The sequence below is a fragment of the Falco biarmicus genome, chromosome 4 (assembly GCF_023638135.1).
Source record: "Falco biarmicus isolate bFalBia1 chromosome 4, bFalBia1.pri, whole genome shotgun sequence".
Taxonomy (NCBI): domain Eukaryota; kingdom Metazoa; phylum Chordata; class Aves; order Falconiformes; family Falconidae; genus Falco; species Falco biarmicus.
In genome coordinates this window covers 22576943-22865300 of record NC_079291.1, presented here as the reverse complement: position 1 = coordinate 22865300, position 288358 = coordinate 22576943, and the positions used below count along the sequence as shown (strand labels likewise).

Sequence of the window (288358 nt, the reverse complement as noted above, 5' to 3'; positions counted from 1 at the left end):
TACTGGTTGTCACATCTGTAAGCACAGATTGAATGGATCCTGTACCTATGCTAATACAAATATACTGAGGCAAAAGGGTAAAATTCTTTGTCAGACCCACGGAATAGTCACAAGAAAAAATAAAGAGGACTTGTATAAATGAAAAGTGTGATGGTGTATGGCCTGAAAGCAATCTGCAACATGAGATCAGAGCATAGGGCTGCAACGCGGCTTCCTTTCAGTGGATATAGTCCCAATTTCTGGAAGGGAACATTGTTGAAACCAGCTCTGAAACTTTCTGGATCCCTGACCCACTATGACTTACAAGCCACTTACCCTCCATAGAGTAGGACCAACAGATACCCACATTGCTGTCTTCAAACCTGAGACAGTTGCCCCAGTGGTATAGATCAAGTATCTAGGATTTTGTATACTGCATTTCATAAAGGGAAGTATTTAAGTGGAAGGTAACATGATGTATAGCTTGAGACACTGAGGCCAGTAGGATGGAAGTTTAGATGTATTTATTTACATTTAAGATATTGTCTGCAAGACAAGAAAGAAAATAATCCACAAAACTTGGGGGAAAACTGAACATTTCAGTCACAAAGCTGGACACGTTATTCTTTTCAACATTCAGAATCTATATTCATGCATTCTTGTACCCCTGAAACACATCAAGTCTTCCCCCACAAAAAAACCCGATGTCTTTTAGCCTTTTCCTATCAAATGCTATAACAACGAGGTGCATTTCATCCCTATTGGTCAAAATTTCCATTTCCAAAAGTGCTTTTTTATCTTATTTGTTCTGCTTCCCCTGGCTGAGTTGCTCTGAGGGAGGAAAAAAAAAAGTCCTTTTTATGGGTTACATTACTTATGCAGCAGGCATGAAACTGCAAACACCTGGTAGAGTTTCCCTTGTGTGAGCTGCAGCCTACCTCAGAGTACTCTGCAAACATATGAAACTCATTCTGTGGATCTCAAAGGCCCTCTCCATCACTGATTGAATATTTTTATGAGATTCATTATGGAACAGCTGTGATTGATACTGGTGATCACACAATAGAGGCTATTAATGTTTGAGATGTGGTCAGTGTCATCTAGAAGACTAATTATTAAATTAAGGTAAATACAACATCTACCCCTATTCCACATGTATTATGCCTGCTCTTGGCAGGGAATGTATGGATGAGGTGATGCTCACTGTAGGTATGGGGAAGGCTGGAGTGTTGGCTTATAAGGATGTTAATTTTGGCTAGTGAACTGAGAAGTAAAATACCTGAAAAAACTCCTAAATTAATATCAGATTTAAAATAGCTAAATAATAACTGGATATACAACAGAGTATTCTGTGACTGTGCTTCCACTTTTCTGTTCATTTCCTGAAATATTTTCTGTTTGGTACCAGGGAAACTCCAAATTTTTACCATTCTAAGTAGTCTGTACTATCTGTGCTATCACCTTTTACTTGGAAATTCCATGCCACTATCACTGTGGAAAATAATGAGATTTTTTGAATGTAACGTGAGTGTCTTTCATGGATGAAAATCCTGTACAGTCGGACCTGCAATAGGTAGCTGCAGAGTTTTGTTTGTGTGTGTTTGCACACACATATGTGTATGTGATATTGTGTGTAGGGGTGTGCATGTGCATGTATGCTCCAGAACCTATTTTAATTGAATAAGACTGTCACACAAGACTGACACTTAAGGAGCCTATCTTCCTATGGGGGGATTCAGCAAGCAAGCTACTTCATAACTTCAAAATTATCTCTGGGACCTGGAACACAGCCACTAATAGCTGAATGGTGCTAGACATCACAACAGATTCATATGAGGGGTGCTCTTCAGCTGTAGCACCCTTTGAAGGAGCCCATCAAAATGTATATTGAAAAGAAGAGAAAACAATAATTCCATATTTGTCTTGCTGACTTGCACCTCCAGTATATAATATTGATATTTACTCAGTTCCTAGTAAGTACTATGGTTTGCACGGGCTTTACATACTGACCAAGAAAACTTCAGCCTAGTCACATGCTGGTTAAACTACTTAATTGATTGCAAACTGGCTGTATGTTAGGGATCTAAAAATCACCACTGTAGTGAACTTTATTGCTACTGCCTGTATGGTGCTTCACAGTATCGCCCATTTAAAAGAAACTTGTCCGGATTGTTTCATCTCAGTGGAATTATGTTGGTTTATACCTGGTGGATCATATGACTCTAAGTAGGACAGAGGACAGAAATGTCTTTTTAATTTTGACTGTTTTGATCCTTTGTTGATACTTTTCCTCCAATCTTTTTTTCTGTCCGATCAAGTGGGTATCATTAAAAGACTAATATGCAATCCCAGAAATTATTAAAAGGGGAAAGCAGCTACCTTTATTCAGTTTTTTTTATGGGCAGACTCTGCTCTTTTTCTTGTTTCCTACACTTTTTGTCCTTTAAAGTAAATTTCAATAAGATCTGTACTTTGTATATTGCTAAGAAATAATAAATCAAATAGAATCTTTCTAGGTTTATTGTTTCTACAAGTGGCCAAATTCTCCATTCAGTTCTATCTGTGTGACTGTATTGAATTCATGGCTGCTCACTGGTAGAGACAAGAATTTAGCTCATATTTTATAAATGAATGAAGTATTTTACCAGGTTCTCCTTTTCTTCCTGTGTGAGTCAGTTACACAATACATTCAGAGACTTGCTCCAGCTGGGACTTTATACTGTAATCCATAGTACTCATATGCCAATCTCAAGTTTATACTAGAAAGAATCTTTAAACAGTTTTAAGTTCAACAAAAGAGAAAATCAGGATTTGGTGTCAGAGAATTAGTCTTTTTCCAGATGCAACAGAATATGATCATCATAGATGATCTCAGTTTGTGCAGCTGAAAACTGCATTTCTTTAAAGTGCAATTATGCTTACATTATACATTTGGCTAAATTAAGAAACCAGTACTTCATATCTATTTTCTGCAAGTCAAACTACTAGAGGTGACTACAAATCAGCATATGGGGTTTTTCTAATGTAGAGAAAACCCAATTATGGCAAGGCTGAGCGGTTATTTGACATTTATATAAAGTACATGTATCCTAAGGTATGGAAAATTATCATTATTTTCAGATGGTGAATTCCTGACAGACTGTTGAACAGTGCCTTATGAGAACCTTTCTTGCACAATGCTACATTCAACTTTGCTTTTTACATGCCTTGCAAGCACAAGTGTTAGAAGACAAATTCAGAGAGAAAAAGCCTTGGCATGCTACTTCTGTGTGTTTTTTAAAGACAATCAAAATTTCTTTCTGTGCATTCTACAGTGCTTTTAATTTGCAAAATTCTTCTGTATAGCTCATTGCATCCATCAGCTTTTGAATTTTGGTGGGAAGACCCCAGACACCTTAGCAAGTGTGCTCTTGCAAAGTTGTACATATTGTGATCTTCATATCCAAAATATTCCTTCTTAGCTTCGGTATCTCTAAGGCTTTTATAATACCCTAGAATAGCGTAGTCCTAAATGGAAGTTGGATAGGGTATTTTCTGTAGCACTTTTTTGCTGGAACATTGGAGGAGATGAACAGCTGCTGAAAGTAGCCCAGCAGGATGTTGTGTTATACTGCATGTGTATAGAAGCTATCACCAGCTAGCCAAGCACAGCTTCCAGCTTACAAGGCAGTCATCCACCCCAACAGAAGTACTGGTTAGCATCTGTGTTTTGAGGTATAAACTGAAGGAACTTGCTTTTCAAGGTGCTTAGCCTTGAAAAAAACAGTTATCCTTGTACCCTGAAAGTCCTAATGAAGGCAATGGGAGTTGGCTGGCCAAAACCAGAGGTCCACCTCTGCAGGTCTCTGGTTTTGTTTGGTGTTGTCCTTTGAGGTAAGTCCTGTTAATATCACTGATTCTTGGTTGTGGTTGACCTTGGGTAAGTTGTGAGCGAGTTAGAAATACAAGCTGTGTGGACTGAAGGGACACAAGGGAGGCAGCCCAAAGGCTGTCCCTGAAGAACACGTCCTGATGGTTAGCAAGCAGGGCTACAGTGCTGGGGTGCTTACAGCTACTCAGGTCCTATGCTGCCTTTCCAGCACTGCCATGTCTTAGAACACCTCCACATCACTAGATAAGGAATCTGATATCTGCATTTTCCAACCATACTTCACCGGAAATCCAAGCCTGCTTCCAAAATCTCCAGATCTGACTATGTGTGTTTTTCTAACCTAATTACATTTCAAAGACAATTTCTTAACCCACCTGAGATGAGATCATATCCACAGCAAATGGACAGGGAGAACTCGCTTTATATCATAGCAACCAGATGCTTGAAAAGAGTTCTTTTTCAGTCATCCTTTCAGAAATCCTACATGATCTCATAGATTTGTGTCTCTTCAACTTAATTGCATGCTCTTTTAACATGTTTCATTCATTTTTATCTTATACTATATGATTCAAAGGGAAAAGCAGCACAGAGGAGCTGCAGATAACCTAGCGAGGCCTGCTGGTACACACTGCAGTACGCCTCAGAGGGTCATGCTGAGTTTGAAGTAAGATTTGCGGTCCTCACAGCAGAGATGAAATTCAGTTACAGCAAAACCTCTTCATTCCAATGGGCCTAAGATAAGGATGCCCAGAGCTAAGCACGCAAATCAACTTTATCCAAAGCTTGAACTTAAGAGAAGATGACTCAGGGAGAATGGGAGTTCATACCAGCACGTATGAAAATTTTCATCGTATCAGTCTGGATTCTTGCTCTGGCTTTCTGTGTTTTTCTAGTTCTAAGGCAGAGAGAGAGCTGGCTGCTTCCATGTGTCTCTTTACTGTGTCCTGCAGCACAAGAATGTGCTGGGTGCTATAGGTTAACATCCACCTCAGCACAGTAGTACATCCCCATACCACTGCTGAAAACCTGAAACCTAATATTAAGACCAGTTCCAATGACCTCTCTCCACCCCGTATTTATAGGGATGAATGTTGGTGGTATTTTGTTCTTGGTAGAGATCAGCTGCTTTTTTAAAAAATCAGGAGGAGGTGAAGCTATATAAATAGAGCTCTTTTCCTGTATTTACTTGTACACTGGTGTTCAGCCAAGGGCTGTCTTAGATATAATTCCTCTCAAGCTCTTCCTACTTGGTCTGCACTCAAAAAGCCATGACATAGTGTAGAAGAAAACACAGAACATATGTAAATGGATATATACACAAATATATGGTATTACGCACCATATTTAATACATGGTATTAGTGCACTACGTTTAATACAGGAACTGAAAAGGTCAGTTTGCCTGCCTGTTATTCTAGTCTTCTGCTAGTGTCAGTCCTCTGTGATGCCTTACGATTCAGAGAAGCATCCATTATTTATTTTTATTCCTCCAGGTAACATGGGGTCCTGGGCCTTATTTGATACATATCATCAGGCCCTGCAGTGAGTACAGAATTGTTAATTTCATTGTAGGCTCATTTATGAGCTGTTAGGAGAGCAAGAGTTGGGTGAGCATTTTACAAATGTTGAGACTGATACTTGAAATATGAGGTGCAGTGGTATTGTTATGTCCATTTTTCAGATGAGGAAAGGAGGACTGGTATAAAAAAACCCCACCAACCAGTCAATGAAAGGCACCTACTAATTTGGGACAGTGAGCTTCAAGAGGACTTAGCAACTTTATACAAGTTTGATATTTAATGCAGGACTCTAGTTTGTTCTGTTTTCTTCTGTGGAAGTTCAGACCTGCACTAACATGACCCCAGTCCAGACTTGGTCACATCCTACTTAGGTGCTCACCATGACTGCTTGAGCTTGTAGCACTTCTGACATCCTTGTCTGGACTCTCCAGTTAACTTACAGAAAGGCAGGCTCTTCCAAGGAGGGATTAATCAGATCTGTGTAAGGTGTCTACCTTAGGAAGAAATGAAGGTTGTACCACAAAGTATGATTTTTTTTCCATGGACTATGAAGGTAGAAGCAGTTCAGAGCTGAGGGGCCAGGTCAAATGAGGTGACTTTTCAGGGGTCTAATGTCAGCAATGACAAAATGAAGACTCCAGTTCTTTCTGGATAGTTTTTTGGATATCACATTAGATATGGGTAGCAGTGTTGTGTTATATACAGAGTTTGTTGCAATAAATATGTATGGGTTTATCATGTATTTATTAGGTACGTACACACACACACACACAGATTTTGCAGCCATCCACACATTTTTTTATGTAGGGATACTGAAATATAAAGGCATTTCTGAGAAAACAGAGGGCAACTAATGCAGAGCAGAGCTATGCTCCTCTTAAACTGAATTTTAGATGCTCTTCAAAAGGATTTCATAAGGAACAGGTAGAGTTTCATGTTAACCATTTGGGAAAACACTGCAAAGATCTTTATTACTGGCTAGTTGCAGGAACTTACTGTATGTAAACCTAGGAATGTCTGCACAGCAACAGGATGGCTACATTTATGTATTGCTTTGTACAAGTATTTTTAGTGCCTTTGCACTCATTGCTGGTGCTGTTGCTTTTCACTTGTCTGACATGAAATTTAATTCTGCTCCTTCTTCCTTGATTTAATTCACAACAACAAAAGTGTTACTCAAATAATTGCCTACATGAGTTGTAGATAATGAGTTGAGCAACTCAGCAGAAGATTACCTGATTTCTTGATTGACACATACTACTGGCAATTCTCTCCATCTCCAGAGGTCTGAGAAGATGTTGTCTTTTATTTCCAGCAACACGATCAGAGGAAGTGCTAATCAGTTATGTTCTGTCAGTTACTTTCTGCAGTAGGTTGGATCACATTCCTTGACCTTGTGAAATTTAAATCTCCTCAACTGTTAGGCAATAGAATTGCAACTTTTGCTGCTTTACCCATGGCATTACGGCTTGGTTTCTTCCTTCCCCACCCCCTTCCTTTTTTTCTAACAAACACGTTGTTTTGCTGAGTGAGCTGTACATAGTTTGTGTTATACAACTTGCTGATCGAGAGAATTCATTTTACTAGTTGATAAATTTATTGTTCTCATTGCAATTTATACACTCATAAGGAAGAAGGGAACAGACTGGACAATGCAAGGGTGATGCTTCCTGTTATACTGCAAATGAGGTGGCACATCTGAAGCAATGCATCTTAGCAAAGAATTTAAGAGTAAGGGAGTGTTTGCTTCCCCCTCTTGCTGCTCTCTGCTCTCCCACTTAGCTTCTGAACTGGGAGTGGAAATGACAGTACTGGCATGCCTCGAGCAATCTTGGTGACTATAACAGCAGCAGGTATGCTAAATTCTAAGAGAATAAACATGTAGCTGTAAACTCAGCAATTACCTTCCACCATGCCAGTCCAAGCGCTACCTTCAAGTCTATTAGGCTTCAGTTTCAGATTCCTTTTCATTCCCAAATTATCTTGTTCAGGCTTAGACATAAGATTTATTCCAGCTCTGCCCTTAGTTAAAGCTTTTAAAGAAAATTAAGAAGATTGCATATGACTTCCAGCAAGGTATGTCATACCATCTTTTCAGAGGGGTTACTAGTGTTGTGTGTAAAATCTGGTTTGCTTGACTCAGAATAACTTGAGGGAATATGATGAAACCTCTTCATTCAGTGCTGACCTGTCAAAATGTACAAACACAATTTTTTGTTTTAGAGCTAATATACTAGTATACAGATTAATTTAGTGTTTTATGGGACAGCTGAGAAGATGCAGATGATGTTTCTGAGGTTGCCTATAGTATAATCTAAGCATTGGGGGTGTTTACTCAAATCTAAGAATTACCTGTTTATGACCAGATGAATTGTAGATGCATATTTCCAACACTCCTGGTTTTACTTTGAATCTCTTTAATTAGGAATCCAGAAACTCTTTCCATTCATAGTAATGACTAGTTTTAATTTTTTTTCCCAAAAATTGCTCATTGAATTGCCGCCTTACCATTCTGAGTCCACGAGTTCCAGAATCAAATGAGCTTCCTAAGAAGATGTGTTTCGCTGTTGGTTTTCCTCCTGACAGTTCTCCAAATCATTGCATGTTCCCTATTTCACTGAATAGTCTAAAAAGGCTGAATATAAATTCCCAGACTGTCTACTCTCATAGTTTTTATTTAATCTATTTTTATATCATAGCACCTTTTGTTAATCTCTTATTGAGGTAAGGGAATGATCTGTGAAAAATATCTCTTTAAAGCATTTATCTGAAAACATTATAACACTGTAGGATTAAATCACTCTCAGGAAAACACTGAGTGCTTTCAACACCAAGATGAGTCTTTCTACCTGAAGTGTGTAACATCTCTAGTTCGTTGTTATTTGTGGTAAAAAAGAATTAACTCTTAGCAAAGAGTTTTATTAATTTGCATTGTCCAAACAGAGATGACAAAGCCCATATTCTTAAATTATTTATCAACACCTGAGGATTTTTTAAATTATTAATTAATTTAATAATAACTATCTGCTACACTGATTAAGCAAAGTAAAAGCAAAATGCTTCCCTTGGATCCAAATAGGAGCAGAACTACTGAATGTGCTTAGTGCTGCTCCCTCTCACAATGCCTACGCCTTGCATTCAGTGGGACAAACCACATGAGCAAAACATGTAGAACTGAGTGCTCTTACAACTTATTTAATATCAGTTATAGCTAACAATGGGAAAACTACTCATGAAAGGAGAGGAAGACATCAGAACTGAGATCTAGGACAGGAGAACACAATTCTGCTCTCAGGTCTCCAAAACTTTCTACAAAGTTTACACACATTGCATGGGTGGCCAGTGGATCCTTTCCAAAATCCATAGAATTAAAAAAAAACCCAACTTTTAATGATTCCACTGGGTTATAGAGCCAGGCCTGTATTATCGAAGCCCTACCAGTGGTTAAAGCATCGTCCATGCGAAACAGAAAGTGCTCATTTAGAAATCGTTTTCCTTTACAGAATTCTCAGGCTGTAGCCTTAAATGTAAATTTCATTAACATAGATGATAAAATAATACAACAAGATACCTTTTTTCTCCAGAATTCTCAGAGTAATAAAAAGAACAGTGGGCAAAAGTGCTTTAAATATATTAACATTTTTTTAACTCTGCAAGCCTTTGTTCTCAAGAAAGAAAACTGCTGTTTCACTTCCCTGAAGCCATTGGTAATATGATGCAAAAACATCAGAGAAAATCTAATCCAAGATAGGTGCAGTCCCCAAGGGAACATGCTCTTCTTTGTTTTATATTTCCATTGGAAATCTGGGAGATTTTGCATGCAAACATCTTATTTCATGGGGCTGCTTCTCAAATTGAGAGATTAAATCTAGCACAGTATAAAGGGCTTTTCAATAAAGTGGGTTGCACAGTCTTCTGTTTACAGAAAATCGATGCATCATCTGATATGTCTGAAATTGCTAACTTCTGTTTCAGAAAAGCTGAAGGAATTTCAACCAGCCCATTATCTAATCAAGAAAAATATTCCCTTAGCATCTTGTCTTAAGGAAGCTGGCTGGCAAGCAGTGTTTGGACTACTATATATCATGATTCATTACAGCTACAAAATGGACTGATTTTCTTGGGAAAGTCATATTTGCAGAACTATCCATCAACCCCAAAGTGTTCACAAACGCCTCAAAAGCTGCAACACAGCTATTAAATCCTAACTTCATTTTGGTTTTTCTTCCCTCTTATTTCAGACACAATCAAAATTTAAATATTTAAGATAAGCGATCATTCTTGTTGAGTGACTGTTGACCAAACTCGCTGCAGTAGCAACACTCGGTATGAGCCCCAGCCAATTTCTCCATCCTCGGAGCTTTACAGGCCCCCTGTGCCCCCAACACTTCCTGTTATTAACATACGCTCCACCGAGGCAGCAGCCAGCTGAGTTTGCTCAGTCCTCAGAACGCTGGTGTGACGGAGCACATCACTTGCTTTCAAGCAGAATTGCAAGGCGAATGTTCCAGGGAGCAGGTGGGAAACGTGCCAACTGGTGAGACCCTGCCAAGGGTGGATGCAGCAGTGCAGGGCCAGCACTTATCTCCTGTGATCAGACATGCAGAGCTCAGTGGATGTGCCCAGAGCACCCAGAGCAGGAGGTTACCAATAGCTTTGCTTGGCAAATGAGGCAGGATGCAAGCAACTGGAGTGGCCAGTGCCATATAATGCATGGGTATGTTTCACCGGGTCTGCGCACCTGGGGCAGTCTGTTGTCCCCCAGCTGCTCTCAGACAAGTGCTGCTATTTAAAACAAGTGCCACAGGAACTTTTCAACCCAGAATAAGGAAATGAAAGCTGATGTGGCTGAAAAGCAGGGCAGGTAGCAATGAGAACAGGACCAGGGTCATGGCCCAACATCTTTACAGCTATCAGGACAGCAAACAGTGACAGCTGCATTTCATCTCCTGCCAAGTACAAAAGATATGAGAGCTTTAATTAACAATGCCAACCTTTTCTGCAGGACTTTCCATGCACAGATCTCAAAGGGCTTCACTAATGAGTTAAGAAAAAAAGTGTGTATCTCCTGGGTTCCCATGCCACCCGGAACCAGCACTGTTCCTTCCTCACCATTCTTCCTCTCTGTGGTTTTGTGGAGAAGAGCAGGTCTCGTAAGCCCACAGGGCAGGACTGGAAGGAGCTCCAACATCCACTGAGGCAAGTGGAAGAGAAGATATTTTTCTGGATTTATCTATAAGAAATGAAAAGCTGATCCCTGTTCCCAGCAGGTGCAGTGAGAAATCTATCTGAAGCAGTATCTGTTTCCACATATTTCTACTACCATTTTCATCTCAAGGTTACTTCTATTAAAAAAAAATGCATTCCTTGGCAGAGGAGCCAATTAATATATGGATTTCAAATTTAGATGTTGGATAACTGTTTTAATGAGCAAACCAAACAGAATCCCAAATTCCTTTGATTTTGAACAATTGTTATTTTGTGTTACAGCAATACTTCTAGGTACTAAATTTGCACTCAGACCTGAAGGTACTAGGCACAGTGCAAATGTACAAAAGGAGATAAGCTCTTCCCTGATGAGTTTGTGAGCTAAATAGGTATATTGAGGTAAAGGGAGCATAATATTGCACATCATGCGCAAGACAGGGCCAGGTAGCTACGGTCCGCGTACCAGCTCACACTGCTTCACCTCTTGGGAGGATGTTTGCTTTCAACTAACAAGCTGTTACTTCTGCTAACTGTACCATATGAAAGCTATTTAATCCAACAGAAATCAGCCAAGTATCTGTAATAAAAACAATTAGAGTTAACAACAGTCATAAGAGTGGGCTGTCCTAGATGTGGCAGGGTCGGGGCGCTGTCCTGCCCAGTGTCCTGTCCTTTCTGCACAAGTCCCTCGGAGGGGCAGATGTGTGAGTGGCAGCGCAACTTGCCATGCTGGAAACCCCCCTGGTCCAGAACAAAGCTCCCCTGTGAGCCTCACACCAGCATGCACAGGCAGACTGACTGTACCAGCCGTGGGGGAGGCACTGGAGTGCTGGCTGGGATGGCAGGACTATGGCATCCAGGATATCTGATCTTCATGCTGTGATTTAGTGGCACTGGAAATCCACCCCAGACCCTTCCTGGGCTTCCATTCTCTCTCTTCCCTCACCTTTCCCACCCAAAATTTTTATTTATGGCTGCTGAAGAGGGTAGGGAAAAAATCTGAGGGTGCAGGTAGTGTGAGGGGTTTCAGGTATCAATACAGGTAAATGCCAAAACAACTGGGAAAACATCTTCAAACCCTGATCCTGTCTGAATAGTGCTTTGGAAGTCATCCCTGCCAGCTACTCCTCTGAGGCTGACAGTGAAGGACTCCAAGCTATCCTCTCCTCCTGCCAGCACCACTGGTGGCCCCATTCCTATCCCAATGAAGGAGAAGGCCATAGACAGAAACATGTTTTTTTAGTGCAACACCACCAGTACACTTCTGAAAAGTTTTACGTGTGAAAGGATTTTTGGATACAGGAGGCATTTTGGAGATTATCTCTTTGTATTCAGTGGGGGGAGGTGTTAGGAACTGATTAATGGCCAAGATCCTTGTCCCAGGCAGCTCCACGGGGAGCATCATCCAGGCCCTGGCACCAGTGCCATGGGCTACCCAGCAGGGCAAAGCTCACAGTGGGTTATGCAGTCACCGGGGCTCAGTTTTACTCGATTGGAAACCTTTGCTGAGGCAGAACTGAAGCAGAGGCTGAGCCCATCGCCACTGGGCATCACAGCAAACCCCTGTAGAGTCAGAAGAGAAAATTCCAGATGTGTCCCTCACTGGCAGGTCCCTGTTTCAGTGACTGTTAACTCACTGCATTTATTTATTTATTTCCTTTGTTGCTGAAAGTGTCAGTGAAGTAAGAAAGGGTTGTGGCCACCTCCACCTCAGCTGCTGTGGGGTTGGATCCCTGAAGGAGATGGAAGGAATCCATGCAGAGGTGCCTCAGAGGCCATTGCTGCCATGAGGGGGAGGCTCCCTCAATGACTGGGAGGTAGCACTGGGAGAGCTTGCGGGCTGGAAATGGAGGATAAGATCGGAATGGGAGCCTGCAGCTGGGGAGCAGAGGCTAGAGATTACTTTTTTATTATTTTATTTTAAGCATATGTATTAATCATTGCTCAAAGCAGGGATGGCAATGGGAAACTGCAGCTGGAACGGGTAAGGGAGGAGGAGGTGATTTTTATTTCAGACATAAATTATGTATTAATTGTGGCTTGAAGGGAGGGTCAGTGTGGGAATCTGTAGCACAGGGCAGACAAAAAGGAAAGATGATTTCAATTGCAAGTATATTTATTAAAGCGTAACTCAAAACAGGGACTGGGTGGGATCTGCAGCTGGAAATGATAGGGCAAAGGGAAATATTGCTTTGGTGGGGGGGTATTATTTTAAACACATGAGTAAGTCCTAAGCTCAAAGCAGGCATGAGGGTGGGAATCGGCAGTTTGAAGATGTCAAGTAACACTTGTGGGAGAGAGGATCTTTATGCCTTTTCAGGTGCATTCAGAGCTGGTGAAGGTTGCTGAGCTGACTTTCCTAGAGCTGAAACCCCATCTGTTCCCAGAGCTGGGTAATTCAGGATTCCCCAGCAGCCCTCCACTTCCCTGCTGGCTCTCGAGAGCCTGCTCTGCCTGACAGACATGGACATGACTATGTGACTGCTGCAGTAGAGCTCAGGTAAGGCAGTTGGCTCTAAATGTAGTTTGCTGCTCCACTCAGGGTGGCCAGTTTTGCTCAAGGGCAGCTGCAGCCATCATTAAACCATAGCTCAGTGCAGTCTTCCAGCAGGGCAGCAGCACTGTGGCTGTCGTGGCCCATCTGTCCTTTCTCTGGCCTATGGGCAGTGGGTCATTCCTCACCGCCTTGGTAGGTCACCATCCCTCATGCTGGTGATAAGTGATCTCTGGGCAGCAGACTTTTTCCGCAGGTGCTGCTGGTGTGCAGGCAGGCAGATGAAGCCAGCTGGTAGCAGGGCTGTGTGCTGTTTGTGCCTGCTCTTGTCTAGGCAACAGGAACAGTCATTCCCCAGGAATTAGCCTAAAGGAGCTGGCTGGCCTGTTCAGGAAAGCCGTTCTGTTGGAGAAGGCAAATCTTTGATTCAAATGGTGCACGGTGGTAGTTAGAAAGAGAATGCTGATCCCATGGAAATGTCACCAAAGTGCAAGCACCAATTCATATTCACATATCCTAGAGACAACAGGCCTTTTCTGTCTGAAGCTCTGGCCTGAAGTCTTGCATCTGGCTGGTATGTTTTGTATTACAGCCCTGAGCAGGAACATTATGGCTTCCACAGGTGGATGTATACGAGAACCACTAAACACCATGGATTTTTTTCAGCGTGTCATTGAAAAAACGCCTGTGCTGAGTAACTTCTTACTAACCAACTGTGAAGACTGTTAGAGTACTCGGTGAGCTTCATAACATTATTATTATTTTTTCTAGATAGTTAGCTTTAGTCATTGCTTCTTTGCTACAAAGAGTAAAAAGTGGAGAAGTACTTGATCTCAGCCTTTGCTTTGTGAGCTTTTCATGAGGCAAACCAGGCCTGTTTCTCTCCGGGCTCTTCAAAACGTGCCACTGTAGCTATGCTGCTGTTTTCTTTTGAAATTCCCACCAGTGCAAACCCTCTTTATGCATACTGTGTCAGTGTGTGCATATTTGTGTACATATGTATATTACATCATCAAGCTTTTGATCCGTAAACATGCATGGCTTCCCAGTGTCTAACGCACTCAGAGAATCAAAGTGCTTGACCCATCATGATATAAAACTTCCCAGTAGGCTCCAGAGCTTTTTGGTTACCTTGTCTGGCTCGCGCATGGCATGATGCTCAATGGTAAAGGAGAACAGGAGTCCTCGCCATTTTGAGGATGATCAGCGCTGTGCTCACCAGTTGTACCTAACTTTACGTTATACACAACTGACCAACACCGACGGATGAGCTGCAAATCAGAAATTGCTAAGAAGGTTTAGCGTTAGCCTGGTTCTGATGTTGACCCGTTGTTATTCTTGAGGTAAATGTTAAATTTACCTTAGTTCATGCCAGTTGTGGACACTCTGAAGAAAGACCTTAAAAGGTCTATTTTCCTCTGAGTGAGACAGCAGACCTTTACTGCTTTTTTTGGGCTAAGCAAAGTTGATATCCTTTCTGCTCCCTGTCCTCTAGACTTCAGATCTGCTCACATCCCTGTGCTTGCGCTCATTCTTTGCTTGAGTTAGTCTAAGCCCCAAGCAGGATGAACTAGCCACAGTTTGTGGGCAAGGTACTATGCCAGACTCACAGCCCAGACCTTGACCCAGTGTCAGTCACCTTCAAAAGCTCATCCTGCCTTTCTCTGCCTCACCAAGCAGGGGAACCCAACCTCATAAACTCAGGATGTGGCAAGGGCTTTGCTGCATCTCACAGCATCTGAGTCCTTGTTTCAAGCCTCAAAACGTTCCCAAAGTTGTCATGAACTTACAGCAGTTTAAGCCAAAATTTCTGAAGCTATTCTATATCTTGCAAATTAGCAGGAATCTCCAAAAATTATATCCAAACTGCCTTTCTCTTATCGTGTATCACGAATGAGGAAAGCCTTGTTCTTCTTATAAAAATGAGGTAGAGTAGGTTTTTACTTATTTTAGGTTTCAAGTATAAGCTTGGTTTTTTGCCTCTTTGCAAACTGAAACAAATGGGGGGAAATCACTTTTTTTTTTTAGTTTAGTTTAGAATGTGTCAGCTGTGAAAACACAAGGAAACGAAGTGAGTATTTCTTGAATTTCAGACCTTATTAAATATCTACTTTCTATTGCAGATTCTCTGATATTACTGCTTTTACTAATTCTACCATCAGAGAATTTTATTATCTTTATCTTACTCACTTTTTGTTTCATAGACCAATGGCAATCAGATGATAGGCCATAAAATAATTTTAAATTCCCATGTCCTCCAAAATGATATGACTGTTCTCCACTATTCACACATGGAAGTCAGCAGGCAAGCAATGTAGAGAAAATAAATGAAAAAACATTCACACTATAACCTAAGTTTTGCATGGTTGCAAACATAAACTCTCACAGTTGATTGTGGAAGTTTTTTAAAAGATTGAGGAGCCCGTGGATGATTTTAGAAAGCTTAACCATTTTTTTCGATTAAAAATGGTCAAGAAACACTTCCCTATATTATTGCTTAAGGAAAAAGCAAAGTCAAGCACTTCTGACTGAGATGTATTCATGGTTTACTATTTGAGTATTGTTTGGAGATGTCCCAGGGGTGGCTCCTTTTTCATTCATGTCTGCTGTGTAGCTCTGAGTCAGGATGCTTCTGCCTTGAAAGTTTTACAACTGATGATATTTAAGAGAGAAATTTAAAGGGGATGTATTTTCACTTGTGAGTTCATGGTATCGGGTGTTTTGAAGACAGTTCAAACAGCTGGAGTTGGCTCAAATCAGCCAATGTCCATATGGGACAGATAAGTAAGTCCACTGCTGCTGAAATAGATACCAACCACTGTGGGTGGGTTGGAAATAATGTTCTTATCCTCTGAAAATTTCTGAGGTTTTGAAAAAAAGTCTCAAATCAAACTGAGATGAAAAATCTCAAATATTGTATTTGATCACTCAAAGTGTTCAAATCAGCAAAATTTTACACTAAAAAGGTCAGTTTTATTTAAAAGTGTAAAACCACAAAATTTTGGTATCTTCAAACCTTTTTTCCAAATTCTGTCAAAATTAGAAACGTTCAGAACTAATCCTTTTCCATAAAACATTGATTTTTGTGTTAATGAATATGCATTTGCTAACAAGTTTCCTAAATTCCTACTAGCCAGTACTTTCTTAAGTTCACATTTTGAGGCTGCTCAGGATGCTAATGTAAAGAGCTCATCCAGATTTAAGTTTTTTTCTTGGCATGCTCATAGAATTTCTCAGTGAAAGTAAGGGTTTACAGTGAATACTGCATCTTTCTCTTGAATTTTATGTATACCTTCAGTTCTTTTCCCACTTTCAAACAGAACTCTAAGCCAAGACTTCCAAGACTTTTTTTTTTCCTCTTTTGTAAGACAGCAAGCATTGTGCAATATACAATATCAGTTGTGCTAACTCTTACATTTCAACAACAAAACTTTAACTCCCAGAAGCTAAATTAGGGCACAACATAGCTCATATTAGTGCCATCCACACTTTCTCCAATATTCCCTTGGTTCTCTTTATCATCCTTTTTCAGTTCAGCCAAGTTGTGTGTCAAATCTCCCCATTACCTGGGTTCCCAGGCTTTGAAATCTTACTGTCCTCCAGTTCTTGGTTCTTCAGTACTCATCCTCAAACCTATGCTGATGATACTCTCTGTATGGTACTTCCCTGGGGATTCAGACTGCCTATTGATAGTTTCTCTTTCAGATCCTCTCCTCATCTTCTGCTGTATTTTCCTCAAAATTGAATTCATTCATGTCTAAGTTGCTTCAACTCAAAGATTTTGGAGATCTAGGGAACTGGAACCTAATCTTTTTAGTCATGTAAAACATAATACTTAAAGCATAAGGAAAGCAAATCATGGCAAATATTACATTCCCCCCTACCTCCTCCCAAACAGAAGCATTATAGCTTTGCAGCATTGTCTAGCTAAGGAGTATATATGAGAACTAGGCTTCCAAGTAATAGTAAGACAGACCAGCAAATGACATTAGATATGGGAAATAATGGGAAAGATGAAGTATACACTTCTGAAGTGTTAGCAATGCAAACATTTATTTCATGGTGATGCTAACAGACAGATAACCCTGGGGAGAGTGCACTATGAGAATACTGCAAAGCTCAAGTAGGACTAATGCACCAAAATATTAGCCTCTTATCCCCAGAATTGCACAAGGCAAGCACTGTGCTTATTGCTTCTGTATCTCATAGAAGTTTGCCAGATTGCCAGCACAAACAGCAACACAGGAAAAGCTAGGTATACACAAGAAACTCTTGGTGTGCATCCAAACAAAAGAAGGAATCCAGGGCGAAGAAGCATGAATGTTAATAATCTTGCCAGAGATCCTTTCTTCAAGGCTAATAGTTCAGTAACCTCCTTTGATGTATGACTTGAATATATCACAGCATCTGTATGCCTCCAGCACCTCCCCTAATGCACGACTGCAGCCAGAATTAATTAGTAAGCAGGAGTGGGAAGGAGCAAATGACCCCATATGATGCAGATCAGTTTGTTCTTACTAGTGATGCAGCGCTACCAATAATTTTAGCAGAATTTTAATAAAGCACACATAGTGGCTGGTTCCCAGTAGCCAAGAGTCTGCAGTAGACTTTACGCCCTATAGCCTTTAATTATTCATCTCTACGAACAACAAAAACCGGAGATGCCTAAGGTACTGGACAAATCCTTTGACCTGCTCAGACAAGAGATGAATGTCCATTGGATTAATTCTTCTATTTACCAGTCACTTTCATTACTCCAAATCTAATTAATTTTGTTTGCACTGAGGGATAACGCTATCCAGCAAGTGATCACATCAGCAATGCAGGGAATTTGGCTGGGTTTAATCTAAATGATTTCAAGGGAGAAGTTTGATTCCTCTTGCTATGCTAGAATTAGGGAAAGCCAAAGTGTAACAACCTTTGCCCACCCTCAGCTGCAAGCCCTGTAACCATGGGCTGGGATTTGAAATCAAGCCAAATTCTCAGTACCTGTTGTGTTTTCTGTCTGTGAATGGGACATAACTGGCAGTCTGGTTGGCTATGTGAGAGAGAAAAAAAGTCCTCTTTACGGTTTTATAGTATTCCTACTCTGGGGATCACAGAAAAATACCCAACATTGACAGTCAGAAAGCAAAGGCAATCTTTCTGTGCACACAGTCTTGCCATTAAGATCCTTCACACCAGTCTCAGTGGTCTTTTTATGGGGTATATCAAGTATTCCCTTCACCATACTTCCTTTTCCGTTAAACTTTTGTTCTTTTCCCCATGCTACCCCATTGTCCCTGCTGAGAAAAAGTATGAAACTTTTCTTTCTTCACTTCCTCTCTTAAGGCTTAGGCTTGTGCTGATCCTGGCCAAACACAGCCTGCTGCAATAGAAAGACCGGTGGCGAGTCTTCCCCCTTTTTCTCCATTTCTGCACATGTTGCCCTTGATTGTAAAACTGAATTAAAACCAAAGGACGCTTTAACTCTATGAAGCATGTAGCTGGTATAACCCATACCTGTTTGTCACAGTATATTGCAATCTACTGTTTCCCTATATTTGCCTGAGGAGGATTCCCTATTCTAACATTATGGTAAATATAAAGAAGCCCCAGTCCAACTGCAGCCTTTGAATAATATAGTAAATAACAACAACAATTATTCCTAACAATTATGTAAAGAATCACTTTTTTGCCTAAGAAAAAGATCCAAATCTTATATTCTGCCTATTTAATACTTACGTGATCAACAAGATTGCTGTTGACCACATTTATATTTATAGAAGTGGAATCACCACTGTGTAGAGATGAACAAAAGGACAATTAAATACCCTTAAACTCAGTTTTCCCAGTCTAAAGTAGACTAAGGAAAAACCATTTGAGGTCAAAACTATCATTGAAGCAATAAAACTGATTCCCTAGGCTAAACTCAGTGACTTAATTCAGTGGGGTTATACTGGGGTGAGTTTGGCCCATTATTTTTTAATTGTTTCCAAATGTGTTTCTGCCTAGTGAACTATCCTGATAAAAATAAAGGACTCTCATGAACTTGTCAGGCAGCAGCAATATCCAAGGTACTGCTAAAACATGTCTACTGGTGAAACTTCATCTTTCCTGCTCTACGAACACAAAAATGTACAGGCAAAAGGCTGATCCAGAGGGAGTATCTGAAGACAAGACACTGGCCAGAGAGTGGTGTTGCAATCACGTGGCCAATCCCACGACTGCCACAGAGCAGCCACAGTGCACAGCCAGGTTTTAGCTCTCACCAGCTGGACTTTCTCTCCTGCCTTGCGTGGCCCGACACCCTTCAGCACTGCAGTCATAAAGTGGTCTTTTGTTGGATTATAGGTTTAAAAGGCATACTCACCTCTGTTATCTCTAGAGCTCAAATTACTATTATCATACTTCATTTCCTTCCTTCATTTAAGTTTTTGTTATTGTTCAGTTCTGTGGTGTAGTAGCTACTATCATGATGACACAGGAAAACCAGTTGCTTAAGGAAAGCTGGCTACATCTGAAAACTGTCCTTTAATTCTAATGAAGTATTCAATGATCAGTCTCCACATTGTGCCTGCCCCGCTGTTAGCCAGCAGGATGCAAAGCAGAAAAAGGTTTATAAGGGAATCCCAGTAACACCTCCAGTGGGAGGCCCCACAGGGATTAATTCTCTCAGAATTTGTTTGTGGGATAGGGTGAAAAAGGCTTGGAGCCATAAGCAGCAAGGCTAAGGAAAGCTTCAGCCCCAGGCAGAACCCATATACAATCGTGCCAGAGACCTCTGGGTTGTGAGTTGGTTTCTGCTAAGTTGAAGATCTCTTAACCATGCCTGAGCCTAGGCATGGCTGAACTTTCCACTTGGTTACATTTTGCCGTGGAATCCTCTCTAGGCTTGTCTTAACACAAAGCAGGCTCCCTTGTTTGTTTCCTACAAATCACAGGAGAAAAAAAATCAAGGTGCTTTTATTTGCAATTGCTCTGAAAAGGAGGCAGTAGGGTACCACTGTCTTCATCAATCCCAAATGGAGTTTGACAAACTTATTTGAATTTCTGCTGAGCAAAGTAAGATAAAATGCTTTGCTGCATGCATGCCATACATGTTACACACATGGAACAGAAACAGGAATGGTTGGTCTGTTTCAACTAAATGTAATTCCTGGTCCCGCAGGTCTCTGGGAGGTTCTGATGGTGCAAGCTCTCACATTGTTTGAAGTCCTGTGGGCCCAAGCAAGAATGGACATTTTTCTCCCAGTTTGCAGTTTCATACTGGTAAAATGGAGATAGGTAGATATGGTAACAATTTTAGATTTCTAAGAACACCAAAGAGATTTAAATGTGGGGCTTTTTAATGACATTCTTTACAGTCTTTTCTGAAAGAATAATGAATTTCTAAAGCAAACATCCAAAAGCCTGTCTATTGTTTTTTGCATCACAAACTCCAATGACATAGAAACACTTTCTTGATGCCAGTTTTGTTCCCTAAATGCTTGACAGCATCTGAAGACAAAGTTGGCTGAATCTCAACTCAAAAATGAGAAAGTGCCTGTGGGTCCAGGGAAGCTGCGCCAAACATCACTGGAGGGGTTTAAGAGACAGGTCTGTGATATGAATATTACTAGTGCTACTGCCCTGAAAATGTCAGCCTTCTCCCAAATAACCATGGCAATAGACATTCTCACCTTCATCGCCTTTATGGTGATAATTAGGACTTCAAGCTAGGGTGCTACTGCAACAGTGGAACATGGATAGCAATTTTTCTTGGGAATCAGAGCAGTGGATTCAACAATTTATTTCCTCTAGTATCAGTCCAGGTGATCAATAAGTCAAGATAAATTTAATGAAATCTCTAGCAATTTGGCCATGCAGGCCCTTAGTGACTGTGCAGCCCCTGGGGGCAGCTGTCATGGGTGCTGGCTGGTGTCAGCAGCCTCCACTCTCTGCTCAGGTTTCCATTTGAATTCAGCACTGGCCTGAGCCATGGTGCTGTGAAAGGATGCTGAGCCTACCCAGCCAGTCCACTGCATGGACACCAGTCAGCTGGTGTGTACACAGGGTGAATGCTCTGAGGCATGCAGGGCTGCAGGCACACACCAGACCCGCATGGGAAGCAGACAAACCAGTTCTGGTCTTGCCTGCATGACCTTACTGTGCAGCTAACGTGGAGGTACTCATGTGTCTGCACTCTAATGCCACAGGTCATCTCCTCTGAGTCAGCTGGGCTGCAGGACCCTCTCTGTCGGCCAATTGTATCTTGGGGAGTCACTTTTGAAAGCATCTTTTGGAGATACCTGTCTCCAATATTTAAAGTCACACTTATCTTTCTTCTTCTCACATGCTCTTCCACTTCTATTCCCTGTTTCCATTGCGGATGGGAGGATCGAGTCTTTCCATGTTGGCCATTTTGGCCCCATTTAATTTTGCGAGTTTTGTAAGTATATTGTGGTTAGAGCTACAGGAGCCCGTGAATGGTATTACATGATTATAAGACACAGAGTTACCGGTATCTTAACTGAATCCTTTTTAAAGTATTGGGATAAAATTTGGGAGCCAAAAGTGATATATTTATTATCAACTTCTCTTCTTTTTGTCAGTGGTATGGAACAAATGTAAAGTGCACAGGGGAAAGTGTAGTAGCATCAATACTGATTCCAGATGTTTTGCTAAAAGGTGCTATTTATGAGAGGTTATTATTGGGAACAGTTCTGACCTAATACCTAAAGGATTACACTAACTGTACGTTACACACACACTCGCTTACATATATGCATACATATTCCCACCAGCAATGTGAGAATTCTATAAGTCTGGAGGGGAAAAAGTGAAAAACATTGGATCAGTGAAAATGGAATTGTAAAAATCTCTCTCCTCAAGTTTAAAGCAGAAATGTAAAGGCTTAGGTTCCCTAGCTAAGTGTCTCAGATTTCCAAAAGAACACTTGACATTTCTTATTTCTTACCAGAAACAGTGGAGGGAAGATCTGAACCTCAACTTCTGTTCTGTTCAGTCTACAGATTAGAAAAGCTGAGAGTTTATCTGAAAGTTTCTATCCAATCTGCAAAACCATGCTGGATATTGCAGAACTTCTGAGGTTGTTTCTAGGGCTTGAAAGAGAATTATCTTGAGAACAGATGTTGTGCTGGTGCTTGGACACCCCCAATTCCAATCTCGAGTGCAACAAAGACCAAAAATGGAGCAAGGAAAATGGAAGTGAAGATAAACATTTCCAAACCCAGAATGAGATCTGCTCACCTTCTAGATGAGTTCGGGACTGAGCGGAATCTGCAGAATTCAAATGTAATTTAAACTGTGCCATACATTTTTAATAGATAAGGAGCAAATGAAACCTATTTAAAGATTATAGGTGAGAAAGTTAAAGAAAACACTAACGAAGCAATCAGAGGCAGGTGGCCTCTTCACTTTCACATTCCATGCCTCCATCTCCTTATAGATACATGAGAACAAAAGTGTGCCTGATGCTTTACAGCCATGTAGGAAGATGCTGTCACTAACTAAAATCTCTCTTAGACTCCTGAGGGTAATGGGACTCCATGTGTGTCTGGACTGCCTGCACAGCGCTCGTTAAAGATTGCATTTCTTCCTGAACAGCTTGTACCTATTCACGTGTCATAGGATAATCTTCCAATTACCCTGGAATGAAAGAGTGAAACAATGTTGGGAGATGCAGATCACACACAATTTGGAGATTAGATAGAAAAACTGAGAGATATGTGTTTCAGATAAAGCCTCATGTTTTAAAGGGTGTGTTTGTTTTAATGGCAACTTGAATACTGCATCACCTTCTCTAATAGGGAAGCAATTAAACCTTCAGATATGTCAATTAGCTACTGATGGGCTGATTTCCTGTTTGTTAGTGTACCATTAGAGAGTCATATGGCTCTGGAAAGTTTCAAGGCTGCTGTCTGGGGCTTTTTGCACTTCAGGGACATTTCTTGCAGACATTAAAACCCTGCTTGATTCCTGATCATTAAATATCAGCTAAAGTCCAGGAGCAGAGGAGAACTTCAGGCTTGAAACCAGCAAAACTGCAGAAAGTGAGCTGCTACCTCATTATGATCATAGAGTCAATAAAGTCACCTGATGGCAGATTTAGAGGAACTCATTAGGAGATGGAATTTGGTTGTGCAGACAAGCTGCTGTGATTCTGGAACCTGGCCCTTTCATTAAGGTCTTCAAATAGGATACAAGGCAGAGGGAGGGGGAGCCTGCAGGGCATGGCAGCTTAAAAGCACAGCAATAAGGATTCTATATGCATACAGCGCTCTGAGTTGCAAGGCAAAGGAGGTAAGATCTTAGGTAAAATTTAAAAGAAAATAAATGAGAAAGGAATTAATTTAATATATCCTCTTAAAAGTGATATTTTCTAATTCTGACTTGGAGTGTGAGCTATGACATCCAATGAGAATACAGCGCAACAGACCTTTTATTACCTAATCTCTATGTAAATGTACTTATTTCTCCTTCTTGGAACTTAAATTTTTTTTAAGCATAAATGCATTAGCCTAAGTCAAAACAAAACCAAAGCTTTTCATGTGGCCAATCTATTTCTCCTTTGTTTCTCCAGTCTGATTGCTGCCAAAGGCAAGCACATAACACCCAGTTCCTAATCAGTGGACTCCATTCCTGCAGCACATGGCCTTACCTCACAAAGGTAAAAAGATGAAGCTGCTACAAAGCACAGGTCTAAGGTATACAAGTCATAGGCATGTCCTTTAAAGCCAGTCCAGAGCAGGAGAAAAGCTGTCTTGTAAACAGTGTGCACCCTGGTGAGCTGTACATACAGAAGTAGAAGTAGGTGCTCTGATTTTGAGCCAGAGAGAAAACCGCTGCTAACAAGTCTCCTTTTGAGAATCACTGATGTAGCAAAAGTCTGGCTATAATGAAAGAGAATAAAGCTCCTGAATTCTTTCACTGCGGACACTGCAATTTTGGTTACAGCAAACTTAGAAAGAAAGTGAATGGAGGGGAGTGGCTTGATTACAAGAGGGCTCACTGCGGTTACTTTAAAATCTTGGATATGGTGTAGGGTAGTTCTTTTTTTTCTTTTCTGGTTTTTGTTTGGTTTGGGGTTTTTTGTTTTGTTTTGGGTTTTTTTTTTCCTTATTAAGGAAGGCTAGGAGTGTTTTGGACAGTCCCCCAGAAAGCATGCAGTCAATGCAGCGTGTACTTACATTGCTGTTTCTTTTTGCTATCCTGCATCTGCCTTACCAAAAATTTAGCGTAAAACTTAAACGGCATTGCAAGGGAAAGGAACACTGAACAATTTAGCTCTGCTAGTGAGATGAGTGTTTGAAAACAGCAGGCAAATAACATTATTATTGTGCCACTGACTAGTTTGAAATAATTATCAATCCCAGCCCTGTTTGGGAAAGAAAAAAAAAAAGGGAAACCTGGAGAAAGTAAGTATGCATCTTTTTATGTGCTGGAAGCTCAAACCAGCTGAAACTGTCTGATACTCTGTTTGCTGTAACTGACCTGGCTCTGTGAGCATTTCCAAAGCCATGTTTCTAGAAAACACAGTCTGTGTTTAACTTATAGCTATGAATATGTAAATGTCTTTACTGGTGTGTTATTTGTCTGCCATGCTCCTGTTCCTGTGCCTGGCTGTCCAAACCAGAACAGGCAGTCTAGTCTTCCTTTCTGCACCGAGTAAAGCCAGCAGGAAGTTTCTTGCAAATGTTCATACAAAAAGTTAAAAAAACCCCACTCTGCACTGCTTGCTCGTTTGCTTCGCAGAGGTAGCCTCGTGAATGACTCTGCTGCTTTTCTTTATACTGATTTTTCTTATTTGTGTTACCACAGCACCTTGCAGTCCAAATTGTGGTCTAGAACCACTGCGCACAAAGTGCTGCTGCAACACAAAGCTGCCAGCCTCTGTCCCAGAGGGCTTATAATAATATAATCGAAACATAAGACCAGTGACCACAGATGGATAAGAATAAGGGAATAACAAGATCATACTAGGGGGTGCTTTCCATGCGCCTGTAAGCTAACCATTTTCAAGATTTTGGCAAAGGAGAATTTTAATAAGGAATTCAAAGGAGGATAACAGTTGGTTTTATGAATGCACATGCAGGCTCTTCTCAAGCCTGAGGGGCAGCAAGGGAGAAAGCACAAAAGATGCTTGTTGGAAAATTTAACAAATTGATCAATTGAAGCTGGCATCTGGGGCCGACTGATGCTGGGCATTTATATTTTGATAGTGAATAAAAAGTGACAAGTTGGGAGTAAGCCATGAAGGGCTTTGAAAGTTAAGAGAGTCACAATAAGCTTGATGTCCCAGAGGAAAAAGGAATCATTGAAAGGGTTCAAAGATAATGGGTATAGTCAGAACAACAGGCCAGGAAAATGATTTATATGGCTGGGGCCTGAAATGAGCAGGGCAAGAGTGCTTTTGTGAAGGCCGGAGAAAAGGGCATTGCACTAATCAAGATGAGCGGCAGGACAAGAACTTCAGCAGTAAGTAGAGACAATAAAGACTATTGTTTAGAGACAACGTGTGGAAACCTGATGTGGACTGAATCAGGACACAGATGGGAGACTCAGCGAGAAGACAGGATCTCATGTTTCTGCAAGTGAATGTCCATGGCTGGAAGTGGTGTTGCTCACCATGATCAAAAAAGATAAGGGAAAGGATTTATGAACATTCAGGGTTTTTAGTCACCCTAAGTGTGATATCCAGAGACCGGCCAAGACTCCCTCTTGGATAGTCGGAGACAAGTCTGGAATAAATTGATATGGAACAGAGCTCTGGATCTGTATTATGGAAATTGTGATTTGTTTGCATGGATGTATGAGATTATCCACAATGTCTAGAAGAGAAAGAGAAGGGAATCTTTTGGAATGACTACAGAAAGCAGGAGAAGGGAAGATGCTTTGAGGAAAAGGGGGTGGGGGGCAATAATGGGAATTGAGAAAGGAGAGGTAATCGAGTCCGTTTGATAGTGTTAGTGACAGGTCCAGGAAGGTGAAGGTGGAGTAGGAGTGCTGAGATTTAGCTAGGGAACTGCCATGATGGTTTCTGCACAGTGAAAGGGGAAGAAAAGACATGGGGAAAATAAGGTGGAAACAGAAGGGAGGAATTCAGTGAGTTGCTGTAAAAAGCATCTTCAGTCTGCTTACAGGGAAGAGAGATGGGGTGGAAATTATCAATGTAAGTGGGGTGAAAGGTGGGAGATTTTAGATAGGAGAAGAAACAAGGCATTTTTGTAGTGTGAGGAGAGGAAAGAATCAAATGAGAATGAGAGGTGAAGGAAAGAGGAAGGGAGCAGATAAGAGGAAACACTGAGACTGGGAGAAAGGCTAGGATGAGGTCCCTGTGACAAGCAAAAGGTCAGCTAGAAAGAATGTTAAACAAAATATCTGATTTTTAAATATATCTTACAGGCTATTTGTGGGAAATGCATCTGGGAATAGATATCCACAAGAATTTGCCCTGAAGATCTGCTTTGAAGACCTAAGCACATGCAGTCAAGAAAAAGAAACATAGACAAATAAGACATGCTAATTGAAGCAGCTCAGTTTTCAGTGGAGGTTTCCAAAGCAGGACATTTGTAAAGAAAAACACAACATCTTTTGGCACTGGAAGACTGTAGGAAAAAACAAAAAAATTCTTAAGGCATATGGGTTTCTGGGTTGGCATTGACCTATTCCAAAGGTAGAAGACTGTTGGAGAGCACAGAACCAGAAGTAAGTGGGTTGGTTTTTATTGGAAGGCCATCACTGAAGGCCACATTGTGTTCACAATCATACTCTTCACTAATATGTGTCTTCATGGTCTGGATTTTAAAATCTCAAGCTCATCATGGTCTCATCCTTGCTTAAAGTGACACCCCACAGAACTGCCTCTACAACTTGCTTCAGCAGAAAACTCCTCAAAATCCATCAGAAAAAAGCTAATGCTTTTAAAAGAGACTACTTTTCAGGTGCCTACCCATTTAAAAAAAACTTCTGACAAAGCACTAATGACATCCTGATGAAACCTTGCCTGTTTTCCAAACGTCTTGCCTGAGTACCTGCTCAGGGAGCCAGGTCTCCAGGACCTCTTGCTCTGTGAGAGCAATTCTTTGTTGAAAGAGGGAGGCAGGAGATTCAGGATATAACCTTCCAAGTTTCATCTAGGTTTGAAAGTGATGTATTAAAATGCCTTAAAATAGTTTCCTTTTCCTTCTTTATGAGACCTCTGATGTTTATTCAGAAGTGAAATTAATTATTTTTCCTCGGCATTTCCAAACATGCTGTTGAACACAAATATCAGCTTTTGAAGAGCGTAGATGCTAAACACTGAAGTGAAAAATCAACACATGCCTTTCAGTCATTAAGAAACAGTATGAAATGAGACAAGTCTTTCCTGAGCATTGTCAAATGTGTGCATTTTAGGGAAAATTTCAGTAAATTAATGAATGTGTTGAATTCACACTAAAACTTCCATTGAATGGTGCCTGTATTGCGATACTTAACAAATGTTGCCTGTGTTATATGGAGCAGAAGAAAATTAGCTGCAGTTTGGGGTGAGGGGAATGTATAATTTGGTATTGGTGCTGCTTTTCAGAGAATGACAGAGACATCTGACTTCTTGATTTTGCAGTTGGATTTGTGGATGCATCAACTGATCAGGACAAGCGGCCTTATTAAAAATCCAACTTAATATTTTATCTTTGCAGATCACATTTTGTTACATGATGTTTTAAAGAGAATGCTTTCTGTCTAAACTGCATGAGGTAGGGTATAGAAAGATATGGAAAAAAGGCTTATTGACAAGAAACTACACTGAAATAGGTGAATCAAGAAAAGAGATTGAAATCAATCCTGTAAACACAGATAGGTCAGGCAGCTGTGTTGGACCTCTAACAGCAGCTTCATGTGGCAGTCACTGTCAGTAAGTTGATCTGTATTTCCAGGGACAAAAGCATGCTGTAAGAATAAGCTATTAGGACAGCATCCTACTGTTAACTACAGTAAAGGTATCCTATGCTGTACAAAATCATAATATTCTATTATTTTTTATGCGTTAAGTGCGTACAGGATGAAAAGGTGGAGCGACCACAGTAAATTCTAGTTTAGAAACTGGAGAAGAACAAAGAGATTACTATCATTGTACAAATCTATATTAGATTTATTTATTTTAAGGTAAGCTGATCCTAAAGTAAACTACTTTCAAAGTAGCCTGGAAAGACTATTTTAGTTTTCGAAATAAATTCTGAAGAAAGGAGGTCACTGAAAGGGCAACATCATGGAGATGAAAACAGCTTGAGAACCACCGAGAGCATGCAGCATCTCTTCCCAGCACCCCCATTTGCTGCATGGAAATCACAGTGTACTACCTATTATCCATCTGCATCCAACTTTGAATGAGTCAGCACCTAACGTAATAGGACCTTGCCCCAAATATTCACTTCTGCTTCCTTCATGATAGTCTCTGCCATGGCTGAACATCTTTATTAAGTTGCCTCATAAAGTCAGTGTGTGTATCTGTGAAGGGATATATTCCTCAACGTTGAAACGAATTGGAAAGGGAATTGGGAAATGCTTCTAGTTGTTGGATCATTAGAATACTGTGATGTTTAGCATGGCGTGTGTGTATAATTGTGACAACGCTTGGCTTTTATTAAAGTGTGTGGTAATTGTTTTTTATTTAAATAAAATAGCAGAACCGCACAAAAATAGTATTTACTGCAAGTTGACACCACTGCGCAAGAAAGGTCGTTCTCCTTTCTTGCTCCGTGTCAAAACTTCCAAAGTTGCAGAAAAGACAATTTTCTTAATGTACTTTGCTTCCTTTCACAAAAATCACAGCATTTGATTCTTTAGGAAATGTAAAGGTATGATGTTTTCCTCAGATATACACACCAGGATAATGTTTGCTTATCTGTATCTTTTTGGTTTTCTTCTTCATGGATATTCGACATAATTGACTAACTCATTTTATTTCTCCAAATAGGACTGCAGTTTTTAAATGGATCCAGAAGGTCAGACAAGAAGCCAAAAAAAGATGAGGAAATGAAATGAGGAAAAAAAATATCAAGATGGAAATACAGACATGGAGTGGAAAAAAATAAAAAGGAACCTTCTTCTGGAGTCAAAATCCCATCAGCTGATATACTTTTCATGGGAAAAATGGTAAGAATCTTATACCTATACATAACGTTATAGGAAAAGTAAATCATACATAAGTTCAATTAAAACAAAACTTGCTGGGCAAAATTGTGTGCTAGATTGTGCTATCTAACTGTTCCCAGGGATCTCAAATATTGCCTCTTCAGTATGAGCTAAACTTACTTTTATTTCTAAGAAGTTGCTGCTAACCATTAAAACTGGTGGATGTTTGAAATAGTGTATGGACAAAGATAAAATGGCATATTTGCATTTTGTAGTTGTTGCAAGCTGTAATGTAACCTATAGCAAAAGAGCAAGTGCCAGTTGGTTGCAAAGTGAGGTAGGCTCTGTACGGAGATCTTGGTGAAATTCCATGACACCTGCAATAACACCTGAATAGCATAGTCATGACTATTTATTACATTATATGTGCACATTTTTGGCATTACACAGAAGCTTCCATGATGTCAACAGTGTTAAGCTGTTTTCTCTATAAACTAAAATGTGAACTATGTAGTATGGACAGATCTGACTCTATGGAAAGAAAGGTACCTTGATAAGAAAAGATATTTGTCTTTCACAGTTTATGCAGACCTAAAGGTTCCCTAGGGACAGCAGGAAACACAGAACTAAAATCTCCTTTGACATCAGTATAACCATCTCTTCTGTTTGTTAGTCTTCACCTTTTACTTCTAAGACTGACTGTGACAAATGTGGGTTTGTCTTCAACAGAAATAGAATTACTTTACTTTCAATACACAAAAACTTTTAGTGATTTCAGATGTAGCCAGCAGAGTTCAGCAGCAGTCAGTGTGGGACCTTATTTAATATTTTTCTTAACGAATGCCACAATTAGTTATGTATTTAAAAAGTTTTCTAGACCTTCCTAATTGGAAGGCATTGACAATATTTGGGAGGATCAGAATACCCTACAGAAAGAATTGCGTGAATGATTTTGAGAAGTGACTTAGTGGTAATGGGATGATTGTTAACAGTAGAAAATGTTCATTTGGGGTCTAATAACCAGAATTTCTGCCCTAGGCCAGGAGCTCTTGACCTGCCAACAGCTGTGGAAAAAGGCTGCAGGATACATGGCCACATCAGTAACACGCCATCCCAAGGGCACTGGTGAGGCATTTCCAGTAGAGATAGGGAGTTTGTAATAGTGTTGTGTAAGGTGTGAGTAAGAGCCAGCTAGAATTACTGTGTGTATAGTTGTGTCTCACATATTAGGAAACATTAACTGAATCTAGAACAGATACAAAAAAGAACTAGTAGGATGATCTGGGAGTGGCAAGTTTGATGGAGGAGATGAAAGCAGGATGGCTTGGCAAAGCAAAGTCTGGGAGGGGAAGTATGGAATTCTGTGGAGGTAGGGAGGATAAAGAGTGGGTAGGGAAAGCAGTACTTCAGCGTTTTTCAGGTCAGTGTTGATACAAAACCAAGGGAATATATCTGTGTTTCAAACAAGAAGCTTTTGAACTATCAGAGTGGTGAAGACCTAGAGTAGCCGACCTGCAAAAGTTTTTGAAGTAACCCAGCTTCCTTTACAGTAAGTTTGGGGTAAGTTTTGAGCAGATTGGAAAGAGGGCCTAGGGAAAATATTCTGTTGGTTTTGGTTTGAGGCCAATTAAAATGTTCTTAACATACTGCTGGTTGGTCGATCCAGTAAGGATTTAAACTTACATCACCAGGAGATCCCTGGCAGTCTATGTTTCTCTATAAAATTATATAAATTTTACACTGATATAATTTGTCGGCACAACAGTGAGATGTTTGCTCCTCATGGTAAAAGCCATGGTCCTGGAAACATAGTTGGGATAATGGAAGAGAAGATTGCCAGGGAAATGCCATCAACACTGTGATGAGTTAATTTTATGTTTTAAGAATTAGTTTACTGCTCCAGAAAAATTAATAGGACAAAATTTGGCCCTCCAAGCATGCATATATAAATGGGCACTTAATATTATTTTTTTTCCCTCTATTTGATCTTACCTGAAAGATATCCTGAGTATCTCCCAAAGACTGCAGTCACAGAACACTAAACACTAAACTTAGATGGTGACATTATGATCCCTCTCTCTCCTACAGTATTACTGGCTGGCCAGGTCAGCAGGTTATCCGTAAGAGCACGAGGCATCCTTTCCAAGGTGCTTCTCCATATTGTTCCTTGGTGCATCCGTTTTGGACTGCCACAGTCCTCTTCCACTAGTATAATACATAATGAAAGCCAATATAGCAGTGTCTGTAAATTATAGCCTCTGGTGTGGGAATTGTAACAATGTGAGAGAAGTTGTTAAACTCCCTCTTTTTCTCCACCCACCCGCTCTCCCCCTCCAAGTGGTCACTCAAATGTGCTTAAAATTTTTAAAGCTGTTGCTGTTGTGATAATTTTTTATGAAACCTCTTTTCTTTTTCTTTTCTCTAAACCGAAATGTTGGGCCTATTCTAAATTAACAGTGTCCCTTTGACATTCATGGGATTTATGGGCATGCATGGATGGAAAATACATCCCTCTGCTGGATTTGAGTCAGGAGGATCCCAGAGGCATATACTGTACTTCTGAATTTCCTTCCGCTTTTCATGACTGTAATTCTTGTGTCCTCTTTTGCATACATAATTGATTAATCTGTATTTTTAAAGGTTTAATACGTTTCCTCTTTTTAATCTGGAGGCACATGATTTCATTTTCATTATACTCCCAAGGTCTCTGACTTCTGTTTTCGATTTCCCTACCCTGCCATCTGTGGGAACAAATTAGAGAGAAAATAACACACTTGGATTATTGGGATAAGGAGAGAATAATACAAGCAGCAAAGGAAAAAGGAGAATTAAATGAAAATTCAAAGGTATAGGTAAGGATTCCCTGAAACAGGAGCAGGGAAATTTAAATTACACTTTGTTGTGCCAGCATCTGTCTTGAACTGTGAGGGAAGGCGACCCCTATAACTGTCAGTGCCCTATTGCCACTGAGACAGCTGAGTCCAGGATCCTGCAAAATTCCCACTGATGGAAGTCACTTAATAAACAAATTCCTCAGATTCCTTGGCCCTACCTCCCTACCTTTTTAAGGCTTAAGAGAAGATCCATTAAGAGACTTAAGGGCTTTTCAGATGGCTAAGTGTTGCTGGGCCTGTGCTAATCTGCCTCAATGTGGTGTCCTAAGCATCCTCTGCTTTCACCCCTAGGACATGTTCTGCAGGGGAGCATAACAACTTTGCCCTGGATAGTGACCCACAAAGCCTCTCTCAGCAGGCTGCCTGACTTGTGTATTGCATGGCTGAGCACCAAAACCCCAAATCTCTATGGAATATGCCCCAGGCAACTCCCGATACCCTCTGTATGGAGAAAAGCCTATCTTTGTGCCTTGGCGTAGGAGCACTCTCTCCTGATGAATTCTCAGCTGTGGGCTTCTGCTCTTGCAAAATCACTGTGAACCCAGAATGAGTCTAGCCTGTCCGACAGATCTGACCTAGTATTTTTCCAGGTTTCAGCCCCCACTATTCAAGGGAAAATAAATGAAATGAGGTGAGAGGGTGTAGGTATTAGGGAGGTTTGATCTCCCTATGACTGTACCATGAGTCAGAGTGCTAAGAATCAACTCTATCACTAGCCAAGATGCGGTTTTACTTATAACTCAAAGTAAGAATTAAAAATGTAGATTTACAGTAATGTAAAAATACAGAAATTTAAAAGAACAAAAAATGCATTTAGCAGGACTGTGTGTAGTCTTAGTAAATATCTAGCAATAATGTTAAGTCATCACAATATTTCAACTGACTTATATGGCTGGCTATATAGACTACATAACCCATTCGTTGACTAGCTTGCCTTGGACACTCCTTCAGCCTACATCTTTCCTCACCTCTTAAAGATAAGTGCAGTAGCTGCTCCAAACAACTGCCCAGAGAAGCTTGTCTAGCCAAAGGTGTAATGACCTCCTCCTTCCTCTCTTTTCCTGTTTACCTGCCCTCGGTCTCCATGACTGTGCACTGAGCATTTGGAAATTAGCTCATTTCCTTCCCCCACTGCTTAAGGTTGCTTGATTATTATTTCTATTGTGTTTGCACCTTCCTTCTACCTTCTGAAAACATGCTGGTACAGCTTTATGTGGGATATCATGAGGCATATTGAATACATGATCTTCTTACCAGAACTGTAACTATCCTTACTCCATGAATTTCATATAAAAGCTGGATGTGATACAGGTATGGTGATGGTGAAACAGGGAGCCTTGAACATCTGTTCCCAGTGGGGATTTGAGGTGGGGGGCAGAAGGAGGGTGACTGGGTGCTTGTGTAATTTGTTAAGGTGCTATAGAGTAAATTTTTTGCAATACCAAACCATAAACAGCTCTTATGGTTGATAGCCTTAAGTCTGGTTAGCAGTTTGCAGGATTGAGATAACAAAAGGATTTATTGGAGTGGACTTGCCTCAACACAGGAGGGGTGAATCCTGCTTCCTGCCCTAAGGATGAACAAAACATTTTCCATTTAGATCATAGAATAATGTGTCTATAGACAGGGCTGGCAGCAGGAAAAGTCCCCATTTTCCTAACTCTGGGAGGGAAAGCCTTTCATTTTGCTTTGTTCCTCTCCCTGTCCAATTCCTATTTCTTCACCACCATGGCCCAGCCTCAACAGGAGAAAAGAGTGATCCACCTTTCACTGTTTCACAGTCTGAGCAGTATCACTGTGTTTGAGGAGTGGTAATCTTTCCCTCCTGTTCCCAGTATCTTCAGTCAATGTTTTCTAATTGCGTATGTATGGGCAGTCCTTGGCAGATGAGCAGAGAGTAGGACATGGGATACGGAGATGTCACACCAGTGTAAACACCTGTAGTGTGTCTGGTTTTATCTTATCTCCTTATCAAGGTGTGTGAAAGGAATTAGTCAGTAATTTGTATTGCCAACAAGCTGCCTGGCCTGTTAGCCAAACTGCTGAGCTTGAGAAGAGAGATGGGCTTTCTATTATGCATCAAGCTCAACTAATGAAGACATTAGTGTTTTTCTAACATAGATTTATTTTAACTGTTCAGCTGCAAATACACATGCAGGCTCCAAGGCAGTTTAAAACAATTCCAGAAACTTCTTCATCACATTTCTCAAGCAGATTATAAAGTTACAAATATTACATCATCAACAAAAAGCTTCTTTGGCTGGCCACTCTGTAAAACCCTGTCCTTTAGGTTTCGCTACGCAGGCGTTTCTGAGTGTCTTGCACACTCTGCTAGCTCATGTTCTCCGAGACTTTGTAATTCTCTATTGCACAACTTGGGGAGTTGAATTCTGGAAAAGCTCTTTTCAGTAATTTTCCCAAGTCTACCTAAGTGAGCCTCCTTCAGTGCTGGCACCCATCTGACTTCTGTGGTCTGCTGGAGGATGGCTAGTGTTTTTTTTGCTGGATGCCTTCTACTTCCCTTACCTAAATGTAAAAAGAATACGATTCCTGCTTTATGACAAAGACAAATGATTACATAGTCACTTCAGAGGTGAAAGCAGGAGGTCGTTTCCCCATCATCTTGTAGCCAACTTGAATTGTCTTCACCAAAAGCAGATGTCATTCCTGATGGTTAAGAAAATTATTTTTGAAGGAGATGCTATAACTTCCATTCATGAGAACAGACAACAGATCCTGCGTGTTCTACATGTCCCTCCTCAGTGGCATCAGTGGGAGGTTTGGGCATGAATCATGCAACAGGCAGGGCCTGCATTTTAAGCCATTTACAGCTTCAGGTTGAAATATGCCCGTTGGAGAAATGCAGCATGAAAGGGACTACGCACTGGCTTTGTTCTGTGTGTCACACCCACAAGCCAACATCAGTGGGGTCTCATGCGCGCAGCTGAATGGCATACGACCCAAAGCTTTAATGAAGAACAGATTTTTCCTGAGTTTTGGGGATTTTTCCCGGGTTTGGGGGCTCCTGTAAGGGCTGTATAAGCTCGTACTTAAAAACTGACTAGTTTTGAACATGGCAAGTAGAATTACTGTTTCTTGCTGGTTTCAGGATAACATTATCTCGCTCCTAATGAGAAAAAGAGGATGATATTTGGGTCCCATAAAATAGTGCTGCTGCTCTCGTAAACTGTTAAAGTGAGTAGGAGCTTTAAAGCCGGTAGGTGTTAGACCTGGGCTCTTTCAGACCTGAGTCTTCAGCTTGTACTGCCTGAGCTGGCCGGTTCTCCTCATGTTGATCCTTAAGTGAAGTCACTGTCCATTCTTACGCAGATTGAAAAAGAGCAGTCCTTTTCCTGCTGCATCCGGCTGAGCCCTGGCGTGAGGAGGGATGTGAAAGGAGCGTTGTAGGTCACCTCACATGGGTGCTGTCTATCTCAAGTGGTTACTGGGGAGATCAGCAGCGTGTTACTGTCTACCTAAACTGAGGAATGAAACTTCCTAAGAAGGTGGTGCAACAGTATTTTGTGTTCAAGACATAATAGACCCCTAAGCATTTTGTACTCCACTCACATAAATTCCCTACTGCAAGATATCCTCTTGGTTTTGCACCCCTAACAAGTTCATCAGAATTTTTTTACAGAAATGTTTTGTTTGCTGTTTTTGACAAAATGAGGGGGTAGAGTGTGTCTTTATAATACCCCCCCATTTTTTTAAAATTACTGTAGTAACTAAAATATTTTTGCAAGCAACTCAGATCCAGAGCGATTCCAGTAGGCCCCATTCTCCTTTTATTGATGAAACTCAGCTGATTTAAAATGGGCTCCTCTCCTCTCACAAGGAAATCACACAAGATCCTTCAGCTAATTTTGAAAATTTTTTTCTTCTACATCTCCCTATTTCCATTGAAAAGTTATCCTAATTGAATCAGTTTACCTTTTGAAATGTTAATTAAATTAAAAAGATCTGGTGCTGCCAGCAAAACAGAAAAATGCTTTTTTAATGTACAGTGGAAATCAATTATCCAGTATCTGTGGATATAACCAAAAAATATTATTGTAGTTTCATTTTGTTTTCGGCGGGGGGGGCAGGGAAGAAAGACTAATTGTTTTTTAAATGAAATGTTAAGTAGCATAGTTTACCAAGAAGTATAACCACAGACCAGTTTGATGTGTGTTGCACAGCTGGAATTAGAAACACACACAAAAAGAACAAAAAAAATAGAAACCGCAGAGCCATTAAGCTGAGACAGTAAAGAAGCAGCGAAATTGGCCTGGCTTTTCTTTTTCCACTTAAAGGTACTATTCACTTGGATAAACGGGTACAGTCTTTGCAAATAAATAAACTTACATTTTTTAACAACAACAAAACAAAAAAAGAATCAGAAGAAGGAAATAGGAAAAACCTAAACCAAACAAAAGAGTGAGAACATAGGGATCATTAAGCAGTGATTTCAAACAAAAATGCTGTTAATTAAGGGCAACGCCCAGCAGCAGGAATCTGGGAAAGAGGTTGAAACGAGAAACAAATATCATGTCCTTCAAGTTTAATTAATTTTTTTGGACAATCTCCAAATGCGCAGGGGGCAAAAAAGGAACATAAAATAGCCAAAGGAAGAAAAATATTAAAAGGTGAGAGTTCCTGAAATTTGGAATTGTAGCATTTACAGAAATGCAAAAGTCAGTGTTTTCAGCCTGCAAAGCTGTAACTAGAACCTGAGAGGTTAGGAGAGTGAAGTTTAAACTCTTACATCTCTAAACAAACGGCCTCTTTCGAAGTGTTTGAGGCAGCTGGATGCCACGGCAGCCTCATCATGTGGCACAGAGCTCTTTTGCGGCAGAACATTCAGTAAAGTGGTCCCTGCTTGTAGAAAATACGTGCTTCTTCCATGCATTTTAATTGCCTGGGTCATCACTGTCTGCAGTCCTGACCATACCCCCAGCAAAGCTCTTCCTGTTGGTTCAGCAATGCCTCCAAGTCATTCTGTAGCTGGAAATGGTACCAGTGCAACCAGACAGGAGTAAGGGCGAAGTGCCCCTGGCAGAGCAAATCCGTGCCAGGTCTCACTGCAGGGGGGGGGGGGGGAAGGCAAAAGAAGTGAGTCAAAGCAAATGTATTCCTTTCCCACTGTGTTTGCCTTTTTTTTTTTTTTTTTTTTTTAAATATTGAAGTCTTCCTGTATTAGCCAGCTACTTCTTCCCAAATTCATCCCGCTGCTGTAACTAATTCATGAATAGTGTGCCAGTCATGGACTAACATATTTCTAACCTCCCCTTTTTTTTTTTTCTTTTACATTTCCTGAGTTTTCCAGTCAGATAACTGACTCCCTTCCACTCCTATGCCTCCTTCCACCCCTAAGACCTACCATCACTGCCTAAAGAATCCCTCCCATCGCCAGCCACTTCCCTATCTCTGTGCTTGGAGCTGAATTTCCTTGCCTGGCTCCAGCTGCCCTTTTATTCTCCACAAAGTTTTAAGAGCTTTCCCCACTGTAAATGATGGGGCAAAGCCTGCCAAGGCAGTAAGCAGCCAGAGGGTAGAAAATAAATGGATTCAGGAGCTCCAGGTATATCAGTGGTGCTGCAGATTGCAGGAGGAAGGAAAAAGATAGGCAGTGTGAACAGATACAGTGAACTTGTTTATGGTGAGCACTCATGGGACTGACAAAGATCAGTTGCTTAATGGAAGTGGGTTTCCTATAAACACTGAACAGATTCCTAGTGAGTGTGCTGTGTGGATATTTTGGACAGAATTGCATTACGCCTCTTAAAATATTCATAAATAAGAAAAATCTTTCCAAAAGACACCTTTTAAAGATGTAAAAAGAGTGACAGACAATTTACGTCATTGTATTCTGTCTTAATTGTGTACAACCCATCCCTTGGATAGATTAACTGCATAAATGTTGGCTGAATCTGCAAATAGCTAAATGAGTGGCCAGCCTGGACATCAGCCCCCCAAGGTGCTCCCTGTCTCCTGTGGGACTTGAGGATACTCAGCTTTGAGGATCATTTGACCCAAAATATAAAGTCCATGGTAACAAAGAAGCAGGAATGCAAACAGAATTTCCTTGCCTTGAAAAAATAATAGTTTGATAAGTTGCTCTGAAGAATGTTAAGCACATTTTTTTGAAAGTGTTTATTTGTATTTGTTAGTGTGCAGTCTAAGGGGGGAATGAAACATCTGGATAATGATGTGGTTATAGTTTAAAGAACATCCTAATGGTCATATTCCTTCCTCTGTAGGAATGCTCACACGATTCGAAAGAAGATACTTGTTTATCTGTGTTGTGTATTGATCTACTGTCTGGCTGATACGCCACTTGAAAAGATTCTGAGCCCAATGTGCTGCTAATGTAAGCAGAATCAGTGACATGGAAATCAGTTGCAAGTCTGGCCCTCTGAGTTTGCTCATGAAAAACATTACCTTGACAATGACTGGTCAAAAATACCTATTTGTTTTAATTCAAGTCTGTCTCATTGAAACCAGATTTACACAGAGATCATTTAAGTGAGTTCATCAGAATTGCTCTGAACATGCTCTAGTATGATGAAAACCAAGCATTTACTTGTTTTTAAAGAGTCCCTTCCCAATGCCAACACTTTAAGAATTAAGAATGTTCTTTTTTTTATGTCACTCATGTTGGAAGTGTAATGTGAACAGCCTATTTATACTGAGGCTTTCCTGTATGCAGTAACACATTTATAGCAGGGAAAAGTTTTGAGCACCATCGAGGAGACTTTAGGCTTTTTCAGCCAGATGAGAAAGGAAATCTAGAAACTTTTTCACAAAGAGATTAAGGCTGACATTCTCAAAGTCAGTTTGGGTATTTAGATAGTCACCTTGCACTAAAATTAACAAGATTTCTTTGTCTAAATACTCTGTCTTTGAAAATTTCAACTTTTAAGCACTCCCCCTGTCTGCCCCCTCCCCACCCCTCCCTAATGTGGACTCTGGCCTAGCCACAAATAGATCTCGCGTCTCCCTAGTATTAGACTAGAAATACCGCGTATCTGTGTGTGTACAAACATCAGTCTCTATACTGTTGTAGGTTTGAATCTTCAGTAACAGATGTAACATTTCTATATGATATGAAAACTTTAGCAAATGATGTGAGAAGGTGGGTGTCAGCCCAGTGGTTTACAATCCATTTGAAATGTGATGAAAGGTGGACGATGTCCAGCTCGACACTGAAAAGTTTTTCCCTACCCCCATCTTTAAAAGGCATGAGGGAGATGCTGCTTTCAAAGCAATCCTTGTCTCAGAGGTCACTATTGTGGGGAAGGATAATGTTGGTTTAGAGAAATACCTAATTATTTTACTTTTCTTGCCAGCCCATTGGTTGTCATCAGGGTTGCCTTGGTGGGTTTTTTTTTTCTTCTTTTAGTTAAGAGAAACAAATGGTGAAATCTTCAGCTATTTGAAAGGTGAGGCAAAGTAAGATTGGCATCAAAACAGGCTAAATGGTATAAGCCTCAGCTTCGTGAGTCTTGTGTCTAGCAGAGTGGTGCTCTGGTCTCAATTGTACACTAAAGAAATAACTCCAGAAGTAACAAAGATTGAGATTTTGTTGTATGAATCCCATAATTCTACATTCTTTATCAGAGAAACATTGCTGTTTAATATATTTTGTCCAGGAAGGTGAAAATCACTATGAGTCTGTAAGCCAGAACAAGTTCAGGCAATTTTGATGTTTGGGGAAAAAGGGAAAAAAAAAAAAAGAAAAGGAAAAAAATACAGGGAAAAAAGAAGAGGCATGGTCCCCTGTAGAAAGGAGGGGGTTCTCAGCCTGTGAAATGGAGTCTAAGTGGAAGCAGCTTCACAACTGACCTGGGCATAGTACAAGGGAACCTGCTGAAGGCAGAGCAGTCCATGCGTATGCTCTAGAGCTCACCACAAGCTTCTCTGTGGGCAGGACCTTGAGGTCCTTTATCTGTTTGACCCTAAACTCAAGAGGGTTTCTCCTTCTCTTCTGGAGCTGACAGAGCCACTTTAAGGAGCAGGTTGTTTTACAGGTAGATCGGCCAGGTAGTGAGGACGTGTGGGTTGCTGCGTGTCTTTGGTTTTGCAGATAAAATGCAGCTCTGTTTTTGTCTTTACCAATTTGGTTAGAAGGGTTGGTTGTCTCTCCTGGCATGCGAGGCTGGGGCATGGGGGAGCGCCAGCTGGCTGCAGTGCCATCCAGATAAGAGCATGTTGCTATTGTTAACGTGGAGAAAACAATCAGGAGTTATGGTAGGGATAATATCTGCCCCTTTGGGAGGGTGTGTACCTGCCACTTATTACTTATGTTCCCAGTTCTGGTTAGCTTTCCATTTCTCGCCGGATAACTGGAATCCAAGACTAATTGAGAAGGACATTTTTCTTCACATTTATCTCTGGTTACCTTTTCTCCAAAGCAGACTTCATTCCTGTGGTTCATGCCTTTATCACCTGTAGACTCACCACTGCCTCACTCATCCCCACCAAGGCCCCGTCTCAGGCATATTTGGAAGCTGGCTCGAAATGCTTGCAGCCGGGCTGCCTGAGTGCGTGGTGCTGCCATTGGTTTTGATTTGTAAAGCCCCACAAGGTCCTGAGGTTGGCCTACCTGCAAGGATGGCTCTTACCCTCTGCCAAGAGGCTGCTCAGCACCAGGAGCAGCATTCCTGCTGGTGCTCCCTCCCTGCAAGAGAGAGTGAGCCTCTGGCAGAGCCCTGGGGAGGAAGGCACTTCAGTGAATCCCCAAGCTTCTCCCAACCATGAGAGGCTCATGTTTGCTGTTCGCAGGCCACATCACAAAGTTCATGTCTTTACATGCTTGTGAAGAGGCAAGGAGTCCTTGTCCTACTCTGCAGAATAGGCTCCTGTTTTGGTTTTTTGCTATCTGGGACGTGGAAAGAGTTGCTACCGATTTGGCTCTGTGTTTCAGTCTGTACTGTTCAAAACTCAGAGCCTGGAGAAGCTACAGCTCATTTTATTATCATAGGTCTCAACAGATTTTTCAAAAGATAGCAGACCAAATACAGGACCAGTTTTTGGTTTTTATTCAGCTGTTCTTGCTGAAGGCACCTTTCTCACTGATGGCTCCCAGTACCAAAGCTGAGAGGCCACTAGATGAGGACTGCAGAATATGGCCCACTGACCTTAGCCCAGGCAGAAGGGGCAGAGCACTCCAATCAATTACAGTTTGATACCCAGGCTCATAAAAATCTTACTGGAATGGTATGTATAAATGTCTAATGCATCCACGAATCTGAAGCCAACATATTTTCTCCCCAGTCCATGGAAATCATCTGGGTTTAGACCATAAAGATATGCTTCTCTATGTGTGGTATATAAAGGATATCAATACCAAAAGAATTTATGTAAGATCCAAGAACTTTTTAATAAAGTGTGTGTTCTCTGCCCATTGCTTCTGTTCTTTATGAATAGATATAAGAAGTGATACAGTTTCATCTAAGATCATACACTAAAGGTAGATTGCTAGCTGTCTGTAATCTCCTTGGGTAGGCTGGGCTCTGAAGAACGAGTTTTTAATGGTTTGATATAGTGAGTGGTATTAGGCTGCTCATATATTAGGGCTCAGCACATCCTTTCATACAACCCAACATGGCAGGACAAATTAACCATACTTTGTCCTGCTAAATGGGATTTGGGGGGGCATAACTATAAATGAAGCTTTTCTTCTACTCCAGAATGATTTGTCCTCCATATGGCTCATGAGCTGTACCTTTTCCAAGCTGAGTCAACACTGTTAATTGTCTTACTGCACACAGCCTTTGGAGGTCTACCTCGACAGCTGGAGGTTTTCTGTTTGGTTTTAATTGTTTGTGCTTCTCTTCCCTTTATGGAGACGGCAGGTAGAAGCTCGCAGCTTTGCAGTTGGAACAGAAGACACTAAGGATTGTTTCTCAGTGTTGCCTTACCCCACTTTCCTATACAAACAAGACTGTCTCGGGTAGGCTCCAGTGTGTCTGAGGAATGATGTTATTATTGTGGTTATCACCTCGAAGCATTAGGCATGTTTTTTAGTTACAGTAAGATGAGGAATCTCATCTTCTTTGGGATTCTTTGGGAAGCTAGTCTAGAGGGCAAGGACAGACTTGATTTGCTTGCAGTAGTCTATGCTGTTGAGAAGGCTTCATGAGCAGGGTTCTTTTTATGTTACTACAGCAGAAGTACTGTATAGGGCACTTTTATCAGGCAAAGGTGAAGGTGGCAAACGCAGAAGTCAGAGGCAAGGTCACTGGCTGCCAGGAAGGAACCACAGGTGGAAGAAAGCTCTGCTCAGGGAGCTGGACGATCAGCGCAGAGGTGGGACTTGTCTCACCAGGCACTGCAGGGGCAGATGACTGCCTGAGCCTAGCTCCCTCCCGCGACTTCCATGCAGTTGGCACAATTAATTGGCCCTGGATTTCCATTGTCTGATTCATCTACCCTGTCTTAGTCATCTTTTTTAGAAGGGGTGAATTGCAATGCAAGGACCGTCAAGGATGTCCAGATGAGAAGGTCAAATGGGAGGATGAGCTTTTAGCCCATTACAGTGGAGTTGACACGATGTCTGCTCAAAAGTGTAAGTGAAGAATAAGCTCTTGTAAACAGTGGAGTGCACTGATCGAGTGCTTTTATATACATTTAGGTGAAGGAGAGAGTATCATGGCTGCAAGTCTCATAAACCTCTTGCCTGCTTACCAGCATAATTTCTATCTTGTTTCTTTACTTTTCTGTTTTCCATCCATTAGCTGACCTTAGATAAGTCTGGGCCATGGCATGAGTAGTCACGAAGTTGTATATGGTGAAGGATGAGTACAGCTCTCTGTCATCTTTTGATCATATTACTGTCTTCTGCTTATGAATTTCCTCTGTTTTATCTACTTAGGAAAATTAAAAGTACCTTCTCTCGATTCCTGTCAGCCTTGTTAAATTTCCCTGTGCAGTGTCCTCAGATTTCCAATTCTTATCTCAGTTATCCTGCTATAGCATGTGGGTGTTTGTGAGTACTTATTTCTCTCTCTTCAAGCTCTAGATCCCAGAATCATGCCAGCATCAACTACTGTTCTGCTCTAACTGTGTCTTCCCTGCCTTTGCAGCTGCAAAGCAAAACTTGCAAGTCTAGTTTCAATTTTTATAGCATGCTCTTCACTAATTGAATAACCAGAAGGAACTGAGATTTCAGTAGCATTTCAGTTGTATCTTCTTTTTAAAGCAGATCTCATGAAGTATGAAAGCCAAATTCACTGGTTTCAAACGCTTTGATGTCTCTGTTGTGATTATATACTGTGTGGTACCATGTGCATCATTCACACAATATATCCAGAAAGCTACATAAAAATGAAAGTGTTTTAGTTCTTTGTTTGATGCTCCTGCTAACTAATATTTTGAAAGGCAGGAAGAATAATCTAAATCTAGTTTAACAGTTCAACAAACTAAACAACAAAAAAATCAAGTGCAGAATAAAACTGGAGGGTAAAATAATACAGCAAGGAAAAGAGAAAAGAGTTACCCATCTGCACCATGGCTATGCTTATGGAAAGGGCAACACTGAAAGCTTAGAATGAACATAGGATAGATGCACATTTATGGTACTTGGCATTCTTCCTTTGGATTGTGCTTCACCCTAAAAATCTTGCAAAATGAATAACTAGAATGAATCTTTGTGGGTTGGGATTTTTTCTAGTTTGTTTATTTTTAATAGCTTATTTTTTCATTTTGAGATATTCGGCAGGCTTGCTTTTTCTCTATAGCTGTTTGTGGTGGTTATTTGAACTGATGATGACAATTACAAAACCATGGTTGGTCTCGATTTTAAAATGTTCTAGTGCCTTTGATGGAGCATTGGTCTTACTGTGTTGGGTAAATGTACAGATTGTGAAGTGCTATTTCCTGCCTAAAAGCTCCGGTGCTTTTTGTCAAAACTTGCGTTTGGTTTTGTCTAACTGGCTCGAAATGCGGGACTATGCATTATAGCACCTCTCACATTGTTTTCCTTGTCTGGTGTTTTCTTGGTTGGCCAATTGCTGGGCTGCGTCAGTACCAATAACAAGTTAGCACCAGCCTGCAATGTTTATTCAAGTAAAATTTCACAGACTTTTTGTTTGCTTGAGCACTGCAGGACTGAAACCTTTTAGGTTCAAGCAAAATAACATGCAGCTCTTCCAATTTGTTACATATTTTTTACATATTTCTGCCAACTGTTGACAAATTTGAGGCATGTTGACAAAGTATCATCATTTCGTAAGGAAAATGTTCTCCTATTTCTTATTTTTCAAATAGCTTCCTTAGGATTAAATCCTGAAAACCTACAAAACAATCACAATTTACTTTAAGCGTAGGGGTAACTCCAGGAGATTCAACAGAATTTACTGTTGAAATTACGTTCCTTGTGCCCACCAAAGCCCATGGCAAAAATTCCACTGACTTCAGTGAAACCTGGGAGGCGAGATTCATATTTGATGTGAATTATAAAAATGTGACATCTGCTTTTACTTAAGACTTGCAGGACCCTGGGTGCCCCAGCTTGCTGGAGGACACTGAAGAGACAGAAGGTTCAATTCCTCTTAGCTACCACTTGGCGTTGTGTTCGACTTCAGGCTGCTAGCAGTGGGGATTACAGCCAGACCAGTATTGGAGGTGGCTGGTTTTGATCCCCGGGGCTCCTGAACTTCCACTTTGTAAAACTAACTAGGTGTAATTTTGAGAACTGTCTGCTTAGATTTTCAGTTCAGGACCTCAAATCTGGATGCAGGGCTCAACGTTGTTGTATTTTATCTTTCTCAGTTTTGAGACAGAGAATTTTATAAAGTAGTATCAAAGAACTAAATATGAGGATATTTTCCAAAAAGGGGTGCATTTTGTGGGATCAGTTGTGATCCTGGGATCCCATGTTTGGTTGGCTTGTTTTGCTAAAGGTACTTGGGTGAGGGTGTAGCATTAAGCCCTGGTAAAAGGAACAAGGCACACCAGTGTATATATTTTTTGGTTTCTGAGGTATCAGGTCTTTGTCTCCCTTTGAACAACACAGCATAAATTAAGCTGTAGATTTCTTCTTGTCTTCCAATGTGGCATTACCCAAACTTCCAACCTGGGGAATAGAGAGGTGTAAAGGTGTAACTCAGATTACTCCCTTGTGAAACAGTGCAAGTCTCCTGCTAATTAGCTCCTCCCAGGCTCTTGTGAATGTTCTTCATTACAGAAGAGGAAAAGGGAGAACTCAAATAGTCTGATTTAAATGATGTGCAGGGAAAAAATGATTATAAGGAAAATGAAAGGCTATAACAGCATTTTTGTATACGCGTGTGAATGCATATGCATACATGGGACTGTTGTCCTCTGTCATTAACGAGAGCTGTGCATGCTGCTGGGTCACACACCAGCAATAACTCGATCTGCCACGAGTACCTGAGCACCTTTCTGCTAAATTAACCACAGTGAGCTTGTGCTGGTTTTATGTTGGCTGCAGGGAAAGAAAAAATATCTCATCCTGGTATAAATCCTGACTGTTCAAGCTTGTTAGTTGTTTTTTTTTTTTGTCCTTTCTACCAACAGAATGGCTTTACATTGAAGTGGTGTGGTATTTTTGATCCAGTACTCGAAGCTATAAAGCCAGATTTCATGTCTTTCTGAGCTGTAGCTCAATACAGGGCCTGATGCCGGGGTAAGGCCCGGAGCAAAGTCATCAACGGTGCACTCAAAGTATCATCTGGTGCAGTACATGCATTTTCTTTGTTCCATTTGGTGAGTGCACAGCTCAGTGTCCCGTTCACAAGATGAAGCTGGCAACTGGTATAGACAGACAGATATGAGACTGAGAGATCGAGAGAGATAGATACATTACATGAGGTGTTGGTGGATGAGAAATTCATGCTTTAGAATCACTAATCTCAGATGTCTCCTGTCTAGATATCATCAAACATGTTGCACTGTATCTTTCTGTAAGGACAAATGTCCAACAAGGACAGATTAAGGCTGGTAAACTGGCTGGATTCCTGACTAGATTGGAGTTTGCACCCAGGTGGCCGAGAGGACAAACCAGCAGTTCGCAGGGACTCCGTAGAGCCCCTGGAATGCCACCTGATTTACAAACTTTATTGCCATACTTTACCTGGGACAACTTTAACGAGGGATGCTCTGCTAGTAGTGTAGTAGTAGGGCATTAACACTTTATGAAAAAGATAACCGGCAAATTCTCACTGCTATAGATATGCAAGGCCAAGATGAAATTACTTAGATGCTGTTTACCTATATTTCCTGTTGCCATTAAAAAAAGCAGACAAAGCCCTCATATGTACATTGGAACTGTGACAATGGGCATCCATCAGCTACTGAAATAATTATTTAAGAGGCTGATGAAAAGGCTGAAGACTGCAAGATTTTCATGGTATTTGAGAATGTTTTAACTTTTAAGTGTTGGCTAGTAGATTTAAGGCTTAGAGAAAAACCTAGCCATTTCCCAGGGGAGTGTCTAAATGCCATGTTTCACCTCAGAATGTGTACGTCCAATTCACTGCATCAGCAACAGAGAAAAAAAAAGAAATTTTGACGGTTCCTTTAGATATGTAATATTTCCCACCCATGACTGACACAACTATACCAGGCAATGTTAAAGTAGGATTGGATGTGCTATGAAAAACTGGGGGGGTTTTGATAATGATTATTTCATTCAAGGAACTGGTTTAAATTCTTCTAGAGGAATCTATATAAACTCCATCTTCTGGAGTAGGGCTTGTGACTACACCCTGCAAAATACTGCTAAATCTTCTCACATGCAGTTTGATGGCTCAGTTGGGAGAAAAGCAGAGACAATTCCCCAGAGAGAGGCTGAAAGTATCCCAGATCATTTAAAGGGGATGTTAATGATGATCTGTCTAATTATAACAACCTAAATATCAGCACCGTTAGCAATTTAATTTCTTATTATAGCATGGAAAAAAGGAGATAAACAGATTATTTATGCTTCTTCTGTGTGGAATGTTATGATTTTGGTGTCTTTATTGGATGTAGCCTGTTAGAGGGACCGTGCTTTTCCCTGTATGTTCCCTGCCTGGTAATTAACATGTACAGGATGCTTTTAAATAGCAAACAAAGGAAACTCACTCTGCTAGTTAGTTTGGTGGTTGTATACCAAAACACCTCATGTGAAACAGCAGCAGTTTAAATTTCCTGGAAGAAGAAAACGTTCTTCTTATGAAAATGATGTTAATAACAATGAAGTGCCTTAACACAACCATACATCTGAAGTCAAAGAAGGTACAAGTAACTTGAACAAAAGTTTGTATTTAAGAGCTGGAGAGCTCAGACTTCTTATGTAGCCAGTCTGAAAGTGCAGAAATTTCTGCAGAAACTAATGCTCATTTTGTCCATGTGTAAAACCCAGCTCGTTGCCTAAGTTTTCCTTCAGCAATCACAGCAGATTAAAAAAAAAAAATAATCCTTGCATATTTAAGATGAAAGGGGATTAGAAAAAAGAAAAATCACTAGGCCTTGACCCATCTGATTTTATAGTATGACATTCAAAAAAACTAGTGATGAATATGGTGTAAGTAGCTAGGAAGATTAGTTAGCTTAGACACTTGCAGAAAGAGTATGGTGGACAAGAGATGACCTGCTAGAGTAGAGATGATCCTGATAACTAAAGATCAGTCCTCCTTCCACTGAAATCTAGCAAGATCCCCAGTGTTAGCAGAAGTAGAAAGATGCAGGTTTCTTGCTAAGGACCACCAGCAGGAATGATGTATGTCAAAGTCTGTGAAGGGCTACAGCGAGCATCCTTAGAAAATGCAGACTCTTAAATGAGGGATGTTATTTTGAAAAATCTGGCTATTTTCTGACAATTTTCCATTTTTTCCAATGGCACTAATAACAACCAAAAATCCAAATAATGAAAGAATCTAAAGCAAAATAAAAATTCTGCGTGAGGCTGTAAACTGAATTGTGACAGCAAAAGAAATTCTGAAAGGGAAATTGATAGTGAAATTCATAAGACCAGTTTAACCTTATAAGATAAATGAAATGTGAAGAATTATAAGTAAATAACAAACTTAATTGACTAGTAATTCAGGTCTGCAATATTTTTGTAAGTTTAAGTGTGTTCCTCAACATGACAATGTTACATTATATTGCCATTAATCCAGAAGGGTAAAAAATTGCAAGCAGGCTGCAAGAAAAATCATGATACTGGCTCCAATTTTTTTTTTTTTTTATTACAGTTCAGTAGTCCATTTCCCAGCCCTCCTCCAGAAATATAGCAGGTAGTATACTGCCTTTAAAAGAAATTCGGCTTCCACTAAAGACCTACATTAGACTAGTACAGTGGTACATCACTAAGAGATTCCAACTAATTAGTTCTTTCCCTCCTCAGGCCCTATTCCATTTGCCTTCCCTGCATCAGTTCCCTGTCAGTACTGCAGATAAGGTTTTTGCCTTGACCTTGACCTTTATATCCCTCCCAAATGTGGTCACATTCACACCCCAGTTCTGCATCCCTTTGCAGGCCATGCACCTGTCCCTGTACCTCCAGCTGCTCCTCCTGCAGACTGAGGATTTTGACATGGTATCACCTCATACCCCTCTTTTTCTTCCACCAGCTACCTCTTGAGACCTCTCTGCTGCAGTAGGCAGCCAAGCAACAAGGGGTTGCATGGACGGGAGCAAGATGCACTGGCCAAGTACTCAGTGGCCAGAAATTGGTGCTATTTCTCCATATTCTGGTGCTGCACCTGAGGCTGCCCCGGGAAAGCAAAGCAGATGTGCCCATTTCATAGAATTTATTCCAATAAGGTCTTTGCCTATTAGCAAAAAAGTGACTGTCTTGATAGCTCTGTCTGCTAGTGGGTGACACCTGGATAACCAGCAACCAGTTAAAGTCCTTGAATGTGTTCAGTGGAGTATTCACTGGGATTGGAGGGAAAGTGGAGGGTGGTGTAACTTTGAGTGGTAGGAAGACTGGCTCTTGGCATGACTTAATATCAGGTCTTTTGCGTTGCAGCTTATGTCAGCCAGGTACCTGGTTCTTCTGATTGTATGCTCCTGGAACAACGGATGCAGCAAAAAGGGAATATAAGCGCACAGCCTGGAGGCCTGTAATTTTCAAGGCATAGGCTGAGAAGAAGTGGGGACTTAAAGTAGGCTGAAGAAATGCAGAAGTATTGTGTGTGATGTAACTTAAAGCCGAAATGTCCTGTGGTTGTGCTATCTTCTGTCAGAGAAATGGGTTTTGGCACCAGCCAACAGGTCTTCTGCAAGAGCCAATTCCTGTTTGCAGGAAAATGTCATAGACAAGTCTCAGAGGTCAGTTTCTCTTGGAGGGCCAATCCAGATGTGTGGAAAAATCATTATCTTTTATTAATACATAGTTTTTGTCTTGCTATTGCATCTTGCAAGTCCAATTTCACTGAAGCAGACATGAAAGATGTTAAGGAAGGCACTTCCCTAAACAGAGCTGGCCATTTTCATTTTGTTTAGCTGAAGGGTCTTCGATGCTCTATGCTTCTTGTTATGTGCTTCATTGCCAAGGTGCTGAAACATTTACAGTACATTTCAAATGGCAAATGTCACCCACTCTCTATCATTTTTTGTTTTCTGCTTGGCCTGACCATTCAGACAGGCACAGGCAGAAACCTTGGTTGCTGTTTCTGTGTTTCCCTTCTCTCAAGACTTTCACTGCTCAGAAACGCATCAGGCATCTTTTTATTTATTTATTTATTTATTTCTCTTTCATAAGCATTCTGTCTGCTTTTTAGTTTTTAAAATTTCTTGTCTGTCTTAATTTTGATGCAAGTTGAGTGTAGTGAAATGTTTGGGTTTTCTAGATCTTAAATCAGAAAAGTGTGGCTTGAACAGGGCTGGTGTGAATCAGAATTAAAACCACCATCACCACCACCACCAAAGCAAACAAAAAAAAAAAACAAACCAGGAAGATGAAATATAGTTTTGTGATGTGACAAGATGTCCAAACTCTCAGGAAATTGGAATTTCTTTTTTCAAAAGAAACTCCTCTTAGGAGGAATACTGATTTGAAGGGCCACCCTCAGCTTAAAATCATGTCCCTGTTTGAACATCTTTTCCACCTACTGTTAAAAGCAGTATCTTCAGATCACCGATACAGAATTCTAAATGGTTAGACAAACAGGATTTTCCACATTCATTTTTTTCTTTTATAAAGTAACCTTTTGTATGTTGGTTAATTTCCCCTGTTACTTTTAAAGGCTTTCATTATGCAGAGGGGAAAAAAAAGTTGAAGAAAAAAATTGATTGCAAAAATACAAAGGAATAGGCAATAGGCAGAAAAAGAGAGAAGGGAACTATGGGCCAGATGAGTCATATAGCTCTGAAACGTATCTCTAAAAGGGTCAGAGGTTTGCCTAAACATTCTGTATACCTCACCCCCCCACCCCTGGTATATATACATATGTCTAAACCAAAACATTCACAGTACCATATCACTCTTACCATAATATCATGAAACAGCTAACATTTTCCTAGGAAAATGGGACTGGAAAAGGAAGCCATATAAGATGAAAAAAGGTGGAAGAATATCAGCTCTTGCTATCTGTATTTAGATCCTGCTGTTGCACACGCCTCCTCCCCACGCAGCGCTGTGCCTGCCAGCAGTATCGGTTGGGCAACCAAGGGCTGCTCGTTCTGAGTGAGGGCAGATTTAGCCCGTTGCTACACGATGAAATCGTTGGCTATGGAGTCACGGCACCAGGTCACAGGCTGTCATCCTTTCCACCGCGTCCCAGTGCTTGCCTTTAGATACCCGCGGTGTCCAGGAGTCAGGTGCTGGGGATCTGCTGGCCTGGGTGTGCGTGGCAGGTTGGATGCTGTGCACCTTTCACCGTGAAAGCATCTGACTGCTGCGTCTGCCCTGAAAGTCAGGGTGCACCGACCCCCTGCTGCCAAATGCACACAAACGAGCCTCCCTGGGATTGCCAGTGCCATTGGTCTGACCACACCTGGGACATCCATAAATTATAGGCACCTCTTCAAAGCTATCACTTTGCACCTAGAGAAAATTTCTGGGTGAAAGAAGAGCAACCAGTTAGTCTGAGGAAATCTAGGTTGAAATGGCCTTTGGGTTGCATGATTGCCTTCTCTTTGTTTCTAAAAAACTCAGGATGCCCCAAACCGCAAATAACCCACAGCTTTGTTTTGTAATAAAATGAGCATTTTCAACAGTGAGACTAAGGGAAGCTTCAAGAAACGTACAGTATCAGAGGTCAGTCTTTCATTTCCATCAGCAAATGTGCCTTTCTTCAAGAACCATTGATTTTTGTGGGACTTCTCAAATGCTTAGGGGAGAGCCTGAGCTTAGGTACCTTGCTAAATCATCTACATCAGTAACAAACCTTTACTTGGCTCTGCTGTGAGCCAGGTTATGAACAAAGGTGCATATGAAGAATTTGACATTGTGATGGCAACAACTTAAACACAGACACTTTTCCCAAGAGCCAGCCCCACCTTTTGACTTTGATGGAAAACGCTTGTGATAATGTTCATTTATGGTTTCTCAGATTTTTTTTTAATACCAGGGGAGCAAACTGTGGGACAAGAAAAAGGCAAGGTGTCTTGTCAGGATGTATGGTTTCCCGAAGGATGGACATACTGGAACAAACAAGTTTTGGCACCCTAGCTCCTGCTGTTTGTGCACCGCAGCGTGCATGGCTGTGATGTGCTCGCGGGGAGGATGGAGCCCTGTTCTGCAGGCTGCAGGCCGGCGGGGCCTGGCAGGGAGGGTGCTGTGGCAGGAGGAGCGGCGAAGGCACCGCCTTCACCCTTCCCCTCGCCCAAGCGCTTGCATTTTTCCCCGAAAGCGCTGGTTTTCGGTGTCACATGGCTTAGGTGAAACTTTCCTTGAAGTCTGTCAGTCAAGTCACCCCGCGGAGCTAGAGCAAGCGGGACCCTGGGGAGCCGCAGCACACGCACAAGAACCTACCGGAGGGCACGAGTGTCCGTGTCCGTGACCCTCCCCCCCCCGCCCAATTACCTGATTTTCTGGGGGGCTGGGGGAAGGCGCCGGACTCCTCGCGGCGGGAGCAAAGGGGGGGTCCCAGCGCACCGGTGCGCGAGGAGCCGGGGCTGCAGATGCAGGCTGAGCTGGGGGATGGAGCGGGGGAGGAGGAGGAGGAGGAGAGGGAGGAAGCCGACCCGAGGCGGAGGGGGGCCGCTCCGGGGGGGGGGGGGGGGGGGGGGGGCGCCGTCACCCCGCTTTGCCTCCCGGCTGTGGGCGGGGTGTCGCCGCCTTCGGGCCGCCGCCGGGGCGGGCCGGGCCGGGCCGGGGGGGATGGCGGGGGAGGAGGAGGAGGAGGAAGGGGGGGAGCGGGGGTGTCATGCCGAGAGCGCGCGTCGCAGCCCGCCAGGCCGCGGCCCGACCCGTACCCCGGGGCGCAGCCCGCCGCTCTCCGCCGCGCCCCCAGGCAGGCGGCCCCGCTTCCCGCCGGGCCCGGGGCAGCCGCGGCCCCGGCAGCAGCCAGCCGCGGCCCGGGCGGGGGGAGAGCAGGGGGGAAGGAGAGCGGAGCCCTCTCCGCCGCTTAGAGGAAGGGGGAAGGGAGGGGGGAAAGTTTAGCGGAGGGTGTTTGAATTAGGAGTTATCCCTAAAGAGCCTTTCCCCTGCTCTGATCCAGAGGGCAGCCCTGGGAAGAGGGGGCGGCGGCGGCCAGGAGCCCTGCAACATCTGTAAAACTTGCAGGAGGCGACGGAGAGGAGCGTGCGAGAGGGAGGAAAGCGAAGGGACAACTTTTCCGACACGTGAGTATCTCGGCGCGGTGTGTTTATTCTCCTCCTTCGGTGGCTGCGCTGAGCCAAAACAATGCCGGGCGGCAGGGCTGGGGGGGCAGACGGGCGGGACGGGACGGAGGGGTCCCCCCTTCCCTCCGAAAAGTGTCTAATACCAGGCGGTGGATTTAGCATTATTATTTTTTTTTCCGGTTCCCCTCCACTTCTTTTTCTCCTCCCCCCCCCCCCCCCCCCCCCCCGGCTCTTTTTGTTGAGCCAAATCGGAGATGTCAGTCAGTGCGGGTGAGTCAGAAGGGATCAGATTACAAGATCACTGAAACTGATGTGGGATCCGCGCACACCCCCCCACGGCGGCAGCGGCGCGGGCTGCTCCCCGCGGGAGGCGGGTAGGGATAAAACAGCCACCAACAGCGCCCGCCGGCCCTCCTCTGCCGCCCTTGTCCCGTGTGTGCCCCGCGCGTCCCCCCTCCGCCCCGGGAATGCCCGCCGGCCGCGGCGGGGGGCCGGCTCCGCTAGCCGCGGCGGGAGAGCGGCTGGGGGCGAGCCGCGGCGGCCCCGGCCCTCGCCCATGGGCAGCGCGGGGGCTCGGCGGCAGCGGCGGCAGGTACGTACCCACTTGGGCGAGAAGTTCTTTGTTCCCCGGGCTACTTTCTCGTCTCCCCAGCGCTCCTTCCCCGCTCCCGGGCCCCCTTCCCGCTTCCCGAACTTGGAGGCGGGGGGCGGCAGGGGGGCAGCGAGGTGCCTAACCCCCAAAATGGCAGTCACGGAGCGCGGGAGCGGAGGCTGCGGGGGGAGGCGGGGGCAGCCGCCGCTCCGGGCCGGGCCGGCGGGGCTCGGCCGGTCACGTCCCGCGGCGGAGCTGCCGATTTGCGAAGGGCAGCTGCTTCTTTTTATCCCCCCCTCCTCCTTTTTCCTCTTCACCCGCCCTCCCTCCCCGAACAACTCCCGGGCGTTTTCACGCCCGTGAGGCGGGCCGCAAACTTCGCCGGGGGTAAAGGCGCTGTCACATCTGGCGGGGTGGCGGGGCGCCCGGGGCCGGGGGGTGCGGGGGCGGCCGCGGCTCCCCACGGGCGGCCTCCCTGAGGGGAAAGCTGTGGCCCGGCCGGGTGCGGGGGGTGCGAGCGCATTTTCCATGCGGGGGGGCGTGTGCGGCGCGGCGTGGGGCGCCCGTCCTCGCTGCCGCCGCTGCTGTTGGCACTGGGTCAAGCGGGGCGGCCGGCGGCGGGCCGGGCTGAGGGCGGGAGCAGCGGGGCGGCGGGCCGCGCTGAGGCGGGAGGCGCGGGGCGTGGGGGGCCGGTGGCGGGCCGGGCCGGCAACCGCGGCCCGTCCTCGCAGTCGCGGAACTTTGACGGGTCCGAGGAGGAGCGCAGCCCACGGTGGCCGTAGTCAGCCCGTAAAGCCGGGGTGGTGACACAACTCCCGCCCGCCGCCGCTGCCCGCTCCCAAATAAATCTCGCACCACGTGAAAAGGTAAAAGGAAATCCCCGCCGGCCCTACCTCACCCCCCGAATTTTCCTTTTAACCGTCTGATGCGTAGTTTTGATCCGGTCCTGTGGGTACGTTGTCCGTGGCCTTCTGCCAGTTCGTATGTAGATATATTTATGTAAAACATTTTCTCCCAGCTCCTTGCCAGCTGTTCCGCATTTTCCAGCTGCCACTTCAGTTTGAAATGATGGACTGTACGGATCTCAAAGAGCCTTTTAGTCCAAGGTACGGATAGCTGTCCGTTTGATACACTGTGTCACGTTTTAGAGGCTACTTGGCTAGAGGAGCGTTAGGTAGCAACCCACAGCAAAAAACACTCCTCGCTGTCGCACCCCTGCTCCTTCCCGCTTGGTTTTCAAGGCTCAATAAACGTGATTTTTTTAAAGTTTTTTTTTTTTTTTTAAAGCTTCAGTGTGCAGACTTTATTTCTTTTGCGTGTGCTACAGAAAAACTTGGAAGCGAAAATTTTCAGGGGCCTGAGGGTATGTGGCTGATTAAATCAACAAACATTTTTCAGAGGGCACAGCTGCCCCTCTTTATAGGGCATGATGTAGGTACCTGTTTTGAAGCTGTTTAAATCGGTGGAATAGCAAGAAATCACCAAGTTTCTCCGTCTTACAAAATTGTTCTTGATGTGGTTTTCAGCGAGATTACCGATTGAAATCTGCAAGAACCGGCCTTAAGTAGTTTGAATATTTGTGCAATTGCATTGTAATTTGGAAAGGTGCCTCACTGATTGATTCCTATAATTATTTCATTTAGGTCCTTTATTAAAAATTAATAACGATCTGACAGTTTCTTAATTACATATGTCATGATTATTTTGAAGGAAGACGAATGCAGCGTTTTAAAAGTAAAGTAACCTTAAAACGTAAAAATTGCCGTGCCTGCACTACTATTTCGGTTGAGGAAATATATATTAAAAGTAATGGTGAATGAGTTTCACAATGTAAACTGTAGGCAGCCTCCTGAGAGTTTGTTTATATAATGAAGGTTTGGGTTTAACTACTGAGTATGTAAATACTTTCAGCTTAGTGTATAGGCCAATTCTAAAAACATAAATAATAGTAACTATGAGAGAAGGCTATTTTAAGGGGGAGGATTATGTGATTTTGAATGAGTAAGAAGAATGAGTAAGAAAAGGACTCCCTCAGAGTGTGTATATGTATTGTTTTAAGCAGCAGTGGAAGTAAAACTGGCTTGAGGTGCCTAGATGAATGCACTCTTGCATTCTGCTAATTGCACGTGGTTTTCAGTAGGACATGCTGTTTTCCAAAGCTTTTCTGTGGAAGTACTACAGAACAAAGACATCACCTGTGTTTTCCTGCTTAAGTAATGTTTTTGGCTTGAGAAGGCATGCAGTGGCCCAGGCAGCGTTTACTGCTACAAGTAATCTGCAGTTGTGAAGGATACCTTGTGCATTTTCAAAACCAAAACCACTTTGTAATCAAGAAATTATAAGTATCGATGGTAATTTCAAAAGAAAGTAATTTCTGTTGATTTTGGAATTGGTGTTATAGGAGCCAAAACACTCAAGTCTTGAGATAACATTGTAATTTGTTCATTTTGCAGATTACTTGAATTTTTTAACAAGATAAATGTGTGCATTTGATACTGACCCATAAAAGTTCCAGTTACGCTTCCTGCCTTTTTTGGGAAAGCTGTTCCATTACCTGCACTCTGTAGCATGTTTGAATTTCAGCCTGCGAATTCCAGAAAGGAATGGTATATTTTTGTGTTGCCAGGTGTTAGTGAAAGGTTAGTCATCTTTGCCTGATAAATAAGGAATCTGATGGTTATTAAAGCAGGATTTATTTGGAGTTATGGAAGGAAGCAGTTTAATGATCGGTGTTGCGTGCACTCATCTATATGGAGACAGTAATGTACAAAGAAAAAGCAGACTTGAAGGAAAAGTGAATCAACGAGTCATGAAATCCTCAGGAAAACCTTAGTAATGGAATGTTAATGCTTTTAGACTATAGTAGATTACCTTAAAAGTCAGGCTTTTCTTCTTTATGCAATTGTTGTAAATCCCTAGCTAAAGAATACTTTGAAGAAGGGTTTAGTTTTTCTGGCACTCATATTCTGTAGTCATTCTGATTGTTTTGGAAGAGTCAAGAAATTTTCTGCCAACTTGCAGTTAGGCAATTAAAATGCTGAAATGGCTACAGAGGAAGCTTTTTATTCAACAAAAGGTTCAGCTGTAATAACGATTTCAAGTTGTATTTTAACCATAGGTTTTATAGACATCCTCCCTTTAGACTTTGTCATTTTTATATGGGAATTGATTTGTTATACTTAAAAATCAAATAAAATGAGACAGAATAAACAAAAATAGGGCCTGGGTACTGCTGCAAACTTTTCAAGTTCTTGCAGTGCATTTTTCATCTTTACTTTTATTTGATAGGTCTGTGAAATAGAGCTGTAGACTGGCAAAGACTTTAAATGAAATTTCACACTTTGATGATTTTTTTTAAACTTTGATATATTGACAGCAAAAGGAGCTGCAAAGCTTTTATATAACTTGAGCAGTAACGCCAAGCAGCAGTCAAACGTCTCTATGCATTTGTGTTTAACTGCAGAAGAAAAACATGTCCATGGGCAGTAGAGGGTTCTTATCAACTCCCTAATCCCAGATCCCAGCAAACCTTGAGGGCATGCCTCAGATCTTGCTGAAATCATTGTAGACTCTCACAGTTTGCAGATTAAGTATGCTATGTGTTCCTGGCTCCAACAACAGTTTTATGAGCTCACTAAGCTTCCTGTTTTAAGATCCTTTTCTGAAGTTTTTAGGAGCTGCTAAAGGCGATGCTGTCTATGGCAAGTGGTACTTGTTAATTTAGGGACACTTTGGATATTTCATTCTGTCTGTCAAAACAGCTAAAATTGCTATTTTTGCGTTGGAAGTCGAGTTGCACTGGAGGGAAAAAAAAAGAGCTCCATTAAAGAGGGATTCTGTTTTAACGTGTTTGTCAGTACACAAGGTTACAAAGTTTATACGAGGCTTGATTTGTTTTATAGGGGCTTGACTTTGACTGGGCTCTTAAAAAGGAGACTTTTTCAGTTGTAATTCTGAGTACAATGCAGCTTTTAGTACATAATTTCTGAGCCTCTTTTAACCAATTGTATTTGTAGCAGCTCATTAAACATACCTTTGAAGTTCTGGTTCTCCCTTAATTTTCAAAGAAGGGAAAATGTATTCTGCCAAGGGTGTGAATTCAGTGAATCAGGTAGTTAACCCTGGGATTTGTTGACCCTTCTGAAGGGATGGTTTTGCACCTCAAATTCAGTGTCCGATCTTCTTTTCTAGCTGCTAAATAGTTAACTCTTATGTTTTATTCACTGTAATCATGTTTATGTATTTGGTGTAATAGTTTTAATTAAAAAGGAAAATACTTATTGTCCAACAACATGTGTCATGTTATTCCCAAGAGAACTTGAGCCAATTTTGTGCTAAAGGTTATTCAATGAATGAAATTTTGAAAGCCCATTTGTCAAGGTACTGCACGGTTTCTGTTAGTTTTCAACCCCCAAATTCATTGTCTGCATGGCCCAGTCATTAGTCATCAGTGTATTAGTGCTGCCTTCAGGCAATGCTGCCCAGCACTTCTTCACACCATTATAACTCTAAAAGTGTACTCTGCCGACTGGTAGAATTACTGCTCTGATTTCCACTTGGCTGGGTTTGAGGTAAGTCCCCTCCCTACCTTCCAGCTCACTCTAATCCCTGCTTTCTTTTAAGGCAGCTTTCTGCAGAGATTTAGGGGAAAACTTTCTTAAAGGTTGTGCTGGCATCATACTGTGGTTTTGTTGTGGTATATGCTGTACATACAAATTGTACCTGCGATACCTTAAATGTATTAAATTGGCTGCTGATCTGAAGAGTTGGTTTCACTCTCTTTTTAAGAGCAAAACAAGAAATGAGGCAATACGTTGATTTGAAAAATGCCTGCAAAATTATTTCGATTACAACAAGGGATGTACTAATTGGGATAGAATGCGTTTGTCTCTAAATAGTTGCTGGGTGTCAGAACTGATAATATCAGAATCCACTACCAAGAGGTCTGATTGAATAATTTTCTTAGCTGAAGTTTCCACTCTAATGTCAAGTTATTTTTTGCAATCATTGCCAAGGCAATTAATCCTTTTTTTTTTTTTTTTTTTCAATGATGCTCAAAATACCTCTCTGTTCTTTTGGTATCTGATATTTAGGTCAGGGCTAAAGGACCCCAGTAACCTTTTGGTGATGTAGAGCTGAACATCCCCCAGCTATGTTTGCTGCTTCATATGATGCTGTTTTCTTTACATACAAATCTGTTACTGTCAAGAAAATCAACTGTGTGTAAAGAATACTTCATCCCACTGCTGAGTGAAGCCTTCATTAGATAAGATGTATGAATACCTGAAACCAAATAGTCAGAAACACAGATCAAGTTAGTGTCACTTCAGTACCATGTCTGCTGTTCTGAACCATGTATATTAAAATGAAATCTTAGTGCTACCGATTCTTAACTAACAGGAGGTGGTTCGGTGTGGTTTTGCTTGACCCCTCAAAAAAAAAAAAAAAAAAAAAAAAAAGGATGCTTTTTCTTGGGAAGTGAGACAGCTGTATAATTCTGTGCTTACACTATTTGAACAGGGTCAGTGGATTGTGAAGTAATTTATACTGCAGCAGTTCAGAATTGTCCTGTCATTTTTTGTCACAAAAATGTGAAGGAGTCATGATGCAGTTTTACTACTGCTATGAGACAGGTGTAAAACCTAAAGTAAACTGTAAAAGCTGGAGATAAAGTTTTATAAAGTACCTTTCACACTTGAAGTTCTTCCTGGATATATGGAGCTCTTTTACGTGTTAAAACATCTGTGTTGGGTTAGAACGTGAAATTCTGGATAAAGGCATCCTTTAACCTGAGAGTATGCTGAGAAGATAAACAGGCTTCCAGGAATGGGACTGGTGATAAAAACATGGCACTTTCAAAAACAGTCTACTTGACTTCTTTAATCTTGTTTTTAAATGCTAATTGTTAAATATGGGATATAGTCTTGTCTTCTTTCATTTGCATATCATAGGTTGGGAACAGAAGGCACATCTCAATAAATGTATATTAAATATGTTCTTCCTTGAGCTCAGTTCCTGTGTAGATTGACGTTGATATATAGATCTAGTTTTGATTCTAAGGAAACTTTCATCTGTTTGGATTGATGAGATAAAGCAAGAAGTGTGAAGAAAGTGGTCATGCCATTGGAATTCACGTTTAGCTCTGGTGCTCTAAATTAGAATTTTTCTGCATTTTTCTGTGGCAGTTGCAGTGCCTTCTTATTGATGAACTAAATAAATTGTGATGCAAAGCACACCCATTACAGATGTTTGTAATTTGCTTTACCAAGCTGTTTGTCGACAAACTGGCAAGAAGGGAAAGAAGAAAACATCCTGCATCATCACCGTAAGTGGTCCTAGTGCTAATAACAATATCAGCAGAGGAAGTTGTAGGCTATGTTATCAACACAGCAACTCTTGCCAGTCATTCTCTTCTCTGCATATCCCTGTCCTTCCAATCTTGAGCATATGAATGCTCTGATTCAGGTTCTGTGTTTTACAGAAGGAAGTCACTGTGCTGTTATTTAAGTTTGTTTTGGATTTAATGCTGCTGATTTCCTGAAGAACGATAGGGGCAAAAACCGAGTGTAGGCTTGGTAGGGAAGTTGGAAGTGTCACTGCTCATTTTAAACTATTGCTACAAACATTAAAGTCCACAGTAGATTTCCCTCCCCCCCGCCCCCCCCCCCCCCCCCCCCCGTGCTAATTCTTTTACAGCTAATCTTACTTTGACATAATTATTAGAGTTTTTCCTGTTGCAGAGTTTGAAGCACAAGGACACGTAGGACTGCAAACCAAGCAGTAATGCAGCTTACTGTGAATTTTCTAGCAATATGAGGCAGTTTAAATGGCCAGAGTTCTGGTTTCTTAAGGGTAAGTGCGTTATGGGTTTTAAACCCATCGCCCACCATAAATATATTTACAGATTTGGAGACTTGAGAAATATGTGGCACTTCCTATATTTTAAGAAATAACCTTTGTTCTTTCCATTGTCTGTGTTTAGATAGTTTGTAAGAGAGTCAAAATGAGGAGTAAAGGAACCCAAGACCATGTAATTAAAATAACAAATGCTTAGATGTAGAGTTAATGACCTGGTTTGTTTGTTTGGTTTTGGTTGTGGGATCTGGGTTTTTTGGGGGGGGGTTGGGTGGTTTTTGTTTTTTTTTTTTAGTTTTTGTTTATGTTTGGGGTTGTGGTTTTGGTTGTTTTGGTTTTTTTTTTTTTTTCATTTTAAAGTTCATTTACTCTAAAGGCTCTTGGATAATGAATGGTTTATGAATTTTTACCTCAGAGGATACATCATATCTGAAATGTAAAGCCACTAAGATGTGTTGTAAGTTCTGACTCCGAATCCCTCAGCTTTGTGTTGGGTGTCCCCAAACAACTTTTGTGAAGGATGGGCTGGTTGGATATGGACAGTTTGACCTGAATCCTTCAGTGTTTTTATCCATTAAATTCTGTTTACTGGGTAGAAACTATGAATCACTTCTTTCCTGGCAGAAAGCTGTTTTATTTAGATACAGAGGTTAATCTGTTGAAGTAATATTAAAAACATTTAATTGGGGTTATTCTTAACAGCTTTCTAAATCCCGTAACAAAAGTGGAGATAATCTACTTCTAAGAGTATGTGGGTGATGTGTATTAAAAGCAATTGAGGTGCTGCCTGAGTAGAAAGTGCCACTTAGTGATCTTACTCTGTGTTTTAAATATTTTCAGAACTTTTGATAATCCAGTTTATCTGTAACAGAAGGATGTAAGCAAATGTAATTCCTCTGGAGTCAAGCAATTACTACACTTGATCAGTAGTTCAGTGTATGCTGTAGAGTAGTTTCTCACTTAGGATCTTAATCACGAGGATACTAATAGCACTGCTTTGCCTAGCTGATTGCCTTTGTGTTTGTGATCCTGCATTATTGTTGCCACAAGCTATTTAACCTATCAGGAACAGATCAGATCATCATTAACCAAGCTTTAGGTCTAGTTGTTTTTCAGTCTTCATGGGGGGAAGAAATCAAAGGAATGTAACACAGGAAAAGACAGCAGATAGTAATGAATTTGGAAAGATTGTATTAATACATGTGGTGCCCTGTAACTTCGGGTATTTTTTAATTTCAAGCAACAAATCCACCTATCTGATTCTGTCTGGGAGGTTGTTGCTTTTTCTTTTTCTCTTCCTTTCTAATTTTACTTTGCATTTGAGAACAGATTTAGAAGTATGCAGTCAGCAACTAGTGCAAATATAGATTATGTGTGTAATTTGAAGGGAGATAAGTATTGCAAAGTATAAGATACCTTTTTTTCCCAACCTATTAATGGTTTGTTGTGGTTTTATGTATAGTGGATATAAGACTATTATTTGTGCTGTTTGTGTCGGTCTTAATCCTGTTGTGGCCAGTTGTCTCAACAGGGAGGAATCTGAAAAAAATTTGCCCAGGAGCAGTTAGTGGAGGCTGCAGAATTCTGGTTTAGCTTACAAAGAACTGAGAAAAGATAAAACTATTTTAAAAAAACGTGTAATATTTAGAGTAGTTCCTATGGCTATTATAAAAATGGTGAGATCTACCAAGAGGTTAATGTGGCAACTGGAAGATAATTCTTAAAACGTCTGAGCACTTGTGTATTTTTCAGCAAGTGCTGTCAGGGTAACTTAGTGCAGCTTTGCCAGCAGGTTTGATGGAAAGCAATGCTGAAATCTAGGTGGATTTTGGAAGTTAAATGTACCTGAATCAAGCCTTTATAAATCAGTGTGAAACAGCTCCTGTATAATAGCTTAAGATTGTCTCATGTAAATTTTGCATTTGAATGTATCTGAACAAGACACGTTTTTTTTTTATCCTTAAGTGATCCCAAGGAACAGTGTAACCAGTTTTGATAAAATTGATAAAGGGTCCTATATGGTTGAGAGAGACTGTAATTTCCTGATTGTTCTTCATGTCTCCCCTTGTGTTTTTCACTTTCATACAGTTGTGCTGTTCAAGATGTATTGTATCCCCAAAGACTGCTTCCAGTAGTGTGGATCAAAGTAGTACCTATGAACGCCCTAACTACCCAGAGTCTTTTCTGAAAAATTAAACCTGCTATGTTTGCTTGCACGCTGATTGGGGTACTCTGGTTGCTGATGGCAATCAGGATGAACTTCCCTACCGCTGATGTAATGATGATGAATGCTGTGACACTGCTATTTCAGACAGCTCTTCTCAGTGGATGCAAACCACTTGTTAATGAATTGAATACAACTACAAGCAGCATCGAATAAAACAGGAAAAGGATTTATTTATTTACTTATTTATTTTCTATGTCCCCAGCACATTAGAAGATATCTCCCTCAAAAAATATAACAAATAAAGGCAGGAGAAGGTTTAAGTTCACAAGAAACATAAACCAGTGTAACATGCAGATTGAGAATTTTAGATACTAATTGCTGCCCAAGCAGGACTGAAGCACGTAGTCTTGTTGAAGTCAGTGGGCCTATTCCTGTGAATAAAGATTTGTATGAGCTGATCTCTAAAACTAATGTATGCAATATAAATGCAATGATTTAAAAAATAATTCAGAGAGGAGGAGCACAGAGCTGAAGATTTCTTGGAAAATCAAAGTGTATGTTCAGAAGAGGTCATGTTTCCTGCTCTTCCAGGCAGAGGGCTGTTCCACTGGTTTCGGTTGGTTGGCACTGTGAGTAAATGAACAAAAAGATTTTTTTGCTCCCCAGTATATTAATATGATTATTTTTACTACTGTGAGGCACACTTTTATGACCAGCATACATAAGGGCCGGAAATTATATAATTTCAAATTGCTTGAAAGAATTTTTTTGTTTGAAGTACGCTTCCAACGTACTGTCATTTGTTGAAACTCTTTTTAAAAGAGAGAGTTTTCCTCATTTAACTAGTTCATTCCAGTAGCTTGTTCCTAAAATTCCTCCAATTTAATATGCAATTGGTGAAAGTTTACATTTGTGGTATATAGAGACACACCTGCAGGCAGGTTACTGTTTTGAGAGGGATTACGTTTAAAATGGGGATCTGGAATTAATTGTGCAGTGGGTTCAGGCTTTAGGGAAATTACAAAAGGTTCAAGCATGGTTGAATGGGAAAAAGCCATGAATGTTTGCTTTCAGGAAGGAATGTTTATCCCTCTATTTACCTATGAAAGTTCAGGCTTTTGCCCATATACTATTATAGCATTTTCTTGCCATTCATATGCACATGGAGATGCTGTATAGCTGACAGAAGCTAGCTTTCTGTTTTTTTGAAAGCATTGCTCCTTGCTGCAGAATATTGTTTCAGGCCTGGGGGCAGGAACAGGGAAGTCACTGACCCACATGCTGGGGACAGCCGTGTACACCATAATATAAACCACTTTGTATTTTAATGTGAGGACGTCGTCAGGCTGGCTCGTTTTTGGAATGCTTTTTGATAGGGGTTAGCAGACAGTAGAAAGAAATTGTCATACTGTCCCAGATGTTTGTTTGTTGGTTTTTTTTTGTAGGCTGCAATTCTTATGTTTCAGTACAATTTTTGAGAGAAAATAAAAATCACAGCCAAAAATAAGGGGAATTATTCTAGAAGATACGTGTGTCTGGTTTGTGGTTTCAACTTGGGCTTAAATTTGTCTTCAGGAAGAAAAAAATGAAAAGGTTTTTGGGGCACCATATTGATTTCCAGTTGACCGCTTCCCTATTGGGCATGCTTGGCAAACCATACCAAAACATGTACCTCTGATTATTAGTCCTGCTGTCTCTCCTGGCTTTCCTTACTTTCCCAGCTGTGCATCCCACCAGGTAGTTGGTATGGCACTGAGCGTAACTGGAGCTGCTGGAATTCTTGCAGATGCCCTTGCCACATGTGCGGGTTGGGAGCGGAGGATGGAAGGCACGGGAGGAACATCTGCACAGCTGGAGCCGATGGCTCCTTGTGGGGGGTGTAGAGCCAAGTAGGAAAGTCTACTCTTGTGGTGTTCCCTCTTACACACTGACATGAATAAAAGCAGCCTTCTGGATGTAGACTAAGCAGAAATGAACCAGAACAGGTACCAAGAGCAGATGTTTATATTAGCTCATGGCCGATTCTGCAATTTTCTGACCAGAAATTCACTTTAAGCTGCTCCTTTAGTCCTCTGTTCTGTACTGTTGTCCATGCTAGGTAGCGTAAAACAGGAAAGTGATAGAGAGTGGTGGGAAGTATGGAATTATGTCTACTAGTCTTCCATCCATTAGAGAAAACAACCCCAAAGCACCCAAAATCTCATTGGTAGGCTGTTGGGGAAAGAAAAAAAAATAACCGAGAGAATGGATGGCTGCTAGTCTGAGCAGCCCTGTGTTGCGCTTGAATTGCAGGTGATCCAAAGATGCTTCTTAGGAGATTAAAGCTGTGTTAACTCCTTACACTCCTTTCATCTCCTTTCTTTTCTGAGCAGTGGTAGGATCAGATTGTAACAGAGGTCCTATCTTGCCGTGGTGGAGATAAGTGAGGGCTTCTTGCTCCTCTCAGCACAGGCAGCTGTGTAACAGGCAGTGGTGGAACTGCTCTTAATACCTGTCATCATTTTTGTCACCTTTGTCTAAATGTTTCAACTCTGCTGGCCTTGTGAAACAGGTGGTAGAGTATGTGGCTTCTTCCTTTCTTGTCGAGTAGGGAGCATAATTGTTTTCTTTCATGATTTTTAGCCAAAAAAACCAGGCTTGAGAACCAAGGACGGAACAAGATGGGGGAAGTTCTGCAGCTTCCCCTTCCAAGCTCTCAAAGTCAAACTCTAATGTAAATGAAGATGCTGCTTGAATAGCAGAGTTGGCTCTTAGGAGGCAAAACAGAAGAAAGATAACCACAACTGAAAATGTATAGCTTTTAAAATTACTTCAGAGATAGCATTGAAAGTTATTATTTTTAGAGAATATTAAATAACTCAAAGGAGGGTAGTCAGAGCACAGAATGGTACATTGGACTTACTCATGTAGTGGCTGGAGGCTGGGTAGAGGCAGGTTTTGGTGTCCAGTGTGGCCAGGGCTCTACAGTGGAAACAAGCATGTTCTTGTCAGCGTGAACAGCTTCGCAGCTGTGCCAGCCTCCCATAATTGCTGCTAATGCAAGGGATTGAAAAGCCTTATGTATGTATATCATAACTGACCAAAGCTGTGGGTGCTCTTGGATGAGGTGTGCAAGGGGAAAGGGGGAGAAAGTGTGAGAAATTTGGAAAGGTGCTACTTACAAAGCTCATATGAGATCTTTCCTCAAGGAGCTCTGTGCAGTGCTGGCTACAAGTGAGGCTGTTGCAGGTTGAGTATGGTTAGATCTCTCCTGCGTCCTATTTGAACACACCTGACATTCCCCTTTGTGTTCTGGTAGGAAGTCATTTTGCAGATCACAAGAGTATTTATAGCACTTTCAAAGGCAGATCTTGAAAGTACTTTACGGTGGCAGGCAGAGCTTTGTTTTTCCTGGTTTTAGCAAGAAAGAAACTCAAGGGAAGAAAAATGCCTTGCCAAAGGTTAGACCAGTAGGCCAGTGGCAGAGAGTGTCTGATATCTAGTCCAGTTCCCTGGCTGTGCTGCCTAGCTAAATAATGATTTGTTTAGTGATTGAGCTGTTCTTTGATCCCTACTATATAACAATGAGGCTTTGGAGGGGTTTATTGTGCTATTAAAAAGAACTCCTACTAGGGAGGTGGGAAGAGGAAGGTTTACTAGACAGCTGTGTTTGTGATGAATTGGCTTTGTAGCCTTTTTTGGGGGTGGATTTTTTGTTTTTGTTTTTGGTTGGGTTTTTTTGACTGTCAGAATTGGGCAAACAATGTTGCTAATGTAATTACACTTCATTATAGTTTACTTTGTGGCTTGTTTTTTATTTAATTTAAATGTTGTTCTAGAACACTGCAACTTCCTTCTATTTCAGACCCCTTTAGCTAATGACTCGGTGCTCCTCAGAACTGAAAACACTCTCTCTTTATTTATTATTATTTTTTGTTGTTGTTGCCTAGGATTGTGTTGAAATTACTGAGGTACCCAGGTAGTTTAGTTCTAAGCCTGGTGTGTGCTGAATATTGGTGATTTGTGTAAAGCTTACTGGGACAGACTGGTGTGCATCAAGCTAAGCTGCAGACCAGTGCTTGGAAATGCTTGTGTTCTTTACAGCCCAAGATCCCTGCAGTCTTGGGGCCTGGCATGGGTACACTGCTGTACAAGCAGCGTTACCCTTTCGGAAGCTTGTGAGCTTCTTGGGATTATGTCAGGAATGTAAAAGCTCTGAGAATAAGGAGAAGTGATCTGCAGGGTATAAAATGAATGTATTACTGGAGATGACATACAACAGCCAGGAAAGGCAGAATAACCAGACACACACCTCTGCAGAGTTTTCCATTTTCAGCATTTTCCTGCAAAAGAAGGCGATCTTGTTATCTGCCACTAGCAATATTTGCCTTTCCCCGTGGTTTTCAGGTTGTTGCTCCAATGCACTTTTGTTTGAGTTAGATTTCTGAACAAACAAAGTGAGAGGTGTTTACACTGGTAGGACAAGGTGTAGAGATAGACAGGATAATTCTTGCTGCAGTGTTTTCGGATAGCATGAATGTTGAAAATTAAATATTTGGCTTCTATAGTCAACATGAAGGTCTGTCTGGGTTTCTTTTGCGTTTGGAACAATGCTGTAGACATAGTATAAAAGTACTGGCTTTTTTCCCTTGGGTCCATTAAAACCCTACAGTCTTGAAAAAAATGGACCTACCCATCAAGCAGCGTAGTGGTTTGTGATGCTTATTCTCTTCAAAGGCAAATATACTTATTTTTGGTGTTAGTGTTTCCTTAAATTCCTCAGGAATTCATGCATGGAAACATGATTTGATGGGCATCCAGAAATGGCCTGTGGACCGCTAATTCAGTTGTGCTGCAGGCTCTTCTTCAGGTGAGAGGTGTGAGAGGTTTTGGGCTGTGCTTTCCAATAGTATTTAAAGTTTGTGATTCTCTTATTTCATTCAGGTATTAGTACAAGGAGAGCTGAAGTAATGAGAAGTCATCATGGAGGCGCAGTCCCATAGCTCTACCACGACAGAGAAGAAAAAAGTGGAGAATTCCATCGTGAAATGCTCCAGTCGAACAGATGTCAGTGAGAAAGCTGTTGCCTCCAGCACAACTTCCAATGGTGAGTAACAGCAGGGATTTACTAGCAGCCAAACCTACAGTAATTTTATGTTCACTGCATTCCTTGTGAATTGAGCATTTGCACCTGGATCAGTGTTTGTTCTAAGGAAAGGCTAAAAAATATGAACTAGGGGGGAGGGTGGTGAGGTGGTGGAAAGTGGTAGGATACAATAAGGCCTGTTTTGGCATCAGGCATAGTCTTTTTCTTCCAGATGTTCTAATTTGAGATGTAAATGTGCTAAGTTATTTATTATAGGAAGTTCCTGTTTTTGGCATTTTGGAAATTGTCTTGATTAGCCTGACAGGGCTTGCGAGTGCTTTGCATTTGGCCATTGAAATCTCTTACACTAATTAGATAATTAGTTATTACGAAAGAGACAGAAGTAGCTCTGTCAGAATTAATGGCAAAGGTTTTTTTTTTCTTCTCTTCTTTTACAAATAAACTTGTTCTTTGCAAAGAGCTGCCCCCACCTCCCCGAAGTTCTTTAATGGCTGGGGACAAAACATCAAGCTAAGAGTGTGTCCTCTTGTGAATTCATTTCAAAGTTGTGAATGTACAGGCTGTAGATTTGCAAAAGTGGAGTAATTTGTTTAATTCTCCCCAGAGATTACCTCACTTGATAATTTTACATACTCTCTGCCTCTTTGGACAGTGTGTAATCCCAGCCCTGGCCTTTTTATTGTAAGAGGTCTGAGCCTGTTGGTCTGTACTAATGCAGGAGTTTTGCATTGGGAAAGAAAATTGCTTGAAAAGGTGTGGGCAGAGTTTAGACCTGTGGATTTTGGGTAACTGCAGATTAACTGTTGTTTTTTGCAAATCAGTTGAATAGTGGCTCAAAACAGAAGACGTCTTTCTGCATATTTTGGAGTCCTGGTGTGTTCCCGGCAAAACATTTTCTGTTCACCCTTTTTGCTTCCATCATGCTCACTCATCTGAGCTTGTGGTCCAGGTCAGGTTCTCACTTTGATATCTTGAATAAATGTTTTTGCTTTCTCAAAGAAACATGTATCTCTCACTAGACTAAAGCAGAAAATACATGAATCCTACCGTCATACTAGAGGGGAATGAATCTCTTTGGGTCAGTAAAAATTAGATGGCACATGTCCCAGTATCCTTCTGTGTGACTGAACTTCAGATTCAAAGCAAACTCAGCACCTGCTGACCTACTAGTTGAAGTTGATCCCCACGAGAGTATAGAAACTCTTGAGCAGCTATGGAAAAAGTTGCATCAGTTTTCTAAGGCATATGAAATTAGATCCTCAGCTGGTGTAAGTCAGCATAGATCCGTTGCTGTCAATAGAATTACAGTGGTTCACATTCGCTGAAGAGCTCCTCATTGTATTTTATCCCACCCCCCCCCACCCCCACCCCCCCCCACCCCCCACCCCCGATAATAGGATTTTCCACATTGGCCCAAATTTTCAAACAGATGCACGCTTAAACACACATGCATATTCTTTGATGTGTCGGGGGTTTGTACTCAAACTCGATATTGTCACATACTGTTTGGGCTAGCTTTAACGTAATTGTAAAGCTTTTAGATTTAGAAGGCTGAAAGCAAATACTTTTCTCCCTCTATTCTACCTATCAGCCTTAGCGGTAAATATTAGTTCTTAACTACCTGCTTCATCTAGGTGGTGTATGACTGCGTGTCAGGGGCATCAAACTCCTAAGAGATGGAATAATTCTAAGTCTAATGAATGACTAGAATTTTTTGTCACTGGAATTGTCTCTTATTGATGGAATGAGATGCTAATGTAGTACACATCCTGGGGACTGAGGCTGCATTTGGTTAAGGTAATGACAGTTACCTTTGTTTTCAGTGGATAAGGGTTGGTCTTGTTAGTCTTTGTATTTAGGGAAATTACCAGGATCTGCAAGGTTTGGGTTTCTGATCCACCTTCACGTACAACCAAGCAAACTTTTCAGAGATACAGGGTTGGGTTTCAAAGGGATGAAAAATTCCATTCCTTCCTGGATATGAAAATTCTCCTCTTAGTGTAGAGGATCCATGGAGCATGTACCAAAACAAATACTAATATGAAGACTTTAGGAACTTAAACATGAGTTTTACTATTGCAATGTTTTAAAAGTTTTGCGTCTTGCAGATGTTATTGTCATGATAATGAATTTTGGTTACAAGGACCAATTTGCATGAAAGCTGGAGCTTATGTGGAATTTGCATCTTTTGTTCTTTAATGCCGGAATGAGTATTACTACAGGAACATCATCAGTTGATATAAGACACCACTCCTACAAAGCATGCAGCTTTTGTTGATTCAGTGCCTCTTTTTTTGCAGAGGGCTGTGGTAATGTTAAATGGTTGTGATTTGCATTTGAATGCTCTGTTAAACAAGGTAAGATACCCTTAAAAATAACAAAAAGACAGAATGATCCTTGCTGTTTTTGTCAGAAGACTGTGCTGTCATTACAGAGCAACATCTGCCTATCATACCAGTGTCACCCCATAAGCATGTCTAATTTCAGTGCTTCTCTCCAGAATGACAGGTTAATTAGCAAAGTTTGCAGGGTAACATGTATTGAGTGGCAGCTGTCTGAGGTATGATGTAGAAACTAGTATTTTCTCAGTAGCTCTGCTGTCTTCTGAAGGAGTCAGAACTTGGATCATAAATAGATTGAAAGCTGTTAGTTGTAGGTTTTATGCAGAGCTTACAGTCTTGAAGAAACAAAGAAAATGCCATTTTTTCAGCAGCTCCCAAAAGTGAGGAACACGCCCAGGAGCAGAACCTGCATTAAAATGAATACTGAGTGTAGAAAACTTTTAAATCATGCGATGTGCAAACTTTATTGAAGATCCTAGTGTAAACCTAGGTGCAAGGAAAAGGAAATGGGAAAGGTGACCTGGAAGCTGGCGTGTTAACCCTAGCTATGCAATGCAAGTTATGAGGCACAGACTTGTGAGTGGCCCTTGGAAAGCATCAGCTGCACTGTAGACTCAGACATTAAGCAAGCATGGGCCATGGTTTATATGTTAGCCACTTCTGCTGAGTTCCTGTCATTACTTAATATGAAAAAGATTTCTGTTGCACTCGCCTAACTACAAACTCTGACTATATTCCTTGCACTGTGTTAGATAAGGGCCTGCCAGTGTTTCCATTCTAAACCCCAAATTTCAGGGATTTATAACTAAGCCATTAAAATGTGCTCCAGGCCGAAACATGTGGGGAAGGTCTTAGTGCTGGAGCAAATTAAAACTTCTTTTAAAATACATGTGATCAAAAAAGTAAAACAAAAATTTTAAAAATTGTAATTTGTAATAACTAATAAAAATCTTGGGTGCACTTTGATCCCCAGTGGGACTTTGTAATTTGGAACCCCTCTCGCATTGTTTTGAATTCATTTTTGCAAGCTTTTGATTTTTTTCTCATTTGTGTTTCAGTTTGTGTATCTCAACCAAACTAGATGCAGTTTGCTAGGATATGTTTCTTTGCAAATTGTCCCTTTTACTCCTTCTTTGTTTGACTGCTATATTTACTGCTAGGCTAATATGCAAGGAGGGAAAAACTGCTAAAGAAAACGAGATGTTAATTCACAAAAGGCTGTATGAATAAAAAAGTTTATGCTAGGGTATAAAGTAAGCTTACTTTTGTGTATCGTGTGATTTGATAACCTCAGGCTGATCTGCTTTGAACAACAACAAATAAATACAGTGTTCATGTCAGGACCATGTGACTGGTATTATATTGGAGTAATGAGGCCAGTGTCCTGGCCTGCCTTGCTGCCATGGTGCCATCGTGTCAGGCCTTGACTCTCACATGTGCATCCCAGCCACTTTTCTGGAGACAAAGCAGAAAGGCCCTATTCTCTACCATGTTGGCGCGTGGATTTAGGTCATTGTCCTCAAAGCTGCTGCACATACACATAGATTTCTGTCAAGTTGTGCCAGGAATGGCTTTTTGAAGAGAGGTATCCATTGATAAACTCATTAAAATGAGTTCTGTGCTCCCCTTGGAGAGCCTTCACCCAGGTCATGAAACCTGCTTTGCTAGACCTCTGTTGGATAATGTGGTACCTCCTGTAATTTTAGGTAATCCCAGGATTAAACCCAAATCTTCAGGTGAACACTGTAGAGGTTACAGGAGTCCTCACAGTGACCTGCCTTGCTGAAGTGGGATGAACGCCGACATGGAGGCTTGTTCTTGACTGTTCCTCCATGCTGCTCTACTGGCGAGCACCAGGGCTGGCAGGGCGAGTAGTGTGCCTGCTCCTCTGCCACCATGCCTTGCAGCCTGGTGTATGAGCTGTTGCTGAGATCAGCAGCGTTCTAAGTCGGTGTGTCAGGCTGAGCACCGCAGTGCTGGAGCAGAAAACTCTGCTCGCTCCCCTGCCTGAGCGGCTGTGCCGCCTGCGCTGGTGCAATGCCCTCCTGTCCCCCAGCACGGGGAGTCACCAGCCCTCCCGAGTCCCAGCATTGCAGTAGAGTCTTGAACTCCGGTCCAGCAAGTACCCAAGCGAACGCTTCACTTTAGGCACAGGAATAGCTCTGTTGGCCCTAACGTGGGTATTTGCATGCTTAGAATTAGGCAGTTGCTTTAATGCTTTACCAGGCTGGCCACTTTGACTCTATGCTCTGCTTTGTAGGTGAATCAGATTTATTGTTAGAGTACCTCCTAAGAGGTGTTGACCAAAAATCCCCACGCTAAACTAACACAGCCTGCGGCTATGTGCAATTTATTTTTTTCACTTAATCAGTGGCATGGTTATAATTATTTTTTCACTTTATTTTCTAAAAAGTACAGGGAATTTCTGTGAGGGCTAAATTAATGCTTTTACAAGGCAAAGCTGCACTTTGCAGCATTGCTTGGAGAATGTTAGGAGGTTGTAATACTGTGTTCAACCCTGATTTATATACTGTTTGGATTGTGAATTTTGTCAATGACCAAAATGCATTCCTCTTTTGCACATTTTGGCTCTAAACTGATGTTTTTAATGTTGCATTAAAACAATGCAGTTATTGTATAGGGACTCCTTCAGTGTCTGACAGGCAAGCACTTATTTTCAGTTTGATGTGTTTTGTCTAGTTTTTGACCCCTGAGCTTGTTCCAGTGTAATCTGATATTTCTTATTAACCTATTACTCTGCCTTAAAAAAAAAGCTAATTATAAACGTATGCAGGTTGTGGACTTGACTACCTTTATCAGAATCAGATAGTTATTGAGAACATACTTTAAAGTGATAGAAAGCAGAAATTATTATCTTAATGATGATGTAACTTAAAACTGAGCTTGATAGATGAATAAATGAGAGGAAGTTCATGCATCCACTTTGATTCTTTCAGAAGAAGAGCCAGCTTCATCATAGATCTCCTTTTTTTTTTTTTTTTTTTTTTCCTTCCCAATGGTTCTTTCAGGGTTGTATGAGGGAAGTATTTAGCAGTCTGCAACCCCAGAAGAGTCACATTTCCTGTTTAAACTTTCAGATGGTTACTTGTCCTGCTGCTTGCTTTCAAGCTCACTATAAAATAGGTGCTAATCATAATACCCATTCTTGGCCCCCTTGTTGGGTTGATGTGCTCAGGGTCCCGTTGAGAGGTCAGGGTTCAAAAGTGGTTGTTAGGTATTAAGAAACATTGCCTGTACTATTTTAGTGGTCTGCAAATTGAGTCCCGAATTGATTATGAGAGACCTGATTCTACAAAGTGATAGGAGATGCCCTTCTCCTGTCCTGAAATCAAAGGAGATGGAGGGGCCCTCTTCACTTCTCATTTTCAGGTCAACGAGGGAACATCCTTAGTACTAGATATTGGAAGTGATAACTTCAATGTATAGGATTTTTGCAGAGTTTGGTTTTTCAGCAAGACAAATACTGCAAGTACTTCTTTATGTGTAATGATGGCATATGGCAGCATGAAAAGTAAGGGTAGAGTGGTCATGTATGGTTGCTCAGAAAAGTAAGGGCAAAGACCTGAACTTGTAAGATTTTGTGTACCCTTCTGTTCTAGTTAATAATGGTGGCCAGGTCCTAAGAGGATAAACTAAAAGAAGGTACCTATCCTTGGGGAGGATAGGCTCTCCTGTTGCTTGGCAGTATTGGAAGCAAAAGTATTGGAGGTTGTAATTGTGTGAGGACTGTGTGCGTGTCTTGGTGTAGTGTAATCTGATGCGAGTAGCTGATTAAATATGTGTTCTTTTGCAGTAATGCACCCATGGTCCTTTATGCTTACTAATACAATTTCAGTCATAAAGTTAGGGTTTGTTGTAGACTGTAATAATTCATTCTGCCTGATACATTTTCCAGTGTTGTTCCTCAGTGAGCCAGCCCTGCCCTTACCCTTACTCTAAACCCAGTGATCTGCAAGTGCAATGCAGTATTGCTTCATTAATTCTGCCGAGATTTCCCTCCTTTTTTCCCCCCCTTCTCTCCCCTCCCTGCAGTAGTTAATAGCATAAGGGATATTAAATGTCAATCCTCCTGTATCCTTTTGAAAGTTCCAGAAAGAGATGATTGAGTGGCTTATCCCTGCAATCACTGTAATCAGTAAGTAATGACTTAACATCCTGCTGGATAACACGAGGTGGAATCGGGAGAAAACATTAGTTAGTAGCAGAAGCTTGCCACCTGGACGAGGTGGAGGTTAAATTTAGGGAATTATACACTGGGGAGTTTTTTCCTGAAAAAAACCCACCTCAAAACACCTAAGCAACCATAATACAATTGTACCTGGGTTTTGAAATACAGTCAGGAGCGATAATAATTTAAAAAGTTTAAAATAGGCCTCTGCAGTATGGCAACAGTACCATGCTCTGTAGCTTGTGCTTTGCAGGAGTCCGGTTTTGATCAGACCTCAAAAAATAGAGGCATTATAGCAGTAGTGGGGAAGGGGAAGCAACGAAGAGGTTTGATTTTTAGTAGGGAAAAGGCTTCTGGCAGCTGAAGCTTCAGTGAATGATAGTGTAGCCTTCCCGAAAAGGGCTTGTGCAGTGCTGTTAAGTGCTGGTCTCTGGGGAAGATACCCTAAAAGAGGAAGGGCGTTCTAATAACCTTGCACTGCTGTGCCAGCCCGTGCCACCGAAGTGGGGAGGCTGTTTGGCAGCAGCACTGCTGCTTCAAGTGACGGCACCTTCCTCCCAGCCGCTGGAAATGGGTGTCAGCAATTGTGTGTGTGCCAGGTGGCTGGGGAGGATTGGAGTGGCACTAAAAAAAATTAAGGTAGAAAACTCTCCCATCCTGGGTCCTGAAAGAGAGATCAGACTTGGGAAGCTGCGAATGAAGGAGCTATGTGGAGTAGGTCTTTTTCTTGAAGCAAATAAAAAGAATTGTAAAAAAATATTCTTCTAATTGACTTAAAACCAGGCAACGCCTCTGGCAGGTGCAGTATTTGGCTTTACAGTTTGAGCTGTGTAAATTAAGGCAGTTGAAGTAATTAAATTGCTTAACAGGTTTTCAAATGGCATTCGTCCTTTCTCTTCTAGATTTTTTCTATTTCATATTTGTCTCCAGCTAAAAGGAAATAATCAGACATCAATGTTGCATTTGATTATATCCCTGCTCTGTATGTTTCTATTTACTCCCCGCCCCTCACCCCCCCACCCCCCTTCTCCCCCTTTTTTATTTTTTCTTTTCTGTAAGATAGAAACCTCAGCTTCTACTTACATAGAAATTGTTACAAAACATATGCCAAAAAGTGGGAGAAGTTTGCTTAGAGTTTGGTGTATGTGATTAAGCAAAGAAGGTACTGCATTGAAACTACATTCTCTGTGTTCTTTCCAAGCCATATCTCACTATTTTGGGGTGAGGGTGGAAGGAGAGGGAGATGCATTCTTTTGCCATCCCAACTAAGAGAATGACATGGATTTTATTGCTGTGTTATTATCTTATTTCCCATTAAAAGTCTTTGCCTTGGATGTGTACTGCAAGTGGTCACAATTTAATTTGCAGATTCTGTTTTTGTTTGTAAGGCTGGCAATTCAGAAGAAAGTTGATTTACTTGTAAATGTGATCTGGACCTAGTGATGGATGTATATTTTGAGTGCACTGAGGCACTTTGGAAAAAGGAAGTGCACAGGAAATACTGGGTTTTGTTTAGATGATTTTTAAATTTGGCTTGTAAGGCTTTGTGGGTCAGATTATCAAAAAGCAATTCCTAATCTTGTGCCTGCAACCAGCTGGAGCCTTACTACACGGGAGCTGTGTGTGCACATTCTTTGCACATGCCAACTGCTTAAAATATGCGGGTTTCCATTCATTCGGTACAACTTTTCATGCGTGTTCCACATGCAGCCAAGTGGAAATGCGAAAACTTAAGTCCCATACATGTAGTAGCTTGAAAATGCACCCAGGTGTCCCAAACTAAGGGGGTTTCTTTTGTTCTGCTTAATAGGACAGATTTGTACTGGTAGAGTTTTTCCTAAGATGAGATAATAAATTGCTGAAACTTAAGTTAGTGTTACAAACTGTGTGCTCCCTCTCTTGCTCTCTCTCAGTCCCCATCATGTGCTTGCTTTTCTCTTCCAGCACAGGGGTTCATACATAACAACAGAGGATTTTGTGGAAAAGTTCCTTCTGGGCTGACCGATAGTGTTTTCCCCTCCTCCTGGTCTCTCTCTTTTCTTTCCTTCTTTCTCTCCTTTCTCTTCTCTCTCTTTTCTTTTTCCTTTTTTTTTTTTTTTTTTGTTTTGTTCTTTCTTTTAGTTTTCAGAAAGTTGAGGTCTATCCCAATTATTAAATCTTCAGAGACCATTCCCACATGGTTCTGTAAATGGTAGTTTCATCCTGAGTTCTTTCATCTCTTTTCCTGCTCTCCTGGCTTGACAGTTGAAAAGGTCTGACTGTGCCACACAATGGTTTGATTGGTTTCTCTAGGGGAGGCTTTACCCTGCCTCATCATTCGCCAGGCAGGTGGACCAGAAAGTCTCTTGATTCTTTTGTTGCCTCCCAAAGTCTGAGGTCTTTGACTGAATAAATCCTCCGTCATGGGATAATTTGCTAAAAGGAGACTGAAAGATGCGAGAGAAAAGCCTCACTACTTGGGTGCTGAATTAATGAAATAACTGGGCCTTGGAGTTTGCAATTGAAAAATCACCAGGAATGCAATGGGTGGAGACAGGCTTCAGAATGCAAGCCCATTGCTTCCCTGTAATAAACTATGAGAGCTTTAAATGATATTACTAAATACGCTGGCTCGCCTGGCCGCCTCCAGTTATTTGCATTTGCAGCCCCGTTCGGTGGGGGAAACCCAACCAGAATAAAAGCCGTTTTGGTGCAGCGCCTAGTTAGTCATTAGATTATTACGAGGGGCTGGAAAGAATTCCATATGACAGAACTAGGGTTGACTTAACACAGGACGAAAAGTAATTTACAGATAGGCTGTCCTCAGCCATCTTCGTAGCCCCTGATAAGGTTTCATTTCAGAATGGATAGGCGACATTTCCACTTACGGGCCCATTCTGCGACACCTGTGATAACAGCTTCTGGATCCTAATTGAAATTGGTTTCAAAATGGATTTTCACTTTTCTCTGTCTGTGGAAAATATTGAATGGACTCAGAGCTGCCACAGAGAATCCCAGACCTTGGAAAATGGAGCAAGAAGCCAGGATCATCTTTCATAACTGTGTCGATGATATGACAGTTTTGTTATCTGTCTTATTAATGAAATCATTGATCACCTGATGAGTGAGATAATAAACTACATTTTTGCTGCTGTTCAGGAAGCTCAATTAGATTTTTTAAAAATACAGATGGGGGGAAAACCAAGCCAAAACAATGAAGTGAATGTTTTCAGATCTATTTTCAACTTTGCTTATCTTGAAGATTTTTAGATGGAAGAAGTCTCTGAGATTGTAGAATGCTGACTGCATCCTGAGCTTATTGAAAGTAAAAAGGAAAAAAAAAAGTAAACCTGATGCTCATGTTAAGACTTATTGTTTTTTTGTTTTTAACAAACCTCACTAAGTAAATAACACTTAAGTCCTAGTGCGTGCCATGGAAACTCAGATGAACCGAGAAACAATGGAGCTCGATTTTAGCTGAAGTGGGATTAGTGATTTGAACTCTCTGAATGCCCTGATGTGGACAAAGGCCAGCGCTAAGTATAGCGAATACTTGCCGTGATGCTGGTTCTCCTGAAAATTATTTCTTCTTTAAAAACGGGCATCAGTCTTTAGTTGTTAAAGCTGCTCAGGCATTTTGAAAAAATAAGTTTCTTTCTTTTTTTTTCCTAATGGACTCGAGATTTTTAAATACGAGCACACGTAATAAAACCTGCTTGGGATAAAATATGCATGCAGGCTTTGAAAATAAAACCTGAGAGGATTTTGTGATATGTTCTTTTCCTGGCTGTTTTCTAATTATTGGGGAAAGAGATAAATCCGTTGTTTGTGCTTGGTTGATCTGGAATGCGGGCTGTATTCCTTGAGGAAGGTGGGAAGGGACAGTTTTTCTAAAGAGGGATGCCAGTGACTTCTCGTATTTCGCTGTGAATTGTATCCTAGGTGTTTCTTCAGTCCCTCCGCTGCTGTGGGTCAGTCTATCCCCCTTTTTAAGCTTGAAAGGGGAGCTCTGATCAAAGGCTCATATGATGTCACTGATCTCTGGTGATTGATTAGGAACAGAAGTTCTGGAGCATTTTGCATGTCCGCCTTTTCCTTATCACTTCAAATCCATTAGTGCCTACCCATTAGGATAGCTTTCAGTCAGAGGAAAAATACTCCCCCCGCCCACCCACCCCCTGCCCCCATCTCTTTCTCTGCCCCATGTATATGCATATACAGAGAAAAGGAATAGGAAAATGTACTGGCTTTGTGGTCTGAGTTATAAATGTATTTTTCTTCAGTGTGAAAAGTAACAATTTTTATTGGCTTGTGTTGATACAGGGGATACTTACTAATTGCTAAACTCTGAGGTATAATTCTCCACTGCTCTTCTGCAGGTGCTTTTACACTTCTAAATCCACGTAGGTCTCTGTTGTCAGTGGGGTTTTGGCTGCTTTACCTTCATTTGCTGTAGTTTACCCAGAGAGGAACCATGCTCCTGCATGCTATTTCTTTGCTGTGCCTGTGATGCACGTTGAGAACCACTGCGTGTGTTAGTGGCTTAGAGATAGTTTTTAATTAGAGATTGAAAAATAAATATTTGAAATGTAAGTCTCCTGGAAGTTCAGAGTTAGCCAGCATGTATGTTAAGCTGTTAAGAGAAAAGACCTTTAGTTTGTAAAGGAGGACCAGTCCTCTGGCTCTCGGTGGTGTGGGAGGTTGGGCCGTGGGGTTTACTCGTGTACATAAGGGTGGTGTGTGTGAGCAAGAGGTACGGGACTTGACTCTGACTTCACTGTGGTGTAGATGAAGAAGTTGGGTTGTGTGAAGCTGGAGTCTGTTCCTAAATAGCCCACTTCTAACAGTATATTGTCATTTGAATGAAGAACTTAAAAACTTTGCACAGGTTTTAAAAATCTTGAGTTAATTAATTCTGGTAAATGGACGCTTTCAGTATGTAGGATAATTCAAAAATGTTAATGTTATTTTCATGTGTCTCTTTTTCTTTTTGGTAGGTTGGCTCATCTCTCTCTCTCTTCCCCACCCACCCCCCCCCCCCCGCCCCCCCGCCCCCCCTCCTTTGCTCTCTCTCCTACTGTTGTGCATTTCACACCAGGAGATGACAAGTCTTGTGATTGCAGCAGAAGCAATTGAAAGAAAATAAAAAGAGAGTTCTTTTTCTCTGGTGCTGGCCCATGAACATACCGTAAAAATTGGATTAGACACACCTAGAGTTGGGATTGATTGCATCTTGAATGGGAAATTAGAACATCTGAAAAATTCCTTTTTGGATGGAACAGAAGCTCAAGAAGGAAAAGTTGGATGGAAACCAGAGAAGAACTGTAAATCACTATTAAAGTTACTTCCTATGGTTTACCATTGGCTGTCAAAGAAAATTGCCTCGGGCTTGTTTATAGCTAATTCCCTCTATAGAAAACTTCAATTTGTGGACTGGCCTCTGAACGGGATTGATAACTCTGTTTATAGACCAGGATGGGTATCTAAAGATAACAGATAATGCAAATGAGCCTTTTTTTGATAAGCTAGGGAAGCAATTATGGGTGCAACTTGGTTGATGGATTTCAGAGTGCCTTTTCACAGATTATAGATTTATTTTTTTTCATTATAGTTTTCTTAGCGGTGTTAGAAAAACAAAATCAAAGTCATTCGAATAGAACTAAAAAGATGGAGTGGCTGATACAACCTGCTTTCCTACTACTTGTAAACACAGTGAATCAGATTAAAAAAATAAACAGGCAGTCCTCAGCCTTCTCTGGGAGAAATATGATTTGATAAAAATGTGTGTTTAATATTCAATTTATGGTTTCATCTGAAGTGTGTAAGCCTAGATGTCCTGTGGGAGTTTACATCTTGCTCCAACTTCGGCTCAGATAATATGCTCCTCATAAACTGTCTTCCTGCTTTTATTTTTGAATTGGTATTTCTGCTGGAGAGGAGGAAGGTGGAGGCTGGACCCCGTGAGTGGTTCAAGGCTCCCCGGGATGCTCAGCACCTGTGATGATTAACTCCTTAACCCTGGACTGGTGTCAGTGCTGACCGCAAGGCACTGTCATGAGGAGTGGCTGCACCTGGTGGTGTGTTTCCCTCTCAGCTCCATGGATTTTCCCATTGGACATGCCTGGAAAGCTGTGGCTTCTCACAGCCAGGAGACGTGTGGCTGAGGTTCATGGCTGCTGGAGGTCAGAGGGGAGGCTTGGTCTGCTCTCCCCACCTCAGCTCTTTGGCATAGCTTGCCAGTAGTCCAAGCCTGCTGCTTCTGTGTGTTACAGGTAGTGCCCCTGCATGAGGAGCTCCCCTTTCCTTCCCCCTTGGTGTGTGGGGGGCTGCCCTGAGCAGGCAGCGCTTCCCATTCCCTGCAGGTCCGGGGACATCCATCCCTGCCCAGGGTTAGGGCTCCAAACAAGGGAGTATGACTTGCGGGATCCACAGTGGGACAGGGATGAGACAAAACTAACCCTGTAAAAGGTGTGCAGTAAGGTACGTTCATAGTCATAATTTCATATTGTTCTTTAGTGGTAAGACTGAGCTTTATTTCATTTAAGGCCTCAGTACAGAACTTACTGAAACACTGAAAGCAACTTTAACTAGTTCAGACTCTAAATATTTAATCTCGCTTGTAGCTTTCCAGTCTCCTTACTCAAGTCATTGTCTTCTACTTGGTTCCCTTTGGTGGGACGTCTGGGCTCCCGACACTGTTGGTAACTGAATTACAGCCTTCATCTCTGAAACCTGAGATAGCTTCTCATGAAGCTGTTTCAGGACCTTATCCTGGAAATGTGTTTTCTTTTACAAATGTCCTATTTGAAGGCTCTTCTGTGTGATCAGAAAAAAAGAATTATTTCTCAGTTCCCATGCAATTGTAATAATTGCATATTACAAATATGCATAATACATAAATACAAAAATGCATAATACAAAGAGTGACTTTTTGTAGTTTGAACTACTCCAGGTTTCAGGGATTTGGTAAGATACAAACTTTGCTTTTATCATGAAGCTGGTGGCACAGCTGCTGTTGAATTCCATGGGAGCAGCATGGGAATCCTTTTACTTTACTTGATACTTAAATATTCAGTCACAGACTGCTATAAAGCTCTCCTGTTTTTCTCAGGCATTTTCAGTGCCTTTATAACAGTTCATACCTCTCAGCTGGAAAGCCAAACTGAACCAGCACAATTTTGCTTAGAGAAATACTGGATTTCGAAGCTGTTACTGGAACATTATTTTAAACCTCCTTTTCTGAATGCGTGTGTGATGGATTATTTCTTACCTTCAGAGACTTTTGGCTGAAGAGTTAGCATGAATGGACCTTGGCATCTTTCAAACACTAGGACGGGTACAGGATCATAGTGCCTCTGTCAAAAAAGTATGGACCTGGAATCCCTGAAGGGATTTCTTCCAACTTCATTCCCAGCATTCATCCCAACCTATGTTAGTGCTACGTTTTCTAAGTATTGGTCAAGGAAAAATATTTATGGCAGGTTTTATTTAATATTTTCAATTTGATGTGCATGAGCATCTTCTTCTAACAGTCTCCCTGAGCTTAATATACCTGTTCCAAGACACCATTTTATTTGCTGACATGATAGACATTAATGATTGCATATAAAAGAGCGGAAACAATTTAGAAGTCCTGTTCTCAGCTTTGAACACTTTTGATTGTTCAGAGGCTAGGGGGAGGTAGGTTGCTTTTGCTGTAAATTCCCAAAGACCTTTTTCTTCAGCCATCTAACTTAATCAGAGTTAAAGCCTTGCGTACATTTCCTTTGGCACCATAGAATTATTTAGTTTTTCCTCTGAGAAATAACCTCAGTATGAAGGATACCAAAACTTCTTAAGTAATAGAAGTATTTTGAGGGATGTGATTTATTGCTACATTCATCTTCAAGGCTCAAAACAGATGCTAAAATAAGTCTACTCTTAAAGAAAAATAGTATAATTATTATCTGTAAGTGAATTAGAACCTTGAGCAAAGATATCAAAATTTCCACCAGGTATTTGCAAGAGAGAGAAAAAAAGTGAAAGAAAGGAGGAAAGGCAAGACCTAAAGGAAAAGGAAGAAGGCAAGGAAGGAAAGAAAGAAAGAAAGAGCTCTTTGGTCCTCTGTGGTGCTTTCCTTTAAACAGATTTCAGGTGGTTTTTTTTGTTGTTGTCATAGTTGGACGAGAACCTGTCAAAAATCAGTATTTTAGCATTGTTAGACCCAAGTCGTTCATGGGATCAGTACTTAAATTGCAGAAGTGTAAGGGCTTGTATGTAGGTGCAGAGTAGTTGATACAGAGTAACTTAAGGTGAATGGTCTCAGTAGGTGAATCTGAGAAACACATTGTACTTCAGACTCCTTAATTATGGGCAAAATGTTACCCTGAGACATAGATGTTAGACATGAAGGGAGAGCAACAGGAGTTTTTTCTTTTGAGTGGCTGAACATAGTTCAGGCTTCTGCTTTTGTGCTTGCATTTGGTCAGGCATACGGTGTTGGATTTATGTCGCTTACCCTCTGAGATGTGTAGGCCCTTTGGAAAGTGAAGACGGAACCTCAGCCCAACACAAGAACAGAGCAGGATGCGGGCACTGTGTTGACTGTTGGCTTTTTGCAGTTGCAGCTAAGTCCAACTTATTTGCCAGGTCTCTGTGTAAGTGGGGTTGCCTTGAGCATGTGCTCAGCAGGGATGTGTGTGATGGGTGTCCCTTGTATCTGCAGGTCTCACGTGTGGTCTGGCTACATGCAGTATTGCCTTGTACAGATGATTCTGGATTTCCAGGAATCTTGGCTGCTGTGGAAACCACATCCTTGGCAGTCTGGTTGTGAGAGCCCTCTGTCTTGCAGGATTACATGTATTTTAATGTGGAAGGTAACTAAACAATGAGAAATTTAGAGGAATCTAAGGAAAATCCTTTAGTTTGTTGGGCTTTTGTTTTAGCCAATAAAGCAAGCAGTGAAATTGTTTTTCCTTGGTTCTGCTGAGGGAGTTGGAGGGGGCAGCAGTGTGTATATCTCCAGCTACCAAGCTGTAATTGAAAGGGAGAGCATTCAGAACTTAGCAACAGTTAATTCTTCTTCAAAAGGTAGAGTCCTTCAACTTAGGTGGATGTTAACTGAAGTGAGCAAAAGCCATGAAGAGGTATGAAAATCACTGAAAATCTGTTCCCCGGCTTTCTGTCCTTTCACGTTCTAGAATTTTCTTTCACTCGTTCTGGAGGTTGGGTAGAATCAATTTCCAACTTGAAAAGTGAGAGATTAAAGTAAAAATGTGCAGATGTTGTGGACAACATGGTAACATTGCGCCTTCATCTGTTCCCTTCTCCTAGATAGGTCGTCCAGTCTAAACTTTCTCTTAAGAAGTCAGCAAAGAGTGTGATGTAGGCTCATGTGACTACTACCACATGATCCCAGTGATCCCATTTTTATTTCAAGGAATGGAATTGAAATGGAAGGAGCTGGAAAGGGAAATGGAGGTTCCACTTAGAGTTTACAGTGCTTTCGTTAAACTTTTCTTTTTGTTTTACCCTTTCTTTTTTTTTTTTTAAGTTGATATCTGGTACAACTTTTTTCTTTTTTAAAAGAACGCAGAAGGTTTCTATTCATAAACATGTATTTCTTTTTGTTTCAGTGCTGGAGATGCCTGCAAGTGACTTAAAACTAGAAGGGACTGTGAAAGCAGGGGAAAGGAGGAGGAGGATGTTCTACATTTCAGTGTATTAGGAAATAAATATTAGCAAACAGTAATAGGTGCCTCTTTTTTTCCCCCTTCTTTGCGGAAATGCATGGGATGTGGATCAGATGACTTTATTCAGTGCTCAGCATTTCAGCTACCTTGAAATGGGAGACTGCAGGCAGTTGGATAAATTTGCTGGAAAGTTGCCCAGTTTCACTGCTGCTTATATAAGCTTGCCTGTCCTCTGGGGAATGCTATTTTGTAACATGTTATATCAGGATGAGTATCCCTGTGTCCCCTTTAGCTCTGGGATGCCAGTAGTAGATGAGTGATGGTGGCGGTGGTGATGATGGCACACTTTCCCCATCCCTCCCACCCCCTTTCTGGGGTAAACGAAAGACAGCCATTAGAGACCTTTGTCAAATCAGGTGCTACCCGTCTCTGCTTTGCTGTTGTCTGCAAAAAATGTGCAATGTACATTACGATAAGCAGATATGGCTGAGTTATAAATTATTTTGCAATTGCCTAAATGATAGTTGTGGAGCCAGCATAATTAAGGATGTGTAAGTGACTCCCTTATTAGACTGCCGCCTTGATGGGTTTCAAGAAACAAGCCATCACAGCTTGTTTATGTCTTGGTATTTTATCTCTGCAGATGTGTGTTCACCACTCGGCTGTGCTACAGTTAAGATGGGGTTTGAGGTCTTGTCCTTACTTCCATCGGATAGCTGTTCACATCAAGCTGAGAGTTTCATGCTTTTGAGACCAGTACTGTAAATTCACTGTTGCGGCAGATGACATGGCTGTGAATCTGTAAGCACTGCAGAGTGGACCTTCTTGTCTTGTAATGGTGATAGCAGTGGGAAGCATCTATTCATGAAGGCAGACCCTTTCTCTTGTATACACATGCAAATTCCTTACTGGAACCTGCAGGTGAGCACGCTGGGTGCATCTACCCAAGCTCCAATTTACCATTACAGCCCTATGTTTGGGTTACTTAATGTAGAACCATGAACTCATGCGCTCAGTAGTCTGTACCAGTAGGCAGCAATCTAGCTTCATTATCAGCTGGCCTAATTTTATGTCAAGAATTGCCCTCAGCTTGGTAGGAAACTCTTGCTGATTGGGTACTAAGTCTGATGATGCTAGTTATTTGCATTTTGCAATGCTTGTTGAGGACCGGAATGCCCTGAGGACTCCTGCGAGGCTTGGAGTGACAAGGACGATACATCCTATGGTACATTCCAGAGTAGAAATGATCCATAGAGACATTTAGCATGAAGGTCCACTCAGACAGAGTGGAGAGATTCCTGACAGAATAAGTGAGACCTATGATCTGTTTAGGGCAGTGTGAAAAGGAAGACTGGGAAGTGGGTTGGATAATGACAGTGGTCACTGATCTGAGGCAACACAGCTTACCTCGTGGGGTAGTATAGCAGTCACTTGTGTTATCTTAATTCCTTGCTTTCTCTCTGACTGGTGGGGTCCATTTGTTTCCTTGCCTGAAACCCACTAAGCTGGGTGGAGGAATTCTCATTGTGTAGTGCTTTCCAAACTGTCACTAACCCAGCCTTTTACTATAAAATTAGCTTGAAACAGTGATTGCTTGAAGATAAGGACCTGACCTAAAAATCCCAGATCCACATAATGTAAAATGGTCTTTGGATGCCGATGGTTGTTACTTACCCAGGCTGCTACCCTGGAATCATTTATATATGTGTGTTGGAGGGACTGGGATGTTGTGTCTAAAATGCCCATTTAAGAATAGAGTTACAGGCTGGGCAAAAGTAGAGGAGAATCTCTTGGCTTCTTTTCTTTTCAGATGTAAGAGGAGCTTTCTTTCTCATGATTTACATGGTTGAACAAGTTAGAATGAATTGGCAGGTGTCATTCTGAACGTGTGAGTCTGCACTGACGGAAGCAATCATTCATATGGCTTTTGCATATGCTCTGGGAGTTGCTGTTAAGTCAATATTTACTTCTCAGGGAGTAAATACCAGAGTTGTGTCTGAGAGCTGCTACTGCTGCATCAATGAAAGAGCTATTCACCATGTCATCAAGTATTCTACAGTGCAGATTCCTGGAGTTTTAAAAGTGTTATGATGAGCTTGTGGTCAGCAGCTGGAAACACAAAAGGTATTTTTCAGCAACTCTGTAGAACTTTACAGATCATCTATTTACGAAATGTCTCTCAGTGGGTCTCTAATGTTTCACAAACGGCTGGTCAGGTGTTGCAGGTGTTAGGAGCAGTCTCACATTCACAAGCCCTGGTCCTCATGAGGGGCTTCAACCACCGCGATATCTGTTGGAGAGACAACACAGCAGGGCATAAGCAATCCAGGAGGTTCCTGGAATGTGTTGATGATAACTTCCTTCTCCAAGTGATAGAGGAGCCAACAAGGAGAGGTGCTTGTTGGACCTTGTTCTCGCCAACAAGGAGGGGCTGGTGGGGAATGTGAAGCTCAAGGGCAGCCTTGGCTGCAGTGACCACAAAATGGTGGAGTTCAAGATCTTTAGGGTAGTGAGGAGGGTGCACAGCAAGCTCGCTACCCTGGGCTTCAGGAGAGTGCACTTTGGCCTCTTCAGGGGTCTGCCTGATAGAGTACTATGGGATAGAGTCCTGGAGGTACAAAGGGCCCAAGAAAGTGGGTTAATATTCAAGTATCACCTGCTCCAAGCTCAGAAGCGATGCAGGCCAAGGAAGAGGAAGTCAGGCAAAAACGCCAGGGGGTGCATGGATGAAGTGGGAGCTCCTGAACAAGATCAAACACAAAAAGGAAGCCTGCAGAGGGTGGAAGCAAGGACAGGTAGCCTGGGAGGAATACAGAGTAATTGTCCAGGCAGCGAGGGATCAAGCGAGGAAAGTTAAAGCCCTGATAGAATTAAATTTTTACAGGGACATCCAGGGCAACAAGAAAAGCTTCTATAGGTACGTCAGTGTTAAAAGGAGGACTAGGGAAAATGTGGGCCCTCTCCAGAAGGAAAGGGAAGCCTGGTTACCCAGGATGTGGAGAAGGTTGAGCTACTCAATGAGTTTTTGCTTGGGTCTTCACTGGCAAGTGCTTCAGCCACACTGCCCACATCACAGAAGGCAAAGGCAGGGACTGGGAGAATGAAGAACCAGCTGCTGTAGGAGATCAGGTTTGAGAGCACCTAAGGAACCTGAAGGTGCACAAGTCCATGGGACCTGATGAGATGCATCTGCGGGTCCTGGGGGAACCGGCAGATGAAGTGGCTAAGACACTACCCATATTTGAGAAGCTGTGGCAGTCCAGTACAAAGTTGCCACTGACTGGAAAAGGGGAAACATAATGTCCATTTTTAAAAAGGGAAATAAGCAAGATCTGGGAAACTACAGGCCAGTCAGTGTCACCTCTGTGCCTGGCAAGATCATGGAGCAGATTGTCCTGGAAACTATGCTAAGGCATATGGAAAATAAGGAGGTGATTTGTGACAGTCAGCACGGTTTCACTAAGGGCATATCGTGCCTGACAAATTTGGTGGTCTTCGATGACGAGGTTACAGTGTTGATGGATAAGGGAAGAGCAGCTGACGTCATCTACCTGGACTTGTGCAAACCTTTTGATGCTGTCCTGCATTACATCCTTGTCTCTCTAAACTGGGGAGATGTGGATTTGACAGATGGACGACTTGGCAGATAAGGAGTTGGCTGGATGGTCGCACTCAAGGGTTGCAGTCAACAGCTTGATGTCCAGGTAGATACCAGTGATGGGTGGTGTTCCTCAGGGGTCGGTATTGGGACTGGTGCTGTTTAACATCTTTTTTGGCAACACAGACGGTGGGATTCTGTGTGTCATCAACAAGTGTGCTGACAACACCAAGCTGTGTGGTGCATTTGAGGCTCTGAAGGGAAGGATGCCATCCAAAGGGACCTTAGCGGGTTTGAGAAGTGGGCCCATGTGAACCTCATGAAGTTCAGCATGGCCAAGTTCCAAGATTTTGCATGTGGGTCAGGGCAATCCTGAGAACAGATACAGGCTGGGCAGAGAATGGATTGAGAACAGCCCTGAGGAGCAAAACTTGGGGATGCTGGTGAATGAAAAGATCAGCATGACCTGGCAATGTGCGCTTGCAGCCCAGAAAGCCAGCCATGTCCCGGGCTGCATCAAAAGAAGTCTGACCAGTAGGTTGAGGGAGGTGATTTTCCACCTCTGCTCTGCTCTGCTCTCGTGAGACCTCATATGGAGTGCTCCATTCAGCTCTGGGGGCCCCAGCATAAGGACATGGACCTGCTGGAGTGAGTCCAGAGGAGCGCCACGAAGATGACCAGACGGTTGGAGCACCTCTCCTATGCAGACAAGGTGGGAGAGTTGGGGTTGTTCAGCCTGGAGAAGAGAAGGCTCCAGGGAGACCTTATAGCAGCCTGCCAGTACCTAAAGGGGGCTACAAGAAAGCTGGGGAGGGACTTTTTACAAGGGCGTGTAGTGATAGGACAAGGGGGAATGGCTTTAAATTGAAGGAGGGTAGATTTAGGTTAGGTATTTGGAGGGAATTCTCCTGTGAGGGCGGCGAGGCGCTGGCACAGGCTGCCCAGAGCAGCTGTGGATGCCCCATCCCTGGCAGTGCCCAGGGCCAGGCTGGACGGGGCTGGGAGCTGCCTGGGCTGGTGGGAGGAGTCCCTGCCCGGGGCAGGGGGTTGGAACTAGCTGACCTTTAATGTACCTTCCAGCCCAAACCATCTATGATTCCATGAACTTTTGGTTAGAATTTTTATTTTGTTGGGTGAGGGTGATGGGGACGGTAATATAATTGACAACTTCTGGAGCTGTTTTAATTAGTAGCCTTTAAAGATAGATTACATTTGGTCTGGTACGACTCCCTCCCAGAAGAAAAGCTGATGATGACAAAGGTCTGATACAATGTAGGATGTGTAAGGGTGATTGCAATACATTTTTGTGTGAATGCTGAAGAATGCTTTAAAAATACTTTTTTTTTTTTTTAATCAGATCACCATTACCTTCCTGGGGGACCCACACCTGCAGCATTTATGCAGGCAGGTTCTCTGTCAAGGGTGGAGCAGGCAATCTGCAGGTGCAGATGGGTGCTGCAGTGGCACATCAGTGCTGGGCATGTCTGCCATACGTTTGAGATTATGCATAAATGCATTGCTCCTCCCTCCCTTGCTTTGTGCAGAAGGTAGCCACCCTTTGTGAGCCTGTGGGAGGTAAGGTGGGGGGTTATGCAGTATTTAACCTCTGACTGATTTTCATGGGAAGCTTAAAAGCCTTCTGGGAGAGAGGCTGTAGTGTGAAGCTGCCCATGTCTTTTTCCCTCTGCCTATGAAGCCAGGTGGACCATAACCTTCTTGGAAGCTGGAGGCTTTTGTGGAGTTCAGGGCTGGATCCAGGGTGTATTGAGATCAGTACCTTCCTAATGGGCTTTGGCTGAGTCCCTATGAGAACAGGAGCAATTGGCCCACAGAAAGGATGCTAACCCATTTTTCACGCTTGCCTCCTCTCTACTGACGGAATCAGTGGGGAAAAGCATGACTCTTAATGACTGCTGATTATAAATAATTAGGAGTCATTCAACATTTAGGCTAACATATTTAGGTTGTGATGTGTTTCGCATTTATTAAGTGTTGGCTGCTCTCCTGTGGCTTGGTGTCTTTGCTTAGTATCTCTCACCAGCTCCTTGTGTAAACACTGGGGGTTAGATGAGAAGATGGGCCCCCAGTTTGAATTCCTTGGCATCCCATGGAGGCTGGCTGCCGTGTGAGACCCTTCTGTGGTGTTTCGCTATGGAACAACTGATTAGAAAGTGTTGTATTTTATCTCTAGTGCTTGCGTTTAGCTTAGCTGGATTTTGCACACAGTAAGAATTATTAGTCTATAGGGGATGCACAGCGGAGAGCTTAGATAATGCAAACAACATTGTTTGTGCAAACACTTAACACACTGAAATGTGGTAAAGACAGGGATTTTTCAATTGTAGCACAGGGTCCGGTAAAGACCAGCCAGGCTATATTGCAGTCATGGTGCACCAGCCATGCTCTTTTGTATAACTGTGAGTATATTTTTTTCTTCTTTGCGGATCACATGACAAAACTATAACAGATGAATCTAATAAATATTTCGGCAAGCACTTTCATGTGCTGTTTTGTGTAAAATAAAATTAAAACCTGTAGCGTATGTTAGTTTTTTCAGGGAAATAGGTAAAAAAAAAAAAAAAAAAAAAAAGAGAGAAACACCTCAAAGGCTAGATGTTAGCATTTATATGTACCAAAGAAAATTTTTAACAGAGGAAAAAAAAATAATTCTGGATTTGCACTTCAGAAATGGTATTGTCTTCATCCAGTTCATAAATGTGAAGCTGAGGTGAAACTACACAGTTAAACTGTGATGTGAGAAAGGCAATGTATAGCCTCTTTAAAGTCTATATAAATCAAACCTTTAACCTACTGCTTTTAAAAGGGAATGCCTAGAGGATGCTTTTGTATAACATTTTTTTTGTATCCCATTTAAATGTAGATTTTTAAGGCCCTTAGTATATTGGTGCATCTTCTGCAATGAAATGTTAATCAGGATTCTTTTGTAGCAACTTGGTTGGAAGATAAAATATTTAGTGCTGTTGTATATTAAGCCCAGATTCCTTACATACACACACAAGCTCTCTCCTGTTTCCCTCTCCTCTTCCTGCTGCCCCCCCAACCCCCATCAGAGTTGTACAGAAATATTTTAGTTACTGTTTGAAGAGCAGATCTGTGCTTTCCATTAGCAGTGACCTGACTTGTTATGTTTCTAGCAGTCTGCTAGCAGGCAAGTGTAATACTTGGGTGACTGAAGGTAGTTAATGTCCAGGAACGGTCCCTTCCTCATTTGTCCTTTGTTTCTGAGTAGAAAACAATTCTAGCTATCTCTAGGTAAGTTTCTTTGCTGAGCAAATTTGTGATGGTATTGGAGATCTGAGCTTCTGTTTCTGTTGCTAACAGTAAGTCTCAGCCAGTAGATGCAGACACATCGTACAGTCACATAGATTCTGTGGGTTTTGGTTTGTAATGCTATAGCCAAAGGACAGTAACGTTCAAGGTAGTGTGTGTCTTCTGAAACACACACACACCTGCTGCTTGGAACTGGGTGGTTTACATATATTAATCTAAGCGTATGTATAGACTGTTCACGGGTTGAAGGCTTAATCAGTTTAGTTAGTTACTAAATCTCTTTTTTCAAAGTTTGTATCTTTTGAATAAAGAAGCATAGAAAGTAAGTTTTGTTCTTACAAACATCCCATCATAGTGAGCCTAAGCCAGTTTCCTCTGGTGTAATGGGTCAGAGTTTGTTCCAAGACTAATACTTGTTTCACAGAAGCTATATTTCATTCGAAATATGATTGTTAATTTTTGTCGGATTTTTCTTGTCAATTTCTTGATCTTTCTGGATTATTTTTTTTTTACTACTATGATTTTGTGTGGCTTGATAAAAGCCATAATGATGGGGACATTGTAACATTACACTGAGTTACTGAGATTTCCATGAAGCCTTAGACTTTGCAATACAGGAATGATCATCCTTGATGTAAGGCTTTGCTTAAGCTGTGTCTCGTGTATCATTTTAATTTTTTTGAGGAACATGGTAATAAAAGAGGTCAGGAGGCAGTCTGTCACCAAATGGCAATGTGGCATTAAGGGCATAGGGTCCACTTTCAGTCAAGTCCAGAGCACAGATTTGGACTGTAAGGATGGGAGAAGCAAGGGAGATTGTCCAGTATTCATCCGTTGGCAGGCGTTTAGTGTGGGATTATACTTTGTGTTGTCTAAACTCTGCTTCCACAGAAATCACTTGAGTTTTCTGCAGCACAAACAGAGCTGTGTCAGTGCACACAGCCTGATGATCATTCTCTTCAAAATTTGCAATGGCCACTGCACTAGGAATACTCATCATGGGTTTATTTTTTATTTCTTTTTTGACAGAGGGGGGAAAACCCATGGGGTCTTGAAAATGAACATTTTGATACCTTCTCAAACTTTATCTGTTAGGCTGTTATTCTGGACACAAGGCTGTCTTCTCAGCTGCCCCAAACTATTTACTGCAAAGTGTAAACCAAGCTGAATGTTTGAAATCAAAAGGTGAATTGCATCATTATCCTTTGTGTGTAAGACCCCCCAAAACACTCAAGGATGCTTCCTGTGGAGATGGTGGTAGGAAAGTATTCTGTTTCAGAAAACCATGCCAACCCTGTTCAGTTAATCTCATGGTACCACTCTATTATGGTAGCAAGTTAAAACTAAAATAATGCCAGGTGTTTCAGTTTTGTATTTAGCAGGCCACTAGTATGAATGTTTTCTGATTTTTTTTTAATTTTTTTTTTTTTTTTGCCAGTCTCTTGCATCAGTGCAGGAATCACCAGAGCACCAGGAAAAACAAGTCCCTGGCTGTAGTCTACATGGACCATTTGTCCCCCAAAAGAATCACTTTTGTACAGAATGAACAGGCTGAACAGCCTGTAGTTGTGTAGGCTTCAGATTTTTTTTTGTCCTGATGAGTCCTGAGGTTTTGTAAGAATCTGTGCTCTGCAGCTCTGTGAGGTGGAGGTGGTGTTTCTTGCTCCGTTTCACTGAGACTTTTACTGGGAAGCATGGACTGAACTTCATCTGTCTGGTTTATTACAGTGCAGCTACAGCTTCATTTGTCAGTGACAGCCTTTTTAATGATATTTTCTTAGTTTTATAACAAGGAGTTTTGGTCTCCAGAGCTGAAAATAAAACAGTGAGCAGTAATCTATGAATTAAGCAGGCAGTGCTGTTATATCAAGGTATAGTAAGAGCCATTGTGCTGGACCGTAGGAAAGGCCAGCGTGGATGCCAATAGGGAGTTAGTGGCATTAGCAGACCAGCTAAGATTGACTTAGCATCTAAATAAGTGGTAGCATGCCCTAGGAAGGCTTTACTATACAAAGCGGAATTTTTGTTCATGAAACTTCATGAGATAAGTGTCTCTGAAGTCACAAGTCAGCAGCAAGAACAATGACAGTCATTGATCATAAGCCAGCCCAGGCGAGGGTGAAACTCCTCTCCCAGGACGGCGTCCCTTCAGACGCTTGGATCAGTTTTATCTCAGCGTTGCTTCACTGAACAGGTCCTCTTGGTTTACGCTGGTTTTGAGTGAGAGTGGAAACAAGTTTTCCATACTTGGCGTGGTGTGCCCTTTGGCAGTGCTTTCTGAGACCTTCCCCAGGACTATTTGAGCGTGAGGTGGGATCCTTACATTTTTTAAAAGCAATTGTGATTTGCTCTGGTTGTAATCACTCCACCGGGCCTTTTAGTCACTGAGCACAGCTTTACAGAGCCTGTAAATGCTGTTCCTTAATTGCTTCTGAGCAATAAAAGGAACTCTTACACTAGCCAGATCTTCTTAAAAATCAGTTAAATATTAAGCTGTCTCTTATGGTTAAAATGAGGCAGCCTTGTTTTGTAGGGAGCAAGAGCTGGGGACTAAAGCAGTTGCAATCTGAGTCTGATCAACTTGCTGTGTGACTCAGGTCTTTATTCTTTCAGGGCATGTTATTTTCCTCCATAAAGGAAGGATTGTAAATTTAACGCTTAATCTCCTTTTGTTTAGGAGGAGTTTGACGTACGTGTTTAAGATGGTACCTTGATGGGTGTGTGGCCCGTTGTTCTGCTTCACAGAGGATGTTGCTTTTACTCTGAAGCTGGGTATCACACTGCTTCGCTTCGCCAGAAAAATGAGATCTCTCTTCTTTCCTTACCCACCCTTGCAAAAGGAGGAGGTGGCGAGTTGGGACAATAAAACAATTTGCAGTGGTTTCCACTAGCTGCCTACAAGAGGGAGGATCTCTTCAGGCTCTCGCTCCCCCCTGCCTGGAAGTGGAGGAGTGGGAAGCACAGGGTGGTGTGCAGGCTGCATCCCCATGAAAGACTGTTCCGAGCTCCTGCTGCTCTCCCCTCCCAGGCCTTTTCCCTCCGTGGTGTGTTGTCTCTGCAGTAACAGGCAGCAGGTATTATAGCTGGAGGTGTTGGCAGAGGCAGCAGCGTAGATCAAACTGGCCTTGCTCAGAGCAGGGCTAATGCTGTAGATGTTCCTTCTGCTAGGGCAAAGGGGGAGAAACGAGGAGGGACCGATCGTGTGGGAAGAGTGGTGCAGGAGGCAGATCCTCTGCTCTCCTGAGACAGCAAAGGTAGCAAAGGCTCCCAGACTCAGGTACCTTTGCAACCAGGTAGCTGCCCCCCTGTTTCAGAGGAGGGAATGGTCTCCCACCGGTGGTGGTGGTGGCACCAGCCCAGTTCTGACCTGGGGGATACCTGGATGCATCCACTACCTGCTTTGTCTCATCTTCCCCTGCCTCTGCTTTGCAGTCCCTGCCAGAGGCACGGCTCCGTCCTGGACTGGGAGGACTGGGCTGCAGGCTGTTGGAAAGAGAAATGGGGAGTGGTGGAAAATGGCAGATGAAGAAACAAGGAGACTTCCCTGTAGGGTAAGGGAAATGACATCTGGGTCAAAAAAGAGGGAGAAATATTTTTTAAGTGGTGATGAGTAGAAGGTAAAACAGCTAAAAGAAAGCTAAAAATAAGTGGCAGATGACACCTAGGAGAAAGAGAACAAAGGGCTGGAGGAAGACAGACGTGAGCTTACAAGGAAAAGAAGGATGAGCATGTGAGCATTTTTTGGGGAAAGGACATCTGTGGTGAATCACAAGCAAAATAGAAAAGAGAACAGAGAAGCAAAACTGAAGTTAGAGAGAAACGAAAGAAAATCCCCAAGTACGTAAAAACATACAGGAGAGAGACCTGCGTCTGAAGAAAAAAAGGAGACGATTTAATGACAAACCAACATACTGTTGGTTCGACATACTGAACCCCAGCTTCTCGCCCTACTCTTCCTGCTTCTCAAACTCAGATTTTGTTTCTGGCTGATTAATGAAGTAATTCAATACTGTGTGTGGAAAAAAGACAGCATTTTTACACCTATAGAAAGAGTGATGTCACATGTTTTGGTTAGAATGGTGAGAGTTACAAAAATAGTCTGTGTGAGTGTTTTTAAGTTGGAGGAGGTGGTGAGATCACAGCTTGAGCTGAAACACAGACATTCTGCTGAAGCAACCTCATGCATAAGAAGTGGCCTGAAGATTTTTTTTTCTTAAGGAAGCCAAACAAACCTGAAACAAAAATAACTTCTCCCATGGATATTTTTTTTTTTCTTATGGCAGTCTTCAGGCAGGCCCCAGCTGATGACTCTCACGACAGGAAACCTCAGTTTGCAAGTATTTGAGAGTCACTAGGGTTCTCATTATCCTAAGTCTACAAGTGATAAGTGGTGTAATGTGTAGTGGTAAACATGGAAGCACAGCAGGATTTACAAAAATGGTGTAAATCAACTGGTCTTGGCTTTTTGGTGGCATAGTTCCCAGTGCAGTGGCCCAGCAGAGGATAAAAGGAGCTGCTAGTAGTGCAGGATGATGTCCTGATGCAAGGAGGGGAGATAAGGCTGCATAAGTGGGAGAGAAGGGGGGAAAACCAACGCTAGGCATTGACGAATTTGCCAAAATTTGGAACTCTGACTTATTGAGGGGCATAATGTGGACCTGATGCTGAAGATCATGTGCTGCTTTTCCTGCCTTTTTTTTTTAGTGTAGTTCTTTAGATTTCTTTCTTATGTTGCTCTTCAGGTCTGGTACTTCAGGTTTTAACCAGCCATTTCTGTTTGTGTGTGCTGTGGCAAGGCTGGCTTTTTCTGTTTCTTCTCCTGCCTTTACCTCCTCTTCAGTTTTCTCCCTGTCCTTGCTCAGTTTTCTCAAGTTACCCTTTTGTCCATCATCTTCTGATCTCCTAAGTATTTCTCTTTGCCAGGTTCCTGTTGTTTCCATCTATTAATTTTTTTCTCCTGTTCTCATATGTTCATTGTGACTTTTCCATTCCCTCTCATTTCCCTTTCCATTTCTTACAGTTACCGCACTGAAGGCTGCCCTGCACTTCTGAGGCCAGTGTCTGTTTTGCTTCCTTTCCTGCCCTCACTATAGCCCTCCCCACTGTTCTGTTTCTTGTGGAGTTGTCCTGCGTGATTGTCCTTACATATCAGCCTGGTTGCATATCTTGGGATGCTGCTTTGGCAGCATCCCCTTACTTGCTTTCAGCAGTACCTGTCTCTGGTGCTCTATCTGCTTCTTGATACAATTGCAGCAGAATTTACTACCTTCTCTGTTCCTAGAGCTTTCTAGAGCTGTTCTTTCAGCTCCATCATCTTTATGGAAATGGCGGTTCTCGTTTTCTTCACGTCAGTTAGAAATCTACCAAAGATTCCCTTTTTCTGCTACCTATATAACAATAGATTAGTTTCCAGTGAGAATCTTTAGCACTGAGTTAATGAAGTGACTCCAGTTACTGTGCAGGATGGAGGGGATGCAACTGGTGATGTTGGTAGTACATAAAAAAAGAAAAAAGGTGGAAGTATGTATATCAGATGTTCCTTCTGTTCATTCACCACTCCTAAATCCTTTATACAATTGGAAAAATGAGAAAAAACTCCTTTATTACATGTCTCTGTTCAAAAATTGGTTGGGACAAGATAAGGTGATGAATGGATGCCTCAGGGCTCTGATGAAAAGCTATATTTATTGTTTTAAAAAGTCTTCCCATTTAATGAAAAACAGGCACCACACTAGACTGAGCATGCCCTCAAGATATGCCAATGTACACAAAACACAGCAAAATATGTGAATCACATTGCATAAATGGTTGCAGATACTGGCACTGCAGTTCTTCATAGACACATGATGGTGATATTTACAAGCTGTAGGCATTGTGCGACTTCAGGCTTGGTTTAGAAATGAATGTGATACAGATTTGATTGTTGCAAGGTTTGCAGTAAGCAAACAGTATGTGGTGGTGTTTTGTATTCGTTTATTGATAGTGTGTGTGCCCAAGTAAAACTGTTTCTCTTTTTATAAACATTTACTTCAGTGCCAAATGTTGATAGTAAGGTAAGTGGATTTCCTAAAAGAAGTTCTGCCAAGGCTTGCTAGTCTTTGATTAGTCCTGTAAGTACGGGTAACCAGTTCTGAGGTATTGCTCTCATGGCTGTGAAGGGGCTGCACTCTGACATGTGGTAAAGACGCTACAAAGTTTGGCTTGTGCAGAATGTGTTTAGAGGTGCAATGAAAGATTATTTCATAATTGTCACTTCCCCCACCTATACTCTGCAGATTGCTCTGTTCTTGTAATTTATTTCGATGTGCCAATTGGTTGTTGTTTTCCAGATGAAGCTGACAGGGAAATTGTTAATTCCTTTCCCAAAAGTATCCTGCCCGTAAAATCTGTGAAAAGCTAACAGAAGTATTCCCAAAATAAAATAAATGTTTCCTTTAAGACCACGTCCAGATGTGGAGCAGCTTTTGTCTCGCATTCTGCTGCCATCCTGGAGGCCAGTTTGGGCTAGGTTGGCAGGGAAGCTGTTAGCGCTGAGGAGCTCAGATAGGAGTATGCCCCATTGAACAGGTCATCTTCTCGACCGATGTCTTAGTGTGGCAGGTGTTGTCTGCAGGTGCAGCAGAGAGGGGCACAGCAGAGGGCTACGTGAAAGCCAGAGTGACTGCACTGTACACTGCAGGACAGGGCTGGTGGGTCCGAGTGCCTTCTGTGTAGGACCCGTAGCAAGGAAGGGGTCCGTGTGGTTTATAAACAGAAATGATAGAGGACAAATGTGTCACGGTGCATAAACGGTTACCACCAGGTTCCTTGAACATGATGAACACACTGTAATTAACTAAAACTTACACGAGCCTAAATGTGTTTTGTTCTGTGGTATAAAGCTGCGAGGGAAAGTCCTCTATGAAATGTTCTCACATTTCTAGGAATGATACAACTCCACAGTAAAAGGTCAGCCCTGACTCTGACATACAAACCAAAACATGGACACAGTTCCTCCAAACATGATACAACTCCACAGTAAAAGGTCAGCCCTGACTCTGACATACAAACCAAAACATGGACACAGTTCCTCCAAACTGAAATTGGAGTATTTTTGGGAGAGGTCACACTGTAGTGTTTGGAGTAGTTTCAGAGACAGAGCAGCTCTTCCTCTTTCAGTTTGCTGAGACTGATCATAAGTTCAAGAAATAAAGGAGAAACCGGTTCCCTTTATTTGTAAATTTCAGGTTCTTCCCACAGCTACCCTCTGCAGCCTGAAGGAGGTGAGTGTAGGGAAGAACAGCCTTTGGTTTTCGTTGCAAAAAGGGGAGTAATGACATGTGTGTAACACTATGAGTTACTAGTGAGGATTTGATACTTGGCTACTTGTGCTTGTTAGCATGCCTTTGGGAGGCAAGGAAGCTGGAGACATGACTTCTGTGGAATCCATTGAAATCCTTTAACTTAATATTTCATAACATTTCATTAACTTGTGTAGACAGAACCACATTTATAGTTTGCATTGCGTGTGCTGCCTATCTGTACTCATAACATTGTAATGCAGATGCTAGTGATTTCTCCATGCTGAAGTCTGTAAAAGATGTGGGATTATTCACTGTCCTCTGTGAACCTCTAATGGTGTGGAGAAAGTGGTACCTGTGTGTATGTGGCAACTTGAGTGTGGCTAGTCAACTGTATTCAGATGGACAGGTCCAGAAATATTTTGTTAGACCATACCAGATTATTTATGGAAAAAAAATGGTGCAACACTGCTGACCAGCTGTGTCCTTGCTGCTGCTCTGCTGGCTGGTCACATAATGATGGCTCCTCACTTGCTTGAAGCTGCTGAAATGCATTAGGCACAGCTAGAAGATCCATGAGTTATTCTTTCTGGGCCGGTAATTTTTGTAGTTGCTGTCATGATAGTCTATGTAAATATGAAGCATGTTAGTTTCTAAGCCAATCTAATGATTAAGTTCTGAGTAGCCTCATAAGAAGTTTGAGGCACCCTGCTGTATTTTCCTTTGACATGAATGATTACTCAGGATGTGAGTACTTTTGGGGTTTTTTTTAATACTCTGAGGCAACTCTTTGGCCTGTATAAATCAAATATACATTCTTTGGTTGTCACCTAGATGGTGCTTACTGTGTCAAGCACCAGACTTGCTGAAAACTTCCTCTTTTAAAGGTTCAAGCTGCATGTTTTGTCTTCACCCAAGAAGGTGGGGAAGTTCTGTAAGTGGAAGAAGTAACAGCACAGATGTTAAATGAAGAGGTGTAATACCGAACAGATAAAGATATGTGTTTTCTTTTTGTTTTTCAATGTGTAAGATGTTCTTTTAAATGGAGATCTCACTGGATGATGCTGTTTTACCTTGGCATATGTTAATAGCTGCCCTGAACCCACTTAGGCTCCTGTGCAAGAAGAGATTTAATGGTGCATAATCAACTTTTGCCAGATGCTTAACAGTGCAAAGACTTGTAACAATTTGTGCAGGAAAGGTATAAAACAAAACATTTGGATTTTGGATACAACTACTCCATCTGACTTGATAAAAATTGATGCAAGAGCTGTTAGCATAAAATGTAGACTGTTCTGAACGAGTATTGACCCAGTATATCAAGTTAGTATGTGTCAGAGAAACACACGAGGTCACACAGAGTAAACACTGATCTTACAAGATTTGGACCAAGTTTCTTTTGCTTTTTAGCTTGCCAACAGGTGTGGGACTTAGTTTAATAAGAATTTTTACTGCCACAAAAGAGAGGAAGATTTTCTTGACCACGTGAGCTCTAGTAGTTTGAAGATGTCCAGTGTTCTGAATGGGGTTCTGACAAACTGCAGCTGCCAGGATGTGATTCCAGCCCTGCCACTGGCAGCATAACCTCTCTGCCTTGGTGTGCACTACTCTGGGGTACCCTGAGCTCTGGGAACTGGCTGATGCTGCTAAGGTCCTTCGAAGGACCTCCCTGGAGCTGACTGTCACTGTCTTATGGGGAAAACCTAGAGGTCTTGCAGAATGTGGTTTCATTGGTTGAGGGAACCTCAGTGCTCAGACTTTGCCGTAGAAAGGATGGTTCTTTATCCCTCACCATTCAAGTAAACTGTAATAATACACGAACTTTCTGTATCCATAACCAGGTGATTTATTGTTCTGGAAAGCTGTTCCTGGCAGCTGACACGACAGTTAGACTAAAATAATCTCTAGTTTTCTGGTTTGCTTTCCTCCTTTTCATGCTGGGAAGTGAAAGGACATGAAGGAGAAAGAAGTAGTAAAAAGGGGGGGACTTTATGGGGCAGTACTAGTTAAAACTCTTCCTCTCTAAGTCTTGTTCCCATGTTGGTCCAGGTACTGCAGTATCATGAGTGGGAGTATACTTACTTTAGCCTAGTTCCTTGCTTATTGGCATGCTACAGGAATGCTAGGAGTATTTTGACTTTTTTTTCTTATTGCACTATTTCATTCATAAGAATCTCACATTTCTGCAGTTACTACTCATACTTCAAAGAAGCAACACTTCAAAGTGATGTCCTTATGGATACTATGGCACAAAACTTGCTCTTCTTTTAGCCTTAAATTTTGTCTTTTTGATTGTGAGAAATGTTCATCTCTGCTAATGAGGGATAGCTGTCAGGGGCTTTAAAGAAGTCCTCTGTTGAACCCTGCCTCCCTCCTCTCTTGCCATCTAAGTCAAAACTTCTGAGAAGAGTTTATAAGCAATGATGTGGTTTGGATCCTGAGAGCTAATGAAGGCCAGAAGCCTAGGAACTGCACACATCTGGTTTCTGTTACTGGATGGTTGTGCCTTTATTTCGATGGGCTGCTGTAGCTGTCCTTCTGTGTCAGGTTTGGGCACTTCTTCTTTCACCCAGTTTCTTGCAGGGAGACATTCCAGTGCATGTTGTCGCTGGTCTGCTTGCACTCTGCCTTCTGCTAAAGACCTCGGAGGTAGCTGGCCAGCTATTTCCAGAAATAAGTACAAGAAAAGCACAAGTGGTTTAAGCAGGACCCTTCTAAATGGTGTGTGGGCGCAGCTCAGTTGCTCTTTCACCATCACAGAAATGCTGGTGGTCATCTGTTTTGAAAGAAATGTACTTACTATATGGACAAGATTTCTGACTCAAAGGCTGGAAGTAAAATATCAACGATCATAATGTCTGTAGTATACAGTTATGTGCAAGCCTGGTAAGGCGGCGACCTTGTTTAGTTTTATCTATTCTGAGAGGGAAGAAACATCTTTTGGTTTGTAGTTCTGCCAAGAGATGTGTGGTACACATGAAAATAAGGTTGCTGTTGTGATGCTTTTGTATGCAGCAATGTCCGAGCAGCTTGGCCATGGGAAGAGGAGGTATAGGCAAAGGTTAGAACAATGTGCTGCATGCTCTTATTTTGAATGGATGGACAGATGAAAAGATTGTTAATGAGAGAGCTTCAGGCTTGTCATTATTTGCTATGTGCCTTCTGCTGGGAAAATTGGTTGCTTCAGAGAAAGTCATTGTGGTTGGTATAGTAGCAACTGTGGAAATACCGGAGTGGGAGGCTTTCAGAGGATGGTACAATGTTGATGCCAAGCTGCGAGAATGAAGGTCTACGTTAAGATTAGTTAAATGACTGCTGTCCATAGCTCCACAGTACAGCCTCTTCTTGCTGTGCTGTTAGCAGAGCCCAATTAGTATCAAATAACTAGTCTGTCAGAGTTGGGTGGATACATCAGACCTTTTTGTTCAAAATTACTGGCTTGTAGTTGTTGTTCTGGCCATTTCCAAGCTTGTTGCGCTGTATGCAGTTGTCACAGAGATAATGCTGGATGCCATCACTGTGGCATTTTTTTTTTCTCTTGTGCACGTAGTTTTTGGAGTCTATATGTAGAGCATTTCCACATCAACTCCTCTATAGACTTACCTTCCTCAGCACCCTTGTCTTCCACCACAGGCTTGTGCTGCTGGTGAAGGCCAGTGCCACGTACAGAGCTGGGTAGCCCCTGTGATTAGCCAGGGTTTCCTCTTTGCTGTGTGTCACCCCCACCCCCAGTGCACTTTCAGAGAGAAGAAAGCATTTTTTGGCCTATATTTGCATAAGCTGCCCCCGGATCCTCTTATCTCTCTTACATCTCTGTTATGCTTTTCATTCACTTGGGTTTCTTCCAGCCGGGTTTATCCTTAATATTGGCAAGACGTAACTGCTGAATCAGTTTTCACACAGTTTGCTATGCAGGTTTCTTGTTTTTTTTGCCCCCACCCTCTGTGTGCAAAATGGGCAAATAGCATTCCTAGTTATCTGGACACTTGCATAGCCACTTGCATGTGCAGTCAAATTCACTGTTGTGTTTGAAAAGAAGCTAAGGAGGTTGGGAAGGAAATTAAATACTTCAGAGCCAGTTGTCAGAGTGGGTAGACAGTGCCATGTTATTTTGGAAGCATGAAAACCTGCAATATTTCATGTTAGCATTTTAGCATTGCTTAAAATCGCTACCAACTTCTCCAACCAACTGTATAGCCTTCAGGATGGCAGAGGAAGGGGTGATAGGGCACTGGGAAGGAATTATTTGCTTGCTTGCTGGCGTTTTATATTTTACTCAGCAGTGACTTTTTCATAAGGCAGAAGGGCAAGTAAGAAAGGGGTGGTGAATAAAAGAAAAAAGTGGAATAAGGAGAAAGCTAGGAAAGTAGGCTTGGAGGGGAAGAGGTAATGCAGGTATTCCTGTCAAGTTAAATTCAGTCTCTGGTCTTTGTCAAAGTACTTTTGTGTTAGACACAGAGTTTAAATGCTGGTTGTGTAAAAACGAACAAATTTTCACAAGATAATGTCAGGCTGTATTTTTTACCTGTTAGTTGGCTCCTACAAAGTCATTCTGTTAATGCATAGGGTCAGAGAAATTATTTCCTATATAAAATACCCATATTCAATCTGCATTAAAAGCAGGAAAAATTTTGTTGTTGTTCGTTCTCGTAGAAGTCTTGATATGTTTACTAACAGGAAGAAATGTAACTCTGTTTTAAAGAAAAAATAGATGCAAGCCATATGTACTGTGCACGGAAGGAAGCATCTAAAATCTGGTTTGAGTAAGGAACTGTTCTGTGATCTCTTTGTAGAGCTGAAGGAAGAAGTATTTTTTTTGTTAACAATTCCCTTGTCCCAATTTTGTTCTGTGGTTGATTTTCTCTCCAGATTTGTTAGCTGTTAAGAGATGGTAACAGTGTTTTAAAACTTATTATCCCTCAATGGTAAATACAGCCTCCCCAAGTTTGAAATGAAACCTTTTGGCAATGCAAGTTAAAATTCAAAAGATGAAATCTAAATGTATACCAGCTATGCACAAATGCCTGAGAATTTTTCATGAATTACTAGGGTTACCCTTTGCCTTATTTACAAACACCCACACTTACTCACAACAGTTCTGCCACAATTTTGTCTCCCAGTAGTGGGCTGTACCAAAGCCATTTTAAGTCAAGTTCTACAAGTAAAGAAATCTAGAGGGTTTTTTCCTGCTTCCTATTTTCTACCTGTGTTTCTTTAACATGGAGATTGTCCTGACTGTGTAAGAAAGACGAGATGTGATTTAATTACTCCACGGGTTTAATAACTCATCTGGGAACAGTGACAATTAATTGTACTGTACAGTTCATCGATCTTCACTGGATCCTGATGTAAAAAAAAAAAAAAAGAAAAAAGAAAAGGTGTTCTCAGGAAGATAGGATATGTGTGCTTTTTCTTCTTCGTGTCATCAGGAGACCAGTGGTACCAGACAGCTCTCAACTCCGGTGATGTTCGCCAATGGTTATTGGAGGTAGCAGTGGTGGAGGTAAATACCTAAAAGTTTACAACCTTTTGCTGTCGAGGCAAACTACCTCTGCAGCAGTGAAGGAAGGCACATTCAAATTAAAATCAGATGGGAAGGGTGAGTATTCTGAGTGTCATATTCAAGAGATGCTCTTAAAACATTGGTGATGCCAGTTAAGTATGACAAGGGAACATTTCTTGTGCTTCCCTTGTGAGACTGAACCATGACTGAGACCTCACTGTGTTCACACGTAATGGGCAGCACGCCATTTTTTGCAAAGGTAGCTGTATGCACAGTGCGTAATTGATGCCTAAATACAGGTTCTCCAGTAGACCTCCAAGAGACTCAAATTGTGCAGCCTGAAAAAAATTTCTGTGATGCCCTTGAAGGACCCATTCTGAGAGACCTCACTTTGTTCAGTTGTGGGTGTGTATCTGATGTGGGGAGTCTGTAGTCTGAACAGTCAGAATAGATACAGGCAGACAGATGGAGAGTTAAGAGAAGTGGCTGCACAACACTCATGGGGATCTTGATCTCTTGCATCTCCAGTCTTGCGTGCCGGCACAGAGTAATACCAGTTGTTGACTAGGTCACGCAGGGTTTTGAAATTCAGTCGCTAAAGACAGTGGAGATCAGTAGACCATGACTGCAGTTACTTAGTGATGCTACAGTCCATGTTATTTTAGGCCTTGACTTTCAGATGCCCAGTTTGAGGAGACTCTGAAAGTTTCTGAATGATTCATGGATGTAAATGGTCTTGTCAGCATTCAGTACCTTTGCATCTCAGGCACCCAGATGTCTGTAGTGAGGTGTTCCAGTTTTGGTACTGTTTGGCCTGGTCTGTCCCAAGCAACTGCATGGATCACTGGGATGTAAGTTTTCCCAGTAAAGATTAGATGAATCATTTGAAAATGATAATTATTCATGGCTTTTCAAATGCCCCTGCAATATTTGATTGCTGTAACGAAAATAGAGAATGAAATCTGTTAGCTTCAGTTCAGCTGCTTATGTTATTGAAAGATTAAATCAGTTGCAGAAGTGAATTGAAGATGGATGCATGTATTATTATTACTGGAGAGCAAAACAGTACCTTCTACAGAAAATGATGAAAAAACACTTTGCATTCCTCGTATTTCTAAATGTTGGGAAGTGGACTCACCTTAAGTACCTTTATCTTTCTGAAAGGTAGATATGCCAGATAACTGGCATTAATCATCTGGGTGATGTATAGTCAGTACATACACCAAAAAGATGAACCCTTCTATTTTGAGATAGGCTGAATCACTGTCTGGAGGTGTCTGTGCTCAGCTAATGGTAGAATGAACGTAGACAACTAGATTATGTTAAAGTTAGGTGAGATGGATCCTACTTCATTGCTCTGGTTGTATGAACTGGCATTTCTCAGCTTCCATAGACTTAACTGGATCTATAAAAATTGCAGGGATAATTACTCCTTCGGTATTACCTACCTTCCTCCTGCAAAGCATGCAAGTGGACCTTCGGTCTGTAGTTTTTATCTGTCGCTATTATGAACCAGCTGCAGCAAAGAAAAGGCAATGCTAACAAAGTAAAGGAAAAGTGAGAGGAAACTGAAGATCTTACAGGATCCCCACTGTTCTGAGCATCATGTAAAAGACACTCCCGCCTCTGTTTTCCTGTATTAGTTAAGGATTTGATGCTAAGAACGATGAAGGAAGGTTTCTGTTCAATTGAATGTGGGTTGGAGTGTGGGAATGAGAGTGAGAGTCAAAAGGGAGAAGGGCATGAGAGAGAAAAGATCCCATAAAAAGAAGCTGAAGAAAGGAGCCCAAGTTCATTGTGCTGAGATGGGATGGGGAACCTGGAGGGAGAGACGAGGCATCATCAGGAATGGGGCACACTGACTGTCATGCATGACTGAAGATTAAGAAAAAGACAGATTGAGGGAGAAGATCAGAACAGTGGAGCAAGGAGCAGCTTCCCACAAGGAACAGGATGAAGAACTTAGATTTCATGGCTAACATATTTTGGCTGAAGACAGTGGCTCTGAGACGAGATGTTTGTGGCGAGCGGGGTTGCTATAGCAAATAGGACTGGGAGGAGGAGACAGTAGTGGGAAAGATGCAGCATTTTAAAAATAAGAAGTTGAAAGATGGAACAGCAGAAGTACATTTCAGTGGAAGAAGCAGCAAGTTTGCTCTCACTAGAGCAACCTTCTTCTTCAAAGCCTGGGGCGGGGGGTTCAACATGAAAAATTTGCTGTTAGCAGCAGCTGTCTGTGAACCCTTGATGAGCTGTCCATCGTCTTCTGCCCTGGATGTCTTGGGGGATGATAACTTACTGAGGTTACAAGGTGGTTTTTTTCCTTGAGGTTTCAAAGGGATCAGTGGGTTGAATAAAAAGCATCCGTTCCTTATGTCTGCTTTGTTCAGCTTTCCAGTCTGCTTTTTTCTTTTTTGCTTTTTTTATACTATATGAAGCTACATGCAAGTCATTAAATTCAAGGATTATTATTTATATCACAAAATCAGGAATACCAACATGGGATTCTCTGTGTTACAATGGAGTCTTTAATTATATGATCACGTGCATTCATCCCTTCCTAGTATGGTGGCCTGAAGGAACAGGACACATGACTGTAATACTTCTCTCTCTCCCACACTCCTTCTGTTTCTCCACTTATAATAGCCTGGCACCCTCTTGGCCAACTTTTGCTGCATTGACAGTGAGGTGGAGGCCTTGGTGATATAAATTTTTGTTTATATAATATAATAAATATAAATTTATTAAAATATATAACCAAGTAGAAGACAGTATCTCTCTGCTACCATAGAAGGAGCAGTTACAGACTGAATTCACCTTTTAGATAATAAAATACCTGCTCAGGAGAACGACTTTTTGTAAATGCCCCAGAAGTGAGCCAATCTTCAGTCACAACTCCCACCTTTTTAATGACATTAACAGCAGAAGTGCAAATATGTAGGAACTTTTGCCATGTCATTAACTACAGCACACCTAGAACTTGGGGCAAGTCACCACCACCAATGTATGGAGTGTTTCTTGTTTTCTTGGTATGTTACTTGCAGCTTATTTTCAAAAAGACGAGCACTTGCGCATGCTAACAAATGCAGTCATGGATAACTCTGGAAAACACAAGCTGTATAAAGTAGATCTGATGCTAAAAATTCCAAAAACTTTGAGCTCTTAGGCTCTTTAGACTAGGCACCTACAACCAGGGGCAGTAAATGGGTAGTTTCTCTAGGCAGTGGATAATACCATCCCTTCACCTCACAGAAATGTTGCAAAATATATTTTGTTAATATGAAGCTCTTGGATATTGTGATGAGCATCAGAGGAAGCCCAGGAGGAAATTAATAATTCTTTCTGGAGAGCTGGGCTTCAGTGAAGGGCAGCACATGGAGCAGAAGGGCCACATATTGAGCTCCAAGAGGAGAACCAGGTAGTGACAAGCTGCTGATTAAACATGTGCTGGGCACTCCGTGCACTGGCTGAAGCTGGGGTCCTGCAGAACAAAGCTGGCATGCTGCTTTGTGTGCATCTTGAAGCAGACTGTGACACGTGAGGTCATAACTGAGGGTACACACACAACCTTATTTTTGCCATGTCTGTCTTTTGCAGGCTTAAGGTTACATTTGAATATCCTTTTTCTTGTTTGTGTGCATAAATGTATAGTGCTTCATAAACAGTATATGATAGTTTTGTTTTATTCTTCTGGTGGAAATGCATACCTGCTCTGAAGTCCTTACAAGTAAAATGTTGTTATTTGGGAAGAGGGAGGATAACTTAACAATCTACTGCTACAGAGTAGGTAGTTGCAGTCATGCAACAGATTGTCCTGACTGGTGCTCTTCAGATGTGTAGCTGCAGGACACATTCCTAGGTGATTAAGCCGTGCTGGCATTTTTTAATTTTATTTTTTCTTGCAACATCCACCAGATAGTGGTCTTGTCTTGTGGAGGAGTTGAGAAGTCCCCTTTTCCAGTAAACTCAGCTTCTGATACACAAATCTGACATTTCTACAACCATGCTCCTGTTCTAAGAAGATAGCTATGGTCACTTCTGGGCCAGACTTTTAATTGCTAGCCTTCATTAAGAATGTGCATGTATAGTTTTCATAATTTCCGGTTTGTGGCAGATTTTATGGTCAGCCTGGCAAAACAGGCTCTGTAGTCAGCTTACCTTTCCATGTCTGCATATAGTTTTGTGTTTGACAAGGCTGTTGAAAGCATTCCTGCCTATTCTCTTCCTCAGTGGTTGAGGGGGACTGTGGAAGGCAGTTGCCTGGTCCTCAGAATACTACTCAAAAGCTTGCTGTTACTACTCAAACACTATGGACACCTTAGTCATCAAGATACTGCTGTAGTGCACAGAACCATGTGTGAATCTGTTGCATTCCGGTGCTGTGAGTTGTAAGATTTATCCTGGAAACTTGCTCTGAGTCACACCCCTAATCAACAACTCTGTTCAAAATGCAAAGCTGCTTGGAGTAGGAATGGACCTTCCTGGGAATTTCTTCCAGGGCATGGCTTTTTGTCTTGATTCTCTGGTGTCTAATAAGATGCTGGCTCTGACCAAAGATTTTTCTTCTGGTGGGAAGCTTATTGCACCTTGTTCTTTAAATACTTTCTTGTATTGTAAAGAAAAGTCACTCTGCAAACTTCGTGTTGGAGTGGCTGGTAACAGAGCATCTCCTCCACCTGGCTGGCTTTTTTTTTTAAGGTAGAGATCTAGTATAGAAACTTCTGCCTCAGGCAAAAATGGCTTAATCTACTCGGTGGATGTGAAAGTATGGAGAAAAGATACCAAACTCCTTTCTGCCTTCCCTTGATAGTTATTATTTAGCCTTGTTTCCTTTGGAAATGGGGAAAAAGAAGAATGTGGCATGGGAGTAGTAAATGTAGTATACGTGTAGATGTGGTGCTTAGGAACGTGGTTTAGTGATGGACTTGGAAGTCCTGGGTTAACAGTTGGACTTTTCCAACCTAAATGATTCTATGAGGAGAGCAGTCACTCTGGGTACAGTTATGTACAACAGTGTTTTGCTCAGTGTTTTACTACTGCATCACAACATGCATCCTGGGGTTTGTCCTATTAATATAAAACATTAATAGGGTACCAAAAACGCTAGGAATCTACACTTGAGTGTCTTTTTTCTTTCTTTTTTTCTTTCTTTTTCTTTCTTTCTTTTTCTTTCTTTTTCTTTCTTTTTCTTTCTTTTTCTTTCTTTTCCTTCTTTTCCTTCTTTTCCTTCTTTTCCTTCTTTTCCTTCTTTTCCTTCTTTTCCTTCTTTTCCTTCTTTTCCTTCTTTTCCTTCTTTTCCTTCTTTTCCTTCTTTTCCTTCTTTTCCTTCTTTTCCTTCTTTTCCTTCTTTTCCTTCTTCCCACTTACCCTGAAGCTTATACTTCAACTTGAGGTGCATAAGCTACACTAGTTGAAGCCCTAACGTGTTGTTCTGGCTAAAGTTGTGTGACGTTTTATGAGGAAACATGTACTGAGAGTCTTGGGTAGACTTCAGTATGGACTAAGCTGGTTAGTTAAAGCATAAGGGGGAGTTAAAAATCAGTGCCATGTACCTGGATGTTTTGCAGTGTCTTTTCCAAATGAGTCACATTAGCTGGTGTGTGTTAGCTAGTCTAGCCTTTTGTAAGGTCATGCCTTTAAATTCAGGCCCAGACAAATCTGAATCCAAGTTACGAAGATGGCATTGGAACTGTCTTGAAGAACAAGGGGGAATGTGTGTGAAAGCTAGCGAAAACCCAAGTTTTCATGGGAAATGGTGAAGGTTAGGAAAGAATTGATATTCATACTTTCTTCATTTTTTTGATGAGAGAATTTGAAGCTCTGTTGGGATATGCAGACTCAGACGTAAGGGATGTATGTGATGATGCATGAGATATGGGAGAGATACACAAATATGTTATTGGCATCTGTTTACGTAACTTCTTTATGGACTTGTATATTCGTTTTTCCACTTGAGGTAGACAGTAATTTTTATGTAAACCAAAGGACAGTGATGTTGTACAGGCAGTGGTTTGCCCCAGTGAGAGGGAATTGCTCTGGATGGAGGCGTTAGACGTTTTTAGAATTTTTAAATGAAAAGAAACAAGTAGAAGGCTTCATATGTTCAGAAATGTAGGTGGATGAATTGTGAAGATGCTAAGAAGTGAATTTGGATTCTTGCTGCTTGCTTGATTGGCAGCTAGTTGTTAAAACATACAGCCATACTGTGCTTTGAAAAGTCGGTGAGCAAATGCAGGCCACAGCAGAGAGCTCAGTTCAGCTGTTTCTGAAATTACATCGACACCCCTGATTTGTGCCAGTTAGATTGCTGGTTCAAGGCTTTGGTTAATATCAAAAGTAGTGCATGTACTTTGATGTTAACACTCTTTAATGTCCAAGTTTACATCTTTGTTTCTGTGATTTCTGAAGATAAGACCCAAAAGAGAGGGAAGTACGTAGTTCAGTGCAGCTGACAGTGGTAACCTTACTGCTCTGGAAAAGATTTTTTGTAGTCTTTAGAAAGGAGTTGCAACAAGCAAGCCCAATATGTATTCTGCTGTGAGAAGACTGTGGACTGTCAGTCTTTTTGCTGTGAAAAAACATTTTCTAATGGGAATTTCTTCTTTATAGCTAGCTGGTTTTGATGTTACAATTCTGGTGCATCTAAAAAAGCTAATTGAGTTTTATAGGACAAATATGTTAAATCTCATATCCTCTGCAAGGAGGATATGTTAATACAACAAATGATTATGGCACAGTTGGCAACATTGCCATGAACAGCTGTAGAAGTACCTTAAGGTGTTCAGGCTGCACGTTATCTTCTGCTATTTTTCACATTTACAGGACTTGGGGTTAAACTGGTCCAAACAGCATAAAAGTATTCTTTCTGATCTGAAAGAGTCGGCAGTATGATGTGGGAGATACCTGTATTATAGTTCCAAAAGACTATGGTTTCCCAATAAAGGAAAAAAATTGGATTCTCGTTGGTGCTGGCAAGATGGACCTTTTGTCCTGCACTGGGGAAGAACGAACATGGCCATTGTTTGGAAAAAAGCTTCTTCAAATACTTAGCAATCTGTAGCTAACACTCTAAATCTGTAACACTGTAAATCAAGTCCACTGCTTTCATTCAGGTTTTTTCAGAAAGCTTCTTAAAAGCCATTTTCAGAACTTAAGGTAGTTTAGATATGAAGAGGTGGAGGCAGAGGCATCGTGTTTTGGGCGAGATTGGTAATGATAGAATAGGCAGGAGGGTTGGATGGGGTAGGCATCATGAATTCAGGGCAATAACACTTTAAAGGTTGATGTGATTGATTGTTTTTTTTTTTCCCGATTCTATGGTTTCTTTCTTTCTTTCTTTTTTTTTTTTCCTTCCCTGTGGAAGGATGTGGTAAATAATTATTAGTCAGTAGTTATGCATTTGTGGACAAGTTGTGCAAATTGTGGACAACTGTTTTACGTAATAGAAAGGGGAATCACGCTGTGTTTTGCAGGATTGGAACATTTAATATACAGGGTGATTTGTGGGGCAGCTGTGGGCTGACTGTTCAACATATTCTGCCTTCAGATCTAACTGGATGCTTCTGTATATAAATCAAATGGACCTTGAAGCCTTCCATCATTACTGCGCTTATTTGCTGTATAAAAATATTTTTCTGTTATGAAATCAGTTATCAGTATTTTACCCGTTTTGTGGGTGAAGAAGACGAAGTTGTGAGAAGTGAAGTGGCTTGTGGAAGACAAGGGTGAGATTTGAGGAGCAGAAAGCTTCAAGTCCAGAGTCCACTGTGGATTCTTCCATAACAATTCTACTTGTGCAAGAACTTGGAGGTTCAATCCCTCATGACAGTTGCATGTGAAATGCTTGCGGAGGTTGTGCTTTCCATTAAAAAAATGTTCTGGTTCTTGTTCTTTGCATTTCTAGAGTAAGCACCCTTTCTGCCATTAGTTTTGTTTCATTTTGCCTCAGGTTTGTTGAAAGCAACAGTGCTGCCCCTTTTTATCACACAAAACTTATTTACAGAAATAAAGGAAAATGGTTTTTAGTTTTGATTCTGCCACAATGAGAAAAAGTCTGTGGCATGCTTAGAAATAGTTAGAATTCTTAGTGGTACATTTAAGAGGCAGTCCTAATTTGTTTTTTTTTTTTCAAAAATAGGCTCCTTTCAGTAAAATTTGGTAATTCTCTTTTGTCGTGGAATACTTTCTGGATTGGAATGGTTCTGTCTTTACTGGCTACAGTTTTGCATTCTTTCTCAGCACGAAGAAGCGATTGTACTCCTGGGCAGTGTGCAGTGATTTATTTATTTTGCTCATTTGTATGTAGTCAATTGAACTTCTCAGGTGGCTCCCCTTTCCTTCCCCAGCCTCCCTCCATACAAATCATGATTATTTAACTTTTTTTTTGAGGAATCTTTTTTTATTTTTCTATGAAATGAATGTTGTCTCAAAATCTAGGTAGCCAAAAATTGTAACAAAAAATAATAAGGAAACATGGAAGTCTACTTTTGCCAGATTGTGCATGGATGAAGCCACCAAAATATGATTAACAAGTTAAGAATGCTCTTTTTAGCTGCTATGGCCAGTGTAGTAGGAGGAGAGGGTGCTGTATTAATAAAATTGTTCTGACACTTTCTTTCGGAACATGTAAGCGTTTTTTCTAACTTGGCTGTCTTTCTGTTCTCAGGTGTGCATTGCATAATGATAAATGGAAACATATAATATTGCTTAAGACAGTTATAAGCATTTAAGTACTTTCATGCGGTTGATTGTTAAAAGCTTCCGGCAGTATTCCAGTGTCTTTTAAAATCTGTTATGTAGCATTGAGGTTAGAAAGACAAATGCAGAAGTAGCCAAAGTGAAGTCTCAAAACCAGTTTTGCTCATTCCTAGAACTCAACAGAAAACATCAACTATTAACTTGTTTTGAATGATCTGGTTGACATGCAGTTTCTCCTGCTGGGGCGTTGTGTTGAGAAGCTGGAAAAAGGTGGTGGTGTGTCTCAGGTTTTTTCTTGCCTCTTTTCAAATGTAGCAGGCAAGGCTGCTGGACCCTGCCAGATGCTGGAAAGCCTGTCCACAAGTGTGCAGTGAAGTGAAGAAGGGAGAAGAAAGGCACTGGCAACGAGGAACCCACTGTCTTGGGAAGGGAACCCCAGAGGCTAGTGAGCTGTAGTCAGTTATCTTAATTATCCAACTCCGTGTGTCACCAGCCTTCTTTCCAAAGTTTTTAATAGTATTCCTTCCCCTGGGCAGGGGGACTGGAGATCATGGTATGAAAAATTTGCTCCTTCCTATCCTTTCCTTCCAGGCTCTCCACTTCCCAGCTCTCTTTGCCCACTCACATGCATCCATCCCTGGAGCCAGTTTGATGCTTGCTTGTAGCTGGCAGTAGTATTTTTGGTGACTGGAATGTGAAGATGGTAACTACGTGAGGTAGTATGGCAATGTGCATCTCTGCCCGAGCTCGTGCATTCTCCTTAGTGGAGAAAACTGAGAAGAAAGTGAGCACAGGGAGGAAAAACCAGGCTGGTCTTTGGGAAGGTCAAGCACTTTGGAAGGCCCTGAGGAGAGATTTTTCTTTTTGTAAGGAGGTGTCTCTAGGCAGGGAAGACAGCCTTTAACTTTAACACTTAACTGCATCTATTTGATAGGTAAACAGATGGTATCAGGTTTGGGGTTCTCAGAATACCAAATTCTTGGGGGAGAAGCAGTGTTGATAAAAGGAATATTTGACAACGTCTGTGAATTAATAGCTCTGCAGTATTTTAGTAATGCACTAATGTCCAGAAGATCATTCAAAGCATCAAATCGTTTGGTGTATAGGACTTGAGAGTCTTCTGGGGAGGCTTCTTCTTTGCTTGAGAGCATCTTCACTGTAAGTCTTGCATTTGTTTTGCAGCATAGGCTGCTGCTGAGGAATGTGAAAAGTCTTATTTCTGTGCTCAGGTATGCAGCATGCCTGTGTGGGCATTTATGTGTAGACATCCATGTATCATGCACAGCCTCATCTGCAATTGGTTTAATTTTACGGCATGTAAGGTGGAGCTGGATTTGTGAGTGCATGTGACCACGTGTGTATACATACATATTTGCACACAAAAAAATTTATATGGCGTTCAGATTTTGCCCTGAGACCTTGATGAAATCGTTGTTCGCAACTGAGATTACAGCCACTGTAAATCAGGGCAGAGTAACACATATTTTTTAAACAACTTCAGATATGTTTCAGAGGCTAGAAGTACAGGGATATAATGGAAACACTGACACTTACTGCAACTGTGCAAAAGGATGCAGCAATAAATATGTTTCGCAATGAAAATAGGTGGTATCTGCCATCTAAACTGAAGGGTTCCCATGGCTTCTGGGCTGTTGCAAACCACTTAGCGATTGGCTAATGATTGCATTTAGCAGTTTGAATGCAACAAAGGAAAAAAGGAAGAAGTATCAATTCTGTATGCAACACTAATTAAAGTAACTTTTTTTTTTTTATTCTGCCCAGGCCAAGGTGTCTTGGCTGTGGATGTTACAAAGGGAGATGGTGCACCAAAGGGTTTATAACTTTCACTCTTTCGTGGCTTCTAAGTATGGCTAATCAAATTTATATCAGGCTACAAACAGCTTTGTGAAACAGCTTTAAGGCCCAGCGTTGCTGCTGGCTTGGTAGAAAGTGACAGCAGTACAGAATAAGTCCCCCAGTGTCTGAGTGAGATGAGGCAGTTACCCTCAGATAGGCATAAATGGGTATTAGATGGTTGAGAAATACATTTTTCCCCCCTAAAACCCTCCTGGGAATTTGTTGTGGTGCCTTTGATGTAACTAATTAGCTTGCTCAAAGTAAGCAGTGACTAACAGTCTAATAACTAGCTAATGGAAGGAACTTCATAATGTTTTCAAATCAGGATCCTTCTGAATGTTTTGCAAGAGGCTGAGGAGCTTTTCCCTTCTCAGGAATGGTTGCCAATAGTCAGATCCTGATGTCCATAGCTATCTTTCTCCAAGTTATGTTTGAGTCTCCTGGCTCTTTGAAGAGGCTAGGTGTTGGAGAAGAGCAATAATCCTGGAGCTATCCTGGAAGTGCCAAGCTTGAGTGTAGCAAATGTTCTAGTTTGCTGAGGCTGTTGCACAGTAACTCACAGGCTTTGCTGAATTTTGTAAGGCGAAACACTTTTTACAAGGGAAAATAAAAAAGTAAGATTGGTTCTGCAACTGATTTTTTTTCTCCTGTAAGTTTCCCAGTCCTCAAGTAGCAAAATCAAAACATAAAATTCACTATATGAAGAAAGGGAGGTGTTTTTGCCTGCCTTCTAGTTTTGCAAATGTAAAGGGAGAAATCACACGCTTCATGTTAATTTTGCCAATTAACGGTACCTTCAAGTGCCTTCTACTTCTGCATTAGGACTTTTGTTTTTTTCTTGTCCACTGGAACTACAAGGCACTTTTACTAGTAAGAGTCCCTTTTTCATCAGACTAATTACACGGCATTTCCACATGCTCACAGACATCTCCAGTACATTTTCCAGGCACAGATCATTTGCGCCCAATGGTTGGAGCCTTTCTGATGCTGGATGTGAATCCCTATTGCTTTACTTGCACGAGTGGTTTCGCAGAGTTCCTGGGATTACAGTGTGAGTAAAGCAAGCAGGATTTGAGCCTTGTAGGCCCCACAAAGGTAAACTTAAAAGCCCACCACCTGCTTGGTACCTGGGTACAGGGTGTAGTGTTTCTCCTGCAGCAGTCGATGTCGTCACTAACACCTAAACCAGAGGGCTGGGGGCTGCGCTTGTGAGTGGTGTTAAGTATCGCTGCAATAATCCACTGTCTGCCATGGGAGAAACACGTAGCCCTGAACTTGGGAGGGGAGAAAATGGTTTTCATCTGTTTTGATTTAAATTGTTTGTTTTTGTTATTTTAAAGCCTGTGTGGAAATGGGCTGGAGGAGGGCTCGTTCAGAAGTGAGGCTTCCGCTCCTTTGGAGTCTGACCTTGCGAGCTGCTTAGAATTAGTGCCTCTTATTAGGTTCGCTGAGGCTTGGGGCTGTGCATTGCAGGGGCTTGGGCTCCATGTGTCGGCTGGTTAGCCATTCAGCTGGGCAGCTCTAGCCAAACTGGGCCAACAGGATATCGTGGGAATCTAGTTCGCAGCAAGCAACTTCCGCAGTCTGATCCAAAGTCACTGAAGTCAGTGGTATGGCGCGAGTGTAAGGTCAGTAACTTCAGGCATATACCTAAATGTTACTTCCTTTTTTCTTACTTGTGTCCGGCACGATCAGCGAGATGTAGGTCAGGTGCAAGGCAGCCCAGTCCTGCCTCTTTCTTGCCCGCCTTCTGAGATTCTTGGAACTGACAAGTTTTCCACAGCACTTTGTGCCTTTGTGTGTAGGTAGCTGTGTCCGCAGCTACCTCTTGTGTTCCCTAAGTAGGACTTTTTGGTGAGTTTTGGTGAGGTTTTTTTAGCTTAAATGAGATTTTTAGCATCTCCCTATAAGTCTGATGCTGGGGTTTGTAGATGCAGACTCCCAGTTAACTATGAAACTTTAAAGGTGGTTTTATTTGATGTAATTTCATACATATCTGTTTAACTTGATTTTATTTGCGTGCAAATGGGGAGGCACCAAGCAGTTTAAATTCTCTGGATATTCAAGAAATTGAGGTAAACATATCGCTACTAATGAGGCACTCTCTGATCTAGGTGTCGGAAAAAGTTTATCTGAATTTTAAGCTGCTTCACAACATGAGCAGGTTCCCCAGCAATCTCGGGGAAGAGTTGCGTGTGCACAGCTGGAAGAGGTTGTGAGCCATGTTCTGCTGCTAGCAGTGCATCACTGACCTAGTGTCGGAGCAGTGTGAGCCTGGTGCAGCCCCAGTCTTGTCTCCTCCGGTTGGTGGGAGCTCTGCCATTGACCCAGGGAGCGGAGAATTAGTCTCTGTTTCAAAAGTCGTAGAAATTGTATTGATGTGCTCTGTTCTGAATTCATCTGTACTTTCAAAAAAACGACTGAATTGAATTGTGCTGTAAATGCAGCAAAAATGAACGTATGTCTCATTTGTGGAAAATAATGGGGGGTGGAGTATTATGTAGATATTGTTGGGATTGGGCCTGCTTTCTGCCTTGTTGAGAAATCCTTTTTCTTCCATTGAAAGTTAAAGATGACAAACAAAAGAATATAATAGGTTTCTCAAAACAAACAAAAAACAGAGAAAAGTGTTGTGTATTCATATTCCAAAGGTCACAAATCAGTTCCTGGAAAATACTATACATATGGTAATGGGAAAATAATGAAGCTGAAAATCCATTACAAATGGGAATATAAATCTATACATTTTCAGTTTTGAGCTCAGATAATGTATGCTATTTATAAGTAAAAAAGTCTTGTAAAGGTATGCTTAAGCATTGAGAATAGTGAGTACCATACTTGTTATCTAATAAATTTTGTAGCCTCTTGTATGGTTGGAGTCTATTTTTAAAACCAATTATGAGCATTGTGCTTCGTATCTGTGTTAGTGTTTCCAGAGCACGTACTTCATGTGCAGTTGCTCCAAATGCAGGAAAATAACAAACTTGGGACCAAGAGTGCCCAATTTAAACTACTGTACCCACCCAAAACAAAACTTTGGTTACAACGCACACTGTTTTTAAAGGCAGGCACAGTCCTACAGATGTGTTTCCTCCTGCTTTGCTGTTAAGGTGGCCAGAGAGTAGTGATCAGCGTGTGTATAGAAGAGGGTGCAGATACACATCCTAATGAGCCTGGCAAGTGCTCTATTGCATCATTTTGAGGAAGAAAATATCAAGTCTCAAAAACTTAGACCTTCTTAAACATGAGGGAGATTGCTTTCTTACTTAGATAGCTATTCTATTAAGAATCTTAAGTAGTCAATCTTTTTTATGTTCCATCCCTACTCCCCCCCCCGAGCTCACAGCAACCTAAAATGCTACTTTTCTGGGAAAGACTGATATTCTGACTTCAGTTTTGTAATTTAATGATGGAGAGTTTCCTTAGTAAACCAAATTTAGAGTACTAGAATGCTTATCTTATATCCAGACCTTGAACATAAAAGGCATTTTATACCAGCAATTGTTCATTTAATGAGCAATTGCAGAGTGCAGGACGGTTAAGGGATTGAGCTATATGCACCATTATTGCAAGAAGTATTCTGAAATACCAGAAATAGGACGTAAGCTCTGATCAGGGGGACTGTGAGCACAATTACCTTCTTTTCAAATCCTTCTGTGACACTGCGGGAGGAAAAAGGACTTTGAAACTTGAAAGGAAAGAGCTTGCTTTCAACCTCAAAAGCTAGGAGGAAAGGGCTCTGAAATTTGCTCAGTATTCCCAATTCACCATTAGCCTGTTTCTTCCTTTAGCCTCAAGGCATTCTCCGCTTTTTGAAAAGATGTTAAGAAATTCAGTCACAATAGAGAGCCTAGTTTTGAACATGTTTCACTCAGTCCATTGAGGTCTGGTCTTCAGCCTTTGTGTGGGGTGAATTGAGCTGAGCAGCAAGCTGGTTGGGGAGAGGTGAATGAGCAGTCTCTGTGCAGTCACAAATTCTGGCAAAGAAAAGATTACCCTTTCCTTTATTTTACAATATGCATTCCTGTACAATCCTGCTAGTGGTAATATGCGGAGCCGAGCTTGTGCTTAGGTCAATATGGAGCACTTGGTTTATAGCAACTCTTGTTAAGTTTGTCTTGTAATTGAAGCTGCTGTTGACCTTGCTTGGAGACCATTTGTAAAACCATTTATTTAGCATAAACTGAAATAATAAACCCTCCTTCTCTTAGGCTGATTGTGATAGGGTGACATTAGTTTGATTTAATGATTAGCCGCCTGACCCCTCAGCTAGAGAGAGCCACTTGAATAGGGAGAGTTCACTAGGAAGCACACAGGAAGAATACTAATGAGCTTGTTAAATTTAGCATGGCACCAACCACTTTTAATTCCTCTAATGGGAGAAGCACTGCCTCTGAGACAGAGGGAGGGAGATGTGTGGGGGGGAGAGGAAAAGAGAGGGAGGAATGCCCACGTCCCGGTAGCCATAGAATTTTGGTCAAGAGAAGAGCTTGGAGGGAGCATCAGCTAGGGTGTCTCGGACTGAGTTGTAAGTACCTTCTCTTTTCTTTTACCGTTGGCATATCGCTCACGAGACAGTAATGCCCTCTGCAAGTGATGAAACTTAATAATTTAACAGATTTGACTGGGCTGGTGTTGTCCTGTTTAAGCAGGAGTCTCTTAAGTGTGTTGAAACTGATTTTTAGTGTAGTGTATCGGTAGAGTTCAACCTTTTTTTGGTTGCTGGCTTTAAGAGGTTTAAAGTAAAAAAGCTTATACTTTGTTTTGGTCTACAATAAAAAAAGAGCAAAAAAAGTTCAATAGGGTGAGAAAGTTAAATGGATTTTTGCATTAGTTTTTGGGTTGACCTGACTTAATTTTCTGGGTAAATAGCTGAGCAATTAAAAGTGCATTTTTTCAGGCATGCTGTCTGGTGTGAATTTTTTGAAAAAGCTTGTTGATTAGATGCGGTGCTCCTTGGTACTCAGCACTTGTAATAAAAACTGCTTCTGATCCGAACAGCAGGACTAACTCGGCTGTTTCTGAGTGGATGGGAGAATCTTGGATCAATGTGATCATTCCAGGCTGGGCACTTGTTAACACGTGTCTCTGGCTACTGACTTGTTAAGACAGGGTAGGATATACATAAGGAAAGAGAAGCTTATGCAGATTGCTCTCCGGGCCTGATAACTTTTTTCTTTTCTGATTAACCCCTCTCTCTTACACCCGCAAAAGGCGGGATGAACTGTGCTGGAGTCAGTGGGGCCCCACCGGCAGGGAGTAGGTGGAGGTAAGAGAGGATCAGTCCCTTTAACTTTGGCGTTTGTGTCTCTGCAAGATTTTAGTAAATCGGATGTTTCTTTTGACCCTAAAGCTGGCCACTTCTAAAACGTGCTCAGAGCCGTAACAGTTGTCATGTATTTGGCTGTAAACCCCTTGGCAGATGCTGCTGGAGAAGTGGGCTGTTTGCTTACATTTTTGCTATAGAGTCCCACTTGTTGCCATGGTGGGCAGTATGTTTCTGTCAATAATTTGGCCTGGCGCAGCTTGCCTGCACTTACTCTGAAAAGTTTATTGAACAATTCAGCTGAAACAGAACAAGATTAGACAGCTTTTGCCTTTTGGCGCACTGAAGTGGCTCGCCTGCCGTTGAGAGTCGGCAGCATTACTGCAAGAGGACTTTCCCACTTGGTGCCTGCGGAGCTCCTGCAAACCGCTTGCCTGTTCATGTCTGGAGCGTGGGTGCTGTCAAGTTTCTCATCTGCCCCCTATCAAAAGCGGCTCCGTGGTGTGGAGCATGAAGTAAATGCTTAGTGAGCTGTTTGGCAGTTGATTATGCCTTATTATTGCAAAAATGCCATCGTGTTTACTTAAAAAATACTTCTAGGTTTTTTTACATGGCAGGCAATTTACAGAAATGCTGGACTTCTAATAGCACACGGCAGTAATTTCATAATGGGGAGAGAGATGGTTGATGCAGAAGGAAAAATACTGCTTTTTGTTTTCCTTTTTTTTTCTTCAAGAAACTATAAGAAAGGAAAGCTTATTAAAACAAAACACATTTTGCCTTGAGTTTCAAAGTTACTGGAAGTAGGTTTTGAATTTCATTCAGCAATTTGGAAAATCAGCTTGTTCCATAGTAGTCACTAATACCTTGATTCATGACACATGCGTGTTTTGAGAAGGAAGGAATAAAAGTGGAGACTGCAGACAGATGTCAGCTTCTTGTTGTATCCCAGGATGGCAGTTTTAACAAATATTATCTTTATATGGAAGAGTAAAAGAACTGAAATCCTATCTGATCCTTGGATTGATTATACAGCCCCACAAATCACTCCAGCTTGCTTCTTCCCATACTGTGGTAGCACAGGCTAACTTGCTCTGCTTAAGGGTCTGTCAAGATTTCAAATGGAGTGTAATCCCCTATTTTTACAAGAGTTTACATCTCATCAGTGAAAGTTCACTCTAGGTTGAAATTTAGCATAAAAGACTCTGGCTAGAGAGAAACGTGATGGAAAACATGACTTTAGGGTGATTTATTTTTTATTTTTTAGTTATACAAGCAGCTTTCTAAAAACCTCATATAAGTTTTAAAGTTTTAGATTCCCTTTTGCAGTTCTCTAACTGAAACCAGCTTTGGTGTAAAAAGTTGAAACCTTAAACCCTGCTAATCCAGAGAAGGGACCGGTGCCTGTGCATATTAATAAGAAGTAGAAAAGGGCAAAAGGTTTCAGTTCTACGGTGGTGTTGTCCATTTCCATTAACTCTTTCTCCTCAGAGCCAACCCTGGAAATGCTCTGTATGGAGAATTACTGCTGGCTGTAAAAAGAATTCAGCCCCTGGAAGATGCTGATAAGTCAGCCGAGCCTGGTTGCTGTAATACTTGGAGATAGAAAAATAATTAAGCGCTCAATAGGCTACGCTGCTGGGTTTTCTTGTTGTTGCTACTTGGGAGGAGAGGGGGCAGGGAGAAGACCAGCGACCACCACATTCAAAGTAATAGCGTAGCGTGTTTATGCATATAATGGCCAAAATTCAGCTCCAGCTATCTACACGTACGGAGCCTGTTTCTAATCTAATTTGTATGTAGGCAAATAGGTTGAATTACGCTAGTGTCAGGCTTGGTGAAAGTAGTCTCCTGGTGAATTGATGGTTGGGACTTTTGCTGTGTGAAGGAGTACACCAGGACAAGTCGCAAGTACAAATTTAGCCCTGACACCAAATCTGTGACGACTGAAGTGCAATCTTGGCACTGCTGTCCATGATCTTTCATTGCACGTGGGCTGTAGACTAAACGTACTGTAGTTTTATTTCCTGGGGGCATTTTCATTTCCTTTCTAGTAACCTTTTTTTTTGTGACCAGTGTTTAATAAGCTGAGGTTCCTCATGTGCTTCCAGAACTGCTGAGCATCTTTTGGAGCTCAGCGTTATTTATCAGTACTTCTTCAAGATATGTACCACTGTACACCCACATGTGCAGTGTGGTTGATTGCACAAGGCAGTACCTGGAGCATGGGTATCAGCCAAGGAATACAGCATTCACACTTGTTTAGAGAAATGTCTCTGGTTTTTAAAGCAATAACGCAACTTAAGGAGACCATTTACAGTAGAACCTTGTGTAGCTAATGAAACCCCTTTGCCACATGCCACATGTGAAATGTACCCAGGAACGTCTGGCTGGCTTTGGAGGAACAAAACCATTTGGTGTGGCTTTCAGAGGGTGCACGTAGTCCCTGAGGGCTAAAATCCCTGTGGGAGCAGAGCACTGGCTCAGCAGCTGGCCCTGGGGTGGCCTGAAAGGGAGGCCCCGTTTCCCTCACAGGTGGTACCACAGGCCTAGAGACTTACTCCAGACCTAGGCCTTGGGTTTGACCCTCCTAATTACCCCCCGCCCCTCACTTCCTTTTTCTTTTCCCCTTGCTCATTAAGAATTTGTGGGTTTGTCTGTGGACATGGGGGAAAAAAAGGAGAGCATGCTTCGCCACCCTGTGCACGCATGCCCATGCGGTCACCCTTTAGAGTCAGTGACTCGCCTGCCTGATGCTACTGGTGCTGTAGCTTGAGCAATTTTACCCCTTTTTATTGTTGCCCACCTTACTTTTGATTGCTAACAACCTTCCTGCAAGGCTCCAGCCTCTTACAGAAGCAAACCTCCCATGACTGGAGCTGGGCTGCAGAGCAGCGGTGGGTGGCTAGGTTTGATTTAGGCCCCTCCGGCGGGGTTCATCTTCTCCTCTTTGTAACAAATCACTTTTTTATTTTTCTTTTCTGCCTCCCCATCAGGCAGCCCAAACTCCCAGTCTCCTTGTCCCGGAGGCAAGAAAACAGTGAGCCTGTGTCTGTTCTTGCACAATTGATAGCCCCGCCGGTGGGAGCATCGGTGCATGGGTGACGATGATCTACCGCTCAGCAGCTTCCCCAAACCATCCCTCATCGCTGCACATGCACCTGCTGTCATGAACTTGCACCGTGAGGAGGATGGCGGGGGGAGAACTTTTCTTTATTGTATTTGCTATAAATGGGCTAAAAAGTGTGCGTGTCTCTTTCTCCTTCCCTTCTCTCTTTCTTCTCCCTCGTTTTTTTGCAGAGGATGAAAGTCCTGGGCAGACCTATCACAGAGAGAGAAGGAACGCGATCACAATGCAGCCGCAGGGTGGGCAAGGCCTCGGCAAGATCAGTGAAGAGCCTTCCACGTCGAGCGAGGAAAGGGCTTCATTAATCAAGAAGGAGATCCATGGATCTATATCGCACCTTCCCGAACCTTCTGTACCTTACCGCGGGACGCTCTTTACCATGGACCCCCGAAACGGTTACATGGACCCTCATTACCGTGAGTATCAATTGCTGGTTCATTTGGGGATGCAAAGTTGGAAGGCTGTCAAATTTGGCGTGATTTAATTTGTTGCCTTGCTTTGTCCTCAGGGAGAACAACTGCTTTGTCTTGGTGGGTGGGGAGGAGCGGGGTTGTTGAGGTAAATACAATCTCTTTTCCAAAGTTAAAAACCAGGGTGCAGTTGCATTGCAGCTTGAAATTACCACAGGCCTCTGTAAAGCAACTTCCACAGGACATCTCATCTGTTGCTAATCCTTCTCAGCCATCCAGGGTTGCATTTGCTCCACCTCCTTAATACATGAAGGAAAAAAAAAGCCACATTAAAGAAAGCACAGAAGAAAATAAAACAGGCCTTAAAATCCCTCTTTTAAAACAAAATCGAAGTACGGTATTAAGGGGAGGAAGGACTGTGCCTTGTACAATGAGAATTTGTGGGGGGGCGGGGGGGGAGGGATTGGAAGGTTTATTGCTGTGTTTTGGGAATTTTATGTTTTGTTTTGGAGGTGGTTTAGGGATTCACGTGTGTGTTTGTGCATGCGGGCTGATGGACTACTTTTGCAATTTTCTTCCCCAGCTACAGCTCCCTGAAGTTGAGGGGGGGCAGAGGGGAGGCAAACAGTTTCAACTTCTGAATTCCTGCTCAGGCATTAATAAAAAAGTAAGAAATTAACTGACACTTGAACACAGATGTGGAATGGATTTCTCCACAGGCAAAATATGAGGGAGTTAAGCAATTTTTTTCATCTGCTTCTAGTTTACAAAAAAAGAAAGAGGAAAAAAAATCATTTAGTTGTGTAGTAATGAAGTACATCTTGAGGTGTCAAGGCTTGTGCCTTTTGATTATAGATTTATCACCCAGTCAGGATACAGATTTGCCATTTAACCTTCCAGTCTCCTATTCCAGATGATAGGCTTAAGACCCACAAAGAGGGGCCAGGCTGCTTTGGGGTTTTTTTTCCACATCATTCAGAAATTTTAGTGTTTTAAGGCAAAAGGTCATTAGCCAGACGACTGATTAGTGAGGACAGCTGATTAGTGCATGTTTTTTTGCTAAAGAAAGTGCCAGGGATAAAAGCTAATTTTATCCCTTCATTAGTTGGGCTAGCAGCAAAGGGGAATGTTCACTCATCAGGGTGCAGATCAAAGTATGTCTTGCACAACCTTAAGTCTCACCAACCTCCTTTTAAAAAAAAAAAAAAAAAGAAAAAAAAGAGCCTGATTGTTAATAAGGATGGAGGTATTATGAGAAAATGAACACTTGTTGTCCTTATAGTTTAGAGCAATATTTAGGGGAAAAGTTTGCAGTTAAGCTTTTGAGCTGTCTTCCAGCGTAGGCAGACGGTTTCTGTACACCCTACTCCTTCTCCTGCTCTCTCACACAGACCTGCTTAAACCCTCTGGGGGAGTTACTCATCTTTCTATCAAGTACTACGATGTGCTGCAGCACACCAGTGGCAGACTCCTTTGCCAGAGAGGCATGAATGTGCAGAGCAAATGACCGCTCATGAGCAGCAGCGCCTAGAAGTACTAGCTTGCAGGGTGGGTTGGAGGCACCATGCATAGTTTACAGTTTGTTAATGCAACCCCCAAATCTCATTTTTTAAAAAAAAAGAATCTTATCGGGGAAGCAAAATAGCTTCTCTGTTTGTAGGCTGTACAGCTGGGGAGAGGTGAAATGGGTGACAGCAGCAAACTCCCAAACAAACAACGAACCTGGTGCTGAATTTAGTGGCGACGATTGCCATTTTGACCATCGGAGCAGCTGCTAGCTCACCCCTTAAATCTAGTCCAAAGTGTTATTGCTGCTACTGAAGATTCAGACTGAAGGAAAAGGGCCAGACAGTTAGAATGTGTCTGAGTAGTTTGCATTTAGTTTATTTTGGTTTATTTTATTACATTTGCCTTTTGATGAGAGTTCTCAAGATTTAATGAAGCTACTATGTCTGTATTGTGATCAATAATATTAGCTAGTTACGATGTGTGGGCTACTAGAAAAACATAGCTGTCAGAAGTTGAGAGAACAGCTGAAGTTATCCCGCATACAACAGCAGAGAAACAGGAGATGAGTAGATTTTTAAACGAGCAACGTGCAGAAGTCAGAAAACATCAGATGGGCAGACCTGCTTCATCACTGCTGTAGCAAGTTGTACATTTGTACTCACTGATTTATCAAATCCCTCAAACTATTAATGTCATATAAAGAGCCATCATGCTTTTATTTACCTTTAATAGATGTGATACAGAAGGACAACTGAAGAGACAAATGTCTAGTTAGATTTATAGGAAAGCAGACAGGCTTACTGAAATTTTCATAGTAGTTGCATCATTTATATATGTAAGACATGCTTTCATCAAAGTGGTGACTGTATTCAGGCTGACACTTACGGTGGTCCACATGAGGAAGTCTGAATAATGTAAACATACCCCAGTCCCACTGTAGCAACAGGTGAAGAACCAGCAAGTCTATTGTCTGTCTATTCCTTAGTTTCTTGCCAGTTTTGCTGGGCATATGGTTAGAAAATACTGTTTTAATTCAACATAGTTGGATATGTAAACACTCAAAGTAATTTCTTAGTTGCCCTGTGGTTGGAAAATACAGACTTTTCAAGATGCCTAATTTGTGCTTCTATTTATACCCACTTAGTATTTAAAAGTGTGGGCGGGCTTCCTGTAACACAGGAAAAGGGAAAATAATTTTTTTTGAAGAAGAACATCTGTATATTTTTATGGCAAGAAAAGAAAAAGAGCATTTAAGTCAATTGTGTGTGGAACGCATGTCCCCTCCAGGAGCTGCAGTTATTAGAAACAACTTGAATGCTTTGCATTTCTACATGTAAATATGCGTGTCTCTTTGCATTGCAGGATTTTTTGTTGTTATAATTTTTTTCCTAATTAAAGTGACTGATGTTGTAAATGTTGCAAATAATAGTTACCATATATGTGGAATAAATACCTCATTGAGGGGGAGTTTGCTCTCCTGCCGAGTGTGGGTGGGGATAATGGTTGTGTTTCAAGTGGACCAGCTTTTCAAACAGCTGGGATGAAACATGCTATGGAGCTGGCGGCACTTCTGCACTGCCAGAGAGCCCCTCAACCATTTAGCAACTGAGAATGAGAGTGCAGCCTTATGCTCAGCTCACAGCCCTCTGTCTTCCAAGAGATAAAAGGGAAAACATACAGGCCTAAACCAGAAATTTTTGTTTTCCGTCTTTTTTTGTTGCTGATTTCTTAAGCACTGTTTAAACACTGCTCACCAAGTATGGGGAGGGTTGTTTAGTTTTTTTTTTTAACTTAAAAAAAACTTCTTTCTTTTAAAAAGCTGGAGGCAGATTACAAAAATATGGGGTTTCCCTTCATGTGTTGCACCTTTTCTTTATTGAGGAAAGCCAGGGTTACTGAGCTTAATCACAGTGTTTCTTAAATGGATTTAAGACCTTGTGTTTCTCAAACACCGATTGCAGTGGTAGCTGGAGCCCCTTGTTAATGTAAATTCTGTCTCTAGAGGTAGGGCTGAGGCAGGGCCGGTGGGGATAGCAACTTTCCTTTGTTATTCTCTTCCCCAGTTTTAATTCTCATGCAGATTTATTGGGAGTGCTAAGACTGCCTGTCTCACAAGTCATTCCTCATGGAAAAAATGAATCATTCCTGATGTAAACACTCTGATTTAGAACGTACTGCTGGTATTCTTCCCTGGGTTTCACAGCTCATCTGAAAGAATTGTTAGTACCTAATTAGTGAAGCCTGAAGAAGTATCTTAAGTAAAAAGCAGTGACAGTTCAGTTGGCTCTATCTAAAAATTTGTATATACAGGAATAGCCCTGGCAGGATTCTCTTTCTGGTACATTGCCTCATCTCAAAGAGGTTGCACTGAATGTAGCTGAAAGCAGGAACTCACTCCTGTTTATTATTATTGTTATTGTTGTTATTATTATTATTGTGTTGTGGTGCGTTTTTTTCCCCTCCTTACTGGGGATTTATTCTGCTAGTTTTGAAGCTTCTATCTGGGGAAGTGGGAACTGCTTATTGCACATTTCATAGGATTAACCTTCCAAAGGTATTGATTGCCCACAGTTCCCACTGACTGTGCCTCGACTTGTGGTTTGTAAGGATCAGGCTCCACATAAATGCCTGGGTTAGATTACCCAGTGTTGGTGTCATCTCAAAATCAATTTGCAACATGAACAAAAGACCACAGCAAGGAAAATACAGTGCTGGTTCACTAGGTGCACTTGTTCATTTACTGTGTTTTAATTTCTATTGACAAGAATTCCCTTTCTTTCATCTCCCCCTAGAAAAGGAAGAAAAAAAAAAAAAAGAGGAAATCGGCTTGTTTCTGCAAATGCAGACTGGTAACTAGAAACACTATCTTAAAATACAATAATTAGAAAGCAATGAATTTTCATGGCAACGTGGACCATGATGGCCAGCTGTGCGCAACACATTGGGTACTGAGAGCAGTCCAGGTTGCCACCAGCAGATAAGCTCATGGAAGGGGGTCCCCATTTGCTTTGTATAGGGGGGAGCCAGCGGCATCCTTTGTTGTCTCCCTGACACATTTTGGATCTCTGAGGGACAACTAAGATACTTTTGGATAGTCCCAAAGTGGGCACTCGTCTTGGCTCACCTCTAGTTTCCCAGCATCACAGGGTGGCAGGAGCCTGGGACAGCTTTTTATAGAGGGCTACGTTATGGTAGGAGAGTGTCATTGAGGAATCCTTGTTGAGATTTAGGGCTGGGGTCTTTAAAAACATTTAGGTGCTCTTCAATTTCAAAGTGAGTTTGGCCTCTTAAATACATCTGAAAATCTGGGTCCTACTTCTTCATCTCTTTTTGCAGCATTTGGCAGGAGAGGGGCTTAAGTGCTCTAGTAACAAAACTCCACTGACAGTGATTTATGGGGTGGTTTCCAAATGTTGTCAAGGAGGGCTAGTTGAAAGAAGTAAAATCTAAAGCTTTCAATAAAACTCACAGGGAAAAAAACCTTCTAGTATAAAAAGTGAATGTCAGATTACTGGTGTCAGCAGAGCGACAGAAATGTTGATCTTCAAGAAAATGAGCATGTTTGCAAAAATATTTTTGGGATAAAAATGTAAAATGTAGTAATATCTTTCAGTAGTCTCCAACAAAAAATGTTACAGCTCTCAAAATCAAACTTAAGGTCAGAGGCAACTCAGTTTGAAATTTAGGAAGGTGCTGTAGACCTTATAAGCTTAGCAGTTTATAAATGGAAATATCTTCTCCAAGATGCCTCCCAAACCTCTTGGGTTGTGTTTGGGAAGTTCTGATCATTACAAGTACTCCGGCCCGTGTCTCTGGAGCCCTTCTGTGGAATAAGCCGGGTCTCTTGAGAGCTCTGGAGTTGCTGCCCATGTGTGATGCTCTCATTTGGAAGTAACAATTGCACCCATAGATTCAGAACTACAAGTGGCACATAGAGACATCCTTCCTTCTACCAGATTTTCTCTCTTGTCAGCATGAGACACATCACAGAACTGCCAATATTCAAAAGGGCTTGAAATGTAGTGTGGTTGAGAAGCTGAAAAGTGATCTTTTACAGATTATTTTGCTTTGTTTCATTTTTTAAGTTTAAGTGAATACACACCTTTGAATATTGACTTTTTTTCTTGTAATTACCAGCAGTATGAATTTCAGCTGGAAACTATAGGCAATGACATGGAAAGAGGCAATCCTGTTTCTGTGGAGGGTAGAATAGGGTATTTGAGGTCTCTTAGGCCCTGTAATTCTGTTGGACTTCAAACTTTTAAAAATATCCTGAGAACTGCATTTAAAAAACAAAAACAAACCAAAAAACCAAACCCTCTGTGGCACCTAATAGTGTTTATCAGCCAGGCAGTACCAAGTATGAAGCCTTCTGAGAAGCAGATGGGTTCTGTTAATTTCTCCTTTTTTCAGTTGTTCAAGTGCGTGTAAGCTGTGGTGTGAGGTTTTTTGTTGGTGTGGGTTTTTGTTTTGTTGGGTTTTTTTTTGGTGTTTTTTTTTTTTGTTAAGGAATAGGGAAGATAACGCTGGGACAAATGCAAAAACACCTCTTTCACAAATTTGATTTGGTTTGTCAGCTAAAGCTTTTTTAGATGCTTTACAGTATGTATTTGTTGTATGTTGCCTTCATGGAAGGAGACAGAATACGTTGCTCAAAGCCATAGAATCATAGTTAAGAACTCTGGGAAAAGAAAAAAAAAAAAGCCAAGAAATAATGTAATCCATCTCTTTAGCCTCAAGGCAGATCAGCTGTCCCTAAATCAGGAAAGAATGAAAAGCTTCTTCAGAGTTGCTATGTCCCTTGATAAGTGGGCATTTTTCTCTTTAAGAGCCTGGTGACAAGTTCTGTAGTGGTTTTGGGCTGATCTTGTGTCTCTACATGGTAACTTCTATAGCATCAGCAGCTAGAAGGTGCTTCTGAAAAAAATTTAGAAGCTGTGAAAGTCTGAGTTGAAAAGGTTTGATAAAGTTTCGTTTTCCCTCCTAGAGGTTTGTTAGCATGTGGGAGATCTGGTAGTTTCCATTGCTGTGTTCTTTGAAAAAAATCCAAAAACAAACAAACAAAAAACCAAACCACCAAAATCCCCTGAAACCCCCACAGCCTGACACATAGCTGTTGTGCTCATTACTGCCACTTCAATAGGCAAGATCATTTGTTTTCTCTTTTTATTAGTTATCAGAGCAATCTTTGTGCTGTTGTTGAGGCTATGTAGTGCAAGGGGTTAGCCAAGTATGATAGGTATGCAGAGAAGTAGTGGCCAAAGGAAGATAAGCATCGTTTGTTACAATTCTTGAGGCATCCCACAGTGTTGAGGTTGCTGTCTGTCAGTCAGCTTTTGGAGTGTTTTTTCCCTCCGAGCATTTCTTGGCCAAGGGCACTCAGTATGAAAAGCAGCCTCTTTGACTTGGTTGCTCAGACCTTTAGAAAAGGTTAACTGGGTCTCACAAAGCTTTTGGTGTCAGGTGTTATCTGTATCTGTAAGGTGCTTTGTGGCTGCAACAGCTTGAGTCTTCGTGGCAAAGCACTGGGAACATGTGAACCAGGTGCCGGTTCAGTGCTCATGACCTTCATCAAGAACTGGAACAGGTTGTCCTGAGCTGGTGAGGACAAGCCACGTACTCAACGACTGTGCAGTGCTTTACACTGCCAGGGAGATGTTTCTCTTGCATTGGTGGCCTTCCGTCTGGTCAGTGTGATAGAGGGAAGTCATTTGCCTAAGCAGAGGCTTCAAGTGCCATTGTCATGCCTGGGAGGATCCTAGCTGGTCTGGCTGCCACCCTGGAAAGACTGCTCCTCCACATCCTGTGTGATATCTGTTACCTCTGTATGAACATCTCAGATACCTTAGGGGTCTAAGATGGCACTATGTGTCTGCATTTAGGCAGCTGAATCCTTGTCAGTGTTGTAACCAGGCGTTCAGATCAGTGTGTCCAAATGTGGAAGACAAACCTTTAAGTTCAGTTCTTTTTTTATCCCCTTCTCTGCTGCCATTGCCCAGCTCTTGTCAAGAAATCTGTGGCAGTAATTGGGTTGCTGAGTAGCTAATATCTACAGGGTGCTCCTCTTTCATGGCTCCCTTGTGTTAATTTTCTTGTGTCCTGGGTGCTTGTCACTGAGATCTGGATGTGCACTCCCTTGCTGCTGCCTCTGGGGCTGGGGGGAATCCCAGATGTGTGGGCACTGAAGGGAGGGCATTGTGTCCCAGAGGGTGCCTCAGGCTGGGCAGTGGGGGTAATGGCAGTGTGAGGGCACCATGGGCCTGCTCTTTCCATGGCATGGACTTGTCAAGGGAGGTGATGAAAGGCAGCGTCATTCCTGCTGACAAGGTCCTACAGAAGTCTCTTAGCATCAGCTTTGGCCTCCTGTTGGAGTCCAGGGTTGAACAGACCTTTACTTTTAAGGCAGTTCAAATGGTTTGGTTGATGAGCCATTTTCAGGATCACTAGCAGATACAGCTTTATTCCTCTTGATTGAACTCAGTACTTGGGAGAAGAGCCCTTAGCCAGAGCCTCTGCTTCCTTTTATTCACACCTAGCAACCCAATTAGCTTCCTCTTAGCCTGGCTCTTGGGTAGTTTACACAGTGCACTCTAAACTCTTATTAAAACACTGCTCAAATTACTCACAACTGGGGCTCTTCAGCTTGCTCAGTGGGTGACATCTGAGTTTGGAGATCGTGTCAGGTACGCTTCCCCCTTCAGTCAGAGTCAGCTGCCTCTTTTCATTGGTGATCATATAACTTACAGCCGAGGCAGCAACCACCAGCGCAGGGAACCAGTACTGTACTATATGTCAGTGTACTGGTAGCTGTGTTTTTTAAAGAGTGCAGCTGCTGTATTGGCATGTGGTCATTGGCATGTGTGGTGGTGGTTGGTACACAGCAGCAGGAAAGGCAGTACATGTCTGGGAGCGTTTGTATGTACAGGTTTGTACATAATTTTTATACCTTCTTTTAAAAATAGAGAAAAGGAATGTTTTGTGTTGTCTCAGAATTTGTCTTGCTGAGTTTTTGGAGTTCAGTACAGATAGCTGCCCAGATAATGGAATCACTTTCTAATCTAAATTATGCTCGTTTCCTGCTTCACACTGAATAAGGCAGCAGAGAGGCTCCCCCATTGTTCACTCTGGTTTCCCTTTCATATTTCAGTGCTGCCCCAAGCCATCATTTTTCCCAAAGAGCAGAATGGTGCTGATCCAGAACCCAATGAATTCAATGAATCAACAGCTGCTTCAATGAACTTTTTCATAATCCCCAGTTGCCTTATATTCTACCCTTTCATCTTACCTGCTCCTCATGCTAGCTGTAATTTAAAATCATAATTCTCAAGGATCCATGTTACCATTAAGCAAATGAAGGGCTGAACATTGCTATTCCTCTATCTACAGTCCCCTGTTGAAGTAGCTTATGGTAACAAGCCAAAAGTAATGGCATATGACATACTTGCTAATAAATGGCTGATTATGGTAACAACTGAGTGTAACACCATACCAAGTGTTGAAGCAAATAACTGATGAGGTAGAATGTGTTAAAATAAATTTCATTCCAGCATGTCATACTCCTTAGTGTAAAAAGGTACTGCATTTGAATTGTATGTTTTTTTCACCAAGCTGCCTACAGATACAACTGTTGAAAGCCTTCAGCTTCGGCCTTGACTTCTGTTGGACATGGTTGTTGAAATGAAATTGGGTCACTTGGGTGAATAAGGTTTCTTTGGATCAAGGACTGTGTTACATATAAACAGGGGTTGCTCACTTAATCGGGATAGCCCAGCATGGTACGGTAATAGGAAGCTGTTGGCACCAAGTTAAGTGTCATGCTGGATGATATTTGAGTTGGCATCAACACCAGTGATCTACAGTGCTTTTAACAATAAAATTGGTGCCAGACATTGAAAACATTACTTGCTGCTATGATAGCAGTGGAATTTTTTCTTCTTTTAACTACAAAGGAGAAGAGGAGCACTAGTCATGTATCACTGGCTAATCATTATGTTGCCCAGTATGTGGGATGTTTGATTTGGAAGGTCTGATGTATGGACTACTCATATATGCCTCTACTCTGCCTGAGACTGACAGTGCCCATGGTCTATGTTTATTTTCACTTTTACAGGTTTTCAGTTTTTCTTGATTTGTCAACTTGACTACAGAAAATTTAAACAAGCTTACAGGCACATCAAGCCCACTGGAAGAAACCCCTTTATAAATGAAGACTAAAGGCCTGATCTGGCTTTTTCTGCTCCCATGGAAAAAATTAAAAGACCTGAATGAAATCCAAAATGCCGTCCTGTGAAAGTGTTTCTGGGTTCCTGTGGGGAAATATGGCACATCTCTTCAAAGACGGTCGTTATTTATCATGTACATCACAGATTAACACACATCCTACACTTAGTAGTGCCTTCCGTCCTCTGCATTATGAAGGAGAAAGGCAGACTGAAGACATGGGCTACTTTAGTGGTTCTTCCATGAATGTTAGTTTTGTGTGTGTACCGCTCTGGAAAGGTGGGTCTATACAGGGAGGTTAAAGCATGCTATGCCTCTGCATCCTGACCAGCCTCCCTCTCTGGGATTTTTTCGGTACACAGCCCGTGGGAATGTTGCCTGTGTTGTCTTAACACATGGGGCTTGCCTGGGTATGCAGGGTCCTGCTGGACTAGAGGGGTGGAGGCTGGTGGCTGCTGAGGCCACACTTGAAGGCTGGTAAAGCGCAGGGTTGACATGCCTTATCTTGAGGGTGTGGCCTCTGGGCTGCCTTTAAGAAATGATGTAGACATGGATACTGCATGTTAAGGCTATGCAAAGTATTGACACAGTGCTCTGAGGAAGACAGTCATCTGAAATAGTGTGTTCTGGCTGTTGGGAAGTGACTGCTGTATTTTCTTATGGGAGGGTGGTGCTAGCCTGACATTGCTCTGTGGTCCTGAAGCACATTCCCTGTTGTGGGAATTCCCATATGGATGGGAAGAAGTCATCTTCAACTTTAAATTCCTTCTGAGCACGTCTCTAGGCCAGGTTAATTAGGCAACATGTGCCAATAGGTCTTGGCTCCAGAAAATGCTGTCGTCTAGTGTTTTCTGTGTAATGCCTTTTTCAGTTAACATTCAGACCCTATATATCTGCTCCTTGTTTGCTGCAGTCTTTTCTTATCTGTGTATAATGGTGAGTGTCCAGCTTGGCAGTTTGATGCAGAATCTCACCATTCACGTGGTTCGTTGAATTCTCCCAGCTGGGATTTCCCAGGAAGCTTTGAAAGCAGAAGGTGCTTTCTCTTTCCCACTTCCATCCTGCTGTGTAATGCTTCCATGAACCTCACCTGCAACCCCAACTGCAACTAATGACATCCTTTTATTTTGTCAGAGCAGAGAACTGAGAGATGCTGCTGGCAGGCAACATCCTCTTCAGCTAGCTGTACTTTGCTTGTACTTCTGACAGTGCCATGCACTTAGAAAAAAAAGGACTTAAAAACTGGTCCAGAATTGATTGAGTGCAGGAGTGGGAAACCAGGGTGGCAGCTGTAGCAGCATTCTTCCTCAGCCCAGCCTGCTTAGGGCCATGGTGACTTTTATAGGATGGCTTGTAGCTATCAGAATAAAATCTGATGACAACCCCCTGGACCCATCTTCAGCTCTCTAACTGGCTGGTATCTACTGCAAGTATATGTCACCATGACGTTGGGAGCATAGTTGCCAGTGTATCGCTGTTTACAAACAAACCCAGACCCATGACGTTCATGCTAAAGCCATACCCCTCGTGTGAGCTGGGTGCATACTTTATGTCAGTGTATGTATGCATCTCAGGTAGCGGAGCTGCTATTTTTTTGAACTGGCCAACACTTTTTTGTTTTAATCTAGGATAAATTCAGCACCGGTAAAATATGCTGGACACTGGTGTTATAGGATATTTGTGTGCAATATGGGATGCATGCATAGACTATGGTAATTTAGTGTTTTCTCTGTGGCTTGTTGCTTCCTGGTTATTTTCCTGCTTATTTTTGTAATGTGTTTTTTCATATACTTCTGTATTACAAACCTTTTTGTTTTTTAAGCTATCTCTGATATGCAGCTTTCATATCTTGGCTCCCAGCAACGTTGAACCTCATTGTAAAGTCCCTTCGTGTAAAAGCCATCTAGTTATAACTCTCAAAAATAAGAGGCTTGTCTCCTGAGGACAGCCCCATATTGCGGGTGGAGTATAATCCTTAACATTGGTTGTTTTTCTTTTTTTTTTTTTTTTTTGCTTTCAAATAGCTGGGGACAGTAAGTCAAGGAGTGAGAACTCCCTTTGTTTCATGTAGTGTGCGTTGCAGGGAAAGAATGTAACAGAGCAGAAAATGAAGAAAGACATAAAAGAATCTCAGCTCAAGGAGGTCAGATCCATCACAGGCTTAGCGTTGCCTTCAAAGATGCCTGGGACAGGTGGCAGTTCAAGACAATCAGAGGAGAAGCATCCGCTAGCGGAGAGATAAGGGATTCTTGCAGAATCCTGCTATCTGGTCCCAGTTTGCTTTGATGTAACTCTGCTAGAGAAGACTTCTGGGAGCAGGCTACTGCTTCCCTCCGTGATAGGCTGCTGTTGTTCAGCCTTTTAAGGTCTCATTACAGTGGTCCTTGAGGATTAATCCTCTTTAAGGTTTACATGGGAATGGTTTTGTCTGAAGGCCCAGCTAGGGACCTTGGTACCACCTGTATGAAGCATTATTGCATTCTTTCATTCTATTTTTTTAAGTGTCTCATATTTAACAGTATTTGACAGAAAGTAAAACCAAACATCGTGCCTTTTTTTGCTTCCCTCTTTGGCTGTTACTGAGTTTTTGTTGAGCACAGCTTGAGCAGTCCTTCGCAGACACTGAACCATCAGCAGTAAATAGTACGCTTCCGGTTACTCTACTTAGCCTGCTGGTTTTGGCAGTCTTTCTTTTTCTTTTTTTCTCTTGCACCCACCCCCCTTTCTCCTTTTTAAAGGAGGGGAGTGGTGATGTTTGGCTTCAGAAGCAGAAATCATCCTATTACGGGTTTATTCCCATGCCTGCACTAGTGAATTTTGCATTCATACCTTTCTGCTCAGGGAAGAGGGTTCAGCATACAGGAATGTCATAAATTACTGGTATTAATATATTAAAAAAGGTGCATCAGTGCTTATTGAAGGTTTGTTTATGAAAAACTTCTACCACTTTCTTCAAAAGGGAAAGCGGGCTCTCAGTGAAATGGCAGCAAGCAGAGTGCAGTGTAGCAGTGATGCATGTATGGAAATCATACCCTGGGTTCGTGGTGCGGTAGGAAGCAAGTGCCTTCCAGCTCCTGGATATATTCTATTATTGGCATTGTTTCTGTGTAACTCTATTATAGATCTGTGTCTTGGAGCTGGAAAAAAGGCATGCAGCCTTGATTCCAAAGAAGCGAACATTACTCTGCACTGGATTTTTTTTTTTCAGTATTATTCATTGTTTCACTAATTGAACAAGATGTTACAAAGTCGTTTTGATACTATAACTTTAAAAATAATGCTTGAGGTAAAAGTAAGACAAAGGTTCACCTTCGGTAAGTGAAAACAGTATCAGTGACCCTGACAGGTAAAAAAGTAAACTTACTGGTCTGATGGTAATAAAGAGTTTAAGGGACTCATCTCTGTCTTGCAGCAGAAGTCTGTAAGTATAGTTCTTCTGAGCCCATATTAAGCAGCTTGATGGCCCTGATTTGAATTGTTATGAAAGGTGATAGCGTGTTTTATTTAAAAATAAACCAAAGAAAAAGCTACCACATATTTCTAGCTAGAAAACTCAGGAATAGCTGTAAGTTGAATCCTTTTGGGATAAAATAATGAGTTGTGTGTTGTTGCTTACAGAGCACCTGGTCATTAGTTATGTAGTGATTTTTACTTTATAAAGAAAAAGCAAACAAAAGAGTGCCTTCAGAAGCCTTCTGGGTTGTTTTTTGAGTGTTGTGTTTGGAAGTTATGTATGAAGGATGTTGAAAAGCACTCATAATGCATGTATAGAGAATTAGTTTTCTTTATATATAAAACTGTTATAGGAAACCCTATAGCTAATGCTGGCTATATAAAACTGTATGGTGCCATTACTACCATAAATATGCCTGTGACCTTCACATACTCGTACATTTCCAAATTGCACGTAATTTAAGAGTAAAGCATATATTTAATTTTTACCGTATTTGTGAAGATTGTTAAATTCTGCCCATATAATTTTTCCCTAATAGCTAATTCTGAGAGGGTGGGAGGACAGAGGAAGCAGAAACTAAGGAAAAAAAAAAGATTAACTAAAATAAAGGTAATAAAATATGCCATGATGTGAGGTGCTGTAGATCCCTTCAAGAAGACCTGTCTTCTGAAGAAATACAGGCAAATTCTTGGCAGGCTAACTTTATACAAACAGACAAACCTGTCTGATTTATAGATACACATGCAATCAAATGCTTTAGCTGTAGTCTTGATGCATATATTGAATATGTGTATAAATAGAATAATCTATACTTACTGTCTCTAAGATACAAGTACTTTGAATAACATGATGTTAAATTTGTCCCCTTTAATTTCACATTAGAGCTAGTTGTCAGCAATTTAGACTTCTGTAGAACTATTCTGAAGGTTGCTGTAGCATTTCTGACTTCATAAAATACAGGGAATGTAAGATATATTTTTTTCCACCTGATGACATAGGCATGAAAATTCCCAGGGCTAAGTATTTGATTGAATTTAATGGCTCTTTGTATCATTTCAATGTAAGTTGCCACTATGAAGCATCTTTTTAAACTGAAAGTCGACACCACAGTTTAACAGTGGTTCAGCACAGAGTTAAGTGTGTTTCAGGTGGAAAAATGAGCTTGGCTACACCAAGCCAAACAGTGACCTATTCTGTAAAGAGCTCGGCCTCCTTTCCTTTTTCATCCCAAATGCGAGCAGGCTGGATGGGACAAAGGGAGGCGCTGATTTCAGACAGCTTGATGGGAATGTGATGCTGCAGTCCAAGGGTTCAGCTGCACAGTCTGCAGTGAGGCAAGAAATGGATAGACTTGCCTTCTGGGCCCCATGGCCGAGTCCTGGGCTTGTTTTTACCCAGGCTGTAAGAAATAATGTCTCTTGGAGACAGGGAAGTAAAATGGCCAGCTCTTGTACTGTTTGTACATATACCATGGTAACATTTACTAATAGTAGTATTAATGTTTTCTAAATAACAAAAGTACCTAGTGATCAGTGGGGGTCAGCCATCCTGGGAGTTCAAACTGAAAAGTTCAGCCATTCTTTCATTGTGAGAGGAAAACAATATATGAAAATGAAAACCTGTTTGGTTTTGGTTTTTTTTTTTTTTCTCCTGCTGTGACATAAACCAAGAGTATGGTACTTTATTTTGTAGGAGAACAGGCATGGAAAACATAACTCCTGAAAAAGGGTTTTCCAGAAAGTTATTATCAGCTAAAAATAGGGTCTTCTGAGTACTTACATAAATCTACTACAGCAGGTGCTACCCAAACCTCCTTCTCTATATGTAAAAATATATAGAGGAGTGTGTATATATATATTTGTATTACATGAATTTAAAATTTCTTTGCAGCTTTGGGGCTTTATACCTCTCATTAGTCTAAAATCTTTCAATGGTAGTAAATTCTGTATTTTGTATTAGTAGCAGTAGAATCTTACCTTTTTTATTAGGGGGGAATGAAATTGTAATAAAAACTGATCTCAGGCTGACAAATGTGGAACGGGCTACTTGTTGTTCAGAGTAAGTCTGATGGTACACCAGACTGGTATTTTGTAAATGCAAGTAAAGACGATCTGAAAACACAAAAAAAGTGCAATACAACAGAGGTCTCTGTGTGTGTGTATTAAGTATTTACATACATACATACATGCCATACAGATGCTTAATGCTGTTGTCAGCATGTAGAAATTCCTTTCTGAAGTGGCGGCAGCAATTGTAGGTGCTAGTCCTGCAAGAAGATATGTATGCTCAGAGAGTCTGTTAAAGGCAGTCTGTCAAAACTGTAGGAATTCACCTCAGTTAAATTGTTTCAGTGAATTATAGTTGCCAACTGTTGTGTTGAACACTTAGTATAGATTCAAATCATATTAACAAAGATTTTGATTAGGGGGAAAAAGAAGCTGGATGGATTTCCAAATTGTCTTCCTTCAGAGCCTTTTAGGGTCTCCTTGTGAACAACTCTTTCCTTGGCCTTCTGTTTCCATCAAGGTCATCCAAATATTTCTCCTTATTTTCTGTTAAATCTTTTGCACACTCCCTTACCTTCCAGACTTAGCATGTTTGAATATCCACAGGGCCATCATTTTCCTCTCTGTGTGCTCTCTTCCTGGCTCCTGTCTCCCACAGCTAGAACCACATGGGAATTACTTGTCTGTCTTCCATTTATGCAGTAATAAGATAAAATCTTCAAAACTTGGGTTATTTCTGTGCACTCTGTCCTGTTAGATCCTGTGATGAGCTCGCATGGGCTGCAAAGCTTTCTGTCCTGGGAAGGGCAGTATAAGCATAGCCTGAAGATTGCAAGGACCTGAATACCGGGTGACAGAGCAGAATCAAAATGTCATTCAAGCAGCTCTGAGATGGTTTGGGTGCTCAGTAGGGGTCAGCTAAATCCCCCAGTATCTGAGCACTGGCTGCAGCTTTGCAAGAACACACAGGCCTTGGCTATAAGGTGGCAAATAGGGTTTTCCTTGGTTTGGGTGGTACAGTATGAAACAGCAGGATCTGGCCTTGGCTCTGCAGGTGAGCGAAGCTGAAGGTCTCATCCTGTAAAGCAAACAAACTGATTTTGGGCTTGTTAGAGATGAAATCCCTCCCCAGCCTGCCCCAAAACAGCTGAAGGTTTGCAGGTATGTTCAGCATTAGATCTTATAATTGCCTAAAAACAAGAACACAGATGAAGTACTTTGGAAAGATTGGAAGTGATTCTTTTTTGATGTTTTAGTCAGTTGTCTGTTTTGGTGTTTCTTAGTACGTACCGTTTTTTACAGGGTGTAATTTTGCAGGGGGAAAAGGAAAGTAAATCTTTCCATCTGCTTAAAAAAGCAGTTTTCTAAGATAGTAAAGGAGTTGTTAAACACGATTCCTTATATTTAAAGTCAATATAGAACAGCTAGTAGTAGAGAATGTTTTCATTGTTGACCCACATTATTTTTTCAAAAAATGAAACAAAACTCCAGGGGCTGATTAAGAGAGGCTCCATATCGTGTGTTCTGTATGAAGTGCTATTTTTCTTTCAAAGCACTATGCACAGACTCATTCCCCATTTGTAGCAACTGACAGGCAGAGAGGTTGAGATTTGTTGGAGATCTCCAAGGAAGTTTGTGGCAAAGCCACAAATAAAAATCTTTGTCTCCTAGCCCGTGCCTTACTAATTAACTAGAAACACTTTCCAAGTGGATTTAAGTCTCTGTTCCTAGCCTGGTTTTCAATTTTGGTATTTTTTTTTAACCCTTCATTTTTTAGATGCTTTTTCGAAGTGTTTTTGTTGGTCATAATTTTTTCATATGAAGCTGCTTAAGAACTGAGATTGGGTCAGCAATTTGATAGTTAATTACCGTTCAAGCTGAAAATATTGCTTGAAGAACCACGCAGAGTGAAACTACAGGTTGATGCAGCTATATAAATAAATGGCTCAATTTTCAGAAGTGCTGAGCATTTTTTTGAGAAAACTTCTGAGAAGTCTTTTTGGAAGCTCTTGGATGCTTGGTAATTTGAAAATGAAGAGTGTTTTCTCTAAACTTAATCAGGTCTTAGATTAATGGGTTTTACACTCTGAGTTCCTAGTAAGGTGAATATTTTTGAAGATCGGACTCTTAAAGCCTGACTTAGTTCTGCTTTCCGAAAATCTTGGCCCTAACTTCTAGTCTTGAACTTGGATGTCTTCTTTGTGTGTATTTTGCCAGTAACCAAGGTGAAAATAGGCTGTGGTGTAATGCATGTAGTTAATTTTGCTTCATACTGAAAGTGCAGATGTTGCCAGGTGTTCAGTGAATGCGGCAGGTCTCAGAGGAGCAATGATCAGCCTGGCCAGCTCTACTCACACCTAAATTTTTACATGATGGGCCCATTTTTTTCCCCAGTTATTGAAAGAGGTTTGTTTTGGTTTTATTTTTTCTTATTGTCATATTGCAGTGTTTACTCATGTCCTTGTATTTCACAAACTGTGCATTGTTACAAAAAGTCTCTTGAAGTTGAACATCTGCTTAATTGTTGTCCCTAGTAAAATGCTTTCATTCAACAAGGCTGAAACTTTGGGTACCCTCACAGAAGAAAAAAAGGAACTTGGATGGAGAAGGTAGTGCAGGGACCTCATGGGGAAATTCCCAAAAGAAAACACTCATTTTAATAGCTGGTTACCATTGCTAAATGACAACAATGGAGTTAACCTGTCTCATAGTTTATACAGTCCCAGCACTTATGAATGTGAAAATTAATAGTTAAGGCTATCGTAAATCTTACACTACCCACATAGTAAATAAGTACATTATTCTTATCAACTTTAAACTACATTAACTCAACCCTAAGTAATTATTATTTGAAGTTTTAATTTTGCAGTAGGAGACAGGCTAAATTCTGGCTATTGGTTTGAAAACCCCAAGCACTGCTTTCGTAGATGTAATGACAAGATACTAAGAACTATACAAAAATTTTGCACGAAAGAGTCATGGAACTGGTGTATTATGCTGAGTACTTACTGGTGATATATTCCTTAAAAGCCCAAGTACAAGTCACTAGCTATACATTAAATTTTTACCAGAAGTCTGTTATAAACATTTCCTTTTGAACTCTCTGTACAGGATTGTACAGGAAAATCTCTTTTGGACGTTGTAAGTGCTAAACAGGAGTATTTGCTTTCAAATAAACATGAAATAGAGAATGTTCTCACTTAAAAAAACCCAGTTTGATAATGTCAGAATGCTAGAAAGAAAATTAACTCTATCCCAGCCAGAACCAGAACATAATGTGATATAATACGATTGTAAAGCCTCATCAGTCGAGGCCACAATGTTGCAGGTTCAGGTACATGGGGAACATATGTTTCCTTACCTGGTGGTACAAGGTAAGGAAGTTAAACATGATTCCTTATGGATACAAGGACAGAGTCAAATTTATGTTCACTGCCACTCCCTTCTTTACTTTTAAATTGCTAGGGTTTTGGAAGTGATGTGTTAGATAGCTACGCTTCTGTCACCTAGCAACATTAAACAGACTTTTGAAACAAATTGTATTTGGAGTAGGAAGCTTTGGACCATCACTGGATGGAATAAATCTGGGTATTCCTGCCATTCTCCAAAATCAGATACTGCTATGGCTTCTTCAGGTGTCCCCTTTGTTAGGAAAACTTTGGAAAGCAAATGACTTCCCAGGTGACTGAAGTTCAACTCAAACTTGAGCTTTGACAAAACTTTTGGAGAAGTAATTATTGGAAAAGAAGATCCTGCTCTTCCAAAAAAACTCTGTCTGTGTTGCAGTTAAATGGGGGTCCCACTGTGACAATGAAATGTGTTGGCCTTTAGTGCTGTTTTCCTGTGCACCAAATGAAGTGATCTCCAAAGTAACTAGTGCTCCAGCCCACTAAGGCTTTACCAGTGCTGACTAAAGCAACACTTCAAACCACAGCACTAGTTAAACTGAAGGTTGTTGCAAAATGTGTACCTGCAGTGTGTGCAAGCACTAATGAAATACACGGGTATTTCTGAATGTGGCAAGAAGCACAAAAGGCAGATAATGGAAGATTATGTATCTCACAGTTACTTTCCAAAGGTGATGGTTAGTGAAGATGCATACTCTCCAGGAGATTTTTGTTCTTCATAAATAGAGCAGGTGGGAGTACTGTATTTCCTTTCTGCTCATTGGCAGCAATTACAATATTTTTTTTAATTGCAGAGATGGTTTGTGTACATTATAACCTCCATAAACAGCAGGCGTCAATCAATGATCCTGATTTTCTTGCCCTCCTCTGTTAGCACTCTTGCTCTGAAAGAATAAAGAAAAAAACCCAAACCAAACCTTCATTACAACCTTGCAAGAAGAGACTGGGAAGGGTATAATGAGCAGTACTGTGCTGATATGTTTTAATAAATATTAGTTTACTGCATGCCACAACAGAGAGCAAATACATGCAATTACTTGCAAATTTCTTCAGTGTTTGTACTTATAAATCTCTGCCTAAATCTTCCCAGCTGGGAGTTAGGCTGGTCTTTCTGCTGTGGAAGCAGGGCTTTGTTCTCATGTTCAGCTTCGGCTCAGTCTGGAATAATTCAGAAACGTATTAGATAGATTGCTGCTCCCAAAAGGCATAATGAAATAACCTTCACTCCCAGCCTTAGGGAAATAAGCACACAATCAGGGTTTGGGCAGATTTCTCGATTAAACAAAGAACTAACTGTGCACAAATTGCTCCATAACAATTTGTAAAGAGTCCACTTTATAAATTTCTTGCAGATGTAAAGCTGATATTTTTTAATCAGAATGGCAGGGCTGTTAAAGTTGAAATGTCTTCAACATTTTCCCTTTGCTCCATAATTAGTATCAGAAATATTTAGATTTAAAATGGAATTGGTAACACATCCTAGGTTATTTTTGATTTGTTTTTGGGAGTCAGTGAAATGCAATGTCAAACTAAAATCTCCATTTAATACATACAGTGAACTTAATCCATCTGGAATAGATTCAGGATAACTTGGTGCTGTCAATTTTTATTTTGTTTAATTTCGTATGGTGTTCAGCAAAGGAATGAGAAGTTATTGCACTTAATGTTGTTGTGACTTAAGGTGTTCTCCGGTCAAATTATTCAATAAATCAAAATCAGGCTGTAGTTGTAGCTGCTAAGCGTTGTTTAGAATAGGATATTTAGGAGATTTTTAGCAGCTTTCCATTGATTGAACAAGACACATGTGTCATGCAAAAAGCATACAGGATTTTGATGAATAGCTGTATTAGATGGCAAGTCCAGGGACCCAGTAAACACAACTTCTTATTTTACTGGTCTTTGTTTGTGACTTGAGGGCTTCAGTGTAAAAGAAAATACCACTCGAGTATCGTTCTGATGCCTTACTGCTTATCTACGACCCATGCTCATGTCCTCAGAAAGCTCCCCCAACGTTTAAAAATATGTACCTATTTACTATACATTAGCTTGCCACTGATTACCTCATTCTTCAGCTAATTAGATGGTTTGAAGTCCTGCTCTCACCAAAATGCTCAAGGATATTACTACAGCTTGTAGAGAATGGGAGAGATCTTCAGACTGTCTTTTCTGTGCAGCAGTGTTCCTACTCTTTAGGCTGGTGTCTGCCTCCATCCTTGGCTCTGGTTCTCAGTCTTCTGCATCCAGACACCAGAGCTGAAGTCAGTAGACCTGCAGTCACAGAACAGAAATCAGAATCCATTCCCCAGTTTCCTATGTCACGCACTGAAAAGGAGCTGTGCTTGTATCAGCACAGCTGTCAGCAGATGCTGGTAGGTCCTGTTACTACAAGCACAATGTTCAATTTCAGTTTAAACAGACCTGATTTTTAAAAAAGTGAACTTTTCTCAGAATGCATGCAGCTACTTGCCATGAGGTTGCACCACTTTCTAAACCAGCACAGCCTGAGTAGTACTGAGCCAGCTGCTGTCTGGACCAGTTCTCAGAGACCAAAGTGCAGCCTGGGGAGCGGCTCCTGCAAAGCTCGGGCCGAGCCTGCGGCATGCTTGATGTTCTGCCCCAGAACATCATCTGTGCTGTGCTCTGCACTGATGGTAAGTGATCCGCTAGGGAGGTTTTGACTCTGAGTCAAACTCTGCAGTGTTTTACCCTTTGTGCGTAACATGTAGCAGCTCCTCATGCAGGCCTAGCTGGCCTGACACCACCTATCCCTTTCAAAGGAAATACGCGAGACGTAAGCAGGAAGCCTGGTCCTGTACTCCATTGAATTAATTGAAATAATTGAAACTCCAAAGAATTGGAGTTTCTGGTTGTGTCAGTTTAGCTGTGGTTTGGGCATGTGCTATAAATGGGGAGGGAGATACAGAGAAATACCTAAATACATCCTCCCTGAAGAATGGACTTGCTGCACTTCTGTGTAAGTGCATAGCATCTGTGCTCATCTTGTTTACTTCATGCACCTTGGTCAGTGTATGACTTTGTGTGTTAAAAGAATGGAAGAATATTAAAATGGCTTCAGGAGGGACAAGTGCTAGGACTGCTCACTGAGAAGGGAAACAGCAAAATGGTAACCAGCATCTTGAACTAAAGAGAAGAAAGACACAACTGAATTTACTGGGAAATAAATCTTCTACTCTGTTTCATGTCTGACAGGACCTTCTGACAGCTTTTACCCATCAAGCAGATAGAAACACTGTTCAAAGTACTTATATTCTGATAGCTGAACCCAGGGTTAGGAAATTAACTTTACAGTTATAGTGGACATTTAATTAAATACAGTGTCGTTCTGCCAATAGAGACTGTAGCAACTGCTTGAGGTGCTCTGCTTTTACACTGGAGAATCTGCAGTGGCATGTTGAACAGGAAGGCCTCAGCTTGGTTTTCTTTTAAAATTGCATTTAAGTGTACACTAGATACACATTCATCACTTTAATCTAAACTCTACTGTAAATTAACATGTATAGCCTCTGAGATCATACACTTTCACAGAAGTACTCTAATGAAACTTGGCAGCTTTTGCCCTGTAACATCATTTGTTCCATTCACTAGCAAAAGCAGACCTCAAACAAGTCAAAACTGTGCTCAGTAATGAGTTCCATTATTTTTCTTCATGTTTTTGGAGTCTCAAAAGCCTCCTGTCCTGTGTCTTTATTTTACAATAAGTCAAAAAAGCATGACAAGCCTGCAGATATATCAAAGGAAAGCTTTCTCATATAAGATCCTGAGATGTTTGTCATTTACTGTAACCAAGCGCGGGACTTCAATTAGCATGAGTGACTTGTTGTCAGTAAGGAAGCTTTCTTCTCAAAACCGGCACATTAGCTGCTTGATGTTCATGGATGCTGCTGCATGTACAGTTGGCTGTTGCCTAGATGATTCTGTCGTAGTCTTTTGCATCCCTATTGATGCACATACAATGCTGACATGAAAACCAGGTGTCAAAGGAAGCTCATAAATATAAAGATTTTGTTTCAATTAAACATTTCTGTTGATCTCATGGAAAAGTACACACTATTTATCACAGAGGCACCACTGAGGCTGGGCCAGTGAATGACTTGGTTACAACCGTCCGTTGTCAACAGGGAAAGAGGTGACTTGCTCAGTTTTGGGGTGGAATGGGGAGGGTGAAACTTGACATGCTGTGTTTCTTCTCTGTAAGGGGAAACCAGAGTAACCCTGTTTGACCATCTTAAACTATAACAGTGACGGGGGGAAAAAAAGCTATAGGAGAAACCTATCCATGCAGCCTGTGTATCTGGAGGAAAGGAAAGCAACATTTCCATGTGGTTTGGCTATGGTGTGAGCTATGATGTCTGATGTGTCTCAGCTCAGAGCTCTGACTTGAGCTCACAATGTAGTGGGACAAGCTGGAGGGAGAATGGGCTGCTTCACTGCACCCTGTGTTGATTAATTTATACAGGCTTAAGATTTCTGCTAAAGAGGGCAGATAAACTTCAAGTTTATCCTGTGTGTAACTGCTCTGCTTAATTGTGTAGTTGTCACTAATAAGTAAGAGACAGTAATGAGCTCTGGACTTGAATATTTTCAAGCAAGTTTTTTTGGTTTTCTTCTTATGTTCTTATAGTTAAAGCTAATAAATCTAAGGTCATTTAGCATCAAGATAAAAAAATAATCGTGGTAGCAATCATATCTGCATAGAAAAAAATACTGGAATGTATTCATTTACAGATCTTTTACCTTCAATAAGCAAGTGATTTTTGTAGTCATTCACTAGCTGATAGGTTTTATTGTACTGAATTAGCCTATTACGTCAGCTAAAAATATCCATGAAGTCTTTGCTATCCTTACCCATTTTTTTTCCTAGATAGATATGTGTATATTTATTTTAAAATCTATTAATAATATGTAAATGTAGATCCTTTGTGAGTTCAATTGTTTTTCTGACACTGAGAATAGAAATTCTATTGCAAGGGAGAGAAAATCTGTTCTAGTATAAATGTCTTCCCCTTAAAAACTATGGCCTGACTCAGCATATGGGCTGATGACCCACTGAAGTCATTCACAGAAGTCAGTGTTGGTCTGCAAGTCATTGATAGGTCAGTTGATGACTTTCAATGTATCTGTATGGGTTAACTTCACTCTGTCTTCTGGGGCTATTCTGATGAGCTTTCTAGATCTGTGTTTTTGGAAGCAGGATCAGATGCCCAAGAAGTCAGAGCACAGAATTTTTCTTAATAATAGTAATTCATTAAATACCTCTCTGTGAATAAAGCAAAAAAATCCATAAAATACAGTAGAACCCTGCTGATGTGATCTGGAATTTGTAGCAAGCTTGGCATTCCCACCAGTTACGCTGTGTTGCCCAACTGAGTTGTGTTACCTCTCTCCCTGCTTCTGTGTTACAGACCAGCTAGAAGCAGGGAAAGAGGATACAAAGCCTCTCAGCAGAACTGAAAACGTCTTTCTGATAGCAGAAGTAAGGAATGTCCATTCCAGTTTCCAACTATTCCTGATTTGGATTGCTTCTGTTCCTATTTGGTTGGTTTTTTTCTTGGCTTCTGCTCACTTTGTATTTTATTTCTGTCAGACCTTTTTCCTTCTCTTTTCATGCAGTGTCTCTGCAGCATGCTTAGATAGTGATTAATGGGAACCCTGACTCAGAACACCTGGCTACAGTGAGTCTTTCATTTAACGGTGGATAAGCCAGTGAACTTCAGAGCAAAGAGCTCACGTACCTCATTCTCGTGATCAAGTTTAAACAGCAATCTCCTATATTCAGACCTCACCACGTAGGGAAAAGCTGCTTGTGCAGCTGATAATATATGTGCATGTGTTGTCAGTGGCTTTCAGGTTTCAGTCTCTGTAGTGCCCCACAGGTTTTATTTGATATGTCATTTTGTTTTGTCTTTACTCTCCATGCTCTAGAATCCATAGGTATTTCCCTCCTCTTTTTGTGAAAGAAACTAAAGATGCTCCATGTGTTTTCTGTGGCTCTGCCTGTGGTTAGTCATTTCCACATGGAAGTCAGAACTGTCTTCCTGGTATGGAAATACCTGTGCTGCCTGCTTCTGTTGCTCTGCATGGTATGTGAGTGTCTTGTATTGCAGAGCTTTCATTACATAGCATGTGTTCTGGCTGTTCCTGTTTTCCTTTGGTTTGTTCTTACTGAGACAGGAATGGTTGAATGATGAAGGCTAAGAATTAAGATGAACATAATTATGAGAGATAAAGGTTGGTGACTAGTGTAAGGTTTGAGTTTTCTATTATACAGTGGTGAGTGTCAAGAAATGTTCAAAGCAGCCCGTGGCACATAGATTATTACTGCACACCTTCATTAAGCAGGAGTGAATTGGTCCTGCGGGTACTTGGGTCTTTGACTTTTCTGGCAGGGTAATAAAACCACCTTAAACCAAGTAATAAACTTTTAGGCAGTTCAACTTAGTTGTCAGTCTTCTCACTCATTCAAATGCCTAGTCTAAGGCACCTGAAAAGGGAATGTAAACAGCATTCAAGAAGTAGAATACCCATCCTAGGGATGAAAATGTGCCAGCATGCCAGATGGCAATCTTGTCACCAAACTCTCAGATGCCCACTATATATATACACACAAGCTGTTCTCTCACTCTGTGGCTCACATTTTGCACAACTAAGTTTTCTTGTGGAACTCTGTTTCCAAAATACCTGTAAGTAAAAAGGGACCCATCTGTGTTCAGGGCTTTATTTCACTAAGTATTCTTTAAACTCCCCTTACAAACCAATTCTTCTGCACATACACTCTTCTTAGTACTTTTTCTGTTGCTTTTACCAACATTTTTTAAAAAAACACATTGTTTCTGTCCACAGGCTGGACACTTCCTATGGCTGTGTTTGGTTCCACTGTACATGCAGCCGTGATTTCTGCTGCCTCTTGCATGGTCCCACTGTTGGCATTTTACATGCTCCTTCTTGGAGGATTGCTTCTGCTCACCTGAACAGATCTGAGGCTTGTTACCTTTGGTACTTGTGATTGTTTTGTTTTTCCTCTAGAACTTGAATTTATATCTGGCCTGGTCTAATCTGCAGACAGAATGGCAAATACTCACTGTTTTTTTTAAGTATTAATCATAGGGTGGTTTTGGAGTATCTGATCCCTGCTGTAATCTGATCTCAGATATTCCACAGGTCCTCTAAACCTGCATGTTTAACTCATCTCTCTGAAAAGGGTAAGAAATTAAAGCTTTCCCCCTTAGGAAGCTTTTATAACAAGTGGCATCTCAGAAGTTTCAGTGGGCTTTATGCTTCTGTAGTACAGTTGTGTACTTACCATTCTTCATGCAACTGTTAAGTATGAAACAAATGCAATTCTTCTGACCAGCAATAGTGAACTTGAGTCATGAAGATACGTCTTGGTGCCTGTAGTATGCCTGCTAGTCAGTGCTTAGGAAGTGAGGCATTGTCATGATGCCCAATTGAGTTAAAATTGGTTTGCAGTTGGGAATTTGAACACAGCACATATTCTCCAGGATGCCTTTGAAGCTGCCCAGAAAGCCAACCAAATCCTGGGCTGCATCAAAAGAAGTGTAACCATGAAGTCTTCTGGGACTGACTGATGTCACCTTTTAGAATACACCATGCTACATCTGTTCAGCATGAAAGATCACATCCTGCTGCTTGAATGAACTTGTGCTGCACTGAAAATAAGCATCTTTTTATTGATGAACGATGGACAACATGTATGCTATACCATAATTAAGTATACTCAGCTTACCATATCCATCTATAGTAATGATAATGAATACATATAAATAAAAACCCAAACCCAAACCAGGCTGTGCCAGAAACATCAGTAGCGATCAGGGACTAAATGTATATTTCTTTTCAAATAATCTTGACAAAAGGAGTTTCTTCTGTTTTGCTTTTTATGTTTGCAGTCAAAGAAAAATTGGATTCCTGCAAGATGGCAGGGCAGCACCAAAATACATAACCTGTTTTGAAGGTAAAAGAATGGAAGAAAAATAAATTGTAAGAAATTCAAACCCTGAGAGAAAGATTGAAGAGATGCAAGGAGAACTTTGTTTGCTCTGTGTGGCTGTTCTACAGTTCGGTCAGCCAAGTCCAAGGTGACAAGTCGTTGACTCAAAAGGCTCCGCAGGAATGTTAAATGGTTATCGTTATTTAATACTTACGCTCTATTAAGTGACAGCCTCTTTACATCTTCAAAACACTTTTCAAGCACACACTAGTCTGCAAGGCTGGAGGCTGCTCTTTTTTACAGGCAGGCCTCGAGGTCTTACTTAAATCCTGCGGTGGAGCGGAGCTGGGGAGCAGTTACAAATGGAGTTTCTGCTTTCACTGGTCCTTGCTTGCTCTTTGTGACACAGAAAAAGTCTCAAATAGGTTGGCGTACTCTGGGGGTTGTGGCTGGTAGGCAGAAGTCCCCTTTTACTTGGAATACCGAAGACCGTTCATTTAGAAGCTCTTTTGTGAAGCTGTTGGCATACAAACTAAACAAACAGTTCCTGGGGTCCCTACAGGGCAATCGTGCAACTTTCCTGCTGGTAAGGGGAAACATAAAGCTCCTTCATTTCAGGCGGGCAGGGCGAAGTTATATTTAATTTTTGGTGTTCACCCTAAATAAATGCTATTCTCTTACTGGGAACTTTACATTTCTTACTGAGCACTGAAGAGCATGCTTTCCAAAAACCTGTATTAGAAAGTCTGGAAAATTGACTGTCAATAATGGTGAAGCTTGGGTTTGATTAGTGTCTGAGTAATAAGTTGGAGGTGAAAGTTTACCCCTCTTGAAGTCAGACAGACCTCTCCCCCCACCTTTTAAGCATGTTGACTTTAGGGAACTATAACTTTAGGAAATCTGTGACTTGTGTACTTCAATCTCTGCTGAGGAGCCTAATTTTAGGCCCTTCTCTTTCAGTCTTGGCTCTAATTACTGTATACTCCTTTCTTTTAGATTTGGTCCCTCCTTTGAGTTCCGTGACATGTTCTGAACAGTTTTGCTTGCTTTGTTTTGCAGCTTTCAAATTGCTGTAATCTGTTCAGTGTTACGTGATTATTTCAGCTTAGAATATCTCTACCACACAATTCACATGCTTTATAATTAAGATAGGTTCGTAATGAAAAAGTAGATCCAAACAATGAAAGACAAGGACAAGATTTGATCATACAGCTAGGGAAAAAACAGCAACACCCCAAACCTCACCATATTACAGCTCTCATTTTTTTTCATGTGTTTAGTTATTTGTTTTCATTATCAGATGTTTTTCTTTCTTTCTTTGTCTTGCCAGCAACACAGAACAATATTTATCTTTCAAACATTCTTTGGAGAAACTAATTTTTGCAACACCTGTGAAATCGCCTCTTAGACCTCTTGCAACAGCCCTTGCTGTCCCTTTATGCTGGAAGAAGAATATGTTATCTTGGCAGAAATCAGCATGAGAATTTAAGACAGTTAAGGTACATTAAAGTCTTTTATACTCATAAATTCAGAATTTTTCACTTAAAGGGCTTGCATTTTTTATGAATAGACACTTAGTGGTTAAAAGTTGAATACATTCAGAACATGATGAAAAATACCTTTGTTAAGAAAGAAGAAGTCTGGCTGCTAGAAAATACCCATAAGACTAGGAAAATATCAAATTATGTGACAGTAGTTGCACATTTTTGAAGCATGACCAAGTAATGTATCACTCGAAGCATTTCCCTACTCTCTTGTTGTTTTTTCCCCCCTGGAACTGGGAGGAAATGGATACTACACACCCACCCATTCACAAAAATCCTGGCGGGAGGCCAGCTTCCCTCTCTCTCTTCGTCCCTGAGCCAAGTTGTGGTCTCTTTTCCCCTTCTTTCTTACTCCTCTTTGCGGTTGCTGCCTGCCAGATTTGAACCTATTTCAGCAACAAATGAGTTTGGAGGCCTTCTCACAGAGGTCTTCTAGTATTGCTCATGGTCTGCACAGATCCTCTTCTACATGCTGCCTGAAACCTGAGTTTGTGCGTGACTCTGGCTTGTTGGGGAATTTTTGTTTTCTTTTTAGCTGTTCCTTTATTTCCTGATTTTTCATCAGCTTTCTCTGTGTTCTTGTCTGTCATTTCAAAAATGACATTGTACTGGCATAGGCTGCTGCCAGCAAGTGAGGGGAAAAAAAATAAGTTCAAAAGCTCTTGCACACATCCGTACGCCAGATCTTTGCCAATACTTCTTCCCCAGCTGGTTTGGCAGCAAAAGTAATACCTGTTATGGCGGCAGCGGCTGCTGCAACCACTCCAGATGCCATGGCTGGAGCAGTGTGTCAGGACTTAAACGCGCCGTTCAACATGCCAGTGCCAGGGGGTTTGAGTCTGAAGCCGTCAAATGAAAAACTGTGTGTACTGAATTGTCCCCATAGTGATTTTCAACTGCTTTGGGAATGTGGGTTTTGGATCATGTCCAAAGTCTGATTCCGCTTCCCCCCCCCCCCCCTTTTTTTTTTCTTTACTCCCCCACACTTCCCCCCCCACCACCCCTCTTTTCATTGGTGGGGTTAACAGCATATGAAAAGGCACTGGGATATTAAATAGAGAACATTGGCTGGAAAAGCTCTTCCCAGCAGACACCTCTATAATTTTATTTGATGGGCTGGAAACTCCCTGGCCGGCTTTAGCCTTCAGTCTGCTAAGGGCTGGTAAGGTATGAGCCTCTATGGGAGGGTGAATGTGTCCGTATATGTCGAAGAGCACTCAGTACAGCCATGCCCTGCTTGAGGTGCTGGTTCTGCTCACTGCTGCCCTAGGAGCATAATTAGGACATTCATTTAGCATCCTGCTGGCTGCAACTGGGCTTGTTCTCGCTTACCCTTCGGGCAGGGGGTTAGCATGAAGCCCGCAAGTCCATCACCAGCCACACCAGTCAGAAGTGTGGCTGGTGCTGGTGTTTGTGCCCACTGGCATCCCACCAGCTCAGATGCTGACGCTGGGTGCAGTGGACACTGTGCAGGCTACCCCAGCTGAATAAACAGGCCAGAACCATAGCTGCCATGCCAGGGTTTGTATTACCACAGCTCTGCTCTTGCTGGGACCTTGTGAACCACACTGGGCAGATACAGTGCAAGCATGGCTTTGCTCATGGGGGTCAGCAGCTCCAGGCTTCTCATCCTGCTCCTGTCCCTGCTGTACTAGCAGTGGCAGGGGGCTATGGTGAGGGAATGGGAGGGGAGGGATGACAGGGCAGACAACAGAGGCCGGGGCCTCTTTTTCTGTTCTTGCAGAGGGCAGTCCCCAAGACAGCTTACCTGTCCTTGCCGTTTCTGGGCTGTGGGAGCATACTGGATTGTGGTGTGGCTTGCATGTGGGAGACACAGCTCCCAGTCCTCAGGACAGCTTCACTGTTCTCTGATGTCTGCATATGTTGGTCACATCTCTTGCATGCAGGCAAAGCCTCAGTGGGATGCTCTGTACGTGTGCCAGATGTCTCTGGTCCTGGTAGAAATGCTTTCCTTAAAGAACTGAATACACAATGCAGCACATGACAAGGCTGCTTTGGGTTGGTTAAGTTGGTTAAGTTCCTTCTGCCAGGCCTACGTCAGGCTCCCAGAAAGTTGTTACATTCAGTCTGCTGCATTCTCTGCTGGGTTTGTGCTGGGTTCTCAGTCAGACTTGTTTTTAATTTTAGTCTTACTGTGCATATAGTCAGCCATCGGTGTGAATCAGGAGCTATGCACGTCCCCTTAATGCAGCTCTTGTTTCAGCATTGTCTTCACATTCCTCCTCACCCACCAGCTCAGTGCCAGGGAACAAGGAGTTTCCCTCTGCTCAAGGCACACAGCTTCCAGCCAGGGATTTCTGTCTGCTGAGCTCACGTGCACAGGAGAAACACCATCCGCCCATGAGCCAAGTGCTTCAGTTAAGGACGAACTTAACTGGGGATTACTTACAGATGGTTTGCTGCTCCCCGACCCCCACCCCGTTATGTGCAGATTGGGAGGGGAGAGAGGAGGGAGCGTGAGGCTCTTGTATTTTTTCTAAGCCTGTGTCTGAAAAGGAGACTCTCCCTTGATTTTTACTTTTTTTCCCCCCCAAAAAGCAAATTCTATGCCAAATCTGTAATCAGATACAAATAGGAATGAATGCCAGAAGCAAAGGCAGCCAAAGGGAGCTTTTCATCTTGAAAACTGCTTTCCCACCTGGCCAAAAAGTCCCCACATGTGCCTGGCACAATGGCTCAGCCCTCCCCAAGTCTCCCACGAGGGCCTGCCTGGTGCTCAACTATTGACTCTCAACTCCCTTGAGTCCTGGTGGTTTTGACCTTCCCAAAGTCGCTCAGGTAGGAGGGGAGGAAAGGCATGTACCTCTTGTCCCGAGGATTTACATGCCATGTCTGCCTGGAATGGTGCTTACAGCCTGTGTGCTTTAGAAAGTAACTCCTTAAATTTCTGCCAGAACAGACAAGCCTTGTGTGTGAAGAAGATGGTAGTTGACCAGTAAAACATCTGTTTGTCTCAGGTTCTGCTGTACCTCATCATAGGATTGTTCACTGCATCCTGGTTTAACTTTTGTTGCTGGCGATCGTCTCTGTCATTGGTTCCCCCCAAGTTCTGCCTGTCATATACTAATGAATTTGGAAGCCTATGAAAAATAGCTTTCCAGCTTCTACCTGCTTTAACCATTTTGGACTCTTCAGCAAATTCTGGAGATCCATTTTGATGAACTAAAGAAAATGCTAAATATACTTGTTGCTGCTTTGTAGTCTTGTTTGTGTTTGCACATGGGAAAGGGACAAGCCCCTCTTATTTGCTCTTCATCTGCAGTGAAAGGCAGCTTGTGCCACCATTATTGTAAACATCGGTGAAGTGTTGCCATCTCATTTTGACTAATGAGAATATGTCACCAAGAGGAATCTAGGAGCACAGGCTATTGTTGATGCTGCTTGTTCACATTCCTCTATCGAGAAGGCTGCTGAACTCAAGCGTGATTGAGAGTCTCTCGAGGACGACCTTGGGCTTGAGCATCAAGTGAGAGGTCATTTTTTCCAAAGAGATGTCACCCCAAGTTAAACACTTGGAAGAGACAAGCCACGGTGATCTCTCGTGGAGCTAAAACAGAGACCTGGGTTTCTTCAGTGAATGCTTGTTATATATTTCCCTCTTTATGGTACATTCATAAGATGCTTACATGAGTTGTTCTCTTTAGCTCATATGAGGTTTTCTATTGCTACAGTATGGGTGGATGAAATTAAACTAATTGCAGACTGCTCAATTAAAGAAAAGAACAGAAATAACACTTGTAGAAAAAGATGGGATGATGTTTTCCTAGGATTCTCCTCTGTGTTTGTGGATCAGAGAATGCATGATTTCCTTATCTCTGACCTGACTCTTCCAGGGAGCTTGTCCGTTTGTGGCAAGAGGGTGTACTGGATTTGGAGGGAAAGCTGTAGTCTGTTGGCTGGTGGCTGACATGGAGCTTAGATTAACTCTGGTGCCTTGAACCACCAACCCAACAAAACCATGTGCTGTTTGGGTAAGCATAACTTCTTGCGGAAGTTGAGCGAGCTCACTCCAACAAACAAAATCTAGGAGGTATCTTTTAAATACCAGGGCAGGCTGGTGCATCTCCTCGATTCGGGTGATCAAACAGAAAGTAGATCTGAGACTTGTACATGCAAACTATTCTTATTTTGCTATTAATATACGAAATAAACATGTGCAATAAAAGAGTAGACAATGTTGTTGGCTGTTAAATCTTGTACTACTTACAGTTATTCCTACCAAAGATGCTTTAAGGAGAATGGCCAGGCAAATTTCAGCTAGTAGCTGAATGTGCTAGGGAACAAAAAACTGCAACAGTCCAGGACTCACTGGAATGTTGTAAAAAAACTTCTACAGAAGTGGTCTCTTTCAAGTTGAAGATTGGGGAATGGCATAATAAAAAATAAATTGTTTTTCCCCTTTTTGTATTAGAAAAGCCTCAGGCCATAAACATCTTGAAAGAAATGATTTTTTTTTATTTTTTTTTTACCATTCTGAATGGATCAGAGTTGCTTGGAAAAAATCATATTGTTTGTACATAACCCACAAGAGCAGCAGGGTTTAGAGTCCTATTTTTAGTGTCAGTAAGTCAACCAGCTTGGTACGCTGGGAAATCCCCAACTTCTGGCACCTAAAGGTTAATATTATCAGCTCTCCAAGAACTGGTTTAAAAGATATTTTAATTCCATTAGCTCAGCCTGTGTTATCAGTTGTAATAATAATAGTAAATTTATTGCTTGTATTATCATAGCCCCTCAAAGAGCTGGATAAGACTGTTATTTTCTGTAGCTCATGCTGAAACTTAGGGGTTTTTATTTTCCCTTTAAACTTAAATTCAGCCTTTTCACTAATGATCAGAAGGGATCTTTCTACCTCATGTGTTTTAGTAAACAATCCTCATAAGCCAGGTTATACTCTTGAAGCACATAGTAGAAGAATCCTCAACTCTTAATAGAAAGGACAAAAAATACTCTTTCTACAGGAAGCATCTATGTAGTTAAATAAAAAATCATTGATATTTGATGTGCAGTTTTGGTATGGACCAAAACCTTTGCAAATTACTTTAAAGATGATCACAGTTAAAACCCATGGATTGTAATGCCAACAGGCGCCATTTGTAACACAGATTTACCATCCTGCCATCCCCAAGTATCTGTTCAAAATAAGAACTTGGTGTATGTGAGCATGCAAAAGCCTTCCATATCTACTTAAAGATCCTGTATCTACATACCTGCTCATGTGCTTTTGTTGGATCTTTTTATTTGCTCACAGTTTATGAGACCTGGGGGTTTCTCATTTTCCAGCTTTTCTTTGCAGCCGTAACAGCTGGAAACATACATGTTTGTGGTTTGTTGTTTTTTTGGATTTTTTTTTCCTTTTAAATGAAAGCTGAGATTCTTACTTAGTGACATAACTGAAAAGACTGGAGCTTAAAAAAAACCAAACATCAAAAAGAAAAGGAAGACTCATGATAAAATTGCAAGAGCTGGCTACACTGACTCCACTCCACTGAAATTAATGATAAAAGTGTCATTGACTTAGTGGGACTTAATTTCACCCTCAGAATGAAAATAATGCAATTATATTTTGAGTCACTGCAAGGTTAAAGTTATGGTTGCTGAGATGTCCTAACCTTCATGTCCATACTTGATAGTACTTGAATTCCCCCTAATAAAAATGTTATCCGTTCCTCTCCTCTTCATACAACAGTTGGAATAACTTCAGTGCTCTCACAGCTTGTGAGCCCTCACCCTACAGCCAGGTGCAGTCAGTCCCTGCTCATGAACTTTCTGAAGGATTTTTAGATTTTTGGTTGTTTCTTTTTGCCTGAGAATAGATTTAAGAGCATATAGACAGTTGATGATTTTATTTTTTAAGGCTGTGCTAAAGTTGTGGGCATGACATGGGTCTGCGTTTTATGGCTGATGCCAGGAGATGCTGTCCTGGTAGCTTGCTGTGATTGCTCTGATGACAGTAGTGATGGACGTGGTTAGAGTGCCCTTGTCATGAGCTGCCTTGCGTCCTTACCTTCAAACGTGCAAATGCCAGTATTTTGATTAAAAATTTTCAGTTGGCACAAAGTAGTAAAAAGAGCAGGGAGTGACAGCAAACTCTCTTTCTGAGCCGCTTTGCTCTCCTGAGGGTGTATTCCCAGGAGCCGCAAGGGTCTGCAGAGGGGAGGGCAGGGCATGGGAGCCTTCCAGCTCTGGCTGCCTTCCATTACCTCCTCTCTGTGTCCAGTTGCGTTTTTTCTTCCTCCTCCTTTTCTGCTTGTTTCTGGGATTTGAGACTATGTTGTGCGCTCCTGGGGCATTCCAATCACCATGTGTATTTTGTCCAGAAAGAAATGCCTTGGTGCTTTATCTGGTGATTTGTTGGCTGCACAGCTTTCTTGCTCTTTTGTACAACTCTCTGTTGTGTGCCAGTTTAACGACTCAGTTAAATAACGATGGAGGTGCAGTAGCCTTTCTATTGCTAAGGGTAAAATTCGCTTCCCTTTGTAGAGTCAAATACACCAAAGCAGGCCACCAAAGCAGCGCTGCTTTTCCAGTTTAACAGGTTTAGCTGATGCTACTGGATTGCCACCGAGTTTATTACAGTTTCATAACTCACCCAGGCCTGGCAGCGAATGGTTTGGCTTTCTTTTCTTCGCCTGCGCAGCGGTAGTGATAGTCATCGGGGCTCTCAGCCCTGCAGATAATCTCTTCTGGGTTATCATTTACTTACAAACAGACGTGTGAAGTATTTGTGAAAAGGCTTTTGAAGTGGCCTTGCAGGCGGATGCCGCCCAGAGCTGCAGAGCAGGCGGTGTTTACACAGGGGCAGAGGATTTCTCTGCCCGGCGTGGTTCTCCTCAAGTGCTCGTATTCTGTGGCTACGCTGTTTGCCTTTCTAATGAAGTGAACTGTTTGTTTGAAATATGTGGTAGAAGGTATTTAAACACAGACTAAAGTAAACTTTCGGGCTGTTCACATAAGCCATGCATATCTGGTTTGTGAAGTGAAGGGAAACAATCTGGCTGCAGCTTACCTCTGGGAAGGGCAGTCAGGAGCTGTTTAAACAACGAACTGGGCTGCAGCGGATGTTGCTGCAGCCTCTTACGGGCTTTTGGTGTTGACTGCAGCTCGCGTAGGCATTCCTCGGGATGCTGCCTTGGTGGAGAGCTCAAAATTACTATCGTTGTTTAAAAAGGGGATTTATTCATTAGCTGCAAAAACTTGGGTACATTCATATTTGATTAAAACCATCCCAATTAGACAATGGACCGTTGAGAGCCAACATATGCTATTGCCTTCATAACGTCATTAGTAACCCAGAGTCCCCACTTTGAAATAAGATCATGCCCGAGTGCGCAGACATCTGTTTCTGCCTAGCCAGATGGAGGTCAGCAATATAACTTAAACTGCTAATCCTCATTGTGGAGAGGGGAGTGGGAATCTGAGGAAGGTAGTAACAAATGAACTCGGATCCTGCTCCTGGCAAGGCACGAGGTATCGATGGCTGATACAATGCTTGGAACATGCACTGCAGAGCTCTGGTAATAAGTTTCTGCCTAACCGCAAGCAGAAGTTCAGAGAGCGAAGGAGGACTGGGTGAAGTGATACTCTTTGTGGTTATGGCATTACAGTTTGCCTCAGAGAGCCTCACTGCTATTCCTGGCGCCGCCACGGTTGTGCCTAATGGGAGCGTTAGTCAGCTGTGGCATGACGTTTCTCAACAATGACTGGCAAAACTGGGATCTTGATGGTGGGGAGCGCTTTTCACCCCCTGCCATAGCACAGAACAATTAAAACTGGTCATGTGGGGAGTTCAGGAGCAGAGATTTCCAGCCCTGTCCAATAGAGACCATATGTTTCCATCCATCATTTGTATTTTTTGGTGGGGAAGAAAGCGCCAAGTTGGTTGGGACTACAATGCTGCATCCTCTGGCATTGTTTCCCTGTGCATTCTCCTCGGGAGCAAGGGGAGTCACAACACTTCAGACTCCTTGGGCTCAGCATAGAGATTAAAACAAACAAAAAGTCCTTATGCTCCCGGAGTGCAATAAATATGCTAGAATTTCAATAGGATCCAAACAAGTGACAATAGTAGCATTAAGAGCTGGCACATCCTTTCTTGTTATTGACTAGAAAAGGACTGCTGTCGTCTCTGTCACAAACATTTAAACTTTTGACCTTCAACCTTTGTGTCAAACAGCTTTTCCATATGGAGGGTTACTATACCTCTTCGAGTGCCACTGCATTTAGTAGAACATCAAACACTTCACTGGTGGGAAACTGATGCTTAATACATTGGAAAAGCTCCAAGATTGCCGGAGGGTAGGACTGAGGAGAGCTGTCTCCTCTTCTTCTGCCAAAGGGTAAATGAAGTCCCCCACAAAGTCCCCCACAAAGTCCCCCATTTTCCTATAGCCAGATTGCATCTGAACTCCGCACAGAAACGCGGAAGGGAGGATTGTGTCTCAGTGGGCAGGGAACAGACATCGCAAGTTATTTTTATTACCACCATGTGCTTGATGTTAACCATAGACCAAAGTCCTCTTTTGTGCACTGTGATGTGTAAACGTACAGCTGAAAGTTGTGCTTTTACAGGCTTGGGAAGTCTTCATGCTTGTGCTGCAGAGCTGCATGGGCTGAAGGCCTGCAGCTTGGGCAGTGCTCTTGTTGATGCGCTGGCTGAGTGTCAGGGGAAGGGGTCTGCAGCCATCCTGGCCTTTGGGAACATGCCAGGGGTGAGCAGGGCATGAAGGGCTGTACTGGCCCACACCACAGGTTCCTCTAGCCTGGTATCTTTTCCAAACAATGACCAAAAGCAGATGTTAATGTTAAGATCACGGCACATGATTCTCCTCTCCTCTTCCCCTCAAGCACTCTCCCAACTTCCCAAAATTTGCAGTCCAGGGATTTCCTGGTCTGTAAGTGGTTTCTACACATTTGGACCCTTCCTGCCTTGCTCTTCAGTGACTTTCCCCTTGAGGCCATTTAGACTTTAGGTGTCTGTAGCCTCCTGTGGCAATTGGCTGTGTGGCAGGGAATGGTGGTCTGTGTGCCCCATCCTCATATGGCTATCTTTGCCCTCTTGTGGCTCCTCTTGTCTCCTCGGAGCACCCTTGGCTTCCCCTTTGGGATGTAAAGAGAGGAATGAAAAGCAGTGGCCTCCTCTTCAGTGTCCCCTTACCCACCCAGCGAAGCAGAAGTACAGTCCTTACCCACTTCTCTCATGTTCGTGGAGATGTGCTCCACCTAATCCTGCATTTTCTCCTGTCTTGTCCCTTAACCACCAAGCTGAAGAACATGGCTATGCATAGGCAGGTAATAAAACTTTTTCTCTGGTCTGCCTGGACTGGAGGCTGGACAAAATAATGCTGTTGTAATCTGTGGCAGTGCCAAAAAGCTCAGTCAGGGACTAGGGCCCTATTGTAAGCACTGTAGACAGGTGATACAAAGACGGAAACTGCCCTGAAGAGTTTGCTTTTGTGCTTTTGCTATGTGAAAAAATCTTTGCTGATGCCATGGGCTGCTATGCCTGCTACTGCATTTCTATGCTTCTGCCTGCATGCCTCTGTTCTCCCATTTTTCCTTTTCCCTTAAGGGGAGTGTTTTTCGTCCCTGGTGAGGCTGGACCTGCCCCTGCAGCTTGTGACACTCAAGTCCTAGCAGTGAGGCTTGTGCGAGTAGGACACAGTGCTCAGGAAATGCTGGAGCGGGTTCTGCAGCCAGGTGCCCTCTGCAGCTGCCTGCCCCTACTCCGCAGCTCTAATGCCACCAGGTGCAGCATCTGGTTTTGACACATCACGCTGCTCAGTGCCGTCCTCTCAGGGCATAAGGACCACGAGCATTAACTGAGCTGAGGTTGTCAATTCTGATTTTTTTGATTTGTGTTTTTCAACAAGTAAGCTCAGACAGACATCCCATTTCTCAGTGGTGGTGCGAGCTGTAAGTGGGTGATGTAAAGGCTTGGCCGCTTTTGGTAAGGAGCACTTAGCTCCCAAACAAGAGAATCGTAGGCCTGACCCTGCTGCTCTGTCTGCAGAGAAAAAGAGAGGGGATGAAGGTGAAGGTGTTGATATGACTTTGTGAGGAACTTTCCATACACTGTAGAGAGAAAAGCCCTTTTGTGGGGAAGAGGAAATGGGGGGAATCCTAACAATAATCCTAAAAACCCAGCAAAAAGCGTGGTTATATCTAAAGCTGATACTCTTACCCTGTGTCTGAGTAATAGGAAACAAAGAAGTTGTCTGTAAAGAAAAAAAAACCTAGAAAAAGATCATGAGCAAAACCCAAGATAGATTTGCAGAGAATGAGCAGATTTAGGCAATTGAAGCACTTTTATAAGGAATTAAAGTATAGTGAGTAGTGGATAAAATACTGTTAAATCAGGCTCTTCATTAGGACTTTTCACTGAAGAGGGTCGTAGTGCCTCAGAAGAGATATCTCTGTGTTAACAGTGGCCAGACTGAGTCACAGGGAAGTGATGTAATTTGACTTTGGCCGTTTTCATTAAAAATGTTTGCCTCAGTGCTTGGCTTGAAAAAACCAACTCAGATTGACTGGAATATCGACAATATGACATTCTCAAAAATAGGCTGAATGAGCATTTAGGATAAATGTCAATAGGGCAAATTTAGTGAACTTGCCATACTTTCCATCTTCAGTAATGATCTGAAACAAAAAGTACCCAGCATAAAAATGAAACATAGGGGAGAAACTCTTTGAGAAGCTGAAGGAGGACGAGGGAACAAGGAGGAGGAAAACAGCTTAACGTCAAGTATTTAGAAATGTCAAGAAGTAATAACCAAAAGCCAGTTTGTGTTGCCTTTACTAGACTTGAGTAGTGCCCATTTCACCAGCAGTCCTCTAGAAATGGTAGGGTAGGTTGCTGCCATGGGATGAAGGCACTGTCTTATAGTGGGAAAATGAAAGGTAATGGTATTTGAGTCTGTATGTAAGAAACACATACACCTGATGGAAAGAGAAATTTGCAGAAATACGTTATTCATATTATAAATCTCTAAGGCTACCTCCTAAACAGTGTCATGACAGCCTGCATGAAAACCTGATGCCTGAGAGTTGCAGGGTTGACAACTGTATATCTCTCCCAAACTGGAAGAAACTCAGGGAGCAAAACCAAGTGACTGTGATTAATTTAGAATATGGACATAGAGATTAAAGGATGCAATAAAAGTATATTATTGAGTGGCCTGACAGCACATGTGATAGCTATCTGCTCATCTGCAAGAGCTGGAAGAGTGTAAACACCACAGAGGGAGAGTAATTACTAAGGATGATACAGAGAGAAACTAAATAATTATGAATATTTGGATGAAATTTAAAAAAATCAGATTGATCACAGGGAAAAAGAAATTTCTCCAAGTGTTCACTTGATTGTGCATCCCATAGAATCTGAACTGTTTTAATATCTAAAAGTAGCTGTAATTGATTTAATTATGCTTTTCCCTCTCTAATTCCTATCATGCCATAAATTACTCATCAAAGCTGCTAAGTATAACCTATTTCTAAGTCTTTAACCCTGTGGTCCAGATCAGACCTTCAGCTGCTGGAAATCTGTTTAGCTACGGTGATTTTCATTGTGCTATGCTGATACCCAACTGTTTGAGATTTGTCCTTTCAAATAGCTTTTAATCTTGATTCTGGTATGCAGAAGAGCACACAGGTCTCTGAAGTTTGTAAAGTGGCAGCATGGGTCAGTCTGCAAATGTTATTTGTTTAAATGATGCTTTGGAGAATGTCACCAAAGCTTGTTGAATTATCCTACTTACATTTATTTGTTCCCACATCAAATCAGCAGCAATACAAGGATATATTTAGATTTTTTTTTCTAGTTTCTAGCTTTCTGTTACCTCTCCTTAGCCACATTTACCTTTGCTTCTTAGAGATATTTGTCATTGCTGAGTTAATGTGTGCAGCTGGTAGCAGGGCATTTGAATGCTTTCCTTGAGCTGTATTGAGCTGTAGGAAATAACCAAGCTGTTGTGTGGCAGCTCCTTGTTCCCACTGGTCAGGAAGCTCACATTAAACCTCTGCTTAGGAGTAGTTCAGAGTTGAGAGCCTTACTGTGAGAGTTCTCCTTTAGTTCTCTCTAGTGTGGATCAGGATTTATTTCTTTTACAATCTTTTCATTTCCTTGGTTTCCACTTTGCAGCTCACCTTCAACCACTGGAATTTGTTGCTTTGTGTTACAGAAATGGGTATGCACACATAGATAGTTAAAAATTATTTGTGTATATGTTGTGGTTATGCATCCAGTTGCTTGCTACTCATAGAGAAGGAAACACTGATGATGTGATCCTTCATACATATGTGTAGTCAAAGGTAGGAAGCATTCCAGAGCAGCTGGGTGAAGCCATTTGTCTGGCACTGTTGAAAGTTAAATATGGATGCTTGGTTTTTTTTCCATAATTTGGGGTGTGTGTGTGTGTTTTAAAGTAGTGGAGGATGCACTGACATGTGGTGGCATGATAAGTTAGGGCGAGCAACAGCAAAACAGCAAGCATGTTACAAGGCAGAAGCTGAATTATTATTTTGCTGCAGAGTCCATCAGAGGTAGCAGAGGGAGGGATTTCTTTTGTCAGCTCCTGGCAGAGGACAATTTATCATTTTCTTGTGGAGACCACATTATTAAGTTTGTTAAGAAATGCTGCGTGGGATTGAGAGGTTATGAAAAAGATGAGCTGAGCCAGCTGCATTAGATGAAACAATGTTCCCGCCAAGTAATGTGGTGATGAGGCTAAGATGTCTTATCATCCTCATCTTTTCCTGAAAGCATGGGCAGTGTACAGGCGCTGGCTATGTGCAACTGTTGCTCATGTTCATGAGGGTTTTCTGAAGTTGTGTATAGGATGAAACAGCAAGTATTGTTTGGGTGGAAGAAGCTACTGAGGTGGGATCTTCCTGGTGCATTTCCAACAATTTCCTCTTTATTCTTGGACAAACTGTGCTGGTGGAGTGTCTTAGCTTTCCTCTGAAAATGTGTGTCCTGGGGCGCTGTGGGGCGGCAGTGCTGTGCCCCCTCTGCTCACCGGGCAAGTTCGTGACTGCATGGTCAGGGCAGCACAAGGAGTCCTTCCTTCATCTGCCAGAGTCCATCCCTCTGGAAACAGCAATTTGAAGTCACTGGGCTGTGATGAATCACAAATTACATTTTTAAAGAATATGAGACTCTTCAGTCCAAGGTGTTGTGTACATGCAATATATTTATTATTCTGCAAGTCTGTCTCTTACTACTTTTTTTCATTTTTTTTTTCTTTCTTCTTTTTTTCGGATGGGCAAACGGCAGGGAGCACTGGAGTCAGTTGAATGGACTTGAGGAAGTTTAGTTAATATTCCAGAAGGCAGTCCTGCTCCTCAGACAGCAGAGTTGCAGCGACTGAGAGGAATAATAAAACATTCAAACTGAAATCAATCCAGCAGTTATTTAGCCAATACCTGCAGCAAATTTGGCATATTAGAGACCTCTCAGTGCCAGCTGATGAAATAATTTCCAGCCACTTTTCTTCCAGCACACCGGTAACTGCTCCTCCTTCGTGTGTTTGGCATGATGGTTGTTGTGGAACTACTAAAACCAATAAAACATGTTCCCACAAGGTGTTTAAGTTTACAAACTAAAAAGTGGTAAAATGGATGGCAGGGATCTAAGATGCCCCGAAGTCTTAATTTTCAGTTTTGCACAGGTAGAAATTATTATTCAGCCATAACAAGAGGCACGGAGCTGGAGCTGTGCTCTAGTTTGTGAGGTTTGGCTGGGAACTCCTGTGGTTTATTTTTAAGATGAGCGTACAGGCTGTGCAAGCACAAGCAGAGGGTAGGGAGGGGAAGTCTGATCATCATTAAGACACACGGACATGGAAGGGATGTGATCTGATTGAAGATTGTGGTTTTCTCTGGAAGTGGTATATCTGCTCTATGTTATCACAATTAACATTTAGCGATACTGAAATGGAGAGGACTTACAAATTAAAAAATCTTTTTCTCACTCTGTCTGTTTCTTGGCTTTATCTATTTATTTGCTTTTCTTTTTTTGGTTTTGCCATGGCTTTTTCTTTTTCCTACTTAAAATCTCCTTCTCTGTGAAGTCAGATAGTGAGTAGGCGCATCCGTGTCAACACGACAGTTGCCACACTGGAGGTGTGCATGTGCATACGTGCACACACAGAGGGACACACACACAGGAGGAGGGGGAAAAGCCTCCTGAGATAACTGACTGTAGCACACCAGTGGATCAGCCTGCAAATAAGCAGTGCTGCGGGTGGCAACTAGCCACGCTGAAGCAGCAATGCCAGTCACCTTAGAGAGACCCTTCAAAGTGCACAAATTTAGGTGCATGCATTAACGTGTGGCTGTGGCTCAGTCATTTTTCTTCCTGATTCAAACCTTTGTATAAGCAGACATAGAGAACTCACCCCTTTTTGAAAAAGAGCTAACCACAGCCCCCCAGCCCCCCAAAGACAACATGTGCTCTTATTGAGCCCGAACGCAAGCTGTAATTAAACAGAAATCCAAAATAAGATCTTTGTTTGGCAAAAAAGAACCTAATTCTTCCCACAAAACCTGGCAATACCATTACATTCAGATTAGTTGAAACGAATGTACATGAAGAAACAGTGGTGCCCTTAGGGACTCTGCAACCTGAATATTAGAAAATTCCCATCTGGTGATCAGCTTATGAACCAAAGGAAGTGTAGAAATTTGCTGGCAAACTCTTCAAAACTGTTCTGCATATTGAAAAGACATTAGCGGGGAGGCTATATTTTGCCTGATATTGTTTCTGTTACATCTGGTGTGGAAGCTTGGTACCACTGAGTTCAGCATCAAGACTGTAATGAATTTAAGCGGGAAGGAGATTTCACCTCAAATGAGGTTATATCTGAGACAGAGTTTTGCACCTGGCTCAGTTCTGACATTTAATTTGGTGAGCTGATTGTCCTGAGAACAAATCTGCAAAAACATAACAAGGGCTTCCTGTGTTGGGCTTGAGTCCTGTGTTTGCTTGGCCCTGATTTCATGACACAGGTGCAGGCATCAGGGCCATGCTGGGCACATTCAAGCCGATGCAGGCATTTTCTACAGTAGCAAATGTTTTCTTGACATGCTGAAAAACGTAGCCTGTTGTTTCAGCGGCCATCTTCCTCAAGGGTTTGGCAGGAATCACAAGGTGCTAGAGCAAGTTGGTTAGCTCAGGGCAGGGTGTGGACCACCACAGCTGAAGTTTCCAAATGTAGTGATCCCCCAAGTAAGGCTTATCTGAGAGACTACAGAGTCTACAGAAAAGTAACCCTTAACTTCAGTGAGCTTTGGAGCAGCCTAACCTCTTTGCCTTTGCCTCAAGACGCTGCACGGCACCTGGCATCGTCTACCTTTCCACTGAGTCTTTCAGTGAATTGCTGCTACCTGCTCCATCTCATCAGACTTCAGTTCAGGTTTGCTGTTCAGCAGCGAGGAACATCCCTGTCATTTCTCCCAGTCTCCTTCCCTTGATGTTGCAGCAGAGCCCTAGGTTGCCGACTTTCAGAGAACAAGTGTAGGTCTCTTCTTTTTTCCTGTATAGGAGTGATTGTAATTTGAGAGAGATGACCCTATTCACTTTAAGAAGGCGAGAAAGATTCTTGAAGAAGAAATAAAAAGGCACATTTTACACAAGAAGAAGTCAGCATAAATTGACATATTTTCCAGAAAATCTCACGGTGCTAAAATTGATGAGTTTGTAGCATTTCAGGCAGTTGTATCTCCCCATTTTGTTTTGAGGAGACCCAGTTAGCTATGCAGGAGACAGGAGAGCATCTGAAGGAAGCTTACAGTAGTAGGCAGCAGAGAATTCAGAAGGCAACAGCTAACAAATTCAGCAATGTGCGAGGAATGTGTTTAAGTGTATTTCCATTGCCTTGGCACGTCCTTGTAAGTTCTTGAAAATGGTGAAATTTAAGCACAGTGTCAGATACTTCTGCTGAATTGGAGCTGAGGGCTCCAAATACACAGGCAGCATCTGTCCGTCTCTACTGCTGCACTGTACACTTATGTTAGGGAGTCTCTGTAAGGATGTAATTGAAGGATCGGTCCAGGAATTCACAGTTGCCTTTGGATATCTACAAGAAAACTGCCTGGCATACGCTGCAGTAGTTTGCCTCTCAGCCAGAATTTTTAAGAAGTTGCAAATGATAATAAATAATTTCCCTCGCGGAATAGGCAGTTAGATTTTAGTCAGTTTATTTTGGTGAGAGGAGTGCCTTTTTGCTAAGGGTAAGAGTTTTGTTCCTTGCAGTTTATATAAGAAATGTGAAAATTATTATAGTCAGAGCAGGTATCCTGTCTTTTACATTAAGTTGCCCTCTGGTTTTCTAGATAGGTAGAGCATCTCTCACAACAGCCAGGAGTCAGGTAGGTAGGTCTAGATTAAATTCTAGCCCAGGGGTCCTCAAACTACAGCCTGCGGGCCAGATACGCCCCCCCAGGGTCCTCAATCTGGCCCCTGGTATTTACAGACACCCCACCCCCCCACCCCCCCACCCCCCGCCCCGCCGGGGGTTGAGGGGGGGAAACCAAGCAGCCGCAGATGACTGCCTTCCACTTCATCCGCGCGCCGGCCCCCTGGTTAAAAAGTTTGAGGACCTCTGTATCTAGCCTGTGAATAGTCTCACTCATTCTTTACTCAGCTACAGCATAAATAATAGCAGCAGAATGTGCCTGTAATATTCTGATGGTGCCTTTAATGAAATAGTTACTGGGTGGGTTATGAAGTAGCAATGTGAAACTGGCTACAGCCCAAGTTACTGCTTTGTAAACTTCTTGCTATGTATTTCCATATAAATACGTGTCAACCGATTACATTTTTATGGAGTTTCAAGTGAATTCCAAGTGAAGCCCTGGACGATGAGTGCTTTGGCAGGTCTCTGTTTGATCTAAGAGTCTTTCCATATAAATATTCAATGCTCTTCAAAGTGGAGTGGTTTTGGGCCCCCAAGCACGTAGAATTTACTGCCTACTTCTGTGCTGAGGGCTGACCCAAACACAGCAGAATTTGAATTCCCTCCGTAAAATTGACTCCACTAGTTCTGCACATTATTCTCCCTGTCTCCCATTTAGCATGTTAGTCGGCTGACAGTAGAGTACACAGCACTTAGCAGCTGGTTTGTGGAACCATCAGTCAGGAAATTATATGATAAATAGGAGGTAGCCAGGTTTAGTGGCACTTTATTCTGCTTCAGCAGTTTTAGCCTGACTTTGGAAAAGTCATCATGTGGTTTTTCTTAAGAGTTGCAACAGGAGATGGCTACAGTGTAGTAACTTATTACACATACACTTGAGTTATGATGTTCACCAGCTGTATTGCTCATGTGTAAATAATAAACTGTGAGATGGATAATTATGTTGGGTTTTGATATGCAGCTCTGCTCTGGTCGGCACAGGGCTGACAGAGACATCTCCCGGTACTGTGATGGAGTACGGCTGTTTCCCAGATGGAAACTGCAAACAAGATGCAACCAAGCTATACAAAGGAGCTTAATGTGAGAGGACTCAAAAAGGTACTTTTGGGGATTTGTATCCCATGTGTACAACTTGTTGGTGCCCTGCACTGCACAGGCCCCACAAAGGGGAATACTCTTTTTGGGTCCTTTAATGCTCATTTTCCATTTCCCAGATAGGGGAAGATAGATGATCACATTCAGAAGTGTTAAACGGTGTTTCACTGCTTAAATATTGGAACTGTTTTTAATGGGTGGCTGCTCAGGCTGGATGAGGGTGGGACAGTGAGGAGGCATGGCATCCTGAGCGGGATTGCTTGCCTTGGCCAGGTGGAGCCCATCCTGTCTGACCAGAGTAAGGGTGACAAAATCTCTGTGGTCTCACCTGTGCTCCAGAGACAGGTCAGGCAAAGAAAGACTTGCCTGTGCACAGTGACTTCCTTCTTTGCTGAAAAAAATGGTGGCAGAGTTTTTATGGTAAAATGCCAGATGTCTGCTTTAAAACCCCCTCCCTTTGACTTACGCTGCTGTAGTCAAATACCAGCAAAGTAGGGCACAGAGCAAGCAGGGAGATGTGCTAAACCACACTTCCCATGCCCCTTTTCCCCTGCTCCACCTTGGCGGGTGGTTAGGAATGTGTTTCAGAAGGTGGCAGCGAGCATCCTCCACTTGGGTGATGAATGACACTGTGTTCACAGGGGTACCTGGTCATCTGTGACTCACCTTTGCTTCTGCTGAAGCCCAGGAGTGCTCAGCATGGGGAGCGAAGCTTGTAACAGAGTGCATGCCAAGGTCCAGTTAGTGCAGCAGAACCAGAATTAAAGCTACTGCAAGTTTGAGGTCCCAGCTCCCTGGAGTAAGCCATAATTATTTTTCATTTATGGTGCCTAAGCCCCAAGCCAGTAAATGGCAGAAATGTGCTGTGGCTGATCATGTTAGTGATGTTTCACAAAATCAAGCCATGAAACTGGACAGACTGTGTTGATGTTTCCAGATTTTCCTGAAATACTGGGAATATCTCCTCAGAACTGTCACACTTTCCCCTTTGTGCCCTCCATTTACTCTCTCAGGGCCATGAGGTTTGTTCCTTTAGTTCTTTCTCCTGCTTCAAAACATAATGATAAATTAACTCAACTTTTGACAAACATCAAAGACAGAACTCCTTTTTTTTTTTTATTTTTTTTAATAATCATCTCTAGTTGGTGAGGGAACTGCTTTCACAGGTTACATAATCAAACAGGAGGATGACGTTTTGCTGAATAGGAAAGGCAGGAAATACGAAGATACCTTGAAGAGTCAGCAGGCAAAACTGAAATAGGTGTAGTTTTATTGCCGGTGCGTAATTAAAGTTTTCTTTCTTTGTAGAAGAATTTTAGTAAATACATGACATGACCTAATGTCTGTACTGCTCCACTCTTGGTGTCGAATAAACACATGACTTCATCCAGAGTGGCAATCGGGTAATAACTGGGCAGGATCAGTTTGTTTCACGCCACAGAAGATACTCAGCATCATGTTTGAATTTTTGAACATTTGGGAGGTAGCAGCGAGCAGCGCGGTCAGCAGTAGCCTCCTCTAGGCACACAGCTCGCCCGGGTGTGCTGGTGTGTGGAGCCACGGTCCATGTGCATTGTTTCCTCCAAGGCTGGGAGGCAATCCTGCTGGAAAAGTGGTGGGGAGCTGCGGGGCGGGCTTTTGCTGGGTCCCACAGGGCAAGAGCCCGGTGGGGGCGGCGAGGGCACATTCCCCCTTTTGTCAGCCAGGTTGCTGAGGCTCTCTGGAAACAGTGGGGAACAGGAGTTCTGGCAGCTGCAAAACCCCATCCTGCGAAAATCTTGGAGGAGACGAGCAGGGGAGCTTACTGCAGCTGCGGGTCCCCGGGTCTCCAGCCATGGGGACAAAGAAAGCCCCCTTCCTTTTTAAGAGCAGCGTATGAAATTAAGTCTCCCTGTCCTCAAGCACATTCCTCCAGATGTGACCATCAGCCATCGGTGTGATGCATTTAAGCATCTCCGGTATAGCCTTTCCCAACTGCATTTCCCTTTTAACTCCATTGTCTGATTTACTCCAGATAGTCATTTCTCAGCATACCACTTCAGTTCTGTTTTCTGTTGTAGGATTGTGTGTACATCTCTGAGGGTATACTTTTTTTTTATTGTATTGTGTTCTCTGCTTAGGCTTTTGGTCCTGGAATGATTATTTTTTTTCTTTTTAAAATAAAAAATAAATAAATCAGGAGTGCTTATGAAAGGCTTGATGGTCCTTTTGATCTGACGCTTCACATATGGGCACATAATTATTTATTAACAACTTCTTTACGTCCCTTCCCATTTAAGCTATAAAAAGAGAATATTAAAATTACTGAATACATATTCATGCAAACACTGTGGGCCAAAATCTCCTCTCGGACAGACCTGACTAAGCGCAGTGGGGAAGGAGAATGCGACCCGTAAGTCGTAGCACTGTTGACACAATGCTTTTCCATATCTGTTCCGTTTTTATGAATGTTGTTTTTAAAGAGTTGTTGGAGATACTCGATCTGGGAACCTCGTTTGTTTTTTCAGATCCGCCTCACCTCTTTCCAGCATTCCACCCTCCTGTACCAATTGATGCGAGACATCATGAGGGACGCTACCATTATGAACCATCTCCCATTCCTCCTCTGCATGTGTGAGTATTCAGTATTTCCCCTTGTTCCAGCTGCCTGGAAGATTGGGCAAGTATATGAACCTTTGCAGTGCTTAAAGCCATGCACCTGGCGCCCTTTGCCAGTCTTGTTGGAGAGCGAGATGTACCTTTAGAAAGTGTCAAGGTTATCTCTTAGTGAGGTAAAAGCCAGGCTGGTGCCTGAAAAATTCCTGTTACAATAGGTGGCTGGCAAATGTTACCCAAGTGTTTTGCTGACATTTATTCTGTGTGCTGTCATTCTATAAATATAAAATTAAAAAGTGCTGAACGCTGTGAAATACAGACAGGCAAAGCATGTATTTTGTCTATATTGAGCTTAGGATTCTTCATAGCTAAAATTTCCTCTCATGCCAAAGGTGTTTGTTTTCTTTTCTGGCGACTGCTATGAAGCATAATGAAATTTTTGGTAAATTTTCATAGTCCTTGTTGTGTGCATGCACAGGCAATTGGTTGATTGATGGGAATGTCACCCAAACAAAATGGCAAATGTGATAGAGCACATGGTTTACACAAAGATAAAAGAAATGAATACGAGTGATAACATGCATTAGAAAAGGGCACTAGTGGTGAAATCCTGTAGAAATAAATATTATCTTCTTCTGTATGGGGAGACAGATATCAGCATTGCAGAATAAAAGAGTTATGTTCAGAAAACTGCTATGTACCATTAAAAATGGAGGCGAAAAGCAGGGCTTAGTACTTCGCTAAAAGTCTTGATACATACGTTTAATCATACCTACTAATCACCTCTCGTACTGAGAAAATACAAGAAGAAAAGCACAAGTAATACTTAGAAGAATAATGCTAGTTGTTTAGATGGCAAATTGCTTTGCTATGGCTATTAGTTACAGCTGTGTAATTACATATATGCAGAAGAAAAATGAAGTTTTTTAAACAAGTCCTCCTCTGTGAGAGCAGAATTAATTGATATTAACAATCCTAACTACATGCCCAAGTACACACACAGTATTTTACTAACAGGTTTTTTTGGGTCAGTCTTCTATAACTAAATTGTAATTTCAGAGAAAATTTGCCTGAAGGTAAGTAATAAATCTGTGATGCAGTCTTCTTGGGCATTAGAGGAAAAGTGGATATTTATAGAAAGAGAGAGTACAGAAACTTGTGATTTATTCCTCAGAGTTCCTCTTGGTGCATCACTGTTAACACCACAGTCAACCACGTCATAAAATGTACTCAAATATATGCTTATATTTTCTGGTAAAAAACATGTAAGCTGAAGGTGGCAGGCTCAGACAGAGTCATTACGTGGTCATCCTAGATTTTGCAGTGCAGTGAATGTTCTGCTTGGATGTTTTTGGGAGCTGGGGGGATGATCCTACTCCTTCTGAAGCTAGTGGAGAATTTGTCTTTGTCTTCGGTGCGAGGCAGACAGAGTAGGGAGCCCCCAGGAAGTGTTTTAAGCTGCATCAGCAGAAGACCATCATCCAAAACCTGGATACTGCAAGGTTAGCCGTCGTGGAGGTTTCTGGATCTCATGCCATGTGAGACCCTGCCTGGCAGCGCTTGCTGTGCTGAGCCCTCTCCAAAGCCTCAGCCCCATGAACTCAGTCCATGCCATGACGCCAGTGCACCCACAGGCAGGGCTTTTGGGTGGGTAGACCACTGTTCCTGGCTTTGGGCGACAGTGGGAAATTGGGACTAGCAGCCTGCACTGCTAAAATTGCCACGATTTCTGTGAGAGCCCCAAAAGATCAACGTTGAAAATGCCTGCTTTGTCCCTCATTTGGCCTTCAGTGGTCATCCCCTCTGACACCAAAGTCAATGCCCCTTCTGCAGAAGGGTGCTGCTGCTGCATGGACCCGCTCCTTGCCACACTCCGTGGTGTGGCGGTGATTCAGCCGGGCCCTGCAGAGGCTTTTTAGAGAGGGGGAGATCTTCGTGTGATGCGATACAGCTTTAGAGGTGCACCCTGATGTCAACCCAAGCTTTACACTCAAAATTTCCTTGATACCGGCCGTTTATTTTTCCATTAACTTCTGTCAGTCCTTCCACTCGTTTGGTTTTTGTCCTCATTGGAATGATGAGCTGTAGTGGACCCTTGGAGCCCTTGTAGTCAATATAATTAATGTAAATACACAATCAAGTTAGAAAAATGGGTTGGACTCCAACAGTTTCTTTGTGGATGTTAAGGTTTGTCATGGTTTTGCAGCTTCAGGGAATACATTTTAGTGGATGTGTAAGGTAGACGCCCATCAGTTTTCTTGCAAGTTTTACAGAGCCTGGTGTGAGTATGACTTAGGAGTGTTAGATTTGGGATTGTTTGGAGCCATCATTTGAACTTCTGTCCTAACACCCATTTTAAAAAAAGAAAAAAGAAGAAGAACGAACTGGGTCTGAGAAGTTATTTCAGAATTCTGAGAGAAAATGGCAAGAACATGAGTCAGGATACAAATGTTTACCTACAGCTTGATCAATGACTTCATTGTATGCGTGGTTTTCTCTTCAGCTTATAATACTCTCAAGTGTGTGTGTGTGTGTGTAATATAAATATGGGCAAAAAATTGGCATCATTCCTGTTACCCATGCTCCCAGGAATGTGTTCCAGAACCTGTCAAGCCTTAGTGGAATTAGTTTAGGTTTAATACAAGTGCAGAAAAAATGTGGAGAGGGCCTTGTCCACATGATGCCTATGTGTGCACATGATTTTGAACAATGGCCAAGTGAAAAAGTGAGGATCTTTTAAGGTGTTGCAGGGCTCTTACAGACTTGCAGCTCTAAGGAGGTATGTGTGTTTATATGTATAATTCTTACAGTTTAGTTGCTGATGGGCAGAACTGTGGTATCCCAAATTTCAGCCTGGAGCCAAATTTTACATTTTGAGTTATAAACCCCTAAAATAAGGGTTTATGTTTATGACGGAATTGCTGACAGATGCTTATGTATAGTAGGACTAGCAGGCATTGCTGTAATTATGCTATCGTATCCTATCATTAAAGATTTCAATTGAAAGAGGTTTATAAATTGCTCTTCCTCTAGATAAACCACCCTACATTAAGGCATCAACGATATGGTGCAGAATTAAATTAAAATCTCATAAAATGAAATATGTTCTGTATTAGCTGTTTGACACTTAATTTGCCTCTGAATGAGTAGAGGAAATCACAAATTAACCTGCCTTTGTTTTTCCAGCCATGGCTTATTAGGTGTTAGAACAACTGCAATTACAGCCCAATAATAACCCCCAACCCTTATGAATATGTACTGAAATGTGTCACTTTGTGTTACCAAAACCTGTTTGTTAGAACTATGTAGTTATCCTGGAATTTCTACAGTACATCTTTGCTTTATACTTCAGGGAAGGTGTATGAAACTGAAGTTGTTGTTCAGCAGCAATATATGAAAAGTGTAATTGGAGCTGGAGCTTGTGTTCCCCCCCGGCCCCCATCAAGGGATGAACCTTAATTAAAAAAAATATTCCAGTAAACTGTAACTCAGTTTTTCTACTCTTCATTGAACTAGCAAGTTGAATTACTTGTTAAACATCCTATGATTAAAACGTACCAAAAGAAGCATGGCTTTAGTAATGCCACTTCTGCTTTCTGGGGTAGTGGTGGTGGTGGTTTTGTCTAGCTTTTTCTTAATTTTCAAAATTGATTTCTAAAGTAAAGTACTAAAGGAGAAACTGAAGCTAAACTATGTTTTGGTTCTTGATGTTTGCTACGCCATCCAGTAGAGTGTGATGCCTTCTCTGGTTGGTGTGCAGTGATTCAAAATCCTGCTGCTAATGAGGGTATTTATTTGAACATAAACTAATACTTTGAGCATGCTATTTTTTTTTACTCCTTAAGAACCAAATCATAAATTTACTGTTAGCTAACTCTTCAAGTTCCCTGATGTCTTTGTTGACGTTGGCTTTGTTGGAATGAGAGTTGTTAGCAGTGAGCAGAGGAATAATAACGTTGTCTTGACTATTTTTATGATAGTGCAAGTGTGAATAACTTTGTAGTCCCACAACTTTTAAAATCTGAGTTAGCCAGGATGAGAGTTTTGATTTATTAATTATAAAACCCCAAAGCTCCTAAGACAGAGGCAAACTGCTATTAATGGATTTAACTTCAGCGATTTAGGAAGCTACCATTCTTGGTCATTCATTCCCATACCTTTATTGAGTTGTTTTAGTAGGTTGCTCCTGATCTGCTTCCTTTCAAAGTTGGGTTGGACAGCCTTTGAAGATGACTTAACCTGGTATTTCCAGGTGCTGTTGAGGTGGCTGTGAAGGATGCACACTCCTGCAGAGGTGGGACAGGTGGCAGCATCAGGAACAGCTCCAGGGTGGTGGCCTGTGTGCATCTCAGAGCAGTTAGTGCATGTGTTGTAGGAGGCTAGTAGAAAGTTAAAGTTTCAGGGCTGAATGTGCTGCAAGATACACCATGTATGTTCCAAAACATTAATCCATTTAGCCTCCGTCTCTCTTTCTTGTGCCACCCCTTTTTACATTAGCCCTGGGCTGTCAGTAAGGGAGCATGAGCAGGTAGATCTAAGGGAAAGTGCACTGATGTTTACCCATATGCTTATGGCCAGAGGAGGCTGCCCTTGGAAGAAGGAAGCTGCAAGGTAAAGCTGCTGTCTTGTAGCTTCCTAGGATCAATAATGCTCCAAGCTCCTTTTTTTCCGAACTGCTGATTGAGGCTTGCGGCGTCTGAGTTTGGCAGTCTTACGCCCTGAAACGATGGTGTGTGGACCGTTGTGCTTGTGCCTAACATGAATGCCTTGAACAGGTATTTTTAACTGTGTGAATGCACCAGTACTGAAGCAAAGCATGTGTTTTGCTTGCAGACAGCGTCAAGTTGATAAAAAGAGAGTCTGATTCTTAGATATGTTATTTCATATCTAATTTATACAGACATCAGTTACACAAGGGTGAAAAGGAAAGGAAAGTCAGGCCCAGACATTCAGCTTTCATCAGCCTCTGATTCTGGACCATGCAGTACAATGGGGGATGTACAAATGCGAGAAGATTAAAGCATTGGCTCCGCAAAATATCCTTGATTATGAGAGAAACTGCTTGCCATATGTTTGATAGGACTTTCCCAGCCTCATCACTGACATTTTGATTTTTTCCTTTGCGCTTTCATTCCTAAGCTCTCATTTCTTTTAAAAATCTTGGTGTTTAAACTTCTTAAATCTTTTACCTGCTGCTTTACCTCAGTGTACCTCCAAGCTGGAGACTTGGCAAGGAGTCATTCATTGATCCTTTCACAGTGGGAAGGACAGCCCCACCCAGTGTGAAAAACATCACTCCTTGAATTGGCTTTAATTACTTTACGACTTGGACCGGGAGCCAGGAGCCTTCGAAGAAGAAAGACTGGGAAGCTCTTGGGACATGAAAAGATGACTGTAGTTAGGGCTTTCCAATATCAGCCATGAAAGTATTTTCTGTAAGCAGGGAGAAATCCTGTATTAAATGGGAAGCACCCCAAGAAACTTGTCCCTGGAAGTGAAGTGCAGCGTTGAGAATAGGCAGCTGCTAATAGTCTGGAGGATTTTTATAGCAGGTCTCTGAGAAGGAAGCAGCGTGGTCTGGTGACTTGTTAAGGTCATTCTGAGTTTGTTATATGCCATGTGTGTGTGTTATAGGCTCTGCGAGCAATGTGTATGCCTGTTAGTGACAGAGTAGTGTGGTGATGGTAATTCACAGAAGTAAAATAGCTGGGCCAGATGCCCACACATAAACTTCAGCAGATAATTTTCGTTCAGTGCCAGGCCTTTTGCAAAGCAGGTAAGAGGAAACCTGAGTCAGGACCAGGACTGCAATCTCTCAATCAGTATATGGTGTTGCGTCATTTAAAACAGTGAATCAGTGTTTTGTTTAGCTGTTGGTACTTGTTTAGTAATATTTACCTTAAGACTGGCAGACCATAAATTCTCCTTTGCAAGCAGGCTTACAGAGTAGCTTCAGAAACAGACTTTTTAAGAACTTGTCTGAAACTGGGAGAAGTTTGGAAAGCAAATTATTGGTGGCATATATTGAATTGCAGGGAAAAAAAGGATATGTGATTCAAATTTTTGATTTTGAGACACTTCAAAAGGAAAAAAAGTAGGTAAAAATGTGGATAAAAATACATAAATATTTTTAAATGTAGCCATTTTACATAAATTCAGTTACATTGATTTGTTTAGGTAAGCTGTAGTCTGAAGTTTCTGTACACTCAATTCAACTCTTCTTTGTTTCTCTGTTCCTACTAGGAAAAAGCAGTATTAAGAAAAGAATATCTGCTGGCAAATAAATTCTAGATCAAATAAGGATTCACTGCTAAAAATCATCCTTGTTTTTAGCAAGCACATTTACATGAAAGTCAACAGAATTGCCTCTAAGCACACCAGATTACATTTGGTTCACATCATTCATCTGTTTCTGTGGCGGATAATACTTTGTGACATAATCATTTTCTCTGGGGTAGCTAATTGTAATGCCAAGGAACTACGGATTTATAAAGGAGAAACAATAGCAGCAGATAAATATTGCGTTAACAGAGGCTCTTTGTTCTTTTCTACAGCCAGCTTGATTTTGGGATGGCTGGGGAAGTTACAGCAATTGAAATAAGAGGAAAATTTTGTTGAGATTTTTAATGTAGAAGGGAAAACTTGTAAAATGCAATGGTTTGTTTTGTTAAAAATCCTTTGGTAGAAACTTCCCCCAAATCTTCCATCCTTCCCCCCCCCCCCCCACTGTGTCAAGAAAAGCCCTTGCGAGGCAGCAGCCCCCAGCCTTAATGAGAAAGGCGTGCTTCTACCATCCGTTTGGCTGCTGGCTGGCCACCTCTCATGATACGGGCACTCAGTAGTAGCAAGAACTCACAGGGCAACTTCCCGGGGTGATACAGAGGGAAGAAAAAGAGGAGAAAGCCCTTGGTGGTCCTTGGGAACACTCCTTTGCTGGTCTAAAGGGAATCAGTTGCCTGAGCCCCACCTGAGAGGCAGTGGCACAGATTCGTCTGGTGGGGCCCAATCCAGTGGAAGGGGTTCTTGGAAGAGATTTGTATGAATTATGTTGTTGCAGAGAAACAGTTCCTAGGTTTATCAGTGGTAAGGTATCTGTTGGCACTCAACACCGCTGCCACTTAGCTGATTTACCCTATCTGGGCAGTTAACAGCACTTAGATGAATTCTTGGCTGCCAGTGAGAAGTGATTCCCTAAGGCAGGTGTTCAAACCAGCATGAGTTAAGAGGTGATGGAAGCAAAATGAATGGCCAGCAAAGTCGTGCCTCGAGACACCTTGTTGTATGTAACGTTTTTCTGTAGACCAAGGAATAACTAGACATGATTTCAAGCTTTTGGGGCACTCCCTGTGTATGGATGTGTCTATGAGTGTGCATGTTTGTGTGCGTGTGTGCATGCATCCTCTTTAGATAACAGGGTGAATATCTTTGTATGCATTTATCGTGAACTGAGTAATTGTAGATCTTTACAGTTACAACTAATGTAAGGAGCTACACAGACTCTGAGAAAGATGGAAAATGAGAGGGAAAACGTGAACAAAACAAGTAGGAAAAATATTCATGGGCAAAATCATTGCAAATGTGGATCATTACCTTAATTTTTAACCAAAAATACATAGAACAATTGCAATGCTAGAGTTTTGCTGCTTGAAATTTCTAATATCTCATTCTGTTATCAGCTGCAAAGAATGCAAGCTCTAAATATAGTGCACATTCAAAGGCTCTGAGCCTGTGGTTTCTTGGACAAAATTCCTGTGTTCTTTGTGCTGTAGTCAGCAGTATTAGTCGAGTGAGCAGATATTGACTGTGGTATTCACGTGCAGTGAACCAGAAGCAAGCCAACTCTATAGAGGCTGCTGTCAAACTTGTTGCAGTGGCCTGTGAGGTACTGGACTGTGACAGACTCCTTTTTTTTTTCAGTACAATTCTTCCACTCATGTTAAATCTTGCTTCAAAGACAACTGAAATGTTACAGGCTTAGCGTTCTTTCTTTTCTTTCTTTTCTTTCTTTCTTTCTTTCTTTCTTTCTTTCTTTCTTTCTTTCTTTCTTTCTTTCTTTCTTTCTTTCTTTCTTTCTTTCTTTCTTTCTTTCTTTCTTTCTTTCTTTCTTTCTTTCTTTCTTTTTCTTTCTTTCTTTCTTTCTTTCTCTTTCTCTCTTTCTCTCTCTTTCTCTCTCTCTCTTTTTCTCTTTCTTTCTCTCTTTCTCTCTTTCTTTCTCTCTTTCTCTCTCTCTTTCTCTCTTTTTCTTTCTTTCTCTTTCTCTCTTTTTCTTTCTCTCTTTCTTTCTCTCTTGCTCTCTTTCTCTTTCTCACTTTCTCTCTTTTTCTTTCTTTCTTTCTTTCTTTCTTTCTCTCTCTCTTTTTCTCTTTTTCTCTTTCTCTCTTTTTCTCTTTTTCTTTCTTTCTTTCTCTCTTTCTTTCTTTCTCTCTTGCTCTCTCTTTTTTCTCTCTCTTTCTTTCTCTCTTTTTTTCTCTCTCTTTAAAGAGTACTGGTGAGATCTCTGTGTTGTGAATTGGAAGTTCCTAAAGTGAGAGTAAGTATAAACTAGAAAAAATATGAGCAATGAGTACAGCTGCAGTGTAGGTGCACAAAGCACCTTCATCATACTCTGCTCAGTCTTTCCCTCTTTCCCTCACTTAGACTCTTTCCTCCGCCAACAAAGACATCATGTCCTATGGTCTTGGAGTGTGGATTGAATTTGGTTCAGACTTTTTTCCCCTGAGGAGGATGAAACAGAAGTTAAATAATACCTTGTTTCCTTTTTTGTCACCCCTCCCTCAACACACTGTATTTTATATGCATACATTGATATTTGTTTGCATATTTGTAAGAAAAAGCAGGCTTTTGAGCTGGCGTCAGCTGTGCTTCTGAGATGTAGGAGGCTAACTAGCTGTCCCTTGCATATTCTCTATTATATGAGGCTAGAAAAAAAAAGACAGGACCCTAATTCCACCTAAAGGAATGTGCTCAATGGGTGTTTTATCTGTGTGCCTTGGGGTAGCCTGGGCCAACGGTTGTGACTGATGTTATCAATTAATAGAGGAAACAATTTAAAGAAAAATGTTACACTGTTTGATTTTTGCTCTCAGGATGCTTTACATGACCAAGGAACAACTTGGGGCCTTATTTCAGAAGAAGCTTTTCATTGAAGCGGCGCCCTATGAAGTTGTCATTAAAGACCAGGCAAGAATATATTGCTTAGTACCTTCCGGCACAGAATGTGTATGTCTGATCCTACAACAGATTATGACTGCATTTACAGTCAACTTTATAGGGGTGTTGGTAATTTTCTGGAGACCCCCACAGAGGTTAGACACAGAGGCAAAACATCCTGAAGCCCATGAGCCAGGAATACAAAGCTTCTGAAAGCATGAACTGACCTATCATCTTCTTAAAAGCATTATTTACGAGGCGCTGTGACCATTGGTGTTAAGGATCAACAGAAAATTAGGGAGTATTTCGCATGAGGAAGAATTTCTAAACATATCAGATTTAAGTGGCTATCTCTTTAACGATACACATCTTTCAGTCCTGTATCTCCAGCTGAAATTCAGCCTAGATTTATCGTGCCTTTTCCACTGGCCTGTGGAAGAAAAGATTGATAGTCTAGTCCAGTTTATAGAGGCCACCAACGCAAATAGCCCCATTTAACAACATTGTAGACAGATTTGGCAGGGAGAGCAGGGGCTGAATGACCAGGGGCAATCAAGTGTTCTTTGCTTCACCCTGGAAGATCACTATCAGCGTACATCATCAAGACAGTACCAAGAAAGCTTGCGTAGCTGCCTCTGTCTTGGTTTGCCATACTTGTTCCTTGGACATCAGGCTTCCATCCTGACACTTTTTCTAGGAACTGTGTTTCTATTCCCGTGATTAAATTGAATTGCAGAGGTGCTTAGAGAGCAAATGCGTAGGTCGTCCTGCTGGTGCAGGTGTGTCCCAGGTTTGTTCCCCTTGGGGTTTTCATCTTTATGCTTAGCTACTTACTCTGTTTAGAGCTAATAATGCTTCCAGCATATAGATAGTCCATTTACCTCAAATACTTCAAAACTGAATTTACTGCTTTACTAAAAAATGTGCAGCCAGAACATGCATTTGCTTTACACTTGGTGCTTGTTTTTCACATATTTCCCCCCACTACAGTCACATTAGAAGTGGTGTCCCCACCCATTTCAAGTTCTTGAAGTTGTGCGAAGTTACAGCTTTGCCCAAGGACTGCTTTTTTATCTCCAGTTTTGCACACAACTAGAGCAAGAACAGCAAAGTCAATCCTTTATCTCGTTTCTTCTGATGGCTTTGGTGTTCCAGCCATTCACCATTTGTGAGAACCAACTGGTTGTGTGGGTTGCGTAGCACCAAAATGGCCTTCAGTGCCTGCAGGATCAAGTAAAGACACTGGCCTGGCTGAGATAAAACTTCTTAGCGCTCTGCATGAGAACTGAGTGTTTTCCCACTCTGATTTGGTTGCACTCCAGCCAGTTCCCACACTTGGACTTTTGATACTGGCAGAGAAAACACAAGTGACCATTAGCAGAATACTTTCTTGCCCCCTCTTAGCGGCATTCACCTTTGGTAGAAGTTGTGCTTCATATACCTGTGAATCTTACTGCCCTCATGGATGTTGGTGCTGATCCGTGGCTCGCCTGCTATTAGTGGTGGTGCTTGGAGGATGGGAGAAGCTTGGAAGCCATTGTTTTCATAAGTTCACTCCTGGACTCGCAGTCCTGGTTATAGCATAGATGTGTAGCATATGCCTGCTGCTGTCACTGAGGTGCACTCTCAAAATGGCTTTTCTTCCCCGAATCATGGGTTTGTCTTGGGTAGGGGGGAGGCATTTCAGAAAATAATCTGTGTATTTTATATAGAAATGCATATATACATTTATATATATGTATATACATATATATGTGTGTATATATATGTGTATACACATACGCAGAAATTTCTGTACACCTTCTGTACACCTGTATGATTTTTTATTTTTTATTTTCCTGCTGCTAGTAGTAGTATTAGGTGAGAAATTTTAGCTGGTACTCTCTCTGTTCAGTAATAGTTGCCAATCTTTGTGAATACAATTTTGGACTGTCTGCTAATGTTTGAACAGAGATGTGAAGCAAATCCACCATACCTCAACAGAAATGATTAATGCTGAACCTTCACATCACTGTTTGTGTCAGGATTGTAGTCCTTTAAAGTTAGAGTTTTATCAAATGTTCCCTTCACAACCAAATTTAGGTAGCAAGCACAACAGAAAAGACATTCAGTCACTGAATTTGTCTTTGTTATTGACAGCTTGGTTTTGTTTTAAACAGTTAAGATCTTAATTTAGCATATAAATTCAGAATTGAAGAAAAGCTTTATCTCTTCCCCAAAATGTCAGGTTTTGTAATATTGTGGATGTAACTTGCAGTAGGCACTGGAAATGAAAACTGAGGGGTTTGCTTTGCTTTGGTTTTGAATTTGAGAAAGAGTGTTTCTGGCATTACAGAATGCTGAGGAGTGTTCATTTGAGGTGATGTGAGAGGGTTTTGGGGTGCTTTACCAGGAGAAGGAATGCCTGGCTTAGCGGGAGGAAGACATTAAGGGAAGAAGAGAATCTGAAATTTGCTGAAACAATAGTGAGGATGATATTCTTGAGTGTGAGGTAGGGAGGGCTTAGAATCATCAGTGAATGAATGAAATGAGGAGAAAGGTATTTAAGTACTGAAAGTACTAAAAGCTTAATTCTCTGAAAATTTAAAACCATTAAATTATGGAAGTAAACCCCCATTAATTGAAAATACTGGGTTTTGAAATAACAGAGTATTTATGAAATTCATGTATCAGTTGATGTCAAAGTTTGATTTTACCATCACAGGTCATACCCATCACAAGAAAAACTTCCTGTGAATACCTCAGGAGTTCTGTCGAGATTTAGGACCAGCAAGCTCTTCTTTCTGGTCAGGTAATCTCCCTGGTGGATGCAGGAATCTGGTCCTCACTCTGGGGGAGTGGATCCCAATTAGCAATGCTGTTTTTCCACAGAGAATATTGTTGCACATAGCCAGGAGCACTCTTTGCATGCAGGCTGCATCCTCTTCTGATATGTAAATGGTAGAGAAATTGGGAGTAATTGTAGAAACCATTGCAACTCTCTTAGTTTTTTGCCATTTGGATGTTTTTCTTCTTCTCCCAGTCATGCCTACATGTATGTATGCACACTTTCTCTGTTGTGCATAATGACTTTAAGGTTATTTTTTAAAGGCCTTCAGGCTTTTCTGAGTGTTTTTGAAACAGTGCACCATTCACGGGTGTATTGCCTGTATAGAGGTAGTCTTTGATGAGGTTTTTGTCATATGCACCCACTGAAGTTACAGTGTACTCAAGCATTAGAAAAGCCACTATTTGAGCGTCTTTGTTTTCTTTGTTGAGCTGTTTATTTTGCTTTCTTCCCACACAGTTCCCCGGCCTCGCTCTGACAACTGCTTTTCTGCATGAATTACATTCCTCGGGGCCGCAAGTCTCCTAATTCTTCCAGTCGATTTGATTCCTGCCTGTGTGATTAGTCCTCCGCTCCAACACACAGTTGGTCTTTGCCAAGCAAACTGCTTGCTAAGTGCCTTTAACATGAAGACCTAACTACATTTTTTAACCTCATTAGTCTGTAGGGCACTGCTTCATTCCGGCTTAATAACACGGCCACTAGTGAATCATCACTTGCTCTAAAACAGGTTACAAAAAGGTTACCTAAATTGTCTGGTTTTCTTTTTGTGTGACTGTGCTTTTGCTGGGTATTAACAGTTTCTTTCAGCCCACGTCCAGTTTTAGCATGTAAGTTGCTTTTTGAAAGGAGATCCATTGATTCTGCTCAGGTAGATCTGTGATGCGGAGAAATTTCATATTTGTATGTGCAAAAACCCCAGCTCACCTCGGCACCTATTTGGAAGTAGCAAATCTAAGTAAATAAAACTGGTAAGAAAATGTGTTGGGAGAAAAGGGGAAGAGGGCTTGGGGGAGCTGATAAAATTTTCCTACTTGTTTCAGCTTTAGAATTACAAAACCCTCATCTTCACCAGCTGGAATACAGACTTCTCACTGTAACACCGGCTTTACCGCAATGTGGCCACACTCTGCACTGGTTCACTTTGTCTCATGGGATCAATTTTTAACTGAATGTATCATCACTGAAATTTAGATTTCAGTTGCAATCGCACATAAACTCGAATGGAAAAGATATTAAAGGACTTCCAAATGTTGTAAAGGCAGTAAAAAAAAAAGAAAAAAGTTTCCTAAGAATACAGCGTCACCAGGGAGCTGGGGGAAGAAAGGAGGCACTGGGTCACATGCCACTTGTGATGGTGCATTTGTGCAGTTGCATAGCACAGCCACTCAGAGGGTGAGACTTCATGATTAATGGTGTTTATTCTTGACAGAAGCCTCCTTTATTTATCTGCAATACAGTTTAGTGATTTTATCAGTCACCTGAATGAAAAATATTCAGTCATACCAATATTGCGGTGTAAATTGAGTAGAGTCACTTTTTATTATATCTTTCAGCCTTATCATCTGCACAGTAATTTTCTAGCAGGGGTTTGATATAGAAAGGCTGGATTTAGCTGTACTTGACACAAAGCCTCTTCAATTTCCCCTAAAAAGTTCAGGCTACTCTTAGAAATGTATATAAATATATATATAAAAAACCCTCTTATCCAAGCAATTTCAGGATTTGAAAGAATAAAGATAAAATGCGCAAACCTGGATGTGAGAAATGTTGTTCGAATGAAAACATCTAATAGCTCTGAAGCCACTGGTGAAATGCTCTTTAGTGTTTAAGCTTGTGGCTTAGTGCAGTTCTTTTTGCATGGCTACATAGTCTGACTTTCTTCTAATCAATCATCATCCAACCCCAATCAGCATACAGGCAGAGCCTATCGTTCATCCTAGGTGTAATTTCAGAGTTGAAGACTATAATGGCCACATACAGCACATTAGTCACTGCGATAACAGCTAGTGGCACTCCTGAGGAAGGGGGAGGACAGGGGAGAAGGGGAATAAAATTCTTCTCATTCTCACAGTGCATTAGTGAAATAGGAGCAAATGTTAAACAAATGTTTATTCAATTAGCTGACTTAACAGCATTAAGTGTGAGAAAGCTTCTGACACTCCTTTGACCCACTCTTTTGCAGGAGGAGAGGAAGGGAAAAGGGAAGTAAGTAAAGGGGTGCATGAATGCTATCAGGATTTATATATGCCCACATATTCATATGATGATGCCGCTGTGGTTAAACACTTCAAGAGATGGCAGGCCCTGCCTGTAACTGAGAGGAGGCTAAAATTTGAATAGCAAATGAGACCACCTCTAGAGCATCAAAAGAAATTGCAGAGCAGGGAAGTTTGCTGTAGGAACGCAGCTGGTAATTTCACTGTCCAGTCTGTTATTAATAACAGATAATGAGTATGCTGTAGACCTTTCAGATTTCCCTGCTGCACTTTGTGCTACAGCGTAGTTTGAAGAGGGAATGGTATGTGGCTCGCCACGGCAGTCTCTCCTCTAACGTGTAGTGACACTTTTCCAAGGCTTATTCAAATAACATTTGATTGTCCCATGCCTCTGTTTTATATTTCTGATGATGAGTTCTACATCAAATGCAGCATGGATACATTATCATCAATATATTAATGACAACAAGCCAGTAGACTTGCAACTGGCTGAAGACAGGGGAGGAAGACTTTACCAGCACTGAGATAAGCTGTGCTATGCAGGTATAGGGTCTTACCCCGCTTACAGTTCATAGAAGTCAGTGTGAACTGTGTAAAATAAGGCAATACCTTGGTAAGGCTCTAGCAGAATCAAGTGATGGAATCACAGCATAGCTTGCTAGCATTACTGTTATTTACTGTTTACGTTGCTGCAATGTCCAACGGCTCTGTGCGGAACTGGAACTCTGCTGAGTGTTGTGCAAATACAAGGATCTCTGCCAGGAACAGCTCAAGGTCCAACTGCTTTGGCAAATGAACTCTGGTGAGTCAGTTCTGATGGCCTCGGGGGTTACCAGCCCCAGCTGTTTTTCTCGCCCTGTGGATTATCCCTTGTCCCTCAGCAGGGTCGACCAGTGTCCCTTTGCCCCATTTACAGTCCAGCCGCTTTGCTCTGGCTCACTGAAGTTGGGCACTGGTGTGTTCAGAGGCAGAGATGTGCTGCCTGTGCTGGGAGGGGCACCAGCTGGGTGGTGTGGGGCAGGAAAAGCTTACACAGCTGCTGCAAAATTTGCAAAAGGATGTCCTCTAGCAGCCTAAAAGGCAAGTGGCATTTGGAGGGAGTAATTCTACTCAGTCACGTTTCTGTATGTTTGCACCCTTTGTTTGTACAAGCAAAGAAATTGCCAAGTAAATCATGTAATCCTCCCCTAGTCACTGATTTCTTTGCAGCAGTCCTGGGAAGGATTCAGAGGAAGGAGAGGCAAGCTGTATGCAAAGGGCAAGTGGAGAGTGTTTCAGAGGAGGGTCAGGAGGCAGTGACAGCAGTTGGTGGCAGGATGGAAGGAAAAGGGGGAGGCAGGTTGTGGGGAGATCGCCATTGTGTGAGGAGGAGAACGAGAAGCCTGGGCTTGACTTGGAGAACTACTGGGAGGCCGTACATGGTTTTAGTTGCATTTTGTGTAAAGAAGAAAAAAAATAAATCAATCAAAACTGTATCTGCATACATATTTAAGGAATGCATGTCAGGGCTCCAAGTCAAGACTCGTAATGAAACGAATATACCTCGGACTCGGTGGCATCTAAAGTAGCACTTGCTGACTGCAGTCAGTACAGGTGTTACTGTGAGCTGAAGGTCACCAGTGTTACAGCTGACCTTATGTAAATGAAATGGTAAATAATGGAATGAAAATTCATTGCTTTTTACAGCATAAACTCTTCTTGAGGGAATCCACAAGCTGATGGTTGGGTTATTTATGCAGTATTACAGGTAGTAGAGGGTGTATGTACAAAAGCTGTGTCTGCGTTCAGGCAGTCCATCAGGTGAAAAATAGGAATACAGTCACTAAGGATTTAGTGCCTTGATTGATGTAGCCAATTTTTAACTGTAACTACCTAATGTTAACACTTCCCAAAGAAGTAAAGGGGAACCAGAGTAATATTCTTTTGCTGTGGGTCATCAGCTAATTGTCGTGCATGATTTCCAGCACCATGAACATCTCTTGTGCAGTCATTTGTATCTTTTTTTTTTTCCCCCTGCAGCGATACCTTTTAACTTTATGAGGGTGAAATATTTTATTCAAATCCAAGGTGAGGTTATTTGTGTATTTTAGGAATTTACATTCCAGAACTGCACACATTGTGTAAGGCATTGTCCTTGCCTGAGTGAGAAGATACTATAGCATATTATCTCTTGGTCTGACCTTTTCACTGTAGACACCAAACACATTCTGAGTGCTTTACTGCAGTTTTGCAGACTGGGAAACAGCAAATGAGGAAGTCAACAAACTTGTCCGAGGTGGCACAGCAGATGAGTGATAGGAGCCAAACCATAGCCTGTATATTTTAAACCCTGAAATCCCTGATGGCTGTCCCCAAAACATTAACACTTTTATTTCTATTAGATGCTGGAAGATGAATAAACAGTGAGGACTGTCTTGTTAGGTAGTGACTCCTGTTTTAAAGCACACGGCTCAATTCCTTTGGTAGTATCTCCCACGTTAAATGAGTATTGTTTGTGTAATGCCATAGTTGATTGTGCAGACCAGCCCTTCAGCATCAGCAGTCAACAACTGGCTATAAAAAGGTTTTTATATTAAGAAAGTTGAGCTCTAAAAAAGTAAGGCTTGTCCCTGAAAATACAAGTGAGAACAATTCTAATAGTTGTGATTAGCCCAAATGATCAAGTTACTCCTCACTGTTACGAGCATGTATGCGGTTGTAGGTGCTCGACAAATCAGGCTCAGGCAACTAACTATATGCCTAAGTGATATGGAAAAACTAAGCATCAAATAGTCATCCTGCTTCTCAGAATCTTTAGTTGCTATTGTAGGGTTCAAATCTCTATAAACTGCAATAAATGGGAAACTGTCTGCTGATCTAATTGATGAAACTTTTAAGTGATCATAGACGTGATCTTCATAAGCACAAAGTGCTGACCTAGTTCTGCTCTCCCAGACACCCACCAGTAAAGCTTCCGCTGACTTCAACACAAGGAGAGTGAGGCTAGCACCGAGTATTTTTAAAATGCAATTCCATGGCTGCTTTTTTCTTTACACTTCTAATTGAATTTGTAAACAATCAAACCCATAAATATGTAGTACAGGAAATCAATAATATCATCTTTTAATACTTCAGAAGATTATTGCGGGGGGGGGGGGGCGGGAAGAAAAAGAAAAAAAGAAAAGGATCATATGCAGTTTAATGAGTTTAACATTTTTCACTTCTCCAGGCAGGGCTGAATTGAACAGGTATCAGAGAAACAGTGTGGATATCACTGGTATGAGATTTATGCCATCAATGCTTGCTCCAGCATTGAATAACGTACTGTTAAATGATTAAATATCGAGGTTTGAACTTTGACACTTTCATAATATAACAAGATGGATGAAAAGGCAATAATAAATTAGGTTATGTTACAATATTTCATCCCACTTCGTTGACAAGCTTTGTTCTGTGAGATAGATTATTGTTCCATCTGTAACCTCAGCTCAGTGTCATATTTACAATGTTATAGTTAAGGATCACTTGCTGTTTTCAATATAAATGTATTTTTCAACAGATTCATAAAAGAGCCATTTAAAAATTTATCAGAACAGAACTTGGCATTAAAATTTCCAGTCCTAGAGTTACAGTTTCCTTTAAAATCAGGAAATGCTTAAATCACCATGGTTTTGCAGGTTTTGTTGTTTTGGTTTAGGTTTTTGTTGGTTGGGTTTTTGAAGATAGGTTGTGCTTAGAAGAGGTTTTTGCCAAAGCACAGCTTAAAGCTATTTGGAAACTATTTGTGACAGATCACTTCTCTAGCACCAAACCAACCTCAAAATTTTCATCCAGCTTTTCTAGTTACACAGACCTTTGTGGCTGTCCCGAGTGGCTTTACATCTGCTTCCAGAAGACACTGCTATTGCAGAGTGCTCTGTGACAAGCATGGGAGGTTGCAGTACATCCCAAGGCCTGCTGTACCTTTCATAGTCCCCAGAGATGCAAGAACAGCGACAACAGGCTATATTGATAGCCTAGGATGTCTCAAAGCAGTTCAAGAACCCCAAAGCAAAGCAGTGTGAGCACCCTGAGGCCACTAATAAGCCATAATTGCCTTGAATAGCCTCACCTGGGACCTCCACCCATACCCCAGGCACTCGGGAGCCCCTTTTAAACTCAGCCTGGAGCCTTTAGTTCCTGCCTGAGCTATGTTGTAGGTAGTGCCTGTTTCTGCTCCTGCCTGAGCTTGGGGCCTGGACTGTAAGTAGCTATTTTCTTGGATGGACCCCTCAGAGCCATGGTGTAACTTGTCTCCTGTCCTGTCTTTGGCCCCATCTCCTTCTGCACTTGACTGGCCTCCCCCAGACCTGGTTTGTCACTTTGCCTTGTCTCAGACTGCTGATGGCCTTGTTATCAGCGCCTGGCTCTGCTCCTTCAGCTCAGATCTGATGGTGTGGAGTGCATTGCCTGTGCTGGGGTTAACCTTGCCTCTTGGCTTGCCTTCCCATAGAGAGCAGCTGGCTCTTGCTTCTCCCCAGCACCCTGAAATTGGTCTCTTTCCTTCACTTCCCCACCCCCCTTCACTTCCTGGACTAGCCACCCTTACTCAGTTATAAGCGTAAATCCACATAAGATGGTTTCATGGTACTTTGGGCTTGTCTTCTGCCTGGCCATTCACTAGATCTACAGGAATGATGGAGAGAGGGTGGCTGAAGAGCCACGTAATCAACAAACTCTGTGCTTGCTTACCTGCCAGGGGATTTTTATCTCTCATCATAGCCAGACAGCAGTATTTCACCTGCGTGAGTTAGCCACTCCGTTAGTACCAAAGAAAGGGACAGGATTTCCACTTGAATTTGGAGCATCTGATCTTCTCCATCATAAAAGAGGCTAATGCTTAGGTACAAAAAAACAGCCTAAAGTATGTGGTATGAGACCCCGCTACCTCCATACTTTCTGCTGATGGAAAAAATTTGTGTCCTTTCAGGATAATACTAGGTATGAAATCTGTGTATGAAGATAATTTTGAAATGCATGTAACTTGCTCGTGCTTGCCCCATCAGCTCTCAGTATCCCATGATCTTCATTCCCCAGTTAAAGAAAGGGCTGCATGGGCTTTGTTCAGATTTTGTGGTGGCTAAAAGCCACGAAGGAGTGTAGAGTTTGTCTGTTACAGCTGTAAACAACAAAACAAAATGACACACCATTTTCATGAGTAATAACTGAAGTCTTAGATACAGCTCATCTGTGGTTCAGCTCAGAGAAAGCATTAGGGAAAAAAACCCCACAGCTTTGTGTGTTTTGTGATTTGCCATACATCTGATGCTGCTCACGGCTGCTGAACGGGTGTGACCACTGAAGTTTTTAAGGCTGTGCAGACACCTCTGTGACATTCATTAAAGAAAGTGTCATGGCTAATAGGAAAAAATACACCTGTTTGCCCTGGCATTGATCTCACTACTTGGGCATGCATGCACCACGCTCCTTTTGGGCAGCTGAGATTCTCCAGAGCATTAGAGCTGGGACAAGGAGAAGCTGGTAGGGTAGAGGTGGTTGGGAAGTGGGAAGACCTGTATTAGATAGGGAAGTTGTGTGGCAGTCAAGGTATTTCGGCACCTTAGTGGTGAGCAGGGAAGCAGTCTGGACAGAAAGGAGGAGGAGACTTCACAGCTGGCTCCATTCTCTGCTGCTTCTCTTCGATGTCAGGGATGTAGATGTAATCAAGGTTACTGAGAAAATAATAAAATCACCCTAATGTGCCAGGATAAAAAAATGCGGTGATGAAACACAGCCATAGGATGTCTTTTATTCCCAAACCTGGAGACCTCCCAACTTCAAGTAAGTATTGGAAGTATGATAGGCTTTGTGTTAAATTTGAGTTGAGCTGAGTTTGCAGAATCTCTGGGAGCAGACTTAAAGGTTCTGATTCAGAAAAGAGTGTGCATCTGCTTCACTCCCTCTCTCTGAAGGAAGCCTTAGTGCTCCAAGTATGTTGTTGAACTGGAAAATCCCTGTGTAGGAGAGGATGCAGAACAAGTTCTGTCTTCCCATGGTTTGCAGGTGAGGCATAAAGTTTCAAGCAGCATCACTGAAAATGTCCCTGCCTTTTCTCACGCTGAAGCCTCGTTGCATCCGATGAAGTAGCCTCAGACCTAAGGCAGAACACCATTTGCCCAGGCTGGGAACCAAAGTACATGTGAAATAAAAATGATGGGGGCGGACTGCCACCCACATCTGGAGATTTGGGAGATTTTATTTGCTTGTCACTGAATGAGTGTTTGCAGAACCACTCCTGGGCTGTACTGTTTGTTGTTTACAGGAGAAAAGTCATTCTTTATTGGTACACAGAGGTTACAAAGCAGCAGCAGCTAGTAGTGTGTTGGGCTGCACCCTTTCTAAAAGTCACATTTTAGTTTGAAGGAGGGAGTTAATACTTTTGAAAGATGTTCATAGTGAAGTTTAATCAAGGAGGGAAAGGAAGAGGAAAAATAGTGACATTTATTGGAATAGATCAGGAGGGTTCAAACAGTGGGAGCTGAGAGCAGATGGAGGCAGGAGGGAAAATGAGATTGTAGGAAAAGGAGGGTCTGGGAACAGAGAGGAGTGAGAAAAGTATGGGCTGGAAGTGAGCAGAGAAGTTAGCAGCATGTTAAAATCAGATGTTGGAGAGAGATTAGTAAACATCAGAGTCGAGAGCTGGGAATTTTCTGTGGAATCTGATGACTCCTTATTTCTGCCTCTGATAATACAGCTTATATGCCTGTTGTTGGTTGATGGTACCCAGGTCGGCATCCTCTCCCCAGCATCCTCGGAAAACTGAGGAGCTCAGAGGGAGGAAGAGGCAGGGCTGAGGAGGAGGAGAAGCGGTTGAGTCCCAGTGTCCTTGAATGGCTCCCATTGGATCTGGAGGGAAAAGCTGACAGCCTGGCTCTTAATCTTGCTCCTGCAGCAGCGTTTGGCTGTTGGCCAGCTGGAGAGTGAATCACTGAGGCTGATACAGACTTTCAGCCTTCTTGCAAAAGCTTTTAAATAGTTTTCTCTTCGATGTGCATCAGATAAGGCCAGGGCTCCTGCCTGCCTGCATGCTCTTTGGGTTTCTCTCTCTTTCTGAGCTGAGATCACATTAGAAAAAATGACTTGTAAAATGACATCCAAACTTAGTTTCTTTGTTACTCTTGTATTAAATTTTCTCTACTACTGTATATTCCTCACTGCCAGGATGGGAAATTCACTCAGTAATGTGATATTAAGCTGTGGTATTTTTGCTTCCTACATCACCATGAGTTTCAGGGCTCCTGCCTTCTACACTTGGCCTGACAGGGAACCACGAGACAGCAAATGCTTCATGGCTGGTGGGGGTTCACAGTACCCACACAAGTAAAGCTTCATTTCCATTGTAAAACAAAGGTGCTTCGAAACCACACAGAGAAGTGCTCTGAGGAAAGGAGGTGCACAGTGGGGGAAAATGCCTCCTGGTTTCAGGTTCTCGGTGTGTTTTAAATATGGTGAAGGTGTACCAGTGCATGGCTGGGCTTCGTGTAGGTCACTTGCTCAGGTGCCAAAAAAGCATGATTGTGCTGCCAGTACCTGCTGCTGGCACACAACAAATGCGTCTCTTTAATGAATTTTGGAGCTAGGAGGTAATTTCATATGAGAAGGCTGAACAGGCTTACCTTGCAGAAATCTGTAGGAGGGCAAGAAACACACAAAAGCCAAATAGGGAAGGGAAGGAAAGGGAAAAGAGGAAGAAAAAAAGAGGAGGAAAAATCTTTATTCCCCAGATTTTATGAGCCCTCATGGATTTTGTGGCAGGGAAGCCTGCGTCATGTTGGGAATGTAGCAACTTTGATCTTTGTCCCACTCATACACTAGCATTTCCAAGCTGATGGCAGGGCAGAATTGGCTCCTACGTAAGATTATGTTCTGTTGGCCTTTTAGGTGACAACAACTATCTCAATTGATCATGGTATGTGTATGTTAAAAGAAAAAAAAATACATTTCTTGTTTTATTATTCTTCGTAAGCCAGCAGCATCAAAGGAACAGGCTGCCCTCACTGCTCTCACAGCTGCTGCCTGTGTCTGTGCTGTATATATGCTAAATTAATTGGAAAAACAGGGACAAAAAGGCATTTAGTTCGGGTCAACCAGTTGGACTACAGCAAATGCATGACAGGCTTAATCATTGTCTTTTGCCAAAGAGCAGGTTGGCAGGGGCAGGCACTCCAACCCCTCCTGATGAAATCTGGACTTTTTCCAGTGCCTTTGGAGGCGGGATGCTGTAAGAGAAAGGTCTCCACACAGAGCCCGGACGCTGTCATATCAACGGGGGGGGGGGGGGGGGGGGGGATGATGGGGAGGGTAACGGCAGGTTATTTATCTTTTGTCAGCTGTGAACTCAGCTTTCAGCCTTGGTTCATCACAGCTTCACACACATAGCCTGAGAAGGCACCAAAGCTCTCCCTTTGCAAGAATGAGGTAGTTAATTAATGTGGTCATGTTAAAGGCATCAGCCTCTGGTGCCATGCTAAAAACAAACATAAGCAAGCAATCTTTCTTCCTTTGTCTCCAAGTTTTATCCATCTTAGGGAAGGGACATCAACAAAAAGCTGCTCCAAAGGACCCAGCTGTCTTAATGGCTTACAAAGTTTGGGTTTTCTGACATGACTTCTGTGTACATGTGCAATCTTACACTTGCAGGGATAGTGAGCTGGCCAATGAAGGGAGCAGGTGCAGTGTTGCTCTCCAGACTTGTTTTTCCAATAGCCACATGGTTTTGGAGACGTAAAAGATTCAGCATCTGAGTATGTCTTCCATATTGCAGCAAGAATGAATATGTGGTATACAGGGTGTATATTTCACACTAATTAAAGTTATTTTCTGCTGAACTCCATGGGGAAAGGGTATTGAGGGATTTAAAGATTAAGCTAAATATAAACTCATGTTAAAATTGGTCAGAGAAATGTTGCTAATAATGGGTACAGAGAAGAATTAATTTCCTATCCTTTTTCTTTCCAGGCAGTTGACTTTAGTGGAGGTTATTAAATGTGCAAGCCAGTTGCTATTCTTCAAGAAATGAATGTGTTACCTTTACAGTATTTTTCTTTATTCTATAGATAACCTGGCTGTTTTTTGTTTGTTTTTCTTTCTTTTTTCTTCCAGGCCTTCTGCCTTATCTAGTAGCCCGACATACTCAGAGCTTCCGTTCCTTAGAATTTCCCCGCACCGAAATCCTGCTGCAACATCAGAGTCTCCCTTCAGCACCCCTCACCCATACATTAACCCTTACATGGACTACATCAGGTCCCTGCACAGCAGCCCGTCCCTTTCCATGATCTCGGCAGCCCGTGGGCTCAGCCCAACAGACGGTGGGTTAAGACAGGCTTCTTGTTTTCTGTCATTGTAGCAACTTAAGTTATATTAATCTTGTCAAAATTTTTTCCCCCTTGTTCAAAGCAGCTTCAGCAGGTTTGTCAGACATATTCATTATGTCATAAATGTTTCAATACTTCATCAGCCGATCATGGCTCATTTGTACATCTCACAAATGTTGAAACTTCAGGGAGAAGGGGGAAAAAAAAAAAAAAAGGCCCTGCCTCATTCAAAATTTAAGCTGGAAGGGTGGTGTATGTCTTGTGATATCTTTTGTTTGTGGAGGTGACCCAGGGTGTGATTCTGATCTCCCAAGAAATCCGCTTTATCTGCACTGAATCGAGCCAGATTCTTCATGAGTGTACATCAGTGTATAACCATGGAGTTCTTCAGGTGTGAAAGGCTTATTGATTGAAATAGTATTTTTCAATCATAGAAAGCATTCATTGAGTTGTTGTATTTAGTCAATAGTTCTGTTAAAGTTATGTAGAATTATTTCAGTTTATCCTAGTCAATGATATGGCCAAATGAAATGATGCTGATGTAGAAGAAGTGGCTGATGATCAGGACTGGCCCCTTCTGTTTAAATGGTGGGCAGTACACTTGAAATATCAGTGCTTTAGGTCTTGGTGTGACCATGGCTATTACTTTCCAGGTTATTTCGGTTGAAGTGATCTCCTGTGATCACTCTTGTCATTACTCTGGCATATTTCCTATTCATTTAAATGGGAGTTTTGCCGAAGTGAGAAACGAATAAGAGTTGCAGAAAGGTTCAGTCTTGTTAGCAGTGGGTTTTTCAATAATGGGTAAGCAGTTTGACATTTCAAAATTGTAGCATTTGCTGAAGAGAGCTAAAATATAACATACTTGGAAACAAATATGTAGTGAAGTTAATTAAACTATTATTTTAACTATGGGAAAGATCTTCCTAGTGTGTGCAGAAACTTACCAGAGTTCAGCTGTCTTTAGCTGAATTTGAAAAATGAGTGGTACACCCTATCCAAATGGATAACTAATTAATCCTCGCTTATAAGAACATATACCTTTACAGTTAATCCATTAGTTATGGGCACATATTTTTATGAGAATGAATTTTAATGACCTATTGTCAGTCAAGGCATATGGCATGCACATAGAGCTTTCCTAGCAGCACTTTGGTTGTTGTATGAATCCTTGCTAATTCTACTCTTTTTGTTATGAAAAAAATTACTGTTTTGAAGGAACAATTTCAATGCTCAGAAATATGTTTTTAACTCTGGGAGCACTGGAGCTTTTGATATAGGATAAACATGATAGAGCTGTAACATAATGGCATAAATTGGGAAAATTCTTGCTATATATGTTTGGGCTTTTCACAGAAGCTAATATGCAGAGTGCTTTGCTGTCTTTCCTTTGATAATCTTCAGATCACATTCCTGCAGAATTTCATTTATGCTTAAGGTGTGCTCCAGTCGCACACACAAGTAGAGGAGGGAAGGAAACCACCTGTCACGCAACCATATGACATTAACCTGTGTGTGTTCTTGGTCTCAGGTACACAACACTGAATTCGCTTGCATAGATGTAGGCACCTAGTACTATCAGAGATACGTTGGGGTGTCTGAGCTGAAACTCCAGAAGGGCAGAGATCTCCTAGAGGTGCTTTGCCATATTCACCAGGCCAGTGGTTATCTCTTTTGAAGTCTAAGATGTCTCAGGGTACAGTTTGGTTCCAGATTCTGGCCTTTTAGGTCTCTACAGAATAGAGATTTGTAATCTGGGTGTGCTGTTTTGCCATTGTAGTCCAGTGAGTTATCTAGGTACTGAAGTCAGTGGAGCCTTGGAGAACTATTCAGTTCACCCAAATACAGATACCTGCACGTTACCAGCTGAGTTAGGAGCTCCATCATAACTGCAGTGGTGCTAAGATTCATCTGTCTACAATGCTGGTGTTCTATGTCAGTTCAGCTCTATGAAATACCTTGCCTTAGCCTTAACTCCAGATGCCATTTCAGAAAGGCAGTGTTCTCCTCTAAGGCCTGTTTCGTACCTGCCAGCCTCACGTAGATGCCGTGGATACCCATAGGTTTTCAGATGGCCTGAGACACCTGGGCATGGACAACACATCTGAGGATGCTCTGTAATAACACTCGTCCTCTGAGCTTTGATTACTGACTATATACACAACCTTAGCCTTTTATAAATACGAGCTAAACTTGCTATCTTAAGCTGCTTTGGGTTTTAAACAAATACGTGTTACTTCACGTTTCCTCTAGGCTCATGGCTCATCTTTGGTCAGTTGCCATAGCCCAGGTGTTGTGCAGCACCTTGTGAAAATACAATAACTTGATTGAGGCATTGGAGATTCTTCAGTAAAACAACATGCTCACTGAAAAGCTGTTACATTTGTTCTCTAGGGTCCGTAGTTTGTTGCGTGATCAGTCATGTATATAGTGAAATGCTTTTTTCAGGTGTACGTTCCTGGGATCAGGTAGTCCAAGTCATGGCTTGGGCGCTACTAAGAATGCAAATACCCCCCCCCTGATATTTAAAGGGGTACATGCACATAAATGTGCTAATAACATAAAGGGCACCGTGGCTTAAGTCATATAGCATTAAAACTTTGAAGACTTGAAAGTTGTTATTGTTCTTCTGAAAGTCATAGTGAGATTTCTCTTGCTACCCTAATTGCTTTAGGCCAGTTAGATAATTAGGTCAGTGTACTATTGGGCTCAGTCTGTCAAGTCACAGACCTGGGGATGGCCAGGAGCCAAAACAATCTGGAACATAACAAAGAGCAGTTTCATATACACTGCAAGTCTCGCCAGCTGTAATGGATGACCGCCACAGCAGCAGTAATAGTGGTGTCTTCTGTTTCGTCGCTCCACCTTACCTAGCAGAGCTGGTGGGCCAGGGGTGGCCAAGGACTCCTGTGAGTAACACAGAGGGTGTGGGGCAGGTTGTTGGTGTGTGTAGAACAGAGTGCTCAAACGGAGCTCAGCAGTGCTCGCAGTGCAGAAACAAATGCCGCCTCTTGTAAATAAAGCAGGGGCAAAACTGAAGCTACCCAGGAGGGAATTCAGGGCTGTGGGCCTTCCCATTTGCCCTTCATTTACCCTTCATGCAATACATCATTAGTAGGCTAATTTTTTATGTTTGAAGAAGGTAGTAAGGAATGATCTTTAAAGAGCACCAGAGCATTTCTTAGCATATGGAACATTTAGTAATGCCATTATGTGCTCACTGTGTTTTCTGAAGCAGTTAATTTTAAAGTTTTCAGCCAGTGTTATTGTTAGTTAACCCAGACACTTATGTCAGAAAGCTCAGGAAGTATTTTCAGTGTGTCTGGAAAGATATGATCGTTGCCTACTACTGTAAAACTTTGAAAATCAGTGATTCAGTCTGAGTTACTCCTCTTTTAACATCTTGTCTGAATATTTTTCTTGCTGTCTTACAGAAAGTGGTGGTGACTGAAATAGATTATATATAATTGAGAATTCAACTGGTAATTTGGAAAAAGTACCAACAACCTTTAATTTCTCTCTGCTCATTTTTTATGCCATTCCTGTTCCTGTTTGATGTACTTTTTATTTTTCTGAACCTTTCCTGAAATTGTTTATATTTAACATTATAACATCAAAAGCACATTCTTCCATTTTCTTTGGTAAAAATAAAGACACTTTAGAAATCTGCTGCTGAATAAACTTTTCTCCAAGCTCCAGTGCCATGTTTGGTGTAAATATTCCTTTTAGTGTAAATATTGATTCTTTGCTTCTAAGGTTTGCATTTAGGATCTGATTCTCTGTAACATTACATTCTGATAAATGTAAGTTATCCTTTTTAATAATACTGTGTAAGTAACAGTATTCAAGTTAACGTGGGAAATCAAAGAATTTCAGCTTAAAATTTTATTTCCATTCAAGATTCAGTTGCTGGGGTCAAAGAAAAATCTCATTAAATATTATGAAAGAATATAAAAGTAATCTGTTGGGGTGTAGCCCATTAACCTGGGGAACTTGGAAGTGTTTTAGGCAGACTTATGTACCATCTTCTGGTGAGCAGAGTGTAAGGAAATGTTAACTGTTTTGCGAGTGAGACAAGTAGAGAGCAGGGAGGAAGGCTGCTCACCTCTGGTCACATAGCAAGTCAGAGTCAGGGTCAAGGAGATGGAGCCCAGCTTATCTTATCAGTATTCACACAAGCCCATGATATGACCTTCTACTTACTGGAGCATCTGAAGCCTGCTGACATGAGATGATATTAAAATTATGTGGATTTTTGTGTTTGTCCAGAGTTGCCCGTTACTTGATGGCATGCTTGAAAATTGCAGGAGAACAGAAAGCTTGCATGTTATTTTTACGGGAGTCATCAGAGGAGGAGTGCATCACTCATCTCCCTGGTGGGATGCAGAGCCTATGTAGTCTGTGGTTTTGACTCTGCAAAAATGCTTGCATGTCAAGGACACTTGTATATGAACTTTGAGTCATGGGATGGCCACATTCATTGACTTCAGTCTGTCCTCCCAAAAAACTGCCCCTATCTTGTCAATTGACAAACAGCATTTGTCCTGAAAACGTGCTTTGTCCTTGTTTAAACCTAAACTTATACACAGACTACCACCATGAATGAAAATCTTCTGGTCCTCTAAGCAGAGACTCCAGAAACTTGAATGCTTATGGAAGTTCAGCTGTGGTGTTACCTTAGAGATGGAGTCCTTTGGGCCAGGGATGAGGTAAATGGGGAGTAAAGCTCTAGGAAGGTTTTCCTGCTTTTTTTATGTCACTTAATAAATCATACTAATTTCCATTGCTGTCAGCCTGTCACTTTTTGAGTCACTTAATAATAAATATAAAACTATGAGATCACTGAGCTCATTAATATTTTATGCCTTGCTGTTTTTTGAATGGTGTTTTTGCAGCATCATTGGTTGAAATATATTGACCGGTAGTGGCATACTGTAGACATTGCACTACACTAAAAATAAACAAGCTGTTTTAATAACCAGAGAAACCAGCAATGTGATAAAACTTTCCTTCTCATTTATCTTACGTCATTAACTGTTCTTTTTATGTTGTGTGTTTAGCTCCACATGCTGGCGTCAGTCCAGCTGAATATTACCATCAGATGGCTCTGTTGGCAGGCCAGCGCAGCCCGTATGCAGACATCATTCCTTCAGCTGCCACTGCAGGAGCTGGTGCTCTTCATATGGAATATCTTCACGCTATGGATAGTAAGTGACATTTTCTAGGAATATAAACCATTCTATAAAGCAAACCACGTGAGTTGTTCCTGGTTTGATCCAGAAGGCCTCCATGTGGATAGAGAAGTGGGAGTCAGTGTAAGCCTCCTGGTGAGGCTGGAAGGCCAAAGCATTGATTGCCAAATGTGCAAGGGTTACGTCAAGTCTGAAAGTAGGCTTTTGAAAGTAAGTAGGGAGAGGAACAGGAGTGCTCCTGGAAACAGATTATAAATTTCATTTCCAGCAGCTTGAGTGCTTTTGAAAATATCCTTTTCTATTCACAATCAGTAACTCACTTTCATCATTAGGGTATTTCCCTCATGAGCTCTCTGTTAATACAAGGTTTACATCTGATTTTCCCACAGGAGAGCATGTTTTCCTCCTTTTTAGAGAGTGGTAGCCCTGCTTACAACTTGGGTATCACAGACCAGCAGGCCTTGAGACTACTTCTAAGGTGGTTTGCTGAATTCTCAAGGATCTTGACTTAGTTTTCCCTAATGGTAAAAACCTTCTTTTCCCCACTTCAGCATCTTTCAGATCCCTGATCTATCTCCCTTTCTCTGAAGGAGGAAAAGAGAGTACCCCATTCCAAACTGCTCAGTACTGCTGCTTTTGATCAGCCAGCAGTGATTAAGCAGAGCACTCCGTTTTAGTCATAAGATGCCTACATGCTTTTTGGGATGTACTCTGTTCCTTCCAACAGGGGAAATAAAACGTGATGACAAGAAAAGGTAGTGACTGTTGACTCTTGCTTGGTAGTACAGAGCAATACAATAGCATGAGACCACCTTGTTGTCCCACAACTTTATAAAATATTTATTAGCATGCAGTTTCTTCTTCCCTGCTGTTGGCTGTATGCCATAGCTGCTGATCTCAATGAGTGTGGGAGCTGGGAGTTTCACCTGTGGAACGCATGGGAATATAGATAGCTACCTCTGAAGAACACTTGCCTGGGGTGTGAAGTAGTTGAATAAGCAGCAGTTACAAGAATCAGGCAAGGCAGATAGTTGTGGAACTGGGCAGGGAAACTATTTTCATCCTGTTACCTTGATAGTTAAGGATTTTTTAATTCAGTTTCGGTTATCAGTCTCACTGCACTGGTGGTGTGCGTAGTGATTTTACAGTAATGTAACATCCCTTAGGTCCAATTCAGAAACATAATAAATCCACACAAGTAGTCTGGACTTAAACCAGAAATTAATGTGCAGGCTTCAGTGCCTGAAAGCTTAAGAATATGATACTTCCTGATTTGGATTTTGAGAGGAATAGGGAGAGACGAGGTACTCTGCTAATGCATTTGATGCATATTAATAATAATCTGCAGAATGGAAACTGTTACGCATGGTTCAGGTAATTTAAATCTGCTGCTGTGTTCCAGTTGCAAGGACAAAGCCCCAGTTTGTATGAATGAACATGACTTCGTTGAAGTAAAGGGATCATAGAACCATAGGATAGTTTGGGTTGGAAGGGACCTTTAAAGGTCATCTAGTCCACCCCCACCTGAAATGAGCTGAGATTTTATACTTTCAATGTTTTTGGTTCCTAGTAGGAGAGAGTTTCTGAATGCATGTAGGTAGCAGTATCAAATCACGTATTTGGATGCAGACTTGGTTGAATGGGCCCATTCAGTCTACAGGAGGATGGATACCCAGATGTATGCCAGAAAACTAGAGAAAAATAGAAGACATTGCAGTACTTGTCCAAATAATGGCATTTGCACAGAGGAGCTTCATGTGGTAGTAGAGATTGTGGATGCTGTAATCTACATAGAATTACAGCTTTTGCATCCCAAGGATGTTATCACTTCTTACTTAAGAGAAGACGTTTTGACCTTTGCCCATAACTTCAGCCCATTCATAAAAGGTACCTAAGCGCTATCTGTAATAAGGGTATTTGCTGTTACCAGCTTTAGCTAAGATATATTCAAAATGCGGTCTTTAATTTGTTTTGTGTTTGTTTTTAAAAATTAAGATCACACATTTGAGATTCATTATAGCAGCTACTTTTCAATTAGGGATTATTTCAGAGTTAAAGACAAAAAATGTGTAGCACTGTTATGCAAATGGGTTATTTTTAAACAGTAAATAGAGAATTACAATAACAGTGAATCGTAGTAAGGTCACTCAGCTCACCTTCTGTATTTGATGAGAATGTGTTTAGTCAGGCAATAGCTGCTTTTATCTAAATAGAGTATGAAGTTACCCTTTTACTTTGTAAAAACTAATTAAAACTATCTTAACTTGCATGGGTATACAGTAAATTAATTGTCATTAAGTAGGAATCTGAATGTCCTATCATTCATCATGCTAAAGAAAACCCCTTTCTTCTTTGTCAGAATTTTAGATTAGAAACTAGAACAAAACAATTAGCGGGAATCTGATATTAAGACTTTTTTTTCCAAAAACTATAAGAATGGCCATGTTTGCATTTAATAACAAAGTACAGTGATCAATGTGAAGCAATGCCATTTGTTTGGTTCCTTCTTCTTAAGGGTTTGTATGGTGATCTTAAAAGTACTCTTTTGCCTTTGCCTAGTCTTGTCAAAGGAAACAGAAGAGAGACTGGTAGTTTCCCTCATTATCTGCTATCAAATTCTGAGCAAGTTAACTCACTCAGAGGCTGCTGCTCATTTATTCCACACAACAACCAAATAGATACAAGCAAGACATTGTTCTTTTGTGAAGCAAGTCTGTCTTCTAATTGTGTGTTTATACAGCGTCTAGCACAGTAATTTGGCATCTCTACCCTCTCGTGTAGTACAAATAATAATTCCAACACCAGCATGCTCTGGGCTCGAAAGCGTGTTACATACAGTTTGTGCAGTTTGGGGTCTTTTGTTTTGCTGTGTAGTGCCAGGAAAACTGATTTCAAAATGGGGATGATATGAGGGGTAGAAGCATTGATCAGAAAGTTAAATCTTGCCTAAAGAGCAGAAGACTTCTTGAAGCTCTGAACTTCACTGTCTGTGAACTGTCTAATACATCGTGGAAGAATAAGGCCAAGACAGTGTATCCTTGATTGTCATTTTCATCGTCATGTTCTGTGTGGCTTGAAAAGTGGACCAGAATTTTCTTTGCTGCTATAAAACTTTTCTACAGTTTTGATTGCCAGACCCTGACCAAGTCTTCCCATCTTCTTGCTTGATTTAAAAGGGTCAGATGTCCTACCTATAAGTATAACATCAAAGTACCTAGGAGGAGAGTAGATGGGGAAGGTATTAACAGGACCACAGTAGCAACAACAGAAATTCTTTGCAGCCTTTTGGGTTTGATACCTGCATTTTTCACTTGGGGAACATGTTTTACTCTGCTTTTAAATGATATTCAGTGGAAGGCAAGCATGTTTACTGAGGTTTCTAGATTCGCCTTGAGAGTATTAATATTCACTGATTAACTTTTGCTTATGCTCACTCAGAATGAGAGGTTTTTCTTTTTCAAAGGCATTGACCTACCCCTTTTGGTATTAGACACACTGATAACAACCCAACTGATGTAAAGAATTCGTCCAGCCTGAAAATGTTGATTTGGACTGGGTTTGATTTCTGATCTTCAAGCACAGTTGGAGAATGAGGGTGGAGTAGCAAAGCCATTCCTTTTCCTCTCACACTGATGACAGATTTACAATTTTGAAAACTATGACAAAATTTATGACAAACTTTCATGGCGTGAAAACAAAGTTTACACATCTGTGAGCAGAAACCAGAAGGAAAAGAAAGAAAAGAAAGAAGTTTAATGTAAAAAACCCCACAACAACCTCCCCCCAACTTCCCACATTCCAAGCCTTTAAACTAAAACTAGTGCTTGAGACAGGTTCAAAGAAGTTTGATTTAAAGGGATGGAATAAATGATACATGTCTGAAGATTGCCTTATAAATGATTAAGCAATGCTAAAAACTTCAGCTCAGAAATCAAATTCATGGGCAAATTTGCTGGATGGCATATTCCATTTTTGAAATTTATGATGGAGATAGATATCTGTTATTTTAGAATTGATCTCTACCCCAGGAATAAGATCTTTTCTTCTGACACCTGCTGGATTTTTTGCTGGCACACTCAAGTCTTTACTGTTAACTACTGACTTTGTATTACTGTAATGTCTACGCCAAAAACGTGACATTCCTAAACAAATCTTCACTGTCAGCTTCCATTTGCATGTTTTGCCAAAGCTGATGGTTTTTTTTCAGCACTTGCACAGAGGTAAATGGATTTTTAGTGAGTGAGTGCTCCTGCATTTTTTGGGGTTTAAGTGTTATTGAGTAGGGAATGTAATGGTTCAGTGGGAGATTACTGTGAGCAGACGAACATCTCAAATTGCTAAATAAATATTGAAGTGTTTGTTTTTGAAACAAATGCCTGGGCAAGGCTGAAACGTTTGGTTTAGTATTCAGAGGCACTGTGAAATTGTGACCTATTCATTTTAATAGTAATATACTAACTAAGACTGTTATGCTAAATCAATGGTTTATCAAGCAACCTGCAGCGTAATGTGTGGTCAGCTCATGCTTAAGACATTTTAGGCATGTGAAATCTAATTAAACCATGAAGATACAAAAAAATAGTAATTCAGTTTCATTTTATTTTGAAATTTTGAAAGTTGTGGCCTCCCTTGAAGCAAACCCCTCAATCCTCTGGTCAGACTCCATAGAGCTGTTGCCCAGCCTCAGCCATTGGCTCCCGCTGTGGAGCAGGATTATTCCCTTTTTGCAGGAGATCGTTGGCCCTTAGGAGGTTGTTCCCATCCCAGGTAGATGGAGGGGACTGCTGATTTCCCAGGTCTAGGCAGGGCCTGAAACAGGTGCTGCCTGGAGAAGAGGAAGCCTGAGACCACTGCGTGGTGTGGCTGAAGCCCAGGCTCTGCCCCTCAGAGCTGGAAGGATTGTCTTTCTCCATCACTGGCTGCAGATCTGGTGCATCCCCTGCATCCCAGGGATGCCCTGGTAGCAGCTGGCAGCCATGGGGGAGGTTTAATGAGTGGTAGGCAGAGAGGGGCCTCTTATGAGAGCCTTAGCATGACTTAGGCAAGGGACAAAGGAGATGGGCTCAGTCCAGAAAGGGCAAGCAGGAGGAGGAGGGTAGTTGTTGGAATATTTGAGAGTCTGCAGGGCACCACAGGGAGTATAAATTGCCCTCCTATGTGGTCAGTTAAGGGTGACCATCCTTCTCTCCAAGATCGTAAGAGCTTTGAACAGTTGTCGGTAATGCTTGTTCAGTCCTTTCTGAGGTGTGGGCTGGATCACCAACAAGTCCACTTGGGAGGTTTTGGCATGGAAAATAAATGGTGTCTGATCGTAGAAGCAGCACAACACAACCATTGCCTCCTAGTCTAGCTTCAAAAGAGAGATGTTCAGGCACTAGTATTCTTAACAACTGCTCCATATTTCTGATCAAACTTGTGCACCCTCTCTCTAGTAGCATCAGTAGCCATCAGTTCACGTTTATCAGGCTTGTGATGAATTTCTCAAGTAACTGGCAATCCCTTTGTAGTTGTACAGATTCAAAACTGGGCTTCAGATCCATTAGAAGTAATTTTTTGAAAGTGTTTGTACGTGGCCATGGTGACTCTCCATCCCAAATGCAGAAATTTGACTAGGTCCTGCTTATCAAAAGAGAAGGAGCTATGCTTTTCTGCTCTCAGCATCTCTGCTGCCTTCTTGCTGGCATGATGAGGTCTGTGCCGATCAGTTTGAGGAAAATGGAGAGTTCATAATTACGTTCGCATTACTGGGAACTTGCTGTCATATATAGCACACCATTAAGATGGCTGTACCACATGGTACTGTGGTAGCAGTGCTTGAGTAACATCTCATTTTGCTGGTCAGCCAATGTCTAGCAGGCCTTCCTTGTCCCCTTCACTTGCTGTTTAACCAGGAACACCTGTACTTGGCTATCACCTTGTAAAACCAGGATAACAGGGGCTATTCACCTGTAAAGCACTTGAAATGTGTCCTCTGCTGAGGCAAATTACATTGCCAGTACTGACTTCAGAGGTGTTCATGCTGGCTGAACAGTCAGCAGAGGAGAGTTGTGAATGAAAGATGTAAGTGCAAAGTATTACTGTTTTTGTTTTACCATGACATGTATCTTTATTTCCTTATTAAATATGTTGCAGCTCCTTATAGCTGCTGATCATTGTTGGTTTTTTATTTTAGCACAAATAAAAGATCTCTGCCTTTGAAAGACATGAAGCACAGCACTAATAAAATATCAAGCAGACACAGTACAATAGCAAGCTTCTAAAAAAGAGATAAAACAAATTATGTAAAACAACTTGTAGTAGTTTTTAGGAAGAAATAAATGGCAATGCCTAAGTTTTAAATGATGAGTCAAAAGCATGAATATTCATTGAAAGACAGAAGCAGTATGGGCTAAGGCCTACTGTGGAGACAGAGCGTGAAGGAAAAAGAGAACCAACGCCCATGTTGGCTAATTGAGTCACATCTAAGCACAGATTAGGAGAAGAGCTACAGATGGAGATCTGATCCCACAGTCACAGCAGCAATAAAATGGCAGCTTTTAATACCAGTTGAAAATCTTGGATAGCATGCACAGAAAGAAAGGTAGCCCACTCAGGTGTGTAAGGAAAATGTAATGGCAGCTTCTAATCCAGCTCTGTCCTTGAGTTAAGTCTAATCGGAGTCAGTTGGGCTTTTCTCCTGGTTAATGTTAGGCACATAAGCTGAAATACCCTACTCAAAACCAGTCCTGGGCACCAAAACGTGAGCAAGAATTAGGAAAGGCAGACCTATAATGGAGGTTTCTGGCCAACTGAATTATTAGCAAGTTACAGAGAATGCCAGGGACTCTGACTCTGGGAGAAGTAGCTGTAGAGTAGGCATCAGACCCAAGACCTGCATGACCCTGGCTGTCAGGATTGTTAGGACTCAGTCCTTTACTACAGGTTAAAGGGATTAAAAAGGTAAAAGCAGCAGTACTGTTAAAGGAAATAGTTGAGTACGCAGTGGGGAAACTAATTCTCTCCTTGGTCTGAACTGAGATTGGAAATAATTAAATAAAGGGAAGAAATTTAAGGTGATACATCTCCCATCAGGACTGCAGAGAATTGGGATGACATGGTAAAATAGACCAGGAGAGGTAGAGATTTTCAGAGCAGCACTGAAAATTTAGAAATGTAATATGATTTATTTAAATGGTATCTGTATGGTTGCCTTCTCTTTGCTGCTTTGAAAGCTTAATCTCTAGTTTTAAAGAAATTTGGCAAGTGTAGGCCCCTGAACACCCCAGCACAAGAATATCATGGGATCCTGGACAAATGCAAATAAAGCCTACCGTTTCTCAGTCTAATGTTGTGAATGTCCGTTTTGACTTGCACTGATAGAGTTGGTCTTGACAGTGTTTTTTCAGTGCTGATTTTTAGTTTTGCATCAGTATCAACCAGGCAGAATTACAGTCAACAAAGGAAAAGCTGCTTCTTCATTTCTACGCTGTATTTTACAGGTTTAGCTTTGTCTGTATGTATTAAAGTGATGTGGGTTTGGGTTTGCTGGAAGCCCAGATATGAACCACTGTCTCATTGCTCATGGTTGAATTAATGATGTGAATGTCTAAGAAGCCATCAGATTCATAAATCACCAGAAATGAGAGGGATAACTCATAAAAGTCTTTTCCTTTTGTTTAGCAATTTATCATTTTGCTTGCACATTAATAAACAGAGCTCCCCTGAGGTAAGCCATAGGAAGATAAATTTTTCTTCCTAATTTTCCTCAATCGTAGCCAGTAGATCACAAGAGGAGAGAGTGGGCTTGTCACAGCGTGTTGGTGTCTTGCAACTCCCTCTACCCATCACTGATAACAAATAAATGCGATTAAGTACCTTGGTGGATAATTATTTGTGTTTACATAACAGGCGCGAGGTTTCCGAGTCCGAGATTGTCAGCTAGACCAAGCCGAAAGCGTACGTTGTCCATATCCCCCCTATCTGATCACAGCTTTGACCTTCAGACCATGATACGGACATCTCCAAATTCCTTGGTCACAATTCTCAATAATTCTCGTAGCAGTTCCTCAGCCAGTGGTTCTTATGGCCACTTATCTGCAAGTGCAATAAGGTAAGAAGAGCATTTTTTACCTATATTGTATATTCTCATTTATGTTTCATAGACACATGCAAATGTGGATGTATACTTACATCTTTAAATAACTGCTTTGTGAATATGTGTATTTTGCAGTTTCTATAATGTATGTTTGCTGGAGCTTAACATTCAAAATACTCTTTTTTTCTTGCTTAGAAAGGTATCCACAAGGACTTTCAGGCATATTTGTCCAGTGCAGGTAATACTTCATCTGACTAGTAGCAACACTGTGTGTATGTGTGCTCAGGAATCTTGTTTTCAGAGAAGAAGCTCCAGGCTAGGTTTGTGACTTAAGTCATTTGGGTTCTTCTGGCCATAGATATAATGGACAGTGAAATGTTCCTACATAACAATCATCAGAGAGTAAAGCACACAGCCATGGTACTGATCAATTGAAATGTTTGGCTAGACCTTCATGGTGTTAATCTCCAAGTTGTGGTTTGTTTTTTTTTAATATTTTGGTTCATATATTGAAAGATTAGACTTTCTGTGGCTAAATTATCTTACTTTTTTTGGTACTAAGGAAGCTCTGTTACCATCCAGTATCCTTAGAAATGTTGTCATTTCCACTTGGCTGCTTCACATATGTGTGCAAGAAGACAGCCAAAAATGGTATTCTGGAGACAGAAGAGCAGAGTAGCGAGGGAAGAGGTGGGCAGAATCTGTGTAGGAAAGGGAAGTAAACAGGGCACAGGGAGAGGGAACATGAGCAAGAACTCATGTTCATGTAAAAAAAAAAGGGAGTGGAAGAAAATTAAGAGAAGCAGCAGAAAAAGTGGAGATGCAACCGCAGAACATTCTTGTGTTTGTGACATTGCTATACATTAACTTAGAGAAGCTCCTTTGGCATTCCAAAAAAAATCCCCTACTTCTCCAAAGTCTCAGAAAATTTTGGTTTTGCATTTCTGACACTCAAAGAAAGACTGCTGCTAGTCCCTGGCTTAAAAACAGCTTCCACCTTCAATTTGCAATGAGGTAAAGAGCGAGTCCCCACAGCAATTTATTGTGATCTAAAAGACCCATTTTTGGCAAGGCTCAAACAGGCCTCTCCAGCAAAAATGGCACACAACTTCAAAAACTGACTATGGGGATTTGCACTCTAGGAGAAAATGGGGCATGCAACTGGTCTGCTAGAAACCATAAGCTTGCCAGACTTTGAAGGTGACAGCACTGTAAATATTTGGTATTACTGTAAGTCCTGCTGGGTTTTTTTAAGCACTTTTTAAAATAGTCCTGCTTCATAGCTCTGATGTACTTACATAGCTGTAGAGTATTTCACAGGTATGATATCATAGCTCTGCCATACAACTCTGCAGTCTGTGTAACCATGGTCCCAATTACGAAGCTCCATAATGTAGAATATGATTTATGTCAATAGCTGGCAGCAGTTTTGGACCACATCTGTTAAATACATGTACTGTGTGGAGGTGTACTATCCCCCCTGTCATTAAGATGGGATGGCACTTAAAACACTAACCTTCTTTTCCATTGCTTGTAACTTTGGTAAAGCAAATAGTGCATGAAAGTTGGCATAGTCTCTACTTTGTAGTAAGTCTTCCCTCCTTTTACTCCTCGTCCACAGGTTGGTATATGTTTTTGACACATAGAATCACAAACCTAAGGGCCACCCCTGAAAGCCAGAGTCAGATGAATAGTTTTGTTCAAGACAGTTGTGGAACTGGAGTGAGTTATGGGCAGAGACTGAGTAAGGGTGCTAACGAGTAGAACAGTGAGTCTTGTGAACTGGTGTCACTGAAGAAAGCAAGGCTTGTGTGACTGAGGCTGTGGTTGAGCGAAGCTTTCAGCACTTCCTGGTCATACTTCCCAGGAACGCATAATCCAAAATTTCACATGATTTTGAGTGATTTTTTTCTTCTTTTTGATAAGAGTATGCCTGCTCAACATGAAAAGTTGGAAATTCATATATGTCTCCATTCTTCCCGGTGGGAATGAGGGAAAGGGAGAGAGCTAGCTCTCTTTCCAGCTTTGCAACTCACCTCTGTTGATGCCCTTTAATGTCTCCCATGTGAACCTGTCTATAAAAGTTACACCAAAATAGTGACGTAAAGTATTAAACCCAACCCACATTTCATTGCTTTAATAAATTCCAAGACTAAATAGCAACAAGAATATCAGTAAAACTTAATTTATTGCAACTCACTGTCTTGTAAATAATGCAATCAGCACAAGAACTGCTATACTGAACCAAACCATAGGTTCATCCCATTTAATATCCTGTCTGCAACACTAATCAACGTGTAGAAAAGACTTTTTTTTTTCTTCTAGTGTAAAATCCCAGCTCCTAGAAACTTGCAGGTACATCTCATAGGAGTTGCTGCAAGAAAATGGTACAGTTCAGCAGGCCACTAGATGGAATTGTGAGACAGGAAGGATTTGTACTTTAGGCAACATCAGCAGTGTTAACTATACTTAACATTACACAATCCTTCTACTTTTAGATCTTGTTTCCAATCACTTAACTTAGTCCAAATAGTTTACACTTGGTAGCATTTTTCATGGCAGATACTTATCTAATGCTAAGTATTCCAAAAAGTGTCAGTGAAGTTACTCATTTATCAGAATGAAGGTAGCAAAAAAGAGACTTTCCTGTAGAAACTAAAAAACCTGTTGTTACCTTTTCACTGAGCAGCTAAAATTTGCCAGGAATGTTGCCTAGATGCTCTAGATATCATCTTTGCTGTTCTTGAGAAATTGCCCCATTCAGGGAAGCGATAAGCCCTTAAGAGGTTTCTATTAGTATGTGTTAAATAGGCTAAGCCTTCAGCATGTTCCAGTCCAGGGCCCACAAAGAGGAAGGAGGACCTTTCCCTGAAGCTGCAGCTCTGGTTAACCTGGAACTCCCTTGGGAAGCCTGTGGAGGCTGTGCTGTCTGCCCAGCCATAGCAGCCTTGTGAAACAGAAAGCGGTCTTCAGGGGGGAGAGGAGTCAGGCCAGCAACTGTCCAGGTTAAGCAAACTGGGACAAAATGTTTTTGTATAGCACAACGTAGGATTGCGTTGGGAGAAAGGAAAAGCTGCAAAATAAAGAATGCAGAAGCCGGCCATTAAGGAGAATGAAGGTACTGCCCCCTTGTGATTGTGCTTCCATACCGTCTTTAATTTCAGGGTTGCACTGTATTTTTTCGCAGGGCCCCTGCCTGCTCCAGGGCAGAGGCTGAACATCCTCTCTGGATCAATCAGAGCTGCAGGACCCTGCCTCACCTGTCCAGGCAGCTGTAAAAGAGGAGGGAGCCTTTTACCGGGTGGTTTGCTACCTGGAGGGTGGACGCTGCTCTTGCAACACAGTCCCAGCCTGATGCTGGGCAAACTGAATTAGTCGGAGGTGACCACCAGGCTCATACAGTTTCTCTTCTGGAGGCGCAGCCTACCACTCTTAATTCTGCGGAAAAGCTGAATTGCTCCGCCATGGCTTGAAGCTACTGACAGCTCTTTTGAGCATTTCATGTGGAGTGTCATGTTAACTAACCCGGGAGATCTGGTCTCCATGTCTGGAATTGGGCAACCACAATGAGTAGCACTTTTTACCTTCGTCTTTCTTTGATTCATGTTCCTGTGCAAAATGAGTCCTTTGCCTTCCCCTCAGAGGGAGGCTGAAAGCATTAATGCTTGGTGATTATTGTGATCATTTATTGTGATGATTGTGATCATACAGTGATGAGCACAGTAGAGAAGCTCAGGAGTGTACCAGTAATTATGTACTCACTGATGGTTTGAATACAATGGAAGGAAGGCCTATAGGCAATACTTTGGGCAAGGAAAAGTAAAATACCAGAGGGTCTCTCACTGAAGACTATTGTGCACCTTGTGTGCTGAATAAGTAATGAATCAAGCAGGGGGGGAAAGGGGTGCATGGTCACTAACTAACTAAAAGCTGATGGACAGGTTTACTTCTGGTATGTTTGACTTTGTAGAGTCAATGCTTTTTTAACTTGTTTTTGCAAAGGTGCTACTTGTGCTAAGAAAGTGTCTCCAGGACCTCACCAGTGTTTGCCTTGGCTAAAAAAAGTACATCCTCTGGCTAAAAGATTACATCCCGTGCTTCACACATTTTTTCATCATAGGACCCTCTGTATGAGCACTGTGGGATGTTGAAGATGAAATCAAATTAAAGGAGCCACATTTTGGGTTCTGGTTTTACAGAGCCAAGCACAGAAGGGCTCTGGTCCTTGACATAGGTACTACTCTGCAGTTCAGATAATAAATAGTAATAGTTTAGCACAATCCAGATAGGGCTCGACTTGGCGGGCACTTTGTCATTGTCAGCTGGCAGTGTAATGCTGTATCCTGACTACTGGCAGAGTACTTGAAAAGAAGATGTCGCTCCTGCTGACAGCTAATAGTGGATCTCCTTTAGCACACCAGGTAGAGCTTCTGCTTTGTGCATTTGAAAACACCTGGTTTAGGTCTCAGCTGGGAGAGATTATGCAGAATGGAGGCGTATGAAAGAGCATCAAATGAGGATAATCCTTCATTTGACATTTACTCATTTGGTTACCTGCCTCCATCCTGCAGTGCAGCACCCCTGCTATTAATCTTTTGTCAGGATGTACTTAATGTTATATTTGCTACCTGTGACAATTATTAGACTTTGCACTTCAGTAGCACTTCTTTTTTTGAGAGGCAGCATGGCCTAGAGTGAGTACAGAGGGAGTAATCACTTCCCATGATGTTGAGAATACCAATTCAAAACCTTTAGAAAAGATTAGCTAGTCTTTAATAAACACAGGAGATTGGGACTTCATGTTCTATATGATCTGAAATTCTGAACCTCTGTGTTTTCCTAGTCTCTTAGCAGTGCTGAGATACCAAATCTACAGAGTAACTTTCCAGAAAATGAGCCAAGTTCCCTGTCAGCTATAAGGTGTTTAAGTCGGTGTTTAAGTCGGGACTAGTTCCACCTGCTACAAGAGATTTTCTTTGTTTCTAAGCAGATGTAACTGTGAGATGTAACACCTTAGCCATCTCATAATGTGTTAAAATTCAGTTTCATGTGAGCATGGGAGACCTTTGGGATCTTCTCCGCAGTTTGAAAGAAACTGATAGCACAGCAGCACTTTCTTTTTTTTTTTTTTCCCCAGGCTCTGCCCCTGCTTCTCTGACATCATCAGAACAGGAAGGAGCAATTAACACAGTGTGGTTAATTACAGCCAGATCCTGGCTGTGCTAGCTCCTGCCACTTTGCTCGAGGCTGATCTGAAGCTGAGCATCAGGGAATGGTGGTGAGGGTGCTTTCAGAAAGGGCACTATAAAGGGATAGCTGGGTTTGTAGGGTGAGCTCAGGCAGCAGTGGATTAATTATCAGGGATGAAGGCTGGAGTCCATGTTTCTGCAAGCAGGTATTGGATTCTCAATGATCTCCTCACCTTGTATAAGCTCCTTGTATAGAGCATTTGTTGTGTAATTAGTCAGTGCCCTCTTTTCTGAACTGCTTTATAACTAGAGACAAGTGACCATGTATTAATTTCTCCAGTTTCCCTTGGCAAAGGGAGAGAAAAGCAGAGAGAAAAATAAAAACAGAGTTAAGATATACAAATGAAGTATAAGGTTATCTCAGAGCAAAGTGAAAGCGTCTCCAGCAGAGACCCCAACAGTCTAATTATGCACTGTATAAAAAAAGCAAAGAGTATCCTTTTATCAGGTTTAAATTATCCAGGTTTTGAATTTAACAGAATGTCTCATAGTTATAAGACAGGGAGGCCTCATGTTCTCAGTCTTCCTTCTTTATTCAATATTTTATATATTCTTATTATGTCTCCTTTTATTCATCTCCTTTCTGAGGCAAATGGTTGTTTTCAGTCTGCTCTTTAGAGAGTTCTTGCATTGTCATTTCAGGCAATACTGTTGGAAACAGTCTCTCTCTACTACATACAATAATATTCCAGAAGAGGAGTAGCAATTCAAGTGGCACCATAATTTTGTGTTCTGTTTCCCGTTCCATTTGTCTTAATGTGTTTTTGCCATAGCTTCAAATTGATCAAGTTTTCATTCCTCTGTTGAATTCTGCATTGAGACAAGCGAGTGCTTCTTGTGAGTTGGCTGAGCTGATTTAGAACCAGTGTATGAGTAGTTCAGACTCCCCTTCATTATCAATATACTTCTTGTTATCAGTATTGCTCATTCATCTAGCATACATGGCTCTAAAGATAACCTCTTAGCTCTTCACCATGCTGCTCAAAATAATTTTGTCATATATGTAGATTTCATTTTTTCATTGCTTGATTCCATACACAGATTGCTGATAATTGCACTAAAAGCCAGAAGAGCCCATCTGAGAACTTGCATCTAACTTTTACTGAAAACCAACTGCTCAATTCTTACCTTTGATTTTTGTTTTAGACTGTTAAAAGTTTTTATGTTTATATATTTAAGTTTGTGTAAAAGGACACAAATGCTGCTTAATGAAATGAATCTTAAAAGGTACGTGTTTAGGGTAGAACAGGTAGAACACAATATATTCAACAATATTTCGCAAGAAGCTCCTTATGACAGGTTGTATATGATAAAAAGTATGTTAATTAAGTGAGCTGTATTAATTAAGTAGGTAACATGTAAGTTTATTACGGGTGTTTTGCTGTTTTGTTATCACCCTTATTGGGATCTGCCTAAAGAAGGTGCAAAGCTGAGTGAAAACTTTTCTAGTCTCTAGATAACTGCATGAAATTTGTTGTAAATTAAGGCTTAGTTGCAGTTCAGACTGAGTCAAAGTCAGCCCAGGTGTAACCCCACTGAAAAAGGTCCTATTATAAGTAGACACGTCACATATGTGCAGCTCAGGACTTTATTCTCCATGGTCTTGTACTGTGCATGGTTAATCTAAAGAAGGGAATATAATGCTCTATCATGCCATAATAGCTTCATTTTATGCTCTCTTTCAAGAAGTGTGAATGGCAGAGAAGTGCTACAAAGTGAATAAAAATGAAATTCGTCAGTATTACAGAAAGTTACATCTATTTCAGGCTCTGTGGAAATATAATTCTGCAGCCAGCCTCTTATAGAAAGCTCATATAGATTATAGGATGGGGTCATTCAGGGAGGTTGTTTTGGGGATCACCTGCATCTTGCATTAGAAGGCGATGAATGTTTTTCAGCACAACAAGACGGCAAGATTTCTGCCTTCAGAAAGTGTATAAGGTAAGAAGTCAAGCTACATAAAGAATACAGACTATGCAGGCATGTGCTGCATGCACATTTACATGTACATATACACCTATATACAAGTGTGATTTGTGTATGCCTGTAAATGTATGTGTCACAGATCTTGTAATTAAATGTCAGTTTGAAGCAACTTGCTACAGATTGGTTTAGTGTTACTTGAAGAGTTTAAAGTAATTGGACCCAGTGCAATATTAATTCCAGGAAAGTTCTGAAGCTAAGAGAGGTACGCTAAAGTTTAACACTTAATTATTTCATTTTGAGACCCTAAAAGCAAGTATTAATTAGCACTTTCCATGTAATCAATGATACCAGTTTTAGAAACCAAAAAATACTTACCCATTAATTTAATTCAAAATTATGTTTGCCAGAAGAATTGTGAGCTTGCATGGGTGGGGGGGTGGAGCACAGATGAATTATGCGAGGTACTGTTAATACAAAGTCCAGTTAGGGTCCTGAGGATTACTGAACAGCAGTATTCCAGCAAAAAGGACAAAGCTGTCAATGCTGTCTGAGCACATAAGGTTAATCAGTGTGGCTGTGTTGCTCTCAGTGAAACTATTCCATTTTACTCCGGTATATGGCAATATATTCATGAAGAAAATTTTCTCCTAGCCTAGCAGATAAAACAGAATAGATAATGTGGTAAGCTGAAGAGAAAGTGCAAACCACAGTCTGTTAATTTTAAACTGGTAATAGGAAAGTGAAAAAAAGAGGCAACGATGTATGTATGTAAGTTAAATACAGTTGTAAAATGATGACTGTTATCTGATGAAAACTGGGAAAAAAAAGTGTAATATATGCTATACTGTATTAGATGCAGGATACATCTTTTTACAAATTCAGTTAGATGACTTGTCTCTATGTTAGTGATTTTTAATGAAACGTGTCAACATTACAGATGCAGAGGGATATTTGTGAACCTAGTCAGTTTTGAAGAATCATTTCAAAGGATTTCAAGTCTCATACCTGCCGTTAAGATCACGCCACGTGTCTGGTTTCATAGTCACAGTTTGATACTGTTTTCCTCTCTACTTAAGTGACAAGCTGTAAAATCAACTAATGGCTTGTCTGCATTGCCTACTGAAAGCTCACTGTTGTCAGTTAGAAAGTAGAGGGACAAGAACAGGATTTAAAACAAAACTCTTTGTTTGTTTTACTGAAAAAAGGTAAAATACTCCAAACAGAAGTGTGTTTTTAAAGTCTCCCTTCCTGTAGCACCATTTGGTTTTATTTTTGCAGCTAAGATACTTGAGGCGGCAAGAATTTTGCAGATCTCTTCAGGGCCACAAGTCTGCTGAATGCATTGTCACCACTGTGACCTGAGCAATTTGTCAACAGTCACTCTTGCAGGTTGTTTCCATCAAGAGGGGAAGTATGTGACAGAGTTGGAAACTTCTTACTCGCTCTTGTTTGTTTACAAAGAACATATACAAATTCCTGTTTCTGCCAACTCAAACAACAGGAGACAATTTTCTTATGCAGTGTTCCTGGCTGCTTCTTCTCTTCTAGGTCTTGTCCAAAAGAACTCCTTGGCTTTCTCTCTTCTGCATCTCCATTAAGGTCAGACTGTGAGTCTGTCCTGCTGACTGTCCGCAGCTTTCTGCGTCTGACTGTGAAGTATTCCTGGCTGCATATTACACACATGCATAGTTCCATCAAAATATGTACATGAGCTTCTGCGTATGAAGTCAGCTTATGCAGACCCCCTCAGCACCAGCAGCTCAACTCCCAGCCACCCTTACGTACGTCCCGTGGTTTGGACAGTTGCTCTTGCATGACAGTGGAGTGAATGAAGCTGTTTCCTACATTACTCCTCATACAAAAAGAGAATCTGAGCATGTGAAAAGCAATATTTGATCACTATTGACTTAATTATGACTTGGGTTATGACTCAATTCAGTTAAGACTGCAATGTCTGTAGGGCCCAGGTTTTAGGACAGCACTTAAGGACTTGCTGAAGTCAGTCCCTCTTCAGAAGTATTGAAGAGTTATTAGGGGTGCTTTCCTGAAGAGTAGCTGGGTGTGTTTTTAAAATGGGAAAGGTGCTTGTTTTGCCCCTTAACAACATTCCTAAACAATAAATAAGGACTTTGGAAATACAGACCAAAACCTGAAGGTGAAATCCTGGCCTAGTGTAAGGAAGGGATAAAAACTCCATTGAATTCAGTGAGTCCAGGTATTCACCCAACATTTATTAGTGGATTTCTGCACCTTGGTTTTTCAGTTCTCTTGCCCACAGGCTTCATGCAGCTCTTGAGGGACAGTAAGACAAAGTAGTGACATCTGTACCTACTTGAGCATGAGCTAGGAGAAGCCATGGTGTTATCCTAATACCTGGTGATCAGCTTTATTGAACATTAAGCCGGTCCACCTAAAAATTACCTCTAGCTTCATGAACATTTTGGAGGGACTTGGATCATTTGGTCTGCCTAGTATCAGTCGCTGATGGCAAAACAGATGATGGAGGCTACGGAGGGATCTGGGAGTCCCAAGGCTTTTCCACAAGTTGGGAAGGGCCCGTGTGCCCCCTTGCAGTGCAGGATACACCCTCCTTCATGGAGCGAGCGCTGGGACTGAAGCCTTCTCCTGCATTATAGTGTTGATGGAGCCAGTGTGCCTCACTATGACACATGCCTCTGTACTGCCACCACTTCTGTACATTTTATTTCAAGAACAATGTTAGACAGTTGGGGGGGACTACCAGGAAGAGCAGGGAAAATGATCAGAGGTCTAAAAAATTATGTTTGATGAGTTAAAATAGATTTGACCTATTTTGTCCAGATTAAAGATGAGAAAACTAGACAGGAAGAGGGTATAGTAATAATTTCAAGTATGCAAAAGAGAAAAGAAAGAAGAGACTGCAAAGGGGAAGATGCATGATGAGTATTGGCTAGAATAACAAAGTGCTGATCTTGAATTGCTGCAGGAAAGGTTTGGGATAGGGGATAGGAAAGGAAACTTTAATGTGGTAAACATAATGTGGTTCTATATGAATAGATAAAGATATCCCAAAGCAACAAATCCATCCTTTTGAAATTTAAAAAAAGAAAGAAGATTTTAAAACATAGGAAATGTCCCACTGGATCAAACTAGAGGTGCTAGATACTATCTAGTTACACAGTCTGTCTCTGATGGTGCAAACAGCTGACTATTCAAGACACATACAAACCTGCCTGCTTTCTGACTTTCATTCTCTCTGTTCTCTCCTAACATCAATAATAATTATGTTAGCGATCCCAAAGCATATGCTCTCACTTGTTCCTTTTAGTATTTCTTTATGTTGTCTTTGGACTTTGCTAGTCCCATTTGAACCTGCTGGCTATGTCTGCCCCCTGGGGCAGCTGTTCCAGAAGTTCACCAATGCTTTTTATTCACCTGTGGCTTTCATTGCATGCCCCCTAGTTTACACGCTTGAAAAGCTCTTTTCAAAAAATGTTGCAAAGCAGAACCAGAAAAGGGAAAGCACTGGACTACTTTTGCAAGACGTACATGTGTGAGATCTTGCAGAGCTGCATATGTTTTGTGATACAAGGAAGGTATCTTCACACGTTTTGTGAAGACAAGAAAACTATTGTGATATAATGAAACTGTCCTCACAGTACTCACAAAATTGGCATATCCTCTGCCATTTTGTGTCAGCCTGCCTCCTTATGCACACCTATTCAATGTATAGGAGAGAAGGAATTTTTCCTGATGAATTCACAGCTGTTTTGCAGTAAATTCCACAGCTGTGACCAGAAACTGGATGACCTTGTTAGTAGGACAGCCACAAAGTAGCCACAAAGTTTGGTTTTGATTATAATGTCTGTTTTTCTTCTTCTTGAAGTCTGTTCCTTAAAATTTGATGTGCTCATGTAATTGCAATGTAGTTCACTGCCCTGCTTTACCTCCAGTGAAGGGAGTTTGAGACTTTGCAGAGAGAAGAGAGAGACAGACTGACAGACACAGAAACCCACAGTATGGAAAAAATGAATTATATCACTGATGGGCTTTTCTGTCAGTGTATATGAGTTATTGATTGCTTAAGCAGAAGTATTATACGTTTTTTCTAACCCTTATTCCCTATAAAACTCAACAACTAAAAAGATAACTTGCATGTAGTTTATTAGTGGTCTTATATGCATTCATCTTTTTGTTTTTTCCCTTTTCTACTTTGTTTAAAGAAAAACCTCTGTAAAGGAAATACAAATCAGATTCCCTACAGTGGTGTAGGTTTTCATTTCTCAGTAGGTGTATGGAAGAAAAAGATTAATAATTCACACTTCTGTGAATCCAGATTTTTTTGCAAGTGACTGGTGTTTTGGAAAATGTGAACGGTTGAGGCAGGCATCTTGCATTCTTCTGGCATCTGGATTTTGGAAGTGTTGAGCACCCCTTCTCTGAAATGAAGCCTCTTTAAGGTATCTTGAAAGAAATGTGCTGCAAGTTAAGGCCTCTGAAACCACTCATTGCTTTTAAAAAAAGCTGGTTGTTGGTTTTAGTAGTTCTGGACACTCAAAGTGATTACTTTCAGGTCTTGTTTCCGCCTCTTTACTGCATGGCTCTTTACAGCACGATTTTTAGGCAGTTACTGAGGGACACCAGTGCCATCTTGATCAACATTTCTGAGCAGGCATGGCTGCATGGGCTGGGCAAGGCCAGGTGGTGCTGCTGCCCACCCTTCCTGCTGATGCTGGCCTCCTGGCTAGAAAGCAACGTTAGCTTGGTGGGGCCAGCAAGAGGGCATAGAGCTGCCCATCAAGGCAGGGAGATCCCATGGGGTCCAAGAGCTGTCTGGGCTACCGGGATTCTTCACACATCCCGTATTAAAGAATTATTGAACAAAGTGTGTTAAAAACTTTGAGAAGGAGGGCAGGAATACAGGTGTCCCCTTCCCAACAGAGCGCTCTGTGCCAGCAGTGTTGTAAGCTTTGATATTTTTTTCTTCATTTTGTCCCACATCATCAACTTTATTGTCGAGCAGCCTGAATGGTTTCTGAAAAGCAGAGGAAGACCTGCCACCTTCTCTTCTCTTCACATCCTTCTGATCTTTTCAGATCAGAAAAATTGTCCAGGCTACCCTGTGACAACATCTTGCATGTGAGTGACGTCAAACCTGGGCAGGTCATCTTGCCTTATGGAGAGCTCTCCAGAAACAGCTGGAGATAATTATTTGAAGGCAGTGCTCTGAGCGATTTAAAAAATCACCCTGGTGGCTGAACCATTTTTGAGTACTCCCCTGAGCTGTGCTAGCTATTCCTCTGCTCCCTCACGATCTCATCTTCACTTCAGTCTGAGATGTTTGAATCTGGAGGTAGAGGGTGTGATTTGCAGGTTGCCAGGCTCCATCAGAAAATCCTAGTGCCTCAGACTCAACCATTGCTGCTGAGCACAGGGCAAAAGATACTAAAGAAATAAGGATTCCTCCTTCCCTTAGCCCATCTGTCCAGCTGTGTCTTAATGCATCTGCTGGTGGTGGTGGTGTTGTTTTCCAGTAAGAGCCACTAGCTAAGATGATGTCTGCCTCCTCTGCTGTACCCCAGAAGGGTACTTGCTTGCAAGTTGGACAGAAGTTGTCGATGCCTGACTTAGCATCCTTCTTCTGGAGGCTCATGTGGTGTTAAAGCAGATGCAGATGAAGAGGACAACCCTGTGAGGTAAAACCTGTCCTCTTGATGGAAGCAATTTTTATTTATATAGAGGTGGGAATAGTGAATCTCTTAACGTTTGAGCACTTGCACTGTACTGGTGTGAGGCATGTCACTGCAGGCCAGTGAAACTAGCTTCTGTATTTGTTGAAGCAGAGCTGCTTTTGTCCTGTTATGAGAAAGGTACTTTGCCGTTGGGGAGGCATCATCACTTTTTGTGTTCCTCTGCATGGGGCAGAGAACTTGAAGGAGGGGTGCTTGACCAAAAATACCCTATTGACATAGCAGTCTTTTCCCATCTTTGGAGAGACTGAGCGGAGAATATTGCCAAACCGTAGAAAATATGAGTGGGCTACATGAAGGGCAAGTTGTATGTATCCGTCTTGGTGCTCCTGCAGTCTTGCCTGTTTGGGGCCAGATGTTCCTCTTCAGCATCCAAGTTGCTGGGTCTCTTGTCAGCGTCACTGTAACAGCCTCCTATTGAGATAAAAATATATTCAGATCACATCTGTTCCTTCCTGCCCCTTCTGAAGTGTTTGGGAGGGATCTCCTGTGCTCTTGCTTTAGATAGATTAAAAAAGTTAATGTTAGATTCAGGTGCTCATGTAACTGTAGTCACAGAGCAGTGAGGGGCAGGTTCTGCATCTCTGAGCTGAGATCTTAAGTCAGTCACGTCTTGTGGCTGAATCGTAAGTTTGTCTTTTTAGCATGTAGGATTTGAAGAATATTACCATTTTTGAGCCTGGACTCGCAAAGCTAGGTATTTTTGTGCAGGCTTAAACATCTAGAAAGGAAAAACCCCAACATGTATTTCCAAGGGTGCTATGTGCTTGGAGCTCCCAATGAAATCAGTCAATTATTTTTTTTCCTTTTAAACTGATTCAGCTGAAGGGTGAGGATGTCCTAGGCATTAACCACTCACAGTGGACTAAAATACTTCATCCAAATTGTTTCTGTGCTGCATTTGTTGATCTTGATGAATTTGATAGCATCTTCAGGATGGTGCCAACTAGTGTTTGAAGTGTACGAGAAGAACTCACAGTGTATATATGGAAGCAATAAATGCTGGCGTATAGTAAGGAGGCATTGTTTCAGCCTTATGTATGACATTGTAATTGTATGTTTTTTAATGAACAGACCGGAGTAGTTACACTTAGGAATGTTTGTTCGCTAAAAAGGAAAAGGGGTGTTAAATCATTGTGTTCTTTGATGAATGGCTTGTGCGCTGAAGAATAAATTGAACAAACTGGCATAGAGCTCGGTGAACATGAAATCAGCTATTAGAAGAAAGCTTGTGAACAAATTCTGAGCCTGATATGCATCTTTTGATTAATGCCCTATCAATCATCCGTAGTGGCTACCTTAGCTAAGTCATGCAGTAATCATCCATGGTTGCTTACAGGAACACTAGCAGGGACTCTAGAGCTGCAATAACTGAATATTATTACAGATTTCTCCCTAACTCTTGCTGTGAACAATTACTGTTTTCACTACATTTCTGCCTCCCTTTATTAAAAAGAATACAATACAAAATGAAAAGAGAGTTCCTCAAAGACCAGTAAAATTCTCCCAGGGTATTCTTAATGATATTCTGTCCTAAATGGGCAAACTATTGTAATGCAAAGTTCTCACCAGGAATAATAGTAATGTAATCACATTGAAGCTGTCTCTTTATGGATTGTAGTCAAACAGACAAAATGTATAGTCAGATTAATGAACACAGACTTTCTGTAGAATTATTATTTAAAATGGTTGAAATTATTTTAGCTCTTTTTGTATGGCAGTATTTTCAGTTAATGCACTTAACAGCAACAGCAATTAAGACTCCAGACTGTAAACTCGGATTAAACCCACCCATATGACATTAGAAGCCTTGATTTTTAAAAGGTATTGTGCTTGAACCCCTCTCTTTGAAGACCTAATGTTTTAAATTTGTATGTCTCTTTTGAACTGTGGTTGTTTAGCTGTTTGGGTTTTTTTTTTAAGAAAAAGAAGATCAATTAATACACTACTTCTTCTTTTTGGTTTTGGTTGGGTTTTTTTTGGTTTTTTTTATGATTTTAAATTATTGGCAAATGTTTACAGGAGAGTCTCATATTCCTGTGTGTGAAGATTTAGTTCCACACCATTTATTTCTCGAGTGTGACACAAAGAATGGTTTGGCACTACCCACAGAATAGGTCCTTAGATGGCAGTGTAATTTCCTCCCAAGTCACTGTAGTCTGGGAAATATGGTGAAGTAATGAAGTGATGACAGGTATTAACATGCATAATGGGCTTTAATAGACATTTAATGTTGTTTAACTGGAAGAAGGAGAAGTGCTTTCCCATTGGAATATTTCTACATTGAAACTCATTGATCACCAATTTCAGAGGGGAAAGGTTAATCCATCAGTTTCTGTAACCAAACGGCACTGATGGAAATTCTTTAGGTGACATTCTGGATGAACTGAGCTTTCCATCTTTGCAAACAAATGAGTGATATGACAAGCATGGTGTTCAGAACACATTTAACCAATTGATTTTCTCTCCTCTTGTAATAAGATCTAGAGACATATGAAAGAGCGTAGCATGAGCCAAGATTAAAGGAACTGCTTCATACACGCGAACATAGGGGAACTGCATTATCAATAAAAGTACTATAAAGCATGTAGGCACCCATTCTTTCTCTTTATATAAAGTTTGTTATTGCAATAAATAGCTGTTATTGAACTGCTTGCCTTTTATTTCAGTTTTCCTGAATTTTATTTCAGTCGGCTTTCTGTAGTTGCCTGGTAAATGTGAGGAAAAAATGTTATGTTTTGTTATGGTATCATTTTTGCACTCACTAGGAAATCCAGGCCAATTCTGGATTTAAACATAGGATTTATCATCCTTTGGGGCACAAAGAAAAATATGAGGGGGAGGGAGGAAGGGACATGACTTAATGTAAATATATCCAATCTATTTTAATGGTTTAATCTGTACAGTTCCATACTGTAATGACCCTCATCTTTTTCCTCCCTCTTCCCTCCTTTTTTCTCCCAAATTCAGCCCTGCTCTGAGTTTCACATACCCTCCTACACCAGTATCCCTCCAGCAAATGCATCAGCAAATTATAAGTCGTCAGCAAACCCTAGGTTCAGCCTTTGGACACAGCCCTCCACTCATCCATCCTGCTCCAACTTTTCCTACCCAGAGACCTATTCCCGGCATCCCCAGTGTTCTGAACCCTGTCCAGGTCAGCTCTGGACCTTCTGAGTCCACACAGGTGAGAGACAACAAAAGAAATCTGTGCACCCCATTAATTTAAAAATGAAATAAATGGCATTGTCTCGATGGCAATTAATCAGCACTGTCACTGAGACCCTTCGATAACAGTTTTCTTGCAGCTATAGCATTTGCAGTCCCTTTATTATAAATCACAGGAGTGTATGCGTGGTTCCTGATTGGTAGTGTGCTTTTTAGTCCTCATAAATACTTCAGTGCGCTGTAGCAGCTTCTCATTCCAAACTGTCTGTCCTGGATCTTACAGGAACTTAATAGTGGGCAGTAAGAAAGAGGAGGAAAATGCATCAAAAACACCAAAATTTTGAAGATGAGCAGCTTCAACTCCAAATCAGATCGGCTGTAATATACACAGGGTCATACTCTGCCCTCCTGACACAGGTGTAACTTGAAGTAACTCACTCCTGTCTGTGAGAAACAGAGGATCTCAAGGATAGTGCAGAGACTTGAAGGTTTTTTTTCTCTGATTTGTGCAAATTTGGACTTCAAATGACTTTGAATTAATCATTTCAGTAAACCAAGGTGTGTTCTCAAAAGCTGGCGATGTGCAGCCGTGAATCAGGCCTGTAACATGGAGTTTATCACAGTTTGTGGTTCGCCTGTTATTAGCTAGTGCTGTTTGTTTCCAGATGACCTGGGATAGGTTATTTATCAATCTGGGAGCTGTTTATCTCCTGGCTAGCTTTTACAAATGTAGAAGCAGAACATGCTCCTGTAGGAAGCATATTGATTTTTTGTGGGGTCCATGCAAGTTCAGATATCTCTAAAAGATCTCTGGATTCCTACAAGATCCATTTGCAGGTGTAGATAATGGTGTTCAGTCTAGCACAGCAAGCAAAAACCAAGATTCTGGCCTGTTCATGTCAGCAGCAGTTTTGCTATTTACTTGGGAGGACCCAGGACTTCACCTAGGATTTTTTGGCTAAGCCTTGCACTAGTGTTCAGTTTTTCTTTCTATCTACCATTATAATGGGAAACACAGTAAAAGAGCTTTTGTGTGCCAATGTTCAGTGCAAAACCTTTCCTCCAAGTGTGAAAAAATAAATCTTGCCCTTGTGTTTATTTGAATGAGCACACAGTGATTTTGCTTTTCAAAATTGCCTTTCTGAAGTCATCATTATGTGGAAAATCAAGTTCTTCCTACCCGTCCCTGGCCTGACAAAACTGCTATTGGTTTGTAGCAAGGAACGACATCAAACGCCGTCCTCCCTGTTCCCTCCCTGCTCCATTACAAGGTTGAGCAAGGCAGCTCTTCTGCGAGTTAATGCTATGTAATTGAAGCACAATGTAATTGCACATCCAATATAATTAACAGTGTAGCTTCTCCAAATAATGTTGCTGAGCAGATGCTGCATATTTTTGTTTGGAGCTACATATTTATCACCGTCTAATTTTGTCTTCTTTCGGGGGGAAAAAAAAACCCCACCAAAACAACCAACGTGCCTGCAGCAGAATAAACCCACAAGTGAATCTGCCGTGAGCAGCACTGGAGATCCCATGCACAACAAGCGCTCCAAGATAAAGCCTGACGAGGACCTGCCCAGCCCGGGAGCAGGAAGCGTGCAGGTATGGCGGTCAGGGTACACCCATAAACCTTTTATCTTCCTGCTGGAGGGAAAACGCACCTTGCCTGTAGCACATGTTTTCAGCCTTCCTGCACTCGTATGGCCCTTCATTCAGCGCACACAGACAGGCAGGCTGGGCTCAGGGTGGCCTGGCTTAAATGTGAGCTGTGAGGGGCTGCTGCAGAAGAGGGCAGAGAGGGAGGAGGCAGGTGGAGAGGTGCCTCTGATCAGTTAGAGAGCGCTCAACCCTCTGTTTGCCATGGAAAAGCGAACGACGCATTCAGGTCTTTACTGAGGACTTCTTTTCTGTTCAGCAAAAATACTTATGCCACCTTGACTTTGACCGGGTCTTAGCACTGTACTGCACTGAGGCCTCAGCGCTGGGCTCCTGTCTCACTCGCTAGACTTTCTATACCAGTCAATGCCACTGGTTTTAATAAAGCAAATCCCAATTTGCGGTGACTCGGAGAGATGAGAATCAGAGCCTCCATCTAGTGAGTGAATCCATGAAAAGAAAGTAGAGGTCTGTCTGAATTCTTTAGCAGGTTTGAAATGGAAAAATAGCACGAGTGCATAATCTGAACCAAACGTTTATGCTTACATCTGACTCTCTTAACCTCAGCAAATAACAAACTGGAGTGAATGAAGCACTTGAGGAACTGAAGGTGGAAAGTCAAAAATCAAAATTAAATACTCTCTGCCCCGGCTCACCCGTTTCATGCACATATTATGGATGAGAACAGACTAACAAGTAGCCTGAAAGTTAGCAGTTTGCTCTTGGAAAGGTTTTAGTGTGAAAAAATGTTAATGGATTAACAATGAAAACACGCTGTGGAATACTGGTGATCCGGGTTGTGTCTAATCCTAGTACTAAAGTCAAATTCATTTATTTCAACTATATTGAATATTGTCTTTTTCGCAAGCAGCAAGTGTACAAATAACAAGGTGCTTAAGTGTAGGGAGAGGGAAGCCAAGCCTTTATGATTTGCTTTTAATTGAAAAGCAAAGGGACTTTTTTAGATGCTCTCTGGAGTGAGTACTTCTGGGGAGGAAAAATGTATTTTACACGTATAGTCTGCAAATGGCTTCTGGCTTACCAGGCCTGTTTTGGGCTTCGGTACTTTTTAGAATGGAGTAACATAGTGAACTTAGAGGAAAATAATCCCCCTGTCCCATCATCTTTCTTTTAATGCTGAAGTAATTCACTTTTCTTCCTTCTCAGTTTTAGAATTTCCTCTCTTCTCTCCTCACCCCTGTTTTTTTCCTCTCTCCAGGAACAGCCAGAAGGAGTGACCCTGGTAAAAGAGGAAGGGGACAAAGATGAAAGCAAACAGGAGCCTGAAGTGGTCTATGAGACAAACTGCCACTGGGAAGGCTGTTCCCGGGAGTTTGACACGCAGGAACAGCTAGTGCATGTAAGTTAATGGTATTCAGGAGCTGGGTTTTAAAACTACGTGACCTTTTTCATGGGGGTCGGGTTCTCTGACCCTGTGCTGAGTCAAGTTTCTTAGCTAACAGCGCTGCAAACTGGAGAGGGGTTTATGAGTTTCTGAGAATAAAGAAAACTCGGAGCCACAGTGCTTGACCTGTTCAGTCAGCTAAAGCTTAGTGTAAAATTCAATAAAGTCTTCAATAGAGATTGTAATGGCTCTGATCCTGTAAGCCAGCAAACGCTATTTTGAGTTAGAGACTTTGATAGTTATTGAGTAATAGTAAGCTGGACATGAATTATTATTAACCTTTAGCCAAGTTTGATTTTTTTTCTCCCCAAAGGGACTGTAACAGTAGAAATGGGTGAGGGGAATTCTTCCCCTTCCCTAAGCGGGGGTTTAGTATCAGTTTACTGTTGTGTGTAAACTGAAGGTGGTTATTTGGCTAAATACATGGAGACTGAGTTATTTCAGTCTTTTTAGCAAAAGCAAACTGTATGGTCTTTTTTATGCTATGCCAAATATTAGTCTGTCTTCCTTGTTTTTTATTCCTCCCTGCCACCTCTCCAAAAGAAATGATATTTTTTTTCTGTTTTGTAGTATTGTAAGCTAGAAAATGAAAAACGGAAATATAGAATATAACTTGGCAAGTGCAGTCCCCACAACATTTCCAGCCTTCTTAGCTAGCAGCACCTCTCTTAATTACCAGCATCACAGATCATATCAAATACTCGGGGCGGGGGGGGCAGGGGGGGAAAAAGAGTTGCTAGTACAGATTAGAGAAGAACATCTTGAGCTAATCATCAGTGTGTCAGAATTGTATATATTGTAGAAAACTGTTTAATTCTTTCTTGGAGATCATGCAAAATCTATTGCAAAATGTGGCCAGTGCTACTGAAATACCTTGTTGAAAAAAGTACTTTTCTACCCCAAATAAATAAAAAATACCCATCATATATTTCCAGACACTATGCAAAATGATAAATCGATGCTGCAAAGCTGACTTTAGTAAAGCAATGCCAGCTTTCACTTGCTGGAGTGTGAGAGCCTCTTGGTGTTGTACTTGGTCATCATGATGTATATTCAGTTTCTTGCTATTATTAGGCAGTAGTAGTAACAACTGTAGCAACAATAATAATTAATGTAAGACTATCAAAACCTAAATCTTAAATAAAAATGTAATATTTTTTAAGAATCATTTGGACACATTTTGCACAGATAATTCCCTAACATTTTAATAGGCCAAAATTAAATGTGAGGAGAGACTCTTTTGGTGTCACAATATCTTTCTTTTTGGGAAAAAAATGCCATACAAATGGCTGCTGCAAAGGATTGGACACATTTAAAAGATCAAGTGTTGGTCTTGCAATTGATTCCGTGCAAACAGACCAATTGACATCATCTGGGGCTCTGCACAGGCACAGTCTTTCTATCTGCTAATAATTGTAAGGCTGAAGCTTTATGATGCCTGGAAAACCTTTCTCAATATTCAGAAACGATCCAGTGATGATAAATGATTTACACCAAAATACATGAAATAAAAGAGAAATTCAGAATAAAGGTGCCCTTGGTAATGAAAAACAGGAAGAGGATTTTGTGACGTTTCAGATGTAAAATTTAATTGAATTTCACTATGCCTGTTAGTTAATAGCTAATGTTTTGTGGTTTAAGGCAAATTAAACTGACAGTGTGATAGTTTGATTGTTTGGGGTATTTTTAAATGCATGTGTTGTTTCTGGTGTGATTTTTATAGCGAAAGTGACTATATTATAAGGGTCACAATCAAGACTCTTCTAAAGAAAAGTGTATTATATTTCTGCACAATAGCAACATCTGAAATGGGTTTCTCTAGACGTAAAAAAGCGATACAAAAAATGTTTCTGTGATACAAGGAGTACTTTTTGGCAGGGCTCAGGATTCAGATATGTTACGATGGCATTTAAGATTACGAGGTGCAAGTCTTGACTTGATACCCTGAAGACAATAAATTCATCATCGCAACCATCACATTCAAGTAGCACAAATCACGCTGTAAGAGTCAGCGTGACTCAGTGATGGGGCCCTGGTCTGTGATTTCTTTTGCTGCTCCGACAGAGCCCTGCTGTAGGGACTTGAGCGAGTTATTTCTGTCCAGAATAGCAAAGGGCTTCAGACATCTAACTCTGTTTGAAAGTCTCGCCCTTCACCCCAGTCTGTCCCACATTTTGTCTGCCCTTGATTGCCTCAGCCCTCCGATGTATACCTGCAGCAGCTAGGGAAACGGGGTCCACCTCTCGGGAGGGCTTCACGGGCGGGCAGTCCTGGTTTTCCTTAGGTGCGTGACTCTGGCAGAAAGCGTTTAGTACCTGGGCAACACTTTGGTCCTTGAAAATCTTCCCACTGATGTGGTTCATGCATGCCTCCTACCCAATGCTGGTGGGTAAACCCCAGTAAATACAAACTGCCGTAGCTGCGCTTACCTCAGTGTCTTTGCACTGGGTGAATTCCTGACTTCGCTTGTGCATGTGTGCACCTGAACTGGCACAGACAGGGTGTGTGTCTCAGTGGCATGCATACATCCTTGACTCGGGAATATTTACACTGCAGTAGCAGCTAGAGGCCTCATCAGGAGTCCTGTGGTGCTAGACCAGAGTCCCGTGCTGTTAGGCACTGCTCAAATGCAGAAGAGGGAATGGCCCTGATATGGGCATGAGGTCTTCACCCTGCAGCTCCAGGGCCACGTACATCAGGTTATTCCATGCTGTCTGGAGTTGCCTGAGCTAGCTTGTGTACAGGTGGGACTGTAGCTAGTATCGTGCTATTAGCCTTTAAGTCTTGCAGCAGAACTCTGCCATGTTGCAGGTGATTCCCAACCTGCTGGCAGACTCAGCAGAACCTCAGTTGCTCCAGCTGATTTGGAAGGGAGTTTTTGGAGTAAGATGCTGGACTGCTATCTGGGACATAAAAAGTATAGGCAGCCATCCTGTTTTGTTGACTCTACTGTGGGGTAGTGATCATCAAGACAGGGGCAACTGGCATAAATAAAGGCTTAAATTGCCTTAGCAAGATGTATTTGGATAACATCTGCCAGCTTACCTGTATTCCCAGACACTCAGAAAGGGTGATTAGCGTGAGCAGAGAGCTACAGTCACGTGTTCAGAAGTTGGGTGGGGGTGATACAGCACTACACATGTGATACTACATTTTACCATGTACACACACCTACTTGCCCATACTATGGGTAGTCAAGTGAACTGTATAGTGAAACTAAGAGTGGTCTATGTAGACCTTCACAAAGGATTGCATGAAACACCTTCCCTGTCACCCACTTCATTGAGTACATGGTATGTAGCATATACTCAGTAGAAAGGAAAATACATTTGTATATTTCACTTGGAAGTATTTCAAGTATTCTTTCACCTGTTCAACACTCTAAACCAGTTCCCTGGGCTTTGAAAGTTCACCTGGGAAGAAGAAATTTGTAAAATGCAGAGTTTCAGAAAAAAGGCTTAAAAAAAGCATTCATCTACATCCTGATAAGGCTAAATTTTCAGGATCTACACAGGCTAGCAGTAAGTCTTTTAATGTGCATTTTTTTTTTTTTTTTTTTAAGGTGAATAAAGCTGCTGCTTGTAGCTATACAGAATAGTAAGATATCAGACCCAAGATGTCTGATGGCGTGGAACAGACTGTTATCCAGACATTGCATCCCAAAGCACTGGAATTCTAGAGGAACTGCAGTGTTTAGGGAAGAGATGGAAGTATATTTCTAGCTGTTTATTTTGTTTCCTAAAGGGTTCGGTACCTCAGCATGAATTGTAGGTGCACCAGGTTGAGCAGAGCTTGGGAGAGCTTTTCCACAACACACAAATGCACACAGTTCACGTTATAGATGTCATTACTCCCATCACATGTAGGGTGTACACGCAAGCATGTATGCATGTGTTTTGAAAGAAGTAAATAAGAATTTGTGTATATTCTGGTCTTTTTGTCACATGAGGATAACTCTATTATGTTTTTGGGAATGATGGGACCTGATTTACTTTGAAATCAACCGTAGGTGAATCAGATAGCAATATCTGCATTGCAAAGTGATGTGCATGTACATATAGCATGTATGAAATAGTAAATACAAACATAATCTGTGTCTGAGTATGTGGTGTAGCTTTAGAGCAGAAATTGCAACCTTGGGAACAATAGTCAGCATTTGATGGCATTTTTCTGCCTTACTTTCTGTAGCAAAGTCCTGCTGTTATTACTGTAAAATGTGGGCGCTAGTGGAAGTGTGCTTAGGCCCCAAGAGGCAGTGTTTTCTGACTGAATTTATGAACAGAACCTGGTCTGCTATGAATAAGTAACTGAAAAGCTACATAAAAGAATCGTTATTGACCCACCCAGAAGGGTTTGACACTGAAATGATTTTGGTGCGAGAGCTCTTATTTTCAAGCGATATGTGCCGCTTAGAATTCAGTGTGGTTAAATTTTCATGATACATACACCAAAAGGCAAGGTGTTAAACCATTCAGACACTCTGCCTTATTTATAGCACCTATCCATCCTTCCCCCCCCCCCCCCCCCCCTTTCTCTCTTACAGTTAATAGAAAGATTCATGATTCTTCATGGTTGTCTATCTAGCGTCTGACAGTACCGACTGCCCTGCTAAAGCAAGTCACTATCTATAATTGATATCCTTCTATGGAATAGGGTACTGGCTGCAATTGAAGAGTTTGCTGAAAGCTCTTAAATCCTGACAAGTTCTGCCCTTGTCCTGGTTGTTGCTGAGCTATACTTCTGGGATCCCAGGGTTATTTGAAGTTGGTGCAAGAGGGATACGTGTGTTGCACATTAGCAAATCGTAAAGTTGGAGAGCTGTGTTAGAGCCACCACTGCATTCTCCTGCCAGCTAGTCTTATTTACAGTGCATTGCACTGCTGAAAAGATTGCTTACATTACTGTTTGAACATGTGTATTATAGGTTTCTTTCTTTCCTTTCTTCTTCTTATTAAAAAAAAAAAAAAGATCTTATTTATTTTAAAGCCTCAGTTTGCTGCTGGGGTCTTTATCATTCAGCTGTTTAATTAATTTCTCTGCCCAGCGAGATATTATAATTGGGCTTAGCTGAGCTCAAGTTTGTTTTAAATATGTGATAAATGCACTTGAACGCCCAGAAGCTAATAAGATACTGTATATTTTTATAAATCTGCTTTTTGTTGCAGTTTATCTCCCCCCCCCCCCCCCCCGAAATCAGTTTTAGAATAAAATATTGCAAAAGGGTTAGACACTAAAGATAAAAGTTTGTTTAAGAAAATCATCCTTCAAGGAAATGACTGAAGTTATTGTTAAATATTAATACAATGGCAATCAGAAAAATGCAGTGCTGCCTATTTCTCATCCCCCTTGCTGTGTAGCCTTCATGGTAGTTATTTTTTTTCATTTTTTAAAAAAACGTGCTTGAAGAACTGTAGAGCTGTTCTTCGTTAGGGTTTTCTCCTTAATTGTACAGCAATAAAAATCTCTCATTGTTGTTACATTTGATTAGATGAGATCAGAAAGCCCTAAACTGATGGCAGTGGCTTACATTCAGGATTTCGTTTGCTGAGGTCTTCCGCCTGTTTGCAAAGAGCCGGTGGCTGGAGCACTCCCCCAGCAAGCCCTGGGGCAGCTGCTGTAAGGCTCCATCAGTCTCCCCTCTCACACCAGAGGAAAGTTTCTTGTGTTTCTTAGGGGCCCACATGTTCTCAAGCTAGTCGCAGTGCCCTGAGGATACCCAGAAGAACCATTGTGTGAAGTTCTTGATGTTTTTTCTCCTCCGCTCCTACAGAAAAGGATGGGTTCCACTCTGACCAACAGAAGCTGGCAGCAATCCATGGAGGACCTACATGGAACCTGGGCTGTGCCCACAGCCTGCCTCTCCTCAGGTTTCATGGCTTCTGTTGTGATAGGAGGTGTCATCAATGATGTGCACCTCAAATCACTTAAGAATGTATCTGATCAGGAGGTGAGGAGCACACCACTCTCAGAAAGACTAGACCTCTTTGGAGTGGCTCATTTGGGACGCCCAGAAAATAAGGATACTCAAAGTCAATAGATGTGAAAGTCTCACTCCCTCCACTACCAGGCTGCCTTTGGCCTCCGGCTTCTTTCTCAGCTTCTCTCCTGTAGGAGAGCGGTAGATAAGGACTAGATCAGGAGTCCTCAAACTTTTTAACCAGGGGGCCAGCGCGCGGATGAAGTGGCAGGCAGCCATCTGCGGCTGCTTGCTTTCCCCCCAACCCCTGGCAGGGGGGTCTGTAAATACCAGGGGCCGGATTGAGGACCCTGGGGGGCCGTGTCCGGCCTGTGGGCTGTAGTTTGAGGACCCCTGGATTAGAAAGAGTTTAACCTCTCTTCTCTAAAAAAAGATCCACTGGCAACTGGAGAATAAACCAGATTAGAGTATTTCCCCTGAGTGACAGCTGCAGTGGCGGAGCTGGAAGTGACCCCGAGCGCTGCGTGTTGCCTACAGCTTGCCAGAGGAGAAACTTTCCCTGGAGCAAACAGCCCCAAGCTGCCAAAGCCCACAGGGTGCTTCTCCCAGCTGTGCAGGTAGGCATCTGTGCCTGAATGCGGCAATTACACCCAGCTGCCCCAAAAGGCAGGTGATCCTTTGTGCGTTAGTGATTTCTTTCCTCTGGGCAGTAGAGGTGTGCTTGCAAGCTGGTCGTGGCACAGGTGAAGTCCCAGCTACATGAAGCAAGTCCCTTCACAATCCCAAAGGGGTGTCATTATGTATCCCAGTTTGCCTGCAACTCCAAATACATGCAGGGATTTATTTAATTTTTAATTCTTCCTCGCAGAGGCAGTTTTCAGTGCATTTTCATTATAGTTTTATTTGGCTGTAGCACAGTAACACAGAGAGGCTTTAGCCCATCTGCAGGCTCATTGTGCGTGGCAGTGACAGCTACTGCCCTGAAAGGTTCAGAAATGTTTCCTTTAAATTGAAAAGAGTAAGGAATAGATAAGAACATGAAATCCATTATAGTAATCATTTCTTTCCTGACAAAAGGAGAATGTTTTACGTACAACAGCAAAAGTTTTTTTTGTTGGTGGCTTTATTCTATTTTATCTTATTTTTTAATCTCTGGGGTCTGGACCCTATTCCATATTTGGAGAGGCAACACTGTGGGCAAAGGAAATCATGCGAGAAGTGAGACAAGCCCAGGGCTTGGGCTGAAGGTTGGGACAACATGGGAGTTGTCTTGGAGGTGAGCAAGTGCCAGGGAAAGTTTTTTCCAGTTTGTGCATCCCCTCAGTATATTTGATCTTTGTGGATGAGAGGGAACAAGGGAGAGGAAAGAGAGAGAGAGGGAGGATACGATATAGCAAATAATCATGAGAAAGATCTGTCCACAACTTTATAGATTTTGAAATCTCTTCTTCACTGCCTGCTTAAAGGCTGAGTTAGAATTAAGACACCACCTTACGGTGCTGGATCATAGGCTGCTGAACCCATAGTTCTGAACTGCACCAGAATGGCAGCTTCGTCTGTAGCCCAGCGATTGATGACATGACATAGGAAGGCTAGTAAGCAGGTCTGTGCCCCTAAGCACATGTTGGCTCTCTCCTGGTTTCCATATGGGCACCGAACACAGACTTGTTTAAATAAAGCAACTCTTTGACCCCCCCATCAAAGGTAACCATCTAAGTGCTGCCGGGTTTGAAGGTTAAGTAACTGCAGACAGACCCCACTGCTGAGCTGTAGCCTCAGTAGCCCTGGGGGTCTGGCACGGCCCCAGTTTGCCTGCCCAGCACATCCTTGCTCCATCCTTGCTCCCCACCAACCACTGTGATGCCCGCTGCCTTCCAGCAGTGTTCAAAGTCAGCACTGCTGCCTGATGAAGAGGTCTGGTTCACTCGGGGCTTGACCCAAAGGCCAGCTGTGCTTTGCTCGGGTCCCTCAAGCACTCCCCTCCACAAGCGCATCGGCAGTTCCCCTACCTAGAGTCTGGCTTTTGATGAATCACAGGGAAGGGGAAAAAATAAAAAAAATAAAGTGGGGATTTCTCTTCTTGATAGAGAGAGGTTTACAAAAAAAATAAATCCACTCTAATCTGTGAAGTATTAAAGAGGGGATTTAGAGAGAGAAATGTAATCATTTTTTTATTTTAATTCCTCTGTAATTAGCATTTCTTTCACAGCATTAGGAAAAGTTGTTCGTCCGCTGCTGCTACAGCTGCTGCTCACATGAGTTGCCAGAATCACTGTCTTTAAGTTGGTGTCCCTGAAAGAGGTTGCTGAACTATGACAGTCGTTTAAATCATGCTTCTTTTTCACTGTTGTAGGTAGGGATGAACAGCACTCCTCCTTCCTGTGCCCCCCGAAGTTACTCTAGCCATTGAGATTGAAATTGTAACAAGTGGGCACTTGAGCAGAAAGGGATGTGTGTGGCTGGAGCAGCATTTGGCCCCTGTCTGGGGTTTTAATCACAAAGCACTATTTAGGTGGTTTGTGGATATACATACTTAATTGAAGTGTTTATTTTGCCTGAGAGTTCAGCTAGTGAGCTCTTCCAGGTTAGTGGTGTTTCACAGGTGACTTCGAGTTTTGGGGAGAAGTGTAGGGTAAGCAGCTGCCAGGCAAGTCCCAGGGGAGCCGGCGCTGACTGAGGGACAAGCACTAGGCAAGGGTAAAGCTGCAAACTGAGATGGCCCTTTGGCTTCTGACTCTTGTTGGCATATCCTGGAGAAAACAGAAGAGGGAAGCCCCTGCCTGTTTTTTTCGCTGTCTCCGAGCTGCAGGGAAGGTTGGGCTTGTGCATTGACTCCAGGTACTTTTTGGTCCTGACCAAGTGGCCAGGACAAAGCAGATGTGCCTGGACAGAGCTGCGGTTTCTGTGCAGCTTTTTCCTGCCTTGCCTTTGCTAAGTGATTTGCTGCTATGTAGCCCTTGTTATTATGCTGAACCTGTGGAAGATCTCCCTCAAATCTTCAGGAGTCCCCTGCTTGGTGTGGTGTGTCTCTGCACTGCTTTTATTGTCTCCCAGTGAACAGGATTTTTTCCCCACAGTGCAGCCCATTCATATCTTTGTCACAAATGCCATTTTATCCCTTGTAGCTGCCCATATTCTACCCAGAAGGTTTGCCTATAGAAACCTGATGCCTGGAAGAATAGAAATCCATGAGCGCTGGCCCAGCTACTGCATGTGGAGGTGTTTTTTCTCAGACAGAAGCGGCAGATCCGCATGCATCAACAGTGGCAGGGACAGGCAAGGTGAACACAGGCGCGGGTGCCGCTTCTGCCTTTGATTTTGAGAGGGCTGGGCTGCACAGATCCACTTTTGCAGTCTCTTTTGTTTGTACAGCCTCTTAATAGAAAGAAAAAAACAACAGATGAGCCTTTTATCGTGCTGAAAGAAATGTAATGTTTTCTAGTGCTTTAAACTTTTGTGTGAGCTTGACTTTTTCTTCCGGGTCTCTGGTACCTAATCAATAAAAGGAATGGGTGGTGGGTTTGTCAGGAGTGGGTCCTCTGGTGGCTTGCACTGTAGGTATGAGGTCTGCATATACCATTCTTACATGTATCGCAGGGCTGAGATGCTGCAGTTCTCGGTGAGATAAAGTAGTCAAGCTGAAAATGAAACAAAGCTCTAACTGTATCCCTCCTTGTGTTTAGCAGAGATAAACTACAGTGGAGTCTCAGTGCTGCTCCGTTTGGCTTCTGGCAGCAGCTTTAATTGGTAAAATGCAGATTTTTTTTTTGATCAGGAGAGGATTATTCTTGTTATCAGTCTGGAGCATCTTATTTCAAGATGAAAAGGCTTCGCTGAATTACAGATGCCAACATTTTTACAAAGCACTTTGGCGATTGACATCTCAAAGAGAAAGTATGATTTATTAGCCTATAATGGCTAACACTGAGCACTGGGCTAGGTCCCACTGATTTGTGAAATTGCTTAATATGAATTGCCTTTTTGTGTAATTCAAGCCCCAGGTTTTTAAAATAAACTTAGAATATGAAGTGTATGAAACATTACATACCTGGAAAGGGAGAAGGGTAATGGGGCTGTGTAGCTAAAAAGAAAAGAAGGCAAAGGAATAAAGGGAGAAAGAGAGAGACAGAAAGGAAGAGAAGGAGAAAGAAAAAAGAAAGACGGAAAGAAAAGAAAGAAAGAAAAAGAAAGACCTACTTCTAAATCCATCTTTGTGGTGCTTTTTTACAGAGTTTGGTTGATATGTTGGCAGGGTAAAGATTAATAACAAGCCTTGTCGCTATCAGTACCTGCTTGTCGATTCTCTGTAACAGGGCTGTCTGTTCAGCATGGAAATTATTGATTAAATAAAAATTGCTATTAGATTGTGATGTGATCCATAATCACAAACAATGGTGGACATTCTTCTTTCAGATCCCAAGCCATGCATCAAGGTTTTCCTTGTAGTAATTTATATTGTGCTGACACTCGCACCCATTAGGCTTTTATCCTCTCCTACATGTGTCAAGAAAGCAGTAAAAGAAAGAACAGCAGCAGCACAGCACCAGGTAGACACTCACTACATTTTCAGAAAGAAACACAGCACAGCTAAGCCCATCTTTTGCTTGTAGTTAGCACCTTACCTCAGCAGTGATTTCTGCCAGATAAGGGCAAGCCCCCTTGAATTCAGGGATCTTTTTCAGAGCGTTTTCAGTGAGGGCGAGAGCTTGCCCCACAAGTATTTGTACCTGAAATGTTCACTGTCACTTTTTTTCCTTCTCTCATTCCCTTGGCACTGGTTTTATTTATGATCCTTGTTTAAGGTACACCTGTGAGTAGATCCCCCATGTCAGGACAGTGTGGGAAGGGGATAAGGCATCCAGGGAAACCCAGTATGGTTTTGTGGGTTATTTTTAGCATTCTGGAGTGTGAAGGACGAGTAGCTTTCCTGTATTTACAGAGCTCTGGTGCTTCCTAATTTGAGGAATCCAGGATTAGAGTGCTTCAGTTAAGACTGCGTCACTTTAGGCTGAGTTAATGAAAAAGATAGCATCTCACTCTTCACAGCACATGTGAGCATGGTACCAACTTTCTTCCTCCTGTGCGAGCCTTTGTCTAAAACTGAGGGAAACTTGGTCAAAATATTGTTGGGAGTTTGGCCGCTTATAGGAATAATGCCCACACAGCTTCTCTGTCCCTTTGTCTCAGAAGCCCTTAAACAAGATGTATGTATGTCCAGACTGATGAAGCCCACCTGGCCTGGCTGCTGGGGAGCAGCATCCCTGTAGCTCTGGACTGTCCATTGTAGATTGTTTTGCCATTACCAGCACTAGGTAGGATTACTGGAAGAGTTTTATACCACTGTACAAGAGCTGAGAACGTAGAAACTTAATACACTATGGGTATGCAGTGATTTTTTTTTTTTTTTTTTCTGTTAGTGTAGTTTTTCTTGAAGGTAGTAAAATAAATGCTTTGTCCTTTAAACCATCAGCACTAATTATCATACGATGTATATTTCTGTGTCATGCTACCATTAGGATATTTTTTTCATATCTTTCCTGTGCCTAAACTATTTCAAATATTACCACAGACAACCCAGAAAACCCTACCTGCAGTATTTGACTGTTTGCCACATTACACTCATCTTAAAGAATGTTTAACAGTGAGCTTAGCTTACTTCATTACGCAGAGCAAATAATAAGTTTTCAGGTTTGGCCACTGTCATTTAAATCAAGAGACGGCTTCATTTTGCAAAGCCGGAGCATGTGCCTTGCACACCTCCCTCTGGTGCAGCCACTTTCTCTTCATGGACCAGAGCCAAGGGATTACCAGCCAGGAAATTAATTGCCAAGGGGATTCCAACACTTAACGGTTAGTAAAAAAAGCCTGAACAAAGAAGTGTGTTTTGTGTCACATTCTGGAGGCACTAGGCTCCAGCTCTGATAGTTTTTGGATGAGGGGGAGTTACAGAGATACAGGACTGCCCTTTGGTTTACTACTGCAGACTTCTGGGGCTGATGACCAGCACAAGTCTGTCCTGTTCAGATGGTGCCACAATGGTATACATAGGAGAGGAGATGAATCTTTGAGATAAACCAGACTGTTTGGGATTGATTTTTAGTTACCAGAGGCACCTTAAGTTCACTGCAAGTCAATTAAAGTTAGCTCGTGGAATTCAGGGCAGAAAAAAAATTTCTCCTTGGTTCTTTTCCAAGTGTGTTAGGTGATACCCCCATGTTCCTGTAAGAGATACTGCACAGTTTTCATTCCAACAGCTCAAATGTCTGTCTGTGGTCTTGCTACAATGCAAGACTGTCTGTGGTATATAGAAGAGAACAGCAAATGTTACCCGTGGCAAGAGAGGGATGAAAGAAGGTATCTCTGCTGCCACTCCCTGGAGCATCAGGGGCAACTGAGCTCTACCACATGGCAGAGACCTTTGCTAACTCTGGTTTTGCTAGGACATGACGGGGACAACAGCCAAGCCTAGCACAGATGTGAAAGGTAAATTCTAAAAGGATGTCCAGTGGAAAAAGCTGAGGGAGGTCTCAGAGGAGCAATAGACTGTTGCATGTGCTGAAGCTTGTTAGAAATGTTTCTTGGAGATGTTAGGAAGGAAACAGCCCAGATACTTTCTCCAGTTCAGTTGTGATGTGGTGGCTTTAAGACACTGCTGCTTCTGTCACCCACCGATGTTGGATTAATTCTACCAGGATCTCCTCCGTGATGAAACAAACGTTAAAACATACATCGCCTAGTAAAGATTTTGGTAACGCTTATCACTGCCATAATTTTTCTTTGTAGTTTCGGTGAAAAGTGTTGTGTGTTTTTAAGTCACTAGATTCCCAGATTTCTTAGGGGTTTTGTGTGTGCATTTCATTGCAAAAGGTGGATCAGGCCTTATCTCCATCTGAAAAGCAGCTTTCTTAGGTTATATATAAGGAGACACTAAGCGCATTTATTGAAAAAAATCCTGCTATTCAACAGTCTTTTTCTGTGGACAAAGCATTGGTATTTTTATCATACAGGCAATTTGAATGCGTCCATGTGGTAAGCGTAGGACTCTTTAAAAAAAATTAAAGGCTAAAGGCTCTCCGATTGATTTACACAGGAAGATCCTGCTGAGGGGTATCTTCTCTTTCATTTTAGGTGGTTCAGTCTTAGGTGTGCTGTAATCATTAACAAAGTACTAAAAGCAGAAGAAAGCACACGGTTTTACAAAATCATCTGGTCCAAGGCTGAACTAGATGAAGTGCATGTTGTTCTGCAAGTCCTGTCTATGTGCTTAGTGTTAATGGCTATATGCTTCATACACCCCGAAGAGCAGATCCTGTTTAATTGTCTGACATTTATCTTGCTATTTTGCCCCTTTAGGAGCATAGGATTTTCAGTAAAAGGAGGCAATGGTTGGGGGTTTTTTTGTAAGGGATAACTATTTTGCTAATCCTTCTGCATAGATAGGTGACCAGTTGTATCAACCTGGGACTTCGGAAGACTTCAAAAAGTTGTTGAAATGGTACTTTTTAGCATTTCCATATTCTAGCTTGCTATAGCCTTTCATAGATTTGTAAGTAAGTTGGCTCATGGGATTAAGCGGTTTGTCTCTCCTAATATAAAATGATATAAAGCTGCTGTAATATATGGTTACATTTTAACTCAAAGAGCCTGTTCGTACTAACCTGCTTGCAGTGCGTTTCCAAGCCCATGCACTGAAAGGCAGTATAAATTTTAACAGATTTTTGTCATTAAAGCCATACAATGTTTATAAAACAGCTCTGACTTTATATATTCATTTGGTGCAGCACAGTTGTTGGGATATTTTGCTGGGTACCTTCCTACTTCCACTTTTTTCTGCTTTAGGCATCTTTACTGTTGAGCATTTATTTCTTGGCTCCACCAGTCTGGTCTGTGCTGTGGAATGTAAAGATTAGAAATCTCTTTGCATTTTATTTTCTTGTGAACATGCCCTATTTTAAAGGAAAATATTACTACTTTGAGTGTGGTTTGAGCCCACAGCTCAATAACTAACTGCAAGAGATGCTAAATCCCCGCTCTTGCAGAGAGCTTGGTGCATTCGGACCCGATCAAATTTAACGGGCTCCAGGCTGCCGTAAGAGCCTGTGCCAGCAGAGCAGTGAACAGAATCAAGATCTACTCATCTTGGCTAGGAGCAATGGCTGGAATTTATCAAACCCAAACAATATGGAGGGAGAATAGTTAATTTCAGCTTTAATATATACAGCAGGTCTGATTTCCATTGAAGTCAGATGAGTTATGGTGGCAGGAAGGAGGCCTATAGATTTTTGTCTTCTGCAGCCATGTGGGAAAACATCCGAAGTATTTAGTTCTTCCGTCTCGTGTGTGCTAGTGTGCTTCTTGCACACGATGGTATTTTCACAAATAAGATGAAATTCCTTATTTTAATGCCTTTTTATGATGACTTCCTTATCGAATGTGCTGGCATTCTGTGGTCTTTTTTTGCCGGTGAGAAAAATACAGATAGAATATGTACTTTTAAGTGTGTTACACTAACATCTGTAGCAGTGCTAAGTACTGGACTGTTCAGGTTCTGGGGTTTTTTTGTTTGTTTGTTTTTTTTCAAGGTAAGGTCTGGTTTTCATGTATGTGTTTGTTAAAGGTTGTACACAGCTGTATGTGGGTTCAGATTTGTAAAGAAGTCAGCAGCCATTGCTCACTGCCTGTGAGGGAGTTTTAATGGGGTCTAACTTGGTTTTCCTGGAAATTCTGTAGCAGTTGCATATAAAATCAATTTTGATCCCTAAATGCAAAGATCATGAAGCAGAAAATTTTGAAGCTGAGCGTCAGATGGTTTTGCTTCTTCCATATATCGGTCACTCCTAGAAGGTACCACACAGTGCATTTTCTAGGCAACAGTCACTGGTAATCTTGGACCTGGTCAAGGGCAGATGTTTAGTTTCAGGCTAAACTGTACCCTCTTCCCCATCCAACTTAAGAAAATCCCTGCCCTTGTTTGTGCACTACTGCTTTGACTAGGTTGAGAGAGGAGCGTGTAATAGATTTGTGAGGAATGTGGAACTCTTAGCAATGAGTATCTCCTCTCTTGTGAACTTATGGCACAAACAGGCATTGCACTTCCTTGCACTCATGCTGTAGAGCTGTTTCCTGAAAGCAGGAATCCTTCCTGCATCCCAAGCTGTAGCACTGCTGCCTGTAGCCAGCTCTCAGCCTGTGGGGAGAGCTTGTGCACACGTGATATGCAGAAAGAAGGCAGGAAAAGAGGCAGAACAGGCTGAAGATCATCAGTGCAGAGCTAAGGTATAGGATTTGGGAGAAGACCACCTTTGGTGACTACTGCATCCTTAAGGCCGACATCACAGTTTCATCACTTTGTCAGCAGCGGGTCTTAAACACTTCAGCAAGCAGCCTTTGTTCAGTCTCATCTTCCAGCCCTGGCCTTTTGAGCCAATTTTGAGTTCTCTATCACTGGTGCATACTTCAGCTGACTTCTTTCTCCCTCTGTTTTTCTCCTTGCTACTTTGTCTTGGGTCTTTTGGTTTAGGCACCAAATGACCTAGATTTTTCTCATGTGACGTTTACACAGAAGAGAGGTAAAATGTGGGAGTAATTTGGGGACCTGAATATGAAAAGCATAAAAAAAAAAAAAAAGCAAGCCAAACACAGATATGTAAGATTATTTTTCTTAAATTAATTTCCGTGCATTGCTGAAGTCTTGGTGAAGGTGCGAGTTGTAATGGGGTACTGGTACTACCTGTCAGGTTGCCTTTCCCAAGAGGGATTACCCGCCAGCAAAAGGCTTTCTTGCTCTTAGCACAGCAGTTACATGCTCAGCACAGCTCTCAAACTGTGGTACCAAACACACATGGTTTGCACCAAAAAAGATTCCGGAGTGAGTGGAAGGTGGGGGAGTTTACCAGCATCCATGCAGTGATGCAGAGAACGCTAATCCAAGCAGCAGGAGTTGTGTCCTGGAGCACATCGTGGCAGGGGCAGCCGGGAGGGCAGGTGATGGTAGGAGAAGGTGGCTGGCAGAAATGCCAGTTGGCCCCTCGTACTCTTCCGGGGGCAGTGTGGGAGCACTTCCCTACAAGCTCCTTCATCCCAGCACTCAGAGAACTTAGTCATCCTCATGGTAACCCTGTTGCATCTTTCCCTGCTTGAGCACGAGAGCAGGGCACACCCTTGGAGGGCAGAGACATAACCAAAACGCCCCCATTTGAGAACAGTACATTTGAGCACCAGGTTCATGGTTTTCCCTTTCATTTCCTTCACTTCTCTTGTATGACACAAATGCAATTAGCCCTGTCCTTGGGCAGGTCACAGATTCAGGTGGTTGAAGGGAGAGGTGGAGCTTTTTTTTTTTTTTTTTTTCCTCGTAACATTATGAAGTATAGAAGCCATGATACCTTGCTTGAGCTAAGGGGCAAATGCGAGGCAGAGCATCAGTGCTGGAGCAACTGGCAAAGCCCAGTTATCACAGCAGCACACATTGAAAAATGATTTCCATATATTTGGAAAATAAAAAAGAGTAGAGACAGCTGGAATTCCTGTAATGTACCACCTTCACCTATTAACCTGCCAGCTAGTGATACAAGAATGCAACCTTCAAGAAAGAGATGGCACTTGATTTTAGACAGAGTTATGGAAAAGAACATCAGAAAAGAAACAAAGCTGAGAGTCATCAAAGCATCTTTCCTACCACTGTAAAAGTGGAATGATTAATGTCCACAACATTTATGTTGATGTTCTGGCAGAATCTAATTTATTAAATTTCCAGGTTTAGGAAACAAAGATGCAATTTCTGCCTGCTGCTTTATAGCTGCCTGCTCTTACACAGGAAATCAAGGGAGAGCTGTAAAACATTGCCCTTGATGGAGCTGCTTTTTGCCGCTAACAGACTTAACTGTACTGTATACATGAATATATGTATATTAAATGAAACAAGAACAAGATGTGATCTTACTGGGAAAGAATCCCTGCAATGTCCCATAAGTTCCATTCCCTCCACAGACTATCCCAAAGCCTACCAAAAAGCTGTCCAAAACCTGGAAACATAGATAGAGGCTGAGGGAGTCGGTTCCCAGCCTGACAAGCAAGCTGTGTTTGCCCTGTTGGTATTATATCACATCCATACTGTATAACTACTATATCAGAGATTAAAAGAATGTCATGCTGTATTATGAACCGCTTCTTTATTTTTAGGATTAGATAACTTTTCTCTTCCCCACCCCCCCCACTGATTCCCTTTATGTCCTAAGGGCAGATCCTTTCTCTTGGGTCAGGAATGTAATAAGGCAGGTTTTCCTCTCTCCAGGATATTGTGTCTGTCTCACTGTGTTTAAATTGCCACAGAAAGCTCTTCTGAGCAAAATACAGTATTTTCTTTGTACAAGAGCCAATGGTTGACGTATCCTTGGGGACTTCTCTGTCTTTAGCATTTAAACATGCAAGTTGGATATGTTTAACCTATTGATAGGCAATGAAGACAACTGCAGAATTTATTGCAGGAGAGCAAAAGGAGAAGCAGAAGGAAAACGTTTTTTTTAACTTGAGGATCGAGAACTTTTATTGCTGCTGTTAGTGCAGAGAGATGAAAAGAAACCAGACCTATATTTTCAGCTGAAACAGGGAGAGGAGAAGAAAGCAGTCATGCTGGGTTATGTCCTTTGAATTAGCGTATTCCTGTTTATTACTAATACAGTTTCATGTTTAGAGAACAAGACTCCTCCAAGCCCATAGGTGAAAAAATAGTTTGATTCACCATGGCTTGGTTAAACAGCATTTGAGACAAAAAGATGTCTCCTGCTCAGGCTTTTAGTAAACTCCACAAAATGCAAATGTTCATTAGTTATTATTAGTTTGACCACTCTCAGTCTTGTGCATTCCTTGCTTCCAAACTCGTATGCCCCATGAGACAAGAACAAACTCATTCCTTGTGTTGCACTGACCCCAGGTCTTTAATACATTTTTAAATCTGACTATAAACCCGATCTTCTTGAGGTGGCAGCTGTGCTGGCCCAAGACAACTGTTTGACCCCAAATGTTTGTTGCAACATCTCCAAGGTTCCCCTCAGACTGCCCTTCGTGTGGGAATTCTCCCTCGGATGTTGGAGTCAAAACAGGCAGATTAACCCAAGCTCTTTGGACCCAGGCAAGTGAATAAGCAGTTTGTAAGCTATCGAGGCGGTGAAAGGGGAAGTACAGCAACATCTTGCTAAGAAAAGGTGATGAGCTGCTACAGAGCAGAGCCACACAATGTCTCAGCACCTCCAGGACGTGATGTGATGCCCCCTACCCACCACTTACCTCCTTTCTTAATGTTTCCATCCTCTCTTCCAGCTGTTGGTTTCCATGCTGCCCTTCTCCTGTGCCTGTCAGCCCTCTTCCATGGGCTGTCTCAAGTTATAAATCATCATTATTTTCCAGTTGACTTGGGCTTCTAATTTTGATCCCTACCTTTTTTCATTGACTGCTATTGCCAGTTCTCAAGGGACAGAGATGGGAATCCAGAAGGGCACAGTAATAAATAAGCTTCAAGATTTAATTCAGCTGGAGTGCTGAGGTCTAATTTTTTTTTCTTATAATTAAGTATTAACACTCACAGATACAGAGTTCATATATTAAGTTTTTAAAGTAATGCAAGTTATATTTCCTAATTTCCACGTACTTCACTCCTTTTTGAAATACCCATCTTTTTGACTGTAACTTACTTTATACAGTGATTTGATTTTTCTTTTCTGAATGAGTAAAAACTTTTCAGTCACACTGGAGTTACAAAGATTTGCAGTACGTATTTTTTTACACTGTTAAAAGCCACACTCCTCTCTCTCTCTCTCTCTCTCTCTCTCACATGTAACCCCAAAAGATCTGATTACTGACATGTGGTACACCACTAGTCCTCATTTAGGTTTACAGTCATGACCAAATCTAGGGGGAGTGGGGAACTTCTTTTGTTAATAGTGGAAAACTTTGAAAATTAAGTATTGAGATTGAATGACAAGATCAAACACAGTGAGGTGAGGAGTGCAACATGCAGACAGAGTATTTAGTGCCTTCATTATACACAGAGGAAATTGCCATGCAGTGCTTTTAAGATCCAGCTGATTTTAACTGTGGGTATTCCATTTCAGCAAAAGTGTCAAAACTATCAAGGCACTGACCTGCTTTGGGCCAGATCAGCAGATTGTATAAATTGTCATGTTGCTAATCAGCATTAGCAGAGATCTGTCACAACAGCATTTCTTAAGTCTTCCGTAAAGTATGCAAGACAGCCGCAAGAACTCTAATGGAATAATAATAAATGCATCCAAAGGAAAGGAAGCAGGGGTGGAGATAGTTATCTGAGCTTCTCCACAGTCATGTGCCTATGGAGAGGTGCCAAGTTCTTCATGTATAGCTATAGCTTTGACTTAGCTTTCGGAACTGCAACCAGCTTAAGCATTTATGCCACGGTAAAGGTTTAAAGCAGCTTAAGTGCTTCTTCCGTCTCGGGAACTAAAAATGGCTTAAGTACTTATGCCACCCTAAGGACGTGAGGTCAAAATCAGACTCTTGACTTGTGCAACAGTGAGGAGACATTAGTCTCTCGTGGTTGTTTGGCCAGGATGTGCCTGCAAATGATCTTTAGGAGGGAAAGGACAGACAGGATCCATACCTATTTGCCGGCAGATAAGAGGAAATTAAAATGCATGCATTGTTCTAACGGAGAGTCACAGAGGTTAGAGAGAGACTCAATTGCAGTGATTGGAATGTGTCCTAAAAGTCTGCTGGGGATTTCACTCCACAGAGATGCAGGGTTTTTTTCCTCCTCACAATGGGATTTCTATTGTCACAGGATATTTCCTGCCTCACCAGGACCTCCTTTATATCCTGGCTTCTTTACAAAGCTTTTGTCTGTCCATCTTGCTGTGGATCATGGAGTTAATCTTTATCGAGATGTTAATGAGATGGTAGGGAGGTCTGCCTGATGTCATCTTTTAGTTGCCTGACTACCTAAAATGGTAGCGAGGAGCAGTGATGAGCTCTGGATTGCATCCCTTGGGGAGCAGGCGAGCATGGATACTGCCGTAAGTGCCACCCTGTCACTTTTCTGAATGCTGATACTCTTTTTACAGTCACTCTGATATCTCAGGAAGCTGTGTGGGTCAAGAACCTCAAAAGTATGCACACCACTCATGAACAAGTGACTAATTCTAGTGGGGAATCAAAGACCTAAATGCTTCTATGCGTGTGGGATTTAGCTTTTCTGGGTCTTAAGTCTCTACCTCAGCTGTGGCCGTAGCAGTAGATACTATTTCCCAAGATTTGTTGGTAGCAGGGGTACATTCACAAGCCATGAGGTACACGGGTGCTTTGGTAACGGTCTCAAGTCCAAAGCAAAGGACTGACCTGTACTTACACCTAAGCGAGGACAAGGAGGTTTGAGTTTTGTTACCCCAAGTTTGGCAAGCTCTGGTGTACTTCATGCTATTCTGGTTGAGAAGGTTGAAGTTGTACTAGAGCAGGTGAAGAGGAGGGCTGAGAGGACAGTTGAGGAGGGGTGGACTAACACAGCCCTGGAAGTGGAAATGAGGAACCTGAGAACAAAATGACAGGTAGGACACAGAGACTTCCATACCCCAAGCCAAAGCCAGGTAAGAGGGGGAATGAGGACTTGGCAGCCTAGAGGAGATGAGGAGTCAACTTCTTTAATCCATGAAATGAAGGCAGAGAGGAAAGTGTTCTCTGTCAGTTAGTTGGGGTGGGGGAGGGAACGAAATAAACACCATGCAGGGAAGCGGAGCTGTTTAAGCTAAAGGATAGTGTTGGCATGAGAACAAATGAATATAAATTGGCTGTGAATAAATCAAAGCCAGAAATCAGTTCCTAACCAGCAGAGGCGTGAGTTCCTAGAAGAGCCTTCCACTGGGAGCAGAGGGAACAGATCACCAACGTACTTAGAAGATGAAGCTTGCCCCGTTCATGACCGGGATTACGTATAGCAGGACTTGCCACAGCAAGGGATGGGCCTGATGACCAGGAACCCTCCTCCTATTTCTAACTGTATGTGGGCTTAAGGACAAACCTGCATCTCCTATGCAAAACACATAAATAAGAATGTTCCCTTATTTATTTAAGAGGACTTATGGGTCAGGGACAGCTAATCCCTTCCAAACCAGCCTCAGAGCTATCCAGTCTGTTACTGCCGGACACAATCTGTGCACATTTCCTATCTGCAGCCTGTGGGCTCTGTGACTCCCTTGTGCAGCTGCGGGATGAGCTGTGTTTAGCAGCTGTCCCGCGGTGATGCCTCTGCGCAGATGCACACGTCCTCTGCTACGCAGGAAATGCAGCAGCTCTGCTGGGTTGAGGGACTTTCTGTGGGAGTGCAGTCCAGGAGGAGGTTGTGCTCGAAGATGGCTTAAATGCTGCTTCTGCTTGATGTCGGTAGTGAGATTTACTGGGAAGTTATTTAGCACCTCCTTTTTAAATTTTTAAAATGCAGGGAAATACCTGTGAGAAGGTAAAAGTCTGAAACTGTCATTGTATAATTGAAATGAAACCAGTTTTTGGCAATGGTGATACGCCTTCTGCTGTGCCACTAACTTACCACATTATACCAATACAAGATGGTCTTTTCCCAGTTTTCTCCTAGCATATGCTAGGGTAGTGTGTCTAGGTTAGCAAGCAGAATCGGGAGATTTTCCCAATGTTTCTGCTTTATCCACCAAATAACTCTTTCCTTTCACATGCAATCTCAGTTGCAGGTGACAGTCATTCTTTTTCTGTTGTTCCTAACTCATTCTTCTGGTATGGAGAGGCTTTCTTCCAGCTGTGTAACTACTGTGAGAGCACATTTGGCCTTTGTTTATGTACTGAATAGCTAATGGGTACCAAGCAGCCAGTTAGGGTATGCTTAGGATTTCTTCCAAAAGACCTGTGGAGGAGGAAAACGGAACACTAAGATTATTGCAAATCCTACCTCCAGCATCATCTCACATCATCTTGGAGCAGCACATACGGTGTGCATTGATTATATAAGAACATGTATGATTTAAGGTGTTCCCTTTTTAAAATAATATTTCTTGCCATGTAAGCATCTATGCTTCCAGGACTCTGCAGGTTGTGCTCTCCATTACCTCTGGGTTTTGAGCTTCCCCAGTAGAGATGGCAGGCTAACTTCAGCCTTGATTTCACTGAATTTGGTGGCTTATTTTGCTCTGGAACTGAAATCCACCTCAGAACTTCCTTCTTCAAAGCCAGGGCGTTCTGAGACCAAAATCAGTATTTAGGTCAGCTCCCTCTGTTAATGTTAAGGTATTTTGGACCTGAAGGATAATAGTAATATTTTTTAAAGAAAAGAAAATGAGCCAGGACAGACTGAGGTTTGGTAATGAGTATTGAAGTGGCATGAAAGTGACTGCTATTCTGCAAATGACCCCTGTTTAGCAGCTTTTTGGAGCCGTGTGCAATGGGAGATAGCTAGTAGAATTCAGCTTTTAATGGGGGCTTTTTTTTTTCAGGTCAGAAATTCTTAATACAGAGCTGGTGCTTCAGAGCCTTATGTTAGCAAACCTGGCACTAGGGAGTAATATCGTTGGCTTTCATGCGCCTATTTACTGTAATAAGGATTACGAACATAAGTAAAACTTGCAGGTTTGGGCCTACCAAATTAAACGAAAAGCCTTTTCACACCCTGAAACTGCATCAAAATTCAATTTCACCAGGAAAAAAAAAATCCTTCTGATCTAGTCCCTGGAATTTGACATTTCATGGGTGTAATAAGGTTACAAACAGATTATAAATTGAAACCCTATAAATCCTTATTGTACTGTACCAAAGCTTCTGCTTTGCATAATACTCTTATTCCTGACTGTTCTTTGTTTTACAAGCTCAAAACTATTCATTCCCTCTCATAATAGAGACCAGGGAGCCAAAAACACCGTGCAAAATCCAAAGGTAATTATCTGTCTGAGTCAAAGAACCTGAATGCCAGAGTTCACAAACTTCTGAACTTTTCTAATTGCTGCTGGTTGCAGTGAGACCTCATTCGTCTTTTAAACATGTTGTAAATATTGCGCATTGTTTCTGCCAAATGATAATGATAAAAAATCCCGGTGTAGTTAGCTCCTGTTTTGTGTTTTTATAGTTCTGCCTATGTGTCCATAGCAGATGACTGATCATTTTCATATCACAACTTGATTTGAATTATAACTTGGTTGGGGTTGCAAATGCTGTGAATCTCCTTATCGGGGAGCACTGCTGGCTTCTGCTGTTGGCCTCTGACGTGTGCTGATGTAATGCCTAGCAAGCGCCTTCTTGAAAACCAGCCTTCTGATATTTGAGCACGTTTATAGGTCTGCTAAAATATTGCCCCTCTGCAAAAAGCAGTTGAGTGGCTTACCTGAGAGCTAAAGAAATTACCTAGATTAGCAGACAATGTCATGGGCTCGTTTCTTCTAGGCTTTACCTGAAGGCGAAGATCCTCAGAGGGGCTGAAAGAGAACAAGATGGCTTTGCAGGTGAGCTCTAGGAGGCCACCGCCTGAAGCATCAGAGCAATGAGAGAAAACAGCACAAAGAGGGGTTTGATTGTAGGAAAAGCAGAGGGAGTCAAAAAGGAGTGACAGGAGAAGAGAGCAGGGCAGATGGGTGTGGAGGGACCCGTTGTGCGGTGACCTGAGGGTGATCAAAAGACACCGGACAGGTGAGCCAGTGGAGTGACCGAGAGAGGCAAATGATTAAGCCACCATCCTGGGCAAAGCTTTGTCACTGCTGCAGGGAGCCTGGGCTGGGGAGGGAGTGAGGAAGGGAGCTTTACACCCATGAGAAAGGCCAGTTTTAGAGGATGCTCACGCTGATAAAGGCTAGAGGTCTGGAGAGCAAGGAGCAAGCTCATTTGCAGGGACAAAGAGAAAAAGTGTCCTGTGGAGAATTCCTCTGAAAGAGCATCCTTGGTGCCTGAGTGGCCACACAGTGGGAGGTAAAGGGAGGTGCTATTGTGAACTGATTGAACCAGCCTTGAAGTTTTTGTATCAATTATAAAGCCTGTGTCACACACTCAGTTTTCATTTCCCTCGTGCCTGTGTAGGTTTAACCAAATAACTCACTGTCTGTAATGTTTACAGAAGGATTTGGCCACGAATTACTTGAATGCATTGATTTTTGTCCTATTACTTCTTTCTCTTTTGGCAAAGAAGAGTGCACGTTAACCTTGTTGTACCCTTGCGATGCCATTTCGCAGCACAGGACATCTGTACACATTTGGTACAAGCATGTGTGTCATGGATGGACTTGAGACCTGCACTTGAAACATAAACTCCTGCAGATTACATGTTGTACGTTGTCCAGCACATCTGCTTTGTTCATGCGCTCTGCACCCCATCACAACTTTTAAGAAATGGCAATAAAGTTTCAGAAAAAGCGCAGTCATCTTTTACAGGCGGTGCACATCTGTTTGCCATGATGATGCCACATAATTATGAACATAACTGATTTTTTTTGGTTTTCTGATTGTTTTCAGGACTTCAGAAAAGATCAGGATTATCTTCTTTGTGTTCCAGTATGAACTACTGAGTTTCCGTATGGCTGGCTTTTTCTGTGAGCTACTTACAGAGTAGATACAGATTTCATCTCTGTGCTGTGATCAAATACAAACTCTGGAAGGATTTTGTCTCGTACCTTAATGGAAATAATCGCATTTGCTGAGAAATGCGGCCATCTAGTGGCACAGCCAGCGAGGTGTGGTAGAAAGTGCAGCAGTGGGGAAGTCTCCGAGGCAGGGTTTCTCCCAGAGTCAGCAAGGATGAGTCTGGTACCTCCTGCTGAAATTCCAGCCTTCATAAACTTGAAAGCCAAGGTGTAGGGTGCTTTTGTTGTTTTCTGAAGCTGTGCAAAAAAATTCAAACAGTTAAACCTTGAAAAAAATCAAGTTTTTTGATGGGTCTGGCCGTTTGTGCTCAGGAGGACAATCAGCGCAAATTAAATCCATATTCCAGTGCTCTGCTGGACTGGATCTTAGTGAAGGGAACAGAGCAAGCTGCTTTTCTGGAAGAGTAAAGGGTACACAGCCCTGGCCTGCCTCTGGATACACTCAGGCAGGTGACACTGATCACAGCAAGGCACATGCATGTTGTCAACAGGCCAGGCAAGAAGGTGTCGCCCCCAGAGAGCCGACCATGGCAATGGCAAAAGCCGGCTTGGGGGATGCCTCGCTGCTCGGCGGGTTTTGTTACTGCAGTGTGTAGGGTTTTGTTTCCCCCACCACAATGTGCACGCTAACCCAGTACATTGACTGAAAGCAAATACCAGTAGCGGGGAGCGAGTTTAAAAGCTTTGGTGGAAACTTGGTTTAGCAGACCTGGTGATTTTTCAGGCTGGGGGATGTGTTTCTCAAGGCCTGGTTTTGCAAACCTTGTTTGTGCTGAGTGGCACTTAGGTACGGCTTCCCTGATCTGCAAAGGCATTGCTCAATGTGAATCACGCAAGTGGTGCCGTGCATGAGATTATCCAGGGTCTGTTTAACAGCCTGTATCCCTGAGGCCTGATCCAAAGCCTGTTGATGTCAGTAGAAACAAATTCACGGGCCTTAATGGACTTCCAATGAATTTGAACCCCACGATCGCTTTGGAGCGCGGACGGTCTCCTCACTCTTTCAGTACTGTGGGATCCTGGTTCACACCTGAGCCGCTGGTGCTGTTCCAGTGCAAAGCCGCAGCAAGGCTGATGGCGATGTTACGTTTCCATTAAGCTGTAATCCCTCTTCTATCCAAACAGCACATAAACAATGACCATATACACGGTGAGAAGAAAGAGTTCGTGTGCCGATGGCTGGACTGTTCCCGGGAGCAGAAACCATTCAAAGCCCAGTATATGCTGGTGGTCCACATGAGGAGACATACAGGGGAAAAGCCACACAAATGCACTGTGAGTAACGGGGGCTGAGCTCCAGGCTCAGATGGGGGAGCTGGGGCTGTGCAGCGAGCAGAGCAGTGTACATGCTGCATTCTCTGTTCTCTTGTCTGTCAGATGTTTGCTGGAGAAGAGACGACCGTGTCTGCTTTTTTATCCGGCTCACCCAGATGACAAGAGCTTTAGGAGTGGTGATTCACTGGAAAATTTGGCCCACTTCCTCAAGTTTAATGTGCAAAGAAGCCCCAAAAGGCATTATTAAACAGAGCTCAGTTTGCTTGATTATTTAAAAGCATTTTCTTTTACAGACCTGGGTATTATTGCTGGCCACCAGCCTTCTAATTACTTTGCAGTAGATTTCTGTCTTAGACGAAGTACACAAGTACTGTGCTGTCCTATGAGAGATTTACATTATCCTTCATAAGCATTTTGACTTGAGCTGTGATGGGGTTTGCCTGGGTAAAATTTAAACCCAACAAGCCAAAACAGAATTACACTGGGCAAGGTTGTGAAGGCTTGGGAAGTTTCTAAACTTCTGTAGGTCAGCTTTTACCGCTTCCTGCAAGTCCAAAGATTAAAATTAATCCAGACTTACTTCTTGTCTGCAGTTTGAAGGTTGTACAAAGGCCTACTCCAGACTAGAAAACTTGAAAACACACTTGAGATCTCACACTGGAGAAAAACCATATGTGTGTGAACACGAAGGCTGCAACAAAGCTTTCTCCAATGCGTCCGACAGAGCCAAGCACCAAAACAGGACTCATTCCAATGAGGTAAGCAAGCACAGCTCGAAACAAATACTAAAATTTGGCATCAAACAGACTTACAATGTGGTCATAGGAATTTCCTCCAGAGGACGGGCAACCCTCAGCATCCTGAAAGAAATATAAGTTCTAGATGGCTTTTACCAGCACAAGCTTTCCCATGTCGTATGGACCTAGAGAGGCTGTGGGTCATTTTATTGCGTGTAGGATAGGTTTGAAGGAGAGGTCTAATGGAAACATGGCTGTTAACCAGGGACAACGCCTGGTTTCCTTGGAAAGCTGGGATGGTCTCGCCCTCCAGAGTGGGAGGGCTGGCCCCAGCAGCAGGAGTGTGTCACTTGCCAGCACTGGCAGTGGCACCTGGCAGTTGCTGAGCCTCTTGTAGCATCCTTTTGGCTGTGGCAAGGAGCTGTGGAGAAGTCTTCAGGGTCTGGAAAACGTGGGTTGCCCTGAGTAAGTTCTGAGTTACACCTTCTCCTTCTCCTCTGGGCTATTTCACTCTTTCCATCCTGAACAGACTTTGTGGAACAGGGATGCAGTGGAGGGAATTTGAGCTTTCTCAGGCAAACCAGCTGTGGCAGTCACAGCTGTCTCCCAGGCTCTCAGCGCAACATCTCTTTGTTACTGTGTGTTTCCTGTTACTGTTGCCCCTCGTTCAGGAATCACACCATCTTCATGCCTGGTCCCTGTTTCATTGCACCATGTCAGGTTACACAGGGAATCACATCATCTCAGTCTCACACCTTGGAGCCCAGTCTCTCCTCCTTGACCTGTCCCTGTACTCATTCATCTCTAGCCTAAACCTGGAAGGACTGGACATACCAACATGGTGACTGTGTGGCGTGGAAGCTAGGAGCTATATCCATTTCTGCAAGGCTTGTATCCTTCTCTAGCTGCATCAGGTCTCTCACAGGCATTTGCTGGGGCTGGCAGAATCTCAGGAGTATTCCTCTTCTTCCAATCCTCTGGACACCGCAGCATCTCTTGAGTCACAAGGGAATACCTGCTGTAGCAGGGGTTTGGACTAGATGATCTCCAGAGGTCCCTTCCAATCCTGACCATTCTGTGATTCTGTAAAGCAGAGAGCACTGCAGATGTCTGAGTTCAATGCGTCCCTGCAGTGCATGCTCTCAGCAGCCCACCTAATAATGGGGCTGAAGCCCAGCAGCAGTTTTGTGAATTGTTACCAAAGTAGAAGGAAGTTCACCAAGTCTCTCCAATAGCTCACTGAGAATTTTTTTCGTTCACTGTCTGAACCAATCTGTTTGTTGCCTAGTTGATGAGTAAAATCCTCTCAAAGATGTTTTCAGGTCAGGATTTCGTGTCTAACAGTAAGTCACCAAGACAAATTTGCTGCCACGCATCATTTCTGGTAGGTGCAACAGCAAGGGCAAATGAAAAATTTCCTTCACCATTACTTCATAACAAACCAGGCTAATACTCTTAGGCAATGCCTGCTGATGGAGTGCTGTGAATACTGTGAGAAGTGCAGACCCGATTCAGCACTTCCTTGCAGTGCTATTTGAGTTGTAAGTAGGTAACCTATACTTAGATTTAAAAGCAACTGACACGTCTTGATGCAGATAATGCCTTACACGTGTAGAAGAGAGTGAACCGACTTGTACTTCCATAGCATCTTGAGAAAACCTGTTTCAGTGGCTCAGCATCAACTTTAAATTGCTCATGATCAACATTTTTGCTCCTAGTCAATGGGAGGTTGTTTTCCACTGATGTCAGTGGAAGCAGGCTCAGGCTTATCAATATCCATGAAGAAGCTACATTTGTCAAAGGCTCCAGAGTGCCATGTGTAAGCAGACAGAGAACCCCTTTGACGAACTTGGCACGAGGGTCTCTTTTTCTTTTTTCTTTTTTTTCTCTTTCCTTTTTCTTGAGGGCTAGTATAAATAAGAATTTAAATCAGTAGTTTCTTGGAAACAATACAGTAATAAAACGGAGTAAAAGACACTTTGTTTCCTGAGGCAATTAAAGTGTTTAGGAAAAGCTCCACTCTTCTTTCTGATCCTCTGTAAATAAATTTACCAAAGTCTTTGTTAAATTATAAGGCTATAAATTTACTTTATTCTACATTGCTTAGTGAACTGGAGAAATTTACAGACAAAGGAAGCAGGTTTATGCGGGTAGCAGTAATACTACTAGTGCATTTTCGCGGTGCAGTTGCTGTGACGTGAAAATGCTCATGGTACATGTGCTGTGCTTTGACATCATGCTGGTGTTCTGAAGGAGCCAGGAAAAAAATGCTTCCTCTGACAATACTGTCTGAATAAATGTCCCAGTATGTTTTGGAGGGGGTTGTTTGCCTGTGAATGTCAAGAAGTAGGTACTGGCCATACTAGAAATAGGGTATGAGACTGCTGAGGGCAGTGAACAAGATAGGAAATTAGGCTAGTCTTCATAAATTGCCATAGCTCTGTTGACTCTGCTGCTGTGATAAGTGGAAGCTGTGACAGTTCATATTATGAGAAGTTCTGCCCTCTGTAAACTATGTGACATTAATGGGTTATAAAACAGGTTAATAGAATATAACAACGAGTTAATAAAACCCAAGGGAAATTAATAGGTTTGACTAGGTGTGCAGTCACAACTCGACAGGACAAGGGGTAATGGCTTTAAACTGAAAGAGGGCAGATTTAGATTAGATATAAGGAAGAAATTCTTCCCTGTGAGGGTGGCGAGGCGCTGGCACAGGCTGCCCAGAGCAGCTGTGGGTGCCCCATCCCTGGCAGTGCCCAAGGCCAGGCTGGACGGGGCTGGGAGCAACCTGGTCTAGTGGAAGGTGTCCCTGCCTGTGTCAGGGGCTTGGAACTAGGTGATCTTTAAGGTCCCTTCCAACCCAAACCATCTATAATTCTATGATTCAGTCACTGTAGAGACCATAAATTAGATAACGAATTCACTGTGAAAGCATATAACTGTAACATCAGCTGTGCTCCAAGGAGCTATTCAGGAGTCCCATGCGAAATTAGATCTAATTTAAGTGATTTTCCTGTCTTGGCAGAAACCGTATGTTTGCAAGATACCGGGCTGCACAAAGCGCTACACAGATCCCAGTTCTCTCCGGAAACATGTGAAGACCGTGCATGGCCCGGAGGCGCATGTCACCAAGAAGCAACGGGGAGATATCCACCCAAGGCCTCCGCCACCGAGAGACCCAGGCAGCCACTCTCAGACCCGGTCACCAGGCCATCAGACTCAGGGTGCGATTGGTGAGCAGAAGGACCTCAGCAACACTACCTCAAAGCGTGAAGAATGCCTCCAAGTGAAAGCAGTCAAGTCGGAAAAACCAATGGTATGCAATACACCATGCTGCTCCCTTTGTCCTTTTTCGTCTTGCCACCAGTTAATAATCCCTTTATAAAATAAATGCTCAAGCCCATAAACTCTAGCTCACAAGGTTAGGTTTTGTGAGTTATTCTTTTTCATTTCCATCATAAAATATTTTTAAAGCCTAAGAAATAGCAAATAAGAAGGTTACATCTAATCTGTGCAATATGCAGCAAGTGCAGTGTTGGCAACTCTCACAATAATTGCTTCTCTTAAAGCTCCATCTTTCAGAATCACCTTATTATGAGAAAATCACAGTTTTCATTTTCAAAAAAGCATGTTTTTCCACTCTACTATTTACAGAAGAAAGATAATGTGAATCCTGCAGAATCAAAACCAGAATGCAAAAAAAAGACAAGTCCAAAAGACTGAAATGATGATATTGATGGTGATAACTTTTGGAGAACCTGGGAAAATGATCAGATTTTAGGAGCTTGAGGTTGTCACGTCATGGATCAAACTGAAGCAGGATAAATTGTTATTCTTAAATAACAGGACGAGACCTTTTGACAATATGAGATCTCTATTGTGATGTGATCTCTTACGTTAATCTGATACTTAATTTAACTTCACCAAGTTAACCTAATTTAAATTTAACTAAGTTGAGCTGAATTAAGAGTCGCTGCAGGTCTTTTCCCTCTTTACCTTAATGTATTACATTAAACCAGTATAGGCTTGAATGTCAAAAGGACTTTGTTCCATTTTTTCACACTCTATCTTAAAGAAGTTATTTCATTTGCCTGCATTTTGTGTGCCATTCATCTTCTCCAAAAGCGGTCACTCTGTCCTCTTCCACATCTGGGTCTACGAGTCATCTGGACCCAACCCTTGGGGACTAGAAATATGAGTCCTCTGAATTCTGCTCATACTGTTAATCATGCTGCGATTCAAAATGATTACTCACTGAAATACGAGTTACTGCTATATTGTGCCTAAGGCTTACGCCTAAACTGTGAAGTATTAATCCTGAATTTGGAAACTTCCAGGGGCCCAGAGTTAACTCCCGCTGAAGTCTAAAGGAGATCCTCTGCCATCTTTGGCGCTAACCACCTTACATTACAAAGGAGCAAAACCCCTTCCCCTTTAGCTTAGCTAGGGAAATCTGTAGCATTATTGGGGCCTGTTGAATGTAGATGTTTTTAGCATGAATAAGATTTGCAGGAAAGGGGTATTAATGCTGATTGCTTGCATAGTATTAAAATATTTCTCACTGAAAAATATCTTCTAAAAACAGTTCTGCATTTCCTGCTTTTCATTGCTTGTGTGAATTAAGATATGTTTTCTGTTTTCCAACTAATCCAATGTCTTTTCTGTCTAATGCTCTTAAATGTCTTGTTCTAACTTCCTAAGGACAGTGGGTAATAAGGTGAGGGCATTTTAACTTTTCCGCTGTTTTTCTCATTGCAACATTATTTAAGTCTTTATTTTAGCCGTCTGCCTGTTGTCCAATCATTCCTTTATTTAGTAATGTGCAATCCATCAAACTCATTCCCAAACGTAATGTTCTGTGAGCATTTTGTGACACTTGACATAGGAAAAATCTGGCTTATATTGGTGAAATCTCTTCAGAAATGTCTCCTCTAGACAGAATACCCATTTTTTCCTGTACTGCACATCTAGAAATGTATGTTCCCCATAGTACAGTTCTTATTTCTGTAACCTGCCTCACTGTGATCTTGACACATGGCTACAAGAACAGACTTCTGACTATTACTGCTCTTCCATATGGCATGGAGCTATTGTCCAGAGGCACAAACACTCCTCTGTGTAATAACTGTTATTTCTATTCTTGTCACCAAATCTGCCATGACCAGGGTTTGGAAATGAACTTGCTCAGTGTGGCCTCATAAATTCTAAATATCATCATTCAAGTTAGAAATAATAAAATAGTTATTGCATCTTAATGGACTCCTCAGGGGCATATGAAGCTACAGTAGTGCCATGAATCTGTGTCTTCAATCACTGATGTTAAAAGTGAGAGCTGTCACTGCTGCCTCAGAAATTCTAGCTAGTATTTGTCAGTAAAATGTGCATAAAAATCACAGGCTGGCAGAAAAAAATATAAAAAAGCACAGCAGAAACCCCGAAAGTGAAATACTTACATGAAACTGTTCTTGGGAGCAAAATGTTACTGCATGCCCCACTGATACAACCTGCAGTGGGATATTATGTCCAGAGACTTCTGTCTGTCTCGCTGTCTGTTTTGTCTGTCAGTCTGTCAGAGTGTTTCAGTTTGTCAGAGAAATTTTACCATTCTTTTATGAGAACTTTACAAGCATAAAAAAAAAAAAAAATCAAGCCCATATTTCCCTACAGCAAGAATTCTGCTAGAGCAGCAGAGAACACTGTCTGTTTTAAGAAAGAAGCCACTATTGTGGTGGGTTCATACCCCCATAGATAAGCAGCTTGTACTGTGTACTTGAATTCTTAAATCTAAAATCTTAAATTCTAGTGAAATAAAGGGTTTGATTCAGTAGATCATCACCTTCTTGATTCAGGGCAGAGGTGGTATAAGTTAGGTATAAGAGGAGGTATAGGTTAGCCCTTAGTGCTGCTAGGGTCACAGGATGATGATAATATGATACTGGGGGTTTTGCCCTGTTGCTTTTTCCCCGTTTTATTACATGCCAACATTTCGGGACAGCTGCTGCTCGTAACAATGAGCCTTAGGCTTGGAAAATGCTTACATTCTTTAGCCACAAGTCTAATTAAAAAAAACCAAGTTCCAGTGTTGTTGGAGTCTTGGTTATTTCTTGCTGCAAGCCTAGCGGTGTCAATTAGACCTCATAACATGGCTGAATTCTGATTTGGTTTGCTGAGCCGCAGCTTCCACTGGGAGCAGCGCATACCCGAAGTAGCATATCCATACATACATGCTCACGAATGACATGAAGTGCTAGAAGCAGTTATGGGAGTAACTGAAATAAATGTCTCATGCAGTTAATCTCAGGTTTTGCAATGGCATTCACTGCAGTTAGAGTCTAGAAAGCCTCTTAATGAATGATCACTGTTATCATTTAACACTAAACTTTGCTTTACGTTGAGTTTTATGTGGCTCCCTTTAGACCCACATTTGCTGCAAGTGCTTCTGTCGACGTTGTTTGCTTAATCCTCACGTTTTATTCCTTGCTTCATTCCAACAGACATCTCAGCCAAGCCCTGGTGGTCAGTCTACATGCAGCAGCGAACAGTCCCCCATCAGCAACTATTCCAACAATGGGATCGAGCTTACTCTGACCAGTGGTGGTAGTGTAGGAGACCTCAGTGTCATCGATGAAACCCCAATCATGGACTCTACCATTTCCACAGCCACCACAGCACTTGGCTTACAGGCCAGGAGGAATATGACAGGGACCAAATGGATGGAGCAAGTGAAATTAGAAAGGTTGAAACAAGTTAACGGAATGCTTCCAAGACTGAACCCCGTTCCACCTTCCAAAGCCCCAACCTTGCCGCCTCTCATAGGAAATGGTGAGCTACATGTAACAGGAGTGGTTAACACTTTTTGTCCTTAAATTCTTTGCCTGCTAGCTCAGTCTTGCAACCCTTGCAAAAGAGTAGTACAGCTTTTGAGACTCAGCAGCTGTGGCCATGGTTTATAAATGAATCACTGCCCATTTATCCCCTCACGACAAGTCCTACTACCCACCCTGAAAGAAGTCTGATAGTCCTGTGTTTTACAGAACAGGGGCCAACAAAGGAGCCATGCATCACATTTTAAATATTCCCTGCAGTTAAAGGTTTGGACCCAAGATCATCATCATAATCCTGTCTTGTTTTGAGGCAAGGCAAATGAAATAAATACTTGCCAATTTCTTGTACGGAAGTCTTTCAGATGAGGCCTTAGCAAGGCACGCTTTGCATAGATGTGTTGGGCTGCCCTTTAAATAAACTGTTTCCAACACACAGAAGTAATCGTATGTACAGATCCTACTGCTAGGAAGTCAGATATCCATGAATGGGGGCAAGGCGAGATTGCACTCTGAAAATCCATAGTTGTTTTCATATACAGAGCTGCTTGTTGCCAAAATGTATGTCCCCGCTGCCTCTACATGGCATATACGATATGCCCATAGGTTTCTGTGCTCCACCCAGCAGTAACAGCCCAGGTTTTCTGAAACCCGTTCTAATTGAAAGAAACTATGTAAAATTAAGAAATGTATTCTGTTTACTTAAAAACAAAACAAAGCAAGGAAACCATCAAAGATGTTTTGCAGTTGTTAGGAGTTACTTCAAGAAGTCTTAGAAATGACCTTGAATAGCCTCCAAATTTGTATATTTTGCCATTCCATGCAAATGCCTGTTCAATTATATTTTGCCTGTAAAAAGCTCCCTTACAAATGTGTCCTTCTGGCACATCAGTCAGAATAGCTGCACTGCAGGCTGGAGCGCTATGCGAGCTGATGACAGTTTGTGGCTATGGCCTATAAATTTTGTGCTAGAATTCACACTGAAATGTTACCCTCGAGTCTCGGAATTAGCTCTTAACCTAAGGACAGCGTTTTTATCCCGACTTCTTTCAGGAAAGAGCACTGCTATGATTTGCTGTGGTGATACAGGCTCTTCCTCTGTACTCTCCTTACTCTACTGGGTATTTTCTGTGCCAGTTTCTGGGTGATGCCCATTTATTTATCTGTGAATTTTACCTCCAGGTGCCCAGTCAAACAGCAGCTGCAGTGTAGGAGGATCCATGACTATTCTGCCAAACAGGAGTGAACTTTCAAGTACAGACATCACTGTGTTGAACATGCTGAACAGGAGGGACAGCAATACTAGCACCATCAGTTCAGCCTACTTGAGCAGCCGCAGATCCTCTGGAATTTCACCTTGCTTCTCTAGCCGGAGGTCCAGCGATGCCTCCCAGGCAGAGGGAAGACCACAGAACGTGAGCGTTGCAGACTCCTACGACCCCATCTCAACGGATGCCTCCCGGCGCTCCAGTGAAGCGAGCCAGTGTGATGACCTGCCAAGTCTTCTCAGCCTCACCCCGGCCCAGCAATATAGGCTGAAAGCTAAATATGCAGCAGCTACTGGTGGACCCCCACCAACTCCACTGCCTAACATGGAGAGGATGAGCCTCAAAACAAGGATGGCACTCTTGGGTGACTGCAGGGAGTCCGGAGTATCTCCACTGCCTCCAGTGAATGCCCCTCGAAGATGTAGTGATGGTGGGGCAAATGGTTACAGCAGGAGGCATTTTCTGTCTCACGATGCTCTAGGAAACGGGATGAGGAGAGCCAGTGATCCAGTAAGAATGGCCTGTGACAACCTCTCTGTCCCTAGAGTCCAGCGTTTCAACAGTCTTAATAGCTTTAACCCTCCTGCTTTGCCTCCATCCATGGAAAAGCGCAACCTTGTTCTTCAGAACTATACCCGTTCTGAGGGTGGCGTCTTCCGTGGCTTTAGCTCCCCCTGTCCTCCAAGCATCAGCGAGAACGTTGCCCTGGAGGCTGCTACGATGGAAGCGGGTGGCAGTCTGAATGATGAGGATCTCCTGCCAGATGACGTGGTTCAGTATCTGAATTCCCAGAACCAGGGCATATACGACCACTTGTTGAACAATGTCCTAGACAGCAACAAAATGCATCATGGCTCAGTGTTAGGAAACGACAACCCCAGCAACTTTGACCAAGCCCCTCCACCAAGCAGTCAGCAGGCAGGTTCTGAGACAAACAAAAGCGACTTGCCCATTCAGTGGAATGAAGTAAGCTCAGGAAGCTCTGACTTATCTCCTTCGAAACTGAAATGTGGCCAGCGCTCCACAGTGCAGCAGACTCGGGCCTTCAGACTGTACAACAATATGATGGTTCAGCAGCAGAACCTGGAGAGAAGCAACGTGGACCAGCAGAATGGCTATCTGGTGGAGAACAACAATTCCTACGGTTTACAGCAAAACGCAGTTCTTGGCAGCGGAGCCGCTAATTCTTTCAGCGTGCAGCCCAATAAGCCTTACAGTGAAAGCATCAGCAGGCAAGCAATGATGTCTGGAGCAATGGACAATTCCTGTGGCATGGCAGTTCAGGGGCAGAAGCTGAGAAGCAGCAACGTGCCAGTGAGTGGGAACCAGCAAAATTTTGGCCATCCCATGGCATCCAGCGATCAAGCTGCCAGTATGGCAAATGGGATGCAGAACAGCAGTATGATGGAACAGGAGTATCTGCAAAACCAACCGGTCGGAGATGACGTTCATTACCAGGGAGTCAATCAATCCGGTCAAATGATGCTGGGGCAGGTTAGTCCTACCTCACAAGGCAGCCTGTATCAGGGGCCGCAGAGTTGTCCGCCAGTGTCTCACACCGTTGGTAGCCAGCCTTCAGGTTTGTTGGTGGCCAAAAGTTACCAGCCATGCACCAATTACAGCAGCAACAGACGGCAAAACATGTTGAGAAACAACCTGGCACAACAGCAAGGACACGTAAGTGATGGCAACCAGACGTACAGGGTAAACACCATTAAGATGGAGATCCAAGGTCAATCACAGCAGTTCTGCTCTAATGCACAGAATTACTCTGGTCAGTTATATGACCAAACCATGGGCTTTAGCTACCAAGCTATGAAAACAGGTTCGTTCTTTGGTTCGGAAGCTAACTGCCTGCTGCAGGGGACTGCGACTGCAAACTCATCGGAACTTCTTTCCCCGGGGGCTAACCAAGTGTCGAGCACAGTTGACAGCATTGACAGCAACAGCCTAGAGGGTGTGCAGATTGATTTCGATGCTATCATAGATGATGGGGACCATGTCAGCTTAATTTCGGGAGCCCTGAGCCCGAGTATCATTCAGAATCTCTCCCGCAATTCCTCACGCCTCACCACTCCCCGAGCGTCTCTTACATTCCCAGCTATGCCCGTAAGCACAACCAACATGGCTATTGGTGACATGAGCTCTTTGTTGACCTCACTTGCAGAAGAAAGCAAGTTTCTTGCTGTTATGCAATAGACATTAGAAAAAACAAACAAACAAAAAAACAAACTCTTAGGAGATAACAGAATGGAAAAAAGGACTCATATTTTTTAGTTGTGTATGTATTTTAGCAATCTCATCTCACCTAAATGGGATGTGTTTCAAGTATATTCCTTTTATGGAATAAGGACTCTGAAAACCCTAAAGTGTTCTAGGGAGAAACTGTCTTCCATTTCAGTTTTGAATCAGTATTGCTACACCCATTCCCCCCTGCCCCTCTTCTCTCTCTCTCCCTCCCCTTTTGAATGTCTGTATGCTTCCTTTTTCTTTTTTTTTTCTTTAATTGTAAACCAATGTAAACGTGTGAAGTGCATGTTTTTGTTTTGTTTTGGGTTTTTTTTAAAAAAGAAAGGTCTGATGAAATGACTTCGCTATTTTCTGTTACTCAAAAGAAACTAGACCTTGTAAAACTGTTGCAACTTCCCCCCCTAAACATATAGGCACAAAATAACCAGGCACAATATGAAGTCAGCATGCAGGGATGAAATCTTCTCTGGATGCGTTGGATACATCGCACCAAGGTGGACAACCAGTTTAGAAATCCACTGCCATGGTACCCCTAGGCTGTAGTTTCAGAATCATGGAGCAGGATAAATTAGGAGGCTCAAGCAAACAAGAAATGTAGAGCCATCAGCCCGTTGATCCCTAGGAAACGTTTAAGGATTTTGTAACACCACACACAGACAGCTGTCACTGCCTTGCATAATGATACTGAGATTGTTTCATGTTCCCATTTCAGAGGAAGGAGAGGACCAGAAAGCTGTTCTTAGTCCAGCTCTCACCTTTTGCAGTATTTGCTATTCTGTTTTTCAGTATTCTTTTTTAAATGACTGGATAGTAGAGTTATGGGCGTGTTTGGTGATTTGGGTAGTCTAGAATCCCTTCGTTGCATACCATATTTGTGAAGAGATGATCAGGGTCTTACAGAGTATTTCATACAATGAAATAACAAAATTGCAGTATTCCATACTGGGGACTTTTTTTTTTTTTTTTTCAATGCAATGCAAACTCTTGAGATGTGATTTGCTGAGCCACTGGTTCTTATTTGCAATAATAATTCCTTTGCCGAGAGAACTGTCTTGTACCTCTCTTTTAGCACGTACAGCTTCGTGGATGGATGGTATGTTTTAAAATAAGTAAATGGCTGTTGAAATAATGCACAGTTAGGGCTTCAAAAGCGTCATGGTCATGGCATATAAACCAGGTAGAAAACGAACACCCCATTTCTTGGACTAGCCAAATAAATGAAAGCGATTGCAAGCAATCTGATAATCTTACATGTCTTTTCACCGTATCCAGGTTTTACAAAACAAGAAATTTCAACTGCCATTCAAAATAGCAATGAAATGAGCAGAACAGCAAGTATGTCTGGTAACTAATCAAAACTCAGAAAGAACAACCCAACCTCTCGGTGACACCAACGTGCATTTCATTTCAAAGCAAGCCAGTGAGCCAATGCCCAGGGTCAGTTACACCAGTACAAATTGGAACTAATGCACTGTGCTCATGAATCTGCTCACTGGTAGAGGTGAATGGCGTTTCCTCCATAAGCTGTAGCTCTTGTAGCATGTTTTTTGTTGTGCTGGGCTTCACATGTGCGCCCCTGAACACACAGTGCTCCTAGGCAAACAGGTTGGGATGGAGAACAGTTAGAAAGCCAAGGTTTAAGTTCACCCACTCCTAGAATCTGCATGCAAGTCCAGCCCTTGCAGACTTCTTAGTTAAATCTCAATAGTAAAACGATGCTACAGGATGTAAATGGTGTAGACGCTTAGTCACGGATTTGATGTCTGCAAGGAGCTGATGTTAGAGTAGACACAATGAGAAGGGGGAATGGGGTCAATTTTGAAATATAGATAAACTTTAGTCCAGTCAAAATTAGGAATAACACCAGAAGGTGGTTTCTATAGGCTGGAAGGCCATAGCAGTAATATTTTTGACTGTGAAAAAATGGTGAAGTAGCAGCTGAATCAGGGCATGGCATTTGAGGAATGTGCAGGAATACAACCTCAGTGAAGCTATTGGTTAACATTCATCTATTAACAGCTGTTAGAATCAGAGGAAGAAGCTGTACATCAGCAGGAAAACATCACAGGAATCCAGTGCTGGGGCTGTATTTGGGCTTATCACAGCACGTACCAAGTGATTTGCGTTATGAGCTGGAATGTCAGAAATCAAGACAAATGTAATTATCCTACGGCTTTTATCATCATCCAGCTCCTGTCTTTCTCCGGATCTTTAGCAAGTATTTCTTCCTTCCTCTGCCTCAAGCATGCATATTTCTGCTCTTTGCCCTTTGCCGTTTCCCCTCCTGACCTTCCTGCACAGGGAATCAGGCACAGCTCACCATGGCAAACGGTCGATTTGCTGTTACAACGTGGGAAGCTGCTCCCCGTTGCGCTGTCATCGCCCAGAGGCGCCTGGCAGGGACCCGCTGCCCATGCACAGCCCTCACCCCTGCCCTGCTGCTGGGGCGCAGAGGGATGCTTCAGTGGCTGCGCTGTACATGCAGTGCTACGGTACAGCTCACACCCCTGAGGAGAAACAGCAGCATATGCATGAGGAAAGGCTGTGCTGGATGCATTTCAGATGGGTCTCGGTAACCGGTCGCTGGCTGTTTATTAAGCCATCAATGACATGTTTATAAACAATTTCAACAGGGCAGCTTATGACCAGCTTGGGAGTAGGTGGCTTGGGAGAGAAGCCTTTTATTGTTATAGAGCAAATACATTTAAGAAGCAACAAAAAACAACAAAAAACCCCATTTTTTTTTAACTCGGTTTTCCAGTTCATAATTGTATTTGCTGGTGAGTTGAAGCTGGGAAGCTATTAACAGATGTGATCCATCAGAGCTTAGAAGGAGCCGTTCAGATTGCTCAAGGCTAAAAGGGACTGTTTGAGGAGCTAATTTGCCTTCCTGGATTTGACAAACCTTTGTCACTCACTTACCCTGTCTTGGGCCAACAGTGTGTCTTGGCCGAAACCACATGCTCCAGAAAGGCAGCCCATTTTGATTTGGTGAGGTTGAAGAACCAGACACTCTACCATGTCCCCGGGGAGTTTGTGCAAATGGTTTAGCATTTTCACCATGAAGCATATGTGCCACTTTTGTTCATGTTTCACTTTTCAGCTTTAAGTATCTTCTCATGCTTTTCTGGTTTATGCTGAAGAGCCTGTTTTGGTACCTGTGAGGGCAGCAATATGTCATAGACCAGCTGTCTCGGGTTTGGGGCTAGTTGTGATAACGTAGGCTGGGCTCTCTGAGCGTGGTGGTGTTAGCCTGGGCACCATCTGTCACCTCAGTCCCAATGCATGGCAGTCTTGGGGGGGGGGGGTCCCATCAGCATTGCTCACATGTTTATGGCACCCCTCTACTGCTGCTCTTCCAGGTGCAGAGCCAAAGCTTGCTTTTGTCTATCTGGTACATCAGGTGACGTAGCCGTAGCAGCTGAAAACCCACCACTCATGCCAGAGTACTAGAAAATGCAGATTGCGGATTTCCTATTTTTAGAGCATTGCAGCCTGAGTCTAAATCCCCTTTTCTTGTAATGGCTCTGTGGGGATCTTCTAGATTCATTACTGCTGGCCTTGGGCGCGTCTGCCTCCCTTAGCCTGCGTGAAGCATGCATCTCTCCCAGCAGTTCCTCTTCCCACAAAGTGGGAGTTGCCGGTGAGAGCTCGTCCACCAGGTCTGCCTGGGTGGAGGAAAGGTGGGTTTGCGGAGAAGTCAGCGAGCTTCCAGGGGGGCTTTGCTGGTGGGTACGATGGCCCCATATAGCCACATGGCAGATGATGTTATTCTCTCCTTGGGGAATGGCACCGAATGGTCTATGCATATGCATTGAGGTGCAGGCTGGCTGCCTGGCTTCCAGGCATCGCTTCCCCCTGCCCCTTGATGAAATGGCTGGCTGGCTCTCCCACACCTGTTGCTCAATGGCTTCTCCTGCTGAACAGCAGTGTTCATATTCTCACAATGTATGTGCCTTATTTTGTGTTGACCCTGTAAAAGAGAGGGACCAAGATGTGTTGCCAAATTTTCCCGATGAGGCTATACTTGCCACCCAGCTAATAGCACATACCACTGTTAATAGTGTCCAAAATGTCTTGTAAACCTCTGGTATTCACGTGTTTTTGTCCTTGGATTGGTGGAATGTCTCCTATGGAACAGTTACTGTTGTCAGTCCTGCAGATATGTAAGATAAAAAAAGTGTTCTTTTTTTTTTCCCCAGTTTTTTTTAGGTTTTTTTTTTTATAAAGCTTGTAATCCTTTTTTTAAAAAAAAAAAAAAGAAAATGTGTAAATACATTTACATACGGTAGGAATAGTGTTCGGCTGTAATGGGCCTTAGTGGTCTTCATCTGATAAAACTGCAGTTATGATCTGATGTTTCTCGAGCCTTAGGTTGATCTGAAGGGTCTGTAGCACTGTGTACATATAAATTGTACTTCTGCTTTCAGAACCACTTAGCTCTTTTGTAACAAAGAAAAAAAAAATGTTTCTTACAATGTCAATAAAAACACAAAAGCCTTTGTACTTAACTTCTTAGCTTTCCGCTTTTAAAATATCTCCTTGGGGGAGGGAGTTCTTTTTTTGTTCGGCTGAAGAGCCTGGTTGCCATCAGCGTGTGTTATCGCTTCCACTCAACGGTCGCTCGCTATTCTGTTCCTGCTTCCCAGCCTGTTACTTCACTTCATTCACATTTTGAAAACCAACAGGGAAGCAAAACAGGGCGTTTGCCTTCCCTCTAAAGAAAAATGGCTGAGGGGTGTGGGGTGAAGAAATAAATGGCAGTGCAGTGTCACACAGATGAAATGCTTGAAAGGAGGAGAGAGACTGGCCCGGTTAACTGCTGTAAGAGCCATGGTTTCAGAAATTGAGGTGAAGGCCAAGCTGTGCTGGACGCCAGGCTGTTACTGTATGGGGGCTGTGTCTGGTGCCTCACTTACTGAGGGTCTCTTGCAGAGGCTCGGCATATGAAGAAGCATGGGACATGAGAAGCTCCTCTGGCTGGGTTAGGCTGTTGGTGTCCGCTCTGGTGGGTTACTGCACGATCTGCAGAACTAGATGATGTCTTCAAAGCTGGACAGACTTAATGAGCATTCCGTTGAGTATAGCAGTCAGTTGGGTGATGTGAGGTTAATTGTTGCAAACAGTACAGAAGATGTGGTAGTGCTGCTTCATTTTAAGGTGACTGAGCTGTTCTCATTTTACGACCTTTTTTACTTTTTTTGCTTTGCTTGTACCTCGACAAGACCTGGACCACTCTGCTGAGCTGTCAGTGCTCAGCTTCTGCCTTAGTCCTTCCAAGGCCAAAATAGGTGAACCATTTCTGAGGCCAAGGGAGGTAACCTTGCATTGTTACTTGCTCATCTTGGTTTTTTGTTTGTTTGTTTTATTTGCAGGTTTTTGGTTCACTCTTTAGCCAGAATTAAACTTTTGCCATCTAGCACAGACCTTAAGGTTTGGAAGGGATGAGAGGCGGAAGGGAGAGGTGTTGCAAGCCAAGCTGAGAAGCCAGGGAGGCAGGAGGAGAGACTTGGGGGTGGTCTGGTAGGGGTGAAGGAGGCCCTCCAGTGGGTCAGGGGGCTTGCTGGTGGCCACAGTGCCTTATTTCATGTGCTGCAACCCAAAATCCTCCCAGAGTTTGGCAGCGCTTCAGCATCAGCCCACTTTGTGGGGTGGGGACGGACAGTGGCTTCCCCCCAGCTTCTTCCAGGCAGGGATGGGAGAAAACCAGGATGGAGCAGTGGGGAAACAAGCAGGCCTGTGGGGTTGGGGGCATCAGTAGCAGGGTCTGTGCTAACCACAGAAGCACATATATCAGGGCCTTAAGGGTGAACGTGGTGCTCCTGATCTTTACCAGCTGCCTACGGGTAGCAGGAGACAAGGGACTCCCACCTCTTAAATGCTAATGCAGCAAAGACACACACACACACACACGCATGTGTGCAGAGCGTCGTGCTAAACAAGCATCAGTAGCATTGCATGCCTGCTTCGATAAGGGAGCCCACACACTTGGACTACCAGTCCCGTTCCATGCTCCTTGCACCATGCTATCACAGCACTACCTTTAACCATCCCTGTGCACATGTGTTTTTCATTGCGTCTCCTCCGACCAGGTGGATCTAACTCAGGATGAATGTCAAGAGGGCAGATCATGGGACACCTGCCCTGTTTGTCACCATGGTTGGTTACTGCATTGAGGGGCAGGTGAAGATGCTGCCAGGCGCCAGGACAGCGTTTGCAGATGTGAGCACTGCTGGGGCTGCAGGGCAGATTTCTGGTCCTCCAGCCTGACTTGAGATCAGGCCGATGAAGAGCTGCATGTGCAAAGCTGCAGCTGGGAGCAGGAGGACCTGTGTTTCCTTGTGGTAAAACTCCAAATAATGCCAAATACTCAGGAAAGCAAAACATAGCAGGGCAGTCATGATTTGTACCATCCCAAATTAGCAGATGCTGTTGACCTTTTGTCTGTGCTACAGTACCAAGGCTGTAAATGAATTAATTGAATTCATTAAATTGGTTTCTTACTTCAGAGAGGCATGTATCCAAGAGAACTGCAGTTTGCAAAGCCCGAAAAAAATACAGGGATATGTAGCACCAGTCAGCAAGGCAGGAAAAACCCACCCCGCAGACCTGCCACTATCTTAAACAGGTGATGCCACGTTACTGCACCTGAACATCAAATATAAGGGCAACACAAAAATCACCAATAACACTGAGGCCAGACCACTGGGATTGGGGATGAAGGCAGGGTGAGGAAGAGCAGGTGATGTGAGCCCAAGGTGCTGATGGAGTTACCAGGCTGGCTGGGTATAAGCAATGGCACTGTAGGACACCCCAATGCCATTTTATTTTTTTTCCCCTTTCCCAGTTTATGTGGGCTCGGCTGTGCAATCTTCATACTGTTTTTTTCAAAGAGGGGAAGGAGACGACTTGTTCTCTGCAGGCTAAAACACAAGCTATTTGTGTTAGGAACACAGCTTTGTTACGTGATTAGTGCAATGGGAGCCCCTAGGCACCACTTCCCAGTACAAACAACTGATATTAATAACTCATGTGAAAATTGCGTGCTATTTAATAACCTGGGCCTCTTTCCACCCTGAGAAGCACATAACCACTTTGTGTTTCCAACCCTTGCATTCCCACCATCTCTGCCCAGCTTCCCTCGCTGGTTTCAGACTGGCCCCGTGCATTTCCCAGGAAAAAAAAAAAAAAAGCAGCAGTTTGGGCAAGGAAGTAGGAAGAACTGATGGCATTTCACAGGCACCTCGCAGCTGCCTGCATGCATACCTCCTTACCCACCCCTCGCGTGGTACAGCCCCTGCACATGATGCTCACTGCTGCCATATCATGCAGCCTTGGCCCCCTCTTTCACCCCCACCCTGGGGACAAAGTGACCTATTTCATGCCTCGCCAAGGAAGCAGCCACCCTCCTGTGCTGCCCTGGCTGACTGAGACGTGATAGACCAAGGCTGTTACTCATGGGTGGGAGGCCTGTGAGTCACGCTTCCCTTCGTAGCCACACATGGGGCGGCTGCGGCAGGAGAGCAGGGAGTGAGCGGGCTGAGCTGCATCCCCCCGTGCGGGGATGTGGCAGCAGCACAGTTGGGCCCAGGCAAGAGAGAGAGAAGCAGCAGGCAGATAGATGGTGATGAACCATAAACAAGATCATTTCCCAGGGCTGGCTGAGCTGTTCCAGCCTTTGCCAGCAGCACTAGGATGGCTGTCCGGTCTGCAAGGCAGTCTCTAAGCCACCCTGCTCTGCAGAAAAACTTTACTAATATTCCCACGACTGGAGCAAGACAGAAGAGACAAATAACTTGGACAGCAACATGAAACAGTGGCAAAAATCTGGAAAACAGAGAGAGAGGAGGAAAAAAAAAAAAGGAAAAAAAAAAAAAAGAGGGTGGAAAGCTGTGTAATGACTGAAAAGAACCCCAGATGGATATGAACTGAGAAAAGGCCAAAGAGAAATAGCAGCACTAATTAGCTGAGCTGAATGACCCCTCTCCTGCTGTACCTGCACACCCTCCTCTGTCCTCAGAGCCCTGGCGCTGCCAGCCCCCTGCTAGCAATGGGGAGAAGGAGCAGGGAGCTGCTCAGACCTGGATGCAAAGAAGTATTTAAGTTCCTATAGCAACCCTTAATAAAATCCCCAAAGCAGAGGCACCTATAGGGCCGGGCAGAGAAAGGCTTGTGGTTCCAGGCAACATCTCCTGAGGGAGGGCTGTGGGAAATGTGTGTGCTTCCCCCTCCTAAGCGTGGTTCCCGCTGCACCTTTGCTATTGGAAGAGTGCCCGTTTCCATGACGTGAGCAGCCAGCCATCCCAAGCCACAGGAAAAGCTCCATTTGCCTATCTTGCCTTGAGGCAATTTTGCTTTGAAGACCTACAGCACATCCCACAGTGCCAAAGGGTCGAGGCAATGTTTTCACTGGCCAAATGCTTTATCTGCCTAGAAGGGTTTTGCTGGGAAAGTGTGGGTATGTCTCATTCCTGGCACTGCTGACCACTTCAGCCCCCAGTCCATTGCTTTCAGTAAACTCCTTCAGCTTTGGCTGTGGGACCTCACACCATGGCATTGCCAGAATATAGCTTTTAGGATGGAGTTTCAAATAAATAAATAAATAAATAAATAAATAATGGTCAGAGGCATCCCTGTGCTTGTCTCCATCCCCATCCATCATCCTGGTGCAGACACTGAACCTCAGCTCTCACCAGAGGGTTACAGAAGAGGGCCAAAAAAATGCCAGCTCATACCCTGTGTGAAAGCAGTGTTCATCAGGCACTGAAGCCTCAGACTCGTGGAGCTCAGCGGCACATGGGTACCTCTCAGAAGCTCCCCAAAAGGTGTGGCTGCACATCAGACTCTTGCTTGCCTGAGTTGACAGCCTCCTTGCGTGCACTGTGTCCCTTGTGTTCATTGCTGCCCAGTGGCACAGCACCAGCCAGTGTTGACAGTGAGGCTGGGTACCGGGGCAGCAGAAGATGGAGGTTTGCAGAGCTGCAGTACTTGGCAGCATGCCACAGCACGCGTGGGGATCAGGCTTGGGTCCCTTTCAGCAACAGTAAAAGTCAAGCTCTCCTTTGCAGCCACACAAGGAGCAGCAGCATGGCTGGTCCTTTGGGACTGCTCTCTCCTCTTCACATCGCCCTTGGAGCAGGCAAACTCCTGCTGCTGACCCGGCTAGCAAGTGCCCTTCTTCAGGCACAATTACTGGGGACACACTTGTTTCTTTTATTGCTAAAGTCAAGGAACTCATGTCACTTTGAAGTCTGCAGTGCAGTGTCCTAGCCCCTGCCCACCACGTGGCCTCACTGCAGGCTGGCACCGCATGAGTGAGCCCAGTGACACAGCCTTCTACACCTGCCCATGTCCAATCCTTTCCTTGCCTCAGATCCCTCTCCCTGCCCTGTCCTCCTCTTCTCAAGCTGAGCCGTGGCATGGGGGAAAACCAAAAATATTGCACGCTATACTTTCCTCTCCTTGGCTGGTCCCGTGGAGATTGCTGCTGCATTCTCCCAATTACAGAACATGCTCGAGGCTATGCAGGGGCTAGCCTCACAGTTAGGGAGGCAGCAGTGCCTTTCTTAGCTCTGTGGGGTGCAGTCTTGAACCGCCATAGCACTTCTCACTTACCTTTGTGCCTTGAAACAGCTTGGGTTTCAGCTGGCTCTTCACCTGAGCTTTGCTTGGCATGGGCAGCCAAGTGCCAGCGAGGGCTGGAGAACTGGCCAGCAAACTGCGGTAGGGAATCCTCTGATGCCCAGCAGCCTCTCTACTGATGCTGAAGCCGGGGCCCCTTCTGAGACGTGAGATGTCCACTTCAACTGCAATCTCTGATCGCAGTCTTTGCATCTTCTGTTTGGAACAGGGCTGGGATGCTGCAGGCTCAGCTCTGCCTCTGGCAGCTCCCATAGTGTCAGCAGCTTCACTCAGAAGCATAGGTGCGAAGGGCCCCAGGTTTTGCAGAAAGCCTGGCAGATTACAAAAGCCCCTTGGGCTTTCAGTGTGGGGGAGCTGCTTGTCACAAACAAAATCTACAGTTCTGAAGCAAGTAGTAAAGGCTTTGATTTGTCCAGTTAAATATGAGCACTGTGGAACACGATCCTCCTCTTTTTGTGCATGTTCTGAAAGTATTTTCCTTTGGGAGAGCAGGCTGCAGGGTGACAGGCTCTCTTTTCTCCTGTCCTACACCAGGTGATGAGTTTTATGTCAACATTCCCCTGAAAACTTCAGGGTTCCCACCAGTTTTGGATGCAAATGTCCTTGCCTTAAGAGGCACAAATGGGTACATGAAAGTCAGCACACGTCTGGCTGGCCTTGCTCTAAACTTAAAACCGGAGCGCCTCAAAACCCCAAATGCTGTTCCCGTTGTGCCCTTGATAGTGGCGTTGCTTAGATTTGCTGGTGCCACTGTGATGGGTTTGCTGAGCATGACTATTTGGTCAAAGTCTTTTTGCTGGTAAATGCTGGTCCACTGCAATGAAAACATCAGATTTAGAGGAAGAAAAACAAAGCAAAAAACACCATTTAGTCATTTTAGAGCCACCACATGCACTCAGCAAAAATGGAGTCGGCCCAGTTTCAAATCTGGGGTGTTTCTTGAAGGCTGCAGCCACGTGTGACCTCCTCAGAGCCTTCAGGGCCAGCTCTTCCTCCTCTGCCTCGGGACCATTTCATGATTTTTGCTGCACAGGAGGACCCCCAAAAGTATGCCTGAGGCCCTCGGGAGGTGAGCACCACAGCTGCCTCACCGCTGCTGGTGCCAGCATAGCTGGACCTCAGCTCCCAGTTTTGGGCCCTTCCCTGAGTACTGCAGCCAGGGCAGGGAGCTGACTCATGCCACCCTGCTCCAGGGGTGGGAAAACCCTGGCTCAGCTTAGGTCAAGGGAGGAACAAAAGGATAAACCTTCCTGAAAGGCAAATAGATGGCAGAAGTGAAATGATGAGCTGATTGCTTCCCAGGAAAATCCCCCCGCTGCTGTGTGGGTGGTGCGGCAGCACAGCCCTGTCCCCACGACTGCCGGGAAGCCAGGGCCCTGCCAGGCAGCTGGGGCAGCCCGGCCAGCCGCCATCCCCTGGAGCTAAGGTCAGGGAAGGCCTGGGCTGCCCGTGCAGGTGTTGTGGGGGCAGCTCCACTCACGGCCACAGGGCTGGATGGCAGCAGGGAGAGGGTTTGCCTTGTCTCCATCCTTCCATCGGGGAGCGGGGCCGGGTGCCTGATTCGTGCTGTGGTGCCTCTTACTGGACTGCCGTGTCTGGCTGTTTCACACACGGCATCGCCTTGGCCCGTCACACGTTGGCTTTCTGGCTTCTAACGAACGCTCTGCCAGCATTTGATGCCCACCTCCGAAGGGCTCAGCAGCGACCCTCTGCCCTCCACGTGTGCCATCCCCCGGGCCACAGCAAAGCTCCCAGGGCTGGGAGCCGGGAAAGAGCCATCTCTGAGCGCCAGGCCCGAGCTGTATCAGCAGTTCAGTGCTGCCCCGTTGTGGGAGTCCCGGCTCACTGTGCGGTGCTGCCCGGCGGCCGAGCCGCCTGCCGACCCCCTGCCCCCGGCCCTGCCGGACCGCTGTCCCCGTGACTCAGGTAGCTGCCTGAGGCCGTGCTGCAGGGTGGCGATATGCTTGTCACCCCCTCCCCGGCCACAGCGCTGGGCTGCACCCAAGACATAGACCCACCACCCGGCAAGGCTTCAGCTGCCTGTGCCTGGTGGTGAGACCTCTGCAGCCTCCACCTTCTTACCTTCCTTTTTAGAGGGTCAGGCACCTGACAGGGAGCATGGAGAAGGGGGTGCAGAAGTCTGGCCAGGAGACACAAATGTCATTTTGCCTTGCCATCACCCTTTCTCCCTCGGAGCATCCAAACCGAAGTGAATGAGGCATCCCCAGCAAACCTCCTGCTGCCTTGCTCAAACCCTGTGGCTGTGAGTGGAGCTGCCCACACAAAACCTGCACAGGCACTCCAGACCTTCCCCAACTCCAGCAGGGAGTTAGTTAACTCTGCTGCCAAGATGAGTTTGGCAGCTATGCAGCAGCTTCTTGCAGATGCTCTGAACAGCATTTGGGCATGGTGAGTAAGGAGAAACACCTGGAAGAGCCAGGGGTGGCTGAGTGCAACTACCTGGGCTGGTTGCTGGCCAACAGAGCAGGTAATTAAGAGCAACTGCTTTATGTAAAGTGGCATGGGGAGCAGGCCACTTCCCATCAGCTACCAAACCAACCTGGCAGTGGCATTGCCACTGGGACAGAGGGCTCACAGCAGGAGGACCAGCACTGCTCAAGCAACACCCGCAAGACAGTTTGCAGCCTCTTGCTGAGCTCTGCAGTGCTGCAAACCACCAGCCGTGGCCAGGTCAGCTTGGGAAAGCTGATGGGCTGGCAGCCCAAAGCAGTGTGGAGTTTTCCATGGTCATTTATTGTGCTGGCATGGCTGGGAGCTGCTATTATTAGATGGCATATGAATCACCCACACAATGGGAGTTAGCAGCTTCAGCCTGAACTGGGCAGGCCACTTACCGGAAAGGCTCTGCTTGCAGCCCAGCCAAGAGCCAAAAGTGTGCAGGGCTCAGAGAAACCATCTGAGCTTTCCCACTTCAGCACTGGCTGCTGTGTCTTCCAGCTGAGTGGGAAGCCATAGTGCTGGGGGTCTTGCATTGCCCTGATGATGTGATGGGGGGAAGGAAGGAGAAGGAAAACTATAGCCCTGTTTGTGCAATGCCAACCCCATGCAAAGCATCACAAGAGCAAAAAGACTCCAGGGGATGTGAGCTGACATGCTGTTCTGATGGCTTTGGTTAAAAGGTCACAGCCTGGCAAAATACGTTTGAATGAAATGCAAAGGAAAACATGGACTGTGGCAGAGTTGAAGCCTGAGGGCCCATGTGCCAGCAGGATGGCGGGGATCCCATGCCTCAGAGCTGCGGCCAAGGGAAGCATTTTGGGCTGTGTGGATGAGGAACATGTGACAAGAACTCTGCCTCTCTGCCAGCCCCTCTCACACAGGCAAAGGGGTTATGGCTGCCACACCTGTGCCACAGCTGGGTCTGCCGCAAAGTGGCACCAACACGCGATACAAGCAGACGCTGAATGGGGTAACAGGTCTCTGCGGCTGCAGGGCCAAATCTGGCAGAAATACCGGGAGATCTCTGGGTGCAGAGCAAAAAAGAAGGGAGGGAGCTGGAAACACATTTGCTTTCCTGGATGGGAAAACACTGACGCCCTTTGATTCCTGTATTGACTCATTTAAGCCTGGAACTGCAAAAAGACAGCCCAGTAAGTAACACACACCGTAGAAGTTGCAGATGCTCAAGTTTTACTCACTTTCCTCACGAGCAATTTCAACTTTGTTGTTCCTCATTTACCCTTTTGCAAATGGGAGAAAGTCCAGTCTCTGGGTCATGATCTCTCATACGATCATGAATCAAATGCATCAATAATAAAGTTCAATCATCAGAACTGTGCTGTGATCTTTGCTTCACCCTGCACTTTTCCTACCGCAATTAAAATAACCCACTATGTCATCTTTTCATGGGACATGAAATACAATTTCATATGCATTGCAAAGTCACACCAAGGCACATTGTGAAGAGCGGCAGAGTACACACCATTTCTTATAGCCTAACAAAGGAGCCTTTATTTAATAATGAACTATTACAGCACAGTACAAAGATTTGCTTTGTTCAGTGACTAGAAATTGTTTGCAGATTTTTCTAGCCACCGGGAATTGACAGTTCACTTAGGAAGTCAATTCTTAAAGTGAGAATGCCTACATGCCTGTTTTGCTCTCAGAGTGCTGCAAGCCAGAGTTGCATGGGGTCCAGTCCAGCTCTCTTTTCCACTGAACCGAAATAGTGAAACATTTCTGGATATATTTCTCAGTGGAGGAAGCAGATCCATGGTTTCGGCTGTTGCCCCTCATCACCTTCAGAAAAGCTCAAGCTTCTTAACCAAACTGCTGAAAGCATGGGACAAGAGAAAGCACCTCAGTACAAACTTGCAGGGGCTGGTCACCCTGGCATGAGGCAAACACACCGCTCTGGTGCCACAGAAGGCTGAACTGCATGGGGTTGGCTCTCAGCTCTCCACAGTTAAAAAACCCATATCCTAGTTTAGATGATCTATAGAAAGAAAGGTGTACAACAACTAGGGTGGTGCACTGCAGTGAGCCAGCAGCACAGGACAGGCTTTCTGCCCAAGCAGAGCAAGGCACTGCCAGGAAAAAACTATGATTTTCTCCCCTCCTAATCTCTTCCTCTGTTTTTATTTATAGTCATTGGTACCAATCCAGCCATGGGGTGCAGGCATGCAGGGTCCCTGGGGATCCCACCCCATGTGCCTGCACCTCCAGCAAGGGAGGTGATTATCTGGGACAGCTTGTTTCAATTGCACAAGGCAGGTCAAATTGTGCCACTTGGCTCAAACACACAAATCCCACAGCCAGGGTGTTAATGAATAAGGACCAAAGACATTATTTTCCAAAGAGAGACCATGACCAGAGGGAGGGAACAAAAAGCAGCATTTACCCAGGGCTGTACCTGGATACCTGTGACCAGCAGCCACCCTAATCTGGGGGTAATGCAATTACCAGACTGGTTTCTCATCATGTACCTTTAACCATTTTGTTCCTCCCAGGGAGCTTTTTGTAGCAGGGTGAAGGAGCGGGAGGGTGCTTGGCCCTTTAACTCCAAGTGAGGGCACTTAATGAACATACCTTTCCTTACCTCTCACCTGGCTTTCCCAGAAATATCCAAGCACAGAGTAAGGAGCTGCCTTGATACCAAATCCTTTGGCAGGTTTAACGGCACCAGAACCTCAGTTCTGCTAGCAGCCAGAGAAAGGGGATCTCTGAAAAGTCTCAGCACAAAATTGTCCATCAGCACACTGCTGAGGCTGAGAAACCCAAAGTCCTGAGTTCAGGAGACGTCCTAAATTCCCACATCAGCTGCTGAGGACTTCTACTTCTTAGGTCTTTCCAAAGGACATCATGTGTATGTGCAAGCACGTACATATGCAGACACAAGTTGGGGTGTATGTGGTGGTGGCTTGTTTGTTTGCCTGTTTTTAAGCAAACTCACTCTTCTGACTTTTCTGGGAGGGAAACTAAAGGCCCCTACAGCACCAGCCCCTCTCTGTCAGTCAACAACCTACAGCAGGGAGTTGGGAATCTGGCACTTGGCCCACACATGAGCTTCAGGTTAACACTGAGCAGAACCTGTTGCAGTAGATCTGAAAAGCCTGTCTCTCCTCTGCACCCTGCTTCGTACTGCCAGGCTCTGCCGTAATTTCTGCATGTGCCACTGCTGGTGAGTGCAAAGACAGTGTCAGTATATCGGCTTGTTGCGTACTGGGACGCAGAGGCAAGAACCTTGCCAAACGCGTTGCCCAATGACATCACTTGAGCTTTCTTTTTTCTCTCAATGGTGAGAAAGGAAAAGAAAAAAGTGGGGGGAGGAATTTGACTTGGAGCAGCTCCCTCTAACCATTTATTTACCTTGTGTACATATTTCATGGTCTTACTCATGGGTTACAGTCACGGGCGGACAGAAAGTCTTGAGGGTCCTCAGCAGCAGTCCCTCGACAGAGGAGCTGGCTCGTGGCATGCTCCAAGCATTTTTGCTTCATTACTTTTCTCATCAGATAGATAACAACATAAAGTAACTTCATTGCTGCTTCTGGCAACTGCTGCACTACTTTCCTCATGCATCCCTGACACACACAGAGCATGGGAAATGCTCCTCTGTTTCAAGAGAGAGCTCAGCACTAGGCCAGGCGGCTGGGCAGAGGGCACGGCCGGAGCTGAGCCATCGGGAGCTACAGCATGGAATGCTGACAGCTGGAAGATGCACAAGTGTCTGTGGCATTTGGAATTGTCCTAGCCTCACAGCTCTGCCATCAATAGGGAACGTCCTTTGCTCCAGGCCTGCCTGGGGGTGTGAGGACTCAGCAGCACCCTGGTGCTCCACAGGGGTGTGAAGATGGGGCATGTATTGATGTCTGGACGATGGGAGCGGGGAAGTAACCAGTCACGCAGCAAGTTGCAGCTATGTTAGGAAGGCAGTAACTCTAGTCTGCAAACAGAAAATCAGAGTTACCTGCTGTGGTTCAAAACAAACACAGTCTTGGCACAAGGGTGACATCCCACAGTGACTTTTACAGGCATTTTTCTTAGGCCATTTCCTCTCCAACATTGCACTCCTTGCCTCCTGTCCCACGGTGAAATAAGCTCTGGCTCTTTCTGCTCTGTTGCGGTTACTCGGCATTTGCTGGCAATGCCTTCATCACAGCTTTGCTTTTCAGTCCCGGATCAAACCGTTTGGTTTGGACACCAGATAAGGGATGGACTTCATCTAACTTTGCAGACCTACACTTGGCCTCTTCGTTGTGGCTTCTTTTATAAGCAAAGAGGAGAAACGGGCATATTTGCCTGACCTGTTTTAGACACTGACCTGGGGAGGGGATGACTCATAGCTGTGCCTGTATTTCCCCATGTTCTCCTCCATAAAGAAGCCTAATGTGACTAGCTCAGATGGAGACATCTATGTTTAGTCAGATAAATCCCACCCAAAGTGACTGCAGCTGCTGGAGGAACATGAGCTTTCTCATAATTGCTCCCCTTCCCCATAGTTTTGGGGCAGAGAGAATTACTTGAGCTGATGAGTCCTTGAAGGATTCCTTGAAAATTGCACAAAATCTGCTCAGAAGGATGTCTGTCTGCTTGCATCAGGCCTAAACATAGTTCAGCAGGCTGTGGAGGTCCCAGGCAATAGGACATTCAGAGGGCAGCACAATATTGGTGTTATCATGCTCTCTGCTAGCAGGCAACCTGAAAATGGAAAAAGCAAAGACAGTAACAGAAGGAGCATCCAAGACATCTCCTGGGTTTGGACAGCTACTAAGTTGGCCACATCCCAAGAGAAACAACTTCCGCTCTGTCCCCTGGCTCCTACCCTTACCTCCGCCTCCCTCCTTTCCCTCTGCTTTCTTCAGTCATTTCCCTCCTGAATAGAAACTTTTGGGAGGCTTATTTCCTTGCACCTGTTTCAGCTGTGATGTAACTGTGGTAATAACTCAACCACTGTTGGATGGAACGTTACAGTTATTTCTTGGTTTCTTTCTTTTTTTTTATTTTTTTTTTGTTTTGTTTTTTACATTATGGATATATTTAGAGATGGGCCCAGTTCAGAGCTGCACAAGAGGAGCACTCCCATGGTTTGGGAAAGTCTAGAGTGGGAGTCAGACCCCTTCATCTCAGCTGGCCTTGCTTTTGCTAAAGCACGGATCCAAAGTCCAAGGTCCAAAGCTGGAAAAGTTCAAATATAAGCTGTAGTGCAAATTCTGTAGGTGAGACCAGTCTGTGGTTGTGGTGGGACAAAGCAATGTGCAAAGATTTAAATTCTGCCATAGCATGAAGTAACTTTCTGCATCCTTGATTGGAAAGAAAGTCATTAAGTAGGCCTGGGAAAGCCAGCTGCTGCCTTGACTTCCAGAAATCGTAAATGAGACAACACACAGATCAAAGTTAATGGCAATAATGTAGGACTCTATCCCAGGAGTATTTCCTAGGTGGCCTTAGTCCCTCTCTGGGTATTTTAACATCTCATGTCTTTAGTCACAGGGAAAAGCACATTTTTTGACCTGTTGTTTGATATGACTAGATACTTCCTTCGACGTCATGATTTGACCTCCCAGCTGTCAGGGTTGAAGAGCTCCAACTGGTAGGAGGTCCTGTGCTCATGGGCGTATAGAGCCTGAAGCCTTCAGCTGGGCTAAGGCAGCACAGTCCTCTGGAAGCAAAGCTTGTTCCGTGCCACAGGTAAAGACCAGGACAGACCAAAGCAGGGACCTGGCTCATGCAACATGCCCATGTGGTTTTGGCAGGTGATTGGGAGCCCATGCTGCAGGGCAGTGCAGGCCTCCGTGGAACTCAGCCAGTCCTCGGTGAGGTGGCAATGGCAGGCAGGACCACAGGCAGGTCCCAGTAGGAGAAAGATGGGCTGCACCAGTTCACACATTCCAAAGCATTTACCCTATCTATTTCCAGTGCTTCAGAGGAAGGTGAAGAAAAGCCAGCAAAACCCTACAACACGCTGCCTGGTTTGTACTGAAGAAGAAAAGTCTCTGGCCTGTTGTGGCCCAATGCTTTAAAGTTGAAGGCTGGGCACTGGTTACTGTCTGAGTGCGGAGCTGCAGCACGAGCAAACCAAGGGAAATGCAGATTATTCATTTTCTTTCTACCACCATGACAGAAAGGAACAGGAATGAGAATTCAGAGGTGATAATCCCAATCAAACTTTACATATTAATGCTGGAGAATTTCTCTCCTATGGTGTGCTCAGGCATATCTGCTGAAGTAGTCCCCTGAGGTGATTTTACCATCTCCTGCCTGGTCAGCATTACCTGCCATTAGGAATTAAAGTCTCGCATCACAGCTGAATTAGATTAACTTCAGTGTCCCTTCACTGCGATGCTGTGATCCAGTGCCACATCTAAGGCACCAAACCCTGCCTTAGAAAAGGTGGCTGGGTTGCACGCTTTAACCCGTACATAACAAAAAGGTTTTTCTTTCCCCAGCCACCCTGTCAGTGGTCCTCCCTGGTGTTTCCATGTTCTCACTAGGATGTGAACGCCCGGTGAGACCACTACCTGGTACTGCAGCCCAGGGACGATCCCGCCAATGCTTCTTGCCATCCCCAAGTCCCATCATTTGTTTCTAGGTTCCCAGAGTCCGCTGAGCCCTTTTAGCCCCATTGAACCAGCAGCTATTGTGGAGGTGCTTACCACAATGACCCCATAATCCTGTTTTCCAAGGCAGAATCTCCTGTCCTGTAGGTACTGCCTGAACTCTTTGTTCCCAGATGTATTACTTTTCATTTAGCTAAATTAAAACACATTTCCTTGGATTGTGACCGTTCAGCCAGGCAATTCCGATCCCTCTGTAACAGTAAACTATCCTTGCCATTATTTACTGGGCTGCAGGTGGACAGACTGAAACACTAGCTCTGCACGGGCTGCTCCCAGTCTGTTGAATGGGCTGTTAATGCTGTACAATAATGACAACTATTTTGGTGTCCAGGGAAAAGATTATTTCATAGCTGACTCTTTCAGCTGAAATATTCAGCTCTTTGAGATTTGGGAGCACGTTTGGGATTGCTGAAGGAGTAGCATCTTTTTCTCCACAGCCTGTCTCATCACTGCACGATAACAACCTCTCACTGCCTCCCCCTCTCCATTTCCTCTGTATGTGGAAAATCACAGATAAGAAAGAGAAAAGGAAAACAGATTTACTTCATTAGTTTATGCTCCGAGTCATGCAACGACAGAGCTGCTGAACTGACAACAACCCCTTCCCTGTCTACCCCACCACAGCTGCGTACCACCCTGAGCCGTGTAGTGTGGCCAGATGGGGAAACTGAGGCACAGGAAAGATGAACAACCAAACTGTCACCTTCCATGCTAATGCACACAAACTGCTGCCATGAGGCTGACTTTACAGTGTAACAGCTCCTGGTACAAAGCAGACAGGCAGAGGCCTGGAAGACCTGTTCACGGCAATTTTAATGCCCTAAAGCAGTTACAGACAAATTATGTACATTTATTGGATAAATACCTTTTCCTGGTTTTGGCCCACTCTCTATATCCACAGCATATACAATATGACAACCGGATAAACACTCTTCCCATGCAGCTCCAGTGAGGTCAGTAAACTTATCCCAGGATTGAGTTTGACTTCATTTGGGGCAGAGCTAGCCTGCAAAACTGTTCCTGCTAACAGCTCTGGCTCAAGCACGCAGGCACGCCAGCTCTGGCCCTCCCTGTGCTGCATGGCCTGAATGCATTGCAGCCTGCTGAAGAGATGACATGGTTTTTCAGATCATCTCCTGGGGTTTGGCATAGAGAAGCTGTACAAATCAAGACAAGAAAACAAACCTAAGTGACCTGCCAAAGGTCAGAACCCATTCCTGGGATAGGATGAGCCCAGGGTAGGATGAGCCACTGGGTCAAGAAACTTGCCCTCCATGACAGCACATTAAAGAAGTTTTCCAGGAAAATCGCTCTGCTATGACGACATCTAAACCATAGCGTTAGTAAGAAACATGCATCCTCATAGAATGGGCTTTAAAAACAGACCACACCGCATTCGCCTGGCTACAGAGATGCATCATAAACGTGGTGTGAGTGGCTTACCACCTAGTCTCTTATCCCTCCGTTTATTGAATCAGAGGGTGGTGTCGTCATAGCACATGCTGCAAAGGCCACCGGGCCACACACACACGTACCTTTCTTGTGCACGTTGTCTAAATCCCATTGATCAATGACTTCCTGCACGGTTACTGGAATGCTGTGGGAAGAGGCACATAAAATTCCCCACTCTCATTTAGCCCTCCTGTCAAAGCTAGAGAAGTCCTGGCCCAGCTTCAGCTACAAAAACATATGAAATATATCAGCTGAGGCTGAGCAGAATAGAAACTGATGGCCAGTCCGGATATTGCTGCTATTTCACGGAGAAGTTTTACTTCCGAAGCCAGTGCAGATGATTCATCCGAGAGCCCAGGTGCTCAGGCAGTCGCCAGGTACTATGGTAAAGGGGGCCAAAGCCCGGCTAAAGGTAAATCACTATAAATCCACTATCTATAGGAATCACTTGCCAATGGTTAAAACACCACAAGAATGATGAAAAGCACAATGAATGTTCTACAGATTTTACTTTTATCTTCTTTTCACGGCTTCATCTCGGGCACTCACGACAATGTAACCAGAGAACTGCATGAAGAGTGGAAGCCCCATCTTGCAAAGGACTTTCAGATTTTGATATCTGGCTTCATTTCAAACAAGAATGGAAAACAAAAACATTCACATGCTTCTAATGGGGGCCCAAATAAAAACAAAAAAAGCAATGGAATGACTAATAGTTATTGATTGCTTCAGCTCTATGGGACTCAAAACACTTTAAAGAGACCCAAGAACAAGAAGCTAGATGGTTCATGCCTTCAGAAAATCAGGTTCTGTATAACACACAAACCTGAGTGCACAGAATGGAGACATGAAAAAACACTATCCGCAAAAATAATGCAGCCCTTGCTAGAAACCTACAGTTTTGAGAGGTGGCTGGTGAAACTTTCACAGACTCAGACTCCACAAGAAACATACAGTTTCTTGTTTCCCTTTCTAGACAGTTTTAAAATTGGGTTTTCTTATTCATATTCAGCATGGTTTACATGGAAACAACTGCAGGGAACTGCTAACTAGTAAAAGAAAAAATCAACAACAATGTCTGTTGTGATTGTAAAATACAAATAACAATAGAAATGCCTACACAGATGTAAAAAACAGTCAAATACTGGGTTATGCTGTTTTTAAACAAAACATGTATGTATATTTTCTTTCACTTATAAGCTCGTGCAATTAAGTTATAGTCTTATTTGTCTAGAAATATTTGTTAAAAGATAAATGTAGGGCAAATCTTATTCTATGGCTGGAATAGTTTAATTGCATGTATTGCACCAGCACGTGCATCACCATGCTGGGAAGAAGCCTAGTCTGGGCTGGAATTTTATTTTATTTTATTTTTGGTGTGTGTGTGTCTTTTGCTAAAATGTTGAAAGGTGGTGTTCACTGGGACTTTCACAGCAGCTTAGAATCTCAATGTACAAAGCTATTAATTCAGAAATACACTGTAATAAACTACTTAGCTGTTGCCAGCCAGCACTGGCTGTTTAGGTTCTTTAGGCAGGTCAAAGAAGCAGGAGAAAAGCTTCAAAAAGTTTCATCTGTGGTGTTTACTTTTTTGTACAATCAAAGCATTGTAACTCTCTGTGTCAAAGTGTCCTATGCATAAAGAAGTGTGCAGGAATGCCAGAGTGGGGAGGAAGAGAAGTACTCAAGCAACAGTGACAGAGATTTCTGGTTCTTTGAGTGTAAAACAAAGTGTGGCAGAAGATTGTGGGGCTGTGTTGGCTGGTAACGAAGCTGATGGTGTTTGTGCTGTCAAGTGCAGGGTGCAGCAGGAAGACCAGGTAGGGTGCCTGGCCTCTCAGACCAAGGGGCTTGGAGCTTCCTGGTTGTATTTGCTAGAAGTTTTAAAATTAGCAACTCAAGGCAAGTAGAGAGGAATCTCAGATTTGACTTAACACAAATGAATCAAGCTGATCTGATAATGAACTCAAAGAATGGACAATTTCTTTTAAAGGCTTACATATTAATTCTGGGAGTTGGGGGTTTGGGGTAACTGGTTAGGGGAAACGAGAAAAAAAAATGGCATTAGCCTGGCTGAAAAACCTCCAGCATCAAGATGTTGTAATCTCATCAGGAATGGAAGAAGCAATAAAACAAACATGTTCTGGGTGCCATTGCCTTTCAGGAACTCCCTGACAGCAGAGAATCTTGAATTTGGGTGACTACTCTCATATGGAAAACCCTAATGGAAATCTGAGGAGCTCTCAGGAACACTTGGCCAAGGAAAAGAAAAATACGATTTATTCCTTCAGTAGTAGTCTTTTGTACAGGAAAGAAAAAAATTGTGTTGGTTGTTACAGGTGATTTGAGTTTGAGAAAAGTATTTTTGAGGTCCCATTGATACAGTGGTAAAACAGTCTAGAGTTTCTAAAACTAGCAGATAATGCTTACACAGCAATTGAATGTAGAAAGACATGACTTTACTATGGACCTCATTAAAGCAGTTATGAGCTCATTGATTCCTGAGCTGGAAGTGGTGAGTTGTGTTGGGATTGTTAATTCTGGTACGATTACACTCTGTATGGGCAGAGAGGAGATTTCCAAATAGTGATTAATATACCCAACTGTTGTATTAAAGAGGTTTCCCAAAGTTTCTGAAAACTACAAGCCAAATTAGTTGGGTTGCAAAACCTCCACAGAAGAAACATGAATGAAAATTGTGCAGGCATAAGAAACATAAAAGAGAAATAGTCAGTCCCCCTCCCTCCATAATCAAGATCTTGGAGCTTAAGTTAAAAGCTTATCCAAATTCAGCAGCAACTGAACATTGCTAACTAAACAGGTAACAAAGAAGGAGGAAAAAGTAAAGAATATTGATGACACTATGAAATGCAGAAATACAGTGAGGGAAGCTGTAAGCCTTGATGGAAACAGTCCTTCAACAGGGAACACATTTAGGTTCACCATATTTCGGAAGAACAAGGAGTTTAAAAAATACATTAGGAACAAAAAGTAATCCTAGCAATGACAGACAGAAATTGCAAAACTGGTAATGTTGATGCAGAAAAGATGCTGAAATAGTTACTTATTTCTTCTGTATTGGAAAGGAGTAGCAAGGAATTTATTTTATATGAGAAGGCAAATTATCTTCCAGTCCCTTAGGAAATGGATAACTTTTTAAATTCAGCAGCATCTTCTGCTGTCTGAGAGTTGTGCCAAAGGGGTCTCAAGAGGCATCCTGCAAATAGCTCTGCTTTAGAAATACCAGTCTGTAACACATGGCTGGGCTGTAGGCAAGCAGAAAATCCTGGGGGTGATATCCCTCTGCCCTGGGCTGGGAGCAGGAGATGGGACAGAGGAGAAGGGCAAGAGAAGAAGTGGGACACTGCAGCCTTGCTCTCTGGCCCTAGAGCACTGGCCGTGGCTGCAAACTATGACTGCCAAAGTAGTGTTAAAAACCTGCCAAAAAGCCACACAATAAATGGCAAAACTGCATCTGAGTGGAAGACTTCCGGAAGGGAGTTCATTCCTGTCATTACAAAGAAGAGTCAGAGGTGCCTTGATTTCTGCGTGAAGGATGGAAACAGTCCTTACTAAACCTTTCTCCATCTAGCAGAGAAAGCTATCACAATAGTTTAAGGATGAGAATCAAACCAGATCAAATGGAGAGCTGGCACCAAGTGTTAAGAATGAGGGTGAATAAATTACTTCGAAAGGTCGTGGGTGGCTCTGTTTCTTGATGTTTTCATTGGCTTTGGTGAGGAAAGATTTCATACCACCAACTGCAGTCAGCAAAGTCATTCAGCCAGTCTCTCTAGCTTCTGGTCTATGGAAAAAGATAAAAACTCCTGCCGGGGAAGATTCAGAGTATGTAAATTAAGTGTCTGCTTTGAATTGCCTTCTGAAGACACCCATCTCTTTCTCTCTCTCTGTCTCACCTTCCTGCCGTGATTACTGAGGGATCTTAGGGAGACCAGGTGTGTGCCAGGTAAGTGGTTGGGTAGCACAAAAGTCCTGCCTACCCTCTATGGGAAAATCAGTGCAACAGTCTCTCTCTTATGGTCAGGATTCAGGCACCGGTGCAAATGATGCACGTGGCCATTTGTGCAGATCCAGCAATGACCTCTAAAATTCAGACCCTGAATAGAGCACTTGCCCCAAACAAGTCACAAAAAAAGCACAGGCTTGAATCCATTTACAGAGCATTTGTTCAGTATTACAGACGGGCAACTAACTGACTTCTGCTTCCAGTTCAGAAACAGCTCATATCACAGAGAAAGTGAGAAGTCATAAAGCACTCGGTACCCACAGTAAATAGGTAAACCCAGTCTTGTAAGCAGTGTAGCAGGAAGATTTTTTGTAACAAAAATCTTCAGGTGGACAGAGCAAAGTCTAATTGCATGTAATGAGGTGAGAAAATCATCTGAACTGTGGATTTGTCTGTGTTTTGTTTTGCTTTCAGGA

At 42.4% G+C, this 288358-nt stretch overlaps 1 protein-coding gene across 2 annotated transcripts; it reads left to right on the top strand.

The window, feature by feature from the left end:
* The first annotated feature begins 52386 nt into the window (after positions 1 to 52386).
* On the top strand, positions 52387 to 268252 carry GLI3 (GLI family zinc finger 3). 2 transcript variants are annotated; one of them, XM_056338041.1, is made up of 15 exons: positions 52387 to 52787; positions 67325 to 67487; positions 122461 to 122703; positions 170848 to 170953; positions 194252 to 194457; positions 199524 to 199670; positions 207543 to 207744; positions 223604 to 223820; positions 225290 to 225403; positions 226677 to 226817; positions 252513 to 252662; positions 253256 to 253420; positions 256428 to 256718; positions 259897 to 260224; positions 261406 to 268252. In XM_056338041.1, exons 2-15 carry the CDS (start codon positions 67364 to 67366, stop codon positions 263688 to 263690), a joined length of 4719 nt encoding a protein of 1572 aa, XP_056194016.1. In that variant the 5' UTR covers positions 52387 to 52787; positions 67325 to 67363; the 3' UTR covers positions 263691 to 268252. The 2 variants fall into 2 exon arrangements, with proteins under 2 accessions (XP_056194016.1, XP_056194015.1); XM_056338040.1 differs by having other exon boundaries at positions 225287 to 225403.
* Positions 268253 to 288358: the final 20106 nt, after the last annotated feature.

Excerpts from the sequence above, each read along its gene's own strand:
- GLI3 (XM_056338040.1), top strand. The coding sequence starts at position 67,364 with ATGGAGGCGCAGTCCCATAGCTCTACCACGACAGAGAAGAAAAAAGTG. Across the intron at positions 122,704-170,847 it reads TTACATGGACCCTCATTACC|ATCCGCCTCACCTCTTTCCA; the intron begins GTGAGTATCAAT and ends TTGTTTTTTCAG. Across the intron at positions 253,421-256,427 it reads ACAGGACTCATTCCAATGAG|AAACCGTATGTTTGCAAGAT; the intron begins GTAAGCAAGCAC and ends CTGTCTTGGCAG.